Source organism: Mus musculus, chromosome 5 (assembly GCF_000001635.26).
Source record: "Mus musculus strain C57BL/6J chromosome 5, GRCm38.p6 C57BL/6J".
Taxonomy (NCBI): domain Eukaryota; kingdom Metazoa; phylum Chordata; class Mammalia; order Rodentia; family Muridae; genus Mus; species Mus musculus.
Window position 1 is genome coordinate 135368094 of NC_000071.6, and position 244117 is coordinate 135612210.

General features: G+C 48.1%; 5 protein-coding genes, 1 long non-coding RNA gene and 1 other non-coding gene across 23 annotated transcripts; 2 read left to right on the forward strand and 5 right to left on the reverse strand.

The window, feature by feature from the left end:
* The first annotated feature begins 1836 nt into the window (after positions 1-1836).
* Nsun5 (NOL1/NOP2/Sun domain family, member 5) lies at positions 1837-8712 on the forward strand. Of its 8 annotated transcripts, none has more exons than XR_868550.2 (11): positions 1837-1983; positions 2098-2220; positions 3148-3322; positions 3405-3513; positions 5158-5280; positions 5861-5999; positions 6091-6206; positions 6834-6972; positions 7182-7392; positions 7462-7605; positions 7783-8712. XR_868550.2 is itself a non-coding variant. In XM_011240850.1 (11 exons), the coding sequence occupies exons 1-11, from the start codon at positions 1891-1893 to the stop codon at positions 7889-7891; spliced, it is 1521 nt and encodes a 506-aa protein (XP_011239152.1). In that variant the 5' UTR covers positions 1838-1890; the 3' UTR covers positions 7892-8712. The 8 variants fall into 8 exon arrangements, 6 of the variants coding, with proteins under 6 accessions (XP_011239152.1, XP_030109868.1, NP_663389.2 ...); XM_011240850.1 differs by having other exon boundaries at positions 1838-1983; positions 6834-7012; XM_011240851.1 differs by having other exon boundaries at positions 1868-1983; positions 3413-3513; positions 6834-7012.
* Pom121 (nuclear pore membrane protein 121) lies at positions 8047-36748 on the reverse strand. 2 transcript variants are annotated; one of them, NM_148932.2, is made up of 13 exons: positions 25844-26453; positions 24217-24432; positions 23529-23687; positions 20544-20624; positions 18731-18902; positions 16760-16851; positions 16000-16073; positions 15746-15870; positions 15534-15636; positions 14978-15151; positions 12827-14443; positions 10542-10664; positions 8047-10081 (listed from the first exon to the last, which is right to left on the reverse strand). In NM_148932.2, exons 1-13 carry the CDS (start codon positions 26410-26412, stop codon positions 9984-9986), a joined length of 3603 nt encoding a protein of 1200 aa, NP_683734.2. In that variant the 5' UTR covers positions 26413-26453; the 3' UTR covers positions 8047-9983. The 2 variants fall into 2 exon arrangements, with proteins under 2 accessions (NP_683734.2, XP_006504397.1); XM_006504334.3 differs by lacking the exon at positions 25844-26453 and adding an exon at positions 36571-36748 and having other exon boundaries at positions 8049-10081.
* On the reverse strand, positions 15637-15717 carry Mir7033 (microRNA 7033). Its single transcript, NR_106000.1, has one exon. It is a non-coding gene; the product is annotated as a microRNA 7033 (primary transcript).
* A 1654-nt stretch (positions 36749-38402) lies between the features above and the next one.
* Positions 38403-177230, reverse strand: Hip1 (huntingtin interacting protein 1). Of its 7 annotated transcripts, none has more exons than XM_011240878.3 (32): positions 176844-177027; positions 92314-92377; positions 90007-90149; positions 88946-89002; positions 86972-87052; positions 84707-84783; positions 83481-83542; positions 81591-81731; positions 76642-76699; positions 72156-72231; positions 71929-72069; positions 70442-70539; positions 68344-68416; positions 66914-67097; positions 66148-66236; positions 64957-65049; positions 63553-63654; positions 63191-63334; positions 62098-62233; positions 61081-61167; positions 60624-60731; positions 60407-60543; positions 58228-58338; positions 56772-56830; positions 56449-56542; positions 54028-54128; positions 52131-52236; positions 48877-49000; positions 46157-46218; positions 44518-44626; positions 43095-43176; positions 38438-42779 (listed from the first exon to the last, which is right to left on the reverse strand). In XM_011240878.3, the coding sequence occupies exons 1-31, from the start codon at positions 176961-176963 to the stop codon at positions 43124-43126; spliced, it is 3090 nt and encodes a 1029-aa protein (XP_011239180.1). In that variant the 5' UTR covers positions 176964-177027; the 3' UTR covers positions 38438-42779; positions 43095-43123. The 7 variants fall into 7 exon arrangements, 5 of the variants coding, with proteins under 5 accessions (NP_001369777.1, NP_666113.2, XP_011239180.1 ...); XM_011240879.3 differs by lacking the exon at positions 176844-177027 and adding exons at positions 97037-97167; positions 97734-99056 and having other exon boundaries at positions 38438-43176; XM_030254358.1 differs by lacking the exon at positions 176844-177027 and adding exons at positions 97037-97167; positions 120988-121199 and having other exon boundaries at positions 38441-43176.
* Positions 167824-173222, forward strand: Gm52790. The gene is made up of 3 exons (XR_003955807.1): positions 167824-169937; positions 170128-170754; positions 172436-173222. It is a non-coding gene; the product is annotated as a predicted gene, 52790 (long non-coding RNA).
* A 15124-nt stretch (positions 177231-192354) lies between the features above and the next one.
* Positions 192355-195476, reverse strand: Ccl26 (chemokine (C-C motif) ligand 26). Its single transcript, NM_001013412.2, has 3 exons — positions 195407-195476; positions 195204-195318; positions 192355-192451 (listed from the first exon to the last, which is right to left on the reverse strand). Exons 1-3 carry the CDS (start codon positions 195474-195476, stop codon positions 192355-192357), a joined length of 282 nt encoding a protein of 93 aa, NP_001013430.2.
* Positions 195477-201841: 6365 nt separating this feature from the next.
* Ccl24 (chemokine (C-C motif) ligand 24) lies at positions 201842-205030 on the reverse strand. 3 transcript variants are annotated; one of them, NM_001356630.1, is made up of 4 exons: positions 204807-204956; positions 204483-204600; positions 202669-202870; positions 201842-202577 (listed from the first exon to the last, which is right to left on the reverse strand). In NM_001356630.1, exons 1-3 carry the CDS (start codon positions 204877-204879, stop codon positions 202702-202704), a joined length of 360 nt encoding a protein of 119 aa, NP_001343559.1. In that variant the 5' UTR covers positions 204880-204956; the 3' UTR covers positions 201842-202577; positions 202669-202701. The 3 variants fall into 3 exon arrangements, with proteins under 3 accessions (NP_001343559.1, NP_062523.1, XP_006504507.1); XM_006504444.3 differs by having other exon boundaries at positions 202229-202589; positions 204807-205030; NM_019577.5 differs by having other exon boundaries at positions 201842-202870.
* Positions 205031-244117: the final 39087 nt, after the last annotated feature.

The following is a 244117-nucleotide window of genomic DNA, read 5'->3' on the forward strand; positions in this document are numbered from 1 at the left end:
AAAAACAATGCATTTGACATTTTTCTCATTAATTATTACTACTACTATTTTAATACTTATTTTTATGTAGGTGAATGCTTGCGGGTGCTGTGCCCACAGAGGTGTCATGACCGGAGTAAGAAGGTGCCTGGCAGGCGCTGCCAAGGCGTCCCCTTGAGGAATCACGCGATAGGCCTAGTATAAAGTTTGTTGGGAAAGGAAAGAGAGTGGGGACTTGGAAAAGGGTAGAGGGAGGGAAGGGGGTGGGGCAGAAAGAAGAAGAGACAGGCGGGCCAGGAACACGTGGGGACAGCGAGAGTGAAAGGAGAGGAGACTTGGGTAGTGACTAGCAGTCCTCTTCAACACTGCTGCTGTACCTGGCAAGCCGCATAAGTGGCAGCCGATGACGCAAGCTGTTGCTAAGTTGCTATTGAGCAGAGCCTAGCAGAATTGTCTGTAAGCCAACAGTCAGAAACTATGGAATCCCTTGGAGGTGGCATTACAAAAGGTTTTGATTGCCTAACATGTCTGGGAACAGTATGTGCTCTTAAGGTCTGAGCCACCTTTCTTAGGCCCAACTACCATTATTTTGATTGTCTCATGTAGTCCAGGCTGGTGTGAATTGGCTAGCCAAAGATGACCTCAAATCAATCTTTCTTCCTTTCCTTCCTTCTTTTCTTAAAAGATGTGAGAAGAGGGCATCAGATCCCCTTATAGATGGTTGTGAACCACCATGTGGTTCCTGGGAATTGAACTCAGGACCTTTGGAAAAGCAGACAGTGCTCTTAACCAGTGAGCCATCAGGAGCGTACCATCATGCCCGGTTTATACAGTGGAAGGATTGGAACCAAAGGCTTTCTGCCTGTTAGGCAAGCCCTCTATATAGATTGAGTCCCATCATTGGTCCTCCTCATCAATGTTGAGAATTGATCCCAGGGCTTTGCACATGCTAGGCAAGTGCTCTACTCCGAGGGACAATGTCTGTCGGCCCTATTAAACACCCACTTTTTTTTTTTTTTTAAACAATCTACTTTTTCCAGCGCTAGGGTCCCAGAGAGCCACATTTACTAGATGGGTGTTCAACAACTCCAAGCACACCAGTGGATTCTAGGCAGGTGCTCTACCACTGAGCCACGCCCCCAGCCCCTCCCTGGGGGATTCTAGGCAGGGACTCTACCACTGAGCCACGCCCCAGCCCCTCCCTGGGGGATTCTAGGCAGGGGCTCTACCACTGAGCCACATCCCAACCTCTCAGTGGAGGCATCAAGGCACGTGCTTTATTACTGAACCTTTCATCCGGTCACAGGGAGAGGCTGACACAGGACTGCTAGGAGAGTCTGCGTAGCCTTCTGAGTTCCAAAGTCTTAAAAAAAAAATTAAAAACTACAAAATAGCCTGGCGTGGTTGTGCACGCCTTTAATAAAAGCACTTGGGAGGCAGAGGCAGGCGGATTTCTGAGTTCGAGGCCAGCCTGGTCTCTACAGAGACAGCCAGGGGATACACAGAGAAACCCTGTCTCAAAAAAACAACAAAAACAAACAAACAAACAAAAAAAAAACCAATCCACAACAACAAACTACAAAATAGCTACACTGAATTCTAAAAAGAAAGTAGACTTTTTTCATTCTACATACAGGACCTCATTATGTAGCTCTGGCTGTCCTGTAACTACTTAGACCTAGCTGACCTTAAACTCGCAAAGATCCTTCTGCCTCTGTTTCCCGCGCGCTAGGATTAAAGGCGTGAGCCAGCCCGCTCGGATTTAGAGCCTAAGATTAATTTTTGGACGCTGAAAACGGAAAGCAGCGAACCCTTTGACTCCGGAAATCCGGTTGTACAAATTGTTGCGGCGGCCGTAAAGCCAGCCCGAGTTTTGCGACAGTGTCGTAGAGCGCTTGAGGCGGGGAGAGCATGGGGCTGTACGCGGCCGCCGCGGCGGTGCTGGCCGGCGTGGAAAGCCGCCAGGGCTCCCTCAAGGGGTTGGTGTATTCCAGCAACTTCCAGGTAGTGAGGCCGGGGGCTGGCAAGCCGGGCTGGGGAGCGGGGCTTGTCCGGGCGGGAGGGCGAGGCGAGGCGAGGCCCGCGTGGGGTGCAGCGGGTGTCCCCTGTGTCGCACAGAACCTGAAGCAGTTGTACGCTCTGGTGTGCGAGACGCAGCGCTACTCGGCCGTGCTGGACGCTGTCATCGCCAGTGCTGGGCTCCTTCGCGCCGAGAAGAAGCTGAGACCGCACCTTGCCAAGGTGAGCGGCGGCCAGAGGCTGTTACCCGTGCGTGGCTCTCACACTTCTTTCTGGGGTCCCAGTTGAGCTGGGTCAGATGTGACTCCCCTTGGAGCATTGCAGGAAGGGCTAAGTAGGACGAAGGTGCAAACTAGTAGTGGCTGAGGCTACCTACCGGACAGGGTGATGATGGCAAGGTCGGTCGGGGTCCAGAGCTCTGCTGGCGACCTGGGGGGTGGGGTAGGGTGGGGAGGGGGAGCTTCAGGCATGGGGCAGGACACGGGGTTTGCAGATGGCATTTGCTCTCGTCTCTTTACCCGCCTGCCTGGATGCCTGTCTTTTTGTAATGCTGGGAGATTGAACCCAGAGTCTCCAACAAGCCATAGAAGAGTTCTCCCACTGAGTCACACCCACAACACCTCATTGGACAGCATCACTAGACAGATGCTCTATTTTTGAGCAGTACCCCCAGCCCCTCACTGGGGGATTCTAGGCAGGTGCTTATTGCTGAGCTGCAATCCCTATTTCTTCTCTGGTGGATACTAAGCAAGCTTCCTACCCTACTGCTGAGCCACCGCCTCCGTTGCCTCCTCTTCCTTCTCCCCCTTTCGTCCTCTTCGGTCTTTAGAGACAGGCTTTCTCTGTGTCACCCAGGCTGTTCTGGAACTCACTCTGTAGATCAGGCTGACCTCGAACTTACAGAGAACCGCTTGTCTCTGCCTCTTGAGTGCTGGGATTAAAGGCACCATTACCCAGTTAGCTTGTAGTTTTCTTGCTTATGCATCTGATGTTGCTGGCATTATGGACATTTGCCCTAACATCATGCCATTAATTTCTTTTGTGATCTTGGGCAAGAGAACTCTATTGACATGACCATCTGGACAGGTACCTACTTCTCCCACTGGAGGGTTTTATGGTGTTAATAGTTTTGTGTTTTTTCCTGTCCAGGTGCTAGTGTATGAATTATTGCTGGGGAAGGGGTTTCGAGGGGGTGGAGGCCGATGGAAGGCTCTGCTGGGCCGGCACCAGGCAAGGCTCAAGGCTGAGCTGGCCCGACTCAAGGTTCATCGGGGTGTGAGCCGAAATGAGGACCTGTTGCAAGAGAGCTCCAGACCTGGCCAAGGTGACTTGGAGGCTGAGGGGCGGGAGGGGAGTGACCCTCAGAAGGCTCACCTCCCTCCCCACTTGACCACTGTGACTTCTAGCCTACCAGGTACCACGGTTCGTGCGTGTGAACACGCTCAAGACCCGCCCTGAGGATGCAATCGATTATTTCAAGAGACAAGGTTTCTCCTACCAGGGTCGGGCTTCCAGGTAAGAGCTGAACATCGTGCCCGGGTGCCTTCATTTTCCTCTGTGTCCAGGTTCTCAAGGAAGTAGGAGTCTGTTAGAGGGGAGACTAGGTGTGTGTATGTGGGATAATCACTGCTTTCTCTGGATGTTTTTCCTACTTTCCCAACAGAATTTTCTTTGTTTTTAAGAAAGATGTTGCTTTTAAGTGGTGCACATGTCTGTGCATGGGTGAGGGCATGTGCCTGAGGAGGACATTGGACTGCTGGACACGGTGCTAGGAACTGCACGTAGGTCCTCTGCGAGAGCAGTGTGTCTTCCTAACTGCTGAGCCACGTCTCTGGCCCTGGCAGCAGTTCTCTGCAGTCTCTTCTGAGACCTGTTTTTTTTTTTCCCCTGAACCCTGGTGTTCTTGCGGTTCTTGTTCTGCATTCTGTGACCCCCTGTTTGCTCTCCAGTCTAACTGCCCTCCCGCCCCTGCCACCTTTCCGCTCTCCTGTCTATATCACAGCCTCTTCAGCTCTAAGCCAACACACCACAGGACACACCTTTAACATTTGAGAGACAGAGGCACGAGGTCCAGGGTCCAGGCCAGCCTGGCCTACAGAGTGAGTTGCCAGAGTTACACAGAACCCTGATTTGAAAAACCAACCCAACCAAACAAACCCATAACAATGTGCAGTCTGTAATCTTAGGGAGCAGTGAAGGGTTTCTGAAGGCTCAGTGACCAAAATTAATTCAGAATTAAACATGTACTGGAGCCAGGGTGTTCTTAGCAACATGTATTGATGTTGCACGGTGTGAGGTCATATAGCCTGGACTCTGAACACACAGTGCATGCACTTGGTACTGCGTGTCCCCGCACAGCCCACAGACACTTCGAGAAGCACCTTGGCACAGCTTTGAGACTACTGCGTAGTAGGGACTGCAATGTTCTACTGCATGCACAGTCTAAATACAGAAAATAAAGACTAACATTACCCTGCTGTCAAACTGCCGTTCTTTTTTTTTTTTTTTTTTTAAAGATTTATTTATTTATTATATGTAAGTACACTGTAGCTGTCTTCAGACACACCAGAAGAGGGCGTCAGATCTTGTTACGGATTGTTGTGAGCCACCATGTGGTTGCTGGGACTTGAACACTGGACCTTTGGAAGAGCAGGCGGGTACTCTTACCCATTGAGCCATCTCACCAGCCCCAAACTGCCGTTCTTAGTCATCAAAATAGTCTTTGGATTGCATTGCATTAGAGTGTCTAGTTTGTTTGTTTGTTTGTTTATTGTTTAAATTGGTGTTTAGCTGGACAGTGGTGGTGCACGCCTTTAGTTCCAGAACTTGGAAGGCAGGGGCAGGAGATCTATGAGTTGAACGCAGACTGGTCTATAGAGTAAGTTCTAGAACAGCCAAGGCTTATACAGAGAGACCCTGTCTCAAAAAACAAAACCAAAAACTAAATTAAAAATTAGTATTTGATCTGTTGACTTGAGTTTTACAAAAAAATTATTGGATAGATTTTGGCTTTAGATCAGGACAAAACTCTCAACAATTTTCAAATGGCTCCCAACACACTTCTGTCATTTTGTGTCACATATTTATGTAAAGTGCTGTTCTCTACCTTTTATAAAATCAATATACCAACCTAATTTAAACTCTTTTAATTCTCATTAGTGTATGTTATGTGAGGCCATGCCTATGCCACGTGCCTGTGGTCAGCAAACAGACTTTCAGGAATGGGTCTTCTCTGCCCCTCTGCTGGTTCAAGGCATTGCCTCAGGTCCTCAGACTTGTGTAGTAAGTGCTTTTACCTGGTGAGCCACCCACTGACCCTTGCAGCTTCCACTCCTTTTCCTTAGAGGCAGGGGACAAGGTTATATACCTGTCATCCCAGCACTGGGAGCTGAGATAGGATTGAGTTCCAGATCCTGTGTCAATAAAACAAACCAGACCTAGAGCTAGAAATGCAGCCCAACAGCTAAAGGGCACACATTGCTCTTGCAGAGGACCTGAGTTCAGTTCCTGGCACCCGTGTTGTGTGGCTTGTAACTCCTCCTTCATGGTGCACTGATGCCTCTCGGTGTCTGCTCTCACTTGAACATACCTACACATAGATGCATAATTTAAAACAACAACAAATCTTTTTTAAAAATGAAAAGCAGGAGAGTTAAGGGCACAGACTGCTTTTCTGGAGGACCAGAGTTTGGTTCCTAGCAGCCACATGGTAGTCACAACTATCTGTAACTCCAGTCCTAGGGACTCCGACTCCCTCTTCTGGCCCTTTACAGGCACTGCATGCATAGTGGTGCACAAAGCACTTCAACACAGAAAATCAAAAGGTTAAAATCCAAACCTAACTGGTGGTTTTCCCCGCCAGCCTGGAAGACTTGCGAGCTCTCAAGGGGCAGCATTTTCTTTTGGATCCCTTGCTGCCTGAGCTTCTTGTATTTCCTGCACAGACAGATCTGCACGAGCATCCACTCTACCGTGCTGGCCATCTCATCCTGCAGGACAAGGTAGGGAGATGGGAGGAGAGAGAGGAAGTATGGGGAAGTGACTGCAGGGCTCTGTGTTCGCCCAGCTTCCTACCATCTTGTGTCCTGCTAGGCCAGCTGCCTCCCAGCCATGCTGCTGTCCCCCCCGCCAGGCTCCCATGTCATTGATGCCTGTGCTGCCCCTGGTAACAAGACCAGCTACATTGCAGCCCTTCTAAAGAACCAGGGGTGAGTGCTGGCTATGAGCTTTGAGGCTGAGGGAGGGTGGGGTCAAATCTTGCCTTTTGTAGGGGAAAGTCTCACTAAGTGCCTCTGGCAGCTCATAGCCTAGTCCCAAGCCAGGCTATTGGTTTGAGACAAAACTCCCTCAGCTTTTGGGGTTGTCTGTGGCAGTGACCCCTATGGATGACTTAAATAGGTTGTCCTAGCTTTTTGGGTTCATGTGATAGTGTATTGGGGATTGAATCCCCTAAGCATGCTCGGGAAGCACGCTCCCACTGAGCCACACACACAACCCCTCACTGGGGGTGGGGTGGGGGGGGGCTTCTAGGTAAGCCCTCTATTGCTGAGCCACGCCCCAGACCTGTGTCCTGGCTTAGCACACATTACAATTTGATGATATCTAACCGTGGGCCTCTGTGTTCCATAAATGTTCAGTTCAGGGGCTGGCAAAATGGCTCAGTGAGCCCTTGCTGCTCTACTAGCACCCATGTCAGGTGACTCACAACCTGTTCTATCTCCAGTTCCATGGCTTCCAACAGCGTTTTCTGGCCTCCACAGACGCCCGCACACATGTGGCAGACAGACACACAGAAGGGAATTCTCAGTTCACTCTGCCTCTGCTCTTCTCCCTAGGAAGATCTTTGCTTTCGACCAGGACGCTAAGCGGCTGGCAGCCATGGCGACGTTGGTGGCTCGGGCTGGGGTCTCTTGCTGCGAGTTAGCAGAGAAGGACTTCCTGACAGTCTCTCCCTCTGACCAGCGTTACAGCCAGGTCCAGTACATCTTGCTGGATCCTTCTTGTAGTGGCTCTGGTGAGAAGGGGACAGTGTGGCTCTGGTCGTAGGCCTGTAGCAGCTTGGATACTGGAGATGCCCAGTTAGTCTTGGTGTTGCTTTGGACTTGTAACTACAAATGCTCTCATCTTTAAAATGGGGGTTTGGGTGTGGAAATGGCTTCATAATTGCAGCTCTTTTTCCACAGGCATGCTGAGCCGGCAGCTGGAGGAACATGGGGAAGGCACACCTAGCAAGGAGCGCTTGCAGGCCTTGGCCGGGTTCCAGCAGCGGGCTCTGTGCCATGCACTTAGGTTCCCCTCTCTGCAGCGCCTAGTCTACTCCACGTGTTCCCTTTGCCAAGAAGAGAATGAAGACGTGGTCCAGGAGGCTCTACAGCACAACTCGGGGACATTCAGGTAGTGGTCCCCAGGTCTGAGGTCACAAGTTGCTTCTCACCAGGGTCTGAGTCTTCCCCTTCTCCACAGGTTGGCTCCTGTCCTACCCACATGGCCTCACCGAGGTCTGAGTACCTTTCCAGGGTCTGAACACTGCCTCCGGGCTTCCCCTGAGACCACGCTCACTGGTGGCTTCTTCATTGCTGTGTTTGAACGTGCAGAGGTGGTACCAACGTGAGTGAGGAGCTCAGGCTTTTGTTATTGTTTGAGGCAGTATCTGTGTAACCCTGGTTGACCTAGAACTTACTATCTAGGTAGACCAGGCTGGCCCCAACCTTTTTAGATCCGCCTCTGCCTCCTGAGCTAAGGTGTGTGCTAGCACATCTGCTAACCTCTGGCCTCTTCTTCCAGCCCAGCCCCACAGACCGATGCAATGGATCCAGAACCTCTCAGCCAAGTCCCAAAGAGAAAGAGAAGACGCAAAGCAGCAGTTGGTGCCAGCATGCAGCCAAGCACATAGGCACTGAGTGCCCCACAGCCAGCAGAACCATGCTTACTGTGGGAACCCTGCTCTTCTGGGAAGGGAAGATGATGTCCTGGCACTCTGTGTCCCTCACTGGGCCCAGTCCTACCAGTCACGAGTTCTTCGCTTCACAAATAAAGGGCAAACTCACATCTATGACAGATCACAGTTTTATTTTTAATGACATAAGCAAGAACAATCTCACATTCATACTAAAAATCTCAGCTACACTCACAGGAACTCAGTCTGTGGTGGGAAGCCCCAGCCTCCCTGTCCCTGTCCAGCGTGAGCACGGACAAATGTGCTCACACACCGAGGCTACTCCAGGATGCCTCCGCAGGGGCCCTGGATACAGGCCTGCTGTGGAGCTGAGGTAATTAGCTCAGACTGAATTGCAGGGAGGCCCCTTCCTTACCTGAGGCACAGGTAGAGGCTTCGTGTTCAGACCCCCACCCATCCCCATCCTCACAGGCATTTGGGACCTGAGGTCAAGCTCTTCTCCAGCTCCACACAACCCAGCCTAACCCCTGCCATAAAACATTCAATCCCAGTCACAAAGGGAAGGGGACCAGGGACAGCTACATCACACTGTTTATAAAAGAAGAATCACACTTATACGACATGTCTAGAAGGAGCTCTGCCCCCTTAGGGGAGCTGCTGGGGACAGCTGTGAGCCCCTCCTTCACACAGGCATAACTATACAGCTAATTCTACTATTCAATAGCATTTATACTTAACCACCTCAGTGAACCAAGCTTGAAGGAATTTTAAAGGCAATTTAGCTTAAATACAAAAATAAATTTTATTTTGTTAAAAAATGTTTAAATATTTTTTTCTTTTAATTTAGACACACGCATTCATACTTCTCCCAAAGAGGATGGACATGGCAGCCAGGCTCTGGGGCTGAAGGGTATGGTATGGTTTTGGAAAGAAAGACAGGCTAGGTAGGAACCTTTTGAGAATACAACTAAGGACTATATTAAGTGTAGTTCATTAATGTAGAACTCCAAACACAGGCAGAAGCTGCCCTGGCCTGGGTGGGTTACGTGGGGAGGATCAACAGAGGGAAGTCTTTGCTCCCAACAGGCTCCATCCCCTGGGCTGCCAGCCCTTAAGTCAAAACACTATTGAGAATTCAGGAGTCAGCACTGTGGCTGTCACGCGGTGCCACTTTCAGCATTCAATTAGCTAGGCCCAGGAGGGCCCAGGTGACATTAAGTCCGGCATTACCAACATGCCGCCACACATACAATTCAATTCTTCCTCCAAACTCGATTCAAGGAGCAACACACATTAACATCAGACCAACATAGTACAAGGCTTGGAAAATACAATCCCGAAGAGGCAAACTGGCCCGGGGGGTAGTGGGCAGGTGAAGAGGCAGCGAGAAGCAGTGGTGGGCGGTCTGGTCTACCTGCCCCAGGTCTTCCTGGAGCAAACGTCTCCCTCCCCTGGCTCTGCCAGGCTAACAGTCTTGAGCCACCAACCCTTTCGAGGCTATATCAGCAGAGGGCTGGAGATAAACAGACTGGGCAGAAGAGGCGGAACCGTGCCCACTGGGGTCTCCAAGGCAAAGCAAGATTCACTGCCATTTAAAAGGAATGAATCTCACAGAGGACCGGTGAAGGACAAAGCAGCAAGAAATAGGGAGAGACCCTGAAGGAATCAGAGGAAGAGAACCACTTCTTATGGCCAAACCAAGCAGGCAAAGCTTAGGGACATTCCGTTTCCCCCAACCCCACCTCATGTGTATTAGGGATCCAAGTAGGTGCCAGCAGAGATGGTGCCAAGGAAAGGGGGAGGCTGCCTAGGTTACACACTAAACAAGCGCTGGGGCAGCAAGAGGACAATATGTACAGATGTTTTTTCAGTTCTCCAGCCTAACCAGTGTGACTGTTCAAGTAAAGTACTGGGCTTCTGCCCCTCCGTGGGGCACTGGCTTCCTCTGGAACAGAAATGACCAGGCTGCCACTTCCACCCTGGCGACAGGCTGGGTTTGCTATGGAATTTGAAGGGTCAGAGGCTCTTCCTAGCAGGTGCTGAGGTCCAGATTCAGGCAAGGGATGGGGGAGTGGAGACAAGAGGCAGGCTACTTCTTGCGGGTGTGCTGCCTTCGGGCCTGAAGTCGCTGTCGAGCCCCTGGGGTCTTGGATCCCGCACCAATGGAAAACGAAGGAGCTGCTGATCCTGGAAAGAATTAACAAGACCTTATCAGGGCAGCTGCTACCACAGAAAATGTGCTGGTGCCTTCATCTGGGGAGTCAGTCAATAGCAAAACCTAAGTGTTCCATTAGGGCTTCTGAAACCATTGGGAGCCCTCACAGCTCTTGGCTGGAGAGATGGCTCAGTTAACAGCACTGACTGCTTCTTCCAGAGGAGCGAAGTTCAATTCTCAGCACCAGCATAGATAGCAGCTCACAACTCCCCTGTTCTAGGGCATCTGACACCTTCACATAGATGAACATGCGGGAAAACACCAATACACATAGAAATAAACAACACCGGCACTTGGCTTGAGTTTCCTGAGAAGATTTAACTTTTGCTGTCCAACTTCCCTGGACCCTGAGGAACAGCAACCTGCTATATTCCTAATCACTCCTCACTCAAGGGACAAGGACACCATGTTGGCAGCAGACTGGTGGCTTACCAAAAGGTCCAACTCCAACAAAGCCTTGGGCAGGTGTTGAAGAGGCCCCAAATGAGAGGCTGCTCCCTGTGGTGCCTACGCCGGGGGCAGGGGCACTCTGCCCGAAAGTAGGTGTAGATGTGCCTAAAAGGGAGACAGAAAAAAGTTAGAAACTAGACCATTATCAGGCCTATCCCCAGCACCCAGAGCTGATGAAGCCAGCCTCTGCCACCTCTCCATTATGCAACTGCAGTGAGATGGGGGAGAGGGTGAGGCGTGCTGTCAGGTTAATCCCTCCCTGGTTCCCTGCCCCTTCTTTCTCATTCATCTGTAGGGTCCCCCTCCTTCCCAGGATGCTCTGCTCTGTATAATGTCTCAGGGCTGTCTGTCTCTGATGCTGCTTCCAGACCACTTCTCTCCCCTCCTACCTCAAACACTCAATTCCATTGTTATGCTGTTTTTGAGACTGGGTCTTCTGCTTAGCCCAGGTTGGCCTTCAACTCTCCAACCTCCTGCCCAAACCTAAGTGCTGGGATGGCAGGCATGCCATACCACACCCAGGCCAATTCCCGAGGTTTGGGTCCCAGACTCTTATTAACAGTTCTGGTCCTTTGGAGGGTCATCTATCAGTCAATCACCTCCCCCACCTAGGATCCTGAATCATCACCCTCCCCATCACCATTCTTAAGTGACTTCACAAGACTCAGGACCTTTTAGTGCTAATCACACACACACAGAGCCTGAGTATTATCTGGTGTGTTTGTGTGTGTGTTTGCACCAGAGTAGTACTCATCTATGGGAGAGTACAGAAGCCAGAGGTTGACACTGGGTGTCTCTGGAGCTCTCCCTGAGCTGGAGCTGCCTATTTTGGGTCTCCTGCCCATGCGCTCTGCCTACCTCCACACCCAGCATTGAGATTACAGGTTGCCACTGCCTCATCAAGCTTCTTAGCACAGGAGACTGAATCAGATCCCCACCCTTCAAGCATCAGGCACTGGCTACTGAGCTGTCTCCCCAGCCCCATCCACCTACTTATTCCAGACGCTGCAAGCCTTCCACTGTCTCTCATTACATCCCCTTTCTCATGTTCCCAGCAACTCCCTCAACAGATCTGCATCCTGCCCTTGGCCATCTTCTCCAATTCACAAGAGATTCTCTCCTATTTACCAAAGAAGTCAGCGGCTCTTAGGGCCAAAATTTACCCTGCACGCAGCAGATGAGACCCTTAAGCTTAAAATTCTATTGTGACTTCCCTGGACATTTAAAATCCAGACAATGAACCTAGCTATGACCAACCTTGTACTCTGCCAGCAGCATTGCAATCTCCAGCCAATCGTGCCTTATTCTCTGCTCATGAACCTACCTTCTGCTTCTGCCTCTATGCCCTGACAGTACCCTTCCCTGCAGCCTGCGGTGGGTATACGTCTATCACTGTAGCATTTGGGAAGATGAAGTATGAAGATCTTGAATTTGAGGGCAGCCTGGGCTACACTAGAAAACAGTATCAAACACACACATAGACAACACAAACAAGGAGCGAGTGAGCTGGCTCTGCGTGAAGACGACAAGCACTCGCAGCACAAGCCTGGCCACCTGAGGTATAGCCTCAGAATTAAGAAGTAAGGGGAAAGCAGAAAACCAACTCCATAAAGTTATATCCAGATCCCTATCTGTAAACCATGGTAACATGCATGTACACATAGACACGCATGGTGGACACACACACACTATAAATTACAACAGCTGAGAAGATGGCCTGGTGAGTTAAAAGTCCTTCCTGTGCAGCATGAGCAACCATATGAAATAAAGCTAAGGATGACCGTATACACCAAACATCTTTTCCTTTCATTAATAAACCTAGATTCAATTTCTAGCACCCACACAGCAGCTCACAGGTCCCAGGGATCTAACACCCTCTTCTAGCTGCTGTGGGCACCAGCACACATGTGGTATACAGACATACGCACAGCCAAAAGACACATACACATAATATCTATCTTTTAAAGTTTTTTTTTTTAAAGTATGTGTGTGCATACAAAATGCAGTGCCCATGGAGGCAGATGAAGGCATCAGACACTTGAAGCCGCAGCTATAGGCAGTGACAGCCACCTGATGTGTGTGCTAGGACTAAATTTGGGTTCCCTTTAAGATCAGGAAGTCTTACCCGCTGAGCCATCTCTCCAACCCTCCAGGAACCTTTCCTGACTACACAGGATTCCTCCCATGCTAGTTTGGATTGCCAGTTGGCTTTTAACATTGCAGGCAGACTATTGTGCACTCACCCTTAACAGGCTTGCCAAACTTACCTCCAAACACAGGCTTGCTTTCAGGTGTACTGCCCACACTGAAGGCAAAGGGTGAGCCCTGGCTGGGTGCGCCCAGGGTGTTCTGACTCAGACTTCCAAAGGAGGTGGTGGTGCCCGGGGTCCCACTCTGTCCAGATCCAAAGCTGAAAGTTCCAGAGGTGGAGCTGGTGCCTGGGGTAGCACTAAGGCCAAAGCCTCCACTGCCAGCAGGAGCTGCTGAGCCACCGAATGTGAATGGGGATGGAGCAGAGCTGCCAAACAGAGAGCTGCTGCTCCCACTGTTGGTGGTCTGTGTGGTGGTAGCAGCGGTGGCAGCAGCACCAAAGCCAGATGTGGTAGCTGACCCAAAGGAGAACACAGACGTGGTGCTACCAAAAGCTGGCTGAGTGCTGGCAGGGGCGCCGAAGGTGGAGGCTGCGGCTTTCAACCCTCCGAAAGCTGGCTGTGCAGCACTGCCAAAGGTGGCTGGTGCTGGGGCTGCCGATGGGGCTGAGGCCACAGAGTTGCCGAAAGTGAACGAGCTGCCAAAACTTGGGGCAAGTGCTGGCTTGGTGGCCCCATCGGTGGCTCCAAATGTGGGCTGTGAGTTGGCTCCAGGGTAGGTTGGGAGCGCAGGCTTGGCACTGGAGCTAAAGGGAATGTTGAAGGTGGGGGTGACAGTGTTGCTGAAGGTCAGCGTGGGCTGACTGGTGGTGGCAGGGGCCGAGGTGGAGGTGGTGAGGGTGCTGCCAAAACCACTGAAGCCACTATTGCTGGCAGCAGTCTGGGTAGAGCTGGCAAGGGGCTGGCTAAAGGAGGTGCCTGCTGCAGATGCTGCTGGGGCAAGAGGCTTGCCAAACTGGAAGATGGAGGCCAGAGCTGGGGCAGAGCTAGAAGTAGTAACAGGGGGGGCTCCCCCGAACAGAACTGACTGGGAAGTGGAAGTCATGGTACTGCTGGCAGTACTCGCTGCAGTGGTCACTCCAAAGCCAAAGACAGGCTTTGAGGCAGAAGCTGCGGTGCCAGAGGCCACCGTGGAAGTGGCAGTGCCCAGGCCAGTAAAGAGAGGAGCTGATGTGGCTGTAGTGGTGGCTGTAGCAGTTGTCTGCTTCAGGGAGAAGGGAGTTGACAGGGGCATGGCTGTGAATGGCTCCATCTTGTCAAAAATGGGCTTGAACGTGGGTGTGGTGCTGGCTGCTGTGGGAGGGGCGGTGCTGGATGAAGCTGTAGTGGCGGCTGAGGAGCTACTTGGTAAGGGGCTATCACTCTCACTTTTAGGTGTGGCTGGAAAAATGGGCTTAAACATGGGAGAAGCACAAGCCGGAGCTGGAGTGGCAAGGGAGGAAGAGCTGGCAGGTGGACTCAGCATCCCAAACAGCATGCTGGGCTTTGGGGTCGGGGAGGAGGCTGTGGAGGCTGGGGTGCTGACAGACTGCTCAGCCTGAGAGACTCCAGAGGACTTGCTGTCAGTGAGTGGGGTTATAGACGAAGCAGAAGCCAGCCCCAGGAAGGTGGCTGCAGGTTTGGAGTCTGAGGAGGTGCTGGCTAGGGGCCCTGCCAGTGGTGAGACAAGAGGGGCCAAGAGGCTGGGTGTCTTCGGAGGTGAAGGGGCTGCAACTGTTGCTGCCTCAGCAGGTTCTGAGAAGAAAAGGAAGTGAGGTGAGTCTTGAGGGTGTCTGAGGGCGGCACTCAGCACGCCTGCCCCCTCCAGCAGCCACCACACCAGGACTCCCAGATTCCAGGAAAGGCGGAAGGGAAGAGTAGGGAGCCTGACTGGAGCTGCACATGTGGCCATGAAGGAGAACGCTACTCCTGCAACTGTCTGCACTGCCTTACACACACAGGTGCCTGCTCATCTCAAAGAGCCACCATGTTCACCACCCTAGCAAAACGGTGCCTGCCTGGCCCCGAGCTGCATCAGCACGCCTGCACTCCAGTGTGAGAAGTCAGCTACACAGTGTGTGCATGTGCAGTAGCACGAAGGCACTAGCTGGCAAGGTTCACCAGCCTTACCCAACACCTTCAATTTATCAATGACACAGATTCGGGGCAGCTGCCTTTGAATCACAGTATTACAGCTGTCCCTGTGTATTTCCAGACCAGGGCAGTCTGAAGCCTCTCACTGCCATCATGTCAAAAGCCTGTAACCCTAGGGCACACTGCTCTGCTTACCCGAGGATGATGGGGCTGGAGACTCCTGCATCTTCTTCAAGCTCTCCAACAGTGGGTTAGAGCTGGGAGCCGGGAGGGAGGCTGGCGAGGCAGCAGGCCCCACAGCGGGCAGGGTGAATGTGAAGGGAGGGCTGGTGGAAGGGGGGCCATCAGTGGCTGAGGCGGAAGCATCATCTGGAGGAGAGACAAGCCTCTTACATGGGAGCTCCTTCCTTCCTAACCTCACTGCTGGCTCCCGGCCTGCGCTCCAGCACTCGGGACACAGTAACATTATTGTCACAAACAACAAAACTTCCATGTCCCATGGGAAAAGTATTAGTGACAGTTCCTGTTAATAAGAGCCCTGGTGGAATCAGGGGGGACAAACATCTAAGAGCTGGTTGTAATGGTGCACATTTGCAACCCTGCACTTTGGAGGCTGAAGCAGGAGGAGGATTATGACCCTGAAGACAGCCTTGGATAATGAATGGAAAAATCAAGTATTCTACAACTGCTCTTCCAAGGAAAGCTAAAAGGAATACAGAGACACTGCGGAGCACACTGCGCCCAGCCTGACCTGGCTTGTCCTCCAAGACCTTGTTAAACCATTGCAGTGAGGCTTTCCTCTCCATGTCCAGGTCTTCAGCAGTGATGGAATAGCCAAGCTCTGGGGGTGGAGGCTGCCCAAGAGAATGGAGGCAGGTTAGGCCAAGCCCAAGATGCTGGAGACGACCCTGCCCCTCAGACTCCTGGAGACTAAAAGAGCCGAGAAGGATAGACAAGACATACCAAGGTGAGCTGGTCCCCTCGCCGGGAGGGCAGCAGCTGGATCTTGCGTTTGCGTTGCCCGGAGCTGCCAGGTGTGGGTGGGGAAGTCCATGAGCTCTGCTGCTTCCCAGTGGTTGTATCTGTAACTACAGACAGAAACACAGGCTTGCTGACCTCCCTACTCAAGGACAAGACGATCTTCCCTGCCCCACCCAGAGTAACACGGTGAACTTCACTGGAGATGCTCCTCTCGGGCCCATGGCTTCTCTACCTACCCTTTTCTCCTGGGGACTCCTTGTCTGTCACCAAGGGAGGTGAAGAACTGGACTGCTGACATGGCTCCTCCTCTCTGTGGGGATTGTGAAAGCTAGATGTTATTTGGGAAGGCCTGGAGACGGCACAGCACCTCACACACACACTTGCACACTCCCATGGCTCTAGTGTCAGCATATCACCATGTGGCAGTTCTTGTAGAAACGAAGGCAGGCAGTTGTTATAGGCCATGAGCAACCAGCCTTTAATCAAATATAGACCAGGGATCTGCAAAGCTTCCCTCAGAGCCTGCCAAGTCCAGGCCCCAGACTGCATCTTCAGGCTCTAACAGCAGATTAGTGCTAGGAGCGAGGAGTGAAGCTGGTGAGAAAGCAGGCCCGTGACAGGCAGACAGATAGGGAAAATAAAAAAGACTGGGTGGCAGGTGAGGCCAGACACAGACAGACCTGATCCCCGAGGGAGCCGAGCTCCAGTGAAGGGTGAGCTGGGGCCAGGGACTCAGGCTCCCTGCTGACCCGGTCCACTCTGCACTCCACTCCCAGTGGCCTCTGCACCACTCCCACTGGAGTATGAGACAGAGAAGGGACCCCAACCATCAGTTGCTCACACTGTAGGACAAGGACACAACTCTAGCAGGCACTTTGCTGCTCTTGTATGGTTTGACTCTGATTTGCTGAGTCAGATAAAGCAGCCCAACAGCTAATCCTTGTTAAACCCGCTGCCCCTGTCCACACAAAGTGACCAGAAGGGACCGGTCATCACCTTGTCTTCTTGGCTGGCCTCTCTGGTGTCTGGGAGCGGGAGGAAGCTGGACTGGAGAAGGGAGAAGATGTGGGACCACTCCTCTTCCACAGCTGCAAGTCAAGCAGAGAGACAATCTGAAACTACTACTGACAATATGGCTATGTAGGCAGATATTCTGACCTGGCCAGGCAGGAAGGCACACACCTTTAATCCCAGCACTAAGGAGGCAGAGGTGGATAGATTTCTGTGAGTTCAAGGCCAGCCTGCTCTACATAGTGAGCTCCAGAACAGCCAGGGTTACTGAGAGACTGTCTCAAAAAACTAAAAGAAAAAAAAAAATCAAGAAACACAGCAAAACTAAACCTTTCTGAGAGACTGGAGAGATGGCTCAGTGGTTAAGAAACACTTGCTGCTCTTGAAGAAGACCCATGTTTGGTTCCCAGCATCCACACCAGACTGCTCACAAATACTGTAACCCTGTTCCTAGGATGATGGATGCTTTCTGGCCTCACACAGGCTCAAATAAATAAAAATATCTTTCTTTTCTTTTTTTAAGACCATATCTTACTGCATAGCCCTGGCTGCAATTTACTATGTAGGCCAGGCTGGTCTTGTTAGAGTATTCCACCACATACTGCAAAATAATAAATCTTAAAAAAAGAAATAAAAGGACTGGAGAGATGGCTCAGCAGTTAAGAGCACTGGCTGCTCTTCCAGAGGTCCTGAGTTCAATTCCCAGCAACCACATGGTGGCTCACAACCATCTATAATGGGATCAGATGCCCTTTTCTGGGGTGTCTGACAGCTGCAGTGTACTCATATACATAAAAATAATAAATATCTTAAAAAAGAAATAAAGAGGTAATTCTTGTATTCATTACATATTCTAACAAAAATCATCTATAGTAAAAAGTACAGCCTCTATTTTTACAGATTCTGATATTCCATGAATATGAGTATTAGATACAAACTGGGCATGGTGGTGCAAGCTGAACACCTAGTGCTTGGAGGCTGAGGCAGGAGGATCACTACTAGTTAAAACCCAGCCTGAGCTGCATGCACAATAGCCAGGGATACATGAGACCTTGTCTCAAAAGGCAAAAGCAAACACCAAGGGCGACTGATCTACCTGCAGGAGCCTGTGCACCTCCTAGTGTCAATACCAATACTGGAGCCCAAGTGTGCCTGACAGTGGAGCTGCCTGGCTTCCCCACCTATGGGCTCTAACGAACTCTAAACAAGAATGACATCTACTTCATGAATCAAAGCTTACACTAAATCCTACTTGCCTATAAATCTCCTTTATACACCATTGCATACACTAGCAAGCGTTTGCTGAAAGGACCCTGATATAGCTGTCTCTTGTGAGTCTAGGCCGGGGCCTAGCAAACACATAAGTGGATGCTCACAGTCAGCTATTGGATGGATCACAGGGCCCCCAATGGAGGAGCTAGAGAAAGTACCCAAGGAGCTAAAGAGATCTGCAACCCTGCAGGTGCAACAACATTATGAACTAACCAGTACCCCGGAGCTCTTGTCTCTAGCTACATATATATCAAAAGATGGCCTAGTTGGTCATTACTGGAAAGAGAGGCCCATTGGACACGCAAACTTTATATGCCCCAGTACAGAGGAACGCCAGGGCCAAAAAGTGGGATTGGGTGGGTAGGGGAGGGGGGGGGGAATGGGGGACTTTTGGGCTAGCATTGGAAATGTAATTGAGGAAAATACGTAATAAAAAAAAAAAAAGAAAGTTTAAAATAAAGAAATAAATCTCCTTTACATTCCAAAGGGAACAAAACCTTTCTAAATCAGTACCATTTACTGCACTGGTCCATCTGCAGGTTGCTCCATCTGGACCAGGTTTGCTTTCTGTTCAGTCCCACTGATCTCGTTAATTTGCTTTGTATTCCAGTTAGCCTAGAGACAGGTTCAGTGCAAAGCAACAGAGGGTGAGCTGCATCCTCTGCTCCCGGCCCTGAGACATACCTGTGAGATGCCACGGGTGGAGCTGTAGGAGCTGGTGATGGCATTGCGGCTAGAACTGGGGATGCCTCCTGTGCACGCACTAGCCAGGGAGCTCACAGAGGAGGTGCGAGACCGTTTGTTCAAGTGGTCATCTGAGCTCTGGGAAGCCAGACTTCTCTTCAGGGAGCCAGGCCTAAGAGAAAGGAAGAAGTGTACATGCGCTACTGCAGGCGTATTCTGCTATTTCCACCATGGTGCCTCACCTTTCTGAATAAACCTGAAAGACCACCACAATGTTCCTCAAGGCCACTGTCAGCAGATGACATGGCTGCCTATGTCTGACAAAGTGACTGGGTAAAAGCACAGCACGGGAAACACAACAGGAAGGGTTACACCTTGACTGTGGTGTCATGGGGACAAAAACGTAATGTCTGTCAATGATCCCTCAATAAAGCTGCTAAGAGAAAAATCATTAAGCCTCTAACTGAAAGAGAAATCTCCCATAATCCTTTCTGTCAATGTGTGTTACCTAGCCCTACTACAGTATGGTCCTCTTACCATTTCCCAGGCAAGTGCATCAACCACAAACCAGTTCGCTGACAACTGCAGCAGAGGCAGCCAATGTTCCCCTCCTTCCACTAGCACACCATCATCTTGGCTCGCTCCCAGATGCCTGTGCCTCCTCTAGGCTGGAGCCTCCAAAGCCAGCCCCTGTCAGGCTTTCCTACCTCAGCAGTCCACACTGTGTATGCATGTCTCCCACGGTGCAACACAGTGAGCTGAGTGCAAGGCTTGACAGAGCCTTTTTACCACACTGGAACTTATGCACCTTCTATGCAAACTTCCTCTCATACACTCCATATCAACACTTCCTGCCCTGCAGAAGCCTGTGGTCCATTTGTGAAGGGTCAACTGCACCATGTTAGTGAAGCAGAGTGAGACAGAGCAAGCACGAGACACTGGCTGACTGCTTTAGTTAGTGGTTTACTTAAAGCACTGCTTACGGCCCATATCTAAGCATCACTTCACTTACTACTTGGAACAGAATACCTGGAAAATTACCAGTTTGTTGCTCTTAACAACCTGACCACAAGAGCTTACACCTGTCATCTATAATACACCTTTAAAACAAGCTGACTGCTCATACGCATCTGTAAAATCGCACTTGCTTATTCGTCCCACCTCATAGTTTAGATGAATAGAAGATGAGAATATGAACGGGCCCAGGACCAATCAAGATCTTTTTAGGAGCTATCCTGGCTTCAGTCAACTAATGAATCTCTCTTCTCTCACAGCTATCAGAGAACTTACTCCAAAAAGATTACCGCAACACTAGCACAATATATAAACAGTCATTGTATATACACAACATTAGCACAACATATATTTATCTAAAATGTCATTAAACATGGAAAAACCTGGAAAGAAACTGGAAAGGAAATATCTAGTCATGGCAATTAGTTAGAATGTTCCTCCAGATGTGAAGTGGACAGTGCAGACAGTAGAGAGAGGTGACAGGGCAGCCACTGTCAGAAACACTTTTCCCAACCAGCAGTATCCCGTCACCGAGGATCTCACTAAGCAGTAGCATCCCATCACTGAGGACCACTAAGCTGCAGCATCCCATCACTGAGGATCACTAAGCTGCAGCATCCCATCACTGAGGACCACTAAGCTGCAGCATCCCGTCACCGAGGATCTCACTAAGCTGCAGCATCCCATCACTGAGGACCTCTAAGCTGCAGCATCCCATCACTGAGGATCACTAAGCTGCAGCATCCCATCACTGAGGATCACTAAGCTGCAGCATCCCATCACTGAGGCTCTCACTTACTTAGGCACAAATGCAGCAGGGACTCCGTTGGCCACAAGGGGCTCGAATGCTGAATGTCCGCTCCCACCGCTATCATGGCGCCTGTGATAAATTTAAAAAATCCTTCATGAAACAGCGTGCCCGTACTCCCAGCCCCCTTTATTCTCTGGACCTTACACAGTGGAATGAGAGAACTGACCCTCCCTCACAAGCTGTGCTCTGACCACCATGGCCATGAGCGAACCAACTCACAACAAACAGGTAAGAAAACTGAAAGCATTTCTTCATACTCCTGGGGCCTAGTATACATTTCATGCTAAATAAGAAAAGGTTGTTTCGCCAGGCAGTGGTGGCGCACGCCTTTAATCCCAGCACTCAAGAGGCAGAGGCAGGCGGATTTCTGAGTTCGAGGCTGGCCTGGTCTACAGAGTGAGTTCCAGGACAGCCAAGACTATACAAAGAAACCCTGTCTTAAAAAACCAAAAAGGAAAAAAAAAAAGAAGGTTGTTTCAAACCACTCAGTTCTGTGAAGTGCATCACTCTAAGACTGACCTGGTAAGTAAGGGACAGGAAGAATCTCCAAATGCCCCAACTGCTCAGGTGTACCACACGAAGGAAAAACAGTTTTGTTTTTTTTTTTGGTTTTTCGAGACAGGGTTTCTCTGTATAGCCCTGGCTGTCCTGGAACTCACTCTGTAGACCAGGCTGGCCTCGAACTCAAGATCCACCTGCCTCTGCCTCCCAAGTGCTGGGATTAAAGGTGCGCCACCACGCCCGGCTAGGAAAAACATTTTTAATCAAGTTCTTGTTATTCTGTCCAAACTATACCAGAACATATTCCATAGCCTCAGGCTGCCTTTAAACTTCCAATGCTTCTGGCTCAGTCTCCACGTGCTGGGATTACAGGGGCCAGGTACACACATGGTGCCTGTGATCACTGCTACATTCCAACCACAGGGAAAATACCAACTCCTCAGCTACAGATGCACCAAGGCCAAGACACTTTCCTGGACCAACCAGTTATCATTTCCTCCCTGGCCATCGGCTCAGTCCTGTTTAGCTATGGGACATCAGCACAACTGCTTACTCGCCATTCCTGCAACTCCTCTGATAGCCTTTAGTCCATAAATGCAGGGGCCATTTCTTAAGATTTCCTTAACTAGTGTGAGGCACAGCAATGCACATATATAATCCCAGCAGCACTTGGGAGGCTATGGCAGAACAATTAAGAATGCCAGTCTAGCCTGGGCTACACAGTGGCCTGGGCTATAAACATTGTCTCAAAAGGAAGTCAAGAGCAGAATCTCCTTCACGTCCTTTTGTCTTCCAGGACTGGAAATGGTCAGCTGAAAACCTGCCAGCTGTAAGTGGTCCAGACAAAGGGGATGACAGCTATTCTTCCCAGGTGCGTGGTGCACCGCATCCTAAGAGAGCACTTCCTCATTACACCAAGAGACCTCCTCATTTCTAACACTCTACTTCCTGCTCTCATAAACTTATGATCTGTTGTTACCTTGTTAACTAACCATTTAACTAAGTAGCCTTGCAGGGTGTGCTGGCACATGGAGAGGAGACGGCCTGCCTAGGTAGCAAGTGGGAGGCCAGGGCTACCCAGCAAACCGTCTCAAATACACCATCCCACTGTGGGGGTTGGAGAGCTGGCTCAGTGTGAGCAGGGTGATTGTCACCAAGCCTGAGCCTGATGACTTCCTGGCCCACATGGCAGAAGGGGAGAATCAATTCCTCCAAGTTGTTTTCTGGCTTCCACATATCTTCTGTGACAACTGTGTACGCCTTCTTGACCGCCCCCCCCCCCAGGCAATTAAGTGAATACAATGTAATTTTAAAATTTCAGAAGTTGAAAAAAAGCTGGGAAAAAAACCCCAGCTCAGTAGTTTAGAGCACTGGATGTTTCTGCAGGGGACCCAGGGTCAATCAATTCCCAGTACCTACACTGAGGCTCATATTTACCCATAACTCCAGTTTCAGGAGCTCTGAACTTCTGAACTTTCTGAACTCAATGGGCACCAAGCATATAAATAATAACAACCCAAACCCCACACATACCCCTATGTATATCTTTAAGTATGTACGTGAACATAGAAAACCTTGTTACCTTGAAAGTCCCATAACAAGAAACAAAAACAAATAAAAAAAAAACAAATTAAAAAAAAAAAGAAAAGTCCCATAACTAAGAGGAGTAAGGGCCTAGCACACAGTAGGTGCTTGATAAGCATTTGTTGAACTACAAAAAAAAGGTAGAGGGCTGGGTCTATGGTCAGCAGTACAGCCGCTGAGGAACCAGGGGGTATGGCTTGGCAGTGAACACTTGCATAGCATGCAGCAGGCCCTAAGTCTCTTCCCGAGGACCACAAAACAACCACCATAAAAACAAAGGTCCTGTATCTCTTGATGACCCTCTCCAACCTTCCCTCTGCACACCCCGGAAGCTGCTTTCTCTATTCTCACTAAGTTCCCATATACTAAAAAGAAAACTGGTTCTGCTCATCACTGACAGTCCTACTATGCCTTTCATTCAACAACACTACTGCTATTTAACTAAAACAACAACAACAAAACCAAACCAAACAAACAGACCCATACAATTGGAGGGGAAATCTCTGAGCATTTACTTTTGGGAATAAAATTTCACAGAGTAGCATCCAAGGCAGAGAGCTGGTCACACAGGCTAAGGATCCCACTTTTCGAGGTAGAAGGGCCCAGAGTTCAAGGCTAGCTCGGGTTGTAGAATAGAACCTGCTTCAGAACACTAGGAGGGGAGGGCGAGCCAAATGCCAATGCAGGTTTACGTGCACGAGGACTGAAACTTACCCAGCCCGTGCTTTAAGAGGTAAACAGTATTAAAGCCTTGTTACCACGCTGCTCCAAGGCTCAGACTGGAGCAGCCTCTACACCTGCCTGGTAATCACCACCACTTGAATTCTCTGGAGCCCCCACCCCACCCCCGGGAAGGCAGTGTAACACCATACTGAGACTGCTCGTTACCTTCTCTTGTTTTCCTGGCCATCAAGGTGCAGCTGGTCTTCCTCCGCCACTGTTCTTTTCTTCTTCTCCTTGAGGGCGTTCAGGACAGTCTCCTTTGCACAAGGATCTGGGGCATTACTTGATGGTGAAGACAGTGTTGTATCGAGTATCTGCTCTGACCTATAATGAAAGACAAGATTCTGGAGACAGGATATTTTAACTCCCATGCACATACAGAACAGAACGGAAACTAGAAGCTAAGCAAGACCTTGGCTCATCTATGTGTAGAAACTACCATGACTACAGGTCAGGCATGGTGGCGTGAGCCTTTAATCCCAACAGTGAGAAGCAGGAGGATCATCCTGAGTTTCCAGACAGCTTGAGCTACTCAGGCAATTTTAGGCCAGCCTGGTCTATGAATGTGTGCATGCCTGCACGCTTGCACACTGGAGAAATGGCTCTGGCATCCTGCATACCCCTAGAGACACAGCTCCAAGGGAAAAAGGCCAGCTGGGGCTTCAACAGCTAGACCCAAACATGATCCCCAGGGTCAGCGAGACTCTGGCCTGAAAGGAAAAAAAGCGAGAGCAATAGAGTCCTGAGGCCTTCTTCTGGTGGTGTCCACACAGGTACAGAAGGTTACTTGCACACACAAGTTTGTATACACAAACACACACACACACACACACACACACACACAGGTACTCACATTGATGAGCGGAATAGCTTGCTGTCTGGAGGGGCAATCCTCACTGTCACTGGGCTGCACACCATCCTGGAGTTCCGTGGAGACAGCACAGCCTTCTTATGGCCACCATTCCAGCAGACGGTTGGAAGTGCCCCAAGCAAGGAATACTGGGCTTGCTGAATGGGATATCGTCTTCGGGGTGTTATAACAAACCGACTGGACAAAGGCCCACAATCTCTGTGGAGAACAGGAGACAGACACTTGATGGAACCACAGTTTTTGTTTTTGTTTTTTTTTAATTTATTTTATTTATATGAGTACACTGTAGCTGTCTTCAGACACACCAGAAGAGGGCATCGGATCCCATTACAGATGGTTATGAGCCACCAAGTGGTTGCTGGGAATTGAACTCAGGACCTCTGGAAGAGCAAGCAGCCAGTGCTAGTAACCACTGTGTCATCTCTCCAGTCTGGAACCACAGTCTTAAAAGAACACCAAATTCAACTGACTGCAGAAACAAGAGGCATTAACACTTCTTTCAACCTCTTATTTTTCTGTTAGACAGTGCTGGTAGCAGAAACTAGGGGTGTGTGCATGCTGGACAAAGCACTCTATGACACTAACAGCTCAGACTTTAAATTTCTCTAAGCAGCAGAGAACGTAGCATTTTTTGGCACATTTCTCCCATTTCATCCAAAGGCAGAAAATATCAGTTGCTTAATGGCTGTCTCTACCACAGACTTCATCAAATTAAGAGGGAAACTGGAAACCTTGCCCACATGGGTACTTCAGAAGAAAAGCACATGCAGTTGGGATGTGTAGGAATAGTTTTTTTTTTTTTCCTTTCCCCCAACTAACCACCAATACACAGCAAAAACCAAACATTAACAGGTATTCACCACCTCAACTAAGCAGACTTATCAAGGCCAGTGAAACGTCTTGTGAAGGAGCTTGCTGCCAAGCTGGAGACCCAAGATCAACCTCAAATTCACGTGGAAAGAGAAAAAGGACTCCAGCAAGCTATCCTCTCATCTCCCTGTGAATATGCAATTTAAAAAGAAAAAAATGCTTTTATCCAGAATCCGGGTTGAGTGTAGTGGAGCACACCGGTAATCCCAGCATTTAGTAGGTGAAGGCAGGAGGGTCAGCAATCCAAAGTCACCCTCATGAGTTCAAGGGACAGCTCAGATACATGAGATCCTGTCTCCGGGGGGGGGGGGGGGGGGAACAAAAACCCAAAGGCTGGGGAATAGGTAGAGGGCAAGCTTGCCTGCTATGACTGAAGCTGTGGGTTCTATCCCAGCACAGCATACAACCTGGTGCAAACCTGTAATCCTATCAGTGAACTCGCTCAGAAGACGAGGCAGGAGGATGAGTTCAAGGACAGGCTCAGCCAAAGAACGGGGTTGAGATTAGACAGCCTATGCCATCAAATACCCTCTCTTAAAAAAAAAAAAAAAGAAAAAGAAAAAAAATAAAGAGAAAAGAGAGTAATGGGAAAAGGGAGGGAAGGGCGTAGAGATAAAAAGAAAGGGAAAAGGCAAAGAAAAGAAAAAGGGGAGGTGAGTTAAATCCGATTTACAGGTTGAGCCCTACGTCAAATCCGCGGCCGCAGAGACCCCACCCTGGGAAGATCGCCGGGGCTTACCGGTGGGGCGGCCTCCGGGAGGGTCGCAAAAGCGGGGTGGGGAGCGCGGGGTAGACGTGGTGGACTCGCTGGACCGCCGAGGCCGGAGGCGGGGAGCGTGCGGGTGGGCGGCGCCCCGGCCTCTCCCTTGGGTCCTGCCGGAGGGCAGGCTCGGGCGGGCCGGGCTTGCCCAGGTAGCTGCCCATGAGTAAGAGCTCAGCCGGGTCGGGGCCTCCCAGCGGGCTGCGGGGTTCGCAGAGGCTACCGTTGACTGGTGACTTGGCCGGAGGCGGTGAAGCGGTGAGAGCTGGCCGCGGGTGACGGCGCGCGTCGCGCACGAAGGACGACAGGGCCCTCGGGCCGCGGGGTTCTCGGCTCAGGCCCCACCAGGCCGCGCTCGCCCCCACGGCCAGCCAGGCCAGCGCGGCCGCCGCGGGCACCAGGTAGAGCGCGAGGCCGAGCAGCGCTAGGCCGAGGGCCGCAGCACCCGCCGGTCCTCCGTAGCCGCGGGCCCGGCTCCGGCCTTCCCGTCCGCCCAACGGGGGCCGCCGCCGCTCGCCTCCGTCAGCCGCCGCAGCCGCCGGAGACATCGCGGCTCCGCGCCGCGGAGCGGACTTAAATATCCCAGGGTACACCGCGCCGCGCGCCGCCGCCGACGTCACTGTCGTCGACGCGGCGCGCCGGGTGGAAAGGGGAAACCGCCGCCGCGTGCGGAGCACGGCGCGAGAGCCCTAGTTTGAAAAATTACAGCTTAGGTAGGCGGATCGGTGCACGCCTTGCCTCTCAGAACGCGGGAGGCGGAGGCAAGAGGAGTTCCGTGAGTTTGAGTCCAGCCTGGTTCACAAAGACAGTTCCAGCGCGACATGGAGACATAAAGCCTGTCTCAAAACAGCAAAACTTAAAAAAAAAAAAAAAGAAAGAAAGAAAAGAAGAAAAGTACAGCCCGGTTTTTGACGCTGGAGGTTTCCCTGACGCTCCTGGACTGCAGAGGAGTGATGTTAGAAATCAAGGCACAGAACGGAGATGGGTGGCACGCGCCTGTAATCCCGGCATTTGGGAGGTGAAGGCAGGAGGATCCCGAGTTCTAAGTCAACCTGGGCTACTTAGTGAGACCCTCCCCGTCTAAAACAAAATAAAACCCGATCAGTCAGACCCTGTATTGGAAAAGGCCAATCAGGCCCTGTGTGGAGGCTCACTGTTTATCGCAGCGAGGTCAGTTCCAGGCCTGCTGGAGCAACACAGTGAGACCCTGTCTCAAAATAATTTTTTAAAATGTGTGTTTTGCTTGAATGTATGCTGGGATTACATTCACACCATCACATCTTACACTTGCGTGGAGGTTGAGGGTCAACGGCAAGTGTCTTTCAATCTCCTTTTTTTCTTTTCTTTGTTGTTGTTTCTCGAGACAGGGTTTCTCTGTATAGACCTGGCTGTCCTGGAACTCACTCTGTAGACCAGGCTGGCCTGGAACTCAGAAATCCACCTGCCTCTGCCTCCCAAGTGCTGGGATTAAAGGCGTGCACCACCACCGCCCAGCAAGTCTTTCTCAATTACACTGCACATTATTCTTTGACACAGGGTCTCTCACTAAACCCAGAGCTCACCAACCTGGCTAGGCTGGCTGGCCAAAAAGACCCAAAATCTTTTTGTGCCTACCTCAGTGCTTGGGATTACAGGGGCTCCTACTGTGCTCAAGCAAGCTTGCTCAGCAAGCCCTGTACCAATGGAACCATCTTCCCAGTCCATATTTCCCCCCTTTCCATCCTTCCCTCCGTTCCTCCTTTTGTTTGTTTCTTCTTTTTTTGAGGATGATAGACTGAGAGCTATTCCTCCACAATCAAGAGTAAGATAAGACTAGACTTGGGGAGGGAAGGCTAGATGGATGAGGGAGAAGCGGGGAGAGGCAGGGATTAGAGTTTAGAGACGATGCATATTGTTAATAAAACTAGCTGAACTGGTAAATGACAGTGAGTACAGTGGGCACTGGTGATAGTTAAGAAACAGGGTGGTCCTGCTCAGTGCCATTCTTAGTTTCTGAGGTGTAATCCAGTAGGGGTTTGTTGTGTATCGGCCACTAGAGGGCAGTCCCAGGCTTATCCATTAAAGCACAAACACACACAGCCTTATCTGTCCACCTTGGTTTTATGCAGTGGTTCTCAACCTTCCTAATGCTTTAACCGTTTTATTCAGTTCTTTATGTTGTGGTGACATCCCCCAACCCCCAAACTATAAAGCTACCTCCTAAGTGTAATTTTGCTACCGTTATGATTTGTAGTGTAGATGATGTTTTCTCGATGGTCTTGGGGTGGAGGGGTCAGTACCCACAAGTTGAGAACCACTGGCCTTATGGTCTCACTGAAGCACTGCCTAAAGGACACACGACCAGGCTACCCGACGCTTGTACTTGTCCTTTGAAAATCGTAGTTAGGGCTAGAGAGATGGCTCAGAGGTTAAGAGCACTGACTGCTTTTCTAGAGGTCCTGAGTTCAGTTCCCAGCATCCACATGGTAGTAGCTCACAACCATATGCAATGGGATCTGATGACCTCTTCTGGTGTGTCTGGAGACAGCAACAATGTGCTCACATAAGTAAATAAATCTTTTTTTTTTTTTTTTTAAGAAAATTGTTAACAAAACGGCAAAGTGAGTCAAGTCTGCTGGGAATCCCAGCCTACTCCTTCAGTCTCCCCCCCCCCCCATTTCCCTACAGAGAGGGAGTGAACAGAACTGAATGCTCCTATTTAGGAAGTAGAGGCAGGAGAATGAACAGGGCAAGGCCAGGACAACCTGGGTTACAGGACACCCTGCCTCACCCTTCTCCCCAAAGGAAGGTTGGAGAGATGCTCACTAGGTTGGGGTTTGTCCACCTGACACAAACCTAGGCATGTCTGGGAAGAAACCTCAACTGAGAAAATGCCTCCATCAGGTTGCCCGCAGGGTATTTTCTTGGCTAATGATTAAGGTGGAAGAAGGCCCAGACCGACGTGAGAGGTGCCACCTTTGGGCAGGTTGTCCTGAGGATGGATGGATTATAAGTGTGTGTGTGTGTGTGTGTGTGTGTGTGTGTGTGTATGCCTGTGTCTGCGTGCGTGTGTTTGTGTGTGTGCGTGCACTGTGAAGAGCAAGCAGCTTTCTTTTACCGTCTCTGCTTTAGTTCCTGCTTGCTGAATCCCTTCAATGACAAACTATGATGTAGAAGTGTGAGCCAAATAAAACCCTTCCCCCACACCCCCCCATGTGATTCCTGGTCATGCTTTGTTCCTCTCACAGCAACCAAAACCCAACCTAGTAAGTTTGCTTTACTTTCATCGCTAGAACCCAGGTTAAAGCCCAGTTGCTGGGGCTGGAGAGGTGGCTCAGCGGTTACCAGTGCCAACTGCTCTGCCACAGGTCCTGAGTTCAATTCCCAGCAACCACATGGTAGCTCACAACCATCTGTAATGGAATCCAATGCCTCTTTCTTTCTTTCTTTCTTTCTTTCTTTCTTTCTTTCTTTCTTTCTTTCTTTCTTGAGACAGGGTTTCTCTGTGTAGCCCTGGTTATCCTGGAACTCACTCTGTAGACCAGGCTGGCCTTGAACTCAGAAATCTGCCTGCTTCTGCCTCCCAAGTGCTAGGATTAAAGGCGTGCGCCACCACCTCCTGGCTTGCTTTTTCTTTCTTTTTTTTTAAACTTATTTTTTTATTTATATGAGTACACTGCAGCTGTCCTCAGACACACTAAAAGAGTGCATCAGGCTGGGCGGTGATGGCACACTGGTCTACAGAATGAGTTCCAGGACAGCCAGGGCTACACAGAGAAACCCTGTCTCAAAAAACAAACAAACAAACAAAAAACAACAACAAAAAGCCCAGTTGCAGCATGGGTGGTGGTGATGGGGCATGCCTTTAATCCTTGTACTCAGGAGGCAGAGCCAGGGAGATCTCTGAGGTCAAGGCCAGCCTGGTCTACAGAGTGAGTTTTAGGACAGCCACAGAGAGACCCTGTCTTGGAAAAACCAAAAGAATGAACCAACAATAGGTCATACTTGGGTATGTAGAGAGCTCAAATATTATGGTTAATAAATGTACAGTGACAGTACTGGTTTTAAAGATATGCTTTTTGGATCGTGTGTGTGTGTGTGTGTTGTGTGTTGCTAACTACTGCTAAGCCATGTCCCATCACTCTGACTCTTGACATGAAATCAAGGCTTGTCCTTCCTAGGACCCACACAGAGGTAAAAGGAGAAGACCGAGCTCACAAGGTTGTCCTCTGACCTCCACACACCTTGGCCATGTGTGCCCCCGTGCACACACAAACAGTGATAATGTTTTTTGTTTTGTTTTGAAACAGGGTCTTATTAGGTAGCTCTATCCTGGAATTCACTGTGTAGATTAGGCTGGCCTTGAACTTAGAGAGTTCTATCTGCCCCTGCCTCCCAAGTGCTGGACATAAAAGTGTGGGTAACTATGCCCCGCATACATTTTTAAAAAGGGTTGCAGGGCTGTGATGCCCTGGTACTATGGCCTTGCTGCCTCTCCACACATGCCTTGCGTGGTTGCTGTGCCTTGTTCAGCCTCCCTGCATCCAGAGCTTCTTGGAGGAACTAAAGAGAGCAGGCATGGCACCACGCTTCTCTCCAGACTTCCCTGCGCTATCTGGAGAAGAATGTGTAGACTTGGTCCTGAAATTTTCTCAAGTTTTTAAAGAAATGTTGGTTTTATGTGTGTGGGTGTTTTGCCTCTGTGTGTGTGTATACCATATGTACGCTTGGTGCCAGTGGAGGTCAGAAGAGAGAGTGGAACATCCTAGGACTGGACTTATGGATGGTTGTCATGCCTGCCATGATGCTGCTGGGGAAAACACGTGGATCCTATATAAGAACGAGTGCTCTTAAATGCTGAGCCATGTCTCTAGTGCAGTTTTCAGGAGTTGTTGTTTGTTTGTTTGTTTTGAGATGGGGGTCTTGTGTAACTCAGGTTGCTTCACTATGTAACTGATGTTACAATGAATTCCTGACCTGTTTTTATCTCCTGAGTGCTGAGGGTCACAGGTGTAAGGGTTACCATATCCCACCTCAAATTTGGCTTTACCTTCTGGGGACCGGTCAACAAACACACTTGTAACTTTCTGTCATATACAGAGGTTTCAAGGGTGCACTGATTGGCTGTCGTGTGTCCTCCAGCCTCCCTGCTCTGAGGCACTTGCGGTTCCTACACAGAGGGCATGACTACGGATACAGAGCATCCTTGCCTTCCTCTCTTCCCTCACAGCACTTTGCCTTGGAGCGAATCTTTATTGCTACATAGCTCCTTGGCTAAGTCCGTCATCCTGTGCTAGCACAAAGCTTACGGCCCGTCCTGCTTGGGTCTGCTCACTTCCTTCCTCCCCTCTCCTTTCATGTGCATGAGCCTGTGCTCGTGTGAGCGAGTTCATGTGTATGCAAAAGCACCTCTGACACAGGACCAACCCTCCTTCACTCAGTGGTAGCAGTTGGGATACCCTTCAATTGTGATGACACCTCTGGCTTATGTAAAAGGTAAACTTGGTGGGCTGTGGGCTGACACCAAGGTAGGTGAGTCAGATTCCTCTTGCCTGAAGGTTGAGAATGAAATTTCTATCCACTGGCCAGTCTGGCGATTCACACTCCCCACACTCCCGACGCTTGGGAGATGGAGGCAGTGGGGTCAGAAGTTCAAGGCCATCCTTGACGACATAGTTGAGTTGAGGCTAGCCTTTGATACAGAAACAGAAGGACCCTGTTTGTAAAACGGAAAGTGAGGAAGAAACTAAGACATTCCCAGATAAAGAAACCAATGGAATGTTTTGATAGGGCCTCGGAAACTGCTTTTGCTACAAAGCCACTGACTCCTCTCTTGGCACCCACAACTGAAGTAAGTACTCAATGACCTGTGACCTGGATTTAATACCACATGGAAGACGGCAGCAACCAACCCCGGAAAGTTGGCTTCTGACTTCCACATGTGTACTTTGGCACCAAAGGACCTCTCTCTCTCTCTCTCTCTCTCTCACACACACACACACACACAATCACAACGTTTTCTTTCTTACTTTTTTTAAAGTAGAAGCAGGCAGCTGGAACTGGTAACTCACTTGAACCCCAGGCTTTGGGAGGCAGAGGCTGGAGGATCTCTCTGTTAGAGGATAGCCTGGTCTACAGAGTGAGTTAGCCCCAGGACAGCCAGAACTACACAGAGAAACCTGTTTTGGGAAGCAAAACAAAAAACCACAAAACAAAACAAACAAATAACAAGCAAGCAAGCAAACAAACAAGCAGGCTGAATAGCAGGACACCCCTGCCTCCATTTTGTGTCTTTCTCCACTGGAGTTGCCTCCTTACCTCTGTATGTAGACCATCAATCACTCAAGCTAATGTTTGTACCACTCCCCTCTGAAATGAACTGAGGCATGTCAGCTTTTTAGTGTCTCAGACACCTGAAAGATTCCTAAAGTCACCAGTTACTCTAAACTTGGAACCACCTTGGACTTCAGAACAGCTGAGCGTCTAAGGACAGAGCCATCCCTCACCACCAGGGGGCACTGGTTCACTACAGAGGTGGCTCCTGGATCAGGAATGGTTCCCTTCTGAGAACCTGAGTGTCCTGTCAAGCAATAAGGATTTCTTCAGGCCACTTGCAAAAGCAGAACTCAGGCAGGGATCAACCAGATCCCATTAATTACACATAGCTCGTTATTCCTGGTTATTATGGACTAAGATCACTAGACCCTTTTATCTCTCCCACTTTCCAGCATACACTTAAAAGTAAATAAATTTGTTCACTGTGTGTGTATAGGCACACACTCGAATGTGTGGTTTTTGGAGACAGAGTTTTTCTTCTGCATAGCCCTGGCTGTCCTGGAACTCGATCTGTAGACCAGGCTAACTTGAACTCAGAGATCTGCTTGCATCTGCCTCCCAAATGCTGGGATCAAAGGTGTGCCTCACATGCCTAAGCTTAGACTTTAATATGCAAGAGATAACAAAGCGGCCGGGGTTAAAATATGGTCCTTCCCAGCATTATCTTCAGTCTCCCCTGCAACATCATCTGACAAACTGCAGGACTGTGAGAAACCTCTTCCTGGGAGGACAAAGATATTCTTCCTTGCTATCCCTCCTAAACTAGGTTGGAATTTTTCCTGCCTCCAACTCCTGGCTGCTGTATTACAAACACATGCCGCCAATCAGCATCGTTCTCTCCTCCTCCGCAGAAACCAAGGAGGGCCTTTTTTTTTTTTTTTTTTTTTTTTTTTTTGGTTTTTCGAGACAGGGTTTCTCTGTGTAGCCCTGGCTGTCCTGGAACTCACTCTGTAGACCAGGCTGGCCTTGAACTCAGAAATCTGTCTGCCTCTGCCTCCCAAGTGCTGAGATTAAAGGCGTGCACCACCACTGCCTGGCTTTAGGAGCCTTTTATTTTAGATTTATTTTTAGTGTTTTCCTTGCATGTATGTATATCCACCACCACATACATGCCTGGTCATGAAGAGGTCAGAAGAGGGCATTGGAACTCCTGGAACTGGACAGTTGTGAGACACTACTCAGGTGCTGGGAATTGAACCCAGGTCCTCTGGAAGAGCAGCAAAGGCCCATGAACACCAAGACATCTCCACAGCCTCCTGCTTTGTCTTTTAGTGTTTATTTATTCCTGCAAAATCATGAAAACTTCATAAAGCTATTTTTATTCCCAGTACTTTACAATGCCAGTGACAGATGACAATTTGTCTTTTCTTCTGTTCCCTCCTCCTCCTCCTCTTCCTCCTCCTTTTTTTTTAAATAGTTTTTTTTGGGGGGTGGGGTTCAAGACAGGGTTTCTCTGTATAGCCCTGGCTGTCCTGGAACTCACTTTGTAGACCAGGCTGGCCTCGAACTCAGAAATCTTGCCTGCCTCTGCCTCCTGAATGCTGGGATTAAAGACGTGTGCCACCATGCCTGGCTAAAATAGTTTTTTTTTTTTTTTAAGATTAGTTTATTTATTATATGTAAATACACTGTGGCTGTCTTCAGACACACAAGGAGAAGGCGTCAGATCTTGTTATGGGTGGTTGTGAGCCACCATGTGGTTTGCTGGGATTTGAACTCATGACCTTTTTTTAGGTGCTTTTACCCGTTGAGCCATCTCACCAGCCCAGTTTTTTGGTTTTTTTTTTTGGTTTTTTTAACTATTTATTTATTATATGTAAGTACACTGTAGCTGTCCTTAGACACTCCAGAAGAGGGAGTCAGATCACGTTACGGATGGTTGTGAGCCACCATGTGGTTGCTGGGATTTGAACTCAGGACCTTCGGAAGAGCAGTCTGGTGCTCTTACCCACTGAGCCATCTCACCAGCCCCCTGGTTTTTTTTTTTTTTTTTTTTTTTAAGATTTATTTATTATGTATACAGCATTCTACCTGCACATACACCTGCAGGCCAGAAGATGGCATCAGATCCCATTACAGATGGTTGTGAGCCACCATGTGGTTGCTGGGAACTGAACTCAGGACCTCTGGAAGAGCAGTCAGTGCTCCTAACCTCTGAGCCATCTCTCCAGCCCTTTTTGTTTGTTTTTAAGATTTATGTAACTGAGTACACTGCCATTTGTCTTCAGACACCAGAAGTGGTCATCGGATCCCATTACAGATGCTTGTGAGCCACCATGGGGTTGCTGGGAATTGAACTCAAGACCTCTGGAAGAGCAAAGTCAGTGCTTCTAACTCCTGAACCATCCTCCAGCCTCTCTCTCCTCCTCTTCTTCTGTAGTTTTTACTTATTTATTTTTTTCTTTCAGTATGGTGCACTTTTAAAGTTTATTTTATTACTTTACATGTAAGCAGGGTTTTTTTTTTTTCTTGCATCCATACAAATGTATATATGTGCACCACAGACATGCCTGGTGCCCTTAAAAATCTCAGACGAGGGCTTCAGATTCTCCTGAGCCTTGAAGTTACAGGTAACCCTTTGTGAGCTGCCATATGGGTGCTAGGAACCCAATCTACTGCAAAAGCAACCACTCAGCCCACTCTTCAACTCTTAGTGCATTACTTTGAATTATTACTATTTTTTAAGATTTATTTATAATTATATCTAAGTACACTGTGGCTGTCTTCAGATGCACCAAAAGAGGGCGTCAGATCTCATTACAGATGGTTGTGAGCCACCATGTGGTAGCTGAGATTTGAACTCAGGACCTTCAGAAGAGCAGTCGGTGCGCTTAACCACTGAACCATCTCTCCAGCCCTGAATTATTATTTTTTGAGGTAAGTTCTTACTATGATAGGCCAAGCTGGCCTAAAACTTGCTATGTAGGCAAGGTTAATCAAGAACTCACAAAGAAGGATCTATCTGCCTGTGCCTGCTGAGTGCTGGGAATAAAGGTGTATGCTATCATGTCCAGCATGAGTGTCTTTTTGTCGAGACAGGGTTTCTCTGTGTATCCCTGGTTGTCCTGGAACTTGTTCTGTAGGCCAGGCTGGCCTTGAACTCAGAGAGATCCACCTGCCTCTGTCTCCTGAGTACTGGGATTAAAGGTGCCGGCCACCAAGCTCAGCATGAGTATCCTCTTAAAACGAAACCCTCCACAGCTTATTATAATGTGTGGGTGCTTTTCCTGAAAGCATGTATATATACCATATGTGTCACAGTAACCCTGACTGGAGAAGAGGGTGTCAAAGCTGGTGGAACTGTAGTTATAGATGGTCATGAGCTGCCGCGTGGGTTCTTAGAACTGAACCAGGATTCTCTCTGCAGGAGCGGAAACAGCTCTGTTAGTGGGTGAGCCATCTCTCCAGGCCCAAATGTCCATGTTTTGAAATAAAGACAAAATGGGCAAAGGAAATTATGAACTAAGACACTTTGGGTCAGATCATATCTTATATTGGGGGACTTTAGGGAGGAATGAGACAGGGTCTCTCTTCACAGACTCTCCTGGAACTCACTATGTAAAACAGCCTGGCTTCGGACTCTCAGGGAACTGCTTCTGCCTGTGAGTGTTAAGACTGAAGGTGTTCACCACCGCAGTTCCTCTGGCGATTTTCAAACTTGTTTTTTCAGATAGCATTACTATATTTAGCCCAGCTTGGCCTTGAACTTCAGAACCTTCTGCCTCAGCCTCCCCAGTGCTGAGATTATAGGTCTATACCACCTATACCGCCTTTTATTTAATTATTTATTTACTTTTTGCTTGCTCTAAATTTTTTTATTTTTATTTTTTATGTGTGTGTGTGCATTTGAGTAAAGATGCCTGAAGACATCCAAAAGTGGGGTCCAGTTCCCTGCATGTGGAGATATGGGAGGTCGTGAGCCTCCTCACATGAGTGCTGGGAACCAAATTTAGGCCATCTGTAATGGCAAGTAGTGAAGCCATCTCCAGCCCCATTTTTTTTTTTTTTAAATTTTTGAGAAAGGGTCTCATGTCACAACTGCCTATGTAGTTGAAGCTGCACTTGAATTTCTGATACTGTGTCCACTTTCAAGTGCTAGGGTCATAAGTATGTCCCACTACTCCCAGATCAAATTCTCCCGCTCCCTGACAGGGACTCAGCTATACCAAACTGGCCACTGTCTCCATCTCCCAAGTGCTAGGGTTAAATGTGGGCACCACTATACTACCTGGGCCTTGAATTTGCCTTCTTACTGTGTTCCTTACAAAACCCAGTCATGCAACGCTTTCAACCTATGAAGGCATCTACGTGGACTGTTGGTGGCCCGCCTGCAGCTGAACTTGACACACTGAGAAGCCTCAGATGATCCGAGGGCTGCAGCTGGGACTTACCAGACCATACCAAGTCCAGGCGGGTCTTCAAGGATAGTGGTCCAGCCACGACTGCGGGCCTTCGGCCTAGGACTTGTGCCTGGCGCCTCTCGCCAGAGCAGCCTGTAGCTCTAAGCCGCGCGAAGGCTGAAGGAGGCAGAGACCTCATGGTCCCAACATGCGCTACGTGCCTCTTACATCACTACAGAGCGGCTCCTGCGAGAGAAGCGTCAAAGGCAGTCGGTTGCCAGGCAACAAGTCAGCGGCTCTCCACTCCCAATTAACTGCCAGCTTTTGGCTGAAGGCGGGAAAAGAAGATGCACGTGGTTTGAGTCGTGTGAGTAGAGTTTTTCTTTTTTTCCTTCCCTCTTTCTCATTTATTTTTTCTTTTCCTTCCTTCTCCCTTCCCTTCCCTTCCCCTAACTTTCCCGTCTCTTATCCCCACCCCCCTTCCTGTCCTTTTTTCCCCATCCCCTTTCCTAGCCTTCGGTTAGGCAGACTGGGTAATGGAACCAAATTAAACAGGAGGAAGAAGCCAGCCAGCCACTGTGTGCCCCTCTATCTTCCCCAGAAAGTGCGTCTCTTGCTGCCTTGTACATCAGACTTTAGCTTCTTTAGACTGACTGTGGCTGGATCGTCCATCCCTCTTGTGAAGAGGTTTCCGGCTTCTTTTTTTTTTTTTTTTTTTTTAATATTTATTTATTTAATGTAAGTACACTGTAGTTGTCTTCAGATACTCCAGAAGAGGGCATCAGATTTCATTACGGATGGTTGTGAGCCACCATGTGGTTGCTGGGATTTGAACTCGGGACCTTTGGAAGAGCAGTCGGCGCTCTTAACCACTGAGCCATCTCACCAGCCCGGTTTCCGGCTTCTTGCATGTGAGCAACAAGTGAGTTCCCTGGCTTTTCAGTGTGCAGCCAGCCACTTGGGGATTGTGTGACCTCTGATGATGCAAGGCAATGCAATGAATGCCCCCTTCAGATATCTTTTCTGCACTTTGATCCCTCTCAGCCAACATGGACTTTTGCCATTCTTCACTAAACCCCCTGGCCCCATGCTAGGCGCTCACTGTTCCAACCGTGCTACACCCCGTTTTCTAGGATACTAAAGCAGAGAACCACTGTGCAGCCCAGACTACTCTCAGATGTATAATCCTCCTGCCTAAGGTTCCTAATGACGGGGTTACAGGTCTGCATTGCTATGGCCCTCCTTCCTCGACACCCCTATTGTTTGCAATGTTGCAAACAGAACCCACAGCTCTGCTTGGTAGGCAAGCGCTCCACCATTGAGCTACGCTTTCAGCTTACAAACCAATGTTTCTCTAATTAAGTAAATAAAAATTAGTTATTTTTAAATGTGTGCACATACTCGTCTGACTATACACCAGTGTGTGCAAGCAGCTACAGAAGCTAGTCTCAGTGACCCTGGAACTGGCCTTACAGGCAGGTGGGAGCTGCCTGCTGTGGGTCCTGGGAACCTATCCAGGTCCACAGGAAGAGCAGCAAGTTTTAAGTGCCAACCTTCTCTCCAGCCCCTCTGTTTTTTGTTTTGTTTTAAATATTTGCTAAAAAGAAAGGAGAAGGCAGAAGCAGGAGAACCTCTGAGTTCAAGGCCAAGCTGGTTTACAGAGCCAGTTTCAGAACATCCAGGGCCACACAGAGAGACCCTGTAAATGTATATGTCCTATGGGTATATGTGTGCACCTGAGTATATGTATGCATACCACATATATGCAGGAGCCTGAGGTCAGAAGAGGTTGTCAGATACCCCAGCACCAGAGTGAAGGATTGTGAAGTGTCATTCTGACCCCATGTATATCAAAATGGAAACAAGAAGCCGGAGCCCAACCCTCAAGAGCACTCTGATCAGCCCTTTATCACCAGAGTTCTCCACAGCCAGGCTGACATATTTATTGGAAAAAATTGAAACCACAGATGCAATGCATTATACAAAGAAAGATCTTCATTCCATAATAAAAGTCCTGTGAGGAGGAAACAAGAGCCAGTGGCTACCTGCTCTGGGAAGGTAGGCACCTTGTGAGAAGTGAAATTCACTTATAGGGACTACTCTAATGGAAAACAGTGGAAAAGGTTAGAAACAGAAGGGGGCGGGCATAAACAAACAAAAATCAGCCCCATCCCTGCACGGTTTGAGAGTTTGTTATAAGCTTGAGACATTTAGGTTATCACCAAGATTTAACCAGATTCCTCGGTTTGTCCCTAGAGTGGTAATCAAGTTTAACTTAGGGTCTTCAAACCTGAGGTAGTTGAGGGTCACCTGAAACACATGTCTGGAAGGTTCTATCCTCACAACTGGATCCAGTCACGTCTAACCCACCATTCCTGGCTCTGGCTCCTGGGAGGGGAAGCACTCCATTACTGCTTTGCTGGTCGTGGGTTTGGGCTGGACCTGGGAGTCAAATAGCTCTTCTGCGTCACTGTGAATGCCTGGCAAGTGCTGTCATGGTAGTTTCCAATGTTACAGTGTGGTCTCTGAGAACCTGAAAGGTGGAAAGAGGGCAAAGCCCCTCTCTTTGGAAGGCCAATGTAGGGGATCCAAGATGAAGATCGACCGAGCAGAGCTCATCCTTGTTGGAAGCCAACTTGGAAGATGATCAAAGATGGGAGAGAGAAAGCAAAGCCCACTCTGGTTGGAAGGCTACTACAGATGATCCAAGACGGCAGAGGGCAGGGCCACTCTTATTGGCAGGTTAATGTTGCGCCCATAGACTTGCTTTTCTAGCAAGGTCTCCAGAGATATGGAAAGGCAACCGGGAGTAACACATTGGTCAGCATTAAAATTCAGGGTCAAACAGTGCCAGGGACCCTTCTACAACTAAGTCACTGACCAAGAAGTAAAAACTCCCCCAGACACAGGATGAGGACCAATACCTCCGATGATGAGAGGCCATAGCACCCTAATGTGACCAGAATGATAAACACTTGTGACCCTGACTTACCACACCAGTTCTGAGACAGGGTGCCCTGCATGTGTTTGATTCTCCCAGGGCAAAACAGGAATCTGAGGATAGTGCTGGGGACAGTACTGCAATAAGCCAGTTAAATTAGAGCCTGATCTTTGTTTTTGAGACAAGGTCTTAGTATATAGCCCAGGCTAGACCTGAACTCACATTCCTCCTGCCTCGGATTCCCAAATGCTGGGATTATAGTTGTGCATTGACAAACCTGGCATAACTATTTAAATTCCTTTTTGAGCTATGACCTAACCCCACAGAAGTAGATCTCCTATGCACACACTTATGCTTAGCCTTGGAGGCACCAGGAAACTGCATTATCTAAATATAAGTCACAGCTGGATTTGAGTTTCTTCCTCACCCCACCCTAAGTCATTATTTTGTCAATTTTCTGCCTTTAAAGTTATTTTTTTTTTCAGGAGTTATTTTCTCTAAAAGTATGTGGGCACTTCTGCATGAACGCATGCAGCAGATGCCATTGGATCCCTTGAGGCTGGAGTTGAAGGCGGTCGTGGTCACATGTGGGTGCTGGGAGCTGATTTGGGGGTCCTCTGTAAGAGCGGGGAGTACTAACTGCTGAGCTACCTCTCCAGCCCCTCAGCTCCCTTGAGGATCTAGCTACACCCAAGGCAGCAGCCTTCAGTCTAAGCAGCCTGGGGGTGTGGGGAGGAAGGCTGTGAAGTTCCTTTTGAGCTGCTCCTCAAGTGACTTGCACCTGTTCTTTCTGCCTCATCTGCCCTTGCAAGTGTCCCATGTCCCTCTGCACTGGGTGGCACCTTGCAAACCAGATGGTGAGAGTTAGTTAGTTTGATGTAGGATCTGGAGGGCAGTACCACTAGCTGAGGTCTTTCTTCTTACCCACCTGGAGGACTTTATCACGAATACCCTTTCCAACCAAACAGAAGCAAGTTTTATAGCCCAAGTCATGCCACTAACACTTAAGAGTGCTTAGAACTGTAATCATATGGGTCAGACTTCTCCTTGCCTCAAATAAAAACTGCTTTGGTGAGAGGAAAAAACAAAAGAATTTCCAGCTTGGTTTGACCAGCCACCAGTTTAAAGACTCACGTTTAGGTAGTAGCAGAGCCAAAAAAATTATGGTCTCAACTGGGTGAGATAGCTTACACCTTTGATCCCAGCATTTAGGAGACAGAGGAAGGGGAACCCCTGTGACCTCAGGACAATAAGGTGGACAAAGCTAGTTGGAGGCCAGCCAGGACTATGCAGTAAGACCCTGTCTCTAAAAGCCAGTTATATAAATCTCTATACACAAACATATATAACCTGTTTTAATTTTTTTGTTTGTTTGTTTTTTGAGATAAGGTATGTAAATTCAGGATCTTCCTGCCTCGGTCTGCTGAGTGCCAAGGTTACAGGTGTGCGCTAGCCAGCCTGGCTGTAGAAGGACAGCTTCCGACTCGAGCTATTACAAAGTCCCGATGTGACATGAAGCAGGTAGGGACCCTTCTGTGCTGCTGCCTTACCTCGAGCTGGGGCTTTTCACTGTTTCACTCCCCAGGCAGATTTTATTGGTTTTTTAAAAATGATAGTGGCTTTTCATATGGGTTCGTCATTTATTCAGAAAACCCCCATCTATTGCTGTGTTTGATGTCATCTCAATGGGACATATGAGAGTGACTCTAGAGACAAGGACTCTATGGCCACCGTAGGAAAAGCTGACTGGCAGTGAACACATGGACCAGCTGCATTGGCACAAATGAGCCAACAATGCCACTCATCCATCGAGTGTTCTGGTCCTTGGACCCAAAAAACATTGTTCTGGCACCAGAATGGGCCCGTTTCTACTGCAGAAAACTCCTTCAGCCCAGTGTGGAGGTCACATGTCACAGCCATCATCTGGGTCTCTGGGAGGTTTTGGAGTGCCCACCGGGGACAGAGTGGGGGTGAGTGGGGCAGGAAGGAGGAGGTTGATTCACAGTGATCAAGCACTAGTCTCACAACCCATCACCCAGCGAAGCTGAGCTCTGCCCCATGGGGACAGGCTCAAAGAAGTGCTTGCTGGCTGCCACCTATGTGTTACTACAGATAAAGAAGCCACCACCCCCCTGGCCCACAAGGTCACTTAGATCAGGGGTCCATTAGGGAGTTGCAAAGTGCTGTCCCTGCTTGTGGCTAGGCGTGGTGCCCCCTGTCCCCATCCTGTCTGCATGGGAGCCAGAGTGGGTGGGTGGTGATGGGGACTGTGCTAGAGCCAGTGGTCCCCTTTCTCCTCTGCCCTGCTCCTCAGTGCTTTAAGGAACCTGCCTGCTTTGGAATCCAAGCCTGGAAATGCCCAGGGATGGCACGTTAGCTCTATGATGATCTGTGGAGATTGATAGCGGAGGGCACGCCTGTTTAGTTACCCTTGGTCCTGATTGCTCCAAGCATCTCTGGGGCATGTGCTGCATAAAGATTGTTAGTAATAAATATAAAGAGTCTTAAACCGAGCCAAGCTCGTTTCCTGATCCAGTGGGCCTATTGGGTAAGTAGCACACGGAACCATTGCTTTCTGGTTCAGTAGGATGCAGAAGCAGGCAGACGGAGAAGGAACCACTTCCGGTTCCTTTATATTTGTCCCTCTTGGGGCCTTGTCTAGGTTTGACAGGAGGTGACCCAAATGACATGGCACAGGAAGTTCGCTCTGGGGATGTAGTGTTGCTGTTCCACACCGGCTCCATTCTTGCAGGTGGTGGGTTGAGCCTGGTGACAGGAGCTCCTAAGAAAACGTCCCCTGAACAGCTGGGTCCCTGGCACCATCTGCTTTGTCTTCAACTCTGGTGCTCCCCGGCTTGTGATGGTGGACAGAGGCCTTGGGCTGGCATCCAGGTCAGAAAGTAAAGGCACTAGCTCAGCCTCAGCCTTCCAAGGAGAGCTGTCATCCTGGGGAGTAGCCTTGGCTGACGGAACTGCCGAGCTGGAGCACCAAAGCGTAGCCTGAGCCGCACCGGGGTGTGCTGGCGCTGTGGGGGGGCTTCCTCTCAGAAGGCTCAGAGCTCAGGGTCAGGCTGGGTGGGGGAGGAATCCTTTTTGGGAAAGTTGGTTGTGTGAAACTTTAAAAACGGGAAACCAAAAGACCCAAACGACCACCTATTAAGATGCAGTTAGAGGACCCATCGAACTGCCAAAAAGTGTAGTGTGGAGGCCAGCTGTCCCTTCGTGTTCTTTCCAACAGTGGAGTCGGACATCAGTCTGGGTTGGAATCCAGCGGAGTTTGGATGCTCACAAGTTTGTGCAAAGGACAAAATGCAAAGGACTGAGGAGGGGGAAAAAGAAAAGACGTAAGCTGTCCCCTCTCCAAGCTCCCAGTGACAAGAAGCCCCTCTAAGCCGGACATGGCCTGTGAGGAAGTGGCCATGTTGCTGTTTTTCTGTGGACCTGAGCTTGCTCGTGGCTGACCCTGGTCTGCCTGTGTGCCAGGGATATAGGGGAAGAGCCCATCATGCATGCAAACGGAGGTGGTGTCATGGGGAGACCCGATGGCCTTCAGCTTTTGTCACTGGAGAGGCCTACAAGGACCTGATGTGCCACAGTGGGGAGCGAGTGTCACAGAAGGGTAACAAGGATTTACATTCTGATGTGTGGGGTGTCGGCTTGGCTCTACTCTTTGTCCGGTATTGCTTCTTGGACAGTAGACGGTGATGCTTCTGTCCCTAGAAACAAAAACCAAACAGGTGACACAGAGCCTTGTGCATACGTGCCAATAGACTGTCGGCACGTGATCCTCTCCACCTCGTGACTGCCGTAAGTGTCCTTGACTGTGTTCAAGAATAATGTAAGGCTCACGACAACGAATATGTGCTTAGTCGGCAGGGTTTGCCAAATGCTATAACCAACAACGGTCTTCCCTGGGATGGACATAACCACTTTTGCCATGCAGAAAGCCACACATGGCAGCAGGCCATGGCAGGGCCTGGGTTGGGACAGAGCACAACTCTCAAGAGTCAGTATTCTCCTTCCACCTTAGGTTCAGGGACCAGACAGGTAATCAGAATTCACTGGAATATTCTAGTCAAGTGCTCTACTGCTAAGCTGTGTCCCAGCTCCCAAGTGGAGAATTCTAGGTCAGCATTGCACAGCCCAGCAATATCGCTAAGCACTGTTTTACTTCCCAGTTTTTTTTTTAAAGATTTATTTATTTATTATATGTAAGTACACTGTAGCTGTCTTCAGACATTCCAGAAGAGGGAGTCAGATCTCGTTATGGATGGTTGTGAACCACCATGTGGTTGCTGGGATTTGAACTCCAGACCTTCGGAAGAGCAGTCGGGTACTCTTACCAACTGAGCCATCTCACCAGCCCACTTCCCAGTTTTGAAAGAGTTTAAGTTGTTAGGTTGGCCCTGAATTCATTTTGTGGAAGTTTACAGCAAACTTTCAATGCTTCTTCTGTCTCAGACTCCAGAACAGTTGGGAGGAGAGACATGGGCCACCAGACCCAGCTCCAGGGCTGGTCTGAATATTCTTGCATCCCATTTCTCCAGGTAAGCCTGTTCACTTTTTGGCCAGTGTGGCCTTGTGTGTAGGTGGATATGTGTGTGCATACATTTGTGTGTGTGCGCGAGCGCATGTGCATACGGGCACGTGTGTGTGCATGTTGAAGGTGGTGGTAGTCCAGTGTTAAGGGCACTAGCTGCCCATCCAGAGGACCCGAGCTGGAGTCCCAGAGCCTACAAGGCGGCTCACAACTGTGCCCACACCCAGGGGAAAGCATCTTACTTATCAAAAAGGTTTATAAAATTCAATTTTTTTGGTTTGTTTTTGGCTATGTGATCTGGGGTGTTCTCCAATTTCTAGTCTTCCTGCCTCTGCCTCCCCTGTGCTAGGTTCAGAGGTGTGCACCACCCAGGCGAATGGCTGAGGGTTTGAAGGGTAACAGCACAAGCTATAGGCTTAAAGGTGATTTAGGAATAAGAGGAGGAGAGGAAGGGACAGGCCAGAGGGTCCTGTTCTGTTAGCGAAAGAAGCACCATCAGTGCCCAAGGGGGGCTCACCTTCCTCCCAGCCCTCAGCCACGCCCGCCAGCTCGTAGTGTTTCTTCCGTAGCTCTCCTAGTTTCTGACGCTCCTTCTGCAGGTCATTTTCCAGCTCCAGCACCCTAACCTGATAGAAAAGTGGGATGGGAGGGCCTTACATTTCTTTGGTTTAACTTAGTTAACAACATCAAAGCAAACGTGGGGATTGAAGCCAGTGTCAAACTCATGCAGAATGTTCTGCTGACGAGCAATGCTCCCACCACTGTGCTTTTCCTTTGTATCTTGTCTCTAAAGGGCCTCATGCAAGATAGGCAGGGGCTGTCCCACTGAGCCACGCCCCCAGCCCCTCACTAGGGGATTCTAGGCAGGGACTCTACCACTGAGCCACACCCCAGCCCCTCACTGGGGGATTCTAGGCAGGTGCTCTACCACTGAGCCACGCCCCTAGCCCCTCACTGGGGGATTCTAGGCAGGGGCTCTACCACTGAGCCATGCCCCCAGCCCCTCACTGGGGGATTCTAGGCAGGGGCTCTACCACTGAGCCACGCCCCCAGCCCCTCCCTGGGGGATTCTAGGCAGGGGCTCTACCACTGAGCCACGCCCCCAGCCCCTCACTGGGGGATTCTAGGCAGGGGCTCTACCGCTGAGCCACGCCCCCAGCCCCTCACTGGGGGATTCTAGGCAGGGGCTCTACCACAGAGGTACAATCCAAAACTCAGTACTGGCTGAACTTCCAGAGCTCAGTGGCTATGCATAAATGGTGTCTAGAATCTGGGGTCAGGCAGCAGAGCCTGAGCCTGGATACAGCACTCATTCTGCATGACTTTGGGAAAGTTTATCTTGTTATATCTGTTCCCATGGCTATAAGAATGTGCACAATAATGCTGGGCAGTGGTTCAAGGTAAGCAAGTGCTTAGCTGCAGAGTCACCCCAAACATATTAGTGGCAGATTCTAGGCAGGTGCTCTAAGACCAAATGACACCCGGCCCTTGTAATGTTCCTCTGGACACTTCTCTGGGACTGGTCTTCAGACTTCACCTCTTCTCCCTGTGTCTCAGGTTCCTTCCTCTATCATATCTATCCTATTTCCACACCTTGTCAAATCCACGTTACTGATTGAGCTGTCTGCGCAGCCTGAGATGAGACTTAAGTTTACAGCCCAGCTCTTAGTTGAACTCTCTTTCGAGACAGGGTTCCATGTAACACAGACAGACTGGCCTTAACCCCTTTGTCCACCTCCCTAGAGCCAGGATTACAGGGATACAATGTGACATTTAGACTTCTCTTTCATTCTTTTTTATCTTTAATTGTGTATCTATGTGTGTGTCAGGCTTTTTTTTGGGTGGGGGGGTGGGGTGACACACATATGCAAATGAGTGGAGGTGCTCACTGAGGCCAGATGGTATTGGATCTCTAGAACTGCAGACAAAGGTTGTTGTGGACAAGTGCTCTGAACTGCTGAGCCTCCTCTGTTGTTCTTTCTAACAGAGTCCACACTGGCCTCAAACTCATGGCAGTCCTCCTGCCTCGGCTTCCCAAGTGCTGGGATTATTACATGCCCACCCACACCTGGCCTCTCCCTGTGGGAAGGATACTGGAGGCTGCTGTGTGGGCAATGGAGACAGCCCGACCGTAGATACAGCAATGGTGTTCTTACCTGGGAATCCATCTCCTGGCGCTTGATCTGGGTCAGTGTCATGCTTGAGAAGTCCATACTGTCTGCAAGGACAGATATAGGGAGAGCCAGTCAAAGAAGATCTGCTGCGGCTGTCCCTCAACTACGAGGACAACGAAAATTCCCCACTGCAGTGCTTGGCCTGTCCTTTGGCACCATAAGGGTCGCAAGCTGAACTGTCCCCACAGGCTCCTGTTTGGAGAAGCTGTTCCCAGCTGTGGGTGATGTTGGGAGGCTGTGGAATGTTTAGAAGGTTGGGCCTGGCTGGCAGACGTCGGTCCCCTGAGGCAGGACTTCCTTTGTGTACATACAAGTGTGCATACAGGCAGGTCATGTATGTTCATATGTATGGTGCGTGCGTGTACATGCGCAAGGGGAGGCCAAAGGTCATCCTCAGGAGCCGACTACTGTGCTTTTTCTTATTATTTTATTGATATATTTTTCCACCTTGTTTTTTGAGATAGGCTCTCTCATAGGCCTAGAGCTGAGCAGTGAGCTCAAGGGAGCCATCCACCTGTTGCCAGCTCCCCAGCACTGGGATGGATGTGCCACTGCGCCCAGGCCACCACGCCTGGGTGGGTTCTGGGAATCACGTTTGCACAACGTCCACTTTACTGCACTGCCTCCAACTGAGGTCAACCTTGGTGACAAGCTCTCTTTCCCAGTGAGACATTTCACCAGCCCCCAGATGAGTGTATCATCACCATGGAAACATGCTAGGGGCGTGTGTGTTTGTGTGTGTGAGTTTCTAGAGTAGGTTCATTGAGGTGGGAAAAGCCACCCTAGATGTGGGCAGGAATATTCCATGGGTTGGGTCCTGGTCTGAATTAAAAAAGTGGAAACTAGGGGCGATCATTTGTAAGGCCAGCACTCTGGGAGCAGAGGCAGGAGGATCTCTGGGAGTTTAAGGACAGCCTGATTACATAGCTCATTCTGGAAGCCGGGCGTGGTGGCGCACGCCTTTAATCCCAGCACTCGGGAGGTAGAGGCAGGCAGATTTCTGAGTTCGAGGCCAGCCTGGTCTACAGAGTGAGTTCCAGGACAGCCAGGGCTACACAGAGAAACCCTGTCTCGAGAAAAAAAAAAAAAAAAAAAAACCAAACAAACATACATAGCTCATTCTGGGCCAGCAAGGGCTACACAGTGAGAATCCATTTCAACAAAAGACAGAGAGAAGAACAAACATAAAGAGCAGGCAAGAAAGCGTTGAGCTGAGCAGTCATTCATCTCTCTCTGCTTCCTGACTGCAGATGGAATGTGACCTGCTGCCTCAGGCTCCAGACAGACTGCTTTTCCTAGACTGTACCCCCCATCCCCATCCCACCATGAGCCAAAAATAAATCCTACCTTCATCTTTAAAAAACATTTATTTCATGTACATCGATGTTTCACCTGCATGTATGTTTATGTAAGGGTGTGAGATTCCCTTGAACTGGAGTCAGACAGTTGTGAGCTGCCATGTGAGTGCTGGGAATTGAACCCAGGTCCTCAGGAAGAGCAGCCAGAGTTCTTAACCACTAAGCCATCTCTCCAGACTCTAATTGTTATTGTTTTTCACACATCTGTTAGTATGTGCACGTACATACATGTGGAGGACAAAGAGAGTCAGTCTTGATACATCATGTGAGTCCCGGGCACTGAACTCAGGTCATCAGACTTGGCAGCAGTCACCCTTATCCCCTGAGCCATCTAGCAGCCCAAATCCTTCCTTTGTAAAAGTTGCTCTTAGGTCTTTGGTCTGCTCACAGTAATGATAAAATTAATTAAATCATGGGTAACCAGGGTCTGCATGTCGGGGGACAACTAGACCTGTAAAGACTTTTCTCTGACTTCAGAGAAGCAGCGAAAGGTGAAAAACATGCTTAATATCCTGGCACTGTGGGAACCAAAACCCATGGGTCTGTGATCTGCCTTAGGAGATCAACATGGATGTAATAAAATCAAAACGACGAGCAGACCTCACACACGCCAGGGAAGCACTCTGCTGACTAGGAAGCATCCCCAGGGGCCTATATCCTGCCAAGAGCGTGTCTACAAAAAGCTGGATGAGGTGGTGCATGCCATTAATCCCTGCACTCAGAAGCAGAGGCAGGCAGATCTCTGAGTTCAAGGCCAGCCAGGGCTACATAGTGAGGTCCTATCTTTTTTTTCCCCGATTTTTTGAGACAGGGTTTCTCTGTGTAGCCCTGGCTGTCCTGGAACTCATTCTGTAGACCAGGCTGACCTCGAACTCAGAAATTTGCCTGCCTCTGCCTCCCAAGTATGGGATTAAAGGTGTGCGCCACCACACCCAGCCTTTTTTTTTTTTTTTTTTTTTTTAAAAGGATTACTTATTTCTGTATATGAGTATACCATTGCTCTCTTCAGACACACCAGAAGAGGGCATCGGATCCCATTACATATGGTTGTGAGCCAACATGTTGGTGCTGGGAATTGAACTCAAGACCTCTGGAAGAGCAGTCAGTGCTCTAAATCATTGAGCCATCTCTCCAGTCCATGAGGTCATATGTGTGTGGGGGGGGGGGGGAGAGAGAGAGAAAGAGAGACAGAGAGAGAGAGAGAGTGAGTGTGTCAATAGTGGAAGAAACCTGCACACACTAGTAAAGTCATGTATGCTTACCTATACACACAGATCACACATTAAAAACGAAACAAACAACAAAAAAATCATGGGGAAAGAGATGCAGAGTGCAAAAGGCTACCTGTTTCCTCAATCTGAGATTTGCCAGAAATGGTTGAGGCCACCACAGCGGCTGTGGCCTGGTTCACTCCTCGAGAGGCCTGCTGCAGCTGGGTCAGATTGAGGCTGCCCTTGTTCGCTTTCACCTGCCGAGACAAAGGACATTTATGTTCACTCTACATCAGAGGCCGTGAGGACGGGACCAAGCAGCTGGCCTGATGAAGCTTAGCACATGCCGCCTGTTGTCAGCTCTCAGACCCAGTGCGGCCTGGGGGACTGGCCCGTGACATCTGGAGTGAAACGTGACCCCTGGAACACAGGGTGGGTTACCCTGAGCTCGAGCTTGCACAGTTATGTGCGTGAACTCGTTCACGTGTGGGAAAAGCCTTGGTATCCCGTGTAATAAGGGAGGACTACAGAATAAAGAGTATCCCTGGGGAAGCTCTGGCCCAGTCGCTCATGAGCCCCCAGTCAATGGCTTCACCAGGACTAAAGCAGCACAGTGCTTCCTGGTCAGAGACAAGGGAGGGGCAGATACTGGTTATACACAAGTCTAAGGGCTAAGTCAGGAGACTGATAGGCTGCCAAGAAGTTCCATCACTAGATACTTTGTGTGTGGGTTTTTTGTTTTTGTTTTTTGGGTTTTTTTTGTTTTTTGCTTTTTTTTGTTTTTTGAGACAGGGTTTCTCTGTGTAGCCCTGGCTGTCCTGGAACTCACTCTGTAGACCAGGCTGGCTTCGAACTCAGAAATCTGCCTGCCTCTGCCTTCTGAGTGCTGGGATTAAAGGTGTGTGCCACCACAACGGGCCAATACTTTGTGTTTTGAGACAGGGTCTCACTATGTAGCCTTGGCTGGCCTGGAACTTGCTTAGAGACCAGACTGGCCTCCAACTCACAAAGGTCCACACAATATTGCTTAAATCAAGAAGAGGGAAGACCAATGGGTGGATACTTCGTTCCTCCTTAGAATAGGGAACAAAATACCCATGAAAGGAGTTACAGAGACAAAGTTTGGAGCTAAGACGAAAGGATGGTTTATCCAGAGACTATCCCACCCGGGGATCCATCCCATAATCAGCCACCAAACCCAGATGCTATTGCATACACCAGCAAGATTTTGATGAAGGGACCCTGGTATAGTCTCATATGAGGCTATGCCAGTGCCTGGCAAATACAGAAGTGGATGCTCACAGTCATCTATAAGATGGAACACAGGATCCCCCAATGGAGAAGCTAGAGAAAGCACTCAAGGAGCTGAAGGGGTCTGCAACCCTGTAGGTGGAACAACAATATGAACTAACCAGTACCCCCAAGAGCTCATATCTCTGGCTACATATGTAGCAGAAGATGGCCTAGTCGGCCATCATTGGGAAGAGAGGCCCCTTGGTCTTGCAAACTTTATATGCCCCAGTACAGGGGAATGCCAGGGCCAAGAAGTAGGAGTGGGTGGGTAGGGGAGCAGGGAGGGGGGAGGGTATGGGGAACTTTCGGGATAGCATTTGAAATATATATAAAGAAAATATCTAAAACAAACAAACAAACTAAAATGACTCAAAAATAACAGATTTGTAAAAGAAAGAAATGGTAAGGCAATATGAGAGTACAGTTTGTTAAAATATGACAATAGTGGCATTGTTTATTAATATCTATAAGCAATTCATATAGATTGGCATCATTTTTCTTCTCTGTAAAATTAGGATGATGGGCTCCCAAGTTCTGTTTTGCATTTAGTTATAATATCTTTGTAAGTTGAAACAAACAAACAAACAAAAAAGGTGTGGGCTAACATGCCTGGCTAACATATTTTCTCTTTCTTTTTCTCTTCTCTTTTTCCCTTCCTTCCTTCCTTCCTTCTTTCTTTCCTCTCTCTCTCTCTCTTTTTCTCTTAAATAATTTTTATTTTATGTGCATTGGTGTTTTGACTGCATGTATGTCTTTGTAAGGGAATTGAACCCAAGTCCTCTGGAAGAGCAATCAGTGCTCCTAACCACTGAGCCATCTCTCTACATCTCTCTATCCCCCAGAAACCTTTTTCTTGACACAGGGTCTAACCATTCAGCACTAGATGTATTTGAACTCACAGAGATCTGCCTGACTCTGCTTCTTGAGTGTTGAGATTAAGTCCATGCACCACCATGCCTGGTGAACAGATACTGCTTTCATTTTGGATACCAGGAATGGAACCCAAAGCCATGCGCTTGCTAGGCAGGGGCTCTCCCACTGAGCCACGCCCCCAGCCCCTCCCTGGGGGATTCTAGGCAGGGGCTCTCCCACTGAGCCACGCCCCCAGCCCCTCCCTGGGGGATTCTAGGCAGGGGCTCTACCACTGAGCCACACCCCCAGCCCCTCCCTGGGGGATTCTAGGCAGGTGCTCTCCCACTGAGCCATGGCCCTTGCCTCTTACCAGCAGACCCAAGGCAAGTACTTTGACACTAAACTCTCCCCTCAAGCAATTTAAAATTACTTTTTCCTATTTTATTTATGTGGTGTGTGCAGGTGTGCATGTGTAAGTCAGAGAATAACTTGCAAGAGTCATTTCATTCACCATGTAGTTCCAGTGGATCAATGTCAGATCAACAGGTTTGGTAGCAAGTCCCTTTTCCTGACTGAGCCTCTTGCTGGCCCCTGTTTAAAAGTTTTGTTCTGAACCCAAGTCTGGTGAAGTTGCTCAGCCTGGCCCTAAATTCACTTTAAGTCCAGGCTAGCCTTTAACATTTAACACTCTTGCCTCATCTTTCTAAGTAGCTGGGATGACAGGCCCATGTCACCTGGCCCACCTGAATGTTCCTTGATGGCACTGCTACCTGGACGCTGGCATGCCTGGGACCCTCAAAATCTACCTGACAAGAGTGACAAGAACAGGAAGGCATGCTGGTGATGAACGGGCGGAGGGGCTCCTTGCTGGCAATTATTAGGCTTCTTTGTTTGGTTTTTTCAAGACAGGGTTTCTCTGTGTAGCCCTGGCTGCCCTGGAACTCACTCTGTAGACCAGGCTGGCCTTGAACTCACAGAGCCTCCTGCCCCTGCCTCCCTAGTGCACACCACCGCCCCATTCTCCTTTCTCTTTCTTTGCCAGTCCTTTCTCTTAAGAAAATCCCCTTTGCGGGGATTTAGACTATAGCCATCATCGGGCATACGTCAGCCTCAAAAGGGTGCTGAAGAAAGCCTGAGAGGCAGCCCATTTTACTCAGGACAGCGCATGGAGCACTGTGGGTTCCCACCTGTCCCTGAGCGCAGTTCCACCGTTCATGTCCGGCGCCAGCCGGCCGGCCCTACCTTGGATGCAGCCACGAGCTGGGCAGTACTGGCAGCAATCTCGCGTGAACACACCATCAGCTCCTCGAACTTCCCTTTGCCTTGGACCACAAGATCAGCAGCATCCCTGAGAGCCCAGGTGAGACGGAAGGATGGAGTTACAGAGCACAGAAGGCATCGTGGTCCCACCTCCAGCCAACCCTAAGTCCCTGGCTACACAGAAAGGGCCACCGGCTTACCCTGCCCTGGGACAGCCTGGGTCCCTTCCAAACTTCCAGTACTATTCACTTCTTTTTTTTTTAATTAGAATTTTAAAATTTATTTATTTATTTATTTATTTACTTATTTAATGTGTGTGCACTGTAGCTGTCTTCAGACACAACAGAAGAGGGCATCAGATCTCATTACAGATGGTTGTGAGCAACCATGTGGTTGCTGGGACTTGAACTGAGGACCTCTGGAAGAGCAGTCAGTGCTCTTAACCACTGAGCCATCTTTCGAGCCCTTATTCACTTCTTTTTGTATTTATTTGTGAATGTGTAATATATGTATGAGAAAAAGAATGTGGAAGCCACAGGGCCAATACAGATGTCTTTCCTTAGGTGCAATTTACTATATATATATATAGTAAACATATATATAGTAAACATATATATATATATGTTTTCCTGAAGGCTGAAGAGATGGCTCAGCGGTTAAGAGCTGACTGCTCTTCCAAAGGTCCTGAGTTCAAATCCCAGCAACCACATGGTGGCTCATAACCATCTGTAATGAGATCTGCCGCCCTCTTCTGGAGTCTCTGAAGACAGCTACAGTGTACATACATAAAATAAATAGATAAAATCTAAAAAGAAAGAAAAAAAAGGTTTTTTGAGATAGGGTCTCGGTATATAACCCCAGTTAGCCCCAAGCTCAGAGTACCATCTGTCTTCCGAGGGCTAGGATTGAAGGCATATATATACCTCACGCCTGCCTCCAGCTCATTTTCTTTGAGATATGGACCTTATCTTTTCTGTTTTGTGTTTTGAGACAAGTTCTCACTGTGTAACACTGCCTGTTTTGGAGCTCACTCTGCAGACAAGGCTGGCCTCGAACTCACAGAGATCCGCCCGTCTCTGGCTCCCAAGTACTTGGGATTAAAGGCTACTCTGCCTGGCTTAGACACTGTCTCTTAATGGGACTTGGAGCTGGCAGACTAGGTCTTTGGCTGGCTGTCCAGTGAGTGAATTGCAGGCATCCCCCTGCTTCTGCCTTCTCAGAACTGGGACTAGCAATGATGCCATCACAAGAGCTTTTTATATGTGACCAGGAATTGAGCTGAGCTGCTCATGTTTACCATGAGGGCCCGCATGACCGACCCGTCTCTCGGTCCCACTATTTGTTTTAGTAAAAAAAAAAAAAAAAAAAAAATTCAATCATGTGTTTCTAGATTTTAAAATCTTTTTGGGTGAGGCGTGGTGTCATAGGCCTTTGATCTGAGCACTCGGGAGACAGAGGCTAGTGGATCTCTTCAAGGCCAGCCAGGGCTACACAATGAGCTCCAGGCTAGTTCTAGGGCTATGAGATACCCTGTCCCAAAAACCAAAACAGACTGGCCCAACGCCAACACCTACACCCACACACACTTTGGAACGTCTCGGTGTTGGACCACGGGGCACACGCACACCCCGCAAATGCTCTACCATTGATCTAGCCCAGCACACTCTATACTGTTATTATTACACAAGGACCTGGGTAGCCCAGGGTGGCCTCTACCTTGTTATCATCCTTCTGCCTCAGTCCCCCAAGTGCTGGGATTACAGGTGGGTACCACTGTGCCAGGCTATGAGAAGGATACTTTTTATCTCCTTGCAACTGCCTGGGCTGGATCAATGGAGCAGGGAAGGGGATGTGGGGAACCTTGGAGCCAGTCACTTACACCATGATGGTAGCTCCCCAACCAACAGCTTTGGAGGCGGATATCAGCCCTTCCGTCCACCGAGAGTTCTTGGCGTAAAATTCTTTAGGGGATGCAGTACCCTATAGAAGTAAAAATATAACACTTTGGTTAGATTTTATTTTACTTTATTTCAAGACAAGATATCACTGTGCAGCCCCGGCTGTCCTGGAACGCACTCTGTAGACCAGACTGGCCTTAAATTCAGAGACACACCTGCCTCTGCCTCCTAAGAGCTGGGATTAAAGACGTGAGCCATCACTGCTCTGTCTTACTTGAATTTTTAAACGGATTTCTCATGAGTGTTTTGTCTGCATATACACGTGCCACGTGTGTACAGAGGTAGGAGGAGGAAGTCACATCCTGTGGATCTGGAGTTCCAAATGACTGGGAGCAACCACCCCGGTGCTAGGATTAAACCCTGGTCCTCTGCGACAGAACAGCGCTCTCCTAACCGATGGGCCATCTCTCCAGTCTGCAGTGTTTGTTTTCAGAGAGGATTTATTACATAGCTTAAACTATCCTCCAATTCTTCATCTTCCTGCCTCAGCCTCCCCAAGTGTAGCAACATACCCAGATTTTAAAATTACACTTATTGAGGGGTTCCTGCAGGTGTCAGAGAGGGAAGTGGGGCACTTGAATAGATGAGAATGAAAACCCAGTGCAGATTGACCTCATCAGCCTGGATCAGCCTGCAGGGAGCCTAAGCCAGGCGCTTCACTCAGCATACTGAGAACAGTATAATCCGGGGGGGGGGGGGAAGGTTTCCAGGCAACAACCATGCCAGTCAGTCCGATTGGGGCATAATAAAGCTTAAGGTGTGACTGCATAGAAACTCTTTTTACAAAGTGCACGTGACCCTGAGGGCGGGTTCCACAGCCAAGAGGCCTAGAATCTAGTGTGGTCTCTGACAGCACAGAGGTCAGCAGGCCATAAAGTCCATGTGACATCTCCCCTCAGGATGGGTAATGGAAGAGTTATCCAGGGATAACCATTCTGGAAAATTTGGGCAAGGTCTGCCTCTAGATAACAGAAAGGTGGAATGTAAGTGAAATACAGTATTGATTTTATCTTCTCCATTGAGGAGACAGCCCTCAATGATTAACATTTCTGGTTCTCTACGTGCTTCTCTGTGAGCACAAGGACCCCTGTGCCCCCAAAATGTATTTATATATTTTGTGAGTGTATATGTGCTGGTGAGTGTGTGGTGCACGGATGAAGGTCAGAGGATGGCTGGGAAGGAACTGGCTCTATCTTTCCACCATGTATGACCTGGAGATTGAACTCAGTTTGTCAGCCATAGCGGCAGACACCTTTACCTGCTGAGCCATCTCCCTGGCCCAATACCCAGCCATTAACAGCTAATTTTATAGAATGCCTACCAAGGGCTAAGTGACTTTTTTTCTCACCTCAATTATAAGAAACGAAAATGCAAATAGGCAAAAGGCTATGGGGGTAATGAATTAAAGTAAGTCCCCATCTTTTAAAAAAAGATTCATTTTTGGGAGAGGGGATGGGAGTGGGCAGGGATGGGCAACAACTAGAATGTAAATAAATAAAATAATTTAAAAAAATTCATTTTAAACTTTTAATTGTGTATGTTTGTGTAAGAAAACCAGGTACCTGGTGAGACAGCTCCTGGAGCTGGAGCTATGGTAGTTGTAAACCACCTGCTGTTTCTGCTGGAGGTGGAGTGGGAGTGGGAAGAGTGGGGGACGGAAAACTAAACTCAGTCCCTCCGAAGACCAGTGCTCTTGACCACTGAGCCATTTTTCCAGCCCATAAAGTTCTTGTTTTGAGACAGGGTCTGTATGTATAGTCCAGGCAGGCCTTGAACTCACAGAGATCTGCTTGCCTCTGCCTCCCAACGCTGGGGATAAACCATGCATGGTTTTATGCAGAGTCTGGGATGCAATTCATGGTTTCATAGATGCTAGGCAGGGACTCTACCAACTGAGCTACATCCTCAACTCATGAAGGGAGTTTTGAGGAAAGGACCAGCACGTATCCCTCGCTGAGGTCAAACTTGAGATCCTCCTGCCTTGGCGTTACGAGCACTTGGATTAAAGGGTTAAGTATCTGCAGGTCTGGGAATCTTTAGGGACCAGGCTCACATGTCTGAGGGGTGACAGTACCAGGTTTATTCCTGCAGTCTGCCCAGTTTCCCAAAGTCCTCAGTTGTTCCCGGAAGACCCAGACTCGCAATGTCAGAGGGGTTTCCAGCAGTTCTGTGTGGCCTCCGGGAGCTGGGCTAGTACTAGCCAGGGACCCTCAACTCCCCACAGTGTCTGTGAATTTCCTTAGAATGTCAGATCCACCCGTGATGGAGGACAGTTGGGGCCCTGCCAAGCAGATGCCAGCACATGTGGAGGGAGAAAGGGCTGACACCACAGCCACACTCACCCTGCCACTCTCCACTATCTCCTTCTGGAGGTCCTTGGAGGCCACAACGAGCACCTTGATGGCCTGCATCAGGCTGGTACAGGAACCCAGGATCCTAGTGAGAAGAAATGGTTGGTGACGCGGATACTAAGAAGAAAGAGGTTGACTGGCTTTCTCATTCCTAAACCAGGAAGACCTTGATGGGAGGGCGGGGCAGGGAAGGTATTGGGATGGCTGGAAGATGCAGATACCCTCCCTGGAGGAGGCTGGTGAGTGACACGTCCCTGCAGGCCTTGCTTTTAAGCACCTTGCTTACCTCCTGCAACCTCAAGGCTCGCACTGACCTCTCATTCACCTCCAGCTTGACTCCCGTGTCTCCTGCTCGGGACTTACTGAGAATTTCCTGTTAAAAAGAAGCATGGCTGGTTTCCTTTCTTTGTGTGTATTACTGGGACTTGAGCTCGGGCTTCTTAATGTGCTAGGTGTGTGCTCTGATAAGCCATGACCTCAGCTCCTCTATCACTGAGCTACATCCCCATCCCAACAAGCATGGTCCCTGAATGGACCATGAACCTGATCCACTACAACTGCCTTGGTACATACAGTCTGGATCCAACAAGCTGTGGTGGCAAAGAAAGCAGGATCTAGATATTTTCACCTCTAGCCTTGTGAGTCAGAATAACTCCAGACCTTTCATCTATCAGGATGGTAGACAGTTGGAGCCGACTGTTCTAGCCAGTGAACGTCTGCATCTTGGTATATAAAACACACACCAGATAGAGGCGGTTGCTACCAAGTTCATGAGCCAGGTGCTCAGTAGCGAGCGAGCCTTCCACCAAGAGAGCCATATGAGACCTTTCCAATGGGTTTCATTCCGCTTCTACTGAGAAACTCTTTAAGACCTATCAGGCTTCCCCTAGTAGTTATGACAGTGATGGATAGCTTTAACTGTCAACTCAACAACCTAGATTCACTCAGCAAATGAGTCTCATTGAGAGACTGTCTACACTGGGTTGGAGAGCGGGCACATCTGTGGGCGGAATGCGGGAAGACCCAGCCCACTGTGGGCAGCACCATTCCCTATGCAATGAGTCCTGATCTGTATGAACTGTGTAAGAGTAGAGAAATCAAGCTGAGCACAAATGAGCAAGCAAGCGAATGTGCATGCATTGTTGTTCTCTGCTCTCAGCTGTAGATGGGATGTGAAAGCTGCTTCAAGCCCTGGCCACAGTGACTTCGGTGAAGTATCCTGAACCTATAAGCAAAAATAAACCCTTCTCTCCTAAGTTTCTGTCAAGAAGTTTTTCTCAGAGCAACAGAAATGAAACTGAACCAGTGGCCGTCCTAACCAGGTGAATGTAACTCACATTCATGTAATTATCAGCTGGCCTGGAAATTGCACGCCAGGTGGCCTGACACCAAAACACTCTACCTCGGAGGAACCTGCTCATCTTTCTTAGTAAGAACCTTGGCTTTTTACCCCCTCTTTGATTTTGTGTTCTCAAACTCAGAAATCCACCTGCCTCTGCCTCTGCCTCTGCCTCTCAAGTGCTGGATTAAAGGTGTGCGCCACTACAACTATCTCCCTCTCTCTCCCTCCCTCTCTTTCTCTCTCCCCCCCCTCTCTCTCTCTTCCTTTACCTCCTGCCTTCGCCTCCCAAGGGCTAAGGTCAGAGATGTGCACCATCACACCGGACAGTTCTGGCTTTGACAGGGAAACCAAGACATTCCTGAGGCATAGGACTGCTCTAGGGAAGCCACAGGAGTGTGACTGTGGGAAAACCTACAGAATTCTCGTACCTCTATCCGGGTGGTGGCAGCTTCAATGGCAGCTGAAGTGGCTGCCATCTCCTTGTCCACCAGGTCACCCAGCTCTTCCTGCTTGATGTCCAGGCCCCTGGGCAGCAGCTCCTGTGAGCAGCAGCACAGAGGTTAAAGGACGCTTGGTCCTTCTCTTTGCTTTTCCTAGGCCCCATCATTGGAACCCTCCGGAAAGCATCGGAGGCGGGGCCTGTCACAGGAACCACCTGGCACTTCTTGGCACATTCTCAGAACCGTGATGAGAAGGAACTAAAGCGAAGCCATTTTGAATAAAACTTCCGTTTTTTTATTAGGGGTCAAACTCTACCTGAATTGCATGTTGAGGTGGTCTTTTGCTATGCTAAATCCTGGTTGCTCACAGAGACCTCACTCAGACCCAGGTGATGCTACAGCCCTTGACCCCTAAGTTATCTCATTGGTGAATAAAGATGCCGACAGCCAATACTGGGCAGAAGAGACATAGGTGGGGATTTTGGGTTCCTGGGCTTGGGGTTGGAGGAGACCCACAAGGAGGAAGAAAAAGTCAAGAGAGGAGAAGGTGCCATGGGGTAAGAATCTAAAAATAATGGCCATGTGGTTTGGCTAATTGGAGTTAAAAGCAGCCCAGATGAAACATAGCAAATTATATAATGGGATTACTGGTTGGGAATTAGACATAATAGCATGGAGGATAGATATCTTCCCAGCTCTTGAGGTGATTAGGCTTATTATAATTATAAAGGTTGTGTGTCTTTCATCTGGGAACTAAATGGTCAAAGGCGGGGTAGAAACCCTGGATTGGGATTAAATATTTTCTACAACAATTGCACGCAATCCTCGAGGTCTCAAGGAGGGGCGAGAGAAAGGCTGATCCACCTGCGTGGCCGTGGGGAAGCCTCTGCAACGAGGTGGCTGTGAGCTCACCCACACTCCTGCCTGTAACCCCTCACCCTACTCTGTGAGGACAATAAACTCATTGGTTCCCCTGGATGATCTTCAGTGGGACAGAACTTTGGTTGTCACTGGAATCTTAGAGGGAGGGGGCAAACATTGTTTCTGTCTCCCTAGGGTGGGAATTCTCACAAGCTGGTGTGCATGTCTGTTTTTGGTGTTATCTGCCAGGCCAGCACATACTTAGAGACGGGTAACTATTTATTCCATTTTCGGGCAATGACGTAGCACACACAGTGCCTTTGCCAGGCCAGTGAATCAAACATGGCTAGAAAGTCCTCCTGAGGTCGGTCTTGCCTTGAGTGTCGGCACAGGCCTGCAATCTAGGCATAGGAGAGGCCGAGGTGGTGGTTTTGTATGACCCTTTCTTGAAACACAACAAGGATGTCACCTGCTCTCAGGCCTAACTCTTTCTAGAATCAGGTTAGATACACAGAAAGGACCGTGGGAGCATAGCGGATTCCCTGGCAATGCAGTAGCATTCGTACTTGAAATAAGAATCATTTCCTGGGAGCTGCAGAGCTGGCTCAGCAGTAAGAGGGCTTGCCACACAGTCATCACTTCAGAAGTTAGGATCCCAGCACCGGCCATAAAGAGCCTCCCTACCATCAGGCACATGCCTGAGTGGGGCAGAGAGAGTGGGTCTGTTGGGGTGGCTGGCTTTCAGTTTAGCAGGAAAACTCGAGAGTCTGAGAGTCTGGTTCAGGGAGAGACCGAACATCAAAAGAACAGAGAGTATGACAGAGGACACTGGATGTCCTCATCTGGCATGCATGTGCACATGCACTCACACATGCGCGCGCACGCGCACACACACACACACTCACTTTCTGGGTAGACATGATGAAGGATGCTTGTAACCCTAGTATGTGGGAAGTGGATGCAGGAGGATCGGCCATCCAAGCCTATCCTTGGCTACATGGCAAGTTGGAGGCTAGCCTGGTCTATAAGAGACCATCTCAAAAACAAAACAAAAAAACCCCAGAAAACCCAAGAGGGCAGGGGATGTGGTTCAGGAGACTGCTTGTTTAACATGGGTTCCATCCCCACATAGAGCAGGTAGAGTGGTCTAGGCCTGAAACCCCAGCACCTGGAAGATGGCGGGAAGGAGAAAGAAGTTCAGGGTTCATTCTTAGCCTCAAAGAGAATTCGAGGCCAGCCTGGGCTACAGGAGACCCTGTGTCAGACAAACCACAGGACAGAAAGCAAATCCCATTCCTAACAATACCTCGCCAAGGGTCTTGACCCTGCTGAGGCAGTTCCTAAGGGCTGTGACGTCAGCATTCTCCATAGTTCCCTCTTCCTCCAGGGAGGACAGATAGGCCAGGGTTTCTCTGCCATACTGCCTACAGGCCTCCGTCAGCGCTGAAGACAGGAGAGACAGATGTTTAAACACTGCCTGTGTTCCTTGCTCTCAGGGGCATCCCCTCTACTATGGTACTCACAGTCGGCTGGCTCCGGTGGGGCCCGGAGGCTGGTGGCACTCCCCTGGATGATAGTGTCACCGGTCAAGTGGGCAAGCAGGGTGATCGAGTGCAGAAGCTCACTAATATCTGCAGGGCACAGGAAGGAAAATGTCAGGCCTAGTGGTGGATGCCGCTTTTTTCCCTGTATATTCTGTTTATTTTATTTTTTTATTTTTTACTTAATATATGTCTGTGAAAGAATATCTGAATGCAGATACCCCTGGAGGCCAGCAGAGGGCGTCAGATCCACTTAACTGAAGTTTCAGGCAGCTGTAAACAGCCCAAGGTGTGAAATGGGTCCTGGGACTTGAACCCAGGTCCTCTTTACTATCGAGTGCTTTTAACCACTAGGCCATATCTCCAGCTTCCTAGGGAGATATTTGAACCTGGCCTGATTGCCCCTGGTGACAGAGGCCATGTCCTCCGTTCCTCTTACCTTCTGGGCAGGCCAGATACTGGCTGCCGTTCTTTTCCAGTTGCTCGAGGCAGCTGGAAACGGAGCTGACTTTGGAGAGAAGGTGATCTGAGGAAGACAGGGTGACGTCAGAACAAGGGGTCTCACAATTCGTTCTCCATGAGCAGCTGGGTGGGCTGGCTGACCTACTCAGAGTCCCTGCCTCACACGCTTTTCCTTAAGACGGGACGCAGGGAGAGAAGGAGGGAGGGAGGGCGAGATGGAGGGAAGGCAGGAGGGCTGTGCTTGCTGGTTCTGATGGGATGTACACTATCTATTTGTTTTTCTTTCTTTCTTTCGACACAGGGACTCATGCAACCCAGGCTGGCTTTCAACTGAACTTCTGATTTTCTTGCCTCCTCCTCTGAAGTGGTGGGATAACAGGCATGTACCATTATACGCAGTGTACATGGTACTAGGGCTAGAACCCAGGGCTTCGTACACACTATATAACACTCTATCAACTGAGCCATGTCCCCGCCCTGTTTCTCACTTCATTATCATCTCAGGGTCCTGCTCTTTTTAGGGGCATAGCACACTGTAAGTTCTGACTCACGTTTCTCTTACAAGGTCATGATATTACTATTGTCGTCGTTGTTCTTATTGAGACAGGGTCTCACTATACAGCTCTGTCTGTCCTGGAACTCACAAAATCTGGTAGGCTACGGCCATGTGGGAGGCGGAGCCTACTGAGAGGAAACAGGTCTCAGGGGGAAGATCTTGGGAATCTGTTCTCTCTGCCTATTTCCTGTCTTGCTCTTCACCCTCTCCACTCCAGACGCCACCAGGTAGAGCTGTTCTGAGGACTGGAACCTTCTGTAACTGTGAGCCACAGTGACCCTTAAGTCACAATTACTTGGCCACAGAACTTGCAATGTCACCGACCTAGAGAGTAGGCTTACCCCACCCCACGGGCTCCAGCATGTAGCTGGACTGAGGGGATTCAACACCAATTGGAAGTACAGGGCCCAGCAGGTGGGCAGTCGGAAGGAAGATTACCTGTGGATCCTGCACAGCTGATGAGGGTGGGTTCCTCAAGCTGGCTCAGCGCCTCCTGTATCTCACGCTCCGCAGCCTTCCTGATCCCTGCCAAGAGGGTTTTCCTCTGGTCCTTCACCTGCTGGCACATGGATTCCTAGGAAAATACCCAAGCAGGTGAGAGTCGGCCAGGCACACGGCAATGAACCCTAAGCAGTATATACCTGGGACCACATGGGCTCCTGGCCTCTCACTGTGTCACTAAGGAGATCCATCCATGGTCAGCTCCATGCAGAAAATAATACCTGACCTTGGCCCACTGACCCACTGACCCACTGACCCACTTCCACAACCAGGTGTCCTCTTGATTAAGATAAGCCCAGATTGGGGCTGGAGAGATGGCTCAGAGGTTAAGAGCACTGACTGCTCTTCCAAAGGTCCTGAGTTCAAATCCCAGCAACCACATGGTGGCTCACAACCATCTGTAATGGGATCCGACACCCTCTTCTGGTGTGTCTTAAGATAGCTACAGTGTACTCATACATAAAAGAAATAAATCTTTGAAAAAAAAAAGGGGGATTTGTGTGACATGCAAATTAATTAATTAAAAAAAGATAAGCCTAGATGATTAAAGCACACCTGTGTCTGTGCCTTCGAGAGCATTTCTAGAGATAATTAGAACCCAACATGGGTCCTCTGACAGAGCCGCAGCACTGAGCCGTCTCTCCAGGCCCTAGTTTATTTTATTATTTTATTAGGCAGGGACTCATGTATCTCAGGCGGGCTCTAAACTCAGTGTTGGAGGGCTGAGGATAACTGGAACTCCTGATTCTCCTTGTCTCAATTTCCTGACTTGGGGCATCACAGGTGTGTGCGGGCAGACTCAGCTGATGTGGTCTGGAGCTGCACTCAGGGCCTCATGCATGCTGGACAAGCGCTCTGCCCACCGAGGTATATCCCTAGCCCACATAATTTTCTTCCTATACAAAATAGAGGTAATTGGCTTTAGAAACTGTGTCCACAGGAGACCTTGGCAACCAGGCCAAATGGCTTTTAACCCTTCACAGCACATCTCTGGCCTCCATGGTGTCCCCAGTGGCTATATGTCACTTGCCTGGGCCCCAGCCAGCTTGATCTGGGTGCTTTCCAGCTGGTCTCGGAGGGCTGATAACTCTTCCTCTCTCTGAGCTGCAACAGTCGCCAAGCTGCCTTGTTCCTTCTCCAACTCGGCGATCTGTGTCAGCCATTTCGCTTCTGACTGCAGAGGTCACCCATGTGGGAATAGGGAGAAACTAAGGAAATTCAACAGTCCCCTCTCTGGGACTCCAGACCCACTTCCTGGCACCTGGCCGGAGGTAGTGATATGTGTCTCCATCCTTATCATTGCTTCTAGGAATATGTGTGGATTACAGCTGGGGCCAGAGAGCTCAAGGCAGGAGCTGAGGCCCCAGAGGGAGCGGGGCAGGGAGGGCTCACCTGGGCAGAGGTTTCCAGGTTGCTGTGGAGGACCTGCAGCTCCTGTCTGCTGGTGGCCAGTTCATGCTTCAGGTTCTCTAGAACATCCTGTTGCTCTTGAGTCTGAAGCAGAAGCGAAACAGAAGCAGTGTGAGCCAGGGACTCACGAGAAAGGAGGCAGATAGGGATGCATTTCCCACGCTATTGACGTCCCACGCTATTGACGTCTCACGCTATTGACGTCCCACGCTATTGACGTCCCACGCTATTGACGTCCCACGCTATTGACGTCCCACGCTATTGACGTCCCACGCTATTGACGTCCCACGCTATTGACGTCCCACGCTATTGACGTCCCACGCTATTGACCGAGACTGTAGATCCACTAGGTCTGAGTTCTAAGTGTGTGGGTAGCAGGCAGCCTGGAGGAAGTCGATGACCCAGGCCTCACCAACAGCTTTGCCTTTCTTTCCCAATATTAATTTTTGAAGATTAGTTTACTAGGTGTTATTAAGAATTCAGGACTAACACATACTAATTACTACCAATAACTGATTATCAATACAGAAATAATAAAGCTTATCAATATAAATATTAATTAGAATCAGTAATTTTAATATGTCAAGATTATATCAATTATATAGTTATCTATATTATGATTAATAACAATATTAAATCACAGTTGATATTAATGTCAATAATATTAATTACTAGTAACAATAAAACAAATAATAATTGATTTTATATATACTGTTGTTGTTGAGATAGGGTTTCTCTGGGTAGCCCTTGCTGTCCTAAAACTCTGTAGATTAGGCTGGCCTCAATTCAGAGATTTGCCTGCCTCTGTCTGGGATTAAAGGCGTGTACCACTACAGCCTGGCCCTCTATTCCTTTGCTTGGCCCCCTGTCCTTGAGACAGGGTTTCAAGTAGCCCAGGCTGGCCTGAACTTCTGTTTCTCTTGCCTCTACCTCCCAAGTGGTGAGAGCATAGACTTGCACTACTACGCCTGGTTCATGTGGTAACAGGGATGGAGCTCGCAGGCCTCCTAGGTGAGCCTACAACATAAGAACTCTACCAACTGAGCGAAATCTGCTCTTCCGCGTAGCTCCCAAGGCCTCCTGAAAATTACCCATGGAACATATGATGAAGCCCTCTGGGCCAAGTCGGCCTCCAAGCCTGTTTACAGGTGTTCGGAGATGACTGAAGCTCAAGGGTCTTGGGGCTGAGCGGGAGGATCTGATCGCCCAGACCCGCACGGCACCAGAAAAGAATCTAAACCTAAACCCACTTCAACATGCATGATGTTGCAGGCACGCACGCACGCAAGCACGCACGCACGCACGCACGCACGTATGTACGTACCCCTCCCTTCTACATCCCCAAGTGTCTCTCTGGCTTACCTTCCGCTGGGCCTGGTCACTTACCCGTGCAAAGGAATCTGCTAGCTCTTTTTTCTCTCTTTCCAAATCCACCTGGGCTTGCCGGGCCACGGACACCTGTTTGGTCACCTCTGCGTTCTAAAAGAGGAGTAGAGAGTTTTTAACCAGACATTACTCAGGCTCAAAGCCCATCGTCCTTCTAGCAGCAATGATCTATCATCAGACTGTGAGTAACAAGGAGGCAGACAGGAGAAGTTTTCCCTACCCAGAAGGAAGCCAGAACCAGCCATGGCATTCAGAGGGATGTTAGACTTAAAGGTGATTACAAAAATACAGAGTGGGTAAGGGTAGAGTTGTCTGGTGTAGTGTTTTTCCAGGCTGGCTTGGAATTCACTATGTAGCCCAAGCTTGCCTCAGACTCACAGCAATCCTTCTGCCTCTGCTTTCTACGTTTGAGGATTTCAGGTGTGAGGATAGTACGCCTACTCTCTACTTTCTGAGATAGAATCTGACTATTTAGCCCTGCCTGGCCTCCATCGTTGGGTTTAAAGTCATGTGGCACTACTCGTGGCTATTTTTTTTTTTTTTTTTTTTTGAGATAGGATTTTGCCTCCACCTTCTGATAGGATTATAGGCATGTCCCACTATGCCCAGCTCAAATGAAGGGTAATCCTAAGTGTGGCTGGCACACAGACAGAACTCAAGAAGTCTTAAAAAGCTGGGGTTAGGACTCAAGATAGGGCTCAGACACACCAGAAGAGGGCATCAGGTCCCATTACAGATGGGTGTGAGCCACCATGTGGTTGCTGGGAATTGAACTCAGGACCTCTGGAAGAGCTGTCAGTGCTCTTAACCATTGAGCCATCTCTTGAAAGAAAGAAAAGAGAAAGAAAGAAAGAAAGAAAGAAAGCAAGCAAGGTGGGGTCAAGAATTAGGAGTGTGGGGCTGGAAGGATGGCTTGGTGCTGCTCTTTCAAAGTATGTAGTTTGGGTTCCCCACACCCATGCTAGACTCACAATTTGCCTATAACTTCAGCTTCACAGGTCTGATGCCATCTACTGGCCTCCTCAAGCAACTGCACACACATGCGCATACACAAGCATTCGGACATACAGAGGAAGAATACATACATACTGTGCAGCTTGGAGACCCCCCCCCCAAGCCCCGCCCAGGCTTGAGCTGTTTCTCCTGTAATGTGGAGCATATGGGAGGATTAGAAGGGGCCACAATGCCTACCTTCCGCAGCAGGTCAGCATGGTTCTGCACCAGTTCACTGTACTTCTCTTTTAACTTGCTATACCTCTGTTCATTAGCCTGGGCCTTTCCTGCAATGGAAAGATCAGGGTGAGGCCTCTGCCCTGGCTGGGATGCCCCTCATCCTCCCTCTAGGAAACTGGGGGCACTAAAGGTAATCTTTATCTTTTTTTTTTTTTTAAAGATATGGTCTCAAGTAGCTCAGGCTATGTAGCCAGCATGACCTTGAACCTCTGATCCTGTGGGCTGGAACTACAGACGTATACCACCACACTCTGCTAGAATTTATCTATTAACTTTCATTAATAGTCATTAATAGGGGTTTACTGGAAACAAGGTCTTGCTATGTAACCCAAGCTAGCATTATGGTCATCTCCCGCCTTAGCTTCCCGAGTTCTGAAGTTACATGTAAACACCACTGAAGCGGACATAAAAGGTTGTCTTCTTTAAGTAAACTTTCCCCTGATTCAAATCCACCTGCAGACAGATGCCTACAAACACAGTATCCATATCAGCAGGGCTTTAAGCTTCATGTGTCCCCGCCCCGCCCCCTTAGGCTTTGTCCAGCTTCCTCTCCTAGGAAGGTCCCTCTCCCAGGATAGGGACTCAAGCCATCAATGTGTCCTTGGCTCAGCAGTGCCACCAAACCTGTTCCTACCTCTGAAGACAAGAGTCAGTACCCCAGCTTTGCTTCCACAAAGGGGTGATCTGCCTTGCTCCCGCCCACATCCCCAGCCCCAGCCCTCACTTTCTATCTCAGTCAGGCTGCGCTGTGCCTTCTCCGTGTCCTCTCGCTGCCTCTTCAGTTCATCCAGCTCAGTGCGCAGGAACTCGCAGTCATCCATAGCCTGCCGGCCCAAGTGCTGCTGCTCTGCTAGCTCTGCCTCCAGCTCACTCACTCGACCCTTCAGCTGCAGCATGGCCCGCTGGCTCTGTCAGGGGAAGCCGTGGTGAGAAGCTCACTACTGCCAGGCTGCCCCATGAGGGGTACCAGGCAGGACAGGAAATGACTTATCACGTGACTGGCACTGATGTGGTTGATCTCTAAATCAATTTCCCAACCCATAGACTCAACCAACTACAGAGAGAAAACTTTTTGTTACTGTTGTTCTGTCGCTCTGGGTAGGGAGGGAGCCTAGGGTCTTGCTCAAGTGGCCAGTGGCTATACTGCTGAGCCATGTCCCCAGCCCCTCACTGGGGGACTCTAGGCAGGGGCTCTACCACTGAGCCACGCCCCCAGCCCCTCCCTGGGGGATTCTAGGGAGGGGCTCTACCACTGAGCCACGCCCCCAGCCCCCTCACTGGGGGATTCTAGGCAGGTGCTCTACCGCTGAGCCACGCCCCCAGCCCCTCCCTGGGGGATTCTAGGCAGGGGCTCTACCACTGAGCCACGCCCCCAGCCCCTCCCTGGGGAATTCTAGGCAGGTGTTCTCCTGCTCAGACACCCCTCCCAGACTCCCAGCCGTTTACTGTGATTCTAGGCAAGTCGGCCACCAATGAGCCATACCTCCTGTCCCTTCCTGGGACATTTTAGCTCAGCTCTCTACAACTAAGCCACACCTCTCGCCCATAGTTGATGAATTCTTGGCAGGCACCTTATAACCGAAGCCTATCCTCCCTCTCTTACCAAGGGATTCTAGACAGGCGCTCTGTCATGTGCTCGCAGCCCTTCTGACAGATTTAGGCAAGTGATCTATTATTGAGTTATAGCTCCAGCTCCTAAATCAATTTTCTCAAGAACTTATGAGAAAAAGTTCTGATGGCCAAGCCATAGTCATGCCTCATGGGGACACTGGTACCCAGCTTAACTGCCATCCTAAAGTTACATGTTATGATAACAAATTCTAATTGAGACCTAGAGATGAGCAAATTTATTGACTTTTGAATATCTATTTTGTTGTTGGTAGTGGTTTTGGATTTTTTGAGACAGGGTTTCTCTGTGTAGCTCTGGCTGTCCTGGCACTTCCTTTGTAGACCAGGCTGTCCTCAAACTCACAGTGATCCACCTGCCTTTGCCTTCTGGTGCTGGGATTAAAGGCATGCGCCACCAGACCCAGCAAGGCATGTCTATCCATCAACCCAGTCTTAGGATGGGGTCCAGCCATTATCATGAGACATCAAGAATGCCATGTGCCACATGCTGGTGAAACCCAAGCGCACATGGACCCTAGAATGCACCTCAATCTTCATGTTGTCCAGCTGCCCTGTCAGTCCACTGATCTCTCTGTACAGGCGTTCAATCAAGTGGTCCCTGAGAAGAGAAAAACAGGCTTGGTGTCACTATGTCCCGCCCCTCTCCTCCATGTAAGTCAGGAGACAAAAAGAGGTCAAAGCTTGTGTTAATTGGGGCATTCTCTTTAAGAAAACAAACAAATAACTTTTCCTGTTACCAGATATTCACTGGAGGAAGATTGTTTCTATTCCCACCACGACCACCCTTCTCTCCCTTCCTCTGGGGTGCTACAATTATAAACATGTGCTACAGTTCCTGCTTTATATAGTACTGGGGGGGGGTGTCCTGCATGCTAGACAGGCACTCTATACATGAAGCCACATCGCTAGACCCACAAATAACAGTAATAATCCTTTGCAGTATAGATTTTACAGTCAACTTTTCTCATCTGCAGTTCTAGACCTGTGCATTCAACTGACTGGGGATGGAAGATATTTGGGGAGGAAAAAACCTTGCATCTTTATTGACCACATACAGACTTTTGTTTTTGTCATTATTTCTGAAACATCAGAAAAACAGGGGCTGGTGAGATGGCTCAGAAGGTGCTTGCCATACAGCCTGGCAATCTGCCTTAGACCCCTGGCACCCATGCGGTAGAAGGGAGAACTGACTCCTGCAAGATGTCCTCTTGTTTATACACTAATGGCACAGCACGCCTGCAGCAACTCTGTCCCAGTACAAAATTTAAGTGGGGTTTAAAAAGAAAAAGAAAAAAGCCACAGAAATAGTATTCATCTTATAAGGGAGTCTTGCACAGTGGCTGAGTTTTGTTTCTGTGTCTGTCTGTGGAGGTGATTCTGGATCCAGCAACTCTTGGATACCTAGGGTTATTGTACCTTAGACATTAGGTATCTTACCCTGATACCCACAAGGTTCACTGTTGCTGATCTAGGATACAAGGCGATCATGTTTAGAGAAGAGGTAAGAGACTAAGACAGTTTTATAAATTTATGTATATCTCTGCCCGTTAGTATGTGCACATGTGTGTGGGTTCTCTTGGAGGCCAGAAGGAGGTGTTGGATCCCTGGGAGTTTCAGGAGGTTGTGATCCACTCAAGGTGGGTACTGGGAAATGAACTTTAAGTAGCAAGGACTCTTAGCTACTGAGCCATTTCTCTAGCCCTGGTCCCTTTCGTAGTTGGGAGATGGAACCCCAGCCCTTAGCATGCTAAGCAGTGGTCCAGCTAAGCTACATCCCACCTCTTTCCAAAAAGCCCAGATGTTAAGTATGGATGAGGGGATCTGTGGGTGAAGGGTCTCCAAGCCCAAGAACCTGAGTTTATTCCTGGACTCCACATAAATGCAGGAGAGAGATGACCCATAAAACCCTGACACCTTGCCACATCCCCCGACCAACGACACACATATAATCAAACAAACGAATGCAACAAAACGTTTTCTTTTAAAAGAAGTGCTGTACTACAGAGATGGCTCAGCGGTTAAGAGCACTTGTTCCTGCAGAGAAGCCAAGTTTGGTTCCCAGCACGTATGTTGGGTGACTCAAAACTGCATCTACTCATGGCCTACTTGGGCACACAGGCATGCATACAGACACATAGACACACAGACACTAAAAAGAAGGGGTTGAGTAATAAGGGAAGACACCTAACATTGGTTTCTAGCCTCCACACAGGCATACATAGGCAAGAGCACACATGTATACACATGTAAACACACACATGTGAACACACACACACACACACACACACATGTGAACACATATACACATGAAAACACACGCAATCCAACACCAAAGAAAGGAGGTAGAGGGCAACTGTGGAATAACACCTGAGCTGGAATTCTGACACAAACACATACATGTACTTACACACATATGCACACACATACACACATAGATATACTTACACATAAACACACATGTATTTTCACACACACACAAATAAACACATATGTACACACACACACACACATACACACACACACACACACACACACACTTCCTTCCTCTTGGGGTAGCTGTCACAGGCACACTACAGCTTAGCTTCATTTCTCAACCGTGTACTTCCACCCAGCATGGACTCACTTCTCGTCCTTGTTCACGCCATTTTGATTGTTGAAATTGAAAGGGTCGCTGCTCAATGAGCTGCCAAAGACGTCATCAAACTTGTTGTCAAACAAAGTCTGCAGCAATCAGTGGGGTGGGGGAAGGGGAAGCACAAGTTAGAGACCTCTAGAAAATTCTCTGGGAAGCGGAGAGGTGCCGGGGGGGATGCATGCAATTTATTACTTCAGTTTATACTGCGTAGTTTAGTTTACACTACATAGCTCTGGCTGGCCTGGAATTCGTTATACAGACCAGACTGGCCTCAAACTCATAGAAATATCTGCTTGCTTCTGCCTCCTGAGTGCTGGAATTAAAGTGTATGCTGCCTTGCTTGTTTCATTTTTTATTGTTTTTCTTTCTTTGTAATTAAATAAAATATTTTAAAAGACATTTATTTTTATATGTATAAGTGTTTTGACTGCATGTATGTGTGTATGTGTCTGGTGTTCACAGAGGCCAGAAGAGGGTGGGGCTTTTCTAGGACCAGAGTTAAAGATGGTTGTAAAGCCAGGGGTGGTGGCATACACCTTTAATCCCTTTAATCCCAGCACTTGGGAGGCAGAGGCAAGTGGATTTCTGAGTTTGAGGCTAGCCTGGTCTACAGAGTGAGTTCCAGGACAGCCAGGGCTACACAGAGAAACCCTGTCTCGAAAAAACCAAAACCAAAACCAAAACCAAAAAAAAAAACCAAAACAAAACAAAACAAAAAAAGAGAGAGAAAGAAAAGAAAGACAAAAAAACTAACAAACAGAAAAAAAAAAAAAAAAAAAAAAAAGATGGTTGTGAGCCATTTTGTGGATGTTGGGAATAAAGGCCAGGCCTCCCGCAAGAGCAACAAATGCTCTTAATGGCTGAGCCATCTCTCTAGCTCCTTGTATTTTTGAGACAGGGACTCACGATGTGCTTGTTATGTAGCTGAAGCTGACCTTGAATTCGTCTTCTGCTTCCCCCCCCCCCCCCCGCCCTCCAAATTCTGTGATTAGTGGCTTGCATGACCACACTTGTAGCAAGAATCTCTGTTTTCTTGATTTGACGGAGACCTAGCTAAGATCACTCCAGGAGCCCGAGTGCAGGGGGCTCAGTCTAAGCTCCTATTTGGTTATGAGAAAGAGGACTCTAGCTATGCACTGTGGCATGCACAAGTAGCTGGACCCATCTCAGAGGCAGAGGCAGAGGCAGAGGCAGAGGCAGAGGCAGAGGCAGAGGCAGAGGCAGAGGCAGAGGCAGAGGCAGAGGCAGAGGCAGAGGCAGAGGCAGAGGCAGAGGCAGAGGCAGAGGCAGAGGCAGAGGCAGGAGGATTTCCAGAGCCCGGGAGTTTGAGACCAAAATGGGCAACATAGTGAGACACCATTTCCAAGTAATAATGGCGAGCAGACCTAATCTAAGCAGATAGACCTAAGCTAGGAGCCTCTCCGATCCTTCTGTCTATTCTGGAAGGGCCAAGTTCCTCTCGCAGGGGTCTCTACCTGCTGGGAGGCGTCCATGTCCATGAGGTCATCCTTCTCCAGGACAGGCTCACTGTCTGGGGATGACACCTCTGCCGGGATCACCACCACAGGACTGATGTGCTCTGACAGGGCCGAGGCTCGTAGGAAGTTGGGTGGATTCTGGAGAAGCAAGATGAGACCCACGTTTAAAGGATGCTCAGCCGCCAGGCCCTGAGGCAGTGCAGGGTCCATTCAGGCACACTCACCTCGGGCAGCTGGGGGATCTGAATGAGCCGCTTGAAGTACTGTAGGTTGCTGGAGCGCTGAAACAGATCTTTCAACCTGGGAACGCGGAAGGAATTCAGGGGTGCTGAATATGGCTGGCGGCCCCTCCTCGGTATCCCCACCCTCTGTCACCTTAAAGGCACAAACTGTTGGCGGTTTGCCCTCCATAATGGCAAAATTCAATTATGATACTACTGAGGCAGGGGGATGACTCAGTGGGTCAGCAAGCCTGGTGACTTGAGTTTGATTCCTAGAACCCACAGAAATTAGAAATTAACATAAATTAGAAAGATAGAACCGGCTCCACGAAGTTGCCCTCTGACCTCCACATGCAAACTCCATGGCACGCACATCCATCTCTCTCGCTCTCTGCACTGCCCAGACATAAATGAAAATGAAATCTCTAAAACAATGAAACCGATTGAGGTCTTTGTAGCTTGTTTGGTTGGTTTTACGAAACAGGACTTCCCTGTGTAGATAGGACTGCCTGTCCTAGAATTCTCTCTGTAGACCAGGCTGGCCTTGAACTCTGAGATTGCCTACCTCTGCCTCCTGAATGATAGGATTAGAGGACTTGGGCCACCATGCTCGGATCCAATTTCGGTCTTTTATAGTGAATTCTCAGTCACCAGTGGTGAGAAAATAGTACTTAATAGTACAGACCCCAGTGAAGACTCTCAGAGATGGCCAATCTTAATGAAAACTCGTTGGGATTGGAATCCCCATGGAGACACTCTTCTGGGTGTGCCTATGAGGATGTTTCCAATGATTTAACTGAGAGGTAGGAAGAACCTCTTGCCCCATGAATTCGGGTGGCACCATCCCTCCGGGCTGAATAAGGACCAAATGGGTCCTTGGATAAGGACATTTGCTGCCAAGGCTGATGACCTGAGTTCAGTCTCTGGGGCCCACAGGGTGGAAGGAAAGAACGGATTCCCTTAAGTGGTCCTCTGGTCTACACATGCATGTGCCCTAGGAAATCAATACATGCATGCACGTGTGTCATGCAACTGAAGGCGTCAGCAGCTTCCTGACTGCGCTTGCAGTGTGACCAGTTGGCCAATGCTCCTGTCACCATGCCTTCCCCATGGCGATGGACTGTGAGCCACAGCAAAACCCCCGCTGCCTTAAGTCGCTTTTGAGAGGCATTTTGTCACAATGACAAGCCCAAATCCTCAAACTCGTTTCATCATGGCTGAGGAAGACACACCGCTGCTGGCAGATTTTTCTTCTGAGGAAGATGAAAGGGAAATGGGTTTTCTCCAAGATTAGGACGCAGCGAGCCACAGGAACAGGGAGGGGAGCTTACTGACTAATGAAGATCCCTCTCTTGCTCCTGAACTACTCATCACTAGGTTAGAACAGAAACTTCAAGTAGTCAGGGTTCAAGTACGCTGCTGAGCTGTAGTCAGCAAGTTCCAGGCACAGGGGAGTCACTCAAACACCCTATCCCTACACCAAGCCCTAACCCTGGATAAACAGAGCCATGCGGAAACTAACATTCATCTCTTCTAGTCTACACACTTCAATTTAGTTCTATCCCATTCCTCTTTCTCTCTCTTTTAAAATTTTAAATTTAATTTTGTTTTTGTTTTTGAGACAGGGTTCTCACAGTGTAGCTCTGCCTGGTTTGGAACTCACTATGCAGACCAGGCTGGCGTCAAACTCACAGAAACCTACCCATCTCTTCCTCCAGCATTCAATGCATGTAACATTCTATTCCATTTTTATTCTATTGTATTCTATTACATTCTATTCTATTCTATTCTGTTCTGTTCTGTTCTGTTCTGTTCTGTTCTGTTCTGTTCTGTTCTATGCTACCGCATTCCCCTTCGCTCTCTCAGGCTATCCCACAGTATCACAGGTTGGAACCTAAGGCTTCACACATGGTAGGCAAGCACTGTGCAACTGAGCCAAATTCCAGGCCCCAGAAAGCACTTCCCTCCTTGTTAAGCCTTTTATCTGAGTAAAAACATTATAGACCAAGAAAGCCCACATAACGGAGGAACGGAAGCTCTAGCCGACGTTGGTTGCAGCATAGAACTTCAGACCTTCTGTTCATTCAACCGTCAACTAGCCCCTCCCCTGGGTCTCACCACGGCCCATCAGACCCCCAAACCAAAGTGTCCCTGTAATATTGCTACAGCTTTCCCCGAACTCCAGGACCGCGAGGCCTTCTAGAACATTCACCTCTGTGTGGAAGAGAAAATGAAGCAGCTTTTTCATAAGCTGGGGGAGGGGGCCGGGTGCGGGGGATGGAAGGATATAAAATGAGCTGACCACATGTCCCGGCTCTCTGGGTTGGTGCCAACAGTAAGAGACGACAGTGCTTTTGCAAGCTACTGGAATTCACATTCCAGGAAACCAGCCTCAGGGCCTGTCTCTCAGGATTTAGTAAGCCATTCATCATAGGACACGCACCAGGCTTCCCCAGTGGAGTGAGGAAACTAGGGGCTTAGTTCAACCCTGTGTGTGGAGTTCTACCCTGTGCTTGTCCTTTGACTTCTCCTGAGGGAATGAATAAGTGAAGCACCAGCCATGGCTTTAGAGGCCATGGTCAAGGATGAAGACGTTCACCGGGAAAACAAGCTAAGTCAAGATGGCTGCCTCACAAAGGACTCACAAAAGAGCAAATACAAAGGGCCAACCGTGAGGGTTAGTTTGAATTGCCAACTTGACACAGTCTAGAATCATCTGGAAAGAGTCTCATCATGGGACTGTCTATATGAAGTTGACTGTGGGGGACTGCTTTGATTTATCTTCCTTGATGTGGATGACCTAGCCCACTGTGGGCAGCACCATTCCCTGGTTTGGGGCCATGCAGGAGAGAAAGCTAGCTAAGCACCAAGCATGCATGCATCCATTCTCTCTCTGCTCGTGGATGGGATGTGTCTACATGCCACACGGTCCTGCCTTGACTTCCCTGAAACAACAGACTGGAACCTAGAATTCTACATCAAATAAACCCCTTTGCCCTTAAGTTGCCTTATGTCAGGGTATTTTATCACAACAGACATGAAACTAAGACACCAATGTATACATATATACATGTATGTACGTATGTATAAAACATGGGGATGAGAATATGGGTTTAGAAGAATCCTAATACACTGTTGGCAGGAAGGTAAAGTGGTATAGCCACAATAGAACTCAAAAGGTTCCCAAAAGACTAGAAATGCCATACAGTCTGTCAGTAACACGGCCTGGTATATATCTGCAGGAATGTTAATTCAACATTCAAAGCAAAGAGATACCTTTATACCCATGTACACTGTGGTGCCATTCACAATAGCAAAGGCATGGAAGCATTTTATATGTCCATCAATAGATCAAAGGGTAAAAAGGATGTGGTCTACGTACAGAGTGGGGTTGCATTCAGCCACAAGGTGAAGAACTTACAGGGCTGGCGAGGTGGCTCAGTGGGTAAGGAAATGTGCCACCAAGCCTCAGGCCTGCATTAGATCCTTGGTCCCACATGGTAGGAGAGGACTGACTCCTGAAAACTGATCTCTGATCTTCACACGTGCTCCACAGACTCACATGCACACACACACGCAGAATACATAAATGTTGCATGCAGGGAACTGGACACTATCAAGCTAAGTGAAATAAACCAGACACAGCCAAGTATTCCCATGTTTTCACTACTGCACAGGCTCCAGATTTAAACATATACATGTATAGAACATGTAAGGAGAAGGGAAGTAGTATATGGTTGGGAGGAGGCAAAGTGGGGGTAAGAAGAAAATACAAGAGGCATGGGGTGGGGGGAGCTAAGGGTGGGGTGTGGGTGTGATCTGCATTGTTCACTTCACACCTGGGCCATGTCTGTGGGGTTGTGTCCACAGAGAGTTTGTTTGTTTGGCTTTCCTTTTTTGAGTCAGGGTCTCTCTCTGTAGGCCTGGTTCTCCTGGAACTTAGCATGTAGACCAGGCTGGTCACCAACTCACAGAGATCTGGAATGCTGGGACCAAAGATGTACACCACTACCACTTCCAGGATCTCCACAGGGGTTTAACTGAAGAGTGAAGACCCACAGGGCCACACCTAATAGTGCCATTCCCTGGGCCAAACATATGCAAACCATCACAGTATGCATGTGTTTGTATTTGTGTGTGGTGTGTGCATGAGCGTCTGTGTACAGATGACCATAAGTATGTATATGCCACACGCATGCTAACATTAATAAGTCAGTGTCAGTTTTCTTCCTCTCACTCTCCACTTGATTTTGAGACAGGGCCTGTCACTGAGCTTAGAACTCGAGACACTGCTAGTATGGCTGGCCACTGAGCCTCAGGGGTCCCACTGTCTCTGTCTCCAATGTTACAGATGTGTTCAGCCACTGGCTTTTTCCATGAGTTCTAGGGATCTGAACTCAGGTCTTCATGCTTAGGCGGCAGGTATTTTACCCTGGCCCAGGACGGTACTTTTTGCTTGGATTTCGTTCCCTTTCCTAGGGCCACTTACTTTGTGAACTGCTCCATGAAGCGGTCTCGGTGGCCCTGCAGGGTGTCAGCTGGAAGACCTGGGGGGAAAACCGTAGGAGCATGTAAGTTCATGGAAGTGGGGGGCGGGTGGTGCTGTGTGGCAGGCAAGCCCCACCAGGGCTGAGGGAGGGGCCAGCCTTCCCAGGCTGGCACTCCTAGCTGAGATGCCCCAGGTTTGGTAACTAAGGAAGCCTTGCATGAACAGCAGGATGCTCAGCCTCTGCATTCTTCCACTTCACTGCTCTGGGCCGGCTGGGTGGGATGGGGTTTGCATCCATCCCAGGGGGAGGTGTGGGTCCATCAGCTGCTGCGAGACTGATGAGGGCAAGTGCGAGTGGGGTTCTTTCTCAGGGGTGGGGTACATCCTAGGCTACAGGGTGTGGCTAATTCTGTCACACTGCAGAAGTACTGGTCCTCAGGGCCAATCCCTGACTAAGAAGTTGCTTCTCTGGGGTCCTTTTATGTTGCAGACCACATGAAAGGCTGGATATTTCAACGATGCATCAAGACTCATTTTTCATTTTATTTAATTTTGAGAGAAGGTCTTGCTGTATAGCTCAGACTGGCTTTGGACTCATGAGCCTCCTGCTTCGTTCTCCTATGTGCTGGGATTGCAGGCAACAGGCTACATGCTCAGTTTGATTTCATTTACCAATTTAAACCCCTCTGCCCCTTTCCCCCAGTTTCCTCCCTTCCTTATATCTCCCCTTTTTCTTTCTGACACACGAGTCTAACCTTGAACTTCTGGACATAAGCCATACTCCTGCCTTGGCATCTCTTGTACCCAGAAGAACAAACCCTGCCACCGTGCTGTGCTTTTTCTTTACTCAATTGAGATACAGCCTCACACTGTAGCACTGACTGTCCTGGAACTTACTACATAGCCCAGGCTGGCCCGGGACTTCTCACTCTCCTCCTGTCTCTGCCTCTGATTACAGATAAATGCCAACAAGCTTTATTCTTAATTGTTTTGAAGGAACGATATAATCACAAATTATATGTATACATTCTCATTTTTGAAGGTAACGCGCTGGGCATGGTCGGGCACGCCGTTAATCCCAATACTCGGAGACAGAGGCAGACAGATCTGGATAGTTCAAGACCAGCTTAGTCTACAAAGTAAGTCCTGGATAGACAGGGCTCTATTACAGAGAAACCCTGTCTGGGGTGGGAGATGGAGCGGGGAGGAGAGGAGTGTGGGCCTTGAGCCAGGCAGATAAGGAGCTGAAGGTTAGCCAGGACCACGTAGAGAGAGACCTTGTTTCAAAAACAAACCAAAAAAGATACAGTTACACCCAGGATAGACATTGCACTTAATTCCAAAACAACCAATCTCAGTTATGTGAGAGCAGCTGAATTGAGGAAGATTCCATTAAAAAAAAAATAACCAGAACTCAAACCTGTCAAGGTCATCAAAAACAAAGGAAGTCTGACAAGCTGTCACAGCTACAATGGGCCTAAGAAGAAGCAATGACTAAGTGTTATGGGATCCCATCTTAGAAAAGGAAACTGGGTAACAATTATGAATAAGAGCATGGAAGTACTAACTTTAGCTGAAAATAAGTTATAAAGTATAATGAGTGTGGCTCAGAGATAAGCCACTTGCTTTAGAATCCTCCAGTGAGGGGGCTGGGGGCGTGGCTCAGTGGTAGAGCCTCTGCCTAGAATCCCCCAGTGATGGGCTGGGGGCATGGCTCAGTGGTAGAGCCCCTGCCTAGAATCCCCCAGGGAGGGGCTGGGGCGGGGCTCAGTGGTAGCGCATCAGCTCGAATCCTCCAATAAGGAGCTGGGGGCGTGGCTCAGTGGAGGAGCACCTGCCTAGAATCCCCCCCCCCCCTTAAAGGGCTGGATGGCGTGGCTCGGCAGCAAAGTGCTTGCCTAGTTAGTATATGTTCCTTTACAGGACACAAAGAAGTATCGATATGGGCTCATACACTAACAAACGTCATGCTAATACATTACAACAGAAGGTTGGGTTTGGTGGCTTATGCCTGTAATCCCACTGTCTGGGATCAGATCAGAGGTAGGAGGGTTAGGAACCAAGGTTATCCTGGACTACATTTTGAGTTCAAGGCCAACTTGGTACATATAAAACTCTATCAAATAAACAGAACAAAACAAAAATACATAAATAAAAATAAATTCACCTATACTTGGTATTTATGTTTATTTAACTTTTTAAATCTATATATTTTTGTGCACATGAGTGTTTAACCTTCATGTATGTTTGTGAGCAGTGTGGATGAAATGCTCTCGGGAGTCCGAAGAGGATGTTGGATGTACTAGAACTGGGGTTAGAGATGGTTTTGAGCCACCATGTGGATACTGAAAATCAAACCCAGGTCCTCTGAAAAAGCAGTTAGCGTTATTAATTGCTGAGCCACCTCTCCAGCCCTTATCTATATCTATTTGACATGTAATCCAGGCTGACCTGATTCTCCTGCTCCTACATTTCAAGGGCTGAGATTACAGGTGTGGGCCACATACCCTGGTTATGTGGTCCTGGGGGGGGGGCACTGAGGGGAGGGACTGCAGGTTTCCACACCTGCCAACAAGGAAAGCCCTCTGCCAACAGGGCTTACTGATGGCGTTTCTAAGCAACAGGCTCTCCTTTCCTTGGGATTTGATCTACCCTCTCTGCTTCCTATAAGCACACCCTAGGGCACCAAACCCTGCTAATCCTGGAAGAGCACACTGCAGGCACCCTCTAGGGAAAAGACCCCAGATCAATCAGTGTCTCTGGCTTCTCTTAGCCAGTCTCAGATAAACAGGTGTGACCGCGGAGTGGTTCCAGGCAGAGGCACTTTCTGCCCAGCCTGAGGACCTGAGTTTTGTTGCTGGGACCCATGACAGAAGGAGAGAACGGATCCCCGGGAATTATCCTCTGACTTCTACATGTGTGTATGAACACACAGGCATTGCCAAGACAAACACATGAATAAACATATAAATACATGGAATAAAAAAACATGTTAAAAATAAAACTGCAACCAGGTCATTACTTGTAAGTCAACTGTTAGGAAATATCACCTGTTTCATGTGGGTGTGCATGTGTTGTGTGTGTGTGTGTATGTGTGTGTGTGTTAAGTTTAATTTTATTTTTTTCCCCTTCAGACAGGGATTTGCTATGTCAACTGGGCAGGCCTTGGATTCACCATGTCGCCCTGGTTGACAATACATTTCCAATCTTCTTCTTGAACCTTCAAAATTCAGGGATTATGGTACTTACCGCCACTGCTCAGCCACACACCCTTGTCTGTTTTGGGTTATGAAAGCTGAACAGCATCCATTCATATCTACAAGGTTTTCCGTTTCCCACCATGCTGTGAGCACTCTTCAGGGTGGCCACCTTGGCATATGGCAATGAGGGGCCGAGAACATGATTCAGTGATAGAACACTTGCCTAAAATCTGCCAGTGAGGATTTACAACAGCTTTATATGGGGAATTTGCATTTAAAGATGGGAGATTCTGGATGGTATAAGGCAGCTATCCAAGCTGGCCCAGGAGGAGCCTGCTCCCTCACATTTAAAAAGATGGATGGATTGACTGTGTGGGTGTGCGCCTGCATCCATGTGCATGTATGAAAGTCAAAGGGCAACTTGTGTGGTGGGTTCTCTCCTTCCATGATGTGGGCTCTGGAAAGAGAACTCAGGTTATCAGACCTGGTGGCAGGTGCCTATCCCTTGAGCCATCATGCCTATATCCTCTAGCCCCAGCCAGCTGACTCCTATCCGGTGCCAGCCTGCCCTTAACCCACTGCCAGTCCATCCCATTGCCCCAGATTTTAAAATGAGGTCAACCAGGATAAAAACTTCTATAAAGCAGCAGCTCTTAGACAAGGGTACAGCCCTCCCTTGCTTGGATCAACTATGATTTGCTTATTGCTTTATTTTTAAGAAAGCATTCTACTGTGTAAACAAGGCTAGCCTAGAAAGGAGTATGTAGCTCAGGCTGGCCTTGAATTGGCAGAGATGCCTTCTGCCTTTGCCTCCTGCTGGGACTGTAGGCACGTGCCACCACATCCAACTGTATTTCATCATTCTGTACTGTGGGGATTGAACTCAGGGCATTTTGCGTGTTAGTTAAGATCTCTATAACTGAGCCACACCCCCAGCCCCTCACTGGGGGATTCTAGGCAGGGGCTCTACCACTGAGCCACGCCCCCAGCCCCTCCCTGGGGGATTCTAGGCAGGGGCTCTACCACTGAGCCAGGCCCCCAGCCCTTCACTGGGGGATTCTAGGCAGGGGCTCTACCACTGAGCCACGCCCCCAGCCCCTCCCTGGGGGATTCTAGGCAGGGGCTCTACCACTGAGCCAGGCCCCCAGCCCCTCCCTGGGGGATTCTAGGCAGGGGCTCTACCACTGAGCCAGGCCCCCAGCCCCTCACTGGGGGATTCTAGGCAGGGGCTCTACCACTGTGCCACGCCCCCAGCCCCTCACTGGGGGATTATACCAAATGCTGTACCATAAGCTATACCCTCAGCTTGGGACTTCTCAGCATTGTGCCCCCACTGAGCTACACTAGCCCTGCATCTGTTTTCTGTTTTCTATTTCTCTACAAAATTCCATCTGTTACAAAGGACTGGGCTGCTACATGGTTTGGAGGTCACTGTATTAGCTCCTGTAGGTGTGTTGTCCTTTATGTGGGTCTAAGAATACATCATATCTTGGGAAATGGTGGAGCTGGAGCTGGAGGTGAACAGAGAGAACCATCCTTAGACACAGGACTGCAAAGACAGGAGCGGGATGGGTAATCTAAAGCTTGGGTTGCTCCTTTTCATTCTGAGATGACTGGGAGCCAAAGGCCCTTTGGGCCAGAGCCAAAGGCCACACGTACAGCGTGCGCTCCTGCAGACCTCTGGGGGCTTGCGGAGGCTGCAACCCTGAGCCTATCCTGATACAAGTTGGCTGGGACCGAGATACTCACAGGAGTGGAGCTTGAAGAGCAGCTTGACAGTGTAGTCATAGAGGTGACTGCAGTCCAGGATGACCTGGATGAGCGGTGCGAGGCGGCACTGGCCAGCCGTGGTCACGGACACCGAACGGGACATGTCCAAGGAGTTGAACACTGTGGAGAAAGACCACAGTGAGGTAGGAATCTCCACCATAGGACAGAATCAGGGGGATGATATATGACCAGATGTAGTGTGCCTGTAAGCACTCAGGAGGCAGAGGCCGGTGGATCTCTGAGTTCGAGGCCAGCCTGGTCAACAGAGCGAGTTCCAGGACAGCCAGGGCTACACAGAGAAACCCTGTCTCAGGAAACCAAAAGAAGACTGTCCACAAGCTGACGCTGATCAGGAACACTCACCATATTTCCCTTCTTTCCTGTCTCTACCTCCTCAGCGCTGGGAGAAGTATGTCCCGCCATGCACAGTCTGTGTAGAATTTGAACCTTGGACTTGGTGCATGCTAGGCAAGCACAATACCAATGGTGCTACAGGTTTTGCCTCACTTTCTTACTCCTGGCGTCCACCCACATTACCTTACTCTCTACTCGGGTGGTGGATGGGCTGGCTGTAGGCTGTCATCTCACCCACTGGCAAAGGCCGACAGTTTTCTTGCACTGGCTGGCCACTGAGCCTAGTGAATATATGTAGCAGTAATGCAAGACCGCCCTGTTGTCTCAAACTGTATGGAGCTTGCTAGGGGCCATGAGAAGGCACAGAGTCCTGGGGTTGTTTCACCTTGTCAGTCTGCATGGACCATGTGAGTGAGTTTGTCTGGTGGCAGAGACGGAGAGACAGAGAAAAAAGAACCATCTACACTGAACAACGCTAATCAAAGGCAGCCTTTCTCCACACAAATTAAAAGCAGCTGTCATTGTAAGGCAGGTATCTGTGTGGACCCGCTTTCTCAGGCTCCTATTTGACAAGAAAGCAGAGCTATCTCCATCTAACCCCAGGAATGCCCCCTGACCCCCAACACCAGCTACAGCATTGTGGCTGGAGACACATTTCTCAGCCTGGCCGGGCTTCAGGAAGCTCTTCTGTGAAGCATCATAGGTATGATCGCCCATGTCTCACAAGGTCTGATGAAACCAGTGAGCGGTTCACGACTACCTGCTAGGAGTTTAGGCTGTCCCTGAACTTCTGATCCGCAGTGTTGTAATTACAGGTATGTGTACCATATCCAAGCTTATACACATACCCAGAGCTATGTGTGTGCACGCTAGGCAAGCACTCTACAAGCTGAGCCGTATCCCCAGCTCATGAACAACCATCCTTCTTAGCAGAAAGTATGCCTTGATAGAAGGCCTGCTCCAATCACAGACAGGACTAACTGGAACTGTGGTCACCATCCAATGGTTCTCAGAAAGGACAAAGTAGCCTCTGGGGACTTGATGGTCAGGACTTCCAGAGGGAATCTCCTTGGGAGGGGTAGAGGAGCTGGTCTCCCTATCTGCTATGGAATAACTTTCTTCAATAATATTCAGGAGCAGCCTAGCACACTTGCCTTTAGTCTTAGCACTCTGGAGCCAGAGGTGGGTGGATCTTAAAAAAAACCTTCAGGAGCATCCACCTCTGCCTGCGAGGAGAGAACAAGGACTGGTGTGACAGGCCTGCTTCGATGCTCTCTGAGCTGCGTGACAAATGGCGCTCAGCCAGATGGATGTGGCAGTGCAAGCCTGTATTCCCGATGCTCAGATGGCTGGGCTAGGAGGATGCTGTGAGTATGAGGCTAGACTGCGCTACAGCGATACAAAAAAGACCAACAACAAAGGGGCGACACCAGCTGGATCATGCAGAGCCAGGCTGGGAATCAGGAGATTGATTCCCATGACAGCCTGGCTCGGCTAAGAGGGAAGGAGACTTACCAGTCTGGAAGAGGTTCAGTTCACACTCCAGGTAATCAAACATCTCCACTGTGAGCTGAAAACTAACACAAGAAGAAACAGAAATTAAAGTCCATAGGCCTGACTCACCCTCAACACCCCAACCCAATGCTGGGGATGAAATCCACGACCTTTCACATTTGAAGGAAGTATGATACACATAAGCCACGCCCCCAGCCCCTCCCAGGGGGATTCTAGGCAGGGGCTCTACCACTGAGCCACGCCCCCAGCCCCTCCCTGGGGGATTCTAGGCAGGTGCTCTACCACTGAGCCACGCCCCCAGCCCCTTCCTGGGGGATTCTAGGCAGGGGCTCTACCACTGAGCCACGCCCCCAGCCCCTCCCTGGGGGATTCTAGTCAGGAGCTCTACCACTGAGCCACACCCCCAGCCCCTCCCTGGGGGATTCTAGTCAGGAGCTCTACCACTGAGCCACACCCCCAGCCACTAAAGCCAAGTTTTTACACCACCCCTGTGCTCTGTCCTGCTTCCCTATGCGGAGGGTTCCCGTGTGCACACAGGTGTATTTTTGTCTGCATATGCACACACCCTTGCTTCCTCCTAAGCCTCTCAATGTTACACAGGGAGAATGAGAGATGACGACAGTGCTTAGTCTTAGGTTAGAAAGTGGAGGCTGGGGCTGGAGAGATGGCTCAGCGGTTAAGAGGACTGACTGCTCTTCCGAAGGCCCTGAGTTCAAATCCCAACAGCCACATAGTGGCTCACAACCAACCATAATGAGATCTGACGCCCTCTTCTGGTGTGCCTGAAGACAGCTACAGTGTACTTATTTAAAATAATACATCTTTGAGCCAGAGCAAGCAGGAGTGGAGCGAGCGGGGCGGGGCTGGCCTGATCGAGCAGAGGTCTTAAATTCAATTCCCAGGAACCGCATGAAGGCTCACACCATCTGTACAGCTACAGTGTACTCATATACATAAAATAGATAAATAAATAAAATCTTTTTAAAAAAAAAAAGAAAGAAAGAAAGTGGAGGCTAAGACCAGGAAGCCACTGTGAAATACGTCTGGGCAGGATTCCAGCTGGACTCAGCACTAGCAATAAGTGGCCCTGAGGACAAGTTACCTAGGGGACTTAACCCTCACCCCAGCCTCTGCCTCCTTCCGTCAGACCCTCTCACCATCACCAGGGGCAAAATCACAAAGGCGTACTTCCCCACTGGGCCTGGAGCAGAAAGATGGCCACTTACAAGTTGTTAACGTCACTTTCTCCGGCCTCATCCAGCTGTCGGTCACTCATCTGGAGGTTGCCCGGGAACCTGGGATTCTGTAAGGAATTTGAGTGAAGGAAGAGAGAATGAAGCACAAGAGGGCTGAGGATGCAGCTCAGTGGGTAGAGAGTGTTATTAGAGGTAGTGGTTCCCTAGCAAGCACTGGTACCTCATGAAAAAGAAAAAAAAAAGCCCCTATACAGTCCAAGGAGACCAGGGTGGATACAAACTGCCTATAGTAAGCAGGTAGCAGTCCTAGGTCAACTACACCCTTTTGAAGAAGACTGGGTCAGTCTATATGACCTCCCAAACACAGACAGACCCTTTCCTGGCTCCCAAGAAAGAACACATACTATTGAATACCCATCATCAGAACTGAAGGCTCCTCCCTTAGAGCTGAAAGTTCCTCTCTTGCAACACGAGCCCCGGAACACTCTAAGCATGGTCTTCCAAGGAACAATGAGACCTAGCATGTGAAAATGATCCCCCCCCCCCATCATCTGGAATCCCTGGGCAGTTCACGTTCATTTGTCACGGGTCTCTTCTGATTCCCAGTCAATCTCCTCAGCCTTGGCCGTTTACCAGAGCTGCTACTGTGAGCTCATGGAGTCCAGAAGACACAGGACCATGTATTCAAGTTTTTTTTTGTTGTTGTTTTGTTTTGTTTTTTTGTTTTGGTTTTGTTTTGAGGCAGGGTCCCATGTAGCCCAGGGTCTATTGAAATATACTATGTAGCTAAGGACAATGTTGAACTTATTGATCCTCCTGTCTCCACCTCCTAAGTGCTAGAGGTACAGTTATGCAAACTTTACTAGGCTTGTGCAGTGCTAGGTGGGCTTCATGCATACTAGGGCAAGCGCTCTGATCATTTAGCTACATCTCCTCCTGGATTCAAGTAAGCCTCCTGCCTCAGCTGCTGGACACCACAGGACAAGGCAACAGATCATAATGAGACAGGTGGCCATTGCATCAAAGAGCTTCTAAATTGCAGAGTGACACTTTGACATGGAGTTAAAACAAGATGAGACTCCATCTTTATCACTCCTTTGCGGGGAGGGGATTCGAGACAGGGTTTCTCTGTGTAGCCTGAGTTGTCCTAGGAGAACTCACTCTATAGGCCAGACTGGCCTCAAACTCACAAAGATCCGCCTTCCTCTGCCTCCCCAAATGCTGGGACTAAAGGTGTGAGTCACCACCACATGACTCTAAAAGATTGTCTTTTTAAGGTTTATTTTTATTTATGTGTATGAGTGTTTTGCTCACACATATGAAATGTACACTGTGTATATGCTTGGTGCCCTCACAGTGTACAAAGGGCCATGGGTCCCCTGGAACTGCAATGACAGGTGATTACTTCAGTGTGGGTGCTGGGAACTGAGCTCTTTTAAAAGTAGTCTGTGCTCTTAGTCTCTAAGCTAGCTATCTTCCCCTCCCTGAGAGAACTGACTCTCATATCATGTCCTCTGACCCTACCACCACCAATAAACAAGCAAACAAACCATCAAGAGGTGGCTCAGCAGTTAGCAGCACTTGCTGCTCTTTCATAGGAGGGAAGTTGAGTTCCCAGCACCACTAGGGAACCTCAGAACTTTCTATACCTCTTCTTCCAGAGGATCTGCTGCCCTCTTCTGGCTCCCTTGGGCACTGCATGCACATGGTGCATATACATATATGCAAGCCACATAAAAACTCTATCTAAGCTGGGCGTGGTGGCGCATGCCTTTAGTCCCAGCACTTGGGAGGTAGAGGCAGGTGCATTTCTGAGTTTGAGGCCAGCCTGGTCTACAGAGTGAGTTCCAGGACAGCCAGGGCTACACAGAGAAACCCTGTCTTGAAAAACCAAATAACAAAAAACCTCTATCTATTGATCTATCTATCGATCTATCTAACCTATTTCTATATCTAGATATCTAGATTTTCCCAGGGAACACTTCCCACTAGATGTTGGTGGTTTTCCTATTTGTGAAATGAGGAACAGTACAACCCATGAGCGTAGGTTGGATGGCTGGTCACATCCTGGGCTCCTTCGCACCACTGTTCTATCAGTTGATTGCCCCTCACAGAGTCAGGCCATAGCATCCCCACTCCCTGAGGTCCCAGGCTGTTCCTCAAAGTGATAATAAAGACCAAGGAGGGGCTGGAGGGAGGCGGGGCTTGAAGGGGCAGGGGGCTGGAGGGAGGTGGGGCTGGAGGGAGGTTGGGTTAAGCAAGTGGAGCCATGGAGAATGGCAGACAGATGCTCACTTTGGTGTGGTACTCCATCCTTGTTCTCAGCAGTTTGAGGTAGATGCTGCAAAGCTGTCCATACCCCTCGCTCAGGTGGCCCTTGGGGAAGAAGAGAGGAAGTTGCATCAGTTTTGAGGCAGGGCTGCCTCTTAAATCTTCTTGGGCCGGCTGATTGCTCAGTGGACGAGGGCTGCTGCTGCCAGGTACAACAACCTTAGTTTAATCCCTGGGACCTGCCTGATGGAAGCGGGGGACTGACCACCACAGACAAGGTGTCATTTGACTTATCACTTGTGTGTCCAGTCCACCCCAACACACAGAATAAATGTTATTTTTAAAGATGAGGCAGAAAAATGGTCCAGAGGGTAAAGCTGTTTTCCACCAGGCCTGATAACTTCAGGGTCCCACACAGTGGAGGAGAAACAAGGACTCTGGCAGCCATGTGTGGTGGCATGCACGGACCCTCCTCTCCACACACATGCACGCACACATACATGCACACACACACATGCAACCTAAAAAAATAAATAGAAATGTAAAGGGTGTTCATTTCTAGCCGGTACTCTAACATGGAGGGAATCCTGGAGGACAATCAATTTCAGTTTCCTCCACTCAGTTCTGTGATTAAAAAGAGGTAAATTCCAGTGCTGGGAAGGAGACCCAGCCAACACTCCCAGGGCACCTCCCTAGACTTCATAAACAGCCAGCGGAGCGTTTAATTGAGAGCGATCTCTATGGAGGCGAACACGGGTTCTCTCTGGAGGAACCTGTCTTCGTTACCGACTTCAAAGAATTGCGTTCCCGGTGGGGAATCAACACGCACAAAAGGAAAACGGGCAGAAAAACTAAAATTCATCAGAAATACCAGATGGCCAAGCAGAGCTCCAAGGACGGATAAGGGGATTATAGAAAGCAATGTATGGCATGGGTATCATTAATATAGCCATAAAATATTTGCGAGGCACAAGCTCCTGAAAAGACGGGCTGGAGACATGGCTCAGCAGTCAAGAGTGCATGCTGCGCTTACAGAGGACCCGAGTTCAGTTCCCAGCTCACGGCTGCCTGTAACTCCAGCTCCAGTGGGTGTGAGACCCTCTTCTGGCCTACGTCAGACCCCCACTCCCATCCCAGAGACAAAAAAAAAAAAAAAAAAAAAAAAGATATTTTAAAGGAATCCAGGTGTAGCCTTGTACATCTGTGATCCCAGCACTGGGGAAACTGAGGCAGGAGGCTCTGGAATGGAAGCCTGAGTTACACAGTGAAACCCAATCGGTCCATTAAAAAAGGAGGCTTGAGAGAAAAGAAAAACGGGGCTGGCAAGAGGACCTGAGCTACATCCTCAGGACTTAGGAGGCACGGCTGCAACTCCAGGGCTGGAGAGGCAGACACGGGAGGATACCCAGGGCTCACTGGACAACCAGCTGAACCTAATCAGTGAGCCACACGTCTGAGGAGCTCCTGTCTCAGAACTCAAGGTGGAAGGCTTGGCGTGGTGTGGTGGCCCGCCTTACATCCCAGCACGTGGGAAGCAGAGGTGGGGCGATGTCTGTGAATTTGAGGCCAGCCTGGTCTACCTGGTGAATTCCCAAACAGCTAGCACTAGAGACCCTGTCTCAAAAACAGACAACAAACCCCAAGATGGACGGCTCCTGAGGAACACCTGTCGCTGACAGCTGGCATGACCACAGCTGGCCGTCACACCCAGTGCATATACTCAAATCCCCGCCATACTCTCCCCGCAGTGCATGCTGATAATCCAGTGTTTAGGAGGCTAAAGTAGAAGGGTACAAGTTCCAGGCTAGCCTGGGCTACATATGGAGCCCTCCAACAAATAATCAGTCTTCAATGTTTTCCCTTTATTATTATGCGTATAGGTGCTTTGTGTGTGCCCTGCACATGTGCATGTTTGAGGAGGCCAGAAGAGATCACTGGATCTGTGTCTGGATGTGTTGGGATGAGAAGTAGGGGTCCCCGGTACATCTTCATACTCACCCACATCCTGCTCATGTCGCTTAACTCATTTTTGTATCTCAGAGAGTCTTTCAGCACCTAGAAAAGAAGAAGAGTCATGAGGGGAGACGGGGTGGCCAGAGAGCAGCCTACCCGGGGCTCGGGTGGGGATCTGGCAGTAGCCTCTTTTTTATATAATGTGTATGTGTGTGTGCGCGCGCGGGTGCACACACATTCTGATACACTCGTGCAGGTGTCAGAGCACACATGTAGAGATTAGTGGACAATATTCAGAAATCAGTTCTCTCCTTCTATCTCGGTTCCACCGACTGTTGTGCTGGGCTCACAATTACTTTTGATAGGGGCCAGGAGGGGGGAAAGGAGGTGTGTGTGGGGTACACACTCAATGTTACAATGTTACTGAGCACAGAGGGTTTGCTAAGAGCGTCTGCCTCCCAGCCCAGGTGCCTCTGGGACTGGTTGATACAGGTAGACACAAACTTGGCTCAGTATTTCAAAAAGCATTTGAGCCCAGAGATCCACAAAATGAGAGAAGATTGCAAGAGATGATAATACAAGAGGCACAAATATCAAGTGTGGGATTTTATGATCAGAAATATGGCTGATCACCTGGCCAAAGGGGCCCAGCGTGAATCCGGAAGTGATTGGCAATCCTTTGTCTCCGCCCCCTCATCCCTAACTAATGGGCTGGTTTAAGATGAGCTAGAAGACATGATCTCCAATTGCTAGCTTTCTGAGTTAAATAGTTTTAAAGGTTCAATTCCAGGGGCTGGAGAGATGGCTCGCACACAGTTAAGGGTGTTTTGTAGCTCCGACAGAGAACCTAAGTTTCTTTCCCAGGGGCTCCCAACATCCTGTAATTCCGACCCCAGGGGATCAGACCTCTGCTTTTGGCCTCGTCAGGCAACTGTACACATGTGGCACAAACTCACACATACACACACATATAAATAGAAACATATCTTTAAAGTTTCGATTCCTGTCTCGGCTCGCAGGCATCTGTACCGGGTAGCAGGAGAGGAACTCAGGTGTCACAGTCCCTGCCTGTGCCATCAGCGTCCCCTGACGCCCCAGGGACTCACGTTCGGATGTCCATCTCGAAGAAGTTTGTGGAACACGTGACAAAACTTCCAGCACAGCATGGCGTTGCTGGAGAGAGGCAGTCGGTTGACCACAGACCAAAAGGTCTGCGCTCCTTTCTCATGGTGGGTGCCCAGAATACACGGTGGGAGGAGTCAAGGAAGACAAGGGCTTGGTGGGTGGAGCTGGGTAAGGGGGAGGCGGAGCTCAGCTCATGGCTAAGACCCCACAGTTCTACACGTTTGCCTAGCAGCTTGGAGGCTGAGGGTATAAATACCTCGTTACCTATTTTATAACAGTTTCCCCTGAAAAAGAATTCTTTCTTTTTAATTACATTTTAAATTACTTATGTATTAGTGTGTGTGTGTGTGTGTGCGCGTGCATCCATGCACGCGCTTGTATATGTGTGAGCACTCACGTGTGGAAGTCAGAGGGCACTTTGTTGGCAGTCAAGTTCCATGTGGGATCTCCAGGATTGAACTCAGGTCTTCGGGCTTCACAGCAAGCTCCTTTTCACCTGCTGAGCCATCTTACTGGCCCCATCCCCTGTCTTTTTGAGACAGGGTCAACATTTAAGCAGCCCAGGAACTAGGTTGTCCTAGAATTTAGTATGTTAACTTCTGATCCTTTTTATCTCCACCTCCAGACTTCTGGCTCGCCAGGCATGCAGGCTCACACCTTGTTTATTTGATGCCCGAGAGTAGTGTTAGGCAAGCACTCTACCATCTGGGCCACACGGTTTTGGTATTAATGAAATAGTCTCGCTCTGCATCCTAGGTTAGCCTCCAACTCATAGCAATCATCCTGTTTCCTCCCAGTGGCTGAGATTAAAGGCATGTGTCACCTGTAATCTAAACATGTGGCCCTGGACCAGGGTTGGTCTTGGCTTATCGTCTCTGGCGCAGCCAGATGTAGGATTGGGACTCACTCTTGGGACCAATGCCAACATTTTAACACCTCTTTCCTCTTTCACTTTTTTTTTAAAGACAGGCTTTCTCTGTGTAGCCCTGGCTGGTTGTCCTAGAACTCACTCTGTAGACCTGGCTGACTTTGAACTCACAGAGATCCTCCTGCTTCTGCCTCCTGGCTGGGATTAAAGCCGTGTGCCACGTCACCTGGATCCTCTTTGACTTTTGTTTTGCTTATGGTCACTGTTCACGTGTGTGCCATGCCTATGGTCACTGTTCACGTGCGTGCCATGCCTGTGTGAGTGTCAGGGAGCTGCGGCTCACACGTGGATGTTGGAGAACAACCTTGAGGGTTTCTCTTGCACTGTGGGTTCTGCCAACCAGACCTAGGGGAGGCTTTCTCGTACATTATTAAAGAGAGGTTAGAGGCTGGGCACGGGGTCACACACCTACAATCCCGGTAAGATCCCGAGGTAGGAGAATCCCAATTTTGGGGCCAACCTGGTGGATACAGTGAAGCCCTGTCTCAAAACCACCATCAAACCCCATCAATAAAGAAGTGAAGAGCCGGCTCAGTGGTTAAGAGCACAGCTGCCCATCAAGGACTCTCTCTGATTTAGTTCCCAGCAAACCACTGTCCCTAACTCCAGTTCCAGACGATCTGATGCCCTCTTCTGGCCACTATGTGCACTGCAAGCATGTACAGACATGTATGTGGGCAAAACACCCATACACATAATACATACGATCAAATAAACAAGCAAATAAAAAATTTAAATGTAGCTCAGTTGGTGAGCAACTTGCCTCAGATGCATGAAGCCCCAGGTTTGATCCCAACTCTGTGGTACATGCCTGAAATCCCAGCATTCCAGGAGTCAGGAGTTCAAGGTTACCCTCAACTACACAGTAAATCGGAGGCCAATCTGGGCTACAGGAGACCCTGCCTCAAAATAAATTTAACTAAATAAATAAATGAAACAGGCCTGAGCTGAGGGCTGGAGAGATGGCTCAACGGTTAGAGGAGTACTTTCTGCTCTTCCAGAGATCCTGAGTTCAATTCCCAGCAACCACAACCATCTATACTGGTATCCGATGCCCTCTTCTGGCATGCAGGTGTACATGCAGATAGAATACTTACATACATAAAATAAATAAATAAATCTTAAGAAAGAAAAGTCATGGCTTGCTGGCCTCCTAGGACCCTTGGACACTGCCAGGCTGGGGGAACTAGAGCTCTCTGAGTCTGTAGCTATACCAGAAGTGGCTTCCATCTGCAGGCTCCTGTTCCTGGCAAGGGCTACTCTTCCTGTTGCTGAGCAAGAAGCCTCTTCCTGACCTCAGTTCCCACCATCTGACCCCCTTCCAGGGTTGGCCTCCGGAGGAGCCAGGCCAAAAGGATATTCCTGGCATGTTTCTCTTTCACGGCCACTTCCTGCGTATTAATGGCCTTATTGACGCTGACCGTCTGCAAAAACAAGATGGGGGAGGGGAAAGAGGATGAAATAAATAAGCCTCTGAGAGCTACTGAGACCCTCCCCTTCCCGCCTCCCCAACACCCCACTCCTCCAATGACCCTTGGTATTGCCAGGGGCCAAGAGAACATCGGGGCTCCAGATCCTCTTGAGTACCCAGGTTAGGGGACAGGGCGCAGAGGTGGGCAGCACTCCCAGACCAGCTGTCCCAAGCTGTCCCAAGGGAGCAGGCTTTGCTGCCTGGCATTGGCTGTGCCCAGCTGCTGTACCCGCCTGCTGCTCCGCTGGCTTGGCACAACAGCGTGGTAATTAAGGGGCCACACAAAGGAAAGGCTTCTTTACCCCCGGGGAAACATTATTCCTCAGAATGCAAGAGGAAGAGACGCTGATGTCAGGGGGGCCACTGCAGCCTGAGCCCCAGTCAACCACCCCTCTGCCACTTCTAAACCCTTCCCACGTGGGGCTGGCGAGATGGATCTGCAAGTAAATGCGCTGTCCCAGGACCTGATGAAGAAGTGCCCTTCCCAGGACCCCCATGAAGATGGCATGGGACAGCCCAATCCACAAAAATGTCCCCTGATCTTCATAAACAAAACTCCCACAGGGTTTCTCTGACTTGCCATTCACTCTTGGCCAACTTCCAACTTGAGGGCAAATCCCCTTTCCTTCCTCAATTACACAGAAAAACATGAAACTATTCCTTTCCTGTTGTTTTCAAAAGTCACAACTCTCTGTTAATTTTAATATAGACACGGTAATAGTGTGCATAAATGCTAATAATACCACCTAGGCTCTTTTGTTGTTGTTGAAAATTCTTAAAGGATTTATTATCTTTTTAAACTGTTATGTATGCACAGGTGACTGTGGGTATACACACTTGAGTGGAGGTGCCAGAGGAAGCCAGGGGTGTTGGAGCTAGGGTTGTGAGCCGCCTGATGTGGGCGCCTGGAACTGAACTCAGCTACTCTGCAAGAACACTGTGTGCTTTTAACTGCTGAGCCTCTTTCCCTAGACTCTGTTGTTTGTTTTTCTAAAAAGTCATTGTTGCCGGACGTGGTGGCCCACGCCTTTAATCCCAGCACTTGGGAGGCAGAGGCAGGCGGATTTCTGAGTTCGAGGCCAGCCTGGTCTACAAGGTGAGTTCCAGGACAGCCAGGGCTACACAGAGAGACCCTGTCTTGAAAAACCAAAAAAAAAAAAAAGTTATTGTTATTACTACTACTATTGCTATTAGATTTACTTATTTTGTACATCATGGAAGTGGACTGTAACCTCTTGTTTCACGTTTAACTGATCCGCCTGCCTCTGCCTTCTGAGCACAGGGATTAAAGGCGTTCACCACCACCGCTAGGTGCTTACTGCTAGATTTTTGAGGCAAAGTCTCACTAATGAACTCTCTACCCCAGATAGATTGATGTAAGACACACACACACACACACACACACACACACACACACACACTTGCCTCAGCCTCCTAGAGCAGATGGGATGACAGGAATGCACCACCAGGTCTAGCGCCACATATTCATAGTAACTGATATTTTTATTTCTAAGGGGTAGATTTCCAGGAGCCAGAGTATGCAGGTGAAATGTTTTATTTGGAGCCCAGTGGTTAAGAACACCAGCTGTTCTTATAATAGACCCAGGTTCAATTCCCAGCACCCACATAGCATCTTACAACCATCTGTAACTCTAAACTATCCAAGGGACCTGATGGCCTTTTCTGTCTCTCTGGGTACCAAGCACATACACGACACACGGACAGACACACAGACAAATCATCTATACACATAAAAATCTTTTTTTCCCTAAATTTTCTTTTTAAATCTTTCACTGTAGAAGCACTCAAACATATATAAATCCACCTTGGACTGGCCTGCTTCAAACTTGGTATATAGTCAGGAGTGACCCTGAACTTCTGTTCCACCTGCCTCCACCTCCTGAGTGTCCCCCATTACTGATTTATAATGGTGCTGGGACCCCATCTCCATGCATGCTAGATAAGTGTTCTACTAACTGAGCTACATCCAAGCACCCTGAAACTTCCCCTTCAAAAGTGGGTGATAGAGTGGTATGTGGTGCCTCCTCTGTGATCCTAATACTTTGGAGATAGAGGCAGGAGGACCCCTTGATCTTCTTCAGAGCCATCCTCAGGTCCCTAGCACACCCAAGGCCAGCCTGGACTACATGGGACCTTGCCTCCAAAGGAATAAACTAAAACCCTGTGACGGGTGGGCTTTGCTTCTCACAGTTGCCACCTATAGATCTTGTACTCAGGTATCACCAACCACTGACCCCAAATTCCCTGAGGCAGATCAATGCCAGACTCTAGATCACTTCACCTGTCAATCACTTCGGTTGACTGTGAGAAAAACTGGTTAAAGCTAGAAGAGGCCCCCACTGTGGGGAAAGGATCAGACATTAGGACAGTGTGACTGGTGCTGGGGCCCCACAGAAGGCTCTCGAGCAAGGCAGGGGCTTGCTGCCTGGGAGGTGTTTACTTCAGTGTTGTACTTAAGGGCTCACCACCTCCAGGCCTGGGTCCAGCACAGTTGAGGAGGAACTGGACTGGCACTGGGCTTGGGGAAGAAGCCCTTGTTTTAGTGGCATCGCTCAGTCCTGAGACAAAAGGTAGTTTATAGCTCACAGTCTGAGGGTACAGCCCATCATCGTGGGTGAGACACGGGAACAGGAGCGTGAGGCGTCTGGTCACACTGCACCCACAGTTGGGAAGCAGAGAGAGGTGGACGTGGCTCACATTCAGAGTGGGTTTTCCCATCTACTTTAACTCGGTCCAGAGACTCCCTCACAGACAGGTGCAAGGGCTTGTCTCCGGTGATTCTGAGCCCTGCCACACTGACGACAGATATTAACCACCAGGCTAGCAAAACGGCTCTGTGGGTTAAACGTGCTTGCCAATAATCCCCTAGAACCTGCATGGTAGGAGAGCAATTACTCTGAAAAAGGAATGTGTGACTGTCACACATGTACCCTCGTACTTCAGTCCCGCCACACACACACAGAGTAAACGTAAAATGAAAATACTGTCATAAGTTCCCTGGGGGAAGTGTAAGGCCTCCTACCATCCCCGCCCGGAACCTAAATGTTACCCCATATCCTCTCCTGTAGCTGGGAGTGGGCGTGGGATGGGGTGGGGGTGGGGCAAGGGAGGGTTACATCAAAAGAGTTCATTCAGTGTTGCCAGTGTGCCTGATATCGTCCTGGCAATAGGCACCAGTGTGGAGATGACCTGACCATGGGTCTTGGCTATAGATCAGCTTCTATAACCAACACAGCCTTTCAGGACTCTCCGGCACCAGGCAGGTCTGCGTGTCAACATTTATCCCAGGAGGGCCTTAAAATCACTACGTAGCAGAGGATGACCTTGAACTTCTGACTTTTCTGCCTCCACCTTCTGAAGGTTGGGATTACAGGTCTGCAGCACCAGGCCCAGTTTATGTGGTGCCAGGGATGGAACCCACAGCCCTCACACATGCTAGACTAGCAGTCCACCAACGGAGCTTATCCTTGACCCCACTCCCCGCCGTTTTGAGACAGGATCTCACCAGTTCAGAGTGGTCTGGAACTGACATATCTCCAGCTCCAGTCTTCTCAGTGCTAGGATTAACAGGTATGTGCCCCCCCCCCCCCATGTGTGGCTCATACTGTGCTTTTAAAAGCAAGCTCTGATGTGACCAGGCCTGGAGGTGCTGGCCTGTAATCCCAGCCACTGGAAGAAGTTGAAGCAGGAAGATGGTTCAAGGCCCACCAGGACTACAGAGTGAGTTCAAAACCATGCTAGGAAATGCTAACATCATGTGGCAAAAGAAGGGGGATGGGGGCAGATCTGAGTCACCCAGAGCCCTCAGGATATCAGTCACCTCTATGTGTCTGGGGCAGATGTTCCATTGAGACCACTTTGCCTAGATAATAGCCTCATATCCCATCCTACATCACACATACTCCTATATCCGCCCATACTGCAAACACAACATTCTGAGGCTGGCAAGATGGATCTGCAGGAAAAGGTGCTCATTGCACAGCCTGGCAACCTGGGTCCAATCCCCAGAACCCACACAGGAGACATCGGCATATGGTCTTCTGAAGTCCACATGCACGCCTAGGCATGTGCATGATCCACCTCTGCATACATGAATAAATGTCACTTTAAAAGACTTAAAGACAACATTTTACCATTTTTTTGTATAACACCCCTCTCGGCTCTGGTTTAGAAACAGGTCTTACGTAGCTCAGGCTGTACTAGGATACACGATGCCGTCCAGCCTAGCCTTCTACATCAGCCTCCCAAGGCCAGGGGTAGAAATGTACACTACCACACTCAGGTAACAACACTGTATATACTTAGCAATTGTCTTTCTCCCATAAAGACTAAAATCCAAGCCAGGTGGCGGCAACACATGACTTTAATCCCAGCACTCTATCCAGAGAGAAGTGAGTGGATCTCTGCGCTCAAGGCCAGCCTGGTCTACAGGGCAAGTTCTAGGATAGCCAGGGCTACACAGAGAAATCTTGTCTGAAAAACTGAAGAAGAGGAGGAGGAGGAGAAGTAAAATCCAAGGGGCTAGGGGAGACATCTCAGTAAGGTTCCTGCCATACAACCACGAACCCCAAGTTCAATCCATAGCACCCACATAAAATCCAGGTGTGATGCACATCTTATAACTGTACAATTCCATCTGGGGTGCACGACACAGAGGCAGAGCCAGGCAGGTCCCTAGAGCTCACTGGTCAGATGAACTCCGGGCTCAGGGAAAGGCCCTGTCTGGAAAAAAGCAAGATGGAGAACAAGCAAGTAAGACACTTGAAGTTGACTTCTGGCTTCCACACGCACACACACACATGCACAGACATCTATACATCACACTCACCACACCCACACAGACACAAATCTATATATCACACCCATACCCACCCACACTGACACGTCTATACATCACACATATGCACATGAACACACATGCAACACACTCACAGAGACATGTCTATACATCACACACACATGCACACACACGCACACGCTCACACAGAGTCACTCACATGTCTATACATCACACACATACATGCACATATCAACACAAATTAAAACACACATCCAGGTTGTAAGCTCTGGTTTGTTCTTCTGTATGGTCCTACACCCTCTAAAGCAGGGCAGGATGGAGTCCCCAGGCCTCAATGCTGCCTGCTCCCAAACACCGCTCAGTTGCAGCCCAGATTTTGAGGGAAATCAGTCTAGACAGATCCAGTTCTTTTGCAGCGGAGTGCAAGTAGGAGCAGAGGGTGGGGGTGCTCCTAGGGCAGAGGGTGGAAGTTGGGGGCTCTGTGTCTCACCTCTGAAGGGGGGTCTAGGTTCGAGAACATCCTTTGAGAACACTCTGTTCTCTTTATTCCGCTGGAGTCACACGGGACCTACGGCCAGCAGTGGCTCTCCTGAAAGAACAGCATTGTGCAGCACTTCCTGGCCCAGCTGGCCCCTGTGTCCCCAGCTGGTCCCTGAGAGCCAATTATCAGCAGGCTCTGAAGGAAGGGAGGCTTTCTCTCTTTACTTCTCTGCCTCCCCTTCCAGTCCTCTCTATTTACAGACTCCCTCCAGGCAGATCAGCCTGGATGTAACCAAAGGGAAGTTTTGGAGCCTTGCTACTTGATAGAGCAGGAAGTGTAGCCTGGGCTGGCTTGCGGAGCAACTGGGCATTGTCCAGTCACGCACGCAACTCTGGGCTGCAGCCCAGCTTTTGAGTTACCAAGGCCAGGCTAGTTTGTAAAGGTTCCATAGCAAGAGTAGGTAGAGGCTTGGGATGTAGCCCTGAGGCAAGGGGCCAACGGAAGACCAACTGCTGAGGCCAGAAAGAACACCCAAGAAAAAGGCAGGGAAGAAGGGGGACAGGAAACAAAATAGAAGACATACAGAAAACAGGCTCTACTTAGCGTTAGAGCCCCTGCCTAGAATCTCCCAGGGAGGGGCTGGGGGCGTGGCTCAGTGATAGAGCCCCTGCCTAGAATCTTCCAGGGAGGGGCTGGGGCCGTGGCTCAGTGGTAGAGCCCCTGCCTAGAATCTTCCAGGGAGGGGCTGGGGGCGTGGCTCAGTGGTAGAGCCCCTGCCTAGAATCCCCCAGGGAGGGGCTGGGGTCCTGGCTCAGTGGTAGAGCCCCTGCCTAGAATCTTCCAGGGAGGGGCTGGGGCCGTGGCTCAGTGGTAGAGCCCCTGCCTAGAATCATCTGGTAGAGCACTGAAGGCTGGCTCAGTGGCACAGTGCCTGTTTTGTTTAAAGGAGACCCTCAGTTCAATATTCATATGACACAAAAATAAAAAGAGGGACTGGAGACAGGTCAGTGGTCAGGAGCCTGGTTGCTCTTCTCCCAGCATCTACATGGTGGTTCATGATTGTCTAAAACTTCAGTTCCAAGGGACCTGATGCCCTCTTCTGGCCTCTGCAGGCATCAGGAACACACATGGTACACAGACATGCACACAGGCAAAATACCATACACATTAAATAAAAGAAGAAAAGAAAGAACTTATATGTGCTTCTTTTAACTTTTTTTTTGTTTTCTTTCCTTCTTTCCATTTCCTTTTCCATTTTTCTTCCCCTCTCCCCCTTCCTGCTCTCATTTCCTGGGCTTGCTTCCTTTTAACAGGAAATACTCAGTAACTGCACAGCAGGGCCGAACAGGAGTCCAGCTAGAGATGAACAGAAAGTGAGTGTGAGCCGCTGGTGGCGGGATGGGAGCGGGATGCTTTAGAGGAATCCCGCAGGACGGTGCACGTACATCCAGGGCAGGTCTTCATGGCCCACTGCAATTAATCCAGACACCCCAGGCCTCACAGACAGACTGGGAAAGAAGCTCGCCTTCTGGGTGATCCTAGGTCCTGTTGACAGTGTTAGCCATCATATCAGCTGTCAGGAACAGGAACTCCAATTTCTCCATCATCATTACTCTCACTACCTCCCAGAAGCCCGTCTGCTGGCGGCCCCTCACAGTCTGTTGTGCTATGAAAAATGTCCCCACAGGGCTTATGTGTGAAAGTGCTCGTCCTCAGCAGGTGGCACTGTTTGGGAAGGTTTGGGACCCTTGGGAGGTGGAGTCTCTCTGGAGAAAAAAAAAACAAAAAACGGGCCAGTCGGGGCGGGCCTTGAGCCTTTCTAGCTCAGCTCCATTTGCTTCCTGATTGTGAATACAATGTGCACAATCGGGCATCTGCTCTCATTAAGCCTTCTCTGCCTGCTGGCCTGGCCTTTCCACCATGATGGAATGAGTTAGAACAAATCCTTTCTCCTTTAATTTGCTTTTGTTGTCCTCCTTTAATTTGCTTTTGTTGTCGTCGTTGAATAATTCTTCTTCTTCTTCTTCTTCTTCTTCTTCTTCTTCTTCTTCTTCTTCTTCTTCTTCTTCTTCTTCTTCTTCTTCTTTTTCTTCTACTTCTTCCTCCTCCTCCTCCTCCTCCTCTTCTTCTTCTTCTCAACAGAAAAAGGAACCAACAGAGATACAAACCATCCTCCTTCCTGAAGCTAATCTGTTTGAATGTAGAAAGACAATGCGTTTCTGAAGAAAGTGGGTCACTGGATGCTGGGGTCAAACCTTGATAGCCTGGCTCTGCTTTCCATCTGATCTCTCTGCTTCCTGGTCCAGAGAAAGGGAGTCTGGTCCACAAGTTCCTGCCATTGTGAACACTCTTACGCCTTCCCATCAAGGTAGACTAACTTCTCCAACTGTGAGCTAAAGTAAACCATTCTACCCTTAAGTTACATGTACAGGACTTGGTGACAGTGGCAGACAGGTAAGGCACAGCCCAAGATAAAATTATCCATATTGCCGGCAGTATCCCTTGCCAGGGCTTCTGCAGGAAATGTTTCAATGGACAGGGCTGGGCCGAGTCTGCTCTCAAACCACTATGTTGCCCAACTGCTCTATAACCTCTTCATGCCTTCTGCCACACCCCATTTCCACAGCTGGTGGGAACTTTGCTTCTCGATTCTCTAATAAGGTCCCACGGCAACATCATATGAACGATTTCACAAAACAAAGTAGGTAAAGGGCTGAGATGGGCAGTATCAAGATCCCCGCATCTGTCACAGAACTGATTCATTAGTGACCCATCTGTCCCATGACTGAGACAGGAAGTACTTGCTGCAAGCCCAGCAATGCTAAGGCCCACCTCTTCTTCCTCCCAAATATCTTCCACCTTCTTAACTCTTGTTCTAATTCTACAACAATCATTCCAACCTTAGTGCACATTGTTAGAACCCTTGCCTAGAATCCCCCAGTGAGGAGCTGGGGGTGTGGCTCAGGAGTAGAGCCCCTGCCTAGAATCCCCCAGTGAGGAGCTGGGGGCGTGGCTCAGGAGTAGAGCCCCTTCCTAGAATCCCCCAGTGAGGAGCTGGGGGCGTGGCTCAGTGGTATAGCACCTGCCTAGAATCCCCCAGTGAGGAGCTGGGGGCGTGGCTCAGTGGTATAGCACCTGCCTAGAATCCCCCAGGGAGGGGCTGGGGGTGTGGCTCAGTGGTAGAGCTCCTGCCTAGAATCCCCCAGAGAGGGGCTGGGGGAGTGGCTCAGTAGTAGAGCCCCTGCCTAGAATCCCCCAGTGAGGGGCTGGGGGCGTGGCTCAGTGGTATAGCACCTGCCTAGAATCCCCCAGTGAGGAGCTGGGGGCGTGGCTCAGTGGTATAGCTCCTGCCTAGAATCCCCCAGTGAGGGGCTGGGGGCGTGGCTCAGTAGTAGAGCCCCTGCCTAGAATCCCCAGTGAGGAGCTGGGGGCGTGGCTCAGTGGTATAGCACCTGCCTAGAATCCCCCAGGGAGGGGCTGGAGGTGTGGCTCAGTGGTATAACACCTGCCTAGAATCCCCCAGGGAGGGGCTGGGGGCGTGGCTCAGTGGTAGAGCTCCTGCCTAGAATCCCCCAGGGAGGGGCTGGGGGCGTGGCTCAGTGGTAGAGCTCCTGCCTAGAATCCCCCAGTGAGGGGCTGGGGGCGTGGCTCAGTAGTAGAGCCCCTGCCTAGAATCCCCAGTGAGGAGCTGGGGGCGTGGCTCAGTTGTATAGCACCTGCCTAGAATCCCCCAGGGAGGGGCTGGGGGTGTGGCTCAGTGGTATAACACCTGCCTAGAATCCCCCAGGGAGGGGCTGGGGGTGTGGCTCAGTGGTAGAGCCCCTGCCTAGAATCCCCCAGTGAGGGGCTGGGGGCGTGGCTCAGTGGTAGAACCCCTGCCTAGAATCCCCCAGTGAGGGGCTGGGGGCGTGGCTCAGTGTTATAGCTCCTGCCTAGAATCCCCCAGTGAGGGGCTGGGGGCGTGGCTCAGTGTTATAGCTCCTGCCTAGAATCCCCCAGTGAGGGGCTGGGGGCGTGGCTCAGTGGTAGAACCCCTGCCTAAAATGCCCGTGAGTGGGGATGTGACTAGGCAGCAGAGCATTTGGCTGGTATGGGATAGGCCCAGGTATGGTTCCATCCTCAGCACCCCAAAATTGGGGGAAAAAATCTAACTCTTCCTACCAGCAGACGTTTAGCCAATTTTGATCCAGTAAGAGTCAAAAGGACAAAGTCTGTCAGACAACCAAGAAGGAGAACCACTGAAGACAATGTAAACTTGAACAGCCTCCTAACAAACTGACCTATTGTCTTCAAGGAAACCGTCTGTGCTGGTTGCTCACATACCATCTACCCCTAAGTTTCATTGCTGAGTGTCCTCAGTAAGAACATGCCCTCGCACACACAGACAGACCTACCCAGTGTGAGGCAAACAGAGGTTGCGTTCACGGCAGGCAGCCACTGTTCCGGAAGTCAGAACACAACCATCAGGTAGTAGCCAGGCTCCCATTTAAGGTATGAGCAGAACAGGTGACGTGCAAGGAGGGGACATTCCAGAGTCCTAAATGCCACCCGCCCATGTCCACATCAGGTAGTCTGGTCACGTTCTACTCCAGTCACATTCTACAATGCACCGACCCCTAAGGTCTCATCAGAGTGTAAGTACAAGAATGTCTGCTATGATTTAAATCTGAACTGTCCCCCACTGGCTCCTGATTTGAATGTCCCCTCCCCCACCCCCCAGCTGAGGATGCTAACACAAGGTCCTGCTTCCCTCAGCTGAGGGAAGCAGGATTTAAGGGCAAGCCTTTGGGGTTGTAACCAGCCCTGCCCCTCCCCGCTACCCGTTACAGCCTGTTTGATTCCCGGTCAGCCAGAGGATATGAAGAGCCCCATTGATGTGAGCGGGCTCTGGCACGATGACTCAAAACATACTCTTTCTCTCATAAGTTGTTTCTGTGTAGTATTTTGGTCACAGTGAGGCAAAACTAATACAGTATGTACTAATACCTGTACAAATAGTACTTAGCTGTCACTTTGGTTGCTAGTCCCAAACCTGGCTACACTGGATCTTCGCTGGAACTTAACTCTGCTCCCTTCCTTCCCACGAAATTCATCTGGTGTGAGAAGGGAACACCGCACACATCACAATATCGTTTGTTTGTTTGTTTGTTTGTTTGTTTGTTTGTTTGTTTTTGGCCTTGACATCGCTATGTAGCTCAGCCTAGCCTACCTGGTACCTGCTGTACCAAGAACAACCTGAACTCTTGAGCCTCCCAACGCCTCCACCTCCTGAGGAACTGGGAATATTAGCATGTCCCATCTTGCTCAGCTCAAAGCAATACTTCAGATCAAACCCGGAGCTACGCACGCCTGACAAGCACTCTACCAGATGACCCACACCACCGGAACTCAATTCTCTTGCCTTCACCTCTATGCTAGCTGGGGTTACAAGCACCCCCAAGCCACAACAGAACATTCCATACAATGAGGAGAGAACTCAGCCATAAGGGATGACAGGAAGCCATGGGCGGTGACGGGGCACATCTTTAATCCCAGCACTCGGGAGGCAGAGACAGGCAGATTTCTGAGTTCCAGGCCAGCCAGTACTACACAGAGAAACCCTACCTCGGGGTGTGTGTGTGTGGGGGGGGGAATAAAAATAAAATATAAATAAAATAAATAAATAAAAATAAAATAAAATAAAAATAAATTTAAAAGAATGACAGGCAGCAAGAGGAAGGAGAGAGAAATATAGACAGCAGCAATGCAAGCACTAATGGGTGTACAGTAATGTTTTTAAAGTTTTATTTATTTCATGTATGTGAGTACGGTGTCGCAGACACCAGAAGAGGGCGTCAGATCCCATTACAGATGGTTGTGAGCCACCATGTGGTTGCTGAGAATTGAACTCAGGACCTCTGGAAGAGCAGTCAGTGCTCTTAACTGCTGAGCCATCTCTCCAGCTCTTTTTCTTTTCTTTTTAAGTAAATGTAATGTTTCTTCATGGAGAATAGAAATTGACACAGAGCGCAAAATGAAGAGATGCCTTAGTCACTTCATAGAAGAGACTGGCATCACAAGCCTTTAAATAGCAATCTCCGCTAGTACATTTAAAATTGGGCTGTGTTTACAGAAGTGTGATTTACACAAGACCACATCTGTTACATAATGCTCAGGAAGATCTTCCTTCCCATGCAGCCTCTAACTACAGAGCCAACCCAGCACACCAGAAGGTACTCCACACCAGTCTCACCCAATACAAAGCGTAACCCCGATCTTGTTAAGTCTTTAGGGGCTTCCCCAAGTCTCTGGTCTCCTTCAAACTTGGATAAACAGTTCCAAATTCTTTCTGCATTCAACACACATTTCTTTTAATACATGCAATGCTTATTTTTGCCTCTTTGAGATATGGTCATGAAACATAGATCACTCTGACTTGAACTTACTATGTAGGCCAGGCTGGCCCATTCCTCCTGCTTCAGTCTCCCAGTCCTGGGATGATAGGCATATGTTACCGTAGCTGTCTAGTTAAAGGTTTTGAGCACAGGGGTGGCACAATTGGACTTATTTTTTTCATTTGTTCTTTGCGACATGATCTCATGCATCTCAGGCTGGCCTTGAACTCACAATGTAAAGTAGGATGAATTTTAACTTCTGGTTCTCCTGCTTCTACCTCCAGAGCAGTGGGATTCCAGGCATGCATCACTGTGTCTGGTTTTACACAGTTCTGGGAACGGAACTTTGTGCATGCTAGGAACTACTAGCAACTGGCTGAGCCACGCCCCCAGCCTCTGGCTATAGCAACAGGCTTCAAGCAGGGACCAAATGACGTAGTTTAGGGGAAGGAGGCACCAAGACACTGATGAACATGTGCTGGGGTTTACGGTTTACTTCCTCATCTGCTTTCTCTTTTCTGCACTCGGAGCTGAACCCAAGGATTATGCGAATGCTGTTGGAATTTATTTTTACATGTGGATATAGTGTATAGTGTGCACATGTGCATGTATGGCTTTGTGTGTGTGTGTGTGTTTGTGTGTGTGTGTGTGTGCGCGCGCGCTATCTTTCTCAATCACACTCCCGCTACTTTGCATTTAGACACAAGGTCTCTCCTTTGAACACAGAACTTGGCAATACGGCTCATCATCTGGCTGGCCAGCTTGCTCCAGGAATCCTGTCTCTGGCCTTCACCAGGCTGGGATTGCAGGGTTTTACCTAGTACCTGGGAGAACCAATCGCTGACTCCCATGCTTGCTCAGCAAGCATTTTATTGGCCGAGCTGTCTCCTCAGTCTAGAATTTATTTTTAAGGTAGAACTGACATTGAATTTGTTGATGGAACGTTCCCTTGGGTGCTGGCAGAGAGGGAGGAAGGAGTCAAAAAAAATGACACAGTGAAGATGTTCCAGAGGAAAGAGAGGAACCAAATTACTATTAACAAGACAGAGAGATGGATGTGGTGACACAGGTGTGTAATTCCAGTGCTCAAGGGCCCAGGGCGGAAGAATCTCAAATTAAGTGCCAGCATGAGCTATACAGAGAGGGTGGGGTCAGTCTATGCAACATAGCGAAACCCATTCCCAAACTAAATGAATGCGACAGAGAGAATGGTGGGAAAAGTTTGCTTGAGGACATGGGAGCTTGTTTTCAGGTATGTTCAATAAAAGCAACCTATCAGGTATGCACGCAGAACTATAATTGAGCAACCCAGGCAAGTATTCTACCAGCTGACCTACATTCCTGTCTCAGGGTTTCTTTGTTAGAAATGGAGAAATGAACAGGTAGGCTGCGCCACATAATGGAAGTTAGAAGAATGCCAGGGTGGCTGAGAACATGGATCACTTTCCTAGAATACCCCAGGAAGGGGCTGGCAGTGTGGCTCAGTGAGAGCACCTGACTAGTGTCCTTGATGGTATTTGACACAATCTAGAGTCATCTGAGATGATAGGACAATTGAGAAAACGTCTCCATAAGACTGGCCTATAAAGGGGTTGGGGGGGATAAGGGGGAAGCTGGAGAGATCACTCAGTGGTTACAAGCACTAACAGCTACTCCAGAGGTCCGAGTTCAATCCCCAGCAGCCACATGGTGGCTCACAACCATCTTTAATGGGGTCCGAAGCCCTCTTCTGTTGTGTCTAAAGACAGTGACAGTGTATATTAAAAAAGTAAATAAATCTTAAAAAAAAAAAAAAGGACTGGCCTATAGGTAAGCCTGTGGGACATTTTCTTCATTAGTGGTCACCTGGGAGGGCCTAGCACATTGAAAACAGTGCCACCCCTGAGGCAGGTGGCCCGAGGGAGGTGGACATTCAAGCCAATAGGCAGCATTCCTCCATGAATTCTGCCTGAGTTTCTGCTTTGAGTTCCTCCCCCGATTTCCCACTGTGATGGTCTATGTGTAACCAAAGAGTTGTAAGAAGAAATATTTACATCCCGAAGTTGCTTTTGGTTGGTAGTATTTTTACTCAAAACAACAGAAACCCTAAGACAGAAATTGGTATGAGGAATGGGGTATTTGTGTGACAGACCTGATTGGGTTTTGGAAGGGTTGTAGAACTCTGGGATTTTGGGCTAGGAAAGCCATTGAGAGGTTCAGAGCTTAATGAACCACTGTGGGAACCTAAAAGATAAAGCTGGGAGCAATGCAAATGAGGGTGGCCTGGCTTGTGAAATTTCAGAGGGAGCTTTGACGGTCCCTTAAAGGACTCTACTAAGACCTTGAAGAATCAGCCACCCTGATCAGCTGTAATCAACAAGGAACCATTAAATGAAACCTTTGCTTTGCTTGGACAATTGATACTGAGCAGCCAGGGCTGAAGAATCAGCTGGCATTAAGATGAGACCAGCATCACTGAGGTGAAATCTCCCAAGAGTGTTTCCCCAGGGTTAGCACACAGAAGCTGTGGTCCAAGAGGAGCCCAGGCTCTCATGTTGGCAGTCAAACTTGGAAATGTGTAAACATCTCTCCGTGGTACTGGTTTGGAACACATGAAGGAGCTGTGAAGAGTACCTGAGATTCGGCACCACGAGAGGTCAAAAGAAATCAACAGTGAATGCAGCCCCAGTTGAAGTAGAAGCCCCAGCATTGAAGGGGTCATGGGGAGACCTTGGGGCTTGGCACAGTGTGACAGGATCAGCGTTCCTGAAGAAGAGCTCAGGAAAGGCTACTGCTGAGAATGCAGCCCAGCCGCAGCCATCACAGAGACCCCAGTATTTTGGAGGTGCCAGTACCATGGGATGACCAGCCAGGCCGTCAGCAGGTATGCTGTGGAGCTAGTATGAGCCCACCAGGCAAGCTGAATAGGCTGTGAATGGCAGGGCTAGAGAGGCTCAAGCCTCGTGGAGTCCAGAAGATCCTGAGCAAGTCCCAGAAGGTCAGCACGGAGCCTAGCACTGTGGGACATCTGTTTCGCTCTGCTTTGACTCAACTGTGCCCCGGATGTTCTTGTTTGAAAGAAGTATGTAACTTATTATTTTATTTTACAGGAGCCCACAAGTTGTGAGACTTTGGAATTTTAGAAAGGCTTTGAAGTTTGTAAGAGACTTTGGATATTTTAAAGAGACAACTTTGAAAGTATTTGAGTTTCTAAACAGTAGAGGACTTTTAAAGTTACTTATGCTGTATATTTTGATGCCATTATTGAGAGCTTGAGGATAAAAACAGAAAGGTTATAGCTGAATAGTGATGCATTTGGTGTGTCAAATTGACACAACAATTGCATGTCAACTGTCTTTTGTTGGTGTTGTCAACTTAACACAAGCTAAAGTTCTCTGAGAAGAGGGAACCACAATTGAGAAAACACGTCAGTAAGCTGCAGTTGAAAGCAAGGCTGTGTAGCATTTTCTTAGTGAGGATGTGGGAGGGGCGCAATGATGACTGCCCTGGGCAGTCCTGGGCATACGAGAAATAGGCTGAGCAAACCATGGGGAGCAAGCCAGTAAGCAGAGTTCCTCCATGGGCTCTGCTTCAGTTCCTGCCTTGAGTTCTTCCCTGACTCGGTGATGGAGCATGGCCAGAAAGTTGTCGGATGAAATAAACCCTTTCCTCTCCAGGTTGCTTAAAGTCCTAGCATTTTATCACAGCCATTGAAGTCATACAAAGACACCCAGAATCCTCAAGTGAGTGACCAAGGACATCAATAGGGAAAACATAGAGCTGGGTATGGCACATAGATTAATTCCAGCACTGGAGGAAAGGGGCAGAGGTAAATGCCCTGTCTCAGGCCAGTCAGTTCTACATGGCGAGACCTTGAGGGACTGAGCTGGAAACTGACCTTGCTGCAGACAATCACAGTGAACGTGACTAGGGCTGCTTGGGTCCCTTGGAAGGACTGAATGGTCCCTCTCAAACGCCATGAAAGACAGGAGGATGGGAAGTGCAGGCAGCTAGGTCTTAACAGGGGGACCCAGCTGAAAAGGAGTTACCACTGGTCAAGCTGGCTTGTTTCAAATGGACTGATGACAAGGCTTTTGCCCATTTGGGACTCACCAGTTCTACCAGATGGGCACAGGTGGTCTAGACAGTAATGGCCGTGCAAGCTTTCGAGGGACCGACTGGATCTTCTGGGTAAAGAGGAAGCAAGGTGGGGGAGGGGGGATCAGGAAGCAAAAGGGTTGGTGAGAGTCCTGTGCAGATGCCATTGGATGAAGGAAGTGACATCAGCCTGAGCCCCGCCCCCCTGCCCCAGCCCTGTTCCTCCCCAGGCCTTGTGTTTTCCCTTTGGTCAGTTTGTCTCTCTCTCCTTTATTCCCTGTTTAGCTTTTAAAATGCTCGGGCCAGACAGATCAATACTGGAACATATTCAGTCCCTTTGGGACTTTACCTCCTCTTGGAGGAAGAGCTTTAAGAAGAAGAGACACGGGGGCTAAGAGATGGCTCAGTGGCTAAGAGCGCTGGTTGCTCTCCCAGAGTCCCTGACAATCTGGAATCCCAGTGCCCACTCTTCTGACCTTCATGGGAACTAGGCATGGTATGCTTGTTAAGCACATATATATATACATACATGCATGCATGCATACATACATACATACATGCAGACACAAAGGCCATATACATCACAGAAAAGAGAGACAAAACTACCCGCTGCTTGCTTTTGGGAAGACAGGAAGACAGTTCTACAGCAGGGGCCTGGCCTGCAGTGAGTGTACACTTGTCTGGCATGTGTGAGGTCCTGGGTTTGATTCCCAGCACATACACAATCCTCTTTTAACCCCTCCTACCTGAATTCCAGCTTACACATCAGTTCACTTAGCATTTACACCAACATTGGGTCTAACTCTGCTGAACAGATGGGGAGACTGAGGCCCAGAATGGCTGAGTAACCTTTCCGGGGTCACCATACCTAGTATGAGGGTTAACCTTCATTGCCAACTTGACTGGATTTTATTTTTGTAATTTTTTTAAAAATTATTTGTTGGTTTTTGTTTATTTATTTGTATTTTCAAGGCAGGGTTTCTCTGTGTAACAGAGTCCTTGCCTATCGTGGACTCACTTCATACACCAGGGTAGCTTCAAACTTAGAGACATAGGCCTGCCTCTGCCCCAACAAGTTCTGAGACTAAAGGTGTATAACATGCCTGGCTCTAATTATTATTATTATTATTATTATTATTATTATTACTATTATTATTATTATTCTCTCAAATATTACATTCTGACTACAATTTCCCCTCCTCCCTCTCTCCCCCAGATCCACACCTCTCCTTTCCTCAGAGAAAAACAGTCCTAACAGGGACATCAACCAGACACAGCGTAACAAGCTACAATAAGACCAGGCACATTCCAGCACATTAAGGCTGGATAAGGCAACCCAGTAGAAGAAGAAGGGTCCTACAACTAGATTTTAAATCACTATGATACGCCCCTCTGGGCGTGTCTGTGAGGGAACATCTAGATTGGTTAGTTGAGGCGGGAAGACTAGACCCTCCCTGGATGTGGTTGCACCATCCCATGAGCCGGGGCCCCCATCTGAACTCAAAGGAGAAAGTGTGCTGAGCACCAGCGTCCATCTCTCTCTGCTTCCTGACTGGGATGCAGTGTGAGCAGCCGCCTCACGCTCCTGCCGCCATGATGGGCTGTGAGGTACATCCTTTTCTAAGCTCCTCTGTCAGGAATGTTATCACAGCAAAGACTAACAAGTACAGCTCCCTGCTGAGATGACCCAGCTTGTGAACAGCAGGTTTCATAATTTGAACCCAGATCTCTACAGAGCACCAAGTCCAGCCATCCTATCTACATCCCCCTGGCTACTTAGTTTTTCTTAGCTTAACACACACCTAGAAATTTGGGAAGAAGGAACCTCAGTAAAGGAATTGCCTCCATCAGACTGATGATTAACATGGGAGGGCCCAGCCCACTGTTGGTTGGTAGGTCTAGACAAGCCGGCCCATATTTATAAAAAAGCAAACTGGGGCAGAGGAAGTGGGACTGGAGAGATGGCTCAGCAGTTAAGAGCTCTTCCAGAGAACCTGAGTTCAATTCCCAGCAGCCACATAGTGACACACAACTGTTTGTAACTCAAGTTTCAATATCAAGATTCAATATCCTCTTCTGGCCTCCTTTGGGCAGCAGGGGGGCATGTAGCCAAAACACCAATACAGAAAAAATCAAAAAAATCAAAAACAAAAATAAAGAAAAGGCAAACAAGCCGGTAAGCAGTGTTCCTGTGGCCTTTGCTTCCGCTCTTGCTTCCAAGTGTGCGTGTGTGCCTTGAGTCCCTGTCTTAGCTTCCCCCTAGGGTGGACCGTACCTTAGAAGACAAAGAAAACCTAGCTGCTTTTCAGTCACGGTGTTTATTACCACAGCAACAGAAAGCAAACTAGAATAGACAAGGATAGCCCAGTCATTTCCCCGGATCAGAACACACTGCCAGATCCCTACATCAGACACATGCCAAGCCCCCAGTTTGGAGACCAACCTAACCAGGCAACAGAAATGCAGGCTTCACTGTAGGAGGTCAGAAACTAAAAGTGTATACTGGCCTACATACCTATCTTCTGGGGAGGTGGAGGCAGGGAGACGGGAAGGGGGGGCACCTTCAGCCCTTCCCAGCTATACAGGGAGTTCAGTGCATATCTCAAAAGAGAAGTCGGAATGGGGGTGGGGGGGATAGCTCAGTCTGTAAAACATGGGGAGCCAAGCTTAGTTCTCAGAAGTCATATAAAAAAAGGGGTAGGGTGTTGGTGCACAGTTGTAATCCTGGCATTGGGGAAATGGAGGAGGCGGAGCCCAGGGACTCCCCGTCAGCTAGTCTGGAGAGCTCAAGCCCAGTAAAGAGCATGTTTCAAGGAAGCGGGGTGGGCGATCCCTGAGGGATGGCGCCTGAGCTTGTCCTCTGCCTTCTGCACATACATGTCGGAGCACCCACAGCTTGTATGTCTCATACAAGCTCATGTGCAGATAGAACAGGAGAAAAGTGACCCAGTGATAAAGGGCACAGTCGTCCTCAGCAGGTGACAGACGGTCACACCAACAGGGCAGGAGCAGAGTGGAACCTCCCTGTCTTCACCACAGAGTCAGCGGAAGCTGGGGAGAATGTTCTAGAATTTTTTCCGGATTGGGGTTGGGGGGTGGGTGGGGGTGCAGTTGCTAATTTTGGAGACAGAATTCATCAGTTTCAGGGTTGACATTTGACTTCCTCAAAGCAAAGCCACCAAGAACTCTCACTTCTGTGTCTTCAGGGCCACGGGGACTGCCTGCTTCCTTAGGGGAGGGGAGAGGAAGACCTAGAAGGGTAGGGTAGGGATGAGGTGGGCACTGCACAGTGCCTGGGCAGGGCAACCCCCAGCTGGACTCCCCCCCCCCTCCTGGAGGGTGGGTCTGCAGGTTATCAGCTCAGGGTGGCAACCCCACCAGATCCATCTTCCACCCTCTCTCCTCCCGCCTCCCTGTTTCTCACAGTCTCACATAGCTCCTGCTGGCCTCAAATTCCCTGGACACTTTCCAAGTGCTGGACACAGGTATGCACCACCATGTCCAGTTTCATGCGGTGTGAGGGATAGAACCCATGGCCTCAGACGTGCAGGCAGGCCAAGCAACCAACCATCAAGCCACATGCCCAGCTCAGAACGCGCTTATCTTAACTAAAGCACACTTCTGGCAGGATGGCTCAGTGGGGAAAGGGGATTGCAGGCAAATCTTGATGCCATGAGTTTGATCCCCAGAGTCTACATGATGGAAGGAGAGAACTGACTCCCCAAAGCTGTGCTTAGACTTCAAGGCACACCCACACACATGTGCACCTAATAAATAAAGGCATAATTATAAAAATGTATGAAGCACTGCTCCAACTGTAACACATGCTATGGCTTGGTTAAGTGTCCCTCACCGGCCCTAGATTGAAGGTTTGAATCCCAGCCTATACAATATTGTTTCTTTGTTTCTTTGTTTTTATACTGGAGTTTGGAACAATGGCCCTATACATACTGGCTCTGTACCACATAGCTTTTCTTAACTCTTTGCAAATCTTGACTTTTTTCAGACAGCACCTCATGTAGCCCAGGCTAGCCTTGAACTCATCATGTGGTAGGAAAAAGAGGCAAGATCTTTCAGTAAGTAATGAAGTCATGAGAGCACTGCCCTTGTGCATGGCATAGGCGCCCTTACGAGAGAGGCGGGTCCTTCCATCTCTTCAGACACAGAATAGATACATCTCGCCTTTCCAGTGATTAGGAAACACCAGATATAGAATGGGCCCCTACTAGACACGCTATCTGATGCCTCTGTGATCTTAGACTTACTCAGCCACTAGAACTGTGAAAGGCAACCTTCTGTGACTTATAAATCAATCCATCTTGAGCCTTTTGTCATAGTAGCGGGAATGGACTAAGACTAAAGAGAAACCTTAGTTTATAAGGTTACAGGGCAAAGTATAGGAGACTGCTCCCATGCCTTTGCTACCCAGCTAAAGAAAGATCAATAAAAATAATTCTTTTTTTATATTTATTTATTTTTGTATGTGTGCATGTGCTAAAAAAAATGCAGCTATGAAGGCCAGAGGACAACTTAGGGAAGGTGATTCTCTACCTGCCACCGTGTGAATTTCCAGAACAGAACTCAGGTGGTCAGGCTTGGTAACAAGTATCTTGCCCACTGAACCATCTCCCTAGCCCAACAAAAAGAGTTCTTTTTTCTTTTTGAGACAGGATCTCACTATCACACCTGTCTGCCATGCCTTTAAAAGATGTATGTGTTTTATTTTTTGTGTATGTGTGAGCATTTGCATGTATGTATGTGAGGCCAGATGAGGACATTGGACTCCTTGGAACTGGAGTTACAGACGGCTGTGAGCCGCCATGTGGGTGCTGGAAACCAAACCCAGGTCCTCTGGAAGAGTAGCCAGCGCTCTTAACAGTGGCGCTACCATCTTTGCAGTCCCCCGATTAAAAGAATTCTGAGAAGGGGAAACCTTGTGCTGGAAAGATGGTCCAGTGGGTAAAAGTGCTGGCCAGGCACGCGTGAGGGCTTACGGTCCAGTCTCCTGCATCCATAACAAAAGAGGGAAAAGCTGGGTAACAGCTGGGTGCACACCAGCAGCTCCAGTGCAGGGGACAGAGTCAGGAAGAAGAGAGAGGACAAGGAGTCAAGAAGAGAGATGAGGCTTGCTCAGCAGCCAGCCAAATTGGAACAGGGATGCTCCAGATTCAGTGAGAAAAGCCTTAGGTAATATATATAATATATATCAGAATAATATATAATATATCAGGTAATATATCAGAAAGTATATTGTCACTCTACATATGAATGCACGTGCGCGCACACACGCGCACACGCACGTGTACACACACACACACACACACACACAGAGGCTGAAGCATTATGGCCCAAGTCCTTAAAATATAAAGATGTAAATTGTAGCTGTGCATGGTAGTGCGTACCTGTAACTCTCACACTGAAGAGGCCGAGGCAGGAGGCTCCAGTTTGATGCCAGCCTGAGGTATGCAGTGAGACCCTGTCTTAAGCAGCAGTAAATGGAAAAGCTGTCTTTTGACATACACATGAAGATCCCACAGCAACAAGGAACATGTGTCCGCAGAGGACACGGGACAGAATGACGTCATATCACCAACTGGATAAACTAGAGCAGCCTCTGACTTTTTACCAAGCACCTGCCTTGTGCCAGGCATTGATTAAATGACTTTACGGACTCTGGCGAGTGGACTCATCAGTCCTGGAAGGTTCTATAACCACAACAGGGAAGGCCCCAGCGCTTGAGAATTACAGGCAGGAGATCAAGAGTTCACAGCCATCCTAGGCTATACGGTGAGTTTGAGGCCAGCCTCGGCTAGTCCACAGACCCTTTCTCAAAAACAAGCAAAGAAACAAGGGCCGGCAGGATGGCTCAGCAGGTAAAGGTGTTGGCTAGGCAGCCTGATGACTTGAGTCTGATGACAGAGTTGGCCTCTGACCTCCAGACATGAACACCTTCCACACCAGTGGTTCTCAACCTTCCTAATGCTACGACCCTCTAATATAGTACCTCATGTGGTGGAGACCCCAGCTATAACATTATTTTCATTGCTACTTCTTAATTGTAATTTTGCCACCATTATGAATCATCGTGTAAATATCCGATATTTCTGATGGTCTCAGGTGACCCCTGTGAGAGGGTCATTCGACCCCCAGGGGTCACAACCCATAGGTTGGAACCACTACTCCACACAAACATTTCACCCACACAAAAGTAATAAATCATGTTCTCATTTTTTTGTTGTTTTTTTGTTGTTGTTTGTTTGTTTGTTTTTGGTTTTTCGAGATAGGGTTTCTCTGTATAGCCCTGGCTGTCCTGGAACTCACTTTGTAGACCAGGTTGGCCTCGAACTCAGAAATCCGCCTGCCTCTGCCTCCCGAGTGCTGGGATTAAAGGCGTGCGCCACCACGCCCGGCTGTTTGTTTGTTTTTAAGTGTCCCTCAGGTACAGTGGCGCTCGCCTTTAATCCCAGCACTTAGAAGGCAGAGGCAGGCAGATCTCTGTGAAGGAGGCCAACCTGGTCTATGTATCGAGTTCCAAGCTAGCCAGTGTGACTGAGCTCTAGTCTAAAAGAGAGATTGGGGTCGAGGAGTAGAGGAAAGGAGGGAAAGAAGGAAGGAAGGAAGGAAGGAAGGAAGGAAGGAAGGAAGGAAGGAAGGAAGGAAGGAAGGAAGGAAGGAGAGGAAGGGAGAAAGAACGCGCATGCGTGCGCGTATGTGTGTTTGCGTGTGTGTGTGTGTGTGTGTGTGTGTGTGTGTGTGTGTTGAGTATAAGACCTGGTTCTGCCCTTCTCCTGGGCTCCTCAGCTTCACTTTATTCAATGCTAGTTTTTCCATCTATAAAACAGAGCTACCTGTTTCTGCCCTACCTACCTGGGAGGTATGAAAATGGTTCGTGCACTGGCGAGCATTTACACAAACACAAACTGTCCTGCGCAGCCACGCCCTTGTGAGGATGGATACTGTTGTCTGCTCCCCACATGTCAGCACTCAGCTTGCTCTCTGCATGGTCAAGGCAGGCTCCATCATCTGTCCCCAATAGCATCTGCACTTCACCCCCAAGTTCAGCCAGCATTCAATGGCTTCCCTGAAGGCAGACATCTGATGTCATCAAATATTCACTAGCGGCATCAGGTGGTGAATCCGCTGTCCCCACTCACTCGTATCCTCATTCAGAGAGATAACAAGACCTGGGAAAATTGGTTCCCAGAGCTGTCAACTAAAACAGATGAGGCTCCGCTCTTCAGGCCAATCAAGGACCTAAAGGGTTATGGGGAGAATTAGTCCATGCTTTGGGGTATCATGTCACAATAACCACCAGGTAAAAATATTTTCTATTACAGGTGTAGTTGGGCATGGTGGCACATGCCCATAATCCCAAGCACTTGGGAGGCCAAAGAAGGAGGGTTAGGAGTTCCAAGTCAGTCTCTACTATAAAGTGATAATCAATCTGAATTTAGGGGAAAAAAAAAAAGACAGAGGGCATAGCTCAGCACTTGCCCAGAATCCCCCAGGGAGGGGCTGGGGGCGTGGCTCAGTGGTAGAGCCCCTGCCTAGAATCCCCCAGTGAGGGGCTGGGGGGCGTGGCTCAGTGGTAGAGCCCCTGCCTAGAATCCCCCAGGGAGGGGCTGGGGGCGTGGCTTAGTGGTAGAGCCCCTGCCTAGAATCCCCCAGGGAGAGGCTGGGGGCGTGGCTCTGTGGTAGAGCCCCTGCCTAGAATCTCCCAGGGAGGGGCTGGGGGCGTGGCTCAGTGGTAGAGCACCTGGTTAGAATCCCCCAGGGAGGGGCTGGGGGCGTGGCTCTGTGGTAGAGCTCCTGCCTAGAATCCCCCAGGGAGGAACTTGGAACAAGTCCAAGCTACATTTGCATAGCATTTGCAGGATTCTGAGTTCCATCTCTAGCATTGCAAAAAAGTAAATCAAAATCAATAAAATGATTTCCAACGATGGCCTACTGTTTTTCGTTTTATTTTATCTATTTTTGCCTTGTTTTGTTTAAGACAAGGTCTTGCTATATAGCTCTGGCTGTCCAAGAACTCGCTGAATAGACCAGAGTGGCTTTGAACTCACAGAGAGCCACCTGCTCTGTCCCCCTAGTGCTGGGATTAAAGGTGTGCACCACCATACCCAGTTATCTTATAAAAATCTCAGAAGCAATCTGTGCTGGTTGGTATTCTGTCCACTTGACAACAAGCTAATGTCATCGGAGAGGAGGGAGCCTCATTTGAGAAGATGCCTCTATAAGATCAGGCTGTAGGCAAGCCTGTTGAGCATTTTCTTAATTAGTAATTGATGTGGAAGGGCACAGCCCATTATGGGTAGAGCCATCCCTGGGCTGGTGGTCTTGGGTTCTATAAGCAGGCTGAGCAAGCAGTGAGGAGCAAGCCAGTAAGCAGCACCCCTCTGTGGCCTCTGCATCAGCTCCTGCCTCCAGGTTCCTGCTCTGTTTGAGTTCCTGCCCTGATTTTCTTTGATAATAAACAGTAGTATGGACATGTAAGCCAAATAAATTCTTTCTTTCCAAGTTGCTTTGGTCATAGTGTTCCATCACATCAAGAATAACCCTTAGATACAATCCAAGTACAATTCTTCAGAACATATGCAGAAGTACCCGCCTCTATGCCTGACAAGTTGAGTCCCCATGGGACCCACATGGTAGGAGAGGTTACTAACTCTTGCAAGTTTTTCTCCCCAGCCTACATATACATATATGTATATGTGTGCAAACATTCATATATATATGCAAATGTAACTAATTTTTGTTAACAGTCATGCAGGGAGTTAGGCGAACTTTAACCTGGCTTTTCTCATCCAACAAAGACCACCACAGAGTTCAAACTCTCAAGGCTAGTAATGATAGGTTCTGTCAGGAATGCGTCTGGAATGATGGATTGGGGGAGTCAACCCTAAAGCTCTAGGCCACCGTAGAGAGGCTTCATACCAAAGATGGGAGTAGGAAGGGTCAGAACAGAAAGCAACCCAGGCCTCCTGTGGGAAGAGGAAGCAGGCGCCAAGGGCCCGGGATTGGAAAGGTTCTCTTAGCGACACAACCCAGGGTCTGTGTTCCTCACAAAGAATCGGGGACAATGGCTTCTGGGCTGGACACTGGGCTGCTCAATGATTAATGAGAATCAAATATCACTTTTGTTTAGACTCCAAGCTAAAAGGGGAGAGAGGCCATCAATACACAGCCTCTGCTTACAGTCTCCAGTCCCTACAGGCTGAGCGCCATCACTGGCATTTAAGGCCTTCCTGGCCTGGCTACAACTGACCAGGCAGCTATTTCCTGATCTCTAATCTCCATGCCCAGCCTCACCCAGTGGGCTCTGCCCATTCCCCTTTCACTGCTCTAGAAAAACCAACTCCACCCAGCCTTCCAGAGACAGCCAGGGCTTTAAACTTTATTACTGTGTGCATGTGCACCTCTGTGTGTGTGTGTGTGTGTGTGTGTGTGTGTGTGTGTGTGTATGTGTGTGTGTGTATGTAATGTGTGTGTGAAGGCCACGTTGGATGCTGATGCTGGTCCTCAGGAACTGTCCAGTTTGCTTGTGTATGTGTGCACGTGTGCTTGTGTTATACACATGTGTGCTCACCCATGTGAATGCATTCAAAAGCCAGCACTTGATCGACATCAGGACATATTCCTCATTCACTTTCCACTTTTAGTCTTTTTCAAAAGCAGAGTCTCACTATGTAGCCCTGCCTGGTTTTGAACTCACAGACTCCCACCTGCCTCCACCTCCTCAGGGCTGGGATTAAAAACATGCAAGACTCTACATTCTTTTTGGAAACATGATTTCCCACTGTATCCAGTGCTCACTGATTGCGAAGACTGGCTAGCCAGCCAGCTTCTGGGGTCTGCCTCAAGCCCTCAGGTTACAGACATATGCCACCATGCCCAGCCTTCAGGCGACTGGTGGGGACCCAAGCCTGGATGCTCTCATTCATGCACCTAGCACTTTAACCATCTCCTGCTTCCCACTTATGATCTCACACTGGCCTGGAGCTCCCTGGTTCAGCTGGGCTAGCCAGGAAGCCCCAAGGATCTGCCTGTCCCCACCTCGACACTGCTTGGAATACAACTGTTCACCCTCTGCCCACCCCCACCCCCACCCCCATTTCTTTCTCACACAGCATCTGAACTCTGTATTGAGTCTCTATGGCCCTCTGTACCTACTGCTCAGAGCCTCGCAGAAGCTGCCCCCCGCCTGGCCTGCCGGTCCCAGGGAGCAGGAGACCTTGGGCTCTATTTCTCAGTGCTCTTCCTTCACTCCAGCACTTGGTACAACAATGACAGGAAATAAATAAATACCATGGGCTACTGGAAGAATTGGAGGGAGGAGAAACGCCAGAAGTAAGGTGACTCTAAAGGCAGGGATAAGCTGGGTGGTAAGAAGGCTCATTGGGTCCAGGTATCTGCCGTCAAGCCTAAAGATCTGAGTTTGATCCCTGAAGCCTACACGATAGGTTAGACAGATGATCAAGAACCAACTCCTGCAAATTGTCCTCCAACTGCCACACACGATCCATGTATATGTATATGTATGCATACATGCATAAATGGGAATTTATTTTTTAAGAATTTAAAGGCAGAAGTCCCTGACCCTGTCAGGTTGGATAGAACTTGAATGAAAGCAGGTGGGGGCTCAGGGCCATCTGGAATAGCAGCCACAGGACCCTCATCTAAAGCTCACACAGGTGACTCTTGTGTGTGGCTATGACAGCTGTAGGAAAGGAGCAGCCAACCAAGTTTCCCACCAAGCCACTTCTTCAGCTAGAGAGGACAACTCACAGGAGTCGGCTCTCTCCTTCCACCACGTGGGTCCCAGGGACCAATCTCAGGCTGTCAGGCTTTGCAACAAGTCTCTCTACCCACTTCATCAGTCCTAAGTCTTCCACCACCACCACCACCACCACCACCATTATTTGTGTGTGTGTGTGTGTGTGTGTCATGTAGAGTCCAGGGGACAACTTCATGGAGTTGGCTATGTGTGTGCTTATGTGCGTGTGTGTGCATGTGTGTCCCATGTAGAGGTCAGGGGACAACTTCATGGAGTTGGTTCTCTCCTTCCGCCTTCCCAGGGGTTGTGGGGATTGAACTCAGGTTGTCAGACTTGCACGGAGAGTGCTTCACCAGCTGAGCCATCTAATCAACCCTCTCTCCCCCTTCTTTTTGTGGGTGTGCGCACAGGCTCAAGTGAGCACATTTGTGGGGAGGGGGCAGATGTTCCTCAGGTGCCCTCCACATTGTTTGACGCAGGACTTTTCACTCAGCCTGGGACTTGCAAATGAAACTACCCTGGCTGACCGGTAGTCCAGCGGGATACACCTATCCACCTCCCCAGAGCTGGGAGTGCAAGTGTGGCTGCCACACCAGGGGCTGTTTCCACAGGGCTGGGGGATTAATCTGTGGTTCTCATACTTGCACCTTACAGACTGACTTTCCTCTCTAGCCCTCAAGAGGGCTATTTTTTTGGGCGCGGGGGGGGGGGTGTTCTAAGTTGTCTGCAATGCAAACACAGGGAATGGGGGCAGGGTCTAGCCTCTTGGCACTGTCCCACCATAGACAAGCTTTGTCTTCACAGAAAGACAAGGATTCAGGAGATACCTCACCCAGTCCTCACTCCCCACAGCGGGGGCAGGAGGAGGGTGTGTTGAAACTCAAGACTTTTGGAAAAGGGCCTCCTGGGGGGGGTGGGGGGGGGGAATCACACCTGTCACCCAGCTTTGATCCAGAATCTAGATACAGCGCTAAAGGTTATGTATGCAGGGACCAAAATGGGCTTGTCTTTTCTAGGGTGTGCTTGCACCCTAAAAAACGTACCCTCTATAGAAAATTAACCTCAACCCTTCTTCTCTGTAAGCTACAGGTTCCCAAGTCGCCTATAGTCACGCACAGATTTCAAATCTATTTCTTTCCCCGGGTCTCTCAAAAGCATAGCCCACCATTGAGGGGAACAGCAAAAATGGAGAAACCAGGTCTAAAGTCAGCCAGAGTGGTAGCGATCCCTCTGGGAAAACCTGCAGTGCCCTCCAGAGAGACTCCCTCCATCCATCTCGGATCTCCCAAAGGACATCCTGATTCCCGTTGAGATTCGCTCCTTGGTCTGGATCAATGAGCCACAATCTTGGCATCTCCTGCAGTATTTGGAGTGGGGGCGGGGCTGCTCTGGAGGCAGATCACAGACCCCTCCATTCTAAAGGGACCAAAATATTAGATACTTTAACGGGCCAAGAAAGGGGTCGCTGCTCCCTAAGCCCACCAAGTCTGAGGCTTACAAGTGACCAATCTAGGAACATGGCCCCTCTGAGAGCCCAAGCACTGGGCTCGGATGCGGGAAGGGGGTGTGGGGGGGTCCTCGTTCCCGCCCCCTCACTTTGGCCAAAACCAGGGTTTCTCCTCACTAGCCCTCCCAGGGACACCTGTACCTCTCAGCCCACAAACCTTCCAAGTAGAACCCCAGCACTGTGCTAGCAGAGGGCTCCGAAGGGATAGCAGAAGCCCCTTCCTGCAGCGCTGCCCTCCCTCCTCCGCCTCACAGGTTGACTAATTTAGGAAAGGGAGCCCGGCCCAGGGCAGCCCAGGCAGCTGGCGCGGCGGGAAACCGGGAGCCCCAGCGCCGCGGGCCAGCCGCCTCCAGATCCTTGGCCGGGTTCTCCCTTTCTCCCAGCGCTCTGCGGAGCGGGGCCAACAGGCAGGAAGAATCAACAATCCAGAAAACTTTCAATGGATCACGCTGCAGACTAGGGGGGAGGGGGAGAGATGGGATGCGAGCCGGGTGGGGGCGGGGAGATAGCGCTTCCAAAGCTCTCACTTACCATCTTGTTCACATCCATGACCGAAGCGATAGGGTGTCCGCCCCACACCCCGGGAGATACCGGGTACCCCCCAGTGAAGGCTGGCGGCGGCTACTGCAGCCCCGGGGGTGCCATGCTGCTTGCTGGCAACAGCGGGCGACGGGGACCCTGGTGGTGGCCGGCGGCACCGCGGCTGGACGGAGCACGGCGGGGGCGGGGCGGGGAGGGGAGGGGATCGAAGAGGAGAGGACGGGAGGGGAAGCGCGCCGGCGGGGGAGGCGCGGTTCCTCGGTGGAACTGGAGAATGTGCTGTTGAGGGGAGGGCCCGGGAAACCCGGAGATCCGCCGCAAGAGGTGAGGACACCCAGCGATGGATTCCGGGACCCTGAGGTCCCTGGAAGCTCAGAGAGGAGGGTGTGATTTGAATAACAAAAGGTCTCTTTCGGCAGCTGTCCAGGCGGATGGGACAGGATCACTGGAGAGCCAGGAGCTGGAGACCGCCAGGAAGTGTGTGTGTGTGTGTGTGTGTGTGTGTGTGTGTGTGTGTGCGTGCATGCATGCGCGCGCGTGTTTCCGTGGAGGGCTTGGTGGGACTCAGGAAGTGCGCGGGGGAGGTGGCAGAGGGGCGGGAGAGATGCCCCTTCAAACACCAGCATGCACATTCCAACGAGGGCAGGGGTCCACCCCCTTGTCCCTTCCCCACATGGCTTCCCCCCCCCCCCGCCCCCATGTGGACAATGAGGTAATTGAGAGGCTGTGGTTGGCCTCCTGAGGCTAATCCCCAGGGGCCTTCCAATACGAGGCTGGGGGCTCTAAACAGATGGGCGAATGGGAATGATGGTACCAGATATCCTTCCCCTCCAGCGTTCTAGGGACAGGCCCCTGCTCGCAAATGGCCAAAAGCTTGCCCTTTTCCGGAGAAGAGATAGAATGGACTGGCTTCTAAATTGGGTGTCTAGCCCCTCTCAGAACCTCTACGGTCAGAGCCCAATCCCGCTGCCCATCCTTTAGAGAATCCCTCGGCCGGCTCCCTGCTAGGCAAGGCACAGCTGGTGCCTAGAACAGCAGAGGCTCCTTTGGTGGAAGGTTTCCCAGGAGACAAAAGCTTGCCATCTTATCCCTCCCAAATCAGAAGCAGTGCGGTTTGGCGTGCAATTAAGACACCGGGGACCTGACAGTCCACTTAGGCCAACTCTTCAATTATACAGGAAGGAAACAGGGCCAGAGGAGAGTGAACTGACCCCCGATAGTGAACCTCAATGCGGACAGTGCCACACAAATCCCAAACGGCTTCCAGACCTGCCCCACGGTTGGAGCATACTGCTTTAAAAACCTTTGTTTTATGTGTATGGTGCGTAGAGAGGGAGGTAAGATGGAGGCCAGAGGGCCTTCAATCCCTCTCCAGCATTTCTTCTTTTTAGTCTCTGTAAACGTTAACACACGGTGTCATAAAACAAGTGTGGTGTTCAGAGGGCAATTTCAGGAGTCGGATCGGATCCCTCCTTCCATCATGTAGGGTCTTGGATAACAGACTGTCCTGGAAATTGATCTGTAGACCAGGCTGGCCTTGAACTCACGGAGACCAGGAGACCAGCCTGCCTCTGCCTCCCAAGGGCTTGGATTAAAGGCATGCACCACCACTGCCTGGCTTTGACTTTTTTTTTTTTTTTTTTTTTTTGAGACCGGGTCTCTTACTCATTTGGGAGTCTGGTAGGACAGAGAGTTCCAGGAATACATCTACCTTCGCTTCCCCAATATAAGGGTCACAGACACTGTGCTGAGCTCTTCCCAGAGGTTCTGGGATTCTGAATTCAAATGCTCTTGTTTCCATGGCAAGTCATCTCCCTGAACCACCACCAACTCCTTCAATGGCTTAATTACGTTATATATGTGTTTTGCCTGCATGCCATGTGCATGTTTGATGCACGTAGGGGTCAGAAGATGACACAGGATTCCCTTGAATTGGGGATGAACCACAGATGGTCATGAACCACAGTGTGGGTTCCGGGAACTGAACCCAGGTCCTCTGTAAGAACAGCCAGTACTCTTAGCCTTTGAGCCATCTCCCTAACCCTTGGTTGGTTTCTTTCTTTCTTTCTTTCTTTCTTTCTTCCTTCCTTTCTTTCTTTCTCTTTCTCTCTTCCTTTCTCTTTCTTTCTTTCTTTCTTCCTCTCTCTCCTTTCCTTCCTTCCTTCCATTCTTTCTTCCTTCCTTTCTTTTTCTTTTTTTTAGATGGTTACACTATGTAACCCTAGCTAGCCTGTAAATCTCTATAACCAGGTAAACTAGGTGGGTCTCAAACCCATAGAGATCTGCTTGCCTCTACCTCCTTAGTGCTGGGACTAAAGACCTCCAATAGCCCTGACAGGCTCTCCTGTTTGGAGCCAGGGCTGGCCTCAAGCATACTGTGTATCTGAGGACAAGCTCGACAAGACTTTCAAAGGAAGAAGGGATAGGGTCCACCCAATACCAAGAAGCAAACACTGGGTCTCTTTGTACCTACTGGAAGGAGCCTGCTGGGCAGGAGAGGATCTCCCCTCCTCTGGAATCAGAGTTCTTATCTATGAAGTTGGGACGGGTTTTCCCGAAAGCCTTCTGGTGGGTGGGGGCGAGCATGCAATCAGAGTGATCTAAAAGAGGAAGTTATGTAGGGAGCTAGGTGTGGTGGCTCCTGGCCAAAAGCCTAGCACCCGGGCACAAAGGCAGGAGAACCAGGGTTTCCAGAGTAGCCAAGGCTGCACAGCCAGGAGCTACCAAGCAAGACACTGCTCAAGGATGGAAGTTTGTGAACCATTAAGCCTGGATGGAAATGGTTGACAGATCAAGGATTCCCAACAGTTGCTTTTCTATTTGAGTGTGGGCTTTTGTTGTTTTCCAACAAGGTCTCATATGCTCTGTAGCAGTTCTGTTCTCCATCTTTTACAAATGCTGACTTGTGTTTGTCTGTTTCAAATAGACCGGGCTGGCCTCAAAGTCACCTTGATCCACCTGCCTCTGCCTCCAGAGTGCTGAGATCTAAGGTGTGTGATTTTGTGTCCAGTTATAAATTCCCCGAGTTTGGGTGATGCTTTTTAATTTTTATTTATTTTTGAGACAGGCACCACATTTCCCTGGCTGACCTAAAACTTGGCCTGGAACTGCCCCTTAAGTGATAGGATTAAACGTATGCACCACCACACCTAGCTGAGGTGTGTTCACTCTCCTCCCCCCCTCCCCAACTCTATATAGCCCAGGTTGGCCTTGAACTCACAGCAATCTCAATGCCCTGCCAAAGCCTGCAGATCGCTGGAAAGATAAGAGTCTGCATCAATACCTAGCTAAAAAGGCACTGGAGATTTGAACTTAAGTCTTCATGCTTGAGGAACAAACACTTAACCTACTACCAACACAAAGTTTAAACCTGGGACAAATGGCTGAGGTGCCTACTTAAGATATCAAAGGGCACACTGGCCACCAGGTTCTCCCTGCACCCCTAAGTCCTAACCCCTGGATGGCACCACCACCCGACCTGAACCCTCCAGCCAGGGGCTGTGCTGCCCTTGCTCCAGATGCCCTTCCCTTTAGAATCCAACCATTTGGTTACCTGCCCTCTTGGACTTCTCTCTTTGAGCCTCCTAGTTACTGAACCTGGCTCCCCTCCCCTCCTGTCCCTATCTTCCCCTCCCCTCCCCTCCCCTCCTCACATGGCTAAGGGGCATGACCAACTGGACTCTCCCAACTGATTTCTGTAAGGTGTCCCTGCCTCTGGCTATGCTCTCCCTTGTATCTACAATAAACTTTCTCCGCCACCACACCCAGAAGTCATGTCCTTTCCTTTCTATTTTTTTCCATTCAAAACTTTTGATTGTGACCTAGTAACATAAATTTCCAGGTTCTGGGCTCCAGAGCCATAAGAAGATGAGGGGGCAAGGTACTGCTTCTATTTTTATTACATTTACGAAAGAGAGAGGCTGTGCGTGTGTGCGTGTGTGTGTGTGTGTGTGTGTGTGTGTGTGTGTGTGTGTGTGTGTGTTTGCAAAAATCCATTCTTTCCACCATGTGGGATCCAGGAGATCTGAACTTAGGTCACTGGGTTTGGTGGCAAGCACCCTTACCCATTGAGCCCTGTCATTGGCCCCAGAATTCTGATGTTTTAACTACTGAGCCTGTGGTCAGCTTTGTTGTAGCGATTACTGGAAATGCACATGCTCAAAGGCCAGCAAGCACTGAAGCTTGCCTAAACTGCCCTTGGGCTGGGCTGCTTTCCAGTTACCTCACCCTGAAGCTGTGACAAAAGAGGACCAGCTAGCCAGGGGCAAGAATGTACCTTGCTCCATTTACAGGGGCGAGGCCTGTGCAGAAGTGTCTCAGAAAACAGCCTCTGGGGGCTGCTGAGCACCTAAAGGCACTTACCTAAAGAACTAAGTTCGATCCCTGGGACCCACATGATAAAAGGAGTCAACTGATTACTGGAAGCTGCCCTCTGACCTCCACACAAGGACAGTGGCATATGTGGGACATGTGTGGGCCCCACCAATAAATGAATAAGCACATAAATAAGTAAATAAATAAATGGAGTAAAAATTGTAAAACAAACACACCCTCTCAACTGATCTACATATTTGCCTGTAGTCTCTTCCTCTCTCATCATTCTTTTTTTTTTTTTTTTAAAGATTTATTTATTATTATAATTAAGTACACTGTAGCTGTCTTCAGGCACACCAGAAGAGAGTGTCAGATCTCATTACGGATGGTTGTGAGCCACCATGTGGTTGCTGGGATTTGAACTCAGGACCTTCGGAAGAGCAGTCAGTGCTCTTAACCGCTGAGCCATCTCTCCAGCCCCCTCTCTCTCATCATTCTTACAGTAATTTAATTATAATTTCTCATCGGCCAACCTCAAATAAAAAACAGATCCCCTTTTTTTTTTTTTAATCAAGACCTTTAATGCTTTGGCCTCCCCTCCCACCTTTGTAGTCTACCTTCTCCCAGTCTCTCACCCCTCCCACTTTACCATACTTCTCATCTTTGGCAATTTAAGTGAGACCCTTACCTCAAAGTAAAAACCAAAAAAACCTAAACAAACAAACAAAATATAAAGAGGGCTGGGGGCATGACTCAGCAGTAGAGCCCTGCCTAGAATCCTCCAGTAAGGGGCTGGGGGCGTGGCTCAGCGGTAGAGCCCCTGCCTAGAATCCCCCAGGGAGGGCCTGGGGGCGTGGCTCAGTGGTGGAGCACCTGCCTAGAATCCTCCAGTGAGGGGCTGGGGGCGTGGCTCAGTGACAGTGCTTTCCTAGCAGGTGTGAAAGCCTCAGTACCACACATAAAAGAAAGTTTTATGGAAAAGGGAGAAAGCTGCCATTCTTTGACAAGTATATAGACCAGTGGATGTGTCCTGGTGGAGGCTGACACCTACTGGTGACCAGATTTGTGCAGCCTGGCCCTACACATTCCACACCACAGGCCTTGGGGGCCAGGCCAGGGTAGGGCGTTGATACAGAGCATTGCGTTGTAAAGGTGATCAATTTCAGTAATTCCCAGTGATAAGCTTAGTAATCAAACAATGCTTGTCAAAGGGCTTGTAGCCTTAGTTGTTACGCTATTGTTTTTAAAAATAAAGTCTCTCTCTACAGGGCTGCAGTGTTTACAAAATACCTTTTGGTCTATTGTCTCGTTCAATCCTACGCGCATCCGGGAGGCTGGGGCAGAAGGCATTGTTATGACTACGGAGATACATGCTGATATAAGGAGCAGTGACCATGGAACCTGGGGATAAGCAGGGATAGGCCAGAGGTCCCTGGATTTGTTTTGTTTTGTTTTTTGTATTTTTTTCAACTGTTTATTTGTGGTTGTGAGCCTCCTCCGTGTGGGTGTTGAGAATCAAACCCAGGTCCTCTGGAAGAGCAGGCAGTACTCTTAACCACAGAGCCACCATCTCTCTAGCTCCTGACCTGCCTCAAGGGTGCTGGGGACCCAGGTGTGCACTGCCACACCCACCTTAAGTTTCTTCAACTTTGTATACTATGCTTTAATATCTGCAGTGAAGAGATGGGACTAGGTTGTGGCTCAGTGGGTAGCATCCTTACCTAGCACGCATGAAGCTCTGAGCTCCATTCCAGTGTCACATCAACCCACCATGGCAGAACACAGCCCTCAGGAGGCAGAGGCAGGGGGATTAGACATTCAAGCTCATCTTTGGCTACCTTAGCGAGTTGAAGTCTAGCCTGGACTACAGGAGACACATTTCAAAACATCCAACGTGGGTTGGAGAGATGGCCCATCAGATAAAGGCTCGTGCCTGGAGAGGCTTTGGCAAGCTGAGTTCGAACCCTGGAGCCCATGTGAAGGCAAAATGGAGAGAACAGACTCCACATCGTTGTCCTCTGACCTTCATGTGTGTGCCACGGCAGATATGTGCACACACAAGAATAATTAAATAAATAGAAACATTAGGAAAGATGGAAGAGAAGGTGATATGAAGGAAGGGGTAACAGAAGAGCAGAGAGACAGCTCAGCGGTTAAGGGCATTCACCGCTGCTGTGTCAGAGGGCCAGGGTTTGGAGTGTGTAGCATCTACAACAGATGGCTCACAAATACCACTAACTCCAGCTCCGGGGAATTTGCGCCTCCTTCTGGCCTCTGTGAACACCTGCGCACTCTGCACACACATGCACAGCACAGACACACACAAATAAAATCATACAATAAGTCTTTGTTGTTTGTTGAAACAAGATTTCTCTGTGTCGCCCTGGGCTGTCCCCCTTCAAACTCAGAGATAAGCCCGTCTCTCCTTCCTGGGTGCTGGAACTACAGGTGCCTGCCACCACACCCGGCTATAACATGTCTTTTTTTTTTTTCTTCCGAGACGGAGTTTCTCTGTGTAGCCCTGGCTGTCCTAGCTGTAGACCGGGCTAGTCTGGAACTCAGAAATCCACCTGCCTCTGCCTCCCAAGTGCTGGGATTAAAGGCGTGCACCACCACTGCTCAGCAACATAAAAGAGCTGAACCTGATGGCATACAGATCTCTGTAAGTTTGAGGCCAGCCTAGTCTACAAAGTGGGTTCTAAGACAGCCAGAGCTACACAGAGAAACCCTGTCTAAAAAAAATAGAAAGAAAAGCAAAAAAGAAGAAAAAGGAAAAGGAAAGGAAAGGAAAGAGGGGCTGGTGAGATGGCTCAGTGGGTAAGAGCACCCGACTGCTCTTCCAAAGGTCCAGAGTTCAAATCCCAGCAACCACATGGTGGCTCACAACCATCCGTAACGAGATCTGACTCCCTGGTGTGTCTGAAGACAGCTACAGTGTACTTACATATAATGAATAAATAAATCTTAAAAAAAAAGGAAAGGAAAGAAAGAGAGAGAGAAAGAATAAGAAAAAGAACCCTATGGATTGGCTAAGCATCTCTCCGGTGTGTCTATCAGGTGCCTCCAGAGACAGATCTGGAGGGCTTTGACCTAATCAGAGGATTAATTATTTAATGTATTCACAATATGCCATTATAGAAGGTGGTCAAAGGTAGGGTGGGGCCCAGCTGGAGGAAAATCACTGAGTATGACTTTTTTTTTTTTTTTGAAACAGCATTTCATGTCCCTTAGGCTATGTACCTGATCCCTTTACCTCCACCTCCTGCGTGCTGCTGGCATTACAGGCTCCTCCAACTGTGCCCAGTTTGTGTAGTGCCAAGGACGGAACTCAGCCTTGTGTATACCAGGCAAGTACTCCACTGACTTACATCCCCAACCCCTTTCTTTCTCTTTTACTTTTTGTTTCTTTCTTTTTTCATTCTTATTTGTTTGTTTGTTTTTTGAGATAGGGTTTCTCTGTGTAGCCCTAGCTGTCCTGGATCTAAGCTCTGTAGACTCATAGAGATCTACCAGTCTGAGTGCTGGGATTAAAGGCATTCCCCAAAAGCACCTGGCCCTGTGTTTTTTTCCTTTTTTATCGTCGGAGACCCCAGCCCATGAAATATCAGTGCCTACATTCAGGGTGGGTCTTCCCTCCCTAGTTAAATATCTCTGCAAACACCTCAGCACTTCTATTTATTATATGTTATTTATGTATTTATGTATTTATTTATTTAGAGACAGGGTCTCACTACGTAGCCCTGGCTGACCTGGAACTCAACATGTAGTCCAGGCTGGCTTCAAAGTCAGAGATAAGCTTGCCTCTGCCTCCCATGTGCTGGGGAATTAGAGGCGTGCACCACCACAGCTGGCAGGTTTTATTCATTTGTGTTGTTTTGTGTGTGTGTGTGTGTGTGTGTGTGTGTGTGTGTGTATGCAGTGTATATCAGAGAGAGAAAGGGAGAAGGGGAGAGACAATGTGGGGTCAAAGGCTGACCTGAAGAAGATAATTTTCTCCTTCAACAGCGTGTGTCCCAGGGGCTGAACTCAGGTTGTCAGTCTTGGTGTCTGACACCTTTACCAGCCCAGCCATTTTGCTGGCCCAAGACTCAAGAGTCTAAGTCTCAGCAAGTAGGCGATTGGTCAATACAGCAGGAAGAGGGTGGAGCTAAGCCGCTCTTGGGGCAGCTGGTGCCCTGGACTTCTGGGATTCGTACTCAGAATGACAAATTTAGCAATTAGAATGCCTATGGCTCTTCCCAGGCATGTCACCCTCTGTGTTCCTGAAAAAACAAACAGTAGTCAGTAGTTCTGGACAGAGTCCTGAGCTGACCCCACAGCAGGTGCTGGGCCTCAGGTCCCCTGGTGACCTGCCACAGCAATCATCTGAGGGAAGGACAGCCCCATATGTGTTGTGTTTGCCTAATGGACCAAACAGGAGAGCCAACTGCAAACTCCACAAATCTCCCTCAAGGGCATTAGCGTGGCAGCACCCAAGTACTGGCAAGGGCAGCTCACTAAAGGCCTAGTTCCAGGGCTGAGGATGTAACTTGACTGATAGAGCTCGTGCCCAGCATGCGTGAGGCTCTGGCTCCATCCCTGGCACCACACAAACAGGGCATCATGGCATCTGCCTATAACCCAGGCATTCACAATATGGAGGCAGGAAGATGAAGAATTAATTCAAAGTCACGACTTAGCTAGTGTGAGTTACAGATCGGCCTGGGCTACGTGAGACCCAGTATCCACAAACAGGGGATAAAGAGATGGCTCAGTCGGTCAAGTCCTTGCTACATAAATATGAAGACCTGCTTGATTCCTGGCACCCAGAGAGAAGGTCCACCAATATTGTTGCACGTGCTTGCAATCCAGGAGCTGAGCAGGGAGTACAGGAGGATCCTGGGGCTCAGGGAACCACCAGTCCCGCCTACCCAGGAAGCTCCGAGTCCAGAGAGACCTTGCCTCAGAAAAATACAAGGTGAAGGGCAGGAGACCATTCAGTGGGTAAAGTCACTTTCTGCCAAACCTGATTGCCTGAATTTGATCCCCAAGTCTCACGTGGTGAAGGAAGAGGACACCCCTATAAAAGTACTGGAGCATGGGGTTAGGATTGTATGCACATGTACACACACACACACACACACACACATACTCACACACACACACACACACACACACACACACTCACACACACACACACACACACACACACACACACACACACACACACACACACACACAGAGCCCTGGCTGTCCTGGAAATTGATATGTAGCCCAAACTGACCTCGAATTTATAGAGATGTTCCTGCCTTTGCCTCATGAGTGCCTGACATTGACCTCCACACACATGTGTGATAGCACAGACAGACAACAATTAAACAAAGAAGCCCAGTCACAGGTATCTGAGCCTGCGCTCAAACTAATGAGGTCTGTGTAGCTGTACTTTGCCATGGGATCAGGATGCTCTCTCACTGTGGCGTGCCAGGATGTGTCTGTGTGGCCCAATCTGCCGCATTCCCAGCCTGGACACTGAGCCACAGTGAAGATGGTGCCTCAATCAAACCCGCCATAAGTAGTAATTTCTGTTTCCCCCATATCCTCTGGTCAACTCAGACTAGCAAAGGCACCAATCACTTGCTGCTGACAGTTTGTTCTTTGGGAGCAAGGCCATCAGCAAAGACAGGTCTGCCCTGGGGCTCTCTCTGGGCACCAGCTGGGGATGTCAGAACTGTCCCCGGGGAAGGCTGAGAGCTTTGGCATCAATGAGTAATGAGAAGAGGATTGAAGCATCACTCGGACAGAGCCAGCAAAGGCTAAGTGTTCTTCAGCTATCACAGTGAAGATCAGTCTGGGGCAGTCAAGAGCCTAGGAGACACAGTCATTGACACACTGTGTCTGCAAGTATGGCCTCCTGGTCTGGCAAAGGACTGGCTGGTTCCTAGGAGGGACAGTTGAGGAGCTTCAAGTGTCTATCTTCTGGTCCCCACTAAAGTGTGTATAAACCCAGAGGACTCAGCCTTAATATTTTCTGTATGTTTGGGGAGGGTGTGGGGCACTGGGAGGGTGGGAAATGCTGTATGTTGCTCATGCATGGCCAGGGATTAACCTCGTGTGTCGTATGTCAAGCTTTCTGTCAACATGACAGAAGCCAGGTTGATTAGAGAGGAAGGAGCCTCAACTGAGGAATTCTAGCTATGGAGCATCTTCTTTTTTTGGCGGTGGGGGGGTGGGGGTTTGAGACAGGGTTTCTCTGTATAGCCCTGGTTATCCTGGAACTCACTTTGTAGACCAGGCTGGCCTCAAACTCAGAAATCTGCCTGCCTCTGCCTCCCGAGTGCTGGGATTAAAGGTGTGCGCCACCATACCGGGTGCGTGGAGCATCTTCTTAATTAGTGACCAATGCGGGAGGGCCCAGCCTAGTGTGGGTGGAAACATTCCACTGGGCCTGTGGTCCTGGGTTCTACAAGAAAGTAGGCTGAGCAAGCCAGTTAGCAGCACCCCTTCCCTCCACAGCCTCTGCATCAGCTCCTGCCTCCAGGTTCCTGCCCTGTGTGAGTTCCTGTCTGACTTCCTTTGATGATGAACAGTGATGTGAGAGTGTAAGCCAACTAAACTCTTTCCTCCCCAAGTTGTTTTGTTCATGGCGCTTCAACACAGCAATAGAAACCGTAAGACAACTGTTCACCTTTTCTTTGTTTTTGTTTTTGTTTGTTTTTGGTTTTGGTTTTTCGAGACAGGGTTTCTCTGTATAGCCCTGGCTGTCCTGGAACTCACTTTGTAGACCAGGCTGGCCTCGAACTCAGAAATCCGTCTGCCTCTGCCTACCGAGTGCTGGGATTAAAGGTGTGCGCCACCACGCCCGGCTCTTTTCTTTGTTTTATATAGCTATGCAGAGTCACCGTTTCACTATATATCCCTCAGTGGCCTGGAACGCACAGAGAGCTCTGCCTCCTGAATGCTGGAACTGAAGGTGTAAACTGCCATGCTAGACCCTGCCATAGTTTTTGGACCAGAGTCTCTTGCTGGCCTGAGCTTCACAACCAGCAAGCTCCAAGCATCCACTTTGTGTCTTGCCCCATGCTTGGATCGTAAAGCCTACGCCACTTGGCTTCCAGGCCTCAGTAAATCCAAAGGGCATAGGAAATGGCATTCTGGGTAACTCTGAATCCCAGACCTGACAAAAATGCTGGCCTCTACATTGCAGTCTAAGACACGGGTACTACCCTAGGGTTTCTGATGTCACCTATTTCTTGACAGACTCTACACCAGTATTGTAGAGCTACTCCAGAACATTGTGACATATAGTCAAAGAAGAAAGCTTTCTTTCTTGGATGTTCTGACATGTTCTCGTTCTCTCTCTCTCTCTCTCTCTCTCTCTCTCTCTCTCTCCAGTGCTAGAAATAAAAATCCAGCCCTATACTAGTGAATTCATGTCAAGGGAATCTACCACTGAGCCACGCCCCCAGCCCCTCCCTGGGGGATTCTAGGCAGGGGCTCTACCACTGAGCCACGCCCCCAGCCCCTCCCTGGGGGATTCTAGGCAGGGGCTCTACCACTGAGCCACGCCCCCAGCCCCTCACTGGGGGATTCTAGGCAGGGGCTCTAGCATTGAACCATGTCCCCAGAACTTAAAGCCTACACGAGGAACAACCCAACAATTAGACCTAACCTGGTCTTGGCCAAAGCCAGTGGGTCCAGGAGAGGAGGATATGTGGGACTTCCTTTCCCACTTCTCCTAGAATGGGAATTTCCAAGTTTCCCCCTGAAATTTTCCACCCACTAATCCCAGCCTGTGTGAAGAGCTCTAAACCCTTTGTCCCTAAGACATCTCTTTCCCACCTTTGTAATGCCAAACATAGGCAGCCAAGGCCTTTGGTGACAATTTCCAAATGGTCGAGCTATTGGGAAAGGCCCTTTCCATTCCCTGAAGAGTTCTGCAAGACAGACCTCACAGGGAAGAGCATAGGCCTGTTCTGAAGCTATTTAATACCATCAGGTTCTGTGATGCACAAACATTGGACTTTGAAAGTCTTCTTGTGTGGGATGTGGGTGGCCGGCAGTGGTGAGGGGACACATTAAATTCACAGAGACAGCTGGGAGCCAGCCAAGCATACCCCCTAGTCAGCAACCAGCCTGGAAATCTCGGCCAAGGCCCCAAGTGTACTGGCGTTCCTGGGTCCTGCCTGCTCATCAGCCTGGGTGGGGTCCTCCAGGCTGGCAGTAGTCCTGAGGCTCCTTGGTTGCTCAGCCCAGAGGCCATGAGCTGCATCCTCTAAGAGGCCACGAGTTTTTCCAGGCCTCTTCCCTATAAGGCTAAGTCCAGGATCACACCTCTCTCCAGCTATCTCATCTGTTTACAGTGTGTGAGTATTTAGTCCAGGCTGGCTTAGAACCGCCGATCCTCCTGTGTGCTAGGCTGTGTGCTAGGCTGTGTGCTAGGCTGATAGTGTGGACTGTAACAGCAGCCTCAGTTATGCATGAGGTAGAGGTGCGTGAGTACAAGTGTGGACCAAAAAGAGGACAGAGGTTCCAGCTCAGAGATGCCTGCGGTGAGAGCCCCAGCATCCTTGCCCTGGGGAGGTTAGCAGCCAGGGTAATTCCATATTATTACAGCTTTACAGGAAGCCAGCCCAGCCCAGCTGTCAAACAGCAGCAATTTACAGGCCCTGGGGGAGAGAGAATAGAAAGAAGACAAAGCCCCGTCCCTAAATTGATCCTAGGTTATTTTTAGCTTTGAGTTCAGCCCTTGGGCTTCTTTTTTTAAGAGTCTCAACATGGACTCTGTACAAAAACCACTTAGCAAGATGCAGCTGTTCACGCAGGTAGACACTGGCGGGAGTGCCCGAGAGCGAGCACAGGCTTGCAGGAAAAAGAAGAGAGGAGGAGGGGGTAGTGGTGCTTGGCTGTCATTCCAGAAGTCAAGAGGCTGAGGCAGGAGGATATCTGTGTTTAAACCCAGCCGAGGCTATACAGTGAGACCTTGTCTCAGATACGGAAATCTGGTGCGGTGGTGCACACCTGTGATCCCAACACTTGGGAGGTGGGGGGTTAAGGATTAAGAGCTCAAGGTTGACCCCAACGACATAGCCAGCTGGAGGCTAGCCTGGGCTACATGAGAGCATGACAGAAAGAAAGAAAGAAAGAAAGAAAGAAAGAAAGAAAGAAAGAAAGAAAGAAAGAAAGAGAGGGGGGGAGGGAGGGAGGGGGGAGGGGGGAGGGAGGAAGGAAGGAAGGAAGGAAGGAAGGAAGGAAGGAAGGAAGGAGAGAGAAAGAAAAGTAAGATGGGAGAGGAGGGAAGGGCACTGGGGAGAGGAAAGGGGGGAGAGTAATAGGGCCTTTAAGGACTCACATGCAGGAAATAGTTTCAAAGACCAAAAAGACTCTAAACCCCTAGATCTGGAGAGAGGGCTCAGCGATTGAGAGCACAGGCTCTTTATCTAGAGGGCTGAGCCTGCTTCCCAGCGCCCTCACAGAGGCTGAGAACCACCTGTAACTCCCGTTCCTAGAGATCTAATGTGCTCTTCTGGCCTCTGTGGGCACCGAGCATATATATGATGTGCAGACATACATGCAGGCAAAATACCCATACATGTTAAAAAAAAAAAAACTTAAACTAGAAGCCCTGAGTTCCCATTGCCACCTCCGTCTCTCACCAAAACAAGGCTGCCAGCGACAGCTAGCTCAGAGAGCTGTTTTGAGACTGAAGGAGTTAATGCATGGACTCATAAAACTCCCTAATGAAGCTAGAATTTCAGAAGCTAGCTGACTAATTAAACACCACACACGCTAATTAGTAGAGCCAGTGATATCATTGCCAAGATTTATTATTTTTAATTGTATGTGGGAGACGTATGCACACACGTGTGCACGTGCCCACCAGTGCCAAAGGTGTCTATTCCCCTGGAGCTGGTGTAAAATGCAGTTGTGAGCAACCCGACACAGGTACCAGAAACCAAACTCTTGGGTCCTCTGCAAGAGCAGCAAGTGTTCAAATGATGGCGTGTGTGTGTCTCCAGCCCCATAATTCATTGAGGACTGGGGCAGATAGCTCCATCGGCAAAATGTTTGCCTGGCACACATGAGGTCCTGAGTTCAAGCTTCTAAACGATGACAGAAGAAAACAAAACAAAAACAAACAAAACCCAACAAAGTACCAGGAGACAGGCAGAGCCGGTACACCTTCCAGTCCTGACAGCCTGGGAAACAGAAGCAGGAGGAACCCTTGAACAGAGGTATTTGAGACCAGCCTGGGCTATATAGCATGGCCTCCATCTAAGTCAATAAAGAAGTGGGTTGGAGAGATGGCTCGGTGGTTAAGAGCACTGACTGCTTTTCCAGAGAACCTGGGTTCAATTCCCAGCACCCACATGGCAGCTCACAGCTGTCTGTAACTCCAGTTCCAGGGGGTCTGGCACCCTCACACAGGCACACATGCAGGCAAAATATAAATGCACTTAAAAATAAATAAATATTCTTAAAAATAAATACGTAAACAGCACAGTGGAGTTGGGTATAATATGAAAACAAAGGCAAAAGACATAAAATTAGCTAAAGTCAGTAAGGATTACGGGAGGGGGGGGGGCTTTACTCTGTTTATGCATGAATGCCCAATGCTTTAATGTTTTTATTGCTCATCTGTAAAAGGCTAATACCCACCTCCTTTTAAGGTGTTTTACAAGCATACTAATTATCTATAATAATGGGTTTATTTTGTTTGCCATTTTCCTCTCTCTCTCTCTCCCTCTCCCCCCCCCCCACACTGTTTCACTATGTAGATCTCCAGCTGACCTGAAACTCACATGTAGAGAGGCTGACCTCTGACCTCAGTGAGATCCACCTGCCTCTGCGTCCGAAGCACTGGGATCAAAGGTGTGCCCCACCGCGCCCAGTTATGATTTTATGATGTTATTCATTTGATATATATGAGGTTTTACCTGTGTGTTTGTGTACCACATGCCTGCCTGATGCACTTACAGGCTAGAAGAGGAATTCAGATCTCCTGACACCAGAATTGCAGATGCTTGTGGGCCACCCTGTGGGTGCTGGGGGTGGAACTTGAGTCCTCTGGAAGAGAAGCAAGCGTCCTTAACCACAGAGGACATCTCTCCGGCCCCGTCTGTATGTATGAGATAGGGCACTGATACGTAGCCCTGGCTGCCCTGGAACTCTCTATTAAGCCAGCCTGACCTCAGACTCAGACCCACCTGCCGTGAGCCACCACACCCTGCAACGATGCATGGGTTTTATTATGCTATTTTCTTATATCTGTATAATGTACTCTGGTCATATTCACCCTCATAACCCTCTCTTGTCTCCCTCCCCTTCCTCTTCTAAACTAATGACCCTTTTCCTTCTATCTGCACGCCCCCCCCCCTTTGTTGATCCAATGATTTATTTCAACCCAGTTGCTTATGGGAGCATGGATGAATGGTTATCTTCAGGAGTGTGGGTACCTTACTAGTGGCTACACTACAGGAGAAAATGTCTCTCCCTTCCTCAGGCTCCATTAATTGCCCCAGAATTGCTTTATTTCCTTTTATTTATCTAGGGTACGTGTGTGTGTGTGTGTGTGTGTGTGTGTGTGTGTGTGTATGTGTTTGTGTGTAAAATCAAGAGCTTTTCACAGGCTAGGCAAGACAGCACCACTGAGCCACATCCCCGGCAGCCCACTGAAGGCTTCTTTTCTCTTATTTCTGCCTCCAAACAGGAGAGTTTTATGAATGAGACACTGGTTGCTTTAAAAGGGGGATCTTGTAGTATCACGGCTTTGAGGATTACATTTGCTCCAATACCGAAGGCACTGGGAGAAGACTGGATAGTAGGCTATGGGGTGGGGTCCAGGATGGGGTAGGGGCAAGGAATGGGAATGGAGGAGAGCATAAAGCAGACTATGGTGGGAGGGGAAGGTTGGGATTGTAGCTCATAGTAGGGTGTGGGGGTCTCTGCAAACACCAGAGTTTGCCTGGGGCAAGAAAGAAGTCTGGTTCAACCCGAGATGTTGTTGGTTCAAACTTCCAGCATTTGACATATTTAAGACATATTTATGGGACAGACAGCCCTACAGTAAGGAGATGTTGGTCACACCCTGAAGCACAAGAAGTCAGGGAGGGAGGGAGGAAAAAAACTGTATCCCCTGGATGAGTGATGAAGGAGATGGGCGGAGAGCCTCGGGAAGCTCCTTAGGAGATGGAAAATTCCAGAGAAGGCAGTGGGCTTCTAAAGAAGGAAAGATTTGCATGTGGGCGTGGGTGGAGGGCCTCAGAGGAGTGGCCCCAGGGGTGGGGGATGGGTGACAGAAAGAGGGCTCTGAGGAGAGACTGGGCCTGAGAGAGTGCGGTGACCCAGGCTTAGGTGGAGAACGGGGCTCAGAGAAGATTGCATCATGACATCATGGAGCCTTGAATTGTAACAGGAACTCAGCAGTTGCTCTTGTTGGGGACAGGAGAGATGGTTCAGTCAGTAGGTAGGTAAAGGGCTTGCTTTGAAGGCACCAGGACCCAAGTTAGGATCTCCAGGAAACATTTAAAACCTGGACACATCTGTAACTCTGGAGCTGGGTGGGTGGGGAAGGGCTGCCATCTGGAGCTCATTGGCCAAGGGACCCTTTCATCTGCTCCTCTTTCCACTACCCACCGACTGAGGATCGCTCTGCTTTTCACCTCTATTTATTTAATTCTATGTCTGGGAAGGTAGCCGAGTCTTCTCCTTGGAGACTCCAGGAGTAGCAGGTATCCCCCCCCCCCCCCGCCCCTAACTTTCTAGTTATGTAAATCAGAAACGGAGAGGAGGCCCACACTGGAGGGTCTCCTTTTTCCAACCTCTACTACGAGGCAGAATGGCGGATGAAGAAGGAAGGAAGGTCCAGAAAAAAGGGCACCTGAAAAGCAACTGTTGGAGAAATGTTTTAGGATAGTGTCCCACTTCCTCTTCTTGATGCTGTCACAAAACACTGTGACAAAAACAACTTAGAGGAGAAAGATCTTTCTGAGTTACAGCTCAGGGCACAGTCCACATGGGAGCAGTGTCAAGGTGGTGGGGCTTGAAGAACGTTCTCAGGAAGCAGAGCGTGGTGAATGCATGCTGCCACTCAGCTCCTTTGTCGATTTGTACAGTCAGGGATCCCAGCTAGGGAATGGCGCCGCCCGAAGTGGGCCAATCTTCCCATCCCAATTTCTGCAATCAATAGGCATGTCCATATACCAGTTGAGTCTAAGTTCTTCCAATTTACTAATCATCGCAGATAGCAAGGCGTGGGTGAACAATGAGGATAGGTAGACTGCCTTAGTGGGGAAATGGCTCGATGACTCCAGGCTGTGCCAAACAGCATCCTACATCATGGTAGGGCATCACGTGACTGCTCAAGTGGTAACAACACAAAACCACTCAAAACCATATGGGACCAACAAGTCTGACCCAGATGACGGCTGTCATTTCCTTCATATTACTATCATTTCCATATTGTTAGTTTTGCAAAACTGCCCAATCCCATCATGCATCTGACACCACGCCACATCCAGGAACCCACACGTGCAGAGAAGCAGAGTGAACTTGATCCCAACCGATTCCTGGAATTTCCTCCCTTTCTTCCAACTTAACCCATCAACAGCCTTCTTACAGTTTGTCCAAAAAAATGGGCTCTTTTAGGTGTGTGCCTGCACACACAGGAGCACAGCACTCAGGTGGAGGTCAGAGGGCAACTGTGGAAGGAGCTGGCTCTCTTCCTCCATCATCATGCAGGTGACTTATCTGAGCCATCTGGATGGTCTCTCATATGGTAGGGTTTTTTTGTTGTTGTTTTGAGGGGGGGATCCACATAGTGAGGAAGAGGAGGAGAGGGTACTAGAATGAGGAAGAGAAGAAGAAGAGGAGGAAGGAAAGAAAGAAGGAAGGAACAAAGAAGTAAAGAAGCAAAGAAAAGATAGTTCAGAGACAAAGACTCCTGATGGCCTGTAGGAGAAAAATCAGACGAGCAGCTCCTAACCCTAAGAACAGAGGTCCCAGGGCAATGAGAGGACTCAGTGAGCAAGAGTGCTTGCCACTAAGCCTGAGGACCTGAGTTTTATATCCGGAACCCACATGGCAGAAGGAGAGAACCAAATCCCTAAGTTGTCCTTTGACCTCTACACCCAACAAGTACCCCTCCCCCATACACATAGGAAAAAAATGGATGGGGTGGGGAGAACAGCAGAGATCCGCTAGGATCAGGAAGAAAAAAACCCAGCTACAAAGGGGTTTAATAATTCCCAAAGGCATGCAATGAACAGGGTGTTGCACTCTGGCTTGGAGGCCCAATTAACCTCCACCGTTAAGCTATTCTGAGCCTCACAATACCTCAGGAGGTGAGGACGCAGACTAGAAACCCATTTATAGAGCATGAGTGCAATCTCATAAAACGGTATAAATATATACGTGCGTGCATATGCATGAGCGCAGCTGTATCTATAGGCAGGGTATTTATAGGCAGACGCTGGAAAGAAAGACTTTAAACTGGTAACCGTGGCAATTTTTGAAACTGTTTCTGAAATAGCTTTTCTAAAATTAATATGATTAATGGGAAAACATTATTTAAATAGACGCAGGAATGGGCAAGTATCAAAGGCAGGCTATAAAATAGACTTTCTGGAAATAGTGGCGTCTTGCCAACCGATTCTGGAATAAATCCAAAGCCCTCACTTACTTCTCGGATAATGATGGGAGGGACGTGAGGTCTCTGAGGCGTGGTTCGGGCTACTCAGGAAAGGGTTAACCACCAGGACCCCTCTAGCTCCGTGCATAAATCCCAGTATTGAAACAAAACAATTTGGCCCATTGAGATGGCTCACCAAGTAAAAGTGCCACCATGCCTGATGACCTGGGCTCAATCCCGGCACCCACCTGATGGGAAGAGAGATATATACACAGTGGGTAAATATATATAATATATATATATATATTTATATGTGTGTACACACACACTTTTTTTTTAAAGAAGAAACAACAAAATTCACTTTACAAGACTGTCAGAAAGGCTGAATAAGCTCACAAACACTAAGACTCTAAAATTCATTTAGACTGTGCTGACTCTGTCTTATGTGTGGCAAATGCCTTGGCACCGTCCCAAGTCACAGTTAAATTGTGGTTGCAAAATACAGCGCCAATTCTAGACTATTCAGTCAGTTTGATTTCATAAGATGGACATGCCAACTCCCAAATCAGCTATTTTAGATATTTTAAGTAATCAATTCGGGGTCAGATGAAATGGCACACTCTCACTTTTTAATCCCAGCACTCAACATGCCAAAGGAGAGAGATCTCTGTGAGTTCTAGGCCAGCCTGATCTACATTGCATATGGTGACCCTGTCCAAACAAACAAAGAGACAAAAAAAAAAAAAATGACAGTTTGGGAGCTGGGGACGTAACTTAGTTGTTAAAGTTGTCTAGCATGCCTGATGCCCTGGGCTCTATTCCCAACACTACATAAACTGGGGAGCTTACACACACACACACACACACACACACACACACACACACACTTTTAAAGTATAATCCCAGCCCTGAGGCGGAAGCAGGAATATCAGAAACTCAAGGTCATCTTTAGCTACCTAATGTGCTCGAGGCTAGCCTGGGCTATACAAGACACTGTCTCTAAACCAATCAGTCCATAAATTAAACAGTCAGTAGGCTGTTTGGGCTTTATTGGAGACAGTGTCTTTAAAATAGCTTCGTGTGTGCATGTGTACACTCACGTATGTGCCATGGCACACATGTGGAGGTCAGAGGACAACTTTCAGGAGTTAGTTCTCACCTTTCCCCTTTACAGAAGTTATTTGGATGGAGCTATGTCAGGAAGCAAGCACCTTTACCTGCTGAGCCATCTCAGCTGCCCTACGGTTTCTGCCACTCTTCGTGGTTTCTCTGCATGGCTTACACTTTCTGTTAAAACCCGGCATTTCATTAGCAACCCCCAAAGCAAGCCTTGCCTTCTGGGAAGTTCCGCATATTTCAGCTGCTATTTCTTTAATGACTTTCCCCGTAATTAAGGAAAGCCTGGGTTCCAGGTCCTGCGTGGCTAGTGAGGTCTTTGCTTCATTAACCTAGAAGTCAGCTAATGATTAGACGGAGGTTCCCCGAGTCTTCTAGAACTATAAATCTCCTGCTCTTTGCAGAGAAGCTCTGCATGTGCAGAAACCTTCAATACGCAGTGGGCTGTGTGCAGAATTTCAAGAAAATCAGCTGAAAAGAGAGATCACCTCAAGTCTTTCCTGGCCATGTGCACACACACTAGAAAGACACTCCTATGATTGTGTACATGCACACACATACACACACACACACACACACACACACACACACACACCTCCTTTTGAATTCCAAGACTGTGTCAGAGCTTCCTTGTTTGCTTGCTTGCTTGCTTGCTTGCTTTTCTTTTCTTCTTTTGAGACAGCACCTCTCTGTCTAACTCTGGCTGTCCTGCAACTTGCCATGTAGACCAGGATGGCCTCAAACAACCCACTGGCTGATTCTAGCTGCCGAGTGCTGGGATTAAAGGCGTGTGCCATTGCCCCTGGCGTGTGCCAAAGCTTTTAAAAGTAACTCCAGGGCTGAAGAGATGCCTCATCAGGTAAGATGCCCGCTGCCAAGCCTGATGACCTGAGCTCGATCCCCGTGCCCACGTGCTGGGCAGTGGCATGGATGAGCTCCACTCTACCCATGCACCAAAAATTAAATACAAATGTGACATCTTTTTAAGATGATTCCAGACCCTGCAGCTTCATCCTCCAGCTTCCTGCCCCTCCCTCCTCTGCTCCGGTGACTCTGACTGCTTCATTAATTTTTCTTTTCTTTGTTACTTTTTCTCTTGATAATCGCAAGTAGCCAAGATAACTTGAACTTCTGATCCTCCTGCCTCCACTTCCTGAGTGCCAGAATCACAGGCTTACCATCTGAGCTAGCTTTATCTCTAACCCAAAGTATTAGCATCAAATCTTAACATCCCAGGACTGGGGAGATGGCTCATAGGTTAAGAGCAGCACTGTGCTCACAAATACCCTGAGTTCAGGTTGCCTGTACCCTTATCAGACAGTTCACAAACTGCCTGTAACTTCAGCTCCAGGGATCCAACTCCCTCTTCTGGTCTCCCTGGGTTACCTGCACTCATGTGCACATATACACTCTGTGAGATGCAGACACATAATTTAAAATAAAATAAAATAAAATAAAATCTAAAAACAAACCAAATTTAACATCCTTCTCTGTTTGGTAGAGCTGCGTTCTCTGTGAACCCCACCTCTGACTCTTCACTGTTACATCAACACCCTAAATGAGAACGTTATCTTTTTTTTTAAGATTAATTTTTTTATGTATGTATTTCAGACACACCAGAAGAGGGCGTCAGATCCCATTACGGATGGTTGTGAGCCACCATGTGGTTGCTGGGATTTGAACTCAGGACCTCTGGAAGAGCAGTCAGTGCTCTTAACCACTGAGCCATCTCTCCAACATGGGACCATTATCTTCTGCTGTTGTTTCCATTTGTGTTTTGAGAAAGGGTCTCAGTCTGTAGCACAAGCTGGCCTCAATGTGACCAGCTTTTTTTCTTTAATCCTCTGACCAGAGGTGTCTGGAGAGCTGGGATTACAGGTGTATGCCACCACACCCAGCTGTGACCATGATCCTGAATGTGTTATCATTCCTCCACATGTTTTTATACCGCTTATCCATGTGTGTATGCAAACTAATACACACTGGTTTTTATATTTCCCAACAACATGGAAGTACCATTTCCCCCAAGGATAGATAAACAGAAGTTCCATTTCCACTGCTTGCTCCCCCCCCCCCCCGCATTTGTTTGTTTTTGAAATATTTTTATTTACATGTCTATGTGTAAATGCAGTTTAGGCACATGAGTGTAGGTATTTTGGATCCAGAAGAGGGCGCTGGAGCCCCTGGAGCGGCAAGTTGCAAGAAATTGTGAGTCTCCTGAGATAGGTCCTGGCTACTGAAATCTGGAACTCTGAAAAAGCAGTACACGTGTATGGGTTATGCTATGATGACGCTTGGTGTATGCTGGGCAAGTGCTCTACCCATTGAGCAATATCCTCAGCCCAACACTTTCAGTAACATTCAAATGGATTTCTTTGAATTCTCTTGCCCATATCTTTCCTTTATCTTTAAAAAAACATATATTTATTTATGTATATGAGTATCTGTCTGCACGGTATGCATACAGTACCCTAGGAGGCAGAAGAGGGCATGGGATCCTTTCAATATGGAGTTTCAGCCAGTTGTGAGTTGCTATCTGGGTACAGGGAACCAAACAAGGATCCTTTGTAGGGGTAGCAAGTACTCTTAACCACTGAGCCACCCCTCCAGCCCCTTCCTCTTTATCTTGCTGGGAGGAGAGGAGCTAGTTTTCCCAATCACAAAGCTGACCTCTTCAGCTTTCTGTACACCTTTAAAATATCTGGGCATTGGGAGCACCCCTTTAATCTCAGCACTCAGGAAGCAGAGTCTGAGGCCAATCTGGTTTGTATAGACTTCCAGGCCACGGCTACATAGTGAGACCCAATCAATCAATCAATCAATCAATCACTAAATAACTAATCTTTTCGTGCATACACACAGTCTGGCCATGCCCACCCTCCTCTGGGACCTGTTTCCCTGTGACTTCCTCTCTTCTCCGCCTTGATCCCCCATTTCCCTGTGACTTCCTCTCTTCTCCGCCTTGATCCCCCATTTCCCTGTGACTTCCTCTCTTCTCCGCCTTGATCCCCCATTTCCCTGTGACTTCCTCTCTTCTCCGCCTTGATCCCCCATTTCCCTGTGACTTCCCCTCTTCTCCACCTTGATCCCCCATTTCCCTGTGACTTCCTCTCTTCTCCTCCTTGATCCCCCGTTTCCCTGTGACTTCCTCTCTTCTCCACCTTGATTCCCTAGCCCTGTGCTCAGCTCGGGGCTCTCCTTCCTGACTCTGAGCATCTGCAGGGGATGTTTTCCTTGTACACTCTTCTCATTTTGGCTCTAGGCTGTCAAAATCCTTTGCTATCAGGGCTTATCTTCCTCAATGAGAAAGAGTCTTCACATCCTTGGACCTGACCTCCACACAAGTCCTCTCTCTCTCTCTCTCTCTCTCTCTCTCTCTCTCTCTCACACACACACACACACACACACACACACACACAGACACACACACAGACACACACAGACACACACACACACACAGACACACACAGACACACACACACACACACACACACACACACACACACACACACACACAGAATTAAGGACCCATACTGTCCTCTCTACACTTCCACCAGGCTACTCTAATTGTTCCTGAATCTCTCTCCACTAAACAGTGAGCCAAGACTGGGCTTGCTGTTGGTTTCTGGCCCCACTTAGTCACCTTCCCACAATACAAATGCCCCATGGTCTGCACAATCCACGAGAGGAAATGTCCCCTCTGAAGCCATCTTCAGGCAAGACAGAGCTTATTGTGGGGAGAAGTAGAGACCCTGGCTGCACTAAATGTCCAGAAAGCTCTTGGTTCCCAGAATCTACCCAGAACAAGCAGACATCATTTGGAGCCCCCAGAGCTGCATCTGTAGCCATGAAACTAGAAGGGCCCTAGTTCAGCCCCTGCAGGGTTGAGGTCCTGGAAGGTAGCCAGCGGGGACAACAGGAACCCAAATTTAGGAGAGACCTGCTTGTGGATGCCCCTCTGAAGGAGGGTACTGGGGACAGAAATTCCCACCCGTCAAGACTTCCACACAAATAAACCTTGACCCTGTCGTCATGGCTCTGGCCCTGTGGCCCAACAACAGCTGCCACACTCAGTAGCCTCTGGTCCTCACCCAGAGACAGCTGAACCAAGTCCTCAAACAGACAAGAATTTATCACCATATCCCATGCCTCCAGCTCCAGTCCCAACAGCAACCTCCAGATCACAGGTGTTGCCCCAGGACAGGCAGCACAGAGTGGCCTCATCGAGTGGCCTTGTGGTGCCTGACTTGGATGGCAAGCAGAGGACAGGTGCTATCATCTGTCAACCAGCTGGCTGGGACTCTTCTCAAGGCCCCCTTTGTTCTCCTTGAAGTCCGGGACTCTTCTCAAGGCCCCCTTTGTTCTCCTTGAAGTCCCCACAGCAGCCGTGCTGGGGAATCCTGTCTTCATTGTGCACACCCCACAGATGGTTTCAATAGGATGATGGGGAAACAGACACGTAAGACAAATTCCCAAAGACTGAAGAGTCACCCGTCTGCTTCCCATAAAAGCAGATATCCACACTACACATATGCATATACATACACATGCACACATATTCACACATGCACACACACACACACCACATGCCCACATGTGAACATACATGTACACACCACGTACATCATGCATGTATGAGCACACACACACTCATACATAGCAGGTGTACTATGCACACATAGAAATCACTATGTACATCTCTCTATATATCTATATATAGCACGAATGCAAATTCAGGCTGTCTTGGCCTTCTGGGGTAGTGAGTCTTTGTGCAGCATGGTTAGCGACCACCTCTGTGATTCTACAAAGAAATCACAAAAATAAAGCCAGGGGTTGCCACTGAGACACACACGTGAAGCCAAGTGCGATGCCCCGGAGCCTGCCATTCCAGCACTTGGGAGGCTGAGGAAGGAGGATGGCTGTATGTGCAAGGCTACCCTTGAGGACATGGGACCATCCAGGCCAGACTGGGTCAGATTACAGAAAGGTCCCTAAACACACCTGTGAAAAATGGCTAATGGTCAGCTTTTTTGTTTGTTTTAGCTTTTGGTACTGGGTTTCTCTGTGCAACCCTGGCTGTCCTGGAACTCGAACTCAGAGATCTGCCTGCCTCTGGCTCTCAAGTGCTAGGATTAAAGACATGCACCGCTACCGCTTGGCAATCAATGATCAACTTTTAAGTTGGGGCTGGGGAGATGGCTCCAACTGTAAAATGCCGGCCATGTAAGCATGAAGGTCTGAATTTGCATCCCTAGCACCTATATAAGTATCCAGGAACAACAGCACACCTACAGTCCCAGCACTGGCAAGCGGAGACAGGACAATGCCTGGGGCACGCTGGCCAACCAGCCGGGCTGTGCTGGTGAGCGGGAGATCCACACATGGTGGCACACATCTCTAATGCCAGCACTTGGCTTCTGTCACCTTGACATAAGCTTAGACATATCTAGGAAGAAGGAGTCTTGGGTAGAGAACTGCCTCCATCAGACAAGCCTGTGGACATGTTTGTGGGACATTTCCTTGTCTGCTGATTAAGATAGGAGGGCTTAGCCCACTGTGGGTGGCGTCATTCCTGTGCAAGTGAGCCTGGACTGTATAAGAACGGTAGCTGAGCAGGCTGGAGAGATGGTTCAATGTTTAAGAGCACTTGATGCTCCTCCAGAGAACGGGAGTTCCATTCCCAGCTTCCACATGGTGGTTCACAACCATCTGTAGCTCCAGCTCTGGGGTTCCAAGACCTCTAAAGCTACCTGTGCTCATGTGAACACATCTGCATGCAACAAACAACACTATACATAACTAAAAATAATAAGGATAAATCTTACCAAGAGGAGGAGGAGGGGGAGGAGGAGGGAGGAGGAAGGAGGAGGTGGGAGGAAGGAGAGGAGGAAGAAGAGAGGGAGGAAGGAGGAGGAGGGGAGAAGGAAGAGGAGAGGGAGGAAGGAGGAGGAGGGGAGGAGGAAGAGAATGGGAGGATAAAGAAGAGAGGGGAGGAAGAAGATGGGGGAGGAGGAGGAAGAAGGAAAGGGAAGAGGAGGGGGAGGGGGAGGAAAATTAAAGTAGCTGAGAATGTTGAGATGCAAGCCAGTAAGCAGAATTCCTTTGTGGTCTCTGCTTCAGCTCCTGCCTCCAAGTTCTTGCCTTAAATTTCTGTCTTAGATTCCTTCAGTGAAGGGCTGAAGCCAAATAAACTCTTCCCTCCCCTAAGTTGCTTTTGGTCAATGTTTTCTTACATCAGGAGAGTTCAAACTACAACAGCAGTTGGTAGGAGAGTGAAGTGCTGCTGTGAAGAACGTGACCATGTTGTTTTTTGGAAGGAATGAGAAGGTTTTGGAAATTTCCAATAGAAAAGTGGTTGGATGCCATCAGCAGAGACCAGAGGGCCACCCTAGGAGGAATTTGAAAGTAGGGTAGTGAGTGGAGACCCAGCTCACGTGGTTTCAGGGGGAAACAGTATGAGCAACTGAACTAGAGGCTGCCCCTGCGATAGTGTTGCAAAGCATCTGGCTGCCTTCTACCCTTGCCTTGAGAACTAGCACACAGCTTTCATGTCAGCACTTGGAAAGCAGAAGCAAGTGGGTCTCTGTGAGTTCAAGGCAAGTCAGGGCTACAGAAAAAAGGTAACGGACTAATTTCTCTGGCAGGGGAATTTTCAAGACAATGTGACACTGTGACACTGAGTCTGTGGTGTGGGTCTCTCTGATGATGCACCTAGTATGGAAATGAGCGAGCAGGGGCAGGAAGAAATAGAAAATGCACAACTTGCCCATGTTGGGCACTAGGAAGCACTGTGTCCCAGCCAAGGCAGGTGCTGAGATAGAGTGAGACTGGAGTCATTACGGAGACGGTACCATCAAGGAGATCAGCTCTGCGCTGGAATTAATACAGGCACTTCCGAGCTGCCACGTGGTGCTGTGAACCCAACCTGGGTCCTCTGCGAGAGTCGTAAATGCTCTTAACCACCAAGTCACCTCCAGCCCCATGGAGAAAGCTTTTTTCCTTCCTACAGACTCTAGAAATACCTTTGCTCTATGTCCACACTGTCTGGCTGGGTGAGGGATCGTTTTCCTCAGATGCTAAAGGTACGAGCTGTGGTTTGAATAGTCTGCCAGCCATTGTTGCTGATTGATTGATTGATTGATTGATTTTAGCTTCGTGTGTGTATAATGGGTGTGTGGAGGTCAGAAGACAGCTTCGGCAGCCAGTTCTTTCCCTCCACCTTACGGCAGGGCTGGGCTGTGCACTCCAGGCTAGCTGGCCTGAGAACTTCCAGGTGATTTTCCCACCTAGCGCCTCCCATTCACCACAGAAGGAATGGGGACTCGGGATGTGCACTCTGCCATCTAGATTTTTCAGGAGCCTTATTTTATTTTTATTTTATGTGTCTATGCATGGCTTTGTGCACGTGAGTGCAAATTACAGGAAAGGACAGAGCTGCCATTGAGTCCTGGGGCCGAACTCACAGGTGGTGTGAGCTTTGTCATGCGGTTGCTGGGAATCGAACTCAGGTCCTCCGTGAGAGCGGCAGGAGTGCTTGACCACTGAGCCATCTCTTCAGACCCTGAGCCCCTCATTTTACCCGCACTTAGATCCTCAGGTTTGAGTGACACACAGCCACAGGCTGTTTACCCACAGCGCCATCTCCTCCTCATCTTGTTCGTTTTAAGAGGGATTTTCACGCAGCCTAGCTGACCTCAGACTTCTTAAGTGTCAAGGGTGGCCTTGAGCGCCTGGTCCCTCCTGCTCCCAAGCGCTGGGATGACAGGCCTGTGTCCCCACTCTCAGTTCTGTTCTCTAGCCAAGGCAACATTTTGATTGTGTGGTGCCCGCTAAGAGCTTCTCCTCCCTTGTGTTGCCCGCCCTAGCATCATCAGACTGACGAGTCTGAGTTTCTCCATGGCTCTCACGGGCTTGATGCGCCGAGCTCTTAAGCGCTAGGGTACTATTTTGCATTCTCCAGTTTTCCCCTATCTTTTGTTCTCCCTGATCGATTTTTTTCTTTGTGTTTTCTTTGAGTTCCATGATGGAAGTGGAACCCTGGGAAAGTATTTATGTCATCGATGAAGTGCTAAAAATAGTAATAGTAATAACAGAGGTGGAGAGATGGCTCAGTGGTTAGGACAGCATACTGTACTTACAGAGGACCTGAGTTCAGTTCCCAGCACCCACATCCTGTGACTCATAATCCATTGTCATTCCAGTTCCAGGGGATCTGATGCCCTCTGAGGGCCTCTGAGGGCACCTGCAATGCACAGATGGGCACATATGTACCCATAATTAGAAAATAAAACACACCTTTTTAACGGTTTATTAGAAATGCATGCATAGTGGTGGATGAGTTCATTTTCAAGGAAGTGGGCAATGAGCCAGACCTCTCCTCAGAGGCTCCCAACTCCAGAAACTTCTGCCTGGGAGGCAGATGGCAGACGGCTCACATTTGGTTCGTCTGGATGGAGAGAAAGTTCCAGAATTCCAGTTAATCCCCTTGTTTTCAGCACCTGCTGTGTCCTACCCTCTGCCAACATGGAGTCTCAGGTTGATTAGAAACAAGCACCGGCCAATTTCTCCAGCCATGTCCTCAGCTGCTCAGCTGGAGTAGGCGATACCAGTGAGCCTGGGCTTGCATGTGGTTGCCTTGTGTGTAAAGGCATGAGTTTATAGAAGTGCAGGGTGTGTGGTGTGTATGTGTGGTGTGTGGTTTGTATGTATGTGTGTGGTATTTTTGTGTGTATGCATGTATGTGTATTGTGGTTTGTATGTGTCTTAGTCAGGGTTTCTATTCCTGCACAAACATCATGACCAAGAAGCAAGTTGGGAAGGAAAGGGTTTATTCAGCTTACACTTCCATACTGCTGTTTATCACCAAGGAAGTCAGGACTGGAACTCATGCAGGTCAGGAAGCAGAAGCTGATGCAGAGGCCATGGAGGGATGTTCTTTACTGCCTTGCTCAGCCTGCTCTCTTATAGAACCCAAGACTACCAGCCCAGAGATGGCACCACCCACAAGGGGCCTTTCCCCCTTCATCACTAATTGAGAAAATGCTTTACAGTTGGATCTCATGGAAGCATTTCCTCAACTGAAGCTCCTTTCTCTGTGATAACTCCAGCTGTGTCAAGTTGACACAAAACTAGCCAGTACAGTATGTATGTGCGTGGTGTGTGTGTATGCATGTATGTGTGTGTGTGATATGTATGTGTGTGCCACCATACCGGGTTTTGGAGTTTTTTGTTTTGTTTTGTTTTGGTTGGTTGGTTTTTTGAGACAGGGTTTCTCTGTGTACCCCTGGCTGTCCTGGAACTCACTCTGTAGACCAGGCTGGCCTTGAACTCAGAAATCCACCTGCCTCTGCCTCCCAAGTGCTGGGATTAAAAGCATGTACCACCACTGCCCGGCTGGTTTTTGTTTCTTTGTTTGCCTGATTAATTTTTGTTTTGTTTTGAGACTGGGTCTCACTATGGAGCCCTAGCTGGCCTTGGAATTCTCTCCATGGACCTCGGAACCCACAGAGCTTGAGACTGACCTCTCTGCCTGCTAAATGCTAGAACTGAAGGCGTGGGCCAGCTCTCCCAGTTGTTCGTCTGCTTCAGCATGGGCTCTAGGGATCAAGACTTGGGGTCTCCAACTGAGCCATTTTCCTAGCCCACTGGTTTAAGACGAGAGTCTCACCATGTAGTTTAGGCTGGCCTGGAAATTGCAATCCTCCTGCCTCAGCCTCCCTGATGCAGGGGTTAGATGTATGTGCTACCACACCAGGAAGACTGCTGGCTTGTCACTTCACATGACTTCAGCCTGCATCTTTCCCAATAGGACATGTTCCCTATACACACCTCTCTGGGCTTCCATTCTGTGCTCAGCATTTGTTCATATCTTTCCAAACCTGCTGATGTCATTGAATGAGGATCTCTTCGTTTCCTTCTCTTTGTCCATATAGATCATTATTATTCTTATTTATTTATTTAAATTTACTGACCAATTCATGGAGGGGAATATGCATGCCAGAGTGCTCAAGTGGAGGTCAGAAAACAACTTTCCATCCACCATGTGATTTCCAAGGATCGAACTTAGGTTGCCAGGCTTGGCTGCAAGCACCTTTTCCCTCTGAGCCCTCTCACTGGTCCCCTTCTCATTGCTTTGCTATTATGTGTAAAGAAAATGTTGGGAAAGCCATGTGTGTGGCCAATCCACTTCACCTCCCCAGTCCTCTGTTACACTTCAAAAGATAGTCGTCAGGGCTGAGAAGCCATGAGTTCAATCCCCAGCGCTGCCAAGCAAAAGAAGTGAACAAAACAAAACAAAAAAAACCCTAGAAGGGTTTATGAAATATGGTCTCTCCAGCATTCTGGAAAGGTGAGGAAGACTGAGTTCTGGGCCAGCCTGGGCTACATAGTGAGAGTCTGACACAAAAAACCTCAAAGGGGGCTGGAGAGATGGCTCAGTGGTTAAGAGCACTGCCTGTTCTTCCAGAGGTCCTGAGTTCAATTCCCAGCAATTGGAGAGTTTTGGGGGCCACTTCTAGAAACTTGGCAGGAACTAGACGTTGGGCCAGGACAGGGAGGTAGGCTGTAATATCTTGGTCATCCTGATAAGCCCCTAGAAACAGTGATCTTGAGACTTTGTTTATTGCCTTGTTTGTCCCTTGATTATTTTTGTTTATTGTCTTCTTTGTTCCTTAACCTAGAGCTGACCTTATTATTTGTATGTACTTAAATTGGTATAAAAGCAGACTGGGAAAAAATAAACCCGATTCAGCCTCAGAACAGGCTGGGGGCACGCTACAGTGTTGTCTAACTGTCTTTTTAATCCTCACTCCCTCTCTGGAGAACCTGCTGAATGACTGAGTTGCCTTGGTCAGGCTCACAACCATCTATAATGGGGGCTGGTGGCTTCTTCTGGCATGAAGGTGGACATGCAGACAGAACACTCATATACATAAAATAAAAATAAATCTAAAAAGGAAGGAAAGATTTAAAAAAAAAAATGTGTTCTGGGGGCTGGCAAGATGGCGTAGGAGGTAAAGGTGCTCACCACATAAGCCTGATGACTTGAGTTCAATATTCGGATCCCAGGCAAAGGTGGAAAGAGAGCCAACTCCATGCAGATGTTCTCAAACCTCCACAGCTGCTTAATGGCGCATGTGCATCCGCACATTTGTAAATACGTGTGTTTACACATAATACACATAAACTATTTAAAATAGCTTATTGGGCTGGAGAGATGAGTCAGCAGCTAAGAGCACTTGCTGCTCTTGTAGAAGACCCAGGGATTCTTGGCAAGATGGTGGCTCACAACCATTTGTAATGCCAGTTTCAGAGCACCCAATGCTCTTATCTAATCTCTGTGGGTACCAGGCATATATGTTGTACAGTGTATGTGTGTATGTATGTATATATGCAGGCAAAACATCCATATATGCAAAATAAATTTTTAAAAAATTGAGACATATTCTCTCTACTCAACCCTGCCTGTTCTAGATTTTGTAGATCAGGCTAGCCCCACAGAGATCTGCCTGCCTCTGCGTCTCAAGTGCTAGGATTAAAGGCATGTGCCATAATGCCTGGCTAATAAATGTTAAGAATTTTTTTAAAATGTAGCTTATTTTTTCACTGACCCAGTGAGGCAGAGAAGGATAGATGGGGCTGTGTGTGGCATCTTGAGGGAACTCTCTCTTCTGCCACCATGTCAAGGACACATTTGTTATACATCTCCCTTCTCTGCATGTTCCCCTGCCCCTGCCCACCCAACCTTTCTCTCCCACAAACAAACACTTTGGCCGGGCAGTGGTGGCACAGGCCTTTAATCCCAGCACTTGGGAGGCAGAAGCAGGCAGGCAGATTTCTGAGTTCAAGGTCAGCCTGGTCTACAGAGTGAGTTCCAGGACAGCCAGGGCTACATCTAGCTGTAGCCTATCTCAAAAAACCAAACCAAACCAAACCAAACCAAACCAAACCAAACCAAACCAAACCAAACACCACTCTGGTGTTTAGCACAGCATGGACCTCCATGCTGAAATCATTTTCAGAAAGTTTTAGCTAGATTGTAGAGACACATTCGTGTCATCCTAGCACTGGGGGATTGAAATGGGGCATCAAGAGGACTAGGTTAGCTTCAGTTCCATAGTGAGTTCAAGGCTAGCCTGAGCTGTGTGAGACTCTATCTTAAAGAAGGGGTTTATAGTGTTCTTTTCTTCTCTCTTCTTTTCTTCTCTTTTCTCTTCTCTTCTCTTCTCTTCTCTTCTCTTCTCTTCTCTTCTCTTTTCTTTTCTTCCTGTTTTGTTTTTTTAAGACAAGTTTTCTCCGTGTACCCCTGGCTGTCCTGGAACCCATTCTATAGACCAGGCTGGCCTCAAACATTCTGCCTCTCAAGAGATGGAACTAAAGGTGTGCAACACCACCATCTGGTTTATAATTGTCTTCACATAAATGTGTGTGTGTGTGTGTGTGTGCGTGTGCGTGTGCGTGTGCGTGTGCGCCTGTGCGCCTGTGCGCCTGTGCGTGTGCGCGTGCGCGTGCGCGTGTGTGTGCGTGTGTGTGCGTGTGCGTGTGTGTGTGCGTGTGCGCCTGTGCGTGTGCGCGTGCGCGTGCGCGCGCGTGTGTGTGTGTGTGTGTGTGTGTGTGTGTGTGTAAAACTTGCAGGAGCTGATTCTTTCCTTCTTCTGTGGGACCTGGAGATGGAGCTCAGGCTCTTAAGTTCTGGGATAACAATTGCGGCGCATCACACCACACTCTACCCTTCCTGGTACACTTTCAAGATGGCCAACACTGCATCTTCATCTACATCCGTATTTCTGACCTTCACACACCTAGTTCCCACCTCTTGTATTCCTTACAGTGAACTCGCTCATTAAGTCTCACTTTTTTTCCCCATGCATTCTGGGGTTTCATTTCACACAACAAGGTCTGGATTCTGTCATTCAATGCACAAAAGGTCAGCGTCAAATGGGAGGGCAAGGACCAGGGCGAGGGATATAGCTGAGTTCTCCATACAAAGCCATTTAAGCTCTAGTTTAAAACAAAACAAAACAAAATTTAAAAATAAATAAATAAAAAGCCCAGTGCGTGAGTCAAACAAAACAAACCCACAAAACATTCCAGCCCCCAGGACACAACGCCGTCTGGGACTTTTGCAGTGGCATGGTCACTTCCCCAGCTTCTCTTTAGCTCGAGCCTGGTCCTTCCAATCCCACCTGTCACTGCTGCTGGCTCCCTGTGACTTCTCTGAAGCTGAGAGGCACTGTACAGTTCCAAGTACTCTCACAAGTAGCTGGAGATGATTAATCCCGCCTCCCTGGGCTCTTTCTACTATTTTTAGGCATCCCTTGATGTTGTGGTTACAGAAGGCTGAGCCTTGACCACTCAGCCACTCAGCCCCTATTTATCATTTCATCATTCACATCCCAGCCTCCTCTGCTCCAAAAGTAACTTGAACTCTGCAATCAAGTGTGATTCATCCCCGGCTCCAGCGTCTGGCTCTGCAGACCTATCTGGCTCAATAGTGAGCGCCGGGGAGGGCATGCTGACATTCCAAAGACCTCACTCATTCCAACTTCAGTGGATCTCAGTAGCACAAGCAAAGAAGACAACAAGATGACAGGTCCCACCCTCAAGGGACCAGACAGCCTCCCTGAGTGGAGCAACTCATTCCGCGCCTGGCACAGCAAGCCCTAAAAATGTTATCCGCTGATTGATTGACATGGTGATCAGAACATGGTACCAAGAACGTAGCCACAGGGGAAAGACAACAGCAAAACCAACCAGAAGGGCTTACGGGATTACAGGCACCTTGGCAAAGAGAACCCTAGATTATCCCTCATTGGGGACATGAATATTCCAGCCCTAAAGAAAGACAATAGCTGCTGCCTCACCTAGGGAATGAGAAAAATTGCCATTTTGGGATGATTTACCAGGCTGGGGATGAAATCAAGGACACATACACTGGACAAGTGCTGTACTGCTGACCCACACCCTCAGTCCCTCCCTGGGGGATTCTAGGCAGGGGCTCTACCACTGAGCCACGCCCCCAGCCCCTCCCTGGGGGATTCTAGGCAGGTGCCCTATCTACCTCCATCTTGCTGCCCCAGCATGGAAAGGTGTTTGTTGTTGTTTTGGGCATTTGGGGGGGGGGGAGGAAGGTTGTTATTGTGGTTATGTTTGAGCTTTTTCTTGAATAATTTTCTAAAATACCAATAATCATCATTACATTTTTTGTAGCCATGTTGTACACACTTATAATCCTAGCACTCAGGAAGCTGAGACGGGATCACTGTGAATATGATGTCAGTCTGGGTTAGAACAGTGAGTTTCAAGCCAATGAATATTAAGAGTGTGAGAACTTGCCAGGCAGTGGTGGCGCATGCCTTTTATCCCAACATTTGGGAAGCAGAGACAGGAGGATCTCTGAGTTCAGTACCAGCCTGGTCTACAGAGTGAGTTCCAGGACAGCCAGGGCTACACAGTGAAACTCTGAAAAAAAAACAAAGTGTGTGTGAACTTGTCTCTTTAAAAAAAACAAAACAAAGCGAGACAAAAGCTACAGCTGTTTGTATGCTGTGGTGGTTTATGTTGTTGTCCCCTTGACAGGCTCAAGAATCATCCAAGGGACAAACCTTCAGGCACAGCTGTGAGGAACTCTTCAAATGGGGTAAATGAAATGGCAAGACCCACCCTAATGTGGGCGCCACCATTCCCTAGGCTGGAGGCCTTTACTAAATAAATAGAAGGCAGGCTGAACTCCAGCAGCCATCTCTCTCTCTCCTCTCTGCTTCCTGAGCTTCCTGACCGTGGTTGCCATGTGACCAGCCATCTCACGCTCCGCCATGTTCTCCCCACCCTAGGGTGCTGTACCGAGGAACTGTGAGTCGAAACAAACACTTCTTTTCTTCCTTCCTTTTTCTTTCTTTCTTCCTCTTCTTCCTTTTCTTGGAAACAGGGTCTCTCTATTAGTAGCCCTGGCTATGCTAGAGCTTGCTATGGACTTGAACTCACAAAGATCTGCCTGCCTCTAACCCTGTTAGTGCCAGGATTAAAAGTGTGTGCCACCCCATCCAGCAAACCCTTCCCTTCTGAGGTTGCTTTTGCCAGGCATTTTCTCACAGTTGTGAGAAAAGTAACATATGCCAGTCTCTTGATTACCACAGAGGGAAAGATGGTGAAATATACGCTACAAACACAGAGACAAGAATGTTCACTATGTCAGCACTTGGTACAGAAAAAGGTGCTTGTTTTTATTTTTGTCCCAACGGAGACATAAATTCAGCCCCCAAAGAGGTTTAAAACTCCCCCTCTCTGAGAGTTCTATTTTTAGTTTAGAAGAACACTTGAGATACAAAAACAACATTAGCCCAAAAAGGTCAGACTTTCTTATGGTCATTCTGTCTGCCCAGTAGCCCAAAATGAAGAGAAGAGGGGAAAGAGCAGGTGGGGGCTGTCTGCCAGGAGGGGGGCTCAGGCTTCCATGCATGAGTGGTATTTCAGGGCTGAACTCTCTGTCTCTGTCTCTGTCTCTTCCTCTCTCTCTCTCTCTCTCTCTCTCTCTCTCTCTCTCTCTCTCTCTCTCTTAGGCATGGACTGGTTGTTCCCTGCTTTCTACACTTGGCAGTTTCCTTTTCCCCCAGAAAGAGTCCAGGGCCCTGTCCCTCACCACTTGCTCTTGAGAATGGGATAGAGGGGGGAAGGAAGAGGGAGACAGAAGGGGAGAGAGGTTGGCAAAGGGATTATTCAAGGCGAGCTCTCCCCATGTGTTGCCTGGAGTCACCCACAGCATGGCTCCCCTGAGGTTGACAGGGAGGATGCCTGGCTCACCACATTCCAAGACAGGAGTGGGGGTCTTATGCTTAGACCTTTTGTTTGAGATGGAGTAGTCCATGTAGCCCAGGCTAGCCTTGGATTTGTGATCCTCCTGCATCATGAGTGCTGGGATGGCAGGCATGCGCTCACACCCATGCCCAGCTCCTGAGGTATTTTTAAACAGAGACAGTAGGAGCGATCAAGACATGATTGCCTGGAAACAGAAATCTAAACTTCAAGCCCTGGGCTGGTGACAGACCTTGGAGAGCACCTGGGACTTGTGTAATTAAAACTTTGACACCTGGTCCTGGCTCTGCTCCTGAGAAAAGCTGGTATGGCTCTGCTTTCCCTCACCAGGGATTGTAAAGTTGTCTTTTCCCTTCTCTGGCAGACATAACACCATCGGCACCGCTCTTTAAATATCTGCGCCGGGAAGCTATATTTAGAGACTATTTGGCCCTCAAAATAAGCCCAATTTCCTGTGGCAAGAAGTTCTCAGCGACAGGGGAGAGGCCAGGAGAACTCCCGGGCCCTGGCAGGCAGCTCAGAAGCCAGAGATGTTGGAGGCGCACAAAAAGGGTGAATGGCTTCTTGTAGATGGATGACTGCTGTCCAAGACCGTGGAGAAAATAATGAAGCTTTAGGGGCCTTTTCAGAGTCATGCTGTAGGGTGGCCACGTGGGTGAGAAGTCATGTGGCAGACAACCGTCTAGCGGGTGGGAAGCAGCTGTACTTACTCATTCATTAATTCCCTCACTCAGTCATTCCACCAACCGTGCACTGGTTCACTACCCATGAGCTCGACTGCTCATTCACGTAATCGCTCAGTCATTTGCTCACTCACTCACACACTAACCACTCACCATCACTCATTCATTCATTCCTTCATTCATTCACTCACTCAATGACTCATCCAGACAGGAACTATTTACCCAATCGCTCCACCACTGATTTATGCACCACTCAATTTATTTACTATCATCTTCATATCTTTTATTTTTATTGACTTATTGTATTGATTTAGTCAGCCATCCAACCATTCACCCGTTCATTCGCTAAACCCACACGCTCTCTCCCGCTTAGTCAGTTAGTCCTTAACCAAGCGCATGTCTTCAGCAGTCCTATATGCACAAGCCTGCCACCTAAAGGACTCCACATCACAGGCAGACAAGCGCACAAGGCATGGGAGGCCATCCCTACAAAGAGCCCTGAAGAGGTGGAAGGTGACGGGAATGTGGGGGATGGGAGCATTTCTACTGGGGACATGAGGGAAGGCTTTAGTACCAGGGGACAGGGACAACAGCCAGCACAGGCTACTGCAGGGGCCACTCCTGTTTCATCCATTCAAAGAGCCCAGATGTCAGCACACATTCTGTGTGACTGTGAGGGGCTAATAAGAAAACTGTAAGCTGCACATGGTGATGCTCAGTTGTAATCCGGGGACTCGGGATCCTGAGGAAGGAACATCTCTGAGTTTGTGGCCAACCTAGACTCTATAGTGAGACCCTGACTCAAGACGAATAAAAAGAAGAAAGAAATTAAGAACAGAATGGGGCCGGGGCTGTAGCTCCACTGGTAGAGCACACGAAGCCCCGAGCTTGGTCCTCAGCATCACGAGATGTGGGTTTAGTGGTACCCAACTGTAACCCTGGCATTTGGGAAGTAGAGGCAGGAGGGTCATGAGTTCCAGACATCCTGAGCTCATGTGAAACCCTGCTAAAGATGGGAGGGGGGAGGAGAGGAGAGCAGAGGCACTTCCACCCTGTCTGCTGTCCCAGGGGTAAAGATCCATGGTAGAAAGGGACCGACCACATGCTTGCCCAGCCCTTGCTGAGGATTTGGTGAGCATCATGCCATTCTTTTTTTTTTTTTTTTTTTGTCTGAGATCCCCTTAGGTCTTCAGAAGGGCTGCTGAAGGGCTCCCGTGCACTTCACCCAGCTCCCTTCTACATTAACCGACATCTTCCGCAACCACAGAACGGTCTACGCAACCATGATGCTCACCTGGCATTCACGCTGTAAGCTGTGCTGCTGACTGCTTCTGAGCTCAGCATCACTGTGCTCTCTCTGTTCCAAGATCTGTCCCTCATCTTAGCATCCTCCCGCCTGATGGTTCTTCCAGCCTCGCCTGGTCCTCCAAGACCTCAGAACTTCTGAAGAGTCCTGAATAGGAGTTTGCATGCATTTTTCTAAGTGTGTGTGTGTATGTTGCTTGGTGTGGTTGTGTCTGTGGGGTGTGTGTGTAGTTGTCTGTGGTATGTGTGTGGTTATTTATGTGGCATATATGGTGTATGTGGGGTGTGTGTGTGTGTTTGTTTGTGTGGTGTGTGTGGCTGTTTATGTGACATATATGGTGTATGTGGTGTGTGTGTTTGTGTGTGGCTGTTTGTGTCGTATTTATATTGTATGTGTGCATGTGTGATTGTGTGTGGTATTGTGTGTGGCTGTTTGTGTAGTGTGTGTGGCGAGTGGTATGTGAATGGCTATTTGTGTGTGTGTGTGGTGTTGGTATATCTGTGAGTATGTGTGGTATGTGTGTAGCTGTTTATTTGGTGTGTGTGGTTGTATGTGGTATGTGTGTGGTGGCTTATGTGGTGCTTGTATATGGTTATTCATGTGTGTGGTGTGTATATGTGTGTGTTTGTGTTGTATGTGTGGAAATCAGAAGATAACTTCCACAGTGTCGATGCTCTGGAACACCAGGTTCCAGGGATCAAGTAGTGTGTGGTCAGGTGGTCAGGTCTGGAGCTCTCTGGCTCAGGCTTGCTAAGTCTTAATTAAGTGTTCCACAAGTGTGTGCTTCCTCTGTAGTTAAGCCCAGGAACAGCAGAACCTTCCAGATCTCCAGCACAAGCCTGAGTAAGGACAGGCACAGCAGGATCCCTAAGGCTCACTCCTGGATCCCTCCTCTGCTGCCTGGGGCTCACTTCTGGACCCCTCTTCTGCTGCCTGGGGTTCACTCCTGGACCCCTCCTCTGCTGCCTGGGGCTCACTCCTGGACCCCTCTTCTGTTGCCTCTCTCTGAGCTTGCTGTCCTCTCGGAGTTTCCCACCTACTTTTCAAAGAATCACAGTTTCATTAAAAGATTTTCTCCCTCTTTAAATGTTCAGTAAATTTGATCTGACCTCCACCAACCTGGAATTGTATCAAAGAACTTAGTGGCCCAGCAGAGAAAAAAAATACATTCTGAACGGACTGTTGAATTGTCCTTTCAGGATAAACTTCTGGGAACGGGTGCCAACTGTGGAATTCCAGTGTCTGATCTATAGCCACCAAAAGCACACATCAAAAGGCAGAGGTCCCCTGGGGTCCAGCAAGGCGGTTTGTCTGTCTGTGAAGTCAGGCCGGGAGGCGCTGAGGATATTGTCTGGAGCATGGCTTACCCCATCAACTTTGTCCCACCCCACTCCTCCCCCGCCTTCTGAATTACATTGATTTGTGTATTTGGGTGGGGGCCCGTGTGACAGTAGAGGACAATGCTCTGAAGTCAGTGTTCTCCTTCTCCTTCGTGGGTCCCAGGAATTAAACTCAGATCATCTTGCTGTCCCAGGCTTGTTCATGTTCCATCCCAAACTCAGCACCATAAAACACACATCGCTAAGTTGTCTCTCTCTCTCTCTCTCTCCCTTCTTTCCTCTCTCTCTTCCTTTCTCTTCCTTCCTTTCTTCCTTCCTTCCTTTCTTTCTTTCTTTCTTTCTTTCTTTCTTTCTTTCTTTCTTTCTTTCTTTCTTTCTTTCTCTCTTTAAATCTTAGTGTGTGTTGTAACTGTGACTGCGATGTGCATGGACCGCATTGTGCATCTGAGGCCAGAAGAAATGCGAGCCAACCTAGGAGAATCTCCTGTCTTCACCTCCCAACTCCCTGTGAGACATCTAGGATCAGATACCTGCTGTGGTCCTGGTGTATGTGGGTCTGAGTATCTCTGACTCAGGTTCTATGGTCCTGGTGTATGTGGGGCTGAGCATCTCTAACTCAGGTCCTGTCCTTGGCAATGTGCGTTACCTACTGAGCCACCTTCCCATCCTAGTTAGCGATTTTTTAAAGATTTATTTATTTAATGTATATGATTGCTCTGTCTCCATGTACACCTGCATGCCAGAAGAGGGCATCAGATTCCTTTATAGATGTTCATGGGCCACCATGTGGCTGCTGGAAATTAAACTCAGGACCTCTAGCAAAGCAACCAGTGCTCTTAACCACTGAGCCATCTGTCCAGATCCCAGTTAGTGAGGTGGTTTTTGTTTTGTTTTGACAGAACCTCTTACTATGTAGCTCTGGCCTCAGACTCATGATCTTCCGTAAACCTCTGGAGAACTCTGACAATAGGCCATAGCAATAGCACTTACTTCCAGTCTCATAGTTCTGCAAATTAGAAGGCCAACACAGCTTCCAGTGAGCTAAAAATCGAGGTGTCCTCCTTACTAGAGACATGGAAGAATCTGCTTCCAAACTCAGGACCAGTCCACCTCCTTGTAGTCCTAGGCCAGAGGTCCTGGGGTCCAAGATGCTGTTACCAAGGGCAACCCTTGGTACACTAGAAGCCTTCATTTGGTCCTTGCCCATGAATGCTGCCCTCTAGTGCTGTGCATTAGATGCACAGGAAAACCCAAGGAACTTCATGTTTAGACCTAGATCTCAGCCCTACAAGGTCTCATTACGCACATGCTAATGTTATGCATATGCAAATATTCTAAGATGAGAAATCTCCAGGCGGGCAGACTCTCTCTTGTGCTTACAAACTTAGGGAAGGTTCTTTGCCTGTAGATGGGGTGGTTGCACTGGGCTCACTTGAAAAATATAAGATTATAAGATGCTATTCCTCTCTCTCTCTCTCTCTCTCTCTCTCTCTCTCTCTCTCTCTCTCTCTCTCTGTGTGTGTGTGTGTGTGTGTGTGTGTGTGTGTGTGTTACTAGGGACAGAACCCAGGATATTATGTGTGTTAGAAAAATATTCTACCTCTGAGCCATTCCTTCACCCCCTCTCTCTGGGAGATTCTAAACAAATGTTCTACCATTGGACCACACCCCAGCCCCTCACTGGGGGATTCTAGGCTCTAGCTCTACTAACAGGCCACACTCCCAGGCCTCTTTTTACTTTTTGTTTTGAGAAATAAGAAAATGGCTCAGCACAGAACACTTGGCTGGCATGCATACATCACTGAAAACCAGCTCAGGAACAACAAGAATATGGCCCCAGGGTGGACAAGATGACTCAGAGGGTAAAAGTACTTCCTGTGAAAACTTGACAAGCTGAGTTCAGTCCTCAGGACCCACAGTGGAAAGAGCGAACCAATGCCTAAAAATAGCCCTCAGACCTCCATGTCCTTGGCATGCATATGCCCATACTACCCCCCCCCCATGCATGGTAATAGCAAAGGAAACAAAATAAGTAGGGGATATTGGCCCAGTTAAGACATACCCAACGGCTACCAAAAGTGCATGGCACATGATTTCAGTCAAGCATGGCCTTGGGGCTAGGAAACAGAAGCTAGCACACTGTGTGGGCTGGCAAGATGGTTCAGTGAGTAAAGGTGCTTGCTGCCAAGCCTGACAATCTGAGTTTGATCCTTGGGACCCACGTGGTGAAAAGGGAGAATTGACTCCTAAACGTTGTCTTCTGATGTCTACACACACACCCTGGCACTCAGTGTGTGTACTGCTCTTGCAAAGGATTGGAGTTCGGTACCCAGCACCCACATCTAGCGACTTATACCTACCTGTAACCCCAGCTCAATCCCAGAGATCTGCTCTCTACTTTCTGGACTCCTCAGGCACCTGCACACACACACACACACACACACACACTCTTACATAAAAATAAATAAAACTTTTTAAAAAAATGAATAAATAAATGTAATAATAAGAAAGGAAGGAAAGACAGAAAGGAAGGCAAGAAAGGAAGAAGAGAAAGAAACAAAGGAAGGAAGGAAGGAAGGAAGGAAGGAAGGAAGGAAGGAAAGTCAGATGCCCCTGAGGGTTTGTCTGGAAGATACACTTCACCGATGCTGTTGTTTATGTGGCCCAAGCGTCTCTGCTAAGTGCTGGGCCACCACACTAAAAAAGATAAACACGAAACTAACAAGTCCTTGGCATCTATGGAAAGTAAACTGAAAACACAAATGAATAGAAAGCCCCAAAACTCAAAGCAGCCCTGTAACAAAGCCACTGTGTGTAGATTCCCAGGTGTTGTCTCCCAGATGCTCCTGGAGGCTCGCCCACGGTGCCTCCACAGCACTGTCCTTTGCAACCTGTGCTCCCCTCCCGGGTAAGAGCTATGCCTGCCGTCCATGCTGTGTGAGTCCGTCCCCAGACCTTGCATTTTCTTTAGACACATCGGTAGTCTCGTCTCCTCCTTTTGAAAACTCCACCACCCACCTGATCAGTCTACATCTCACCAGCACTGGTGCTAAACTGGTTAAAGCCCTCTGCTAAGTGCCTGGCCACCACACTAAAAAGCTAAAGAAGAAACTTACAGATCCTTGGCATCTATGGAAGGTAGACAGAAAACAGGAATAAACAGAAGCCAGAGACCGCAGGCAACGTGTGGATTAATGATGGTCTCTACTTGCTGGCTACCAGCCATGGCAGTACTGAGGAGCAGCAGGCAGGTAGGTGACTCATAGGTCAACCGCTTGCTCATGTTCCGGGATGCCTTTGGGAATGCTTTTGGGGCGGCTGAGTTTGAGACACAACTTAAAGCCCATGTGAACAGACAACGGGCAAGCCCCTACACACAGCTGCCTTCCCCCTGAGAACAGCTGTCTTTCAGTTGCTTCAATCTTCCGTGTGTTCATACAGAATATAAACGCAGCTGTGTTTGGTGGTACACACTGAGATTCCAGCACCTGAAAGCCAGAGGAAGGATCAAAGTTCAAGGTCGCCTGGGTTACGAAGCTTGTTAGAGTACAGCCTGGGCTAATACAGAATTCGAGGATAGGGCTGGGAAGGCAGCTCAATTAGTAAAGTCCTGGTCTTGCAAGCACAAGGACTTAAGTTCAGCCCCAGAATCTATGTGAAAAAGAGCCAAGGGTGGCGGTATACGCTTGGAATCCCAGCAATGGGGAGGCAGAGACTGCAGATGGTGTCTTATGGGGCTCATTAACTACCTAGTCTGAGATCCTGTCTCGAAGAAAAAGGTGGGAGGGGCAGGCCAGGTGGCTCAGTGAGGAAAGGTGCTTGCTGCGAATCCTGACGACCCAGACTCAGTCCCTGGGACCTGCATGGGGAAGGCAGAGAATGGATTCCCAAAAGTTTCCCTGTACCTTTTCATGGTCCACCCCCTCCCATGCCCATTACACTGCCCCCACTGGCCTTGAACCCATGGGTTTGAGCGCTCTTCCTGCCTCCGCCTCCTGAGTAGCTGGGACTCCGGCACACATCAGTAGTCTCAGTTTCCTTTCCTGGTGCTGGGATAACATTCTGAGTAAACAACCCAAGGGAGGAAGGCTTATCCTGGCTCACAGATTCATCACAGAGGGATTGCACAGCGACGAGAGAACTTACATCCACACTGTATGCACAGTCGGTCGCAGGGAGCGATGAGCTAACGTGCACACGCTGCATCGTTCATCTAGTTCAGGATCCCCTGCCAAGGGAAGGGTTCTGCCCACAGTTACCGTGGGTCTTTCCATGTCAGTTAATGAAGCCAAGTCACTCTCAGAGGCTGACTTTAAGCCAGATAGTCTCCGCAGGTGTGCCCAAAGGCCCCTCTCCAGATGACTGTAGAGGCTGTCAAGTTGACAGCACTAACCATTGCACCACGGTTCCTAGATGAACTCACACCTGAGGAGGGTGTACATGTGTCAATTTTTTTCTGGAAGGAATTTTAAGTATCTGGAGTACATCAGGAAAAATCAAATCTGTGTACTGCTTTAATTGTTGTTGGTTGGTTTAGGGTTGTTTGGTTTTTTTGTTTGTTTAGTTATCAGCCACAGACTAGGCTTCCATGTTAAAAAGGAGATTTTTAAAATGGGGAGGGGGGAGGTACAGAGAGTGTAAGTATCAGTATTAGTTGTTTGCTGTCACACCTAATGATCTGAGCTAGATCCCAGCACCTAGGTGAAGGAAGGTAAGAACTGTCCTTTCACCTCCATATATGCAAATCAATTTTTTAAAAAAATGTAAAGGCAGGCGTGGTGTTGACTACCTGTAATCTCCACCCTTGAAGGGGCAGAGGCAGGAGGATCAAGAAGGAGTTCGAGGTGGTCCTCAGCTACGTGGGAAGATGGAGGCCGACCTGGGTAGAAAGTGAGATGTGGTCTCAAACAAAATAAAATAATAATAACCTCCATGATCAGACCCTCGCCGGGTCCAGGGCTTGCCTGTGCTCTCTCAGGCAAATCACTGAACTTCGCCGAGTTTCCGTGTCTATAATGGGGAAATGATCACAACCACGCATTATGTGATGCATCTTTTAGTCCGTGGCCCAAAAGAGGTTCAATGCAAATGTGACTTTGGATGCAGGGCTGGCAGTCACTGAATCACAGGCGGTGTTGGATGCCTGGATGGCACACCCTGGCTTCCTGAACTGTCTCACCAACGTATTAGCAGTAGTAGCTGCTGCGAGTCTGTCCAAGAAATAAATGCTTTTCTCTCCCTCCGTCTCAACCACAGGTCCCTCTCCCCTCACTAGGATCACACTGCACTTCCAGACTCGGAGCTGGGACAGGGTTCCTCCCTGCCCGCCCGGGCAGGAAAAACAGGAAGCAGCCTCCACCCTGTCGGGAGGTGGAACTGACAAACTCCCTTTGGCTAGGTGGGCAATATTCCAGGCCATCAGAGCTTCTGGAAACAGCGGCAGACAGACTGGCCACCAGCCCACTCCTGCCACACCCAGGACTCTAACATTGCACCTCAGGGAGTAGAATAGGCAAGCCAATGACTGGGGTGCGCAATGCAGCCCTGATCGTTGTCCTGAAAACTGGCCAAGCAAGAAACCTTTGGGGGTGCCTGAGAGGGTCGTGGAATCTGCTCTTTGAGTCCCATTGCTTCTGACGGTACAATCCCAGGGTTCTTAGCATCCCATGGCTCTAATCCCTGGTCATTATTCCCCAGAGGACCATTCAACAGAGCATATTAGAGATTGCTAGAAATATATAAATTAAGGGTCAGCAAAAGGGCTCATCAGGTAAAGGAACTTGCAGCCAAACCTGACAACCTGGGTTTGATCCTCAGGACCCACATGATGGGAGGAGAGAACTGATTCCCATAAGTTGTCCTCTGACCTCCATACAAGTACTATTGCTGGAGTACAGACACACACACATATATTATATAATGTCTTTTAAGTGTGGAAGCCTCCTTACAGGTTCCTAAGCTGAGGCACTTGAGAGCAAGAAGGACCTCCTGAGATGGCCTCCGGCCTCTTGTTTTGCAAGCAGCACACTAGGGCAGTTAGACTTTTACACTCTCAGAAGAGCTGGCTCAGGCTATTTAGATGTAGGGGATCCATTAATCAAATGGTCAGAATGCCCGGGAGTGTGGCTCTGCGGTAGAGCCCCTGCCTAGAATCCCCCAGTGAGGGGCTGGGGGCGTGGCTCAGTGGGAGGGTGCAAAGTTCTCATTTTTTTCACCTCTAGCACTAGAAAAAAGTAAACTGGCATTTTTGTTTAGGACAAGAACACTTTCAGATTCTGAAGTTTTTCATATTTTGGATATTTGAGATATCTCAGGGATAAGAGTTGAATCTAAACACAAATTTTAGTTGCTTCATACATAATATGCATAGCCTTAGGTAATTTTATACATTTTCTTGTGTCTGTGTGCCCGCACGTGTGTGTGTGTGTGTGTGTGTGTGTGTGAGAGAGAGAGAGAGAGAGAGAGAGAGAGAGAGGGCAGGCACATCTATGTATGTGCATAGAAAAGCCAAAAAACAACCTCAGGTGTTATCCCTCATGAACTACCCATCTTTTTTTTAAATCCCCCCCCAAGAGAGGAGGGTCTCTAATTGGCCTGGAACTTATACAGTAGACTAGGCTGGCCGGCCAGTAAGCCCCAGGGATCTGTCTCTCTCTGCCTCTCACCCAAGCACTAGAATTACAGGTGTGTATATCAGATTCCTTTTACAAGGTTATAATAGACTGAACTCAGTTTCTCATGTTTGTGGGACAAGCACATAATTGACGGACCATCAGCCTAGCCATTGCTGGTTTGGTTCTTAGACAAAGAGTCCTTCTTGTAGGCCAGGCTAGCCTGGACACCTTGACTCCATGCCTCAGTCCCCTGAGCAGCTGGGATTGGAAGTGTATGCCTCAGGTCTAATGGTAAATCATTTTTTAAGATTTTGATTTTGATTTATGTGTATGCTTGTGCATCTCTGTAAACGAGATGTAAGTACAATGCCCAAGGACACCAGAAGAGGTCGCTGGATCCCCTGGAGCTGGTGTCTTAGAAGGCTGTGAGCAGTCTACGATATGTGCTAGGGACCAAACTCTGGTCCTCTCTAACAGCATCAAATGCAATTTCTTCAGCTTCCTAAGATTAATCTCGATTGTCACCTGGATATTTATAATCATCTAAGCAGAGTAGCTCAGCCAGATCACACTAGAGCTTGAGAGTCACCTAGGAGACACCTGTGGGCTCATGTAGGCCAGTGCTTTTAGAGAATTGACCTGATCAGAAGCAGAGACCCAGCCTTAAGGTGGGTGGCACCATTCCCTAGGCTGGGGTTCTGGACTGCATAATAAAAGGAGACAGTGAGCTGAGCACCAGCATCCATCTCTCTCTGCTTACTGACTACAGTGTAACAGCTGCCTCACTCCTGCCATGCCTTCCCTGCTGTGATGGGCTGCACCTTTGAACTTTGAGCCACAGTAAGCCCTTTCTGCCTTCAGTTGCTCTTGTCACAGATTTTGTCACAGCAATGAGAACAGCATACTTGGTTTTGGTATTTTATTTTATTTTATTTTATTTTATTTTATTTTATTTTATTTTATTTTATTTTTAGACAGAGTCTTGATATGTTGCCCATGCTGGCCATGAACTCCTGGCTTCATTCAATCCTCCTGTCTTACCTTCCTGAGTACCTGGGAATACAGATACAAACCATCACTTCTCTTGTCTTTGCTTCCCTTGTTTATGTCTGGCCAATGGCCACACCAGCACCTACCTTCTACAAGGGCCCTCAATGGACAATGAGACTCACAGCCATCTCCAAGAGGAAATTATCAACACAGGAAGCCAAGATCTGTGCTTGCATAAGTGTGATGATATACTACAGCCCTGCAGTTCAGAGTCACTGGAGTAAATGACCCAAGTACAACCAGACCACAAGGGATAGATACCTGGTGCATGTTTGGCTTATACAAGGGCAAGGATCAGGGACACTGGTGGCACCAGATCACACAGAATCTGGGGATTACCTTGAAACTGTTTGGTTTTTGAGACAAAGTCTAACTGTGTAGCCTCAGCTTGCCTGGAATACCATATGTAGACAAGACTGGTGTCAAACTCAAAGAGATCCACCTTCCTCTGCCTTCTCAGTGATAGGATTAAGGGTGTATGCCATCTTACCTGGCTCTTTTTCTTTTTTGAAGATTCATTCCTGAGTGTATAAATGTGCACTACATGTGTGCCTGTGCCTACAGAAGCCCGAATGGAGTGTTGGATTCCCTGGAACTGGAGTTACAGGTACCTGTAAGTCCCCTAATGTGAGTGTTGGAATTTGAACCTATGTCCTCTTTAATAGTTTCAAGCATAATTAACCACTAAGCCATCTCTCCAGCCTGATTTATTAGTTTTGATTATCTGTATGGAATGTGTGGGGTACATGCATGCCCGTGGAGGACCTAAGAGGTTGTCCAATCTGCTGAAGCTGGAGTTACAGGTGGCTGTAACTACCTGCTATGGCTGCTGGAAACTGAACTCAGAGCATCTGCAAGAGCTGTGTGCACTCTTAGCCACTAAGCCATCTCTCCACCCGCTTCCTTGATCTCCTCCTGATCCTTCTGCCTTTATCTCCTGAGTTCTAGGATGGCAGACACACACCAACAGGCCTGGTTTATGCGATGCTGGAGATAGAATCCAGGGCCTTGTCCTCGGCGAGCACTCTACCATCTGAGCTATAGTTTCAGCTCCTAACAAAAGTTCTCGAAAAAAAGGGACTGGTAAAGAAAGAAAAAGGAAATCTAGATGATAGTGCATACATTTAATCCCAGCACTCAGGAGGCAAAGATAGGAAGATCTCTGAGTTCCAGGCCAGCCTGGTCTTCAGAGTGAGATCTAGGATAGCCAGGACTACACAGAGAAATCCTGTTACAAAAGGAAGAGAGAGAGAGAGAGAGAGAGAGAGAGAGAGGAGGAGGAAGAGGAGGAGGAAAAGGAGGAAGAAGGGGGAGGAAGGGAGGGAGAAAGGGATGAAGGGAGGGAAGAAGGAAGGAAGAAAAAGGAGAGGAGAAAGGAAGGGAGAAAAAGAAAGAAAACGGTCTAGAGGGCAGGCACTATGAGGAACTGAGGAGAATGGGACATAGGAACATCACAACGTGGACACAGAACACAATGAGTATGTATGCTCAAGAGGAAGGAAAGAGGTGGGGCCTGGGACACAGAGGGACCAATGGCTGGGCCACAGGGCATGGAAGGGGGGTGCAGATGTCTTGAGAGGCAGTCCACAGGACAGGAAGTCAGGAAGAGGATGTGGGGCAGTGAGTCATGGTGGTGAGACCAGAAACTGTTGAGGTGAGAGCCGAGGAAGTGGACAGGTGTAAAAGAGAAGTAGGGTGAGGTCAGCATTGTGGGGACCCCAAAGGTTAGGGGGAGGAAGGGGTAAAAAAGCAAGCAGGAGTCAGGCTGGATCAAAGATAGCTAACGCTATCAACAGGTAGGGCCTACAATCACCTGGGACAAAATCTGTGAGCATGTCTATAAGCGGGCATCTAGACTGGGGGAGGGCAGATCCGTCCTAAATGCGGGATTTTAGTAAAGTTGTACTGCCTATGGGCTGGGGCCCTGCACTGAATAATAAAAGGAGAAGCGAGCTGAGCACCAGCATCCATCTCTCTCTCTGCTTCCTGACTGTGGATGCCACGTGACCAGCCACGTGACCAGCCACCTCCGCCTCTGCCTCTTGCTCCTGCTGCTGTGCCTCCCCCCACACACCCTTTTGATGGACTGGACCCTCCTGACCCGTGAGTCACACCCACAGCCCCTCACTGGGTTGTTCTGATCAAGTGCTCTACGACTGAGCTGAGCTACACTTTCAGCCTCCCCCTCACTGTCTGCTCCCTAGCGCCCCCTACTCCATCCACCCCCACCCACCCCGAGCCTTTGGTTTTAACACCCTTAAAAGTCTGCTCATTTGTTCCTCTGACCACACAGAGTCCCTACCCTCTGCTGATTCACAGCTCCTCCCGGGCTAATCTTGATCTTACTCATCACTTCGTTCACTCCATGGTATGTGAACCCCAAAATAATATTAAAAGAATAAACAGCCCACAGAGAAAAGTTTTTTTGGCTAAAGAAATATAGCCAGGGGGTCAAACATGGTGGGTATACTTTAACCCCAGCAAGTCAGTGGCAGAGGCAGGAGGATCATATATTCAAAGAGATCTATAGAGTTCGACCCTGTCTTATAAGATCGATACCCTCAGTTTGACCACCAGGGCCCACTGTGGGAGGCCAGAACCAAGTTGTCCTCTGACGTCTACATGCAACACACACAGACAGACACACAAAACAGACAACAAACAAGGCTAAATAAAAATTGGGGTCAAGCTATTTTCCTCGTCTGACTGGTAACCTCCCCCTTCCCCAACTCCTTCTAGAAGTATCCTCATGGCAGACTGGAGAGCATCATGGCGGGCTGGGCCTAACATGGGGAGCCTGACATCCTGGCTTTGAATCTTCCCCCTTTCACTCACTCACTGGATGACCGAGCTGACAAACTCTGAAGGCTGGAGTCATTCATCATCACTCTTAGATGATGTAAAGCACTTCCCAAACCAGGTATCATTCATTACAGCAGCTTCCCCCAACCCCCTTGGTCGGTCGGCCACACCAGCTCCTTGTGCTTGCCCGGCAACTCTCTACAGTGAGCTGAATTCTCCCCAATGTCACGGTAGCTTTTGGGAAGAAGAGAACTGCCTTTTGGATCCTAAACACACACACATACATACACACACACACATACAAACACATACACACACACATACACACACATACACACACATATACACACACACACATACACACACATACACACACATACATACACACACACACACACACACACACACACACACACACACACACACACGGCATATGGCTGGGAGATGGCTCACTGGGTAAGAACACTCCTGCAAAAGCCCGAGGATCTAAGTTCGAATCCCAGTACCCATGTTTAAAACAATGTCAGGCATGGCCACATACACCTTCAGCCCCAATGCTGGGGATGGCTGGCAGACAGGAGGCTAGGAGCTTGCAGCATAGCTCAGGTTCAGTGAGAGACCCTGTCTGATGTCCCTTGTGCATGCATGGAGAGCACATGTATACATACACAATAATAAGTTTTAATTAAAAAATATTTTAATCACATATTTATGGTAATTATACAAATTTTTCATTGTTGTTGGAAAAATGATACTAAAGCCACATGGGATAGAGCACACAGCTATAATGCTAGCCCCAGAGAAGTGGAGGCAGGAGGATTAGGAGTCCAAGGTCATCCTTGACTACATAGTGACTTCAAGTATAGCCTGGGCTACATAAGACCCTGACCTAAAAGCAAACAAATAAAATAGAACACCACTAGAGGATTGTCAGCTGATGAAGTAAGACAAGACAGTTACTTGGGAGACTGAGGCAGGAGAATTACAAACTTGAGGCCAGCTTGGGGCTATACAGCAAGGACCAGGCCAGCGGCAGTGATTTAGTGAGACACTGTCACAAACTAAAATTTACAGTTTATTTTATTTCTCTGTGTGTGTGTGTGTGTGTGTGTGTGTTTATGCATGTGTGCATGCATGCATGTGTTTCCTGGGATTACAGCTATAGGTGGTTGTGAGGCCATTTGACGTGGGTGCTGGGGACCAAACTCAAGTTCTCTGGAAGAGCAGGAAGTGCTCTTAACCACCAAATCTCCAGCCCCTAAACTTGAAACTAAAGCAAAGGCCAGGGATGCAATCTGGTTAGAGTGTGCTTGCCTTGCACACGTGAAGCCTAGCCAGGCATGGCAGAGCATGTCGGCGGTCTCAGTGTTTGGGAAGTGTAGGCCAGAGGGCCAAGAGTTCAAGGTCAGCCTCCTCCATCTATCATGTTTAAGTCCAGGCTGGTTTACGTAAGACTTTGTCTCAAAAGCAAAGCAAAACAAAGAAGACAGAAGGGAAGAGGGGATGGGAAGCCTTTTTGCAAAGGTTTTGCTTTTACACGACTTGGACTCTTGCTGTAGCTGAAGAAACAACTCTATTACCATCCTTAGTCATCCATAGACGTGTGAGCAACACAGAAGCTTCCCTCTTTCCTGTGTGTGTGTGTGCGTGTGTGTGCGTGTGTGTGACAGTGTAGGAGTGTGTATGCATGCCATGCTACTGCATACATGGCGGAGGTCATAAAATCACCTCAGGTGCCGGTCAATGTCCACCTCTTTGAGACAAGCTCTCTCGTTTTTTTGTTTTGTTTTGTTTTTCAGGACACGTCCCAGGCTAGCTGGCCTGTGAGTTCCAGGAGTGCTCCTGTCTCCGACTCGATCTCTCTGTAAAGAGCACTGGGGTTACAGGCGCCTGCTCCCATGCTCAGCTTTACATGGGGTCTAGGGATTCAAACTCAGGTCCTCGCACTTGTGCAGCAAACACTGAGCCATCTTCCCAGGCCCTCTCCCTCTTACACACTAAGTCCTAGTAAATACAGAATCGACTCAGCAAGCAAAATTGAAAGCAAGTATAATGTCAAAAACTAAACTACTATTCTCGTCCCTAAAACCCAACTGATGCTTGTGCTGAGTTAAAAGGGCAACTCGAGGTGATGGTGGAGTAGAGCTTTGGCTGCTCAGTGGTTCCTGTTCTGGAAGGGACAGTGGCCATGTGACATTCTGAAAACAGTGCTGAGAGCTTAGAAGGACAGACTACCCGCTCCTGCAACACAGAAAATGCCACAGTAGTGGCCCATAATTTGCAAAATGCCTTCATGCTTATCATTTAGTACATTCCATACCAAGCTGCCCTCTGACCTTGTTATAGTTTGTATATTCGTGGCCCAGGGAGTGACACTATTAGAAGGTGTGGCCTTGTTGGAGTAGGTGTGTCACTGGGCGTGGGATTTAAGATCCTCAACCTAGCTGCCAGGAAGTCAGTCTTCCACTAGCAGCCTTCAGATGAAGATGGAGAACTCTCAGCTCAGCCTGCTTGGATGCTGCCAAGCTCCCACCTTGATGATAATGGACTGAACCTCTGACCTGTAGGCCAGCCCCAATTAAATGTTATCCTTATAAGACTTGCCTTGGTCATGGTGTCTGTTCACACTCACAGCAGTAAAACCCTGAAACAGACCTCCATAATTGTGCAGTGGCATGAACACCCCTACATACACTGCAAGGTTAAATACTATATGTTTATTTGTTTATTTAATGTATATGAGTACACTGTAGCTGTTGTGAGCCACCTTGTGGTTGCTGGGAATTGAACTCATGACCTCTGGAAGAGCAGTCAGTGCTCTTAACCACTGAGCCATCTCTCCAGCCCCTATTATGTTATATATGTATTATATATATACATATATATATATATGTATGTATATATATATGTATATATATATGTTGTACACTGATGTACACAGATGCACACGTGTGTGTGCACTTGTAGGGGCCAGAGGTCTACACTGGGTGTTTTCCTCTAATTCTTTCCACTTTTTTTTGAGACAGTTCACTGACCTTGAATCTTACTGATTTGGCTAAAACAGGAGCAACACCTGTTTTGTTTTGTTTTGTTTTGTTTTGTTTTGTTTTGTTTTGTTTTGTTTTGTTTTGTTTTGTTTTAATGTGGGTTCTGGAGATCTGAACTCAGGTTCTCAAGCTTGTGCACCAAGTGTAATCACTGAGCCACCTTCCCAGCCCTGTGTTATCTTTAGTTTACAGCTGGGAAACTGAGGCTTAGGAAAGTCAGACTGTCTGCCTGAGGGCTCATGGTTCCATACGTCAAAGCACATCACCCAGTGCTTGGCCCCCAAACTGAGACGTCTCCTGTGGGCTGGTGATGGGGCTCGGTTGGGAGAACGCTTGCCTAGCATACATGAAGCGTGGCTTCCATCTCCAGCGCTGCCTAAAGCCAGCCACCGTGGGACACTCCTGCAATCCCAGCACTCAGGGTGGATGCAAGAGGATCAGGGGTTTGAGATCATCTTTGTCTTCATAGCTAGTCTGAGATCAGCAGAACTGCACGAGACTCTGTCTCAAGGCAAAAGGAACTGAAGAGAACTCAGTTATCTTCCGGGGATGCTCAGGACTCAGAGGTAGCTGGGATGTGGTTAAAGGTTGGGACCACTTCCAACTGTGTTACCCTGCAAGTTATTTAACCTCGCTCGGTAGGCCTCAATTTCCTCTAAGCAAAATGGGGTTGATAACCACTCCATCAGCTCTTGAGAAGATTAAAGATACCAAATCAAGGACTGTACTTAGAGGACCTCCAAACATAGTAGTTAGCTACAATTATTATAAAACCCACGCTGATTCTCTTAGTCTCTGAAGACACCAGTGTGTTTGTTTGTTTGTTTGTTTTAATTTTTGGGTTATTGAAATTCTGATTGAGATAGAGTCTCAATATGTATAGCCACAGTTCGCCTGGAACTGCTACTTAGACCACACTGCCTTGCAAGGATCCTCCTGCCTCTGTCTCCCAATGAAAGTTTGAGGGCCAGCCTGGTCTACACAGCTGAGTTCCAGGCCAGCCTGAGCAACATAATAAGATTCTCACTCAAATAAAACAGAACAACAGCGACAAAACAAACAAATTAAAAACAACATCAACAACAAAACAAACAAAAAACTCAGCACTCAGGAGGCAGGAGGACCTCTGTGAGTCTGAGGCCAGCCCGGTCTATAAAGTGAGCTCCAGGACAGCCAGGACTGTTACTTAGAAAAACCCTGTCTTGAAAAACCAAAAAGAAAAAAAGGGGGCTGGGGGGAGACTTCCACAACTGAAAAGCTCTGCTATAGAATATCTCAGTGCTCTCTCTCTCTCTCTCTCTCTCTCTCACACACACACACACACACACACACACACACACACACACACACATACACACGGCTCATAACAAGTGTTCTACAGAAGGTAAAACTAGACACTGCCTACCAGTCTTCCTGTTGGGCAACTAGGAAAAATGTTACTTATGGCTGGAAACATTCAAGTGCCTCAATTCTATCACTCTGTATTAAGTTCAAACTAAAAAAAAAAAAAAAAAAAAAAAAAAAAAAACATTTTAAAAGTGATTTTGGGTGTATGTATATGGAGGGGTATTCATGGCACGGCTTGAGTATGGAGGTCAGCAGACAACTTGGACAAGTTGGTTCCCTTCCTGGGATGAAACTCAGGTGGCCAGACTGGTTGGCAGGAGCCTTTACCCCTTAGCCACCTCCGCTGGCCGTAAGCTCAAACTTTTATGTCTAACTTATTGCCTCAGTTTTAAGTCGGATGCTATAAAATAGCTCCAGTTTATTTTCTTCTTTCAGTTTAAAAATAAAAGAGGTTGGGGGGGGATATGAAAACTTTTTTTTCTTTTTTTCTTTTTTTTGGCAACAACGCCCAAGGTTCAAAAGATCTGAGAAATTTAAAAAGCTCCAAACTCTATAGACATTGAGAGGTAAGTGGACGGTGGTCTCTCTTTCCCCTCCCGGGGTACAACTACCCCATTTCCCCCCTCAGACACAAGAAGTGGACCCAGGGGTCTCAGAAACAAGAGGTGGTGTAAAGTCCCCTGGGGTGAAAAGGCTTTCTTCCGAGCAAGGTCCATTTATAGAACACACAGGCCCTCCCTATCTCTTCCATCTTTCCTACTCACAGAACACGACAGGGGACCTGCCTCTGGCTGAAGTCAACTCAGATCTTCAAAGTAGAACTCGGAGAGCCAGAGTAGAAGAAATCTACCGGCCCGGCATCCGCAGTGGGATCCGAGGAGTTGTACTCTCAGAAACAGATTTTACATACAGATGAACTGATGACTACACACCCCGAGCCTCACAACTTGATTCAGTCCGATCAATACAGCATGCATAAAAGCCTGAGGTAAAACTGGATAGTGGCTTTTTGTTGATAACTGCGGTGGAATTTTGGCCATCTGCCCTGGTCAGACCAGACAAATAAGGCAGGCGGTCTGCTTATTAGCTGTCAGGCATATTTTGGAGGGTGAAAGCAAAACCTCAAATCAGGAGTCTGAGTATCACTGGACAGCTTATGCCGGCACGCAAAGCTCTGACAATCCAAGCGCCTCAATTCCTACCCCAGGCTGCGCGTCCCCGTTCCTCCAAACCCCCGGGCCATTTTACAAGTTGGACCACACTTCACATTTCTTACGGTCCTTCCCATCACTCAGACCCCTTTGGCCCAGCCTCTGAGGCCAACAGCTGGGGCTGCTGAGAGCCAAGTTAGAGGCACCGTTGAGCGAGATGCTGGGAAGTGTAGGGAGAGTCAATACTAAAGTAAGGCGACCAGAGCCACCCTTCACACCCCCACCTTGGCGTTCCCACACTTGGCAAAAACCAAGCGACTTCCAAGTGCTTCCCCTATCCAGGAGCACCCTTCCGTCAGTCCCCTTTCAACTCCCTTTAGCCTCCCTTGTGACCCCTGATGGTGCTCACTGAGACCGTCCCCTCAGCCGCAGGAATCTGCAGTTCCCCAGAGTGCACCCCGACCCCTATGCCAGTGGAGATGCCCAGGTAGATCCCGAACCTCCCTGGGACCCGCCTAGTTCCCTACCCCAAAATGATTCCGATCGCAGCCACCTTGCCTAATTCCTTCCCGAGTCTGCAAGTCCCACTCCCTTCCAAGCCTCTCTTGCACCCTGCATCACTCCAAGTGCCCCAGGGATGCCCCAGGGTTCTCGAATCTCACCTGAGTCCGCTCGAAGCTCTCGCGCTCCGCAGCCTCCATCCCAGCACCAACTCCGCGGCGGCTCAACACTTTGGGCAGCGGGTTGGATACCTGCTTCATGGAGCTGGCCATTCGGTCCATGTTGTCTGGGTGAACAGAGTCAGGGGCCCTCGGCCGCCCCGGGATCCCCGCGGAGCCTCCCGCCCCTCCCTACCCGCGGGGATCCGGCGCTAACGGGGACAGATTCCGTCTTCCATTGGTTGACAGCGCTGTCCATCTCCCTCAGAACCCACCCCATGTTTCCAAGAGGCTTTTCCCCACACCCCTCTTCCCACTTCGGAGGCGCTCCGCTCACTTCACCCGCTGCCCGCCTCAGGGCGGTCCGCATACTATGACTGGTCTGAAGGTTTGTCCATTATCATTAGTGGGCAGGACCTGGTGGGCTGCTGTCCTAACCTGCCCCCTAGGCTCCGCCCCATAATCGATGCACCGCCTTCCAGGCCTCTACATGCACTGTCATTGGTCTGAAGACTTATCTGTCAACAGGCTGGCTTGATGGGCTGCCCTAACCTTTTCTTGTTGGCTCCACCCTACATCCGTCACTCTTCCTTTGTTCCCACCCCCCAGGACCATAAAAGCACTATGATTGCTCTGAAGGCTTGTCCGTCATGCTAGTGGGTGGGGCCTGGCTGCCACAGACCAGCCCTTGCTGACTCCACCCTACTTCGAAGCGCCACCTCCTGGGCCCTTCTCTGCTGCGGGTTTCTGAGCAGTAGGACCTGCGGTCCAGCCGGCGCCACGAGTTCCCGAGGGGATGGAAAGGCAGATCAAGGGAAGCATGGCTGCACACCATGCTTCACCGGCTTGCTGGGGAACTCTGCGTCAGTGTGGACCCGCGATGGCGGCCTTAGTGGTCCTCGAAGTCCCCTCCTCGTGCATTCCTTTCTGCCCGTTCTGGAGGACCGTTCTGGAGGGTCCCCAAATACTGGCCTGTGATTGCGAGGATCTCCCCAGAGCTTTCCAAACTTTGCTTCGTTCTCACCTTATCTCGGTAGAAACCCCAACAGATGCTCTTTGTTCAACTATGGTAGGGTCCACTCCTCCCATCCTGTTCTGGGAGCACCTACAGACTGGGAAGTGCTCCTCAGCAAAGAAAAAAGTTACAGGTTCTTCACTAACAGAACTAGTGGCACCGTTAAGCATTAAGCAATTTGATGGTGCTATCCATCTAGCTCTGCAATAGAAGCCAGTACAAGTCTCACTTGTACTAGGCAATGTTTTAATTAATGACAATATCAAACTCACTATGTCGCTGAGTCCCTTGAATCCCTGAGCCTCTTGCCTCTTCCATTCAACTGTTAGGATTATAGGCGTGGGCCTCTAGGCTTGACTTTCCTTTAACGTTTTACACACATTTTGTACCTGTGTGTATGTGTGGGACTGTGTTCATACGGCAGCACTCTGTGGAGGTCAGAAAGCAAATTAGATTCTGTTCTCTACCGTGTGGACCCCAGGATCTGACTTGAGTGATAGGCTTAGTGTAGCAACCTACCCACTGAGTGGTCACACCAGGGATGCTCTTTAAAAACAGTGTTTCAAGACGGGTGGTGATGGTCCACAGCCTTAGTCTCAGCACTCAAGAGGCAGAGGCAGATGGATCTCTGAGTTCAAGGCCAGCCTTGTCTATAGAGTGAGTTCCAGGACAGCCAGTACTGCACACACATGCACACCTACATGCACAAAGATAATATTTCACTAAAAAGTTGAGATTGGCTTTGAACTCCCAGAAATCCTGCCTCAGCCTCTTGAATGCTAGGATTACAGGCATATACCTGTATACAGACTACCCACAGACACCCTCCCCCCAGCCTCCCACACTGAAAGAGATGCGGTTTGCAGGTGTGTCGCACCGTGTGCAAGCACATTCGTGCACCTGTGCACATGGAGATCTGAGGCCGATGTCAGGGGTCATCATCACTCTTGAATCTCGCATTGACTTAGGGTCTCATGGAACTCAGGGTTTGTTGATATGGCTAGCCACACTAGCCTGTTGGCTCTGAAGAGTCTCTGTCTCCCACTTCAGAGGCTGGAATTTCTAGGCGGGCCACACAAACCAGCTGGCCTAGGGTCCCGACTGTGGCGATGTGCACACACACCCTTGCTCGGCAATGGCTTTCACTACTGTGCCATCATCAGAAGAGGAGTTTAATTCGAAGCGGCCAATGACTTTTTCTAAATTAAAGCCTGGGTGAAAGTTCACATTTGATAGAGGCATAAAAGAGGAGTGAGCATTTGCAAGCACCAAGAAGGCTTTTGCTGGGCACAGTGGCATTGTGGGCACCAAGTTACAAAGCCTAGATGAAAGTGGTCCGAGGGAGTAGGAGCAAAAGTAGATTAGAATCTTAGTTAGGGCTCCTATTGCTGTGATAAAACACCATGACCAAAAGCAAGCTGGGGAGGAGAGGGTTTATTTAGCTTACACTTCCACATTGTAGTCCATCAGTGAAGGAAGTCAGGGCAGGAACTCAAAAGGGACAGAAGCCTGGAGGCAGGAGCTGATGCAGAGGCCTGAGTGGCTTGCTCCTCACTGTCTGCTCAGCCTGCTTTTCAGTAGACACTGGGACAAGTAGCCCCATCCACAATGGGCTGGGCCCTCCCTGCCATCAGTCACTAATTAATACCCTACAGTTGAATCTTCTGGAGAAGTTGCATTTTCTCAATCGAGGTTCCCTCCTTTCAGATGACCCTAGCTTGTGTCAGGTTGACATAAAACTAGCCAGGACAGCTGGGGAGACTCTAGAACAGAAGAGGAGAAAGCTCTGCCTCTTAAGGAGTCATGTGAGTAAGCTTGTGCCAAGGGGATGTGGGAAGAGGGGCTTCACAGGTCCAGAGTGATAGGAGGATTAGCCGGAGACTGTATTTATTTAAGGGGATGATCTATAAATTGCGTTCTAGGGGGAAGGAATGTGTAGTGTGTTTTGGCACTGTGTGTTGGGGTGGTATGTGTGTGTGTGATATGTGTGTTGGGGGTGGTGGTGGTGTGTGTGTGTGTGATATGTGTGGAGGTGCCTGCAGAAGCCAGATGGGGTGTCAGATTCCTTGGAGTTGTAGATGGTTGTGAGCCACCCTCTACCAAACTTGGGTCCTCATAACTGCTGAGCCCATCTCTCCAGCCCATCTCTCTTCTGCACATCAGAAGATGGCACTAGATCAGATGGTTGTGAGCCACCATGTGGTTGCTGGGAATTGAACTCATGAACTCAGGACCTCTAGAAGGGAAGGGCAGTCAGTGCTTTTTTTTTTTTTTTTTTTTTTTTTTTTTTTTTTTTTTTTTTTTTGAGACAGGAGTTCTTTCTGGCCTTGAGCTTACTTAAGTAAGCTTTGTCAACTGACCTACCACCCCCAGTACCCAAGGGAATGACTTCGATGAAGAACGCCAGCAGAGCAGACAATGCTCCTAACACTCTGACCCTGGTGTGGCCATTCTGAATTCCACACTGGTCTTATGCTCTGGGATCAGCTAAAGACAGATTTAGGCCTCCTTGTTCAGATTTTATGGCATCAATAAACATCAGTCTCTTAAACAAGGATTAAGGGCTCAGCCTAGTTCTTATTTGAGTAAACCAGAGTGGGAAGGAGAAATTTGTGGTTTGGAGGCACTGGGCCGGGAAAGATTCAAGACAGTTAGTTTTCCTGTGAAATAGAACAGGTCAAAAAGAAGGGACCATGGCTCGGGGTGGGGGATGCAGCTCATTTGTCAGCGTGCTTGTCTAAGCATCCAGGAAGACCTGGATTCCATCCCCAGCACCCCATAAACCTGGCACAGTTTGGTGCTCTGTGCCTGTCATCCCAGTACTCAGAAGACAGGGGCAGGAGGCTACATAGCAAGTTCTAGACCAGCCTCAGCTACATGAGACCAGCGAAATATAATAAGACAGGAGCAGGCAGCAAGATGGCTTGGAGCTAAAAGGCACTTGCCACCCGACTTGCCAGTGTGGGTTTGATTCCTGAGATCCACATGAAGAACAAGAAAACTGAGTCCTGCAAGTTGCTGTCTAACCTCCACATGGGTAAACACATGTGTGCATGTGTGTTCACGCGTGCACGCGCACCCACACAATTAATGTAAGTTTGAAGAGAGAATTCGGTTGCGGTTCAGAGTTAAGCTCCCTGTACTCAGGTCAAGCAGCTTATAACCGCCTCTAACTCGAGCTCCAAGGAACCATACAGTATATTCCTTTCTGGCTCCCAGGTACCCGTGTACGCACGCAATGGGCAAAGCGTCCCAATTAGTTTAGATCTATTTACCATATATAAGTCTGGTTTGAAGATATCTACAGGTCTCAGTTGGGGTCTGCAGAGTCCTGGCTAGGATACCCAGGTTCTTGCGTCTCAAAGCATTGAACCAGGGTCACCTGGAGAGCAAGAGAAACAGAAACTGTTTATTTCTAAGAAAGACAGACATGCAGTGGAAAGGGAGGGGCCAGCAAGCTGGGGAAGAACAGAAGCCAAAGCCCCTGGGTCTTTTTCTTTTTTTCTTCTTTTTCTTCTTCCTTTTTTTAACCAAAAAAAGTTTTCTTTTTCTTTTTTTTTCTTGCAGTAGCTTTATTAATTGCACAAAATCATAGTGTTTTTCCCCATTTAAACATATTATGCTATCCTAATCCAAAAGACAAATGTTTATCAAAAACAAAGGGAAAATAAAAATTCACGACCTCATCACCCGGACTTGTCATTTGAAAGAAAAGGGAGAGAAGGGGATTCCTAACAAGTGTTTCCACAATGTCCTGTGTTCTCCATAAAAGGGAAGGATGAACGAGAGGTGAAATAGCTTAAGCAGAAATCATCATAAAAAGAAACTTCACAGAACTATTAAAATTTTAAGACACCATTGGCTCACTTGCACCATTTTCCCCAGCTCCCAACCCAGGACCAAGACAGGCTGGGTCATAACAGAAACACATTCAGCATTCCAGTGAATGAGAAATTGTGCTAACCCCACAAGCATTTGCTGTTCACTGGAGGGGCTAGCTCTCCATGGGTTGTTTGGATAGCCCCCCATCTTCTGCACCTGCGCATCTTGGGTGGTTCTTGGACATGCTCTGTCCCTTTATAGTAGCTTGCAGGGAGGAATGTTCAAGATAGGTTTCTCTGTGTAACCCTGGCTGTCCTGGAACTCTGTAAATGAGACTTACCTCAAATTCACAGAGATCTGAGTGCTTCTGCCTCCCTAGTGCTGGGATTAAAGGTGTGAGCCACTTTCCTGACCAGTAATGCAATAAGAAAGAGAGGGGGGAAGGGGAGGGGGAGGGAGAGGGAGGGAGGGAAAGGAATGAGAGAATCCAGGAAATAGCCTTGTGAGCCAGGTATACCACACCAGGTACTCATACAAATGAAGTGGGAGGTGGTATAGTTGAGAACCTGGGCTAGAGAGCAAGCTCAAAACCATCTTGGGCAACTTAGTGAGACTCTCTCAATATAAGACATAAAATGAAGCATAAGGATATAGCTCAGAGTTGGAGAACTGCCTAGAATCCCCCAGTGAGGGGCTGGGGCATGGCTCAGTGGTAGAGCCCCTGCCTAGAATCCCCCAGGGAGGGACTGGGGCATGGCTCAGTGGTAGAGCCCCTGCCTAGAATCCCCCAGTGAGGGGCTGGGGCATGGCTCAGTGGTAGAGCCCCTGCCTAGAATCTCCCAGTGAGGGGCTGGGGCATGGCTCAGTGGTAGAGCTCCTGCCTAGAATCCCCCAGTGAGGGGCTGGGGCATGGCTCAGTGGTAGAGCCCCTGCCTAGAATCCCCCAGTGAAAGGCATGATGACACGTACCTATATTTTAGTGGCCAGAAAGTGGAGTCAAGAGGATCCTAGCCAGGCTAGGCAAAAGAATAAGACCATATCATATCTCAAACTAATTTTAAATTTCCCTTCCTTCCTTCCTTCCTTCCTTCCTTCCTTCCTTCCTTCCTTCCTTCCTTCCTTTCTCCCCATTTCTCCTTCCTTCTTTCCCTAGTTTTTGGGAAGGTCTTCCTACTTGTCCCAGGTTGGCCTGGCATTAGGTGCCTAGTCCAAACTGGCCTCAAACTCAGGATTCTCCTGCCTCAGCCTTCTAAATATTGGGGTTGTAGGCAAAAGCAACCACACCATACAAATTCTTAACAGTTCTTATAAAAGTGGCCAGGAGGTGGCAGTGAACAGCTACTTCTGGTGTCGCCATGGCCAGTGCATTAGAAAGATGTGCCTTTACAGGGCACTCAATAGCCCAAGTTGCTTTTGAACTCACAATCCTCCTGCCTCAGCTTCGTGGATATGCACCACTGTGCTTGATTGGTTTTTGTCTTTTCTTAGAGGAGCTTCAGGCTTTGGTACAGACACGGAAGGAAGAGCTAAGTGCACTGGGCAGCTGGCCATGTGTTCCTCAGAGGAGTGAAGCAGTACAAGTGGGGGCAGCACAGTTTTTGGAATGGGTTAACCCGCAGTGCAGTGTTAGAATCATGTCTGTGTATATAACATCCATGACCCTCAACTTTCTCATCTGTGAAACGGGTATTTAGCCCATCACCACCTCGGTCATCTAGTAGATTGAAGGAAATGATATTATCATGGACCTATGTTAGTGTATTTTCTGGCCATATAGCAGAATACCAGAGGCTGTGAAATAGATAAAGCATAATTTATTTCTCTTAAGTGTAAAGGCTGGGAAGTCTGCTTTAAAGTGCTGGCCCTGAAGAGGGTCTTCTTGATCTGTTACAACACAGCCCGTGGCAGCACACTGAGAAACAGAGTGGGCATGCTAGCTCAAACCTCTTTTCTCTTCTTAGGAAGCCACTAATACCATGATGGGGAGTCCCGCCTTATGACCTCATCTGCCCTTGATAGCTTCCTGTATTTGTAGCTTTTTTCTCTTGCTGTGACTGACAGAAGCAACTTAAGGAAGTGTGTGGTGGGGGTTCTACCCCACCTTGACTCGTTTAGTTCCCAAATAAAAGACATAAAACATTTATATTTATAATAGGCCTTAAGCACTAGAGCTGGGCAGTTATCAACACTCCACTATTTTGTCTACTACCTTATCAAGAACCCTGAGATATCCCTACCACTTTCTGCCTGGGCTGCTCCTACTCCAACTGGCCAGTCCTGGTGGCCAGGAGCTCTCAATCCACATTAGCCCCACTCCCAATGGTGCCTTCTTCTTCCTCTCTCCTCCATCTTGATCTCTGCCTCAGACCAAAGCCCTGCGTACCTCTTCTGTCCAGTTACACACTGTAGGCATCTTTATTAGCCAATCACAAATAACTTGGGGGGCAGGCAAGGTTTATACAACTTAAGCTGGTATATATGAGAATCCATTTGAGGCAATTAGACCCTAGGATACAGAATTTAGCATTACAATACGTAGCAACAGACCAGACCTCAGCAGAACTATATTAGTCAGGGCTCTCTGGAGGACTCAAACTCAATAGAATGAAAAAAATATGAAATGTGTGTGTGTGTGTGTGTGTGTGTGTGTGTGTGTGTATATATTTGAAAATATGTATGTGTGTATATGTATACACACACACACACACACAATAGGATTTATTACAATGGCTTCCAGACTGTGGTCGAGCTAGTCCAACAGTGGCTGCCTCCCAGTGAAAGTCCAAGAGTCCAGCAATTGCTCAGTCCGCAGGATGGTCATCTTAGCTTCAGTACATGCTGGAATCCTGAAGCATTAGGTTTTCATGTCAGCGAACCTGGAGGAAGGCAAGCAAGCAAAGAACAAAAAAGCAAAAATCAGACGTCTCTTTCTTCTTTGTCTTTTACACTGGCTGCCTTGAGGTGTGCCTCAGCTTTGGGTGGGTCTTCACGGGTGTGCCCAGGGATTTGGGTTCTCAGTTTATTCCAGATGTGTGCGAGTTGACACAAGAACAGCCATCGTAGGAAGTCAAGGCTTATTTTCACTCACAGTGTGTCGTAGGGAGAGCAGGAGGCGGCAGGCCACATTAAGTTTGGAGTCAGGAATAGATGCTGCTGCTTAGCTCACGTTCCCCTCTCGTTTATTTATTCGTATATTTTGAGATAGGGTCTCGCGTAGCCTAGGCTGGCTGACGTTCTTCCACCCAGCCCCATGTTCCCAGAAATAAGACTCAGACTCAAAATATATTCACAGACACCTTGACCATATAGCTAGGCATTTCTCTTTAATATAAATACTATAACTCAAACAAACATTGCAAACAAACTAACCTTGAATTTGTATCAATATACAGAAATCTTTGCCAATGTAACAAAAATAACCTCAAATTTGCATCAAAATATAAACATCTTTACCAATGTAAGATTATGACTATTAAATGAGTTTTTTGTTTAAGAGTAGATTCAAGAATCTACCCTTACTTGTCTAAATTTCTATAATATTTCTATATTCCCCCCTTTTTTTTCAACCCCCTTTTCCTTACTTAGAAACAAAGTATAGAGAAGAGGAAAGGAAAGGTCTGAATGCCTGAGTCTAGGGGATTACGTAGCTGACTCCTTATTTCCTTACTTCCTAATTATGGTCCTGTCCAAGACTATAATTATTGGCAAATCATCCCCTAAAATAACAACATATCTCTAACTCACAAAATGACCAAAACCATCCACCCCAACTAAAGAGACTGGGATGATAGTCTTCTTGTAATTGCTTCCTGCTGAATTGGAGTGAAGAATTCCTTTGGGGAGGGCAAGATAATTAGGAAAATGGTTAATCTTAAGAAAGCTAGATGTAGTCATTTGCTGTCCGGTCTGTATGTGCTGAGAAAGCTCAGGGCTTAACTGAAGTCCTGACTGGAACAGTCTGAGAGCTTGCGTGAACCAAGGTTGTCTGGGAGCAGCAGCCCTTCCTGAAGCTGCTGGGAGCAAGTCTTCAGAGGAAACAGCTTCGGTGCAGTTGAGGGAGATGCAAGCAGGAACCTGGAACAGCAGTCTCAGCATCTGCAAGGGTCGATCTTGTCAGGGCCGTTTCCTTGGCACTTTACTCTGCAATATGCAAACGTTACAAGCAATATATAGCTCTCTAAAGACATTTGTATGGAATGTGCAGGGTGCACAGATCAATTAAGGATGGTTTCCTGCTCTTCGTGCAGGTGAGAGACAACTGTCTTTAGAAGTTAGTTTATCATATAATCAAACTGCAGTATAAGTCTCCATTCATCTGAAAGGATGGTATGTAATAATAAGTCATGAGAATTCTATAGCCAGCAAGATTTATTGACCATGTAAGCTGAAGATTTATTGACCATGTAAGCTGAAGTTCTGGCTGGAGAAGTTTATATGACCCAGTCAGTTTCAGAGCGATCTCTCCCTCTCCCCCTCTCCCCCTCCCCCTCCCTCTCCCTCTCTCAAGGTTTATTTATTTATTTTATGTATGTGAGTACACTGTAGCTGTACAGATGGTTGTGAGCCTTCATGTGGTTGTTGAGGATTGAATTTTTAGGACCTCTGCTCCCTCTGGTCAACTCTGCTCGCTCAGTCCCTGCTTGCTCCAGCCCAAGCTTCATTTATTATTATACATAAGTACACCGTAGCTGGCTTCAGACACACCAGAAGAGGGTGTCAGATCTCATTACTACAGGTGGTTGTGGGCCACCATGTGGTTGCTGGGATTTGAACTCAGGACCTTCAGAAGAGCAGTCAGTGTTCTTACCCACTGAGCCATCTCGCCAGCCCCCTCAGAGCTGTTTCAATAGAGGGTTTAGCATTATACATTAGTGGGTCATTTGGTCCTTTTGATTTTTCTCCTTTTTTTCTGCAGTCAAGATCTTCAGAGGTCTTCCTCTGTCAAATTTGATCCTTCTTACTTTGGTAGGACTCCAAAGCCTTTTCTTCTTTCCTGTTAACACAAACCTAGAGCCTCTCTCCCAGCATAGCATGTCTTTGGTCCCTCGGTTGGAAGTCATTACAAGCATAGACTGGTCCAGTTCAGCATCTCCTCTTTTACCTAGGTCTGCTCCATTTTGACCTCCCTCAAAGAGTATGTTCAATACCGTCATAATCATGGAGAATATATAGCCACCTTCATTATGATAATGTAAACCAATTGTTACTATTTATTGAGACAGGGTCTCTCTATGTCGCCCCGGTTGACTTGGATTTGCTCTGTAGATTAGGCTGGCCTTCAACTCACAGCTCTGTCCCTGCCTTTGTCTCCCAAGTATTAAACTCAAAAGCATGGATTTATTTATGTGGTATCTATGAACCCTTTTTCTCCCAATTTAATATCCTCCTCTGGATCCACCTTCATTTAAATTCCCTCCCATTTAGTGTATGAGCCTGTTCCCAGGTAACACAGCATCTGCTTAGAGGCTTTGCCTTGGGTTTATGAGTCACGGGCTGTGGTGAGCTGTAACTAGCTCTCCTGTGGGAGCCCATGTTGAGAGATACTAGCTGTTCAGAATAGCATTGACACCCTACCTCACTGGGCGTAGGAAGTCCTGCTGTCTCTCCACTGGTCCCTGACTAGGAGACCTCCTTTCCCGCTGGTCTTGACTGTTCTAGGGAGCTTTGACTTTGATCAGCTTTTGTTTTTTTTTTTAAATAGACCAGGCCTCTTTTCCAGATAGCCTGACTTGTCCTGGGCATTCTCGGGCTGTAAGCTTGGGTTGTAATTGCTGTTAAGTTAGGCCCTGTCCTTCTGCCAGCCCCATGCTCCCAGAAATAAGACTCAGACTTAAAATATATTTACAGATACCTTGGCCATATAGATGAGTTTTTCTCTCATTAAATTATCCCATTTATTTTACTCTACATCTGCCATGTGGCTGGTCACCTGTGCTCATGCCTGGCTCTCTACCAGAATCCTTTCTTCTCTGGGATGTCCCGCCTTCTATTTCCTGTCTAAGCCATAGGCTTTTTAATTGACCAGTGATGCATCCAATTAACACACAAGATATCCTCTCTACAGCAGGCCTCAAACTGCCGAGGCCTGATCTTGAACTCCCGTCCTTTGACCTCTACTTCCCAAGTACTGGGATTTTCAGACGTGAAGCACCAAACCTAGCCGGCTCCCCCGTTTGGAGACAGGCTGTTCATGTGTGCCCTGGCTGGCCTGGAACTTGATATGGAGATCTGCCTGCCTCTGCTTCATGGGTGCTGGGATTCAAGGTGTACACCACCATCTCTGGCACCTCTCTCCCTTTTGTTCATTCCTGGGATCCCAGGCCATGAATAGTGCTGCTCTCTCAGCGTGGGTCTTCCATCTCATTAACAGCCCCCTCCTTGAATTTATCAGTAGCCAATAGGTTAACATGGAGTTGAAGGACTCCCCACAGGTTCTCTCCCATCCATGACTGGCTATGGACAAGTCCAATCTTATTGTTTGTCTCTCTCTCTTTCTCTCTTTCTCTGCTCCCGCCCCCCCCCCCTGTGTGTGTGTGTGTGTGTGTGTGTGTGTGTGTGTGTAGAAATAAGAGGTCAAACTTGGACATCTTTCTCTGTCACCTTCCACCTTATTTTTGTTTGAGAGAGAGTTTCCACTCAACACAGAGCTTGCTGATTTGACTGGACTGTCTCGACGGAAAGTCCCAAGGACCCTCCTGTCTCTACCTCCTTCCGGGTATTGATTACAGACATTCACTGCTGCCTCAGACCTTTTTATGTGTGTGAAATTACCCCTGGAATTTCAGCATTATGGAAGACAGACATAAGAGGGTTGCTAGGGTTTGCAGCCTGCCAGCCTGGCTTCAAGTTCAGTGAGAGATCCTGTCTCCAACAACAAGATAGTGACAGAGCAGGACACCCAACATCCTTCAGGGGTCTCTGCTTGTTTTTGCATGCACGTGTGTGTGTGTGTGTGTGTGTGTGTGTGTGTGCGCACGCGCGCGCATAGGACTGGGGTATTTGCTCAGTTGGTACAATGATTGCCTAGCATATATGAACGGTTTCACCCCAGGACCACATGAACTAGCTGCGGTGGCTCATCCGTGTAATCTCAGGACTGGGGAGACAGAGGCAGGAGGATTTTAGCAAGTTTGAGTCCAACATAGTCTCTATGGTAAATTCTAAGTCAGTCAGGGCTACAGAGTCAAACGTTATTTAAAAACAAAAAATAACACAAAACAAAACAAAATAAAACAACCCCCAGAGACATAGGACGCTACTTATCCGTGGACGGAACAATTGTTTCACAGCAAACTGACAGTAGAATCAGGGCCCTGCAGATGTAGAGACTCCATCAATCAAGCCCCCAGGGTTTGCAAGGCTTTGCTGGTTGAAATAGATGAGGCAGCCACACACCTCGTCCTGAGAAGGCAGCTGCTGAGCCGGCCCAGAGGGCCTCCCGGCCAGCCTGTCTCTGCTCTAATGCACTGGATAGACGCCTGGCTACACCCAGGGGAGCCCTAATGGACTCCTCATCCCAGACTCAGCTAAACTAATGGATTCCTAATGGAGGACACAGTGCCATTACCCAATGAAGCCAGGGGATGGGGGAGGTAGAGGGCAGAAAGGAAGACTGATCAGTTTCTCTAGGAGACTAGCCAGATCCAGCCAGTATTTGGGTTTGGGGTGGGGAGGGGTCTCAGCCAGGCTGGTCTCAAATTCACTATGTAGCCGAGGATGACCTTGAACTTCTAATCCTCCTGCCTCTACTGCCCAAGTGTTAGGATTTCAAGTGTGCATCACTATGCCCAGCACCAATTCTTGGCTATTAAAAACCTCAACTAATTCTCTCTCTGGTATTCTGGGCATGTTGTGTCTACTGAGGCCTGGGTCCATCTGTCCTATTGGGTACATTTCCCAGCTTCAGTCATTTTGTTGAGAAATTTCTTACTTCTCTCCTGGCTTTAACAAAATAAGCTGCAAAAGCCGCTTAAGGAAGGAAGGGTTTGTTTTAACTTACAGATCTGGGCAAGACTCCATCATTGTGGGTCTGAGGCTGCTGATCACAAAGCCCATGGGGGACATTTCCAGTTCATCTTATAACATGGGTTGGTGAGCACACCAGCAAGGGGAGTTTTTAATGGCATTTCCATATGTGATGTGCCCCGCTCCAAGGTATGTTTAATTATAGATGTGAGGGAGAAACCAGCCAGAGGCATCTGGAAGAGTCAAGGACCATGAGAGGAGAGAGAGAAGTGGAGAGATCGAGGGGGGTGGGGGTGGGGGACAAGCAGATCAAGAGAGATCCAGGAGCAGAACCAAACAGGAACCAAGAGGCCGAGAGACTCTGTAGCTGCAGTGGCTGAGTTTATCTAGGAAAGAGAACGTGGGGGAAGGGAAGGAAGGCCCAGCCCCTAGGAGGGAGAGGTTCAGAATTGGGGGTCGGGTGAGAAGCGCCTGGAAGGAGCCGCAGGAGCCGCAGTGAGACCTGACACAGGTTTCTGTGAGACCCAACACTGACTATGATCCAAATAAGCCATCAGCTGTCCATTCTTCCTCCGTTCTGAGGAAGGGCTTCTGTGTCTCTCCCCATCGCATGCTTACGTTGTGTCTCTCCCCATCGCATGCTTACGTTGTGTCTCTCCCCATCGCATGCTTACGTTGTGTCTCTCCCCATCGCATGCTTACGTTGTGTCTCTCCCCATCGCATGCTTACGTTGTGTCTCTCCCCATCGCATGCTTACGTTGTGTCTCTCCCCATCGCATGCTTACGTTGTATCTCTCCTCATTATTTGCTTAAGTTGTATCTCTCCCCATCATATGCTTAAGTGATCGGGTGCGGGCAACCCCAGCTGCGGATTCACAACTTGGGTAAGCTGGGGGTAGCTTTTCCTCCCCAGCAGGCTACGCTGTGGATTCCAGTGCCACAAAAGTGAGCCCGGCAAAGAGAAAGCTTCTAGTCGCTCTAAGTTTCTCCATGTTCTGTGAATTTTTTAAGGTTTGTTTTATTTTCATTTATGTGTGCATATGAGTGCAGAGGCCTGCAGAGGCTGGAAGATGGTGTTGGGAAAAGCTGGAGTTACAGCTTTAAGCCACCTATATGGATGCTGGAACCTGAACTCAGGTCCTCCGGAAGAGCAATGTGTGCTTTGAACTGATGAGCGTATCAGTTCTCTTTGAACTTCTGTGTCTCTCCCCATTGAATGCTTAAGTTGTGTTTCTCCCCATCGCATGCTTAAGTGGTCATGTGCCAACAACCCCAGCTGCTGTGATAGGAGCTCCTAAGTGCCTGGATAGGCTCAGTTCTCTTTGAACTGATGAGCCTCGTCTCTGGGTCCTCTTGTTTGTTTTTTAATTATTCAGTGTTGAGGTTTGGTCTTGCTGTGTATTGTAATGCGAAGTGCAGGTCTCCAAGACTTGGAGTCCCCTATTTCTGACTGGAAAATAAAAATGCTGCCAGCCAACAGCTGGGAAGACAGGAGGAAAACCATAAGGAGAAGGGGATGAAGGAAGAGAGAGAAGCTGCCACGGGTTAGGAATTAAGAGCAGCACAGATGAAAGATAGTAATAACTCGGGGGTTATCGATAGGAAAGTAGATTCTAATAGCAGAGAGGGCAGATATCTGCCCAGATCTTGTGCTGTTTAAGGCTTATTGTAAATATAAAGGTTGTGCGTGTCTCTTATCAGGAATTAAATGGTCAAAGTCAAGGTAGAAACCCCAGATTAGGATTAAAAATTTCTATAACAATTCAGTTGTCAAGTTAGGCATCCTGTAGGTTGAGATAGCCTCAGACTCTGTTTGTAGCTGAGGATGACTTTGAATGTTTTTCTGTTTAAGTTTATTTAATTTTCTATAGGATCATTTTGCTTGTGTGGTCTATATATGTTTGCCATGCCATGCCTGGTGCCTGCAGAGATCAGATCCCCTGGAACTGGAGTTACAGATGATTTTGAGTCTCCATGTAGGTTTTGAGAGGGCCTCTCTCAATAAGCCATTTCTCCAGCCCCCATAGCCTTGAACTCTTGATTTTCCTGCCTCTACCTCCCTAGGTGCACCAGTCACCATGCCCACAGTATTCAATTTGGGGCATACAACAGGGCTTCCTGCATGCTGGCCAGTAGAGCCATATCCTCAGACATGGGTTTTTTGGTTTGGTTTGGTTTGGGTTTGGATTTGGATTTAGATGTTTGACACTGGGTCTAGGATGACCCAGACTGGCCTTAAATTCATGGTGTAACCTTGAACTCCTGATCCTTCTGCCTCCACCTCCCAAAGGCCTGTTCAAACACATTTATGATTTCTTTTCCTATCCTGTCTCACGTCCCCGCCTCCAACTGATTTCTTCGAGATCAATTCCAAAATACATGCAAATCCATTTACCTGACATTGGGGGATTGGAAGGGATTGGGATGGAGAAGTGTGGTAGATATAACAACCCAATAAAGTAGCCAAAAGTCCGGTGTGGCTACTTTACACCATGTGTCTCCCAGGGATCATCTTTGTAGCAAGTGCCTTTGCTCACTGAGCCTTCTTGCTAGACCTAGTGAAATAAAATCTTTATTTAAAATTTTGCAATGAAAACCATGCTGCCCCTCCAGCGGGGCTGTGAACTCTGTAAAGGAATTCATCAGGTTCCATGAGGGCAAAGGAGCCGAGAACTGCGTTTAACAGTCCTTGAGCTGAAAATTCAGCAGGGTCACAAATGGTTCCTGGTGTTCACCAGAGAGATGAATCTCTGCACCCATTTGGCCCCTGGCTGGACACAGAATTGCTTACCTGTTTTTGTAAAGAATCTGCAGAAAAGAGATATGAAGTGAATTTTGACATCCATGGCTTATGAAGCTTATGAAAGAGGAGGTTGGGTGGACTTCTGATTAGGGTCGTCCCCTATCCAACACAACCACTACACCCCATTCCTGTCACAACTCCTGTTAAGCCTGCTTCCCCTTTCTATCTCCCCCAGAATCCACACACCCTCAAGCCCACATTCCCAAGGAATCATGTCTCAGAAGGTTTAGTTAGTTGTCAGGCAGTAATCTGTATTGTGATAGTTTTGTTTCAGTGTAACAGCTTTATTGAGCCATAATTCACCCACTCTGTGAAGCACATATTTGACATGGTTATAAATAATAATACTCAGCAGTACAGCCTAGAATCCCCCAGGGAGGGGCTGGGGGCGTGGCTCAGTGGTAGAGCCCCTGCCTAGAATCCCCCAGGGAGGGGCTGGGGGCGTGGCTCAGTGGTTGAGCCCCTGCCTAGAATCCCCCAGGGAGGGGCTGAGGGCGTGGCTCAGTGGTAGAGCCCCTGCCTAGAATCCCCCAGTGAGGGGCTGAGGGCGTGGCTCAGTGGTAGAGCCCCTGCCTAGAATCCCCCAGTGAGGGGCTGGGGGTGTGGCTCAGTGGTTGAGCCCCTGCCTAGAATCCCCCAGGGAGGGGCTGAGGGCGTGGCTCAGTGGTAGAGCCCCTGCCTAGAATCCCCCAGGGAGGGGCTGGGGGCGTGGCTCAGTGGTAGAGCCCCTGCCTAGAATCCCCCAGGGAGGGGCTGAGGGCGTGGCTCAGTGGTAGTACATTTGCCTAACATGTAAAAGCTTTAGGTTCAATCCCTAAGAAAGCAAATGGAAAAATAAACTTTAAATGTGAATACTTGATTAATAGACTTCAGTATATTTATAGATTAGAGAACTGTTGCCCAAGCCATTTTAATCTTTTACATGTATATATGCTAAGAGTATAATCTAGAGCTTCTTCTTCTTCTTTTTTTTTTTGGTTTTGTTTTGTTTTGTTTTGTTTTGTTTTGTTTTGTTTTGTTTTGTTGAGACAGGGTTTCTCTGCATAGCCCTGGCTGTCCTGGAACTCACTATGTAGACCAGGCTGGCCTCGACTCAGAAATTCGCCTGCCTCTGCCTCCCAAGTGCTGGGATTAAAGGCGTGCACCACCACCGCCTGGCTAACCCAGGCCTTCTTATTGTTTAATAAATGCTTTACCACTGGATTACACAACAGTTCTGCACAATGAATTTTAAAGGACAGAAAGAGCCCCACAGTAATATGTCACACAGTTATCTTTTTATACATTTAGATTACATATTATTTATTTATTGTAGAGAGAGGAAAACAAACTTACTTTATTTAGTGCATATATGGATGTCAGAGGAATGTTTGCAGGGAATCAGCTTTCTCTCTCCATCATGTGGAACCAGGATGCCAAACTCAAGTGATTAGGCTTGGTGCAAGATACTTTTATCTACTGGGCCATCTCACCAAACTCACAATTCTACCATGCTTCTTTTTATTAAATCAAGGTCTTACCATGTAGCCATGTCAAGCCTCAAACTCATGATTCTCCACCTCAGCCTGTTGACTACAGGGGTTACAGGTTTGCACCAACATATTCAGCTCTTGGTATTATTATTAATATTATTATTATTTAATCAAGACAGGGTTTCTCATTGTACCAGTGGCTGTTATGGAACTAGGTTAGTAGACTGGCCTCGAACTCGAGATTTGCCTGCATCTGCCTCCCAAGTGCTGGGATTAAAGGTGTGTGCCATCACCACTTGGCTGCACTCTTAATTTTATACCCAGCTTTTAGAGCAGGGCCTGCTATATAGTTTGAAAGTCAGAGTCTTAACTACCCCAAAGGCACATGTATTTGTGCAGAGACTGGGCTCTTACCTACTGTGGTGGTTACTTTTAATTGTAAACTTAAAAAACTAAAATAATCTGGAAAGGATATCTTGATAAAAAATTGTCTAGATTCAGTTGGCCTGTGGACATGTCTGTGAGGGCTATTTTGAGTATATTAATTGAAGTGGACTTGCCCACCATGAGCGTCACCATTCTTTAGGTAGGGAACTCTGAACTAAGAGTAGAGAAATCAAGCTGAGCTGTATTGCAGTGAATCAATTCATTGTTCTGTGCTCTTGACTGTGAATATAATATGACTAGCTGCTTCAAGATCTTGCTACGTTGACTTCCCCCAGCAATGGTGGATTGTGTCTTCTTAGCTGTCAATATAGACCTAGACTGGGGTCATCTGAAAAAACCTCAAAGAATTGCCTCAATAAGACTGGCCCGTGGCCATGTCTCTGAAGACTTGTCTTCATTGATGATTGATGTGGGCGGGCCCAGCCAACTCTAGGCAGCACCATCCCTAGGCCTGAACTATACAAGAATGCTAGCAGAGCCCATGCTACAGGATCAAACCCAGTAAGCAGCATCCTTTAATGTTCTCTTCTTCCAATTTTGCCTTGAGATCTGACTTCCCTCAGTGATGGAGTGCGACCCAAAATAACCTTCTCCTCCTCAAGTTGCTTTTGGGCATAGTATTTACCATAGTAACAGGAAGCAAACTAGAACAGACTATAACCTGGAATTTCTCCCTTATGATCCTTTCATCAATGCATTTTATCCTAGAGACCAGCAGTAAAACAGATACCCTCTTTCCAGATTCCCATCTTGAGGCCCAGTCTGTCACTGAGGGCATCAACCCACCAGTCCCTTGCTCAATGATGTGGCCGATGAAGCTGGACTGAGAAACACTCACATCACACCGTCACTGGTGCAGCTCTTGTCGGTGAACTTATAGCTGTACACCCAGCTCCATGGGATCACATAGTAGCTGAAATTAGGGCAGCAGGACATAGCGATGCTGCTCCCACCTAAAAACAGGCAGAGGAAGGGCCGTGGGATGGTCTTGTCAGACAGGAGGAGCTTCAGGGGGAAGGGGAAGGAGAACCAGCTACATACATGTGGCAACACCAAGCTGGACACTGAGGAAGATGGCCAGGAGAACAAGGAGACCCAAATCGAAGAACATTCTAGAGAAACTTAAGGTTGAAAACAAAGTAGTTGTGTGTCTGTGTGTGTGTGTGTGTGTCTGTGTGTGGTGCATGACTCTGTGAGTGCATGAGGGCATGAGTAGGCAGAGGTCAGAGGAGGACATGAAGCGCTTCCTGAGTGCTGGGATTAAAGGTGTGTGCCACCATCACCTGGCTCATGTCCTATATTTTATAGACGGTTTCTGTATTACTTTCCCTGTTGTCATAATGAAACAGCTGACAAAGGCAGTTTACAGAGAGGGGACTGTCTTGGCTCATGGTTTGAGGGCACAGTTCATGATAAGAAGTCCACAGCGGCAAAGTATGCGGCGGCTGATGTCATTGCATCCAGTCAGGAAGCAGAGAGAGATGCACTGATGCCTGGTGCTCAGTCTGTGCTCTGTTATTGAGCCATGCTAACCAGCCTCTTACTGGGCTAGATGGGTAACTGTACCCCTGCCCCAGTCCATCCCTGACAAATTCTAGGCAAGCATTCTATCACTAAACCACATCCCTGCATTTGATTTGAAAAATAACTTATTTATGTGTTTGTTGTCGGGGTTGGGGGGGTCAGCATGTGTGAGCATGCGTAAGGACTGTGTGTGTGTGTGTGTGTGTGTGTGTGTGTGTGCGCGCGCGCGCACGCGTCAGAGGACAATTTGAAGAGTCTATTCTCTCTTCCCATCCTGTGAGTCTTGGAAATTGAACTCGGGTCATCTGGCTTGGCTGCAGGTGCCGTTGCCTGCTGAGCCATCTCTCCAGTACAGCCTTTGAATTTTTGAGCTAGGATCTCATTGCCTTTCAGGGTGACTTTTAAACGGCAATCTCCCTGCTTCTCCCTCCCAAGAACTAGGGTTACACGTGTGCCCAGAGTCCAGTGTTTCACTATGGCTCTGTCTAGGACTGTCTTCCTCCATGGTTAGTCATTGTTGACTTTCTTTTATGAAACACCAGGATCCCTCCATGTAAGGGGTGTGTCCATAATCAGGCTTCTGCTGTAATCTACCTTCTCAGTATGCGTGCACAGTGCTCTGTCCAAGACTTTCATTCTCCTGTCTTGGTGGAGGAGATCCAACCCAGAGCCTCGCACTCCAGCATATCCTTCATCTCAACCCCTCTGGGTCCTGTTCAGCTGCCCGCTTCTCCTATGGTTAAAGTCTCTGCTCCATACCCTCCAGGTTGCTGGCTGGGATCTGGTTACATTTGTATGGACGATCCAGAACCCCCCTTCCATCTGGGGTGCTTCTCAAGGTCTGGCTAGCCATTTGAACTTCTGCTACCATGGATACCCTTCTAAAATTCTTCTGTTGTCATGGTCACGAGACTGGAATAGACTAGCTCATTTGTCCAGGTTCCCTTCCTTATGGCTCTCATGTTACAGACTGAAGTGTGTTCTCTTTCCCCTAAGTTCACGTATTGGAGCATTAATCTTCAATGTGCCTATATTTAGAAACAAGAACTCTAAGGAGTCATTTTAGTTTTTGAGATAGGACTTCACTACATACCTTTTGCTAGCCTAGAACTTACCATGTAGACCCTGCTGGTCTCAAACTCACAGAGATCTATGTGTCTCTGCGTCCTGAGTGCCGAGATTAAAGGTGTGCCCCACCATACCTGGCTTTTTCATTAATTTTTACTTTTATTTCTACTTGCAAGTATGTGTATGTGAGCGTGTTGTGGAGACCAGAAGTAGGAGTCAGATCCCCTGGAGATAGAGTTATAGGAAGTTGTAAGCCTCCTGAGGTGGGTTCTAGAAACTGGACTTGAGTCCTCTGGAGAAGCAGTAGGTGCTCAGAACCTGTTGCTTATTCATGCCACTTAAGAGCAAGGAAGGCTTGCCTTGCCTTGAACTTCTTTGTAAACTTTGTATACTTTCTAAACTTTGTAAACCCTCAAGTCTAGAATGTGGTCACCCTTACCCCCACCAGATCTAGCAGCCAGGTCCCTCTCCTAGACCTCTCTAACTGTCCAGCTTCTGTAACTGTCACAAAGGTCATCTATAGCCCCTCAACAGGAGCCTCCCCAGATTATGCTAATTAGGTGAAAACTCTGAACAAAAGGCACCAATCCCCGATCTTCCCACAGAAGCCCACCAATCCCTGAACAGGAAAGCCCACCAATCCCTGAGCTCCCCCAAGCTTATGCCCTGAAATCCCATCAGTCCTCACCCTGGAAGTCTCCATCTTTGAAAGCTCAGCATCCCAAGCATCCCTATCTAAGCACTGTACTTTGTCCAATTCCCAGCTGTTGGCTGCTCCTTCCTGGGAGCATAGGCAGCCACTCTGGGTTTATCCCTCCTCTGCCTGGACACTCTAACAAATCTCTTTTATGAGATTTGTTGCCTGGTGTGACTCTCTCATCAAAAGAAGACAGGAAGCAATAAGGAGAAGAAGGGAAGAAGCAAAGAGCAGGAGCAGGGCCGAGGGTCCTGAGTCCTTAGGGTAGCTGAGGATCCCCCTCCCCGGGAGCTGCAACACCTCTGCTGAGGAGGCTTCCTTTCAGAGCTGTGTGGTTCCTGGGCCTCTGTGTCTCAGGATACCATTCCTTTAGGACACTGTCCCACCTCAGAGCTGTGTGGTTCCTGGGTTTCTGAGTCCCAGGAAACTTTCCATCTGTGTAGACAGGCAAACATAACCATGTCAAAATGCAAAGACAGGAGAGGAAGTGGTTCCCCACCAGGAGCTGGAAGGTCTACCCTTTATTGACCTTCTCCTTACAGTTAAGCCCTACCTTTCCAAGGTTTCACAGACTTCATAAATCTTCCCAGCCACAGCAGCCAGGTTCCCTGCATTCAAATACATGAGCAGGGCATGGCGTGGGGCAGAATCTTACTTTTAAGCACAGAACAGAGGCAAGGGCAGCCCAGTCCATACACTTAATTTTTTTCAATATGCTTTTGCTATGTAACCCAGATTGGACTTCAGCCTTGCATATAATAGAATTACAGCCGCATATTACTAGGTCTAGCTAGCTAAAGACAAACTTTGGGGGCTGGAGAGATGGCTCGACAGTTGAGAGTGTTTGGTGCTCTTGCAGCGGGACCCTTTTGGCTCCCAGCAACCACATGGGGTAGCTTATAATGGCCAGGAGATCTGAAGTCCTCTTCTGGCCTCTGTGAGCACTGACCCACACACGCATATGCTTATAGACATATACATAAAATAAAAATACTTTTAAAATGTTAAAGAAAGTCTTTGTTCCAAGGTTCTTTTTTGTTTGTTTGTTTTTGAGACAGGGTCTCTCTGTGTAGCTCTGGCTGTCCTGGAACTCACTTTGTAGACCAGGCTGGCCTCGAACTCAGAAATCTGCCTGCCTCTGCCTCCCAAGTGTTGGGATTACAGGCGTGTGCCACCATGCCCAGCTGTTTCAAGGTTCTTATGACTCTTCAGTTCCTTGAGGGAAATTGCTATTATTGAAATTATTTTATTATTTTCTGTGTATGAGTGTTTTGCCTGCATGCATATCTGTTCCTTGGATGTATGCAGTGTTTGTAGAAGCCAAAAGGGGGTCATTGGATTCCCCGGAATGAAGTTGTAGATGGTTGTGTGTGGAGAGCCGGGAGTAATCACCATTACAAGATGGCGCTAGCTTCCGTAGTGCCTAACTGGTAAAAAAGTAATGTGCGCAGGTGCAAGAGTAAATTAGTGCCAAGTCACTGCCCATCCCGGGGCGTAGTAATGGGGTGATGGGCAAGCAACCAATCAGATGCTGACACGCCACACGGAGGGGTATATAAGCAGCACCATTTTCCGGGTTCGGGGTCTTCCTCCTAATGAAGCAATAAAGCTTTGCTGCAGAAGAATCCGGTTGTCCGAGTGTGTTCTTGCTGGCGAGAAACTAGCTCGAGACAGTTGTGTGCGGCCATGTGGGTACATGGGCTTGAACCTGCATCCTCTCAAGAGCAGCCAGTGCTCTTTACTGCTGAGCCACTGTTCTAGCCTGAGCTTGTTATGTGTTATCGTCCTTAGCTATCTAAGAAAATGGAGATCGAAAGACAGGGGAGCTAATTCATTCAAGGTAAGAGCTAAGGCTGAAAGTGTTCTCTGTCTTATTCTGAAGGATCTCAGAGCCTTATCCCTTTCCACCATGACAACAAACCTCAGAGTTTGTTAAACTGGCTCCATAGTTAAGGGAGAACACCAGAGTAACAGATAAGTCTCAGCTGAGTAGATAAGGAGAGGCGTAGCCGAAGAACATAAAAACCACTTCCAAACTATCTAGAGCCCAAAGGGGAAAATGGAAGTCTAGAGATTACAACATGCACAGCATAAAAACAAGCTGCCAGTTTGTTGCCTAGGAGACTTGCACCTGTTCTGAGACATGATTAGTCAGGCAAATATAACAGCTGGGCAATTCCCATGGCACCTTGAGTATATCGGTATGTTCTACAGGACTTGACATCACTTAGGAGTTAGGGCTGAGGACATGTATGGCTCAATTGGTAAGGTATTTGCCTAGTGTCTTATTTAGGTTTCTGTTGCTGCGACAAAACACCACAACCAAAAGTGAGTTGGGGTGAAAGGGTTCATATGTCTTACACTTCAAATATCACTGTTCATCACTGAAGAAAGTGGAGACAGGAACTCAAAAAGGGCAGGAACCTGTGAGAAGGCTAGGCTGACTCCATGGTAGGTTTTAAAATGGCAGTTAAGGAGACGAGGCCTAAATCTCTGCTTCCAAGAACTGGGCAATTCCAGGCATGTCCAGGCCTCAGAAGCTGCCCCTCCACCTGTCCGGAGGCAAGGACAATGAGCCAGCAGCAGTTTCCAGACCTCCTCAGCTACTTCCTCAGCAACAGTTTCCAGCCCCCCATGCTGGTTATGGAATGCCCCTAGAGATAGAGTAAGGTAAGGGTCACCTACCCCAAAGCCCTAATATGCTTTAAATCAGGCCTGCGAGCACACTTGGTTGTCTCTCTGTGCTGGTGTCGGGAGACCCCAGCATGCTGGACTTCTGCAGAATAAAACACTCTTGGTGTTTACACACTATTGAGTCCAAGGCATCATTCTTCAGTGAATCATGGACACTTCCACTGGAAGCGGAGCTGATGCCGAGGCCATGGAGGGTGCTGCTGTCTTCCTTGCTCAACCTGCTTCCTTCCTTTTTTTTTTTTTAATTTTTTTTTCTGTAAATTGTTTTGGCTGCATGTATGTATGTCTTCATGAGGGTGTCGGATCCCTTGAAAGTGAAGTTACAGTTATGAGCTGCCGTGTGGTGTTGGGGACTTAACTCAGCTCCTCTGGAAAAACAACTGGTGCTCTTAACTGCTGAGTCATCTCTCCTGCCCGTGTCTAGTGAGAACCATCCTGCAGGGTGAGATGGAATCTAAGTGCTTTGATTTTCAGTTCCCTGGTGGCTAAATAAGGATAGTGAACATTTTTTTTTCATGTGTTTTCTGGCCATTTGCACTTCTCCTTTTTAGAACCGCCTTCTCAGTTCGTTTTCTCAGGACTTTTGTTTTTCTTTCTTTTTTTCTTTTATTTTTTTTAATTTGGTTTTTCGAGACAGGGTGTCTCTGTATAGCCCTGGCTGTCCTGGAACTCACTCTGTAGACCAGGCTAGCCTCGAACTCAGAAATCTGCCTACCTCTGCCTCCCAAGTGCTGGGATTAAAGGTATATGCCACCACGCCCTGCTTGTTTTTCTTATTAACTAGGGAAAAGTCACTCTTCCCTGACACGGATCAATGGCATGTGTCAGAATGAGGGCTAGCTCAGAGGGGTGGGCCTCGGTACGTTCCTGGAAGAATGAACTCTGCCTTCAGCTATATATCACGTCTTCTTTTTATCTTTATTTTTACATTATTTGTTTATTATATATATGTACTCATGTGTGAGCATGTGGAAGCCAGATAACATCTGGTGTCTTTCTCAATTGTTCTCTACCTTTGTGTGTGTGTGTGTGTGTGTGTGTGTGTGTGCACGTGAGTCTGTGGGTGCACACATACGGACATGAATATGCAGAGGTCAGAGAAGGGCGTGATGTGTTCTTCTCTCTTATGTGCCCTTTTCCCATGAGATAGGTTCTCTCAGTGTACCCAAAGCTTATCCTTTCTTCTAGCAAAGCTGGCTGGTTTGTCATCTCCCAGGCTCTCTCTTCCTCTGCCCCAGAACAGGCTATACCCACTCCCACACATACCTGGCTTTTCACGTGTATGCTGGAATTTTTATGTGAAATTTAGTCTCAGAACCTGTCTGAGTTAGGATTTCTAGTGCTATGAAGAGACACCATGGCCACAGCAACTCTTAAAGGAAAACATTTAGTTGGGGCTGGCTTATAGCTTCAGAGATTCAGTCCATTATCATCATGGGAGGAAGCTTGTTGCCATCCAGGCAGACATGGTGCTGGAGCGGTAGCTGAGAGTTCTACATCCTGGCAGCAAGAGGAGGCAGACCCTGGGCCAGGCTGGCCTCAAATTTTCTGTGTGGCTATGTAGCCTTGAACTTATTTTTAGGGAAGGGTGTTTGAGAAATGGTCTCTCTATGTAGCCCTGGCTGTCCTGGAGCTCGCTATGTAGACCAGGGTGGCATTGAACTCACAGAGATCCTCTTGCCTCTGCCTTCTGGGATGTCTGGCTAAGCTTGAAATTCTGATCTTCTTAGGCATGCACCATCATGCCTAGTTTTTGCGGTGCTGTGGTTGAAACCCAATGCCCCATGCATGCCAGGCAAGCACACCACCATCTGAGTTACACCTCCGGCTTTACAAAGACTGATGGGTTTAAAAATGCTGCTGTTGAAATCCTCCGTTTCTGCCAACTTTTTTTATCTGTTCCAAGTTCTGGGGATGGGACCAGCCTGGTATACCCATCAGCATGTTTGGGAGTTACTGCTGTTGACAGATCTTCACCCAGAGATGGACAGACAGACAGCCCTCAGGCCCCACCCTAAGACAAGAACCCTATGGAAGCCAGCTGCAAGCAAGGTCCGCCTGCAGAGACTCGGGGCTCATGCACCTGGGCTCTGATGAAGCCTTTGAGCCACACAAGAGATAACACAGGACAACTGATATTCTTCTGGAATCTTTTCACTCAGCACAGGAGACACCAGAACTCTGGCATGCTTGCAGCTCACTCAGGTTCTCACAGAATAAACACATCCCCTAAAAGAAATGCTGAGAATGGGGAAATGAACTTAGACCTCATCCCAGCTGGTCTGTCAAACCCCAAAGCAGCCTGGTAAAGCGTCAATACCTATGTCCAAGTTCAGGGACAGAGGAGAGGCGGCTAAACCTCGGTGCTATTGCCACGGCGTCTCTGGACAGCAAACTTGGTTCTCACTGCCTTGGCCCCTTTAGAAGGCTGGTTTTTCTTGGCATCCAGTTTTTGTATGTGCCTCTGAACCCACAGCAGCTTGGGGTCAGTACAGATCTTATGGCCCTTCTTGGTGATGAAGCTGTAGGAAAGAAGGGCAGGGTTTAGTTTGACGTCCTGCCAGGTGTGGAGACTAACCTTCCCTTTATGAGGAAGTGAGCGCAAGCGAGTCTCAGCTGCCCGCCTGCCCTTGGCGCTAGGAAGCCCCTGACATGAGACTTCTCTGCGAATTCTGTGTTTTACCACTGGGGGACAGGATGGTGGAGTGTGCGGATACGCTCATTCTGTGGCGTCCCTGTGAGACAAAGGAGGCTCTGCCTTTGAAGTATGGTGCTGGATATGGTGATACAGATATGGTCTGTGTCAGATCTATAGCAGGAGAACAGATCTGAGAGGTCAGCTTAGCTGGGGAAAATGTATGCCTTACAACTGTGAGGATACACGTTCAATTGTCAGGACTCCAAGCATGGTGGCATGAGCTTGTAATCTCAGCACTGAGGAGGCAGAGCTAGGGGGATTCCCCACAGCTTGACAGCCAGCTAGCCTAAACTACTTGGTGAGCTCCAGGCCGGTGAGGAAGCCAGAGACGGTTCAGCAGGGAAAGTGCTTGTCGCCAAGCCTGAGTTCTATTTCTGGGACCCACAGGGTAGAATAAGAGAACCCCTATACATGTTCTGCAGAGTGCATGCATGTGTGCATGCACACACACACACACACACACACACACAAAACTTAATTAAAAAAAGAGAGAGAGACTTCTATTTTGAAGGAGGTGCTCAGTATACTTGGTGACACCCAAAATTAGCCTCTGGTCTCCACAGACATGCACACACATGACGTGGACACTCATGCCCAGCTCATCTACACACATACCCATTTTTTAAAGGTAAACATCATCAGATCACACTAGGCATGGAAACATGGCTCCTGGGCCTGCTATAGCTGAGAGGTGAGCCCTGGATGCCCCCTTTGGTGCCAGCTCTCAGGGACGCTCTGATGTCAGCTGGGGGAATATTAACATGTCATTCCCCCTGTACAGCATAGCTTAAGACACGAGGTCATGCTTGTTACCCCAGGTGAAAAGGTGGCTCTGAAGCTATGTGAAATCTAGAGACCTGGGTGGTCATGCAGCCTTGAGCCTGAGGTCTTACTGAGCCTCAACTACCTTCATTAAAATGGAAAAAGTCCTATGTTCTCTGTGAGATTGTTTTTGGTTTTGCCATGCTGGGAATGAAACCCAGAGTTTTCTACAAGTTAGGAAAGTAGACTATTGATGAGCCACGTCCCCAGCCCCTCCCTGGGGGATTCTAGGCAGGGGTTCTGGCATTGTCTTATGAAATTGTTGAGAAGACTAGTTAGACTGATGGCATATCATGTATTTCCCTCCGTGCACAATACCTTGCCCACATTTGGTACTTTGTGGATGTTCTTAGCCTCCTGAGTGTTGGAATTACTGGCCTATACCATGTCCTGGTTGTTATGTGATATTAGGGATGGAACCACGCAGGGCTTCATGTATCCTAAGCAAGCATACTACGAACTGACCTACCTCCCTGCCCTGCTCTCCCCCTAGTTTCCTGGGTGAGGAAGCTGAAGTTCATGAAGTCTAGTGCCTTCTTCAGAGATGCCCAGGGCTGGACCTCCTCGGGAGGAGGAGAACCCTGGAGTTCGGGACCCTGGAGTTAGATACTCACATGACCCCTGCCTTGGGACAGATGCTGCCGTTGGCCAACTGGTAGCTAACCACTCGGTTTTCTGGAATTTTCTTGGAAATAAAGGACGTGCAGCAAGATGAGGGGATGGTCACAGAATCTGAAAGGAAAGAGAAGAATCAGGTCAGTATCCAGCCTGCCGTAGGCTCAACTGCAGACACAGAGCCTGTCATACCCCAGCCACTTAGTGCCTCCCTCAGCCCCAGCTCCAGACTTCTTGGTTCCCTCACCCTTCACTGTGCCAAACCAGCCATGGCCTTAGAAGCTTTTGCTACCAGCAGCCCCACACTGGCCCAGAAGTCTCACCTATGGGGAAGATGCAACACGCGCAGGCTACCAGGAGAAGGAGGCCGGCAACGATCGTAGCAGAGCCCGCCATGTTCTGGAGGTCAGGCACAGCTCAGAGTTCAAAGCTGGGGTGCAGAAAAGAGATCCTGGAGATATGAGGACACCCCGATCTCCCTCCCACTGGTCTTTATATGGACAGCTCAGGAGATAGAGGCTCTGGTGTCCCTCCCGCCCTCTCCCCCACGGACTTCCTCGAAAATCGTTGAGCATTCTGTGGTCCAAAAAATGGGGAAGTTGTTGCCCATTTCTTGTCCAGTGGAGTCAGCAATTATTTGGGGTTCTGGCAAGAGAAAGCTGGGGGAGGGCTGTCATCCTGCCTGGGCCACAGCCAAGGGAAAATGTTTTAGATGACTTTGCTCTGTGGCTTATTGCGTGAAATCCTGGGTAAGTTACTTGGTTCTCTGAGCCTCAGTTTTTGTAGCTGCATAGTGAGTAGAGTCCTCCTTATCTCCCTGCCTTCTGTCCACTCATTCATCTATTGATTTACCTGTCTGTCTATCCATCCAACCATTCATCCATCTATCCATCCATCTACCTGTCCATCCATCCATCCATCCATCCATCCATCCATCCATCATCCATCCATCCATCCATCTACTGATCTGCCTATCCATCCATCTATCTATCCATACATCCTTTGATCTGCCTATCATCCATCCATTGATCAACCTGTCCATACATACATACATACATACATACATACATACATACATTTACACATACATCTACCTATCCATCTATCTATCCATTCATTCATCTACCTGTCTATCCATCTTTCCACCCATTCATCCATTGATCTATCTATCCATCCATTGGTCTACCTGTTCATACATACGTACATCTACCTGTCCATCTTTCTTTCTACCTATTCTTCCATTGATCTCTACATCCATCCATCTATCCATCCATCCATCCATCCCTCACTCTACCTGCCCATCCATCTATCCATCTAAAGGGGACTAAAAGGAGCAAAAGCAGGCTCTCTGAGATGATGGCTTGTTCCCAGAAGACATTAGGATGAGAGATGGTAAGAAGACACAGGGGTAGGTATCTAAACAGGACCAATAGAGGGGAGAGGAGGACCCTGGGACCTTATAAAATACACAAGATTGCATCCATTTAAGGACTTTGAACTTAGGGCCCTTCACACCCTGAAAAGATAAAATGGTAACTTTCTTTTCTCTGTGACTTGGTTTTCTGTCGTTCCCATAAGTTCAATTTGTCCATGTAGGGAACCATACGTAGCAATCCTCTAGACAACTACCAATGCCTTCATGACTGGTCCATGCGTCATCCATCCATTCACCTACTAGTCCATCAATCCATCCATCTACCCATTATAGATCCATCAAACTTTTATTAAGCATGTGTTATAGTCGACAGGTATATAGAGAAACATTTTATTTCTGTGCCCATCAAGTCCCCAGTCCTGTGCCCAGCCTTTTTAGAATAAATAAGAAGTTGATCAGGTCTGAGACAATTTCCCCTAAGCCAGAGATTTCAGAGATTGGTGCCTGGGGTGACCAGAGCTAGGGTGGGAGCACCAGAATCTCAGGAAGTTGAGCTCAGAAGGCAAGACAGACATAAAGGAATCCAGATACTCAGACTCATTGCCCGTCCTCCCATCTCTCCCATTGGTCCTCCCTCTTTGTTGTTGCTGTTTGGTTTGTTTTAAGACAGGATCTCACGCAACCCAAGATGGCCTTGAGCTCCTGATTCTCTTACCTCCCCTCCTCAGTACTTGAACTACAGGGGTCCACCAATATGCCTTGTTTTATTCCATTCTGGAGACCAAACCTGGGGCTTTGTGCACGTCAGGCAAGTACTCTCCCAACTGAGCCACAGCCCCAGGGATGCCACATGCTGTCACTGCCTTTCATTAGAGGGTGAAAGAGTCAGTGCGTCCTTACCTGCCTCAGCCCCTGTCTCTGCCTCAGCCAGCAGGGAGAAACCTGACACAACAAATGAGAGAAGTCACAGAGATACCCATCATGCACTCAGGGCTGAGTGTGTGTGTGTGTGTGTGTGTGTGTGTGTGTGTGTGTGTGTAACTGCCCAGCTTGGAGACTTGGAACTGAACTAGAGTCCCCTGCAAGAGCAGTGGGCACTCCTCACAACTGAACCATCTCTCCAGCTTCGGGGCACCTGGGTTTTTGAGATGGGGTTTCTCACAGCCCCTGGAGGTCACTGGTTTGGCTAGACTGGTTCGCCGAGGAACCTTAGGGATCATTCTCTGTCTTTTCCAGCACTGTGGTTATAAACTTGCATTGCTAAACCCAGCTTAATAGTTAGATAGATAGATAGATAGATAGATAGATAGATAGATAGATAGATAGATACATACATACATACATACATACATAGTTACATAGATACATAGATACATAGATTATGCATTTTTGTGGGGAGGGGAGGGAACTGGTATGCCGTAATGCACATGAGGAGGTCAGATGATAGTTCTCTGGGACCAGTTCTTGCTTGCTGCCCTTGCCCAGGTTCCGGAGGTAGAACTCGGGTCTTCACGCTTGGACAGCAAGTACTCACTTCCTCAGCTATCTCTGAGCCCCAGCCCCAAATAATTCCATTTTCTAGCATCCACCCCAGCCTTTGCTGCTTAGCAATTTGGAGGAGAAGCCCACTGTCACTCTGATGTAGTAACACGTGACAGGAAGAGGAAGTAGAAAATCAGGGATGTCTGGGGAGAGAAGTGCAGGGCAGGGCAGGGATGCTCAGGGCCTAATGTTGTAACCTGAGTGGGTTGGCAAAAGGTCATCAGTGGGAGGCCTTGCTGTGGGTGGTGTGTCCTCGATTACTAACACATTTAGGGGGTTTTCCAAGGCCTTAAAATGCCACCCACTCTACCCCATTTACAGTCAATCTAGGAGAGTAGGTTGGAGGTTCCCAACCCTGGTTGTTTTGTTTTTGCATGTATATGTGTGTGTGGTGTGCAAAAGTGTGTGTTTGTACCAGTGTGTGTGTGTGTATATATGTATGTGTGCTCATGTGCACATGTGCATGTACTTGTACACACACACATGCACGTGCACATATACACACAAGCGTGTATGCCTATAGAGGCCAGAGGTGGACAGTGAGTCTCTTCCTCAGTCACTCCCTGCCTTCTGTTATGTGACAGGGCTCCTTACTGTACCCAGAACTAACTGGTTCAGCTACTCTGACTGGCCAACTTGCCTCAGGGGTCCCCTGTCTTCACTTCCCACGTGCTGAGATTGTAGATGGGCCACCCCACAGACACAGCACAGATCTGGGTGCTAGGGATTTGAACTCAGGTTCTCATGCTCATGCTTGCACAGGCACTGATGATGTGTTGGTGGCTCCTACATCAGTCGCTACAAAGGGAAAATGGGAATCTTAGGCAGGGAGATGAACAAAGACATCATCGTCAGGTCAGGAATCCCAGTTCCCCACACAGGAACTTGTGTCCTCTCCCTCAACGGGCTGGGATGTGACAGGCAGAGGAAGAAGGTTCAAAGGGAGAGAGAGTGAGGAGTGGGGCCTGCTGACACATGCCTATAATTGAGCCTTGGGAAGCTGACACAGCGAGATTGAAAATTCAAGGGTAGTCTGGGCTGTATGGAGGGCTACAGTTCAGCCTGGCTGTTTAATGAAATGTCTCAAGGTAGTGAGTGGATGGAAGGAAAGAGATACAAGTGGAGAGAGAAGGAAAGAGAGGATGTGAGGGAAAGGGAAGAGAGGGAAGGGAGGAGAGGGGAGAGAAGGGCTGGAAGTCCTGTGTGACAAGGTCTGAGAGACGGAGGCAGGCAGCCCTTGAGCTCGGACTTAGCCCTGCTATAACAGTTAGCAGTGGAGGCTCTCAGAAAGTGAAGATAGAAAGATGCAGCAGGCATCGAGATGGCAACCGGCCCCTGGGAGAAGCTTCTAGAAGGGGAATGGGCAGCAGGCAGACAATGATGAAGGAATGGGATTAAACCTCCCAGACCTGTAGGGCCCCAGGTTCAGCCCGGGTCCAGCTTAGACCCCCCCACCCCACCTCTGTGGGCCTAGGGTGACTCAGTGTGAAACGCTACACCACACAAAAGAATGGACACTGTTGCGTTGTACCTAAAATACACCTTGTTCTGTCAGCTAAAACTGAAGCTTATCTTTAACTTAATTCTTAAATTTATTTTATTTATTTTGCTTTATGCTGTTTTTTGTTTTGTTTTGTTTTTTTCTTTTCCTCTAGTATAATTCTAGAAATGTCTGCTGTATTGTTGGAAGTTTTAAAAATTTGTTTACTATTTGTGTGTGTGTGTGTGTGTGTGTGCATGTGAGCATGCATGCTCATGTGCCATAGAAAATGTGTGGAGGTCAGAGGACAACTTTAGGGTTACAGGTGTGTGCCACCACACTCTGCTTAAGGTGACAGTTTACACAGATGATTCTAGATTTTTCTGAGGTCAGATGTGAGTTGAACCAGGTCTTGTACCACAGACTGTCACCCAGCTGAGGCTGAAGCAGGAGAACCACAAATTCCAGGCCAATATAGGGTCACATAGTGAGTTCAAGGCTAACCTGGGCAACTGACTATGATCCTGTCTTAAAGTAAAATGAGAAAAGAGGATTGGGGTATACTGTAACCACAGAGCAAGTACCTAGAATCTCCCGGGGGGGGGCGTGTTGGGAGGGGGTGAAGGGCATGGCTCAGTGGTAGAGCCCCTGCCTAGAATCCCCCAGGGAGGGGCTGGGGGCATGGCTCAGTGGTAGAACCCCTGCCTAGAATCCCCCAGTGAGGGGCTGGGGGCGTGGCTCAGTGGTAGAGCCCCTGCCTAGAATCCCCCAGGGAGGGGCTGGGGGCATGGCTCAGTGGTAGAACCCCTGCCTAGAATCCCCCAGTGAGGGGCTGGGGGCGTGGCTCAGTGGTAGAGCCCCTGCCTAGAATCCCCCAGGGAGGGGCTGGGGGCGTGGCTCAGTGGTAGAGCCCCTGCCTAGAATCCCCCAGGGAGGGGCTGGGGGTGTGGCTCAGTGGTAGAGCCCCTGCCTAGAATCCCTCAGTGAGGGGCTGGGGGCGTGACTCAGTGGTAGAGCCCCTGCCTAGAATCCCCCAGTGAGGGGCTGCCTTAGCGTAGAGTACCTGCCTAACATGTACATGAACCTATACCGAAGAAACAAAAAGAAAGGAGAAGAAAAATAAATCAGTTTGTAATATCTCAGGACATGTCCCAGGAAGAGGACTGTATTAATTTTTCTCAGCACCTGACAGAAGCAACGCAAGAAAAGTTTATTTTGGGTCATGGCTTTCATGGCAAGGAAGGCATGGGGCAGGAGAGGCCCAGTCCACATTGACAGGGACATGGCACTTCTAGGACACAAAGAGCCAGAGCAGAGTCTTCAGGACCCACCTTTCATGACCCATTCCCATCCACTGAGGGAATGGGAGGCTCCATACCAAAGATTTCCCAACCTCCCAGATCAGAGCCATCAGCATGGGGATGGATGTTCAACCACAGAAGTCTGTGGCCATTTCACATGGCCACCACAGCAGGGACATTGGCGCTGACAGCTGTAATGCCACAGAAGCAGAGCATGGCGGAATAGACATGACCTTCATCTTGTCATGTGCTGTTTGGGCTCACTAAAAAGCCAACTCAGGAAGCAGGGCTTCTCTTCCCCAATCCCAGACCCAAGCATGCGTCCTCCCAAGGGAAAACAGCGTCCTTGAGGACAGCTGGAAGGTGACCCATTTCCAACAGAGGTCGCCAGTGTTCACACCAGGCCAACACCAAAGGTGCTGAAGTGGGAGACAGAATCTGGAAGTTCAACCACGGAAAGAAAGTTCAATGGGGAAGCCGGGCTGACTGCCTCAGCCTCCCCAACCAGTTTCTGAGCGATGGCTCAGTGGTTAGAGCACTGGCTGCTCTCACAGAGGACACAGGTTCAATCCCCAGCACCCACATGGCAGCTCACAACTGTCTGTAACTCCAGTTCTGGGGGTGGATGGGGATCCAATGCCCTCTTTAGAGTCTGCGGGGCACCCGGCATGCACACATGAATCTGCGAGTTCTAAATTAACTATGTTAATGTGTGTGTGTGTGCTTCTTTGAACGCATGAGGCCAGAAGACAGCGTTAGATCCCCTGAGTTACAGGTCCTGAGCCACCATGTGTGTGATTAGATGGGAACTCACATCCTCTACCAGGATGGTTCGTACTCTTAACTGCTGAGCCATCTCTCCAGCTCCAGTTACTTGCTGTTTAATTTGGAAACCCCACGTGATGGGAAGCGCTGCTCTTCCCCGGACTTTTGCACGGAAACCCCAGCCTGCTGCCTCAATGGGCTTCCCCAGTTGGTCTCTGTGGGATGTTTTGAGCACCTGCTTGGATCTTTTGTGTTTTCTCTTTCTCTTATGCTTGTATTTCTGCTTTCTACAGAGACTCAGTAAACTCGCTCACTCAGAGCCAAAAGTCTGGCCTTCGTAGACCACTCTCAGGCCTTTCAGAACACATGGGCAGAGGCCTGGGCTCTTAGAGTGAGGGGAAGCAGGGTTGGAGCAGAGCCCGGGTTGCCTAGGGAACTGCTAGATTCCTTAGAAGCGCGTTTCCATTCACCCCCATCATTGTGGATGGGAGGAAAGGGAGGATTGCGACAGTCAGCGAGGGTGGCGCTCATATGTGGAATGAGCTATGAATGTCTCTGCAAGATTCAGCCTTGATCTGGGGGCAGCCACATCGGTTGGTGATTCAGCAGTACCCACAGGCAGGTGTGACAGGAAGGAGTTGGGGACCGAGTAGAAGGCTGAAGCAACTGGAGGGAGGGAAGGTTTATTTGAGCCCATTGCTTCAAGGGCTCACAGTCCACTGTAGCGAGGACAGCAGGTGTAAGGAGTTCCTGTTGCCAGCCTTGCTGATGGGGTGGGGGTGGGGTGGCTAGTCTTAGATAGGGACAAGAAAAAGTGCAGCTGCCTTCTCTAGAACAGTAGATCTCAACCAGTGTGGCACAACCTTTTTGGTGGCTAAACAACCGTCTCACAGGGGCCATCTAACACCACCAGAAAACAGATATTTATATTACAACTCATATCCGTAGCAATATTACGGTTATAAAGTTGCAACAAAAATATCTTTATGGTATCTGATGAGCTAGCTATATTAAAGGGCCCCAGAATTAGGAAGGTTGAGAACCCATGGAGGGAAGACAGACAGACAGACAGACAGACACACCCATACACACACATGCCACAGAGAGAGAGAGAAATGGAGAAATCAACAAGAGAGACACACATGAGAGAAAGAAACACAGAGAAAGGGCAGGGGGAGCACAAAGCACACAGACAGAGATGGGAGGAACCTTCAGGAGGTCATTAAGTCATGAGCTCTGCCCTCACGAGTAGATGTGTGTGACTGTGGGAGACGGTTTGTGACACAGGACGGGGCTCAGACTGAGGACCTTGTCTAAAAAATGAAAATGAAGGCTGGTGTGGGGGTGCACAGTAACCCCAGAAGCCCCAGAAGCAGAGAGGGAGGAGGATGCCTAGGGCTTGTTGGACAGCTAGCCTAGACTTCATAGTGAGTTCCAGGTAATGAGATCTTATCTCAGAAATAAACAAATAAGATGTATGCTGGCCCCTGAGGCAAGACAGCTGAGGCAGTCCTCTGGCCTCCACATATATGTGCACATAAGTGTACATACACAAACACACAGACATACACAGTGAGACATCTTTTCTCCCTCGTTTCCTTCTTTCTCCCTTCTGCCCTCCACTATAGGATGATACAGCAAGAGGCCCTTCTCAGATGTAATCCCTTGACCTTGGATTCCCCTGAACCATAAGAAACAAATTCCTCTTCTTTATCAAGTACAGAACCAGTGTAGTGACTCACTCCTGTAAAGTCAGCACCCAGGGCAAGAAGACTGATCAGAGTTTGAGGTCAGCTTGGGTGCATCCCAGTCTATCCCAGGCTACAGTGGGGAGACACTATCTCTTTTAAAAAAAAAAAAAGAGCTGGAGAGATGGCTGAGGAGTGCTTACTGCCCTTTCAGAGGACCAGAGTTTAGTTCCTAGGTCCTACATTGACTGGCTCACAACCACCTACAACTCCAGCTCCTGGGCTCCCTCTCCTGGCCTCTGTGGGCACTGCACTCATGTGCACATACACACACACACACACACACACACACACACACACACACACACACATATATATATATATATATAAAATAAAAATACAGGAAATTCAAAACCATGTGCCATTCAGTTACATCAACACAAAGTAGACACGGACTCTGTTAGGCTACTGTTTACAAGTACCTGAGAGAAAACATTTAAAGAAGAAAAGGTGGTGGAGCGTGGTACTGCACACCTTTACTCCCAGCACTCACAAGATAGAGGCAGGCAGAGCTCTGTGAATTCGAGGCCAGCCTGGTCTACAGAGTGAGTTCCAGGACAGCAGAGCTACATAGTGAGACCCTGTCCTAGACACCCTCCCACTCCTACCCCTCAAATAAAGAAGAGAAGAATTACTTTGCTCACAGATTCAGCAGTCGCCCTCCATGGTCTTTTGTTCCCAGAGCTTTAGGTCTGAGGTGAGGCTAAACATCATGGCTGAGGAGTCATGGGATGGAGCAAGGCTGCTTGCCTGTGGTAGTCTGGAAGAAGGGGGACACTGGAAGGGGTGAAGGCCAGATGCTGTTGGATGGCAGGCACCCAGAAACCTACTTACTCCAAGCAGATCCCATGGTCCATGGGTCACCACCTACCCATGGTCCTCTGGAACCTTTTGTTTTTGTTTTTGTTTTGCTTTTTGAGGGTTTTTGCTTTTGTTTTGTTTTATTCAAGACAGGGTCTCACTGTGTAGCCCTAGCTGTCCTGAAATTCACTCTGTAGACCAGGCTGGCCTCAGAGAACCACCTCCCTCTGCTTCCCAAGGCCAGGATTAAAGTTATGCAACACTACACCCAGCTTTATTCTTTCTTTTAAACAGTTAGTTAGCTAGTTAGTTAGTTAGTTAGTTAGTGTTAGAGTTCTTTACCCATTTATTTATTTATTTATTTATTTATTCATTCATTCATTCATTCATTCATTCATTCATTTAGTTGGCTAGTTTGTGCTGGTGTCCTTTGCACACATGCCACAGTGTGCATGTGGAGGTCAGAGGACAACTTGTGTCTGTTCTTTCCATCCACCACATGGGGCAGGCTTACCAGCCAATACCTCTACTTGCTGATCCATCTTGTTGACCCCTCTACTCAACAACTGGTACATCAGTGGCTCTACATCTGAGCTACAGTCCCAGTCTTCCATTTATACAAAAATACTCCAAATAATCCAACAGTAGAGTTCTGATTCTTTGGGGCTGGGGGCTGGGGAAGCTGTTTGAGACAGCACAGAATCTTTTTGTAAAGGGGATGCTTTGCGGAGAGTCAGACGGTCCTTTGTTATGGAACAGCCTGAGAGCACTGAGCCCACCGAGCTGGGCTGGAGGCAAACCTACATGGAGTGTGGTTTGGTTCCTACAATTAAACACAAAAAAAATTGGAAAATAGCAAGTGTGTCATGGAAACTGGGAACTTGCATTCATTGCCGGTTGGAATATGAATGCCATGACAATATGGAAACATTTCGCAGTTCCTCAAAGTTAAGAATAGAGTTCTGATATGACTCAATCTTACTCTGACTCTCTACCCAAGCAAAGAAAACAAAATGTGCATTCCCTGAAAACTTGCACATTAATATTCACAGCTGCAGTTTCATAACTGCTAAAAAGGAGAGTAGGAAAAACTGTGACGTGTTTACACTCAGTGGAATATTATTGATATGCAAAAGGGCATAAGGTGCTGACCATGCTTCATGGTGGGTAATCCCTGAGACCATCCCTCTCAATGACCAGAGCCAGGCATGCCGGCCACACTCTTCCATCTGAAAGAGATAACTGGAGGAAACGCTTCTCAACCTTTGGCTAAGGTCAAGTGAGGAAATAGAACAGGAAAATCCACAGGGATGAACTGGAGGCAGGGCTTCTCTTTAGGGGTGATAGAATATTCTGGGATTAGACTATGGTTTTAATACGTTCACCATTTGTGACTATTCAATATACACTTTTCTTCCTTTCTTTCTTTCTTTCTTTCTTTCTTTCTTTCTTTCTTTCTTTCTTTCTTTCTTTCTTCCTTCCTTCCTTCCTTCCTTCCTTTCTTTCTTTCTTTCTTTCTTTCTTTCTTTCTTTCTTTCTTTCTTTCTTTCTTTCTTTCTTTCTTTCGTGCGTGTGCCAGGGGGCGAGGAGAGCCAATTCATGCCACATCACAGGCATGGAGGTCAAAAGACAACTTGCAGAATTGAACAAAAACAATTCTCTCCTCTCCTTTTCTTTCTTTCTTTTGTTTGTTTGTTTGTTTGTTTGTTTGTTTGTTTGAGACGGGGGTCTCACTTGGTAGCCCAGGTTGTCTCTGTAGTCCAGGCTAGCTTCAAACACAGAGATCCACCTGCCTCTGCCTCCTGAGTGCTAAGATTAAAGGTGTGCACCACTAAACCCAGCTCCTCAGTTCCCTCCTTCTACCACATGGGGCTGGAGGACTAATTTCAGTTTCTCAGGCTTGGCCGCAAGTGCCTTTGACGGCTGAGCCATCTTGTTGGCCTCCACCCACCCTTTTAGAAAGTCCTTTCTGTTGGTGGGCACTGGTGCTGGGGATTAAACCCAGGGCAATTCTCCATCACTAAGCTGTAGCCACAACCTTCAACTTACACTGTAAAAGATAAAACAGTGAACTCCATCTTTGTAGGCTTTTGTAAAAAGAAGTAGAAAAGACAGGATACTAAGGTTGTTTTTAACAAAAATGTATGTAAATAGCTGGGCCTTAAAGCCTTTATTCAGGCCACTCCCAAAGTCAAAGACCTGGTCAGTCTCCAAGGTGGCCAAGCTTTTACCCAACAGTCATAAGATTGGAAGCTGGCATGGCCCACGAGAGTAGGGAAGCATGAACACATCCCCTCACCCTTCCCAGAGCACAAGCAGGGCTCTTGACAGAGGAGGAAGCTTCTAGCAAAAGATACTGTGGCAGAGTCCTTGGGATGCTAGCTCTAGTCACCATCCCCTCTTCATCTGTCTCCTTCTCTCCTGTTCCCTCTCTTTCTCTCTGCTTTATGAGATGGAGTCCAGCTTATGATTCTCCTGCCTCAGCCTCCTGATTGCTAGGACCACAAATATGCCAGTGTCCCATCTGGCCCTGTTCTTTTGAGTCTTTTGTGGTCTTCTTTGTGCCTCAGGGCCCTCTTATTCTCTCTGGCCAATCTTATATCAAGCCTCACTCTATGAAAGAAATGAAAATGGGGGCATGGCTCAGTGGTAGAGCCCCTGCCTAGAATCCCCCAGTGAGGGGTTGGGGGTGTGGCTCAGTGGTAGAGCCCCCTGCCTAGAATCCACCAGGGAGGGGTTGAAGGCATGGCTCAGTAGCTCACAAATGTGCGAGTCCCTGGGGTTCACTCCCCAGCACTGAAAACAAAGTTAAGTTAGAAAAGAAAGATATAGATTTTCCTTGAAGTTGCTCTATCATTGAGCCACAGGAGAAATGAGTTAGGAGATCTTCAAGGCTGCTCAAGTCTGGTGCTGAGACGATATTTCCTAGTGTGACCCAGAGTCTGCAGGGCTGCCTGTGATCCTAGCCCTGGGGCTGCTGAGGCAGGAGTACTTGAGATGCTAGGCTCTGCTTCAGAGGGAAACACTGTCTCAAAAACAAATAAACTAAAGCCAGCCAGTGGTGGCACACACCTTTAATCCTAGCACTCTGAGGGCAGAGGCAGGTGGTTCTCTGTGAGTTGAAGGCCAGCCTAGTCTACGAAGTTGTGGGACAGCCAGGGCTACACAGAGAAACCGTATCTTGAAAAAGCAAGCAAACAAAATGAATAAATACATAAGCAAGTCCAGTATGGTGGTTCACGCCTGTAATCCTAGCACTCGGGGTGGGAGGGAGGGTCAGGGGGTGATTGGGGGTGGGTGGGATGGAAATATTGAAGCAAGAAGATGTCCATGAATTTGACAACAATCTGAATGACAGACACCCTGTCTCAAAAAAAAAAAAAAAAAAAAAACAGAGAGTGGGGATATAGCTGTGTGGTAGAGCTCTTGCCTAGCCTTCGAGAAGCCTGGATTCCCTCCAGCACTGCAAACACTCGGCATAGCGGTGCACACCTGTACCTCCAGCACTTAGGAAGTTCAGGCAGGAAGATCAGGGTCATCCGAGGCTACATGTGAATCTGAGGCCAGGATGTGATGTGTCTCCATCCCTCTCAAATAAGAAAAAAAAAAAAAAAAGGAGCCAGGCAGTGATGGCACACACCTTTAATCCCAAGCACTCCGGAGGCAGAGGCAGGTGGGTCTCTATGAGTTTGAGGCCAGCCTGGTCTACAGATTGAGTTTCAGGACAGCCAGGGCTACACAGAGAAACCCTGTCTTGAACCCACCACCCCACATACACAGACATAAACAAAACAAATCAAAACAAACAAACAAACAAGCACAATAACCCTACTTCAGAAATAAATGGAGGGAATGAGGGAGAGAGAGAGAGAGAGAGAGAGAGAGTAGGATAGTAAGGTCTCATAATTGTGAGCCCGTACCATCCAGCGGAAATGAGGTTTACCATGAAGGGTAGTGCCCCACTGGGATCTCAGGCTTCAGACAGCACAAGCTAGGCACTATCCTCAGGTCCCTTTTGGTTCCTGGGTCCAGCCTTCTCTCCCAAGCTGGGAAGGACATCTGGGGTTTGAAGTAAGAGAAACTCACAGGAAGGTGCTAGGGACATCGATGGGACTGAGGCAGGAGGTACAGGGGCTGAAGGAAGAAGGGCTAATGGAGGAAGACAGACCAGTGTCACAACAGCTTGTAACCTCCTTTCCTTGCTCTCAGACAGACAGACAAATACAGACAGACACACGAGCCCATGCATGTGCACGTGTGCGCGCACACACACACAAGCACAAACACTCCAAGGGTACTGGGCACATGAAGTGTCCTGCGGACTAATTACCTGGAAGTGATCCCGTGACAGCTTAAACACCAAGTTCAGAAGTTGTCTTCTTGATTTACTCAGATCCAGAGGTGCAGGAGAAGGGGCATGGCCTCCTCCGGAGGGTGCAGAAACCCAGGAGTTTGCAAAGACCTGCAGGAGGTTGGCTGGCCCTCAATAAACAGACTTAGAATGGAATAGCTGCATGGAGTGAGAGCTGCCCTCATCAAGGGGTACAGGGTGAGCCACTCTAAGATAATCTTCTACCCCACATACCCTAAGCCCAATCCAGGAAGGGGGTGTGGTCTCAGAGAGAGGCCAGGAGGAGGCCCAGGCAGCAGCTATCGAGTGACTTGCCCTTTGGCCTTTCTATGGGAAGATTGTCAAGGGCTCATTGTAAACATGAACAAGAAGCCCAGAGAGTGAGCAAATTTGGTGGTATCTTTAAACCAGCTAGCCCAGCCAGGATATTCAAAGAGACAGCTGCAGCCCCAATGGACTCTTTTGTCCATTTCAATATCATGCTTCCATCTCTCCTTGGAGGCCCAAGCGAACAGCAGAGATATATGGAGAGATCAAGTTCAAAGAAAGAAGGAAAACAGTTGGGGAGAGCAAAGCCATCTAGAGACAGGAGGAGTGACGTTGAATGATGGGCGAGCCCAATCCAAAGCAATGTGCATGTATCCATATGTGCATGCGCGTGTACTTGTATGTATGGGAGTGTATGTGTGCTTTGGGGTGCATTTGGAAGTCAAGGTCAGCCTCAAGGGCCATTGTACTGGCTAGTTTTGTGTCAACTTGACACAGCTGGAGTTATCACAGAGAAAGGAGCTTCAGTTGAGGAAATGCCTCCATGAGATCCAGCTATAAGGCATTTTCTCAATTAGTGATCAAGGGGGAAAGGCCCCTTGTGGGTGGGACCATCTCTGGGCTGGTGGTCTTGGTTCTATAAGAGAGCAGGCTGAGCAAGGCAGTAAAGAACATCCCTCCATGGCCTCTGCATCAGCTCCTGCTTCCTAACCTGCTTGAGTTCCAGTCCTGACTTCCTTGGTGATGAACAGCAGTGTGGAAGTGTAAGCCGAATAAACCCTTTCCTCCCCAACTTGCTTCTTGGTCATGATGTTTGTGCAGGAATAGAAACCCTGACTAAGACAGCCATCCACCTGGTTTTGTTTTAATTTTTTACATCTATGTATTTATGTATGTATGTATGTATGTATGTATCTATCTATCTATCTATCTATGTATATACTTTGTGCGTGAGTGTGTGTAGTCTCTCTCAAATGCATGCCACAGTGCATGTGAGGTGGTCAGAGAACAACTCATGGGAGTCAGGTCTGTCCTTCCATCACATGGGTTTCTGTGATGGAACTCAGGTCATCAGGCTTAGCTGCAAGTTCTTTTCCCTGCTGAGCCCTCTCACTGACCCCATCTTGGTTTTTGCTTTTATCTTTTGGTGACAATGGGGCTGACTAATTCAGCTAGGCTGGTGGTTGGCCAGTGAGCGCCAGGGATGTACCTGTGTCCTTCTCCCCAGTGCTGGGATTACAAGTATGTACACAGTGGCTCACTGGGCCAGGATTTTCTACATAGATTTGGGATTAAACTTGAGTTCTAATGACAAGTGCTTCACAAAGTAAGCTGTTTCCCTGGCCCCACAAAACACTCTTGGTAGGTCTCCATGAAGGCAATTCAAGCATCAGACGATGGAGTCCCAGCCTTCCCATGAGGGCGCATTTCTTCGTTTCCCCTCCCTTCTTCCAATCTCCCTCTGTTTCCCTTCTCCTCCTCCTCCTCCTCCTCCTCCTCCACTTCCTCCTCCTTCTCCTTTTTTAAGATTTTATTTATTTTTATGTAAGTATACCATAACTGTCCTAAGACACACTAGAACAGGGCATTGGATCCCATTACAGATGGTTGTGAGCCACCATGTGGTTGCTGAGAATTGAACTCAGGTCCTCTAGGAAAGCAGGCAGAGCTCTTAACCACTGTGCCATCTCTCCAGATGGGGTGGGGGTGGGGCAGCTAGACTTGGATAGGGGCAAGAAAAAGCGCAGCTGTCTTCTCTAGAACAGTGGATCTCAACCCGTGTGGCACAACCCTTTTGGTGGTTAAACAACCCTTTCACAGGGGCCATCTAACACCACCAGAAAACAGAGATACTTATATTATGACTCATAACCGTAGCAATATTACGGTTATGAAGTAGCAACAAAAATATCTTTATGGTATCTGATAAGCTAGCTATATTAAAGGGCCCCAGAATTAGGAAGATTGAGAACCCGTGGGGGGGGGGAAGACAGACAGACAGACAGACACACACACACCCATATACACACATGCCACAGAAAGAGAGAAATGGAGAAATCAACAAGAGAGACACACATGAGAGAAACACAGAGAAAGGGCAGGGGGAGCACAAAGCACACAGACAGAGATGGGAGGAACCTTCAGGAGGTCATTATGAGCTCTGCCCTCACGAGTAGATGTGTGTGACTGTGGGAGACGGTTTGTGACACAGGACGGGGCTCAGACTGAGGACCTTGTCTAAAAAATGAAAATGAAGGCCGGTGTGGGGGTGCACAGTAACCCCAGAAGCCCCAGAAGCAGAGAGGGAGGAGGATGCCTAGGGCTTGTTGGACAGCTAGCCTAGACTTCATAGTGAGTTCCAGGTAATGAGATCTTATCTCAGAAATAAATAAACAAATAAGATGTATGCTGGCCCCTGAGGCAAGACAGCTGAGGCAGTCCTCTGGCCTCCACATATATGTGCACATAAGTGTACATACACAAACACACAGACATACACAGTGAGCCATCTTTTCTCCTTAGTCTCCTTCTTTCTCCCTTCTGCCCTCCACTATAGGATGATACAGCAAGAGGCCCTTCTGAGATGTAATCCCTTGACCTTGGATTCCCCTGAACTATAAGAAACAAATTCCTCTTCTTTATCAAGTACAGAACCAGTGTAGTGACTCACTCCTGTAAAGTCAGCACCCAGGGCAAGAAGACTGATCAGAGTTTGAGGTCAGCTTGGGTGCATCCCAGTCTATCCCAGGCTACAGTGGGGAGACACTATCTCTTTAAAAAAAAAAAAAAGAGCTGGAGAGATGGCTGAGGAGTGCTTACTGCCCTTTCAGAGGACCAGAGTTTAGTTCCTAGGTCCTACATTGACTGGCTCACAACCACCTACAACTCCAGCTCCTGGGCTCCCTCTCCTGGCCTCTGTGGGCACTGCACTCATGTGCACATACACATATACATATATAAAAAATAAAAATAAATTACATGTATTTATGCATGTGTGTTTGCATGTACACATTCCCTGGCAAGCACGTGAAGGTCAGAAGACAACTTAGAGGAAATGATTTTCTTCTCTTACCCTTGGGAACCTAAGGATCAAACTTAGGTCATCAGGGTGGGTAGCAAGCACCTCTCCCTGCTGAGTCATTTTACCAGCTCCTGTCTGGGCATAGTGTAAGCCTCCCCCGCTCCCCGCAGTCTGTTTTTCAAGACTGTGTTTCTCTACATAACTGGCTCTGTAGGCCAGGCTGACCTTGAACTCAAAGATCTGCCTCCCTCTGCCTCCCAAGTTCTGGGGTTAAAGGCCAGCATCACCATGCTCAGTCACTTCTCCCTTTCCTTAGGAGGAAGACTCAATGCAACATGAAGGGTAGGCTTCTTAGGAATGGTATAGTCAAAGTGTGGTCATCTTCCAGTGGTTTATTAGCAAAGACCATGCCTTCCTCTCATGAGGAATTTCTCCTTGGCCGTGGATTTCTGTCATTACATTTTTCATAATGTCCCCTGAGCACAATGATCTTCCTCATGAGGGTCATTACAGAAAGTCTACTTCTTAGCCACATGCAGTTGACTGTGAGGACTGCAGGTGGCAGATGGAAAAGCTTTCTTTCTGTTTCCTTTCTTCTTCCTTCCTGCTCCCTCTGTTCCTCTCCTTTTCCCTCCCTGACTCTCCCCTTCGATACAGGGGTCTCATTATGTAACCCAATCTGGCCTGGAACTCACACTCCTCCACCTCAGCCTCTTAAATGCAAGGATTACAAGTGCTCCCCACGAAGCTTGGTCCTGAAGCACCCATTTCAGACACAATAACGCAGCAAGACCTTGGTTCCACTTGGCAAACAAACACATACATAAGCAGTGGATGCATTGCGTGATAAAGTCTACACAGCAGGGTCAAACAGGGCTACTCCAGATCCTGGATCTGACTTGGTGTCATCTTTATCCACGAGAGGTGTCCAGAGGGGCAAAGAATGCACTGCTGTTTATTGAGTTCCTGGCTCTGTGCCTGTGTGCAGTAAACTTTAATTAGGGTACCATGTGCCTCCAAGTACAAAGTTCTTTGGAAGTAGGGAGAGATCCAAGAAGCTTCAGGAAGGGACAAGAAAAAAGCTACCAGGTAATCGGGGTACTTTGAGACAGGCATGGCAGAAAGTCCTGGAGAACAGAGCTTCTAGGAGATGAGAGAAGAGATGAGTTTAGAAGATTAGGGGCAGAAAGTGTGGTCCTTCCTCACCCAGTGTCCCACACTGTCTGCTCCAAACGCAACTGGAATATCATTGCTTGAAGTTCTTCAACATTTGAGTATCCATAATCCTAGCTGTAGTCTCTCCTCCCCCAGTCTGAAACCTGCTTGCTCAGGGGTGGAGCTTCCCGCTCAATCATTCTGCCATGCCCACTGCTGGAGCCTGTCCCTTTCCTGTTCCGAAGCCATCACGTGGTCACCCTGCTACTGGACCCTGAGATTATTTGGCGGGAATCAGGTCCCCTTCCCCTGCTTCATAACTGCGTGTGGAACAGTAAAATTGAGCTTTGATCAGAATGCCTGTCTTAGCTGCATCATTTTCTCTCGTCGCCTAGCCCTTCTTCTCTTCCAGGTTTCCAAAATGCCTTTCCAGGCTAGAACCCAGGCTGTGATCTGCTGGCCAGACACAACACCTAGCAATTGGGAAGGAGAAACAAGAGGGTCAGGTGCTCAAGGTAATCTGCAGCTACATACTAAGTTCAAGGCAATGCTGGGGTATGTGAAACCCTGTTGGGGAAAAAAAAAAAAAAAACAATTGCAATACTGTAGAGGAATTTTAGTCCAGCAACATGACCACTCTTGCAAGTGATCACATCCAGATATCATCTAGGTCTGTGATATCCAGCTGGAATAACACACCTTTAATCTCCCTAGCTGCAATACAGACCTTGCAATACAGCTGCAATTAGTGCACACCTTTAATCCCAATCAATAAAGGTAAAGTTAGTTTATAGAAGGAAGTAGCCATGTTTGAAGGTGACATCTAATTGAGGGGCAGACAAAGTGATGAATCAGAGAAAGACTTGACAGAGTCAGAGATAGGATACACCCAACTCACACAAGGAAAGAGAGGTGACTTAAGAGAGAGAAAGAGAGAGAGAGAGAGAGAAGTTTTACCAGTCAGTTTTACAGAGACAGGCTGCAGGTGAAAACAGAGAATGAGAAGGAGCCAGAAAATGAGAACCAATTGCCAGAGTTAGTTTGAGGCCAAGCACAGCAATTCAGTCAGAAGCTGAGAGAAGCCAGTTTGAATCAATCAGCCTTGAGAGGAGTTTGGGCCAGAACAGCTGAGCTAAACCAGATAGCCAGATTTCAGAAAAAACTAGAAAGGATGAGCTTATTCAGCAGTAAGCCTCTGAGACAACAATTACCTCTGGTGAATAAAAGTTACGTTTACACTACACCACAAAAAGTTACTGGCAAATGCCTGGGTAGGTCTTGGTTGACAGAAAGATGAAGTGGGCTGGTGAGGTGATAATAAATATTTCCCAACTGGCTTTATAGGGAAAGCACTCATGGTAGTAGTGTTCACCATTCCCATGATGAAAATACTTCTAGCATGATTCCAAGTTACAGATTTGAAGTCCTTAATGGGTTTTGGAAAGAGATGCTCATAGTAAACATGAAGCTGTCCTCAAACCTGAACTTCTAATCCTCCTGTCTCTACTTCCCAAGTGCTGGGGTCCCAGGCATGCACTGCCACACCTGGTCTCTGAAGTACTGGACACCCAGCTTGTATCTCTTTTCTAAGATAAGAGAAGCTAAGGCTGGAGCTAACTCTACAGAAGGTTTTGCTGAGCCTGAAGTAAAGCAGTCATGGCTGTTGGAGTAGGTGGAGGGCCGTTCACACCATGGTGGACAGAAAAAAGGGTAAGGCAACCGTAAATGTGGCTTTTATGTCTTCAGATGCAGAAATGAATGTGTGAATACATGACTTGGGCTAAGCCCAGAGCATTTCTAACTTTCCCTAGACTTAGACATAGAAGCTTCTAGCTTCCATATAATCTAATGTTCTGAAAATCTAGACCTTGAAGATTTCAGCTTCCAGCCTCTGTCTGCTAGCCTGGGCCTAGAATATTTCAGCTGCCAAGATTTACTGCTAAACACTGGCTGGCTGGTTCAACTCAGCATCTCTGGTTCAAACTCCTCTCTCTAAGCTGACTGGTTCAAATTGGCTTCTCTCAGCTTCTGACTGGGAAAGTTATAGAACCTCTCAGAGATGGAGGCTTGCTGGAGGAAAAACATCACTCAAAAGTATGAGGGCTTTGAGGGTTTATAGCCTCAGACCACTTCCCATCCTCCCTCTCAGCTTCTTCCTGGGCATGGTGGCACCCACTTGTAGCTATAGCACGAGGGAAGCAGAAGTGGCTAGATTCCTGTTGCCAATGTCCAGATAGTCCAGCCTGATGGATGAACTGGCAAACAACCCCATTTTGAAAGAAAGCAGAAAGAGAGAAAGAAAGAAAAAGAAAGAAAGAAAGAAAGAAAGAAAGAAAGAAAGAAAGAAAGAAAGAAAGAAAGAAAGAGAGGGGGGAGGGAGGGAGGGAGGGGGAGGGAGAGGGAAGGAGGGAGGGAGGGAGGGGGAGGGAGAGGGAGGGAGAGAGGGGGAGGGAGAGGGAGGGAGGGAGGGAGAGAGAAAGAAAGAGAAAAAAAAGAGGATTTTTAAAAAAACAACAAAGATAGCATTTGAAGAAGGATACCTGAGGTGTACACACACACACACACACACACACACACACAACACAAACACCTGAGGAAGAAAGAGAGAAATGGATAGGGAAAGATACACAGACATAATGCAAGTTTGGGGCTGATGAATTGGCTAAGCAGGTAAAGACCACCAAGCCTCATGATCTGAGTTCAATCCCTGGGACCCACAAGACAGGAGTGAACTGACGCTTGCACGTTGTCCTCTGACTTCCACATACATCCCACGGCACACAACCCACACACGTACAACAAAACAAATCAACAAATGTAAGCATAAGGGGATATTTCCTAATGTTTAACTAGAAAGACTCACACATAGATATATGTACAAAAAGAAACCAAAAATTGTTAGGAGTAAAAGGGAAAATGAGGGGCTGGAGAGATGACTCAGCAGGTAAGAACACATGCCACTCCTCAGAGGACCCAAGTTCAAGTCCCAGCACTCATGCCAGACTGCTCACAGCAACCTGAAACTCCAGCTTCAGGGGTTCTGATGCCCTCTTCTGATCTCTGTGGATACTCATGTACACACACACACACACACACACACACACACACACACACACACACATGTACTTAATTTGGGGCAGGAGGTGTTTTGTTTAGTTTTTTGAGACAGGGTTTCTCTGTGAGGCCCTGGCTGTCCTGAAACTTACTTTGTAGACCAGGCTGGCCTTGAATTCACAGAGATCCACCTGCCTCTGCCTCCCAAAAGCTGAGATCAAAAGTGTGTGCGATGTGCTACCACCACCCAGCTTAAATTTAATTCTTAAAAAGAGAGAAAAATAAACATCCTATATTATAGTTGGAGATATTAGTATTACAGGCTCCCCCTGTGACTGAGAAAACCTCTATGAAGGCCCAGAGAGGGGGCTGGTGGGTAAAGTACTTGTCACCAAGCTTGACATCCTGAGTTTCATCTCACATACTGGGAGGAGACTTGACTCCCAAAAGGTGTTCTTGTGTCTACACATAAATATAATAAAACATTTACAAATACAGATGAGAAGTCTGTGTACAGACCCAACCCACCCTGACCTAGGCATGAGAAACACTGAGTCCAAGACACAAAACAGCTCTCTCCCATCTCCAGTACCAGTAGTGTGGTGAGTGTGACATGCCTTATAGGTGACAAATAGCTTCACTAATTTATGTGTAAAATGTGTATATGTATAAAATATATCTGTATATATATATATATATATGTATATATATATATATATATATATATATATATATATATATATATATATATATATATATATATGGGACACGGGGCAGTTGTGGTACACACCTTTAATCCCAGCACTCAAAACACAGAGGTAGATGGGTTTTTGTGAGTTTAGGGCCAGCCAGGTCTACAGAGAGAGTTCCAGGACACAGAGAAAACCTATCTTAAAAAAAATAATCAAAGACCAAAAAACAAACAACAATAACAAAAATGAAAAAAAGAGAGAAAGAAAAAGAAGAAAGGAAGGGAAGAAGGAAGGGAGGGAGGGAGGGAGGGAGGGAGGGAGGGGGGAGGGAGGGAGGGAGGGAGAGAGAGAGAGAGAGAGAGAGAGAGAGAGAGAGAGAGAGAGAGAGAGAGGAACCTGGTCTGGGGACACAGCTCAGTCCAGCGGCACTGAATAGCATCGACCAGTGAGGAGCTGAGTGCCTGGCTCTAGGTTTTCCCCTGAGCCGGGTGCATGGACTCAGTGCAAAGGCTCTGTGGAAGGGCTGAATGGTGAGAAATAAAGGAACATTGCAGGTTTTATGAGGAAAGAACAAAAATCAGACACAAGCAAGCATACGCAGATTGTCTTTTTATCTCTGGTATATGTCATGTGGGATACAGGCACACATGTGGAGGTCAAAGGGTTACCTTTGGCATTAGGTCTCATCTTCTACCTTGTTTGAGGCAGGGTCTCCTGTTGCTTGCTGGTCTGTACTAGCTGGCCTGAGAGCTTCCAAGAATTCTTCTAGGTCTGCCTACCATCTTACCAGGGGAGGTCAAGGGTCACAGGCCTGGACTGCCCAGGTTCAGGGGATCCAAACACAAGGTCTTATACTTGCATGCTAACTGCTGCCCCACTGAACCACCTTCATGCCCAGGCAGTCTTTATTAACACACATGTGGGCACATATGTGCAGGCATGTACAGATTCATACCAGCTCAAGGGTGTGCGAGGGTGTGTGTGGGTCTGTGTGTGTGCATGTGTGTGTGAGCATGCAGTTGCCAGAGAAAACCACAGGTGTCGAATCTTTCTTGTTTGTTTGTTTGTTTGTTTTTCAAGACAGAGTTTCTCTGTGTGGCCCTGGCTGTCCTGGAACTCACTCTGTAGACCAGGCTGGCCTCTGACTCACAGAGATCTGCCCACCTCTGCTTCCCGAATGCTGGGATTTAAGGTATGCACCACCATTGCCCAGCCAGGCATCATATCTTAGATACCATGCATCTTTTCTTTCTTTCTCTCTTCCTTCCTTCCTTTCTTCCTCTCTGTGGCCTTCCCAGCCTTGAGCAGACCCTTCCTAGTCTTAACAGACCTTGAACGCTTGCCACAGTGGACCTTATTAACCTTGGTGGAGTCACCTGCCTTGGTTGCATGTGCCTTAAGTAGAGTCATCTGCCTTGGTTGCACATGCAAGTTCCCACAGGAACACAGGAACTTAGAAGAATAGACAGCCCACTGACCTTGCTTTGCAACATAATCCAGTGGAAACAAAGGATGGGGTCTGTGGGCTTTCCCTACATAAATGTAGTGGTGAATATTAAACTTGGAGCCTTGAACAGAACCTTGTCTTGGCTTCATTCTTCTCTCACCCCCCAGCTCTTTTTCATTTCCAGCCCCCCTTTCAGGTAAACCCAGTTCGTTCTTGGCTGCTGGACAGCTACAGGTGGTGCCTGAATGTGGGGCCTGGAAATGGAGGACCCGTTGAGAAACACTGTCTTGGGTGGAGCTCCACAGAAAACAGAAGAAAAGCAACAGTATCCTGCACAGTAAGCAAGGAAAAGCACTAATGCTAGCGCTAGTAGCTGCCAGTAGCCACGGAGAACTGGGTACCTGGAAGGAGAGCTGGGGGTGGATGGGAAGGATGGTTGAGAGAGGAATGAGACCAAGACAAAGTTTCTGATCAAGGCCCAATGTTTAATTCTTAAGTCTGAATTTAAAGGAGGGGGGGGACTCATTCCCCACTTTGCCAGGATCTCGTCAGGAAAACAAGCTCAGCTGCTTAGCAGGTAGTGGCTTCTTGCAGGAAACTGTAGGACAATAGACTTCACCTAAGTCGGGAAACTTCCACTCTAGGTGGGCTAGGTGACCTTGGCAAAAACAAGGTCTGATTTAGCCTGCTTAAGGCTGGGGGAAGGGCACACTAGTTATAGAGTTTATATTTTGGAGGCTGTTGTTGCAAGAGGTGCATTAAGGGGATACAGGCTAGGCTGAGGAGGTGTTGACCCAATGCTGACTTCACCTAGGGGGTGACAGCTCAATGGGACAGGGGAATGCTACACAGGCATTTGTTTGCAGCCTCAAAGAGCTGCTTCAGGCAAGAGGAGCATGGTTTTCAAAACAGATGCTAGAAAACTTTTTAGTTCAAATAGATTCATGCTGTCCATGGTTTCCAGAAGAAAGAACTTTGGATAAGGAAACCTGGGGGAAAGTTGGAGAAGTTCTGAGAACCATCCAGGCAGATCCTATCACCTTCTGCCTCTGGGCACTTATAAAAGATGCTATTGGGAAAAAAAAAAAAGATAAAGAGACCTCGAAGGTGTTAACTACTGCCCAGGAACAGCTTGAAGAACTTCAGGAAGAACGCCTGTCAGAGAAGACTTCCACAGAAAAAAGCTCGCTCAACTCTAAATCAGAGATGTACAGACCTTGTACAACGTTTAGAGTTCAGATAAAAGAAATTGGAGACTCTGATGATGAATTAGATCCAGAGGAAGAAGCTGATTTAGAAGAAGAGGTTGTCAAATATTACGATGAGGATTGGCCTCTCAGCTCCACCTATGGCCTTTACTGTGGGAGATGCACAGATGGAAATGCAAGTATATATAAACTAGAGTTGGAAATTAAGTTGCAGAAATTGACTAATAAGCCACAGGAGTTTAAGAGTCTATCAAGTGCAGGAAAGAGTAATGATTCTGAGATATGGCAATCACTGCTAGAAAGAGCTGTGAATCAGGCTCGCAGGGAAGGGCAAGATAAATTTGACACGTTAGCTTTCTCTGTAGCTGAGATAATTGACCAGCAGGGCAATAGAGTCAGACAACATCAGATGTTGGAGTTCAAAATAATAAAATAATTAAAAACAGCTGCAGCATAGTATGGGCCTACAGCTCCCTTTATACAACCTTTGTTGGATACTGTGATGGAAACAATTTAAACCCCCAAGATTGGAAAACTATATGTAGGGCTACTTTGTCAGGAGGAGCTTACTTACTTTAGAGTTCTGAATGGTGTGATGCAAGTAAGAGAGCTGCCATGATGAATGCTCAGGCAGGTAACGCAAATTGGGATATTAACATGCTTCTAGGAGAAGGTCAATATGAAGGTAATGCTAATCAGATTGTGCATACTGCAGGAGTGTATGCACAGATTGCAATGGCTGCCCACCATACTTGGAATCAATTACCAACTAAAGAGGATCTCAGTGGGAAGTTATCTGATATCAAACAAGGTCCTGATAAACCATTTCAGAAACTTGTGGATAGACTGCTGAAAGCAGCTGATAGAAGTTTTGGAGATCCTCAGCCAGGAGTTCCTTTTGTTACACAATTGCCTTATGAGAATGCTAATGCCGCCATCCCGCCATACAAAGCAAAGACAGACTTATCTGGATACATTCGTCTTTGTGCAGAAATTGGACCCTCATACAATCAGTGTCTCACTATGGCTGCTGTCTTACAAGGGACCACTGTGTAAGCAGTGCTTTCACAGAGACAAGGGAATAAAGGATGTTTTAAATGTGGAGGTTTGGGTCATTTTAAAAATAATTGTCCCAGGAGCAGAGGCAGGAGCAATCAGGTCATGCCCCAGGAATTTGTCCTCAGTGTAGGAAGGGTAATCATTGGGCCAGGGAATGCAGATCTAAAACAGATAATCAGGGACATTCCATGCCAGGAAGTGAGCAGAGGGGCCAGCCTCAGGCTCCCAGATGTCCACAGCAAGCAGCTTATGGGAGCATGAAGCTGTTGCCAAGCCAGAGAAATCCATGTCTGAACTTCTCAGAGCAACCCCAGGAAGTGCAGGATTGAACCTCAGTTCCACTACCTACATCGTGCTAACCCAAGAAATGGGAGTTCAAATCCTGCCTACAGGAGTTTTTGGGCCCTTGTCTCCAGGGCCCTGGAGATTACTTCTTGGCCAAAGCAGCATTATTATAAAAGGACTACAGGTCTATCCAGGTGTTATAGATAATGGTTATGCAGGAGAAATTAGTTATGGCTGCTTCCCCCCCATGGCATTATAACTGTACCTGCTAACAAAAGAATTGCTCAACTTGTTTTAGTTCCCTTGCATTTGCTACCTTCCAAATTTGTTAAAAATAAGAGAGGACAAGGTGGCTTTGGTTCCTCTGAGGTGTACTGGGTTCGATCTATTACTAATAAGAGACCTAACCTTAAATTAATAATTGAAGGAAAAAGTTTTGAAGGATTAATAGATATTGTGGCTGATGTAACAATTATTAGAGGACAAGACTGGCCTTCAACTTGGCCTTTATCTGATACTCTCACTCACCTTCAAGGGATTGGTTATGCCAGTAACCCAAAACAAAGTTCTAAACTTCTAACCTGAAGAGATTAGGACAAATTCCCGCCGAATAATCTCAGGTCCAGTAGTCTTTTTTTTTTTTTTCTGATCAAAGCTCAAATTTTACTGTTGCGACACTAGTTATGAAGGAAGGGGGAGGGGACCCGATTCCCGAACAAATTCAATTCTATGTCATACCACATTTGCCTGTTACTCTCTGGGGAAGAGATATCTTGTCACAGATGGATCTTATGATGTGCAGTCCTAATGAAGCAGTGATTAAACAAATGCTAAGACAAGGCTTTCTGCCTGGTCCAGGGCTAGGAAAGGAAGGACAAGGCATTAAGACATTTAAAAAGCCTAAGTCCCACTCTAACACTAGAGGCATGGGGTATTTTTGGTAATGGCCACTACCTTGCTTGCATCCCATGCTGATAAAATTCAATGGCTTAATAATGCTCCAATGTGGGTTGATCAGTGGCCTTTATCTAAAGAAAAAATAGAAGCAGACTCTTCGCTTGTGCAGGAGCGACTAGAGATGGGGCATATAATAGAATCTCAGTCGCCATGGAATACCCCAGTATTTGTTATCAAGAAAAAAGCTGGTAAATGGAGATTGCTACAAGATCTAAGAAAGGTCAATGAAACCATGGTAACTATGGGAGCTTTACAACCTGGGCTTCCATCACCAGTAACCATTCTTAAATGATATTATAAAATAGTAGTAGATTTGAAAGATTGGTTTTCTTTTCTATTCCTTTGCACCCCCAAGATTGGGGAAGATTTGCTTTCAGTGTTCCTTCTATTAATTTTTAAGAACCTATGAAAAGATACCAATGAATAGTTCTTCCTCAGGGCATAGCCAATAGTCCTACATTATGTCAAAATTTGTAATACAAGCCATTCAGCCTGTAAGACAGCAATGGCCAATGATATACATCATATATTACATGGATGATGTCCTGTTAGCAGGAAAAAATTCTCAGGACTTGCTTTTATGTTATAGAGATTTACAACAGGCATTAGCTGATAAAGGACCACAAATAGCTCCAGAAAAAGTACAAACTCAGAATCCTTATAAATATTTAGGCTTTAGACTTACAGAGCAAGCTGTTTATCCCCAGAAGATAATTATCCATAGGGACAGTTTAAAAACTTTAAATGATTTTTCAAAAACTGTTAAGTGATATCAGTTGGCTTCACCCCTATTTAAAGCTTACTACAGGAGATTGAAACCCTTACTTGATATTCTTAAATGGAGTGCTGACCCTACCGCCCCTTGATCTTTAACCTCAGAAGGATTTTTGGCCTTACAACAAGTAGAAATAGCTATTGAAAAACAATTTGTTACTTATATAGATTATTCTTTGCCTTTACACTTGCTGATTTTTAATATGACTCATATATCTACAGGATTATTGTGGCAAAAGGCTCCTCTTGTGTGGATACATTCAAGGATATCTTCTAAATGTAATATTCTGTCATATTATGAGGCAGTAGTTTATATGATTATACTTGGAAGGAAATAGGCACTGATTTATTTTGGCAAAGAACCAAATGTCATTATTCAGCCTTTTAATGTAGACCAAAATACTTGGTTAAAGCAGCATAGTACAGATTGGTTGCTTGCTCAAATAGGATTTGAAGGCATTATAGATAATCATTACCCTCAAGATAGGTTGGTAAAATTTTTAAATATACATAAGGTTATGTTTTCTAATATGACATCTTTACAGCCTCTGAATAATGTTCTTTTGACCTTTCCTGATGGCTCCTCTAAATGACAAGTGGGATATCTCATAGATAATCAGCAAGTGGTCATAGAGACTCCTGGGCTCTCAGCTCAGCTAGCAGAACTGACCGCAGTACTGAAGGTTTTTCAGTCTGAAAATGATACTTTTAATCTTTTTAATCCATATGTGGCCCAGTCTGTTCCTCTATTGGAAACCTGTGGTACATTTCATTTCAATACACCAGCTGGATCTCTGTTTTCACAACTACAAAATACCATTCTTACCTGAAAAAAAATCCCTTTTGTATTGGTCATATATGAGCCCATTCTGATCTTCCTAGACCTTTAGCTTCAGACAATGATCACATTGACAGAGCTTTAATAGAAGCCTTAGTTTCAGATCCTGTTGCATTGACTAGATGTGATCATGATAAATTTCATCTCTCTAGTCACATCTTAAGGTTCCGACATAAGATCACTAAGGAGCAGGAAAGAATGATTGTAAAACAATGCCTTACATTATCTCCAGTTCCTCCTTTAGAGCTTAACCCATGAGGCCTTATGCCCAATCATATTTGGCAAATGGATGTAACTCATTATGCAGAATTTGGAAAATTGAAATATATACATGTCTGAATATTTCAGGATTCCTTTTTTCTTTTCTACATATGGGAGAAGCTTCTAGAAATGTAATTGATCATGGCTTACATGCCTTCGATGCTATGGGATTACCTAAAGTCATCAAGACAGATAATGGGCCAGTTTATACTGGAAACAACTTTACATCATTTTGTAAGGAATTTGGTATTGAACATAAAATTGGAATTCCTCATAACCCAATGGAACAAGGGATTGTTGAACGAAAAATTGGCTTTTAAAAACAAAAGAGGGGGAGTTATATTCCTCAAGGTCACCAAAAAAATGTGCCTTGCTTTTTTCTTATTTGTTTTAAATTGTTTTGCAAATTGATGCTAAAGATCAGTCTGCAACAGATCGCCACTGTCATCCAGTCACTTCCAGCTCATATAATGTGGTTAAATGGCAGGACCCCCTAACTAATACATGGAATGGTCGTGGCCCTGTTTTAATATGGGGGCAGGTTCTGTCTTTGTTTTGTTTTTTTGTTTGTTTGTTTTTTGTTTTTTCACAAAAAAATGGAGCCCGATGACTGCCTGAAAGATTGGTTCATCAAGTGGACACTGATCCTGAGCCTTCTAATGATAATGATACCAATGATGAAGATGGCTCAAAAATCCCTATCAGCTGGCTGAGTTAACCTGGAGTATAGTCTCCAACCTTACTGGAGAGCAAGTGTTTCTATCAATTCTCAAAGCCACCCCCCATATATCTGGTGGTCAGACCTTATGTTTGATCTTTGCCAATTAACAGCTGGATTAGATAACTGGGACAACTTTAATTTCTACACTGCTTGGACCATTAATTATAATTTTTTTGTTTTTAACTTTTGGACCTTGTATCTTTTTTTATTAGATATTTTCTTTATTTACATTTCAAATGCTATCCCAAAAGTTCCCTATACCCACCCCCCTGCTCCCCTACCTACCCACTCCCACTTCTTGGCCCTGGCATTCTCCTGTACTGGGGCATATAAAGTTTGCAAGACCAAGGGGCCTCTCTTCCCAATGATGGCCAACTAGGCCATCTTCTGCTACATATGCAGCTAGAGACACGAGCTCTGGGGGTACTGGTTAGTTCATATTGTTGTTCCACCTATAGGGTTGCAGACTCCTTCAGCTCCTTGGGTACTTTCTCTAGCTCCTCCATTGGGGGCCCTGTGTTTCATCCTATAGATGACTGTGAGCATCCACTTCTGTATTTGCCAGGCACTGGCATAGCCTCACTCGAGATAGCTATATCAGGGTCCTTTCAGCAAAATCTTGCTGGCAAATGCAATAGTGTCTGGGTTTGGTGGCTGATTATGGGATGGATCCCCAGGTGGGGTAGTCTCTGGATGGTCCATCCTTTTGTCTTAGCTCCAAACTTTGTCTCTGTAACTCCTTCCATGGGTGTTTTGTTCCCTCTTCTAAGGAGGAATGAAGTATCCACACTTTGGTCTTCATTCTTCTTGCTTTTCTTGTGTTTTGCAAATTGTATCTTGGGTATTCTAAGTTTCTGGGCTAATATCCACTTATCAGTGAGTGCATATCAAGTGACTTCTTTTGTGATTGGGTTACCTCACTAAGGATGTGGACCTTGTATCTTAAACAGATTGGTTGCCTTCACACAGGATTGCTTTTAGCAAGCTCAGCTATTAACCATGACAGTTATTCATCGCTATGAAGAAATGCATTGAGTGCAAATTCATATGTCCTTCATGGCTTTTGTCTGAATGGGAGAGAGTGTGCTATAGAAATCATGTAGTCAGAGACAGGTAAGAGTGTTCTTGAGCTCCTATCGAACCTAGGAAAGAGACATACACCAATGTTATGTTTGATCTCCATGACAGGTAAGAAGGAGCAATATAGACACCGACCTAAGACAGGCACTGTTGCCTGGCCACTCTTTATCCTAGATGGGATTATGGGAAACATGTAAATCTTGTGCCCCTGTCCAGCAACTGGTACTGCTCATCTTTAAACAAAAAAGGGGGAGGGGGAACTGTGACCTTCCCAGCCTTGAGCAGGCCCTTCCCAGTCTTGAGCAGGTTGAACAGATCTTGAGTGCTTGCCACAATGGACCTTATCAACCTTGGTGGAGTCACCTGCCTTGGTTTCATGTGCCTTAGGTGGAGTCATCTGCCTTGGTGGCACATGCGTATTAATTCCCACAGGAACATAGGAACTTAGAAGAATAGACTGCCCACTGACCTTGCTTTGCAACATAATCCAGTGGAAACAAAGGATTGGATCTGTGGGCTTTCTCTACATAAACATAGTGCTGAATATTAAACTTGGAACCTTGGTCAGAACCTTGTCTTAACTTCATTCTTCTCTTGCCACCACCCCTTCTTTTCATTTCCAGCCTCCCTTTCAGATAAGCCCAGTTCATCCTTGGCCACTGGAAGACTATACCTCTCTTCCTCTTTCTCTCTCTCTCTCTCTCTCTCTCTCTCTCTCTCTCTCTCTCTCTCCCTTTCTTTCTTTCTTTCTTTCTTTCTTTCTTTCTTTTTTCTTTCTTTGAGCCAAGGCCTCTTACTGATCTAGAACTCAGCAATTTGTCTAGACTGCTGATAAGTCACCCTCAGGGATTTATTGGCCTGTCTCTGCCTCCCAGCTCTGGACTTACAGGCACATGCCCTCATACCCAGCTTTTCATTTGTTTGCTTTGTTTGTTTCAAGATAGTGTCTCAGACTGTCCCTGAACTCACTCTGTAGACCAGAGATCCAGAGATCAAACTCTCAGAAATCTGCCTGCCTCTGCCTCTCAAGTGCTGGAATTAAAGCATGTACCACTAAGCCCAGCTCAGACCCAACTTTTTAATGTCAGTTCTAGGGTTCAAACTACAGTCTCCATGCAGCCATTTTTCCAACCCTGACTGATCACTTTCTCAAGTCTAGACTTGACAATGCCAGGGAGATGACTTCTGTGTGTGTTTGTGTGTATAGGTTTGTGCGTGTGTTCAGGTTCCTAGAATGGGAACAATCATCAGATTGTATGACCAGAGAAGTGAACATGTTGCCAGGATAAAATGAGGTGATTTGGGAGCAATGCCTGGGGTCCCATATTTGTTGTGTTGGCAATGATGGGAGCTTTCCAGATGCCACACTGACAGTCTTGAACAGCACATTGCAAAAGCTAATGGCCAATGCTCTTGACTATGATGTCTCTGTAACTCAGGCAAATCTCCCTCTTCCTCTCACTTTCAGCCTAAAAAGGGAAAGAACGAGATTAGACAAATTTTGGTTAATCAGCCTTATGTTGATAGGGTTTTATTTCTTGGGGGAACAGAGAGGTGGAAACACTTAGACCAACCTCAAATTCCCTATGTTGATAAGGATGACCTTGCACTCTGTCCTCCAGCTCCCAAGTACAGGATCATAGGTATGCACCACCTCCTGCAGTGTTGGGGATGGAACCCAGGGCTTCATGCATGCTAGGCAAGTGCTCTACACACTGAGCCATGCCCCAGCCTCGACCCCAATGACTGACCAGCTTTTGGTGAAATACTTGGTATGTCTCTACACAAAGTCACAGTGGAATCTGATCCAGAGTTTAAAGAAGTAAAGGGGAAGGTATAAACATGGAGGTAGAGATGCCAAGGTTGCATCTTGTGTTCTGGTTACCCATTGGGCACCTGAAGAGCTGAGTGAAGAATGTATGCTTTCAGTAGAAATATCTTCTAAATCCCAATTACGGGAATAGACAGGGGAAGTAAAATTCAGTTTTATAGAAGTTGTGGTTAGAAAACCATCTGAGGTCTGTTTCCCTAGAAGTCATGAATTGCATTGAGCTACAGTGGTTACTGTACAAAGTCAGAGTATGTTTTTTCAAGCCCACAATACTCATTCAATCACAGAGAAACAGGAACCTCTTGCCAGCATTGGGTCATGGGAATAGAAGAATCCTGAGATAAAGTTGCTACTGTCTGCCCAAAGAACATGATTTTAAAAGACAAAACAAACAAACAAACAAACAAAAATCACTTTAAAAAAAAAGATTTATTTATTTATTATATGTAAATACACTGTAGCTGTCTTCAGACACACCAGAAGAGGGCGTCAGATCTTGTTACGGATGGTTGTGAGCCACCATGTGGTTGCTGGGATTTGAACTCTGGACCTTCAGAAGAGCAGTCGGGTGCTCTTACCCACTGAGCCATCTCACCAGTCCCCCAAAAATCACTTTTTAAGACAGGGTCTCTCTATGAAGTCCTGAAATGCTATGTAGACCAAGCTGGCCTCAAACTCACAGAGCTCCTCCTGCCTCTGCCTCCCAAGTACTGGGATTAAGTTCATGGACAACCATGAACAGCTTAAGAACATGATTTCAAATTTAATTATCATGCGCTTGTTCATTTTTCTTTTCTTCTTTCTTTCTCTCTCTCTCTTCCTTCCTTTTTCTTTTTCTTTCTTTCTTTCTTTCTTTCTTTCTTTCTTTCTTTCTTTCTCTCTTTCTCCCTTTCTCTCTCTCTCTCTTTCTCCCTTTCTTCCTTTCTCTCTCTCTCTCTCTCTCTCTCTCTCTCTCTCTCTCTCTCTCTCTCCCTTTCTTTCTTTCTTTCTTTCTTTCTTTCTTTCTTTTTTCTTTCTTTGAGCCAAGGCCTCTTACTGATCTAGAACTCAGCAATTTGTCTAGACTGCTGATAAGTCACCCTCAGGGATTTATTGGCCTGTCTCTGCCTCCCAGCTCTGGACTTACAGGCACATGCCCTCATACCCAGCTTTTCATTTGTTTGCTTTGTTTGTTTCAAGATAGTGTCTCAGACTGTCCCTGAACTCACTCTGTAGACCAGAGATCCAGAGATCAAACTCTCAGAGATCTGCCTGCCTCTGCCTCTCAAGTGCTGGAATTAAAGCATGTACCACTAAGCCCAGCTCAGACCCAACTTTTTAATGTCAGTTCTAGGGTTCAAACTACAGTCTCCATGCAGCCATTTTTCCAACCCTGACTGATCACTTTCTCAAGTCTAGACTTGACAATGCCAGGGAGATGACTTCTGTGTGTGTTTGTGTGTATAGGTTTGTGCGTGTGTTCAGGTTCCTAGAATGGGAACAATCATCAGATTGTATGACCAGAGAAGTGAACATGTTGCCAGGATAAAATGAGGTGATTTGGGAGCAATGCCTGGGGTCCCATATTTGTTGTGTTGGCAATGATGGGAGCTTTCCAGATGCCACACTGACAGTCTTGAACAGCACATTGCAAAAGCTAATGGCCAATGCTCTTGACTATGATGTCTCTGTAACTCAGGCAAATCTCCCTCTTCCTCTCACTTTCAGCCTAAAAAGGGAAAGAACGAGATTAGACAAATTTTGGTTAATCAGCCTTATGTTGATAGGGTTTTATTTCTTGGGGGAACAGAGAGGTGGAAACACTTAGACCAACCTCAAATTCCCTATGTTGATAAGGATGACCTTGCACTCTGTCCTCCAGCTCCCAAGTACAGGATCATAGGTATGCACCACCTCCTGCAGTGTTGGGGATGGAACCCAGGGCTTCATGCATGCTAGGCAAGTGCTCTACACACTGAGCCATGCCCCAGCCTCGACCCCAATGACTGACCAGCTTTTGGTGAAATACTTGGTATGTCTCTACACAAAGTCACAGTGGAATCTGATCCAGAGTTTAAAGAAGTAAAGGGGAAGGTATAAACATGGAGGTAGAGATGCCAAGGTTGCATCTTGTGTTCTGGTTACCCATTGGGCACCTGAAGAGCTGAGTGAAGAATGTATGCTTTCAGTAGAAATATCTTCTAAATCCCAATTACGGGAATAGACAGGGGAAGTAAAATTCAGTTTTATAGAAGTTGTGGTTAGAAAACCATCTGAGGTCTGTTTCCCTAGAAGTCATGAATTGCATTGAGCTACAGTGGTTACTGTACAAAGTCAGAGTATGTTTTTTCAAGCCCACAATACTCATTCAATCACAGAGAAACAGGAACCTCTTGCCAGCATTGGGTCATGGGAATAGAAGAATCCTGAGATAAAGTTGCTACTGTCTGCCCAAAGAACATGATTTTAAAAGACAAAACAAACAAACAAACAAACAAAAATCACTTTAAAAAAAAAGATTTATTTATTTATTATATGTAAATACACTGTAGCTGTCTTCAGACACACCAGAAGAGGGCATCAGATCTTGTTACGGATGGTTGTGAGCCACCATGTGGTTGCTGGGATTTGAACTCTGGACCTTCAGAAGAGCAGTCGGGTGCTCTTACCCACTGAGCCATCTCACCAGTCCCCCAAAAATCACTTTTTAAGACAGGGTCTCTCTATGAAGTCCTGAAATGCTATGTAGACCAAGCTGGCCTCAAACTCACAGAGCTCCTCCTGCCTCTGCCTCCCAAGTACTGGGATTAAGTTCATGGACAACCATGAACAGCTTAAGAACATGATTTCAAATTTAATTATCATGCGCTTGTTCATTTTTCTTTTCTTCTTTCTTTCTCTCTCTCTCTTCCTTCCTTTTTCTTTTTCTTTCTTTCTTTCTTTCTTTCTTTCTTTCTTTCTTTCTTTCTCTCTTTCTCCCTTTCTCTCTCTCTCTCTTTCTCCCTTTCTTCCTTTCTCTCTCTCTCTCTCTCTCTCTCTCTCTCTCTCTCTCTCTTTCTGAGGCAGGCTCATGGTGCCTAGGCTAGCTATATATTCAAGGATGGCCTTGGACATCTGATCCTCTCACCTCAGCCACCTGAGTGCTGAGAGATTTCAGGAATGTGCTATCACACCTAATTTATGCAGCAGTAGGGACAAACACTCAACAAATGAGCTACATCTACAGCCCAAGAATGCCACACCCACTCCAGTGGAATCTCTGTGACAAGTCCAAAAGCTTAGCTGCAGTTCTGAGGCAAAAAGTCTCATGGAAACTGGTCTCCTGGAATCTTTGGCGTCCTGTAACATGGAAGTGGTCCAGATTTGTCCTTGCAATAGTGTGGGGAGGGTCTTGCATGCTTTCTTTCAGTATTGTTTTATTATAAGTGCCTCCAAGGAATGATTTGACAAATAGCTAAGTTAGATTGAACATTGTTTCCTGGCCTCCACCAGTGTCCCAATATCCTAGGAAATCATTGAGTCAACCTTGGGCTTAGAATTTCGTAAGAATGTTACTCATTCAGACAAAATGCCTCCAGTGTTGATAGTGAAAGAAATCAGGCATTGCAGTTTACTGGATAAGACCTAGAAATCTCAGGGCTAGTTCCACAAAGTAAACTTAGAATTCTCATTACAGTCGTGTATGGCAGACTACATTACATAAGAGTAGAAAGAAGGATGGTTGTGGTTTAAGGAGGAACTGGAGTATTGTATTATTCATGAAAAGGTTAGTAGAATGGAACTCCCATGGTGCATGTTTTTCACTAGGCCCAGAGGAATAATATGATTAGGTATTTAATAAGGGAGCCCTGGTGGTGGATTATACAACAGACTAGAATTGCACCTGGGTGTATAGCCCTCATACCTGGCTTCTAAGAATAAGCTGACCTTAGATAGGGTTGACTTTGTCTCAGTGTAAACATTGCCTGGTTCCTGTCAGGCTTTATGTATGCATTTCTCTATTTTGTGTAAAGAGTCATTGTGCATTAGATAACCTTGATGTACCTTGGATAACCTAGATGTACCACCTCACTTCCTTGTTTTTCTTCTGTATTATAAGTCTAATGCTCGCTTTGAGAAATTACATTCAGATCCAACACTCTCTTGTGTTTGTGTCTGTCATTCGCCAACTCCTTGCCCATCTGAGTACTGGGACCCTGATTTCTCCAGGAGGTTGAGGGACTCCAACTGAGCCAGCCCATGGCACAAGTAACCTTTTTATTAAAACTAGAAATGTCTGCCTGGTGGTGGTCGAGGTAGCAGTGGTGCTGCACACCTTTAACTCCAGCACTCAGGAGGCAAAGGCAGGTGATCTCTGAGTTTGAGGCCAGCCTGGTCTACAGAGTGAGTTCCAGGACAATGAGGGCTACACAGAGAAACCCTGTCTCGAAAAAACAAGACAAATGTTCTTTTTAAATATATATTTAAATTTTACATGTATATTTTGCCTGTATGAATGTACATCACAAGCATGCAGTGCCAACAGAAGCCATCAGGTATTAGATTCCATGGAACCAGAGTTATGGGTGGTTGTGTGCTACCATATGGGAACTGGGAATTGAACCTCTAAAATAGCAGCCAGTTCTCTTAACAAGAGCCCAGACCCAATTGGCCATTCTTTAAAACTTATCTTGGTTATCAGATTGTCTAGCACAGTGCCTGTCTGAGTTTCTTTTTTCCTCAGCACAGAAAGAGATCAGTAACATTATCAAGACTAGAAACATCATGACAATACATTGTGATAAAGCTGAGCATCCTTTGGTATTTTTGGTGACATTTAGTACCATAAGGGTTTTGTGAACACAGGAAATGCAAAATCATGATGGTGAATCTTCACTGTCAACTGGGTGATATAGAATCACCTAGGAGACTGGCGAAGCTCGCCTGTGGTGTGTGTGTGTCTGTGAGAGACTCCAGAGAACTGACTGAAGTGGGGATATTAGAAACGGCTCATTAGGAGAAAGCCTATCCCATCCTCCAAGCACAGTGGGCCTTGATGATCAGACATTCTATGGTTTTAGAGCTTTATTATAGAAATGCAGGGGAAAAGAGAGAAGGTAGAAAAGAGAGAGAGAGAAAGGAAAAGCTAGAGAGAAAGAGAGAGTAAGAGGGAAAGAGTGAGAAGAGAGGAGAGGAGAAGACAAAGAGAGAAGAGAGAGGAGTGAGAGATGAGAGAAGACAAAGAGAGGAGAGAGGAGTGAGAGATGAGAGAAGACAAAGAGAGAGGAGTGAGACGGTGAGAGTGAGGAGTAAGAGAGAGAGGAGTAAGAGAGGAGAGGCCAAGCAGCCCCTTTTTATGGTCTTTACTGTTGCTAGGTAACTGGGGAGGAGTTTAGCCTGAAGGTCAGAAGCTTGGGCCATTGCCTGCTGACTTCTAGCCATGCTTCTCTTGTGGGGCCTGTGGGGAGTGGTAACTTAGGCAGGAGCCACAGTTCCAGGAGCATGAGGGAACGCCTACCTTATCATGTAGGTGAATTATCACCCTTCCGGGCGGGGTTCAGACCTCAGCTCAACTAGAGACCAGCCTGTCTGTGCATAGCCCAAAGCCCCACAGTGCACACAAACATACACACACACACATGAACATTCACACATGTGCATCATGGTGCACACACACACATGAACACTCTCACACATGTGCATCATGGTGCACACACGCACACATACATGAACATTCACACACGTGTGTATACACACAAAATAAATAAATGTAATAATGGTTTTAAAAAGTAATCCAGGCATGATGGCACATGCCTTTAATCCAAGAAGGGCAGAGGCAGGCAGATCTCTATCACCTGACTGCCCCCACCCGCCAGCTCCTGAATAATGACACGGAAATTTCTATTTGTTTATTTATTTATTTATGGAACGTTTAGGCCCTAGCTTGCTACCTCCCAATTAGCTCATATAACTTAATTAACCCGTTTATTCTAATCCATGTTTGCCACGTGGCTAATTACCTCCCACTCAGTCCTTGTATGACTGACTTCTTTTCCCAACCCCCTGCCTGATACTTCTCCCAGTAACCCTCTCTCTGCCCCAAGTCTCCCTTCCTTTTCTCGCCTAGCTATAGGCCATCAGCTCTTCATTAAAGCCAATCAGAGAATGCCTTAGGCAGGTGAGGAAGAAAAGAGACACGCCTTCACACAGTGCACAAAAATGCTACTCCCAACAGACCTTTGTGAGTTTGAGGCCAGTCTGGTAGATGCATATATGTAGTGAATTCCAGGCAAGACAGGACAACATGGTAAGATCTTATCTCAAAAAAATTTTTTTAGTTTAAATGTAAAATGTAACTATGGGAAAATTAAAATCTAAAAAAAAAAAAAAAGGAAGGAAGGAAGGAAGGAAGGAAGGAAGGAAGGAAGGAAGGAAAGGAAAAAAGGAGAAAGCTAAGTGATCCCCAGAATTCTCCTTCCTCTTCCTGGTCAGTTCCCCTCTGCCACACGTTCCCATGAGGTCAAGTGACCATGACCTGAAACCTCTGCGCTGAGACAGAATGGATCCTTCCTCTCTTGCTCTTTGTGGTGTTTTGTATGTTAATGAGAGCAGTTACGAGTACAGAGACTGTAACTCGCTCTGATACCCAAGACAGATGAATATTACAGAGTGGATAGCAAACACACTGTGGAGACTCTGGCTCTGCCTGAGGCGTCTATGGAGGTAATGAACACCATGACCAAGTACATCTCGGGAAGGAAAGGGTCGATTTAACCTTATAACTCTCAGGTCAGCTCCATCACTGAGGAAAGTCAGAGCAGCCTCAAGCAGGGAAGGAAGCCAGAGGCAGGAGTCTTCAGAGGCCATGGAGGATTGCTGCCTTCTGGCTTGCTTCTTTGCCTTGCTCCTCATGGCCTTCGAAGCCTGTTTTCTTTTGTTGTTGGGATCCTGTTGTTGTTGTTTGTTTGTTTGTTTGTTTGTTTCCCGACATGGTTTCTCTGTGTAGCCCTGGCTGTCCTGGAACTCTCTCTGTAAACCAGGCTGGCCTCAAACTTAGAGATCTACCTGTCTCTGCCTCCTGAGTGCTGGGATTAAAAGTGGGCACCACCACTCCCCAGCTAAATTATAAATTTTTATTTCTAGAATTCCCCATTTAATATTTTTACATTATAGTTGTTGACTGTGCATTACTAAAGCTGAATTGTGAGATCAACTAATGCCCAGGCTGCTGGATACTTCTGAGAGGCATTTTCTTAATCAGATTATTTGAAGCAGGAAGAGCCACCCTAAATCTGGGGAACAGCTTCTGGTGGCAGCCCACATAAGAAGGAAGTTTGCTTGCTCATCCTCACTCTGGCCAGAAGAGGTATCGGATGCCCCTGAATTGGAATTATAGATGACTGTGAGCCACCATGTGGGAATGGAAACTCAGCTCTCTGGATAGAGAATCATCTTTTCAGCCCAATTTTTTTTCATAATTATGCTTTGAACTTTACCTGTAACTTTGTTAAATAAAGTTTACATGTTGCTTTTTTTTTTTTTTTTTTTTTTTTTTTTTTTAGGGGGCTGAAAACAGAACTCAGCGAGGGCGCTTGCCACTGAGCTTGACAATAGAAGTTCCATCCCCTGGACCCACTAGACAGAAGGAAAGAAGTTACTCCT

Bases quoted from the DNA above. Each gene is read 5' to 3' on its own strand.
- Nsun5 (XM_011240850.1), top strand. From the start codon at position 1,891: ATGGGGCTGTACGCGGCCGCCGCGGCGGTGCTGGCCGGCGTGGAAAGC. The intron at 6,000-6,090 runs GTAGGGAGATGG...GTGTCCTGCTAG, and splicing joins ATCTCATCCTGCAGGACAAG to GCCAGCTGCCTCCCAGCCAT. The intron at 7,606-7,782 runs GTGAGTGAGGAG...CTCTTCTTCCAG, and splicing joins CGTGCAGAGGTGGTACCAAC to CCCAGCCCCACAGACCGATG.
- Pom121 (NM_148932.2), bottom strand. From the start codon at position 26,412: ATGTCTCCGGCGGCTGCGGCGGCTGACGGAGGCGAGCGGCGGCGGCCC. The intron at 18,903-20,543 runs GTAAGTGAGAGC...CCTTTCTCTTAG, and splicing joins CCTGCTGCATTTGTGCCTAA to GCCTGGCTCCCTGAAGAGAA. The intron at 16,074-16,759 runs GTGATGACCGGT...CAATCCCCACAG, and splicing joins AGGCCAGCCAAGAAGACAAG to AGAGGAGGAGCCATGTCAGC.
- Hip1 (NM_146001.2), bottom strand. From the start codon at position 176,963: ATGGACCGAATGGCCAGCTCCATGAAGCAGGTATCCAACCCGCTGCCC. The intron at 68,417-70,441 runs GTGAGTCCATGC...TTCTCTTCTCAG, and splicing joins GGCGTGAACAAGGACGAGAA to GGACCACTTGATTGAACGCC. The intron at 63,335-63,552 runs GTGAGCCCTCCC...TGACCTCTGCAG, and splicing joins ACCTGGAAACCTCTGCCCAG to TCAGAAGCGAAATGGCTGAC.
- Ccl26 (NM_001013412.2), bottom strand. From the start codon at position 195,476: ATGTTCTTCGATTTGGGTCTCCTTGTTCTCCTGGCCATCTTCCTCAGT. The intron at 195,319-195,406 runs GTATGTAGCTGG...GCCTGTTTTTAG, and splicing joins CCAGCTTGGTGTTGCCACAT to GTGGGAGCAGCATCGCTATG. The intron at 192,452-195,203 runs GTGAGTGTTTCT...TCTTTTCTGCAG, and splicing joins TGCACCAGTGACGGTGTGAT to ATTCTTTACAAAAACAGGTA.
- Ccl24 (NM_001356630.1), bottom strand. From the start codon at position 204,879: ATGGCGGGCTCTGCTACGATCGTTGCCGGCCTCCTTCTCCTGGTAGCC. The intron at 204,601-204,806 runs GTGAGACTTCTG...CTTTCCTTTCAG, and splicing joins GTGTTGCATCTTCCCCATAG to ATTCTGTGACCATCCCCTCA. The intron at 202,871-204,482 runs GTGAGTATCTAA...TCTTTCCTACAG, and splicing joins TGTCCCAAGGCAGGGGTCAT to CTTCATCACCAAGAAGGGCC.